We start from the raw sequence: 288,358 nt of genomic DNA on the forward strand, positions 1-288,358 counted from the left end.
CTTAATTGCTGGAAATAATCAGCTGGGGTTTTTGGACATCTTTTACAAGCAACTAAAAGTGTTCTTCCTCAAGAGAGATTTTAGGCTATAGGAACATATTTGATGGCTAAATTGGAAATTCGATCTTAACATCCAAAGATGTAATTATTGTATCACTTGTAACAATGGTTAAAAAAACCCAACAAATTAAGTCTCTGCAAAAGGCAGCTTTTTGTCATATAAACATTATGAGAAAACAAAATATGGAGGGTATTTGATATCAGTTATGACTGGCCAACCAGCTAGATTCCTACCACATCAAATTTCTTGTCAGTTTTGCTTCTATGGAAATAACTGAGAAAAAATATACTGAGGGCCTGGGGAATAGCTCTGTACTCTCCAAGCAGCTCCACTGATACATTTTAATCTTGATCTCCAGAGTAAAAGAACACCTGAAAATAAAAAGGTTAACCAGTCATTCACTGTATTAACACTTTTTCTCTACTTCTTTGTTAACTAGCTCTGGGAAAGCCAACGCAAAGGCAGAGGAAGCAGCCCTTCTCTCTTTGCCTACCCAGCAGCATCTCCTTCGGGATCTGTGCCAAAAGGTGTTCCCAACTGCAGTGTGGCTGCTTCTGGATACTCCTGACACCCTCTGTCCTCCAACAGCTTGTTTGCTCTTATATACCTATTGAAGTGATTCATATGACTGGTAAACCTCTCTTTACCATTAGGAGAAGCTGTGAAATGTAAACCAGCCTGAAATTTGCCTGACAAAAGCAAATCAATGGATAATTGTGTTTACACTGGAAAGGAAGCAATTAATCAATTCCAGCATACACATTTATTTGCAAGAGTAGATTATGAAGGCAAAGCAATCTGTTAGGCTCTGCTTTCTGATTTTCTGTTGGGATTTGCCTTCAGATTTACCTGTGTGCGTTTCAAAACACTGCCAACTGTGATAATGAAAATAGTAACTAAACAATGACAGAAATTGGTGCCACGAGAACATTCTTTATGAAGGAGGCACATAAATGAAGTTCTAGTTTACCTAGCACCTGGCACATGAGCCTCTTGTGCAGGAGTTCTTCCTCTCACATTCCTTTCAGGCTCCCTCGATCTCAGCACCTCTTGAGCAGCAGGTCCTGAGACAAAGCAGAGTCTCCCTGCAGAGAACCCGGGGTTCCCAGCTGCCCACCAACTGGGATGTGTGAGACAGTCAGCATGAAGGGGTTTGAAAGCCCAGGGGAGATGTATTTTCCACAGTAAGGCATAACTTTGTCAAGAAAGTATTTGTTGGTTTTGCATAAACGCAGGCTAGCAACAACATTCCAATGAAATGAATGGTTATGAAATTTATATCATTTTTCTGAGCAGCTTTTGTGACCCATTACTGTCAAGTAAGCAAAAAATATTCAGAGTCTATCCAACTGACTTTCAATAGCTATTGAAAATTGTTTATCACTATTAAGTTTCTCTGTGAACTTCTTCCTTCTGACAAAAGTAAATCATAGCAGAGTTCAGACTTCCCAGAATTCAACCTCACCACAGAAGCTCCTTGCCAAATCCACATCTGAGACAATGAAAGAGGATCTGTTCCAAAGCATCCAGCTATGGCTGTGGGGGAATTCAAGATACAATACAATATGAAGATATTTTTGATTTAAAGATAAAAATGTGTACTATACATAATTCTAACCAATCTTTACATTGGTTTTATGCCCTTGTAACTGCTCTCTTCCAAAGGGTGAATGTCTTTAAAATACAAAACACTTACTTGTAAAAGCAATGATTTTTGGAAGGGTAACACGACATTAACCTAATCTTTCTTGTTTAATCAGTAGACAGAGCAAATGGGATATAACATGACGGTCCACATCCTCTGTGGCTTGAACTCAGAGAAAGCTGATAGGGAACATGTTGGTGGAGGAGAAAAAAGGGAAACAAGACTTTTTATGCACAAAGCACAGCTCTGTTATCAGGATGATTAAAGCCATTTACTGTAAAATAAGAGCCTTCCAGATCCTCCCAACATCCTGAACTCATTCTGCTATTCTACTGTAATTAGATGAGTTTCAAATGTTGTAAAATATAAACCTGTTTATGGAAAAATGTTCTGCTAATCAAGATGTCTCGGTGCATTTGGTATAAGTTTTCATTTCTATTCCTTCTAACATCTGTCATATAGGGGCGCCAATGGAGTTTTGCAAAAACATATCTAATACCTCTGCAACTCCAGCTTGCTACACTGAAGAACAGAAAATTCTCTAAAAAACAAGTAAAGGTAGGGTGGCCATCAGGCATACTCTCTCTGTGCGCATGCATGTCTGGGTTCACGTCCTCCGGAACAGGTTGAGGAGTGAACACAAATCTCCTGTAGCCCCAAGAAGAGTTCTGTCTTTCTTTTAAAAAGTTTAAAAAAGAGGAAATAGCAGAGCTACCAGCAGCACTGCTTTTAGATCTCTCCATTCCTTTTGCTTTCTTACAAGTCATAGCTTACAAAGGAAATTTTCTGGTGGCTGAAAGGTTACGTATTTTTTATTTCAGTTTCTCTTCTCAGTTTTCTTATTCCAAGTTTTCCTAATTCTTTTGAGGCAGCGAACTGTTGGTCAATGGCTATTGATTACAGTTCCATTTTTGTCTATTCCATCACTCATTTCACTGTCCCAAGTGCTTTCTGCAGCGCAGTGAGGAGATGAGACCTGTCTTCCACAGCCCCTGTTCACCAGCTCTTACTGGTGAGCTTTGCTCTCTCACACAGTGTGAGAGCTCTTTGCTGCAGGGCCATGTCATCACCCTAGTCGTGTTTCAGTCACTTTCCAAGGTCATTGACTCCTGTTCAGGAGTTTTGGTCAGCAGCTCAAAATTGCAGTACATCTTGAGGCTCTGCAACATCAGATATCCTCCTTGGGTTTTGACAACGATTTTTCATAACGAACATTTTAAGACCATTTTAAAACAAATACACATATACCAAATGCTAATACTCAAACTAATGGTTTGGGCATGGGCGTCAGGACCCTGAGTGCACTAACAGACCTCACTGTCCTTTCCCAGCCTCCTCTGGATCTCCCCCTACTCTGTCTTTTCCCAGGAGCCCCATTTCAGCTTAACTGGGGCTATCAGTCCCTGTTCTGGTGACACTGCAGCTGTGCCAGTCTCCAGCCCTACCTCTGGCCCTGCCTCAACCTTATGCTGTGAATAGCCTGCCTTCCAGATGAAGTCTTTGGATGTACCCTGTGGCTGTGTCCCCATCCCTGTCTCCTTTTGCTGCTGTCGGAGATCCCTGTGTGGATATCAGACCCAGTTCATCCTCTCACGGTGCCAGGGGCTGCTGATGGACCCTGCTAGAGCTCTCTACCTGTGGTGACTGCATGTTGTGGAACTACACTCCATGGATGAGGGTCACCTTGGCTCCTAGTCCCTCAAGATACCCTGGCAACACACAAGCTGCAAGGGGGAAAAAAGACCTGTTGGTGTAAACAGATGCATCATGGAAACAGTTTATAAATGGAGAAGATTTAGGAACTAGAATATATCTTCTGAAGAAGCAAGACTTGATTAGCAGGGTTTAAAGGCAGAAACTTTGCCAGAGGGATTGTAATGGCACAATACAGATGTACATATGTTTATGTACACGTGGTGGAGGTTCTGCTTTCTCCAGAGCCGAACAAAGTTTCAAGGAAGTGTGGATTTCTTCAAATGCAGTTAAGAGGACAAATCTTTTCTCTGGTAATTATGTACCTTTTTCTGCAGCCAGTAGCATGATATAACCTGCCAGGATTAAGCAACAGCCATCTGCTCCCTAGCCAAGCCTGGGTGTAGTTGACTGCCAGGCAAAGTGAATTACCTGCATCACTAGAGCCTGCAGCGAACTACACAGCATAGGCAGCTCAAGCCAGATCACCTCATCAGATCCTCTCTCCACACACAACCACTGATTAATAAGAACAGCAACCCATCACAGACAGCTCAAGGAAGGCTACGGTCACACATCCAAGTGCCACTGGAAGCCTTGAGTCCAGTAAGACAGGATATTTTATGAGTGAAAAAATCCATGGCATGGACATGCCAGTGTAAATATCCTCATTGCATCCTAGGGCTTAAAAAGTAGAATCGTTCACTGTGGCCATTTGTCTCAAGACTGAACAGATAACAGCTGCACTGTAGTAATTCCTGACTCTTCAGAATACTTCTAATCAATGAAACAATGCAAGGGAACAAATAGATGCAGAAGCAGCAAGAGACCAATCAAACAACATTTTTAATACCCTTAATCAGGCATGCCTATAGAAGATGTTCTACATTTAGTAAATTTGGATCACAGTCTCAGGTCTTCTGATTTACAAAGAATTTGGTTTAAAGGTAGCTTCAGTTCATATTAATAATAATTGACATTACCTTGTAGGGGCTGCAGTGCTTTTTTCTACCATCTATAAAGGCAAATCTTGATTGCATCTGAACATTAAAGTTGTTTGGAAAAGAAATGCCAACTCTTTGCTGTTTTCTTTTGGTAATGCTGGAAATACTGTTTCTCATAAACAAATTGATCCAAATTCTGCAAACTACCAGTTTTGCTTCATCTAATAGTCATATGTCCAAGATGGAATGAAACAGGCCAGAAAAGAACACCATAGAGGATGTAACAAATATATTTTCCAAAAGAAAAAAAAAAGGGGTGGAGGGGCAGATGAACTGAGCTACAGTAACATATTGTGGTGTCAACAATACCAGTATTGGCAAAAATATCCCTTTATGTTCCATTACGCGGGGAAATGTCGTAGGTAGAACTAATGTAGGAATGTTTGATTTAGACAGAGAGGTTTTAGACTGTTTGCAAAAGCAAGAAAAATTAACATTTGTATTTGGCCATTAACAGAAGTTCAGCTGATGCAGTTTGGGGTGCAGTTTCAGCAAGTACATGCAGGTGGATGGTATATTCAGGGAGAGGGAATTCAAGCACAAGAAACAGTAGGAGGGCTAGTGAGACACTGAGACATCTAGCAGCAATGCTTTTTTTAGTTTTTGATGCCAAGACACACTCTCTCCAATTTACTATTGCTCATATAGATAATTTCCTCTTTGAAATCAAAATCAGTTCAAAGCAAAGAGTGGCAGCCAAATTCAGGTAACAGACAATAGATCTGCATCAGGAACATCAATAGATCAATGCTGGTTTTCAGTGACTGCTGGGAGACAAATGACTCTGGCACATGATTATACAAGAAGAGTCTGTCAGCTAAACAAAACTATTTGTATTTAAATGAAGTTACTTCTTCCTTATCTATGAAGTTTACAAGAGATGAGCAGTAATCAGAGCACTTTCTGTCTGCATGGGAATCGTGAAATTTCTTCAATGTTTTGTAGATGTTCTGGTGACACCCAATGGTTAATGGAAAAGACATTATGTTACTTTGACCTTTTGTCAGACTGATTTGGAATATCCATAGGTCTTTTTATTTGATTAAAAAGTTACCCTTTTTCTCTTTTTCTCTTTTATCTGGTACCTTGTAGTCTGGAACGAGGAGTCTAACAGACTTGTATTTGTTGTATTGCATATTTCAGCTCTCTGTTGTTACATGACTTTAATTTACCTATCAGTACAAAATGTTTGATTAAAATAGACATGGGTGGGTGTGTGGCAAAATTGCCACTTGAAACAGCAATCTAAAATGGGGTTAAGAAAAATTATGTCCTTATGATTAATTGGAGGATTTTTTTATTTGACGTGAAGTACATGCTAATGACTGCTTTTAACCTATTCCTGTTGCTTTTTCTTTATTTATCTGTCCACAAACTCATTTGATTGAGTAACTGCTGTGAGTGGGGCTTTATATAAATACACTTTACAAAAACAGAGGAATAGGATTACTGTAAATTTCTTAAAGTAACAGATTCTGGTAGCAGCAGTCCAGCAAAAGCAAGAAATTCAGTACATGAGCCTTAATTTTTCTGCCCTTTCATTCGGCTGACATTGGCATAGAAGCTCCATTCTGCAATGGAGTTTAAATTATGGAAGGAGTGGGTTCAGTCCATACTGTACATGAAAATGTTCAAACAAGCCATTAACTAGATCTTCCAACACCTCTTTCCATCCCCTGACACTTTAAACTACTCTCTCCTCTGACTGATGCACAAACTGTGTTCAGAGAGAAAGATTTTTCAGTGAGAGAACTGCAAAGGGACTGTAGAATGCTTGCTGTCACAGGATGGCACAAGATTTGGTCACTCCCATCAATGCAAGGGCTGTCTTAAGCTACCAGGAACACCAGGAGTGTCTGTCTTTGAAAGCAGAGAATATCTATCTTCCATTGTTCCCATATGCAGAAAGAATTCAAAACATAATAAATACTATATGTATATTTCACCCATAAGAATAACAAGAGTCACATGGATAATACGTAGACAAAAGAAGTTGACCCAAGTGGTTATTTTTTGGCCTGTGGTAGAGAGTCTGATGGGGATCTCTGAAATGCATCTAAAGAGGCTATGAAAGTTAACCAAGTTCCTTGTCCATAAGACTACAACACTGGCATGGAGTCCAAAGATCCACTTGAAAACTTTAGGAAAAATGTTTGAAATGCACTATTTTTGATAACATCACCAGTCAGGGTTTCTTTTCTTCGCCCCACCCCTGGAGGTGTTCAAGGTCAGGTTGGATGGGGCTCTGAGCAACCTGGTCTAGCCCACAGCAAGGGCGTTGAAACTAGATGGTCTTCAAGGTCCCCTGACAGTCCAAACCATTCTATGATGCTATGATAAAGAGAAAGAGACCTATTAGACAACTAAGATCTGAGAAGCAAGTGCCTATTGAAATAATAGGATTTCATGTCCTATTATTATCGGGGGAAGAAGGGGGGAGGCAGTTTCCATGTGAATAATTTCTTTTCTTATAAGGTCTGCCGTTAGCATTTTTGCTGTTACTGTTCTTTTCCTTATCTCATTGCTATTTCCAGTAAACTGTTCTTATCTCAACCTGTGATCTTTGCCTTTTGTGCCTCCAATTCTCCTCTCCATACCATAGCAGGGAAATGGTGGGGAAAATGAGGGTGTGGGAGAGCAGCCTGTGGTTTGGAGAGTCTCGGTGGGGGCACTGACTTGAGGAGTACCTTTCCTAAACACCACACCCTGTAAGAAGGCCAGAAGGTGAGGAAGACACATATTTGGGTCATTACACCTGTGCAAGTAGGATTTGATGGGCAAGTGAGAAGTAGATGAGATGTTGTTTGTGGAACTGTCACCTCTAAATTTCCCCCTCTGTATATAAATTGAGTAGTTTTTTCATACAATTTGATTTTGCATTCATTTTGGTCTCAGGATACTATCCAGAAAACCATTACTTAAGTTAAAAAAAAGCTTCCAAGGGAACAGCATAATACCCTCTGTGAGATATCCTGCAAATACTTCCCTGTGCTCCTGGTAGCAGTGCTTTAAGCTGTACCTGTCTCACTGGTGTGCTCCAGGGAAATAGGCAAATCAGTAGAAAATTCAGAAGAGCCTCATGAACTCAGAATATTCTCAGGCCTTCTCTTTTCTTTAGCTTCTGAAGACTTGATAACATGTAATGAGTCACACCAGATAGTTTCTGGATGGGTGAGAAAGACTTGGTTTCACTAAAAGCAGGGATGAGAGTTAGAAGCTATTCCAAAGATAAAACCTGTGACTCCTGGAAGGTGAATGGCTGCATTAAGAAATCTTGAATAAGGACTTCAGACTGATCATCAACACGTGAGTGGATTTTTCTGAATCAGAGAATGGAAACAAGTTGTTTGAGGAGGGGGAAGATGTGAGACAGAATTCCTTGTCAGAGCCTATGTAGATGAGCAGAGAATTAAATAAAGGGAAGGACCAAGGAGAACTATTGCAGAGATAGAAAATGTTGTCCAGCATTTGTGTAGAAAAAATTACAATGGACAAGACTATAAATTGTAAAAGAAAGAAAATGGGGGCAAAGTACAGGAGATATGATAAAGACCACAGAGAACAACCTTTTCCCTCCTTTCCTCTGCCCAGATATTTGTGTTCTGCAGTAGGAACAGGGGAATCTCATCTCATCTCAATCAACTCCCACCTAAATCCTGTTCATTTGGCTTATACACCCCACTACTGTGTTTTTATTTTCGCTCTAAGTTCCGCTGAATCTCTGGTGGTGGAGAGGCATTTCTCACTGCAGTGTCTGATACAACTAAATCAAAAGAGCGGCCATCTTACTTCTTTTTAGAGGTTAGTATGAGTTAGGAGTAAGTCTGAAGCCTATTTGAGCTCAGTTCAGTTCAATATTATATGGCTAAATTATACAGTTTCTGTCTTCTGAGCAACTTTGTTGCCTTTCAGAGCCTCCTTTGTTCAGCATCTCCTGCTACACAGAAATGGTATACTTCATAGGACTTCTTGTAAGCACCTCACAGAGCAAAGTACAAGGACCTGAATCCACAATTTTAAAATAAATATAAGTGCTTGACCATAATCAAATATATCATGATGTGTACCTTCTCTTGTTTGCTGATTGTTTATATTTTGAGCCAGAAATACATTTGCCACTCCTCAGTTTGCAAGAAAATTGTTTTAGAAACAATTTGCCAATACATCCGCAGTTCTTGTGACCTCCATGTTGCAGTCATTTGCTAAATTCTGCCCTTTGCCAGCATTTAAAGCCACAACCTTCTGTTCATTATTAAATCATTCTAAAAAATATCACCAGCTAAAATTAATCTTTGGGAGACAGGAGAAATAGCTGCGAGACTCCATATGTTACCAGTCTTAATTTTATTCCCCCCCAGTCTCATAATCCTCCTTCCATTTGTTCCAGTAGTTCACTTATGGGCTCCCTGAGGGTACCTCAGAGTAGTCACTTCTTATCTCTTTACCACAAATGTGACATTACTTAAAGTACAGGCTTGAACAATGATATCAGTCACTATGTTTTCCTCCCCCTTTCTCTGTCAATGCACAGGACTAATCCAGCTCACTCTCTTGCACTTGCTATTCACTGAAATAGTTAACAAATATAAGCTGTTTTCTGTGGGTTTTTATTTCTAAAAAAACATAATTATCTCTCGATAAATCACAGTGTATTTGACTATGTAAGATAAGTTAATTTAAATATTTGTTTAGCATTTTTCATTATGAAAATGGCATTTTACCAGTAAGCTTGAGAGCAAAGGATGACAGCTGGGCTGATGGCAGAGTAACCTCTTGTCCTGTGGGATTATTGCCAGGGCTGCTGACGAAAGTTAAGTTAGAAAACACTCCCACACTGAATATCTGCCCTGGGATTCTAAATCAGAACACTTATTCCTGAACATAAAACTTTCTGCCAAAATCAGACAAGAGGAATTCAACTTGCAGGGTCAAGTTTGTAAGGCGTCATCAGTAAAGGACTATAGCACCATGGCTTCAAGGACCAGATGGCAAACTAGGGAAAAATATAAAATACCAGGATTGTTCACCATCCAAATTATGCAATAAGCATTTTTATGATACATACCTTTTGATGAAACATTTATTCTGCAGTTGGCAAGGAAAGAGAAAGGGTTGTTCACTAAGAACAGCTGTGAAGGAAGAGCAAGTTGGACCAAATCCACACATCAGAGAAGACATGAGAGAAGATAAGGTTGTCTAAGAGAAGAGTAGATCAATAAACGCCAGTGTATGATGGCTACCTAGGCAGCCTCATCTCCTCAGATGGTAAGACTGACGGAGAGATAGACAACAGGTTAGCAAAGGCATATAGTGCCTTTGGAAAGTTTCATAAAAGAGTTTGGCGAAATAAACACTTGAAGAAAAGTACCAAGATCAGTGTTTACAGAGCCATAGTGCTGTCTACTCTCTTATATAGATCTACTCTCTTATATAGATGCTGCCTCTGTACAATCCTAAACATCCACTGGTCAGATTATGTGACCAATACATCTGTTCTAGAACAAGCAGCAGTCACAAGTATTGAGGCCATGTTGCTGAGAACACAGCTGTGTTGGGTAGGACACGTCTCCAGGATGAAGGACCACCGCCTCCCTAAGATCTTGCTTTATGGTGAACTTGCCACCGGCTGCCACAAGAGAGGAGCCCCGAAGAGAAGATACAAGGACTCCCTGAAACAACATCTCAGCCTTGGTCATATTGATCAACGTAACTGGTCTACTCTGGCCTCCAATCAGGAGGTCTGGAGACACACCATCTATAACGCTGCCGATTCCTTTGAGAAAGCACGCAGGATCACCCTTGAGGAGAAAAGACAACGCAGAAAGAATTGTGCCCTGCAGAATATACCACCTAAGGAGTCTTTCAGCTGTGCCTTTTGCAACCAGACATGCCTATCTCGTATTGGCCTTTTCAGCCACCAGCGCACTTGTAGCAAACGTGGGTAGTGCCCTTCCCAAATCTTCGTTTGTGAAGCCTGGCCATGATGATGATGGCTGACAGAAAAACTGATGAGGAACAGGAAGTTAGGAAACCTAAGGTCCTTATGGAGACAGGACAAGAGGAACAGAAAAGTAGCAGCATGGTCAAGCTGCAGGGCAGGATGTTGTTACCAGTTCAATACTCAGCTTCTTTATCTGCAGTTCCCTAGAAAATTTGATTTGTTCAGTCAAAGTAATTTGAGGCATATGCTTAGAAGGCAAGTATAACAGTTATTTCTTGATAAATTAAATCTTCTCTACCTATGACTTAACCAATGTTTGCAGAGCATCTCTAGAAAAATAACTACATTCCTTCAGGGCTCCTGGTGAAACAAGTCATGTCTCAGGGAGATAGGTCTTAGTTTAAGTGCACCTCTCCAAGAGCAAAGACCAGAAAATACGTGGAAATAAAGACCTAGCAATTTGGTTTGCACAAGAGCATATTACAATGTTCAGTGAGAATAACAAATTTTATGTTGACTCTTTTGATCCTTAGCTTTGTGCATCAGGGACAGTACCTCCTCTCTGTGGGTGTAGGAATCAACAAGCAAGGTTGTTGCCATCAAACCTGTTTTTCAGAGCACTAACACAAGAATGCATTTCCTGTTATTGGGAAGTCTGGAAATTACAGCCACAAAATAATAAAATGCAATTACTGGGAGAGCTAGGGAGAAGTTACCTGTCTACAGTCACTTATATTACACTTCAGAAATGATGGAATTTTTAATCCATTCTTGAATACTACTTGGAAACAACAGCTGTCAGCTCAGACAAAGTCTTCAGTGTGCCCTGATAGTCCTTGTCCAAGGCTGGTGAGCCCATGGGTATCTGCTGCACCCTGCTCTTACAAGTCACACAGGAGAGAGGAGAAGGCAGAAGTGAGCCCAATGTGAAAGTGAAGGCCAATGGCAAACCTGGAGAGGTTCTGAACTCTAGAATTCCATGAGCTGCTTAAATTGGTCTAGGAACTCTTCCAGCCTTGAATCAGACTAGAAATTAGGATATAAAACACATGGCCTATGTTTTCTAGCATATGCCTGCAGGAGGCTAAGCGAAGCATTTGACCCTGGATTTAATATCTGAACGTCCTTTTTCACATTTAGCTGAATACAACCAGAGATTTGTGTTCCCTGTCAGTGCCATGCTCCGCCTTACAGCATGCATTATTTCTGACAGCTTGTTTTATGATCTGTGATGATTTCATTCCCGCTGTGGAAAGCAGGAGCAGGTCTTCTCTGTCTCAGTGTATCCTGCATGCCTCTCTCTCAAACCATGATTAGCTGCTTTAGCTCCTATAAGACACCTTCTGACAAATTTATACTTTAGATAACCTAATCATTCTTAGTGCATGCTATGAAATTTCTCCTGCCAAATGAATTCTGTATTTCACTCTGACATTTACAGAATATTATGTAGGCTATTTAAAAAAAAAAAAAATTAGGTCTGTTTTGTGAACTTATAGGGTCATAATTTTTATTTTATTTTAATACCAATATTAATAATTTTAAAATGCAAATTTAATGAAGAGTGCAATTTTAAAGGTATGAAAAATATTAGATTTAAATATTTCAAATTATTATTTTTGAACTCTAAGAGAGTTTAGAATTATTCAAATAATTACTGGCAGCTTACTGATAAAGTACAAGTAACTCTTTAAGTTTGCCTTTTAAATTTAGTCAATAGGATTATAAGTGGCTGGACTAAGCCCTAGCTACAATTCTCACATGATCAAGTGAGGGGTATGCGTCACTGCAGTTTAGTGAGCTGCCTACACTTAAATCTGATTGAAGCTTAAGTAGATCAGAAAGATGGTCAGCCTGCGACATATTCTCAAATGCCAAATCCCCAAAGGAGGAAGAGAAGCCCTCAGATTTTAATAATTTATCTTTAAATGGCTTGGTTAGTCAGTCCAAACCAAACAAAGAATATGTTCTAATTAAACAATTAAAAATGCTTTCAGATCTATTACCAGGAAACTCATACAAAATTACATCCTTATGTTTCTTTAGCATGGTTTTATTCCTTTAATCCTTGATTATATAACAGTGCTTTAATCCAAGATAAATTGCAAGAGAACAACAAGGACCTAGAGAGTTTTGATTTTCAGATTAAGTTTGGTCTAAAGGCACACTATGCTCTTAGAATACCTCAGCAGAAACCTTTAGATCCCTGTAGAAGCCATGGCTGATTTGGTATTGCTCCAGGTTTGGTCTAGAAAAGATACTCGGTTTTAACTTTTATGCTCTGCACAGTTATAAAGTTTAATCAGTCTTTGGGTGTGCATACCCAGAGTGCCTTGAGCACTTAAACAGAGTTCAAAGTCATTTTGCTCATCAGTGGGACAATTTTTAATCCTCATGTGTGTCTCTGATGTCTGTCAATTGTCTCTTCAGACCTGAACACTCCTTTTACTCTGTTTACACAGGCTGTCCTCAGTAAAGCAGCTTTCCTCAGTAAATTGTTATTTTTTCCACACTGCAAACACCAAATATCCCACTTGTAGTTACTTTAACTCCTACAGCTGACACAAATAATACTGAACAAATACTTAAAAAAACCAAAATCAATATCTCTAAATAAAGACAGAAAATATATCTGGGGAATATTCTAAGTACTAAGCACTTTTTTTTAAAAGTCAGTTAGATAAGGATAATTGCTGTCATGTTACAGATATAAAGACAATGATACACATAAGACATTTTATTTCCTTGATATTTTTTAGAGGAGAGGTGAGTCAAATACACAAAATATCAAAATTTGCTGAGGTTAGATTTCTAGGAGTGAGTTTTAAGCTAAAGAAAATCAGAAGTTTAAAAGCCAAAGATCACAGGTACATAGTGGACACCAGAAATGCAAGGTTTGGTTAGGAGGTGTCCCAGATTTGATGCACTTCCCTCAAATTGGGCCTCATGACAACCTCAGAAATAAAGAAAATGATTCCTTCAAATTCAGTTGGCCAGAGCTGAGATTGCAGAAAAAAATGATGCTGAAGTGTCACATACAGCAGTGGGTTTTTGTAGCCATTCCTTTTCAGAATAAAATTGGAATCACAATCACACCACTGTTTTGTAATGAGACCTCTAATCAATCATTATTATGATAACAAATGTAACACTGTTCACCTGAGCCAAACGTAAATTAGAGACTACACTATAATAAATCCTGGCTAAAATATTAAACTCAATGAAATTACATTCATTAATTCAAAAAATAAATTATCCCCTGACATGTGAAAAGCTCTGTGCTGTCATGTGAGACCAACTGAAGTCTTTGGAAATTTTTTATGGAGAACAATAGTTTTTTTCATGGAAAGAAGTTTGGAAGGTCTGTCAAGTGTTTCAGAGAACATTCTTCTCTAGATACACTTGAAAATATGAATAAATACTTTTATATTCAAAATTTACTGGATGGTCTTAAATAAAAATAGATTTTTTGAAGTTCTATCTCTGCATAAAGAAGGGAGAGGAATTTATTGAAAGAACATTTTGACTTCCAGGGGATATTAATGCTGTTCCCAATAAAGACTGCAAATCATTGCAAGCACATCTTTAGCCTGGGTTCTTCCACACAATCTCCTCCGCTTTGGGTCCTCCTGCTTCCTGTCAGATTTTGACCTTGCAAGCACTCAAGAAATGTTCACGCTGGATGTCAAACTGGTAAGGTATTACTCTCTCCACTTTACTTACCTTCCAGTTTCTCACTTGTAGCCCCAAGATTTGTGCCAGCTGGGTGTACCAGCAGATTATTTCAGCAGTAAGCTTGTGGAGGCTGGGTCCCTGTTTGCAGAAAAGCATCCACCCCCTTGCCAGCTAGTGAGGTTACCCATGGAGGGGTGTGAGGCTTTGATTTCCACTCCTGAAGCTTATCTGTGTTTTACATAAAGAGGTACAGATGCAGTATATGTGGCTGGGAATCCATGTTTTTCTGCTCCTGAGCAAAAGCCACTGAACTGCTGAGCCAGGTTTACACTTACTGTTACAATCTTGTGTTAGAAAAGGAGACACAGAGGACATGTCTCCCACCCACCTTACTCTGACCAGTAGGATTTTATTAAAATTGAAGAAAGAATGGAAAAAAAATATTCACCCTTACTGTTACAGTCTTGAGGCCTTCACCAATTACTGCTATGCTGGGAAAGGAGACACAGAGAATGTGTCTTCCACCTACCATAACTTGACCAGTAGGACTTTCTAAAACTGAAGATAAGAATAGGTCTGTGGATTCACTCCAGCTTTAATGCTTGGTTTGTGAGAACACCACTCACGTGGCTATTACTTGCCAAACTTCTTTGGACATATTTTTCCTCCTGAACTGATGATCTGAGCTGATCGCAGACAGCAAAGAATTGTGATAAAACAAAAGAAAACATATGAGCAACATGAGCAGCTGATAAAAGTCAAGGCAAGAAAGCAACAATGACAGTTGCCACATTTAGAAGACTGTTATGAAAAGGGGAGTAAATGCTTTGTTCTCTGTAAAAAAAAAATTCTCAGAGAGGTAGTAAATTGAATATTAGGGAATAATTTTAATAATACAGGTGGATAAACAGACACACAGGTTACCAAAATGGTGTTTCTAAATTCCTAGTCAGGGGGGATTTTAATATCAGGGCATAACTCAGACAAAGACAGGACTAAAGAAAGTTTATGAACCGGAAATGCAGGTGGCCTCTGAACAGTGATGGTCTGTAAACACCAGAATGCTTTCCCTGGGACACTCTTCTCCCTTGCATGGCTGGGTCTCACCTGGGTATGTAAACATATTTGGCCATTTGTACTGGGACATGAGGCACAGCACAGCTGAGCACAGTGCAGAAAAAGCAAGAGTGGCTGTAAGGATCACATGCTACCATATCTTGTTTTTTCATAAACAGGTATCATGAAGCAGCTGAATGCAGTATATGTATTAAAAGTCCAGGTCACTGCTCCCCCCTTAAAGCTCCACCACAAAACCTTCCCTTCCCTGTGATCCTGCACATCTCCAGAGCCCAGGAAGGTCTGTCCACCAACAGCACAGCTCCCAAGTACCTCACCACAGCAATCTGTTGTGTACATCTCACAGAACAGAAACTGAGATCCATGGGTTTCTGTGGACTTTCATTTCCTATTTCATAATACCTCTAGTTATCCATACTGGAATGCATGATGAATACATCTATACAAACTTAGTGGAAAAAACACACTGGGCATTATCCATTTTATATTTTTCAAAGGCTCAGAATGTTGGCCAAATCAAAACCAATTTCCACTGAAACTCTCCAAAGTCCTTCCCAATGAAAGCTATAATCCTTGCCAAATGTCAGTTCTCAACTGAGCTATTCAAATATTAATTTTTAAATGTTTTCCTGAAGGCAAAAATATTTTTTTTTATTATTTTTACATTTACAAACAGAACACAGACATCTCATCAAAATTTATTGGACAATGAAAAAGGGCTGCCTTTCCCAAGCAACATTTTAGCCTCAAAAGGGAGACATTTTGCCTGAATTAAGAGGAAATTTTTGGCTACCTATATCATGCAATCAGTCTCTGCTTTTGCAAGATCACTGCAGTAAGTTCATGATCAGTTATACTAATATTGATTCCTTGCCAGAATTAGGACACACTGCCACATCATACCCTGAGCAGAGCATCTCCCTGGGTGGCGGAAGGAGCAGCACTGACAGCCCAAGTGCTCATCCCACACCTGCCATCACACATACTCAGCTCAGCAGGTCTTAAAGCAATAAACTTTAATTTATAAATAAAAAGCCGAATCACATAAAAAAATTTAGCACTAAATCATTCATGACAGAAAGAAAAACAACAAGTACATCATGACTCATGCTTATTTATGTGTTTGTTTTTGCAGACTCCCAAAAGCCGACCAACAGTTAGCTGCATATAGGAGTATACTAAACTACCCACAAAAGGTATATTCAAGACACAATATAAATCATATTTTTCACTGACAGTACCTTTATTAAGTCAGCAAAATGAATTTTTCACTTCATAATTTCATTTAAAAAAATTTACAAGTCCTTTATATATTTATGCTGACTTTGTCGCAGTGAGGTACAAATTCCATGTTATCGGTTTTCAGTAAAATTAAAAGAAAAAATACAGCTGACTCAACCTTACTTAGTAAAACTTTATGACAATCTCAGAACATATTTTCTTTAATATTCTGGTTCAACTCTAGCTTTCACCTGTTGTTTGAAGAATCTTATATCATTATAGCCCGTGGGAGGAACAAGATTAACAGTTGATATTCTGAGGGAGGAAAGGGAAAATGATCATAATTAATTTTGTACCTTCTTTTAAAATGTCTTGTTATTATTTGCTATTTTTATAGGCTTCATTAGAACATATGAGAGAATTTCCATCTACTTTTGCTTGATGGTTTAGTGGTTTTATGTACAAGAGCAAATTCAACAGAGGAAGAAAGACAGGTGTCCTGGCAGAGAACTTGGAGTCACCTTCCTTGGTGACAAAGCTCCCAACATACCTGCTTGCATTGCTGGGAGCAGTTGCTTCTCTGGGATGCTGGCAACTCTAGGAGCCAAAGGCACATCACAAACCTAGCCTTGCCAGCCCACTCCTAAGACTGAAATACCATGATCTGGAGGCTGGATCTTCAGCCATAGAAAGCAATGTGGAGAGGATGAAAACACCATGCAAGAAAGTATAGCCAATTCTAATCACAGCCCCTTCGTCTTTTCCTAATTTTTTCACACTATGAGTAGACCATATGTTACTGGTCACACTCTATTATCATCTTGTGACTGAGTCTGAAATGTCCCTGACAAAACCCCTTCTATTTGTATTTTACTTGGTTTCCATGACATGACATGACATTTGCAACTCTGTCAATCGCAAGAGCGAGCGAAGACTTATGTTCTCTCTCAGTTAAGACTATGGTTAGGAAAGTCCAAAACAGCTAGCTATTTTGTTATGGGATCATGATAAATCTTAGAAACATATTTGTGTAGCCTGGGCTGGAAAATGATTTGAGCTGGCATCAAATATACTTCACAGGAGAGGCTCTCTAAACATGCCACTGCACTGTCATCAGAGTCAGTCTGTGGTCTCTAGAAGAGCTGACAAACTTGCTGGGAGGGGGAAGCTCTATCTGTTGAAAGGCACCTTGTAGAACATGTATTTTATTTAATTCCTTCACTGCATGCACCAAAGGAAAGCAAAGGATAGGGAAGCTAGGAAATGATGTCTTCACCAAACTAAACTTTCTACCAGGAGAAAGAGTCCCTTAGTGAAAAATGTGTCCTCCTGAAATGCCTTTCCTCACTCCATTCAGCAATCTGACATCCTGGATAGGAAATCCTTTGAGCATGGACAGACAATTCTCCTTACCTGACCCTTCAACACCCTGTAATAGATTTTTCCAGTGGTTTAGAAATACTTCTAGTCTAGGAATTGCTGGACTAACTAGTGCTCAGTGCAGAATTTTAAAGTAGTCCATACTGTCAAACAAGAGTTGGTCTGCATTGTTGCTCTTCCAAAACTTCAGTAGATTCAGCTGACTGTCATCCTCTCTATTACAAGGTAGTGCTCTCTTCTACCATTTTCCCAGCAGACCAAAATACAAAGGTTCATACTGGTCACAGAAAGCAGAGACCAGTTCTAGGACTGTATTGCCATCTCGTAATAAAGATTCCTCTTTTGAAAAAAAAGTCTCTGCTGTTTACTGAGGCATCTGACTAAATTCAGTCCTGCATCAAGATTATTTTTGGCTTCTGCAGAAAGTGTCTAAATAAATCCAGCATCCATTTTAATGCTAATTTATTTAAATTAATTGGATAGACATGCATATTAATTGTATTTTCATTTTCCTTTCAGATATTTTTTGTGAACAGTTAAAACAAGAGGGAAAACATCTGTTCCAGGTAAATGACATACACAAAAGCCATCAACTGGAATATGATGCAAAGGATGTCTGAGCCATTAACATTTCTCTACGAGCAGTGTTTTATGCATCTCAATAGCCTAAGCCTAAATACCATAAGAAAGCCTTTGTTTCTGAAGAGTTGTGCTAATCAGGGTTAAATATACATAATCAGATACAGAAGATAGACTGAGCTAACAGAAAACCAAACAGATTAAAGATCAGAAATTCTAATACTGCACTTAAAAAAACAAAGGCCAAGTTCAACTTCCAGCTCTGCTGGTGCACTGGTTTCAGTGGTATTATTCCAGATTTACAGCAGCATAGCAAAGACCTGAACCTCAGTATAGGCCAAGAATTACATAATATTCCAGCAAAGAATGTGTGTTGTACTTATATCTTAGTTTTATGAATCCTATCATGTTTTTCCCCATCAGATCTAGAATTACTACAGTCCTGCCAAACAGTTAATGAAAATAGTGAGAGAACTAAATACAGAATCAAGGAATATTTTTCAGAAGCATATACCATAGAAAGCAGAAGGAAAAAGGGCATAAGTATATTACTTGAAAAGCAGCTACTTTTGAAAAACATGCTAGTTAGTCAGGATGACAAGATTGTTAAATGACTTATTAAATGAAAAAGTTTTGCTACCTAAGTAAAGATTTGTTCAACCTACTCACAAGTGGTACATGTTCACCATCATGCTTAAAAAAATAGAAGATGCCCAACCACCCCTTGCACACTGCAAGTAGACATGATTATTTTGAAGTCTGCTTTATACTTGCAGTGCTTTCCTAGGAGTGAAATCCTGTTAAAAGGAAAGAGTGAGCACTGTAAACACTTAAAGACTTATCAGCAAGCAAAGTACTTTCTTTGATTTTTTTCTATAAAGCTTTATTTCCTATTCCAGCCTCCACTGCTTCTATCAGGCAAGATCTAAAGCCCCATGATAGATAGAGGAATATATGTGGAGTTAATTACAGGGCCTGGAGAGCAGCCAAGAAGATACACTGCTATGAAACATTTACTCACATTCCGTAGGTCATATGAACAACATTAATGGAATTCCCAGTCTCAAGACTGCATGGAAATAAAAGTGGGGAACCTCTCATAGGAATAGAAAAATGTAAGCTAAAAATGGAAATTCAGACAATAGGGAAGGGAGGTTTAGGATTTATTAATGCAAGGAAATGTGCTGTGATGAAGTGAACATGCAGTTTTTTACTTATATGAAAAGAGTAGGTTTTTAAAATCCAGCATGTGAGTATACAGCATTAAAATATAGGGACTAAGATGCTACCAGCAGGTGAGCCTTCTCTCCCTAGCTTCTAGGCTTTGAGAGAAATGCTTGTGCAGGAAATAGGAAACATCAGGCAGATTTGTTTTGATCTCCCTTTCTAACTTCTATTGTGTTGATTTAATACTTAAAACCCAGAAGGTCCTGGTTTGGATTCCATTGGTGAAATCCCTCATTTCTATACAATCAAGCTGCAGAGAGCAGAGGTGCTTGGTGGCCATGCTTCCCAAAGCCTCCAGCAGGACAGATGGATGCACAGACATGAGGAGGTACAGTTCTCCCAAAAGAGGGAAAGATGAGTGACCTGAAGTAGCCCTGCATTCATCTGAGATGTCTTTGGGATACAAACCAAAATGCAGTGAGTGGAATCAACCAGATCTGCTTCAGAATTATGCTCCTGACCCAGAGTGCAAAATTAATTCCTTATGTGTTAAAATCAACAGGATGATGCTCTCCAAAAATGCACATAATGTGCTAATGGGTAGCAAGTCCACAGGATCAGATTACAGCTATTCGAGTATAAATTCCCCCTAGGCATGTCCTGCAGACTTGAGACTCCCCAGCACTAACTGTTTTACCTTTACCTTGCCTCCTTCTGCAGTGCATTTTTTTGCTAACATCATCATATTAGAAGAATGATTAGCTCATCCAAACCAAACTGAAATGGAATCAAGTGAGAACTGAAAATATTTATTCCACCCTGTGTTGTCTATTCATAGACACCTATTCCTAACTCACCTTATTTTGACTGGTTTTCCACACACAACATCCCACCCACAAATATACCTCTCTCAAATAAACCTCCTTTGCACCTCTCAATATTTGTCATTGTCACAGCAAGTCCCATGATTGTTACTAGAAGAGTCTGTCTGTCTCCGTAGATGTACAGACTTAATCTCAGGAAATCCTTTCTAACACATGTCCTTGTGCTGTCAAAGGCAAGGGTTTGCTGCAGAATTCACTACCAAGGCTTCTAAGGGTGAAATCACCTATCCACAGATTCACACATCTTTTTATGCTCAGAAACTGTTTTGCCAAAGAGCAGTCTCCATACATCCAATACAGATAACTCAAAGGCTTGTCAGCAGTCTTTGAAAACACTCAGGTTTGTCAAGATGACCAAAACTCAAGTTTCCCACAGCAACTAAGAGACAAATGGTATATAAAAAAGAGAAGCCACATCCACAGCACAGACCAATGTCTGGTTTCTTAATTCTGCATGGAAGTGTTAGAAAAATATTTAAGTACCACAAAATATTAAGTTTCTATCAAAGTTCCCATTTGAAGAGTACACTTGGGTCCACATCACGTAACTCAAGCAGACTCGTGTTGAAGAACATTCTCTAATCCTTCAGAGAGAAAGGGGTTATCATGAAGTGATGTACTACTTACACACCAGATAGAATATATCCTCCTCTGCTCAGCAAAATTCTGATGCCCAGGATGACAGTTTACACATTCCCTTTCCCAGGTGCTTTTTCCTTATTAGCGTTTTCCAGGACATTTCTATTTCTCCTAAAAGGAAAATTGACACTGTTGATTTTGCTCATGATTAACTTCTAGATAATAATTAAAAAAAAAAGAGATCCTTTATTTGTTACCTCTTCTTGGAGTCTTACATATAGGCTCTGGATATTGGTGTTCTCTTTGTTGGTGTTTTCCCTCAAGCCTCTTTAGGAGTCAGCAGCTTTTGGAAGATCCTCTCTTTCATCTCCTAGTTATATTTTCACTTGTTTTTTAAAATAAGTTTCTAGTCCGGGCAGGCATAAAGGAGAGCTTTATTGTGTAATCCAAGAGCATAATTTCATTTTGTGAGCCAGAAAAATAAAATTTAAAAAAAAGACAAAATATTTAATATTAAAATAAATTCCTCTTATTGTTGTTTAACTGGGAAAGGGAGGCAGTGAGAGAAGAGACTAATGCTTAAGACTTAACCACACTGAATACTTGCGGTTGACAGTTCTTTCATCCAGCCCCATTACAATGTTTGCAAACATTTGATGCATATGAGACCTGTACTTTGTACATGCAAACCACAGAACTCTCTCTAATTGCAGCTCTGAAGCTGACCAGGTATCTCTTCAACGACCCCCAAAACCTGACTGCAGGTATATGGAAACCTTGTCCCTTTTTCAACACTGCAGACTGCAGAGCAACAACGCATTTCTCATCAACTGCTGCATGAATTCTGGATAAGCTGAATTTTCCTGTGTGAAAACTAACAGCAGCTGGCAAATGTAGTGCCTTCTTAGGAGAGGTCCACTGCTCCATGTACAAAATATCAAAGTGGTATAAAAGCACAGATGCACTTTAGTTCAAATAATTAATTACGAAGAATCTTTTCACGTGCATTAGAACACCGTAACACCACTGTCTTCAGCAAAGTTGCTGCTGCTTTCATATGTGAAATATCTGAATCTGGCCTCTAACCTTAAAAGGTCTGCATATTTCTTATGTCATGCAGCCAACAGTACTTTAAATCTATCTTGCTGACATCCTGTAGTCCCAAAGCACATTCGTGCCATATTGTGCTTTTCAATCATATGTGTGGGATGCAACTGTATCCCTAATACAGGCCTCCAAGAGAAGTGCAGACTATTAAAAGCATTCCTTCCAATTTTTAACAGGATTCTGCCAAAATACTTAAATATAGCTGGTCAGTAGACTGCACAGTGGTTTCTGAGATGAAGTGAGACACCAGCTTAAGCTCTGTCTGCACCACAAATTTAACCAAGCTGGTAGATGGTTAGCAGTACAGTCTGTTAATCTGGGTTCATCTCTCGGTATAATACAAGCTCAGTCATGTTTGCTTCCATTGAGAGAGTATCCAAACGTGTCTGTGGCTGGGTGGGTGTGTGTTATTCAGCTTCAGGAACACAAAAGAAGACATTATCTACGGTTGTTTATCCTCTGATTTAAGGCCAGGCTTTTAAAGGTAAAAAAATGAAAGGCTGCTCCCAGCACCACTTTGCAAACAGAGACCAGGTGAGTTTTTCTTCAAAGAATTGGATGGTTTACTTTCATGTCCCTGGATACTGCCCTCTCCTTTTCCTTGTAATGCTGACGCAAAAAAATCACTAAAACAGCACATAAGCCAAACTACAATTTAAACTTTCCATTGCATTGCACTGACATTATCAAGCTGTGGGTGGATTCACTGACACAGTAGTGGAAGTACGAAATCAGCATTGGTTCCATTCTTTAGAGACGCAGTGCTGCTGGCACCCATACAGAAACGCCTACAAGTCTTGAGAGAATATGATAGTTGACCTAAAATATTTGTATACGCTAGGTTATTCAAACAGTTTTCAAAATATTTCTCAGAGTGAGCCTTATTTCAGTTTGATCTCTGGCTCTGTGCTCAAGAAACATCTTGCACTTAATTGAGAATTTGCTGGGAATCTAGATTATATCCCAGCACTAAATGCTTGGCCAAGGAGATCTAGGGTCTCTGCCAGCAGAAATATACACTGGAAGACAGGCTGCCTAGTGTGTTTTACCAGTGCTCCACCACATATTGGACTGATTTGAAACCACCCATTGCAGTTGTATTGCTCCACAAAAAAAACAGCTACAGAGGGCACATCTTGCCATGAACCACCTCAGAAGGATTTGCATTTATATGGAACTTTTTTTAATGTAATCTTTACAAGGAGGGAAGCAATAGGTCCCAGAAAGACAAGAGAAAAAACCCTAGCCTTTACACAAGTGTGTACAGCCTCTTACTCTCATTGGGCTTTATCTTTCTTTGCACACATGCCTCCAGATAGAAATGCAGAAGTTTTGAGCTCTCTTATCCCTTAGAAAGAAGAAATCTATAAAATATGTCAATTTTTGCCATTACAACAAGTAAAGATATGCTATGGAAAAAAACCCTAAGTTAATTATTTGCGAATATTTGAAGGGGAGCAAGTAATAAAGGCATTCCAAAATATCAGAGCTGCCTTACAGCACAAAAAAAAAGGGCTGGGCTAAAATTCAGGGGAAAACAAAACAGTTCAGTGAACTGACTGTTGGAAGAAAACTGTTATACAGATGATATGCCCAGATAGCCAAGGAAAATGGCACCAGTCACTTGGGGGAATTAGAACTGGTCTACACAGAGCATAAGAAAAAGTATTTTGGGAGGGAGCCTTTAATGTTAGGGACAGAACCCAAACCACAAAGGTCATAGACTAGTATTAAAGAGTCAGCCTTCACCACCAAGAAACGTACAGACACACACTCACACTTTATATGAAACACATTTTCTCTATTTTGACAAGGTCTGGCACTTAAGCGGCATTTGAAACCCAGTTCTCCCTCCCAAGTAAATGCCTGAAGCATGGAGCTGGGCCAGACTCTCTCCCTTTGCAGTCCATCCTCCTGCCTCCTGAACTCATGCAAGAGGTGGAAGCCCTGCAGCTCCTCCAGTCAGGTGATGCAGGTGTCCTGGAGCTCTCTCTTGGCAAACAGTGAACCCAGACATGCACCTCCACAAGCCAAGGAAGAAAGTCAGCCTCGGGTCCCCAAGATACCTGATGATGATATCTAATACTTAAACTAGTAAATAAAAAACCAGTGCCCTTCTCCTCCCCTGCCAGCCCCATTTTCAAAGACAACAGCGAGTTCTGGTCAGCTTTCTCAGAAAATGCCTTCAGCTGCCTCCCTGCTGGGATGTCCACAGTTTCTGTCTCCCAAGGGGAAAGATGATGAGCACAAGAAATTTCCCCATGTCTCAGCTTAACCAACAACTCTCTCCTCTGGTCAGCAGCAGAGATACTTAACTCTCATCATCTACCAGCTGCAGTCTCAGGTCCCCAACTCTGTGAGTTAGAGGATGAATTAGGCTATAGCAGATGAGCCTTTGACTGTATCCAGCCTTTATGTTCACAGTCACATAGGAAGCCTGTATCATCAGACTTCAATCACCAAAGCAATACTCCCAGGGATGGGTTTGTGTCCCGAGCAATAGGTTTCCCTTCCTCTGAAGCCACCCAGAAATAGCACTGACATAAGATCAATGGCTGACAGTCATTTTACAAATCACATATTTTTCTTAACAGCATTCATGACCTGAGTTTTTGTTTCTTCACGATGAGCAGCACACACACAAATTCACCCCATTCATGAACAAAAAGAGTTTGAACATATGCTGAGAGCACATGCAACATTTTGTTACTCTGCCCAGGGCTGGTCACTGATACTGGCTGATGGTCTATAACACACAACTCAGCTGCATGAGGAGGGATGGCGTAGGAGCTGCAGGGAACAGTAACACTTTCCAGTGCTTTGATCATCACCAAGGAGGCAGGAAGATCCATTTCTAGATACTGGTTGTCCTAGGGCACAGTCTCACTGCCTTTAGGCTTTTTTTAAAAAAATGTATTAACATGGATCAGGAGAAATCTTTTAAAACAAAACCCCAATCTCTCTCTTGAGATTCACATCCCCAAGCAGTCTCACAGGTTGCAAAACAGGTTTCCTTCTTGTGAAACCTGCTTAGAAGATAAGGTGGTCTGGAGCTCAACACTCTCCATTTGGTATGGGCACTCAGTGGGCCCAGTCAAGAGCCATCCCAAAGCATACGTATGCACCTAAATGTGTAAAGCATGGGTGCTAGGAATTCAGCACCAAATGTCTAGATTGTGGATTTGCTCTTGCTGGGTCACATTACTTTTCAAAAGAGATACAACTTCTGCTAACTGAAATTATGGCACCTGATTTGGTACCTAAAATGTTTGGTTGCAGAGGATTTTCACTCTAACATATTCCAAGAAAATGTGTTATTGCCCCTGTTTAGCTCTGTGAGACACAATTTCAGAGCTCACTCTCAGGTGATGTGGTGCAAAAGGCTCTCCTCTCCTACTTGTCATGCTGCTGATGTCACTGGAGTGGAACTTGAGCAGCCTTCCTTGAACATCACTTTCTGGAGTTTGGATGAATTGCAATACAACTCCAAGATTTCTGGGTTATTCTTTATTGCTAGAAACTGAGTTCCAGCACTCCAGTCCTATATCCATCAATTCCACTTCTTATTCTATTGATTCGCTCTGCAAACGTGCCCACACGAATACCCACCACCAGGAATCTATCCTCCCCTTGGACTGATAGTTGGTTCTGTGCCCATCCAGGCAGTATTTGACCCAGAAACCCACCTCTCTATAAATTCCTCACACACCCCATAAATTCACTCCATTAAAATATATTAAAAAACTTACCAACGCAAACTCCTAAAAATTACAGTGGAGCTTTCCCTCTCCTGGTCTCCATAATACAAAATGTACTAAGAGCAAATGGGGCAGAACACCCACTCTTCAGTAAGCGTCCCACAATCCCCACCCTATTCTCTACTGACCTTGAATAATTTTAGATTGTTCCACTTCCCAAGAGGGTACCACATTATTAACCCCACAAAATACCTATTGGTTTCTCAACAGCAAGTCCAATGACTGGCACTATTAGAATAAGTACATGGATCTCGTTTCCTCCCTGCCCTCTCATCCAAGGACATTAGAGAGGCTCAGACAGCTTTACAATCTAGTTAAAATTCCCCTCATATCACAACATGGGTGACTATCCTGGCAAACTGTTGATGAATCTAATCTCTTTTTGTTGTTCCCATTGCTAAAATGTTTACCAAACTTCAAAAGTAAGGCAAACTAATTTAGATTATAGCAGAGTGCCACCTAGTGCTAAGCAGGTTTGAATTCAAAAGGCGTGCTCTTATCTACAAGAAAACATTGACCACAAATTCATTCTTCAGTTGTATTGGCAGTATAAGACAACTTCCCTCAGAAGGTGCAAAGAAGGCAGATGAAATAACGGTGGGGGAAATTATAAAAGAGTCTGTAATAATTACGCTCTTTGTAAAGTTGACAAGGCTCTGATGCTAATGATGCTCTGCAATTCTAGATGAGTACATTTACACTGTTACATGTGCTCTAGATGCATTTACTTTTTGTTCCACCAAGAGAAAATCCCCTGGCTGAAGTGTGCACATCACACAGTGCCAGGAACACCTTCTGTATTACAGATGCAAGGCATCTACTGATCCTAGCAAACATCAGCCAAAATCTTTTCATGTCCCACAACTCCCTGAAGAGACACGAGGTAAAAACTCTGCTTGTGGGCTCTGAAAATGGTCAAGGACATGAACAGAGATGAGAGTGTCAAAAGTTTTCACTCCTTAAATGCTCTTACTGATGTTCCAAGGGAAATATTAGGCTGTCAGAGTGTGGGGGCAGGAAGAACTTCACTGATAGCTCCAACAAAGATTAAGTATTTCCGACTGTCAAGCTAGAGAAAGCATTTCCCTGGCTAGGATGATATTCCCAGGCTGCCATTCTTCCATGCATTCCATTCTTCTCTGAGACCAATAAAGGAAAAATTGAGAAGTGTCAATTTTTTTTTTTTAATTTCTTAAACCTTCAGCACACCCAAAACCAGGTGTTTTGTAAAATAAGATTTCCCAGAAAATGATACTCAGATTACAGGAACCTCAGTCCCTTCTCTTGGTGAGCTCTACATGTGGTAATGAACAACTGGCTCAGACAGACTGATGGGGTGGAGCACAGATATTCCCAGGAAAACACAGTCTGAGGTAAAGTCTGTTTGCTGCTCTGTTCTGTCTTCTTCCTTGAGTGTGTTTGAGAAAAAGCTGAATTATCTGACATTTATTACCAAAAACACAGCCTATATTGAGGTTAATAGGAATGAGCAGAATTGAGCAAGAAATAAATCAATTAATTTTTCTAAATTACTATTCCAGTTCTTGTGTCATCTTCTTCAGTGTTTTTTGACTGCAGCAAAGCCACAAAACATCACCATCGCTGTTGGTGTTTGTGGTCTATTATAATTTAAAAATATGGACTGTGGCATAAAAGTTACCAAATCCTTTTTTTTTACAGGACAAAAAGACTTCAAAGTTGCTTAGTAAATGTTTCTAAACATGAAAAGTACACCTTTGCAGAACATGATTCTGTGAGTTGCTTTTTTCTTTTCTTTTTTGGTTAAAACCAGTTGAGTTTGAGAGGGATGAAACATGACAGTATAGCAATTTGAACCCTTTGTCTGCTATGCAGCTACTGTATGAACAGAATCAACCTGAGCTACTTTCCTCGTGTAGCAACCAAAAGCCATCTTTTGGGTCACATCTACTGTGCCCCAAAAGTCTTGAAAGTCAAGAGAGGTGCCACTCTGCTGAGATGGTGCCCATTTGTTGCCATTTTTACGCTGGTGGAAGAACTTGGTGCAAGCCCAGCAACACATTAGCAGGCAGGGTGTGGGGGTGTCTCTAGGCTAGTGGGCTTGGGAAGACTTGCTGATGAACACCCTTTTGAAGCATCAAGCTGGTCCCACTACACACTTTCCCACCACACAAAGCTTGGGATGGGTGGCTCCAGCTAACGAAAGTGGTGTGTACCTGCACACAGTTTCATACTGCACTCTGTGTGACAAAGTTCATACCCTCTGGGCAAACGAAAGTGTCCCTTTTTTTAAGTCTTAAAAAGCAGAACTCCCTTCACTCAAAATCTTCAACAGTAATTAAGACAAAATTGAACAGTGTCTGATTCCAATTATTAAAAAAAAAAAAAAAGGTAAGGATGCACTCCCCCCCTTTTCAGAACTATCCCAGCATCCCTCAGAGAGTCTGTATCTTTCATTCAACCTCAGCAGCCCACAATCTCCAGCATGCTGCAAGAAATGAAACCTCCAAAGCTGGCTCAGCTCTCTGGTCCTGCAAACCTTCTTGCTTGAGGCAGAGAGAGAATTAATTCCATCCTGGTTAGAGTAATTTGCAAAAAGCTCCTTTTCCTCTTACAGGATGCCCAGATAGAGGCAAAGTGAAGTGATGCTGTTGCCTACATTTCCTGTTTTACTGAGAATGAACTTACATCAGCCCCAGTACAGCAGGTGCAATGTGCTCTTTCACCATCTAAGATTCTGTCCCACATGCTGATGTGCCATGGAGAAACTTGTGCATCTTTGCAAGTAAGGATGTGTCATCATCACCACAACACCTATTTTTATATGCTTTTAAACATAGTAAATAGTATTTATCTTTTTATATATATATATCTACAGATATCTATATCTATCTATCTATATGGCAAGGCAGCACACCTCAGTTTTACAGAAGTGAGATGCCCTCATGTTACACACAGGGAAACTGAGACACGTGGGTAAAGCCCTTTGGCAAAGGCTTCCCCGTCGAGTTGGGAGCAGCACTCAGATGTCTCCCAACTTGATGGGGAAGCTTTTGCCAAAAAAACTCCATTCAAGGTGCCTCCCTCCAGCTACAGCGCTCCTGAGGTGCCATTTGCACAAGGTCAGCTGCCCTGTTTAAGCTGTGACTCCAGTTTAACACAAGGTCAGCTGCCCACCCAGGGCTCTGGTTTAAGAGACCACTCTCCATTGAGAAGCCGATGTCCCAACCACGGACCTTTGAACTCAATCCAGCAACCAACAAGGAGTCCCCTGTTACAAAACTGCGCAGACAAAACAAAGAGACTGAGCCCAAATTCCCTGCTTGATACCCGCTGGTGGAATCCTCTTTGGGATACTGCATTTGAACTGCTCCAAGTGAAATGCAATGCTCAGCTGTAAAATATTTTCTTTTTGGCAGCTCACAATCTTGTTCCAGAGGCACATGTGAAATACATTCCTGGGTAATCTTGGAGTGAAGTGGGCCAGATGGTAGCACTCAGATGTGACCCAATTCTTCTTAAGCTCTCATATTTTCATAAATGTGTGCTTAAAAGTCTCATGCTTCTCTCCCACAACATATATATATATATCTCAGCCCCTTTTTTTGAGGCAGTTGCAGGCACATACAAAGCTGTCACCTTCTGGCACCCTCTGTCTTGGGGATAAAGGAGCTGTGCACATCTGTAATGGAACAAACCATCCCACTGCAGTTTTTATCCCATTTCCCATGGATCAAGGGGATATCAGGCAGCCTTCTGGTTTAAGGAGGGCGAGGGAGCGGAAATACTTTCTTCAGACTTTACTGAAGGGAAACAGATAAAAGAGGGGAGAAAAGGGAAACTGGTTAGATTTGTTATATCAGCTGGAGGGGAGGGAACGGCTTTCAAAATGGCTGAGGGGATGGCTGTAGAGCATTCTAGCTTAGGGTTTAGACTTGTTTTTCTCAGAAAGACTTTAAAATGCCTGATTCTTGTTCAATTAAGCATGCATGCTGGCCCTCCCCTGCTTCTGGAGGGTTTACTTTTTGTTCTTATTTTCTTTCCACTGTCTAGCACAGGGCATCTGAGTCATATCCCTGGTGTCTAAATGTTTCAACATTCACTGCAGTATCGCAGAGCTCAAGGTAAGTCCATGTGGTTATCACTGTAAAACCCAGCACCACAGGAGGACCACCTCCAAGAGCAAGGGAAGGAAAAGCCCTGCCAGCCCAGATGGCAGCTGGAGCTGACCAGTGTCAAAGCAAGGGTAGGATGGTCCTGGCCCTACTTTGTGCAGGACTCCTCAGCCAGCTCACAGCGGTTTTAGGATGCTGGGTCTGATTTCACGTGTACACTCAGACAAATCTCTCCATAAAACTACATTTTTCAGTGTTTTTTCTCTGACAAAAAGCTTATTAGTACTCAGTCATCACTACCTTGAACAATCATGATCCCTACAGAAAAATAAGCCAAATAATTCACCAGCTAATCAGTCTTTCCCAGCTGAGAAGCAGCAGAATGAGAGTTGCCTGTTAAAATGGTTTTTCTCTCCAACAAAAGAGTTCAGCAAAGGATTAATACATGCCTCCCTTCAATGGCCTTGGCTAGAAATTTTAAAGGTGCATCATATTAAGAAGAAAACAAAACTGATGTTCAGCTGATGTCTACAGTCTGCCATGGCAAGCATGCCTTTGGATGGTCTGTGCCTGGATTTTGCATTTGATAGAAAGTGGGATGTCAGCAACCAGAGCTCATACATACCTTTTCCTGTGCCCTGTAGCCTTGCACCAGCATGGCCCTCTCTCCTGGGGTTCCCCTGCACAGCCAGCAGCACAACCATCACACTCCAGCCTGGTTGGAGCTTGTGCATGGACTCACGGACATCTCACTTAATTTAGAAGGTCTACTCTTCCTCCTCCAGCGGAAAAGCTGAATGGAAGCAACTTGTTCATTAGAAGCATATTACATAAAGAAAATTTCAAACCAATACACACATTTGGTTCCATACTGTGGATGATCAGTTTGAATTTAACTTCCAAGGCAGAGTTCAGCCTCCCTGATGGTGGCTGGGTGCAGCTGCTCACTGTGGAAGGGCTCACACACGCACTGTACACGCAGAAGCCAACTTTGGCAGCGACAAGTGCAACCCAAGGATCCAACACCTGCATCTCATCAGTGTCACGGGTTTCCACTGTCTGCAAGGAAGATACAACTGGAGTTGTTTAGCCTGGAGAAGAGAAAGCTCAATGGGGACCTGATCATTCTCTACAATCGCTCTCTAAGTTGGGAGGTGCAAATATCTTTCCACCCAGGCAGATTTTCACCTTCTGGTAAAACAGATAGCAACACAGCCAGTGTAAAGGTAATAACCTGTATAGCCTGTATCACAGCTGGGATATTCAGGGGAAAAGTGGAAGAATAAGTTCAAAAACTTAAGCTTGACTACGTGATTCCTCAATAGCAATGTGCTTCCTTTAAGGGCAGTAGTCAAATCAACACTATTAGTTTCTGTATGTTGAGGAAAATGCTAATGTAGAGCCACACAATACCCGAGGGAGGAAAAATATTCAAAACCTGCTTGAATAAAGAAGGGAAATAATGAAATACAAGTGTCCCATAGGGTGCAGGGAAGGGCAAGGGTATGATTTCCGAGGAATAGGGGACTTGTATTTACATACTGACCCCACAAGCTCTTAATAGAATAATATCCCCGGATGAATGTGAAGAAAATCCTTTAGTAAAGTCTGCTTTGTAACAGGTTTTGACAAAACATTGTACAACATACTTCCTATTGTCTTTACTAGAATATAAAAGACCTTTTTAAAAGATCAAATTCTTGTAGTTTAGAGAATGAGAATCTCAAACACATCATCTGGCCTGTAATGCACTGTACTGGTGAGGAACTCTTTTGCTAAGAAAATAAGATGATCCATCCATGCAAATCCCATTTTACAGCTTTCTCCCTTCTTTCAAATTACTCAGGAAACATGATTATTTCCTAGAACACATCCACTGCTGAACTAACCCAACTCCCCCTGCCAGGGTTTGTAAACTTCCTGTCTGTTATAATTAAGAAAATCCAGTGGTGCAATTCCCTCTTTTTTTATGTCAGTCATATGAGAGCATGTATTGCTCTCCCATAATCAACTCTCAGAGTCACCTTTCCACTTCAAACTTAAGTTTGTAACCGTGACCATTTGTTAGCGCCAGATTAAAATTTGCTGAAATTTTCATATTCATGATAAGAAGGTGAGGATCTTTTTCCAACAAATGTCAACAAAAAGCCACAAGTTCACTTGCACTTACAGGTCAGGAGGCAAGAATAGTCATTATAATAATTTATATATATGTATATATATATGGGCAGTGTTTGGTGCATGCAAGTGAAGGAGAAACAAGTATGAACATAACTCAGCCAAAGCAACTAAAGGCAAACAAGTCTTAATCATCATGCTTACATATCAGCAGTAGAAATGGTGTGCCTGTACTGCACTTGGGTTTTAGTTGGCACTACTGTTTTGATTGGCTTTTTCTCACAACCATATTCAGTAACTATGGAGCCTCCCTGCTGTTACATTTCATCAAACTATCAGCTGTAGCTGGATTGATTTTGGATCACTGGACACTGATTTTGGATCACCCAATGGTGGGTTTTACTGCTGTTTAAATGCAGCTCTGTCCTGAAAATTACTCTGAACTGAAACCCCTTGAGAACTACCTGGAACAAACCTCGTGAAGGGCCTTTGAAAATTTGAAAGACCAAGGGAAAACAAACAAATCAAGTTAAGGTTACAAAAGAGTTGCATGCTGGGCTGATTAAAAACTTGCTTATTCCTTTGCACACATGATACTCATTGCCTCTGTTTCAGATACGTTCCATTAAATACATATTTTACAGTGATGTGGCACATCAGATGTGCAGCAAGACCATGTGCACAGAGTACAGCACCCCCAGGACAAGCTCTCTGCACACACAACTTCATGCAGAGGCATCCAGCCTGAAACTCGTGAACCAATTCCCATGATTTTCAGCGAGACAAGTTTTCAATTCAGCAAAAAGTTGGACTGTCAAGTAAGCCATTTATGGCAGCTTTCCCCATCTGCAGCCCCTTCCCCCATGCAAAAAAATCCCTTTCTGCTATTTGCTGTAGATTTATGATTTGTTCCCAAAGGGTGATTCTGGGGAGATAGTGCTTGCAGTGGGAGTTATTATAGTTGGCAAGAATTCAGAACCCAAAACCGGGATACAGGCCATAGTTCCCTTCAGCCTTTTCTTGCAGCACAGCTAAACCAGAATTTCTATCATGCTATCTGTGACAGTAAAATCTGTGACATTGGTCACGCTCCAAAGAGATGGAAGGAACTTAGGAATAAAATTGCCACTCAAACCTGCGTCAGCCTTTGTGCCAGTGTGTCCCTTTGCTCATTTCCAGTCAAACAAATTTAAATCTGTGGAAGAACGAAGGAAAAAAAGTAAAATCAAAATAGTAAACGAGAACACTGCATACAAAATCCTCTTCCCCTCTTTCAGAGAAATTGATGGATTGCAATTGCCTGCGTGCTGCTGCTAAGCTGCAAATACTCCAGGAGAAAGTAATCCAAGGAAGTGAAACTGCTGCAGGAACACCACATGGGTTGCCAATGATTATGTGCCATTCAGCAAGGCTCACCAAAGAAGGGTGACCTTGACAGTGTTCCACAAGCTGCAGTGGGTGGAAGAGTCCGTGCAGCCAACTCCTGCCACTTCCTAAAGGGCACACACCAGCACATGGACACAGCCAGTCCCGTGGAGCCTCCAACTGCTGTACCAGCACAGAGTAACATCATCTGGACAGCTGAAGCCTTAGCCAAAAGTTTCAGAAAACACAGGTCACAGGTAAGCTGTAGCCATTCCCCTCTTTGATGTTGGGGAGAACAAATCTGATTTAATTGCTGGAAATAACCTGGAATGTCATCCTATTCTTAAGAGGAAAAAAACATTTTGAAACATTATGTATAATTTAATGAAACGTATCAGAGCAAGAAGTCTACTCAGGAAAAGGTTTTTCAGAGGCACAACCCTAGGAAGGCCTCAAACAGCAACTTGGAAAATAATTATTCAAGGAGTTTGGGTTGTTTTTGTTGTTTTGTGGTTTTGGTTGGTTGGTTGGTTATTTTTTCCCTCCCTAGAGAATTATTGAGACCAATACAAAATACTCCAATATAAGCAGAAATTTTATGAACACACACACAAAATACAATGTAAGCAGATCCATATGGTCCTGGCAAAGGGTGGAACGGACATCTGTCCTGAAAAATCTCTCCTAGGTATGCTTTTTTGAAAGCTTAAAATGCTTCACATCTGTTTCCCTCACAGCTGGCAGAAAATCCACAGAACTGCAGATCTCCTGATTTGTGAATCAATCTAAAAAATGCATTACAACTTTTGACATAAGAAACCCAGCTTCACATGCTCAGTTGACATTTAATTTTCTGTTTGCCAAACTTGGGGCAAATGGGATCCTTTCAAGAGCCCTGTCTATACAATAGCCATTTCACATTAAACAGTCATGGAAAATCTCTGTTTAGTATTAGCAATGGAGGACATGTGTGTCCAGACAAGATGTTGACTGCTCCCTCTCCTCTTAATTCTCTGTTGTCCAGTTCTTCAAGTTAAAATTCTAATCAACACAATGCTGCAAACAAGCTTTTCCACAGAAAGTCTGCCTAGGGTAGAATCTGTAGCATCACTCGGAAGGAAGAGTGCCCACCCATAGCAGGGGTGCTCCTCACACCCACCTCTGGACCAGAAGAACTGTAGTAACAGCAAGTTTGGCACACAATGAGCTCCTCTGTGCATGCTGTTTGCTGTTTGCTCCCTCTTCTTTTGCTATCAGATGGAAAACTTTTTGCCTGCTTTGCTAAAGCCAAAAGCTTTACTGTATTTTTGTTTGCTTGTGCGTTTCCTTTGTTTTTCCTGAGCTATGAGGTGAGCCTCCAGGCCTCCCTGAGGTAGCAGTTAGCACCAAGTTTGTTCCAAATTCCTTTTAACCAGAATATACATAGCTTTATAAGTTCCCAGTTCTGTTGTCAGTGTCTCCCCAACACCAGAGACACTCACTGATACAGTACAAAATGCTAGGGATTTTAATACTTACATACTAGATAGCACTGGAAGTTGTATCCCTTGTCTAATGCAGACAGCTTATGACTTTCCTTTTCTATGATTTTTCTTGTATGCAGTTACAGGTCTATAGAAAATGTGAATGGATTTAAGAGAGACTAAAAGGAATAAATTACTGACAGTGGAAGGACTCATCTCTGATAGAGCTGTGGGAGGGGGAGAAAAGGGGGGACACGCACACATGGACAATAACTGGAATGACAAGACAGCATACTTAAAGGAAGCCAAGATTAATTCTAAAGCAGCACTAAAAGAAAAAGTCACCTCCCACTCGTAGCCTGGGAGGGCAGAGACTTATGCAGGATGAAGAGCCTTGTGCTGTGCGACAAAGAGGATTCAGAGCAAGGTCAACTGGCAAAACAAGCAATGCACAACAGAAACATCACATTGCTGAAACATCCTGCAGTGGGGAACAGAGTATGTCAAGAGCTCTCTGGAGCACTTGTTTGGCTCACCATATAAAAGCATGTTCTAGAAACAGAAACTTAAAGGTATTTATCAAAAAAGAAAGCTGGGACAATGTAACTGATAATAATTCAGACAGCCTTTAAGAACTTAGAGAAAGTGAGTTTTTTTACAAAGAACCGACAAAGCGCAGTGGTTATCTGAGAGCAAAAATAATGTGACACACACAGAGGTGCACAGCAGAGGACCTTGACAGAGATCACTTGGCTGCTGAGAGCTGGGAAGCATCCAGAGGTCCACTTCTGAAAAGTATACTGGGCTATAAAACCCACCATTTAAATCACGAGGACATACATATCCCTTAAAGATTTAGGCTGTTTATAGATTCAAGTGTCTTAGCAGAACCTTTTGGAAGAATGCTGTTTTCTATAATTGTTTGTTAATAATAAAAACCAGCCAAAATCTCCATAAACTTGCTTTCTCAAAACTACATTTTAACCACCCAGTACATCCAACAGAAGTAAAAGCTTTTACAGGCTTTAACTTACAGTCAAAACCTAGTAAAGGGAAATCTGTGGTGTGTGTTGAGGAACCAACGCAGGAAACACCGCCCTGGTAAAAACACTATTCCACCATTGCACCTCCTCTCCCAGTCCTCTTGCCTTGCCATCCTGCTGGGAACACGTTTTATTCTGTGCTCCTAAACCTGATTAATTCACTGTGAGGTCATCCACTTCTCTCTTTCAAACAAACAAGCCTAGAGCAGCCATACCCATTTGATGCTTGCATATATGTATATGCACACAAAGCGACACCATGCACGCTAAACATATTAAAATGTGTACATTGGCTGGTCTTCTAAATGGTATAATCCTACTGTAAGCAGTTTTTCATTCTCAGTTGATTAAAGTATTAGTACATAAAACATCTGTCAGAAATAAAGATTAGGCAATGAACTTGTTCAGGAGGAGGCAAACATACAGCACAAATATTGCTCAAGTAAAATCCACCTCACGTAATATTAACCCTTTTACTGCCAGGAGCCAACATTATATTGGCATGAGGCTGCAGAAAGGAGAATTTTATGTTTGTTTGTCTTGGCCACGCTTAAATTTCACAAGGACATTCTACTTACTTTATTCCGATTCACCTGAAATACTGCACTTAACTGAAGGAAATGTAAGGGGGTGTAACACATCTTACGGGCTGAAGCACAAAGTAATAAATACAGCATATTGTTCTGTGTAGACTGCAATCAATATAACAATCAAAATTTAATTTTTGCTTTATTTTCAGAGACAGTCTGAATCTATGTTTTTTTAGGGATGATTAAAAAAACTGAGAGGCTGGAACTTGACATGCATCATATGCAAAACCTAGTTTTTGTTATTTAAAATGAGAATTACAGCAAGATCAAACCTAAGAAACGCTTGATTCATCACTACCCATCCACATCCCCAGCCTGTTCCTCACCTATCCTGCAACTTCGATGGGAAAAAATCCCCAGGGTACGTGGTCATATCCTTAAAAGTGCCCTTTATATGTAAAACCCAGTATCACTTTGCACGATATGCACCCTATATGGACACATACTCCAAGAATCCACAAGCATAGCATTTCATAACTTTCCAGTATTTTACTGCACAACTATACGAACACTTTAATACAGACTTTGAATTTAAGTTTTCGATTGTGTAAAACGGGAGGCTGTTATAATTTTACGCCTTCAGTGGAGCTTCCACTCTGAACTTCAGCTCCACGTAAGAAATACCATCACTGCAGTTTCATGAGCTGACAGCAGATGCTGCTGTCCCCAGATAAGAAAGTGGGCACTTAGAAGCCCTACCCCACCTACACCACAAATGAGGACTCAGAAGACCAGCTTACCCACTCCTCAAAAAGGCCTTACTGAGAATCCCTGAAGAGGTAGCAAAAGCCTTGATCTGGATTTGGAGAGAAAGAGCCTAGAAAAGGACAGCACTGCACAGCTGCAGGTGTGCTGGGAACAGCACAGTATGACCTTAGGACATCTACTTTCTGCTCATGTTGGAACAGCAGCATTCTCCTGATTATTTGGTGCAAAGAAGAGTCACTGAGGTTTCCAATGATGGTTTTTGTTTGTTTTTCCTTTAAGTGAGAATAAACATGAGGTATTTGTCTATCTTGCAGGTTTCTTTTCTCTCTACCCCACCCTGCCCTTTTGTGAAGGACAGAAACCAGATGTAAGAAATGCAAATGACCCAAAGCCTTTAAAAAGACAGAATCTCTCACAAGGAATATATTCAGCATATTGTGACCTTCTGCATCTGCAACTGGACAGAGACTATCAGTAATGTGGAAACATTGTGGTATTTAATACATTATAGGTAAAATAAGCTTGTACTTTTCTCATGACTTCCAGAAGAAAGCTTCTGGGCACAACCCTGGAAGGCAGACTGCACTTTGCATCAGGACAAAAACCTATTCATAACACTCTGCCACTTTAGCTACAAAAGGATAATGCTAGTAGGAGATTAATGAAAAACGGAAAAGGGAAATGTCATAAAACTTTTGAGAAGTAAATAAGATTCATGATGCTGAACTAACTTATTTTTAGGTGGTCTGGGAGGTTATCAAAAAAGCACATATTAAATAAGGTTCTTCCAAAATCACAGACCCAGACATTGCAATTGTGACGGCAGCATCCACTTTATAACAGAAACAACCAGAACAGATACAGAGAAAGACACTGCAATATTTCATTTCGATTATTTTATTTTTTTTAATCTTCAAAGTTTTCTGCCTTGAGACAGGAATGCATGATAGATAGAAATGGCTCAAACATCTTCACATGAAACACTCTTAATCATAATTCATTCACAATTATTTTTCTAAAACATCTACAGTTACATAATCCCACCCATTTCCATCCATTATCACAGATTTAATTGTTAAACAGTAGTTGCCAGCAATTGAAAGCTGTAAGGCTTTTTGCATATTAGTAGAGTCTTCTGAACTACAAACACAAGAATATCACAACTATAACTCTCACTTTACATGGCAACCCCAGGTGACAGATGTTCCAAATAGAAATGTGTTGCTTATGTGGAGTTCATAAAAGTGACAGAGAGCTCTCTGTGCCTCATTAGCTCTACAATCCTTTCACCTTTACTAAGATTATTTTCTAAACCTACAGCATATTCCTCATTTGTAACCAAGAATTTTGATGAGCTGACCTTTATCTTCCACTGCTATTTGGCAAATTTGCAAGTCAGGCATACTAGAGCTCTCCAGTAAAACTCTATGTACAGAGCACAGTTTAAACAGATGGGTTGCTTGGAATCCATATCTCCCTCCATCTGAAGGGAACTACTTTGAGGTTCTCTGGAACTGTTGTAAACAAGAGGATATTTTTTTTATATATATATATGTGTGTATATATATATTTATATATTTTATATATAAATGTTCTAAATGTCCTTTGGGAGTCCATTTGTTTTTATCTTTCCAAATGATGACTAAATACCTGATCTGTAGCATTTCTCCTGAGAAGATACTAGTAAGGGAATGACAGTTTTGATGCACTTTGGAATGGCACAATCACGTAAACGCTTGCACAATTAAGACTTATGAACTCATCCAAAGTTTCTAAACATGATATTCTAACTAAGAACTAAAATACCAGCACAATGCAGCAAGTTAGAAAAGAAAATTCTATGTAATCAAAATATAAACAAGTACATAGGAAATGGATATCTGCCAGTAAATCTATACCTTTTTTTAAAGTAGGAAATGTATGCACTTAAGAAAAAAAAAATGTAGCTATCTGACAAACTTTGTAAAAAAAAAGTACTTTCCAAATGCATAACAAATGCCAAGATATCCCGTAACTGGCCAGGTATAGCCACATGAGAGCTGCATGGCTTAGAGCAACCTGGGGAGGGGTGGAAATAAAAATCACAAAAATAATAGATCAGCAAGTCTAGGGAAAAAAAAAAATCACATCATCATCATCTAAATTACTGTATGCTTATATCACAACTGCTAAGGGAGCCAGGGGAAAAAAATAAAAGGACAGACTGCAGTTCAATGATTCTTAGAGTTACCTCTAAAAACTCAGAAGAAAAAATTATCAGCTTAATATACTAATCCTAAGCACCAATTTAATAATTTAAGTTAACTGTATTTATATTTCTCCTACTAGGGATGGAGCAAGTTTTGCTTGAAGGCTTGAAGTTTAACTCTGGAGCCCATCTGACTTTTGTGTTCTTGTCATGCTTCCTCTATTGCTCACATCAAAGTCACTGTAAAGATTCTCTCAAGTTTCCAACTCTCTAGGCAAGCAATTCTTTGAAGAGACAATTACATCCTATAGTTTAAATCAACTTTCAGGTCACGAAAAGTGAAACATGCCAGTATTTGGTTAGTCTGCTATTAAATAGTCTGTGAAAATGGAACAGCTGACACCGTTCCTTGACAGGATTTGCCTTAGAACTAGCAGCACCCAGGGCAGACCAACTACAAACACATTCAGACTCCACAAGGAATTAGTAGTGTTAGAAAATTGCATATGTGTTAGATCAAGAAGGCATCGCCATACACGTGGCATTGTTACATTATTTTTCCTCTATTTTTTTCATTAAGAAAAAACAAAGGAAAGCAGCCCCACAAAGAGCTTTTTGGTTGTTTGTTTCATTCTGTTTGTCTTTGCACCTGGAAAAAGCAGCACAGGACTCCCCAGCTGGAACAGCTCAGCACTTCCCATCAGCTTAGTTCTTTTAGAAAGCACTTTCACATAGTTAAGGTGGTCTACTCCAGCTAATTCTCAGAGCTAACCTTTTTTCCAGTATGTATTTCATGCTACTTCCTGACAGCGATTTCAGAACTGAAATGGATCTATGGTAATGTCCACTACTAACTGTGACCAGATCTTGACACAGACCATCAAGCCAGGCCCTTGGGATGGTTCCACACATTGAACTGAAGCTCAGACTAAAAATCTCACTGAAACTCAAAATCTGGAGTGGTCATGAATCTCAGCTAGTCTTCTCTATTTGAACCCTCACCCTGTAATGAAAGCACGCACACCAAGGGAAAATAACCGCCTGAGCTGGGAGCATTAAGACACCGGTGAGTTATCTTGCTGCTCTTCAGTGACTGTGGACTCGCTGTGCTCCTCGCTCAGCTCATTGGAGGGCTCTTCATAGCTCGGCTCGGCGGGATCCAGGCTGCTCCCCTCGCTTTGCTCCTCGCTCTGCTCTTCACTGGCCTCCGCAGACTGCTCCAAGTTGCTCTCCAAAGAAACCGGAGAGCTGCCAGTTACACTTTCATTTTGGTTCATTTCATTAAAAGGCTGTGGGAGATGTGCAGGAGACTGCACAGGATTTTCACTGGCAGGGACGGGCACTTTGGTTGCACCGATATCTATGACAATGTCATTTTGCGGCAGAGTTACCTTCTCCACAAGTTTCCACTGAATAATACTCATGTCTTTCCCTCCAGTTGAAATCAAGTGACCATCGCTATGAGTGAAGCTGACGTTTGTCACATGACTACTGTGAGCACTGTATTTGTGACTTGGAGCCTATTGAAAACAAGCAGAAAGACAAATCACATGTTGACTAGAAAAGCACATGATATGGAAATTTAAAACTACTAGTATTTTTGCTTAGCCCTTTCAAGAGAGATCTTAATTCACAAAAGAGTAAAGAATTATATTTATATATGTTTTTGCTGCAATACATCCACTCTTAAGGTCTATAACTTGGGACAGATGTAGATCTTTATGCAAAAAGTAATGAACCTAACACTAAGGCCAGCAAATACAAAGCATCAAGCTCTGCTCCAGAATTTAGGGATAACTATTGCCATTTCACTTTTAGGTATATTGTTTTGCATTTATATTATTTTATACTTCCTATTTTCTATATAAATTTAATGGGGGTTCTTGGATATAAATGAGGTATTTGGCTGCCAGGTTGCAAAGCAACTACGTTGGAAGCAGGTGTCTGGCAAGGAAAGCTTCACACAATGTAAACAAGCACATGGACTAGACTGGTCTAGACTTACCTTTGGCTTCGAACAGGGATACTGAAAGAGATGGACCTTACAGAAATCATCAGCAACTGCTATCACTTTTCGGTTATGGGATCTGACAAGGGCATTTATGTCTGTTCCATCTGATCCTTCAGGCCAAACTCCTAGGAAAGAGTACAGCAGATATTCAGCCATGGTAGTTTTAGAAACAAATTAACAGACAATTCATAAACAAAAATAAAATCTATAAAGCTGTGAGAAAAGACGAGTTTAACAAAAGGTGAGATAGAAATTCAACTGGAAAATGGAATGTGCATGGCATTAAATATCATAAATATTTTGCTAGTCTAATGCTGCCCCCCCACCTCCTGTTCTCCCAAATCCTCAGTCTCAGCCAGGATAACACCTCAGGCTTAACATTCATGTCCTCTCAAAACCTCAGTCTTGTTTAAAGCTTAAGTTTGCTGCTAAAACTGGTAACTTTTAACACTTTCATTCATGCACAGACATTTTAAAAGCAACAGTGGTGCTGACACATGGGACAAATACATGCACTGTACATTATGGTTTTGTTGGTTTCTTCTATGTTTCAATTGGTTTGGTTTCTTTTATTTTAAATCTTAGTATTTGTGTGATTCAAAGGAGACAACTGATTGATGATACTCTGCACAGAAATCCAGCCTGCATGGGTTTCATAGATATAAGTTCTGTCAAGTGCTTAAGTACAATTCAATATGCTTTTAAGTAAAAAGAATGACACAGATATGTCTAGACAAAAGAATAACAACATTTCCTGGATGAAAAGCACTGAGCAAACTATAAAGACCTTAGAGATTCCCATAACAAAACAGACGATTCACATCTGCAAGGAAAGCTGAACAAAAGGTAAGCAAGGGGTTATAAGATACCAAAGTACCATATTTTTAAGCTCAGACTTGGGTTTCTAATTAGGTTCAGGAGTTAGGAGGAATTTTCCCCTCCTCAAATTTCACACCCACTCCAAAAAAATGTGTCTGATTGACTGAGAGGAATACTGATTATCAGACATGATAATATCTTCTCCCTCCATTACAGTCACTGACTTCAGTAAAATAAAAAACATGTGCTGTCTACTGTTTTATACAGCACAAAAAGCCAAATCAGAATTGCCTTATCTTTTTCAGACTCCCACACTATATATTCTTGTTTTTATCCAAAAAGACAAGCAGTTAAAAAAAGTTGGTTTTTTCCATTCTTCAGCAGGTGCAGTAAGAACTTAATTTTCTCTGAAGAATACAAAGGCAGTTTGTTAAACTTGTTACAATGCCAATAAGATACACTGTAGGTAATTTACTAAAGACATGAAGTGCTAAGGAAAGTATTCAGAAACATTTTAGTGTTCTCATATCAGTGAAATCAAACTGGAAAATATAGACTATTTAAGAATTTTCAAGTAGCTCCACATGAATGAATTTTAGCTTTCCTCTGGCTTTCTGTATATAAAATACTGTCAACAGGTGGGAACAATAAATGAACTTCAACTTTCTGAAGCTTCAGCTACCACCTTAGGCAGACTGAGACAAACAGCTATTCTACTGACTCTTCTTTTTAATTTCTTCTTCTTTTTAATTTAAGATTAAAATTACAAATACTCAAGATTGCATCTCTTATTAAACATCTTTTGTGTTTGCAAAGTCCTTTAGCGGCTCTAAATATAAGGCCACCTTTTTTCTTAAGACAGCAGAATTTGCTTTCAATGCATCATGTAAACATGGGAAAACCAAGACATTAATATGACTGAGGTTTTAGTTCTCAATATAACTGTAAAAATAACAAAACTCCCAAAATATTATTATGAGGCATGACAACAACACTTCAATTTCAATAAATTCTGCTGAACAGCATTAAGCCTCTCAAAAGAATCTGCTCAGAAAAAAGTGTGGGAAATGTGCAGTAACCCAGAGAGTAACTTCAATTGCTTGGGGTGTAGAGTGATGATACTGCTGAGCCAATAGTAATATCAACTGCCAAAAAGGAGCAATGCTGTTTTCATCCAAACCATGCATTTCCATCCTTTTTCTTCTGCTGACAACAGCGCAATGCATGAGCCTATGGCACACTATCCACAGAGCTAAACTGTAAAACACATACCCCATAAACCCAAATCCCATAAACTTAACCCTCTTTCCTGAGTGTCAGTGAACAGTCCCTAGCTTGCTTGGATCCCTGAGCCAGCTGACCCTCGGGTCAAAGCCAGACTAGCAAATATATACTAGGTTGGCTTAGCTGTACTGTCTGATTTAATGGGAAAATACTTGCCTTTGTCTGAGATGGAGTCGTAATTTTAAGATTCGGTAAAGGGTGTCAGACTAGCAGACAGTATAAAATTAGGGCATGATGAATCTTGGCTAGGAAGTTTAAATATATTCTGTTCTACCCCAGAATATCATCACATTATCACACATCATTCCCAGGTCCTCTGGCACACTGAACATTTTGAGAGCAGTTGAGACTACTTAAACTTAATCCAGAGTGGTTAAAGTTTGTATTAATCCAAAAGGGCATGCAGACAAGATCAAAAGACTTTTCCACTTTTTAAAAACTAAAAGTAAAATGGTTTCTCAAAACAGGGATTATGGGAGCTGCTTATGTCCACAGTCTGGCCCCAGTCGCTAGTAGCTTCTATCTAGCAGCTGTTAAAGAGACAAAGCGAATGGTCCAGATGTGAAACCAAACTCTTTCTGTGCTCCCACATCTCACCTCCTTAGGTCAGGAGTAAAGGACACTTCTGGGAAAGCCCTGGGATTCAGAGAGCTGCTCCCCTTATTCTGTCTGCTCTACCACCAAATGTAGTGGTAGAAGTTCAGCAGCAACAGAGCCTGCTACCTCCATGTTTCTGGTAGATTTAAGTACTCTGCATAAAATGTAAAATGCTTCAGCTCCAAGTCTATTCCAGAAGGAATATGCAGTCTTTACAAAGTGTTTTCCTTGCTCCTGGAGAAAGACATCATATTAGCATGAGAGTTTTGGTTTTCACTTTCTGTATCATCTCCCGAATCTTCTAATACTCCATTTTAAAAAAGGCTTTTGTGTTGCACTATTATTTCAGTCACATTAGCAAAGACAGTGAGGAAATGACTACTGTGCTCCAATTCCTTGTTAGCCTAAGCCCACATGCACAGAGCATCAGGAGGATACAGCCATCCACTTCCAATTTCACCCAGACAGACTGAATAAAAACAAACATGTACACAACAACCTGGTTCACAGCTCTCAGGATTATGGAAACCAATATTTTCATCAAACTAGCAATAAGCAACAGTATTCAGCTCCAGAAAGAGCATGCTTCTGTTTATTTCTGTTACCTACTTCAAGCTCCAAAGAACTCAGAAATATTTATGCAATCTAGCAACTCATCATCTTCCTTCTCTGATCCCTCTATTTTCCCTATTCTGTCACAGATCTTTGTTACCAAAAAAGGAAATCATGTGTGGTTATTAAGCACCAAATGCCCTCCACCCAACCAATATGCTACACAAGAGTGTCAGTGTTAGCCCACACACCAACTTCAATCCTTTAAGGCTACTTGCTCATTAAGGACATGGCAGCCCTTAAATATGCATGACAGGTGTCAGAAGGTACAGAAAGCATTCAAACTCACTTGATTTTCTTCTATCCTGCATATAAACTGGTATTTAAAGTTGAACACCTAGTAGCTGTGAAAAGATTTGCAGACCTAATCCTCACCTCTAAAGAATTTGCTGATTTACCTGCTTTTGATATTTCCACCAACACAAAGGACAGAGGCAAGTATTTGATCTCAATGGTGGAAGAAAGACATTCAACGCCCTGCTCATACAACTTCACTGAGAGGCTGAACCATACTTTTAAACCCATCACAGAGAGGCTCCTTATTTATGGCCAAAAGAGCTGTCATAAGCAAAAGCAGTTTGAATTGTACTATTAAAAGCAGATCTGTCAGCTTTGTAAAGTGATTTTGGGCATTTTAAAAATAAACTACTAGGCAAAGAATCTGTTTAATCTGTAAGGTATTTTTCTTCTTTACAAACAGTGTATATTACTCACCTTTGACTACAGGTATCAAAGTACTGTCATGATTTTAATTTATGGACTATAACCTACACTCATACCTTCTTGTTCCTATCCAAAACCAAGGTAAGCAAAGGAGAATGCACATGTGCTATATGAGCACTTTAAAATATAAGCTTTCTGCGTCTAAAAATGGTAGCCTAAAATGACAGCAGAAAAGTCAAATCTCAAACTTCAAGAACTAAACAGAAACCAATTGCACGTTGTCTGTAGAACATCCGGTGCTCTTTATTTCAGACAAATATTGTGGTCAGTCTCTTTGGTCTGTGATCTCAGCACCATCCCTAATAATCATTAACAGTGTACCTCTAATGACAAACTGAAGCAAACAAAAACACAAGCACAGCATGGATAGCTTAAAAGCAAGTTAAACAGTGCTTACCAAACACCTGGAAGCCTAGCACACAAGTATATGTTGTCCAATCTATATCCTTACAGTCAGAACGATTCCTGATTAGCTTACAGCCACTTGGAATGTCCCCTGTAAAAACAAAGTGAATGATGAATTAGGCAATGCAAAATTATATTTACATACATGCTCTTTGAAGATGCTAATACAGTAAATAAATGCATCTTAAAAACAATCTGCAATTACATTGTAGAGGCAAAGACAGACCAGTACGTTTATGGAATTCCAGATACTTGAAGCTTTACTTGGTTTTTATGAGTCATATTTACTTCTCATTTCCCTCTTCTGATAGCATAACCTCCCTGCAGCTTGAGTACCCTGTTACCAACTCAATAAAATGCTTTAATAAAAGTCTGCAATATAATAATTTCTTCCTCATACCAGCTCCACCGATGTGCTAAAATTCAATCAGTCATTCAGGAAGTTCTGCTTTTAAAACAGTGAGCAACTACTGCCAGAGAAACCTTAGACTGCCTTTCAACTTTTAACTAGGAAAGATTGTCCATCTTGTAATACACTAGGCCACTACTAATGGGTCACAGCTCTTTTCTTCCCTATACGTGAAATTAAAGCGCCAACATGTCCTTTTGATAGATTGCATTATCTAGATTTGAAACTTAAGTGTGACAGGCAGAAAAAACATGTTAAGGGGACAGATATTTAAATTGCTGGTTATTCTTGTCTGTACAGGGAAAAGACTGCAGTCCTCTTGGATCTAGTTAAAAGTTGTAAGAAGACAAGAATACAAAAACCAATTTAAAACCAGACTGATATGCACTACTCAAGTTGCATTTCTGACATAGCCATTATATATTAAATTCATACTTTCACATATTAAAAAAAAGAAAAACCCAAAACCATTATTTCCACTAACTTATTAAAGTAGCAATATTGCTTTGCTTAGTTTTCAACACCACCAGCCAAGATAAGTTTCAAACAAGAAACCCCAGAACTGTGGCACAGACCCACTAATTTTATTCCCCCAAAATAACTGGTATTGTTGACATCAATTAGACAACTGTATATATTATTTTCAATCTACAGAACTTTGGGCCAACATCAAAATGTTTATGACCTTGTAAAGAAGTAAGCTATATTTGGCATTGCCATTAGGTAATACACAGCTCTGAATAACATCAAGATATCAGGTTACACAAGTTCAAACTGGTCCCTTTGTCAGTAAGCATTTTGTACAGCCCTGATCAAACATATTTTTCTAAATATTCTGACAGTTTATACATATTTCTGTTTCCAGTCTATTTAATTTCATACTTACAGTATAGTATTTCATAGTCTCCTGAGTTTGACATTATATACTTGTTGTCCGGGGACCAGTCAAGGTGTGTAATATAGCTGGAATGTCCCTGGAGAAGAATGCAGTAACAGCAGTGTGAAACACCTACTTTAGTGGAAAGCGAAGCAGAAGTTGCACCCACAGATGGGACAGTTAACAGCAAAAAAAAAAAAATCACCTCCCCACCCACCCCAGGTCTGCTGCAATTCACTTGTGTTCTTTTAGAGGCTCCTTCCTTACTCACAGTACCACATTCACTAACAGCTAAACAAATGCAGGCCTCTCCCACTCTTCCCTTGTAAATCGTGTCCCTCTTGGACTCCAGAATGATTTACTGCTAGAAGGTATTATGCTAAAATATGGATGAACTCAAAATTTATATGTGAATTAGGAACATACACATTGCTACTAATTGAGAAAAGCAAGTAACTTGCACGGGATCATTTTTAGAGCCCAACAAAAAAAGTGACAGAACTCTTATTTCTCTATTCGTTTAAAATAACTTCCACTAAATGCACACACATGCAAATAACCTTTGCTCACCCTAAAAACCAAGGATATCTTGGTTAACAACCACAATGTAAAAAGTACAAGATCATGACCTGGTGTTACAAGAATACTCTTCTAAGCTTTTAGAAAGTTTCTGCTGTGCTTCTTACACTGCACACATGTTAGTGCCAGCTTTGAAAGCTGTCCTCCCTATAGGCACGGGGTCATCTATATTAAGAATCAAAACCCTCTGGTCTAGTTGCTTCGTTATTACCATCAAGAGCACACTGAGGGCTAAACACCCGTCTGGGGTTTTGAGGGAGAAGATAAATCCAGTTGGTCGGAATATTTTTTCCTGTGCACAGACTTTTTTGATGGTAGTAATAATAAAAATAACAACAACAACAAAAATAATAATAATAAAGCTATAAAAGGCTCCAGAAAAGCCAAAAATTTGTATAAGGTAGGAATAATTTATTTCCTGTAGAGGAAAGGGTAGGAAATTAATAAAAGTGACATTCATGTCACTCTTTTCTTCCTCCACCCTTCCGTTTCTTCTCACTGCTCCTCTTCCTCTTGTAAGTCCATCTATTTTCTCCCCTTCCTAGTCATTCTGCCAGGCAACAAAATGGCATTTTCTTGACTGATTCAAGTCAATTTATCTCCCTCTCTCAGGGGGCATTATGAAGATGGTGTCCCTCATTCTGAATGGCCCAGGGTCTCATGGCCCAGTCTCCACTGGCCATGCCAGGGCCATGCAGAAGCACTGCACTGGTTGCCAGGTCACCACCACACCAATTGCTTCCACACAGAACTCTAAGAGATGTCGATTGCTTCCAGAATTACATGTAGAAATACATCCATGTCCTGTCTCCCTGTTCCCAGGCCTCTGTGAGAGACTGCAAAAACATTGAGGAGAAAAGCTAGCCTTTATGATTTATTTACTTATGAACTAGTCTCTCCCTCAAGCAAAGAACAGTGTATTGACATAACTGCTTTGCAGTCATGAGTGAGATATATGATATTGACTTGCAAACTTGGTATTAAACAAATAAAAAGTGCACAATTGGCTAGGATTTTTTCTCCCCCCTCCCCTTATTTTTCAAGTCTTTGAATATGCAATTGAATTCCAACATGGAAAAGAATTGGTCAGTCATTTACTAAATCCTGCCAGACATTTGGCAGCTGTTAAAATTCCTGGGGGCTGCAGGGCAAGCAACAAAGCAATTGGCCAGGGGGCTCTAGGCTGCAAAATCCCTTCAGGCAAGCGATCACCAAATGATGAACTGGAACATAACATTGTTATCATATTTTCAATAGGAGGATCCTGTTTTCTATTAAAATCTTTCTTTAGTAGCTGCCCACTGATAAGGCAACATTTTACTCTCTTCTTTCCTGTACCTTTATATACAGTGAATGCAATGATTCATATTATCACTGGATAATAAAACTATCTGACTAAACAGAAATCCTCTCCTTCATTGGCAATGTTTATCTGTTTCAGACTTGAGTGGTGCAAGTTTCAAAATGCCCATAGCCTATAGGAGAGCCACACAAATCATTTCAGGTCAAGTCCAGTGCATTAAATACTTTGGTGTGGCTGCCTGCGTGGCTTTCACCCCACAGCCCTCTCCATAAATGCACAGCATTTGCTCCTCTTTTGCTAAGTTCTCTCTGATGTAAGGCAAACAGAGACAGCACTAGCCACCCAGGAACTGCTGACATGCTGGAAGTTCATACCCCAGCCCATACCTTCAAACTGCTGACTGCATAGCTGGAGCCCTCAAAAAACAGCTGCACTAGTCAAAACGGTTGTTTAGGCTCATCTGAAATTCTGATCCCAGCCAGCACTATCCCTCACTGTGGAAACAGGCTCACAGGTCGCAGACTTGCCTCTCTGGCAGCAGCAGAATGCCTGGTTATGACTGAGAGGGGATTTAAATGTAACAGTGGGCATACAGCCCTCATGCACAAGCTAATGCTGCTTCAGGAGATAAAATCCTTCCGAAAGTATTCGAGTAATGCATTCAAGTTGGAAGAAACAACTAGAAGTTGACTACCAGGAGGACTGAGTCATACTACTTGGAGGTCACCCGCAAGGCTACTGAATGACAGAATGCCAGAAGGATGCAGTGCCAGGAGAGCGCTCCCGGTCCCGAGCATGCCTGGGTGTCTCCCTGCTTAGCATCAAACTGGTACGGACCCGCCAGCATGCTGGCAGGAAGCAGAGGGGAGGCACATGGTGCATGAAATCGCATCAGCAGCCTCACAGCTACATGTCACTGCCTTCTGCACAGGCTGGAGGGGTCGGGGGAGTTCAGCCCCGACAGAAACCAGGTTGCCAATGTCTTCTACATGCAGTCACTCAGACTAAAAAAAAATGGGATAAAAGAAATCTCCTTTGAAGCCTTAACACTTCTGCCTGAGTGTAACAATGCTCAATTCTCCCACTCTAATTTTTATAAACCCCTTTCCTGCCAAGGCAGAGGGACAGAGGGACATACAGATGATGGTTTAAGTTACAATATGCTCCCTCTTAACACATAATACATACGATATAAGAAATAAATGCTCATGCATCTTCAAAGAGCTCACAGAGACCTTGAAGTACATAGTAAGCTAAATATTATGTATGTTAGGATTAGCCATCTCTGAGATATTTTATATTCTATGGTTAAATAAATAAGCGATGAGGTGAAACGTTGTACTAAGGTGCAGTCAGCCATTGCCATCCCCACTAGCCCCACTGGGGCCCTGGTCTAAGCTCCCTGCAGGCTCAGCCCTTTCCCCATTGCCTGAGCTCCTGCGGAAGGCTGCAGATCCAACTTCTCATCTCACAACCATTGTGGTATGGGGTAACCTCATCATCACCCTGCTCAGGGGCTGCAGCATACCCTGGCTCACCCCACACCACCGTGAGGAGTCCCCAGAACACCCACCAGCCTTCCTGCCCAGCTGCATCCCATGGCAGCGCTGAGCCCACCCTGCCAGCCTGCACACTGCAGGGATGGGGTAAACCCACTGCTGCTGATTGCCCTGGCAGCCCTGTGCCCCCCACGGCAGCTGCACACAGGCTGCTCTGGACCCACATGCTCTAGTAGCATGTGTCACATTTCAAACGTGAACCTGTTCTTATGATGTAATTTGCAAATCCCATTAAGTTTCACGTGTTCTTTTTGTAAATATTTCCACTAACCTAAAGAGATAGCTGAACTTAAGACCAGAATGTTAGATAACCAAACACTTAAGGAAAAAATAGTGTATCTCTTTAGCATTGGGACAACCTCATCTAAGTGTAATGACTAATATAAATGCCACTACTTGTGCTACATTTAGATCTATTTATCCTGGGCCATATCCTTCAATTTCAAGTTTAGTAGTAACAATTACAGCTGAAAACATGTACATTCGCAGTCTCTAAAAGTACATGTTCTAAGGGAATTCCACCACCATATGTTGGTTCAAGGAGTACTTTACCAATAGGGGGAAAATACCCCCAAACAAATGTAATATTTTCCTTGAAAGAGTTTCAGCATACAGGTGCAAGGCATTTCTCCATCTTACTGCTAATTTCCTTTTTCAGAGAAACAGGCAATAGTCTGATAAATTAGTCATATTTGATGTAAAAGTGATCGCTGAACACCAAGAGTTATGGTACCCATTAGACTGAAGTTCCAAATCAATCAAATGCTGAAAAAATCCCTGTCAAACATTTAACCAAAAGGGAAAAGCATCAGTCTGGAAAGGGTTTCATTACTTAACCATCATAGTGTATGTATAACATCAAAATGCAAGAACTGATAATTATATGTGCTCCAAAACTTACATTGCATTTTCCATATCTGCTATACTTTCTTCCATTTTCTGTTACTACATAGAGGTAAATGAAGTTGTCATGGGATCCAACTGCAAGTAAGGTGCCATCTAGAACACAGAATATTTGATATAAATTAATAGAATGTTTGTTTTCTGAATTTTAATTATTTCAGACATCGCTAAGACAACAGTCTCAGTTAACCTACTGCTTATGAATTGTATTGAAGGATTCATAACTGTTTATATTATGCTGTTTTTCAGTCAGTATCTGTTTACTTTTTGGGTATGGTTTTTGGGCAAGTTCATTCATTTCTGCTTTTTTTAGAGTCAGTGTCCAATGGCCAGGATATAAATCCTCAGATTGCACTGGATTTCTGAAAGCTGTTGACAGGAGGCAGATTTGAGTTTTCTGCATCATAAAAATGCAGAACAGTATTTATTCTATGGACACTTCAACTTTGGAGGTGTGGACTGCATATAAATCATCACTAAATAATGTCTAAAGATGTGGGACATTCAAACATTATAAGCAGTTTTCTAATCTACATTGTCTCCATTTAAAAAAAGTACGTGGACAAAAGCTGACATGAATCATGATTGAACACCTCCAGTGTCAATGAATGTCAGTGATTTAAAATAAACTGCTGTGCTTGGCATATGCAGCAGCAGCAGCAGAGGAACATTTTGCTCATTGACATTCCATGTTAGCCAAAAGCAAACAAGAAAAAGATTTACAAGGGTGTTCTTCCATCCTGTTTTAACAGAGAGAGGAGTCAGCCTCTGATGATTTTTCATGTCACGCCTGAAGAGGAGACTCAATACTGGCTTGGACTCCACATAATCCCTTAGCAAATACTTGACAAATAGCTCTGACTGTCAGACAGACATGAGCTTAGTTTTATCGTTTTGCATTAACAAACCCGAAAACCAACTAAGAAGTATATTAAAATATCACTGAAATATTAAGCTTTTTACAGACTTTTCTGTTAACCTGTCAACTATGTAGTTAAGAACTTTTATTTTTTCTTGGAGCAAAGCTAACATTTATTATGACAGCACAGTGTAACATGAAGGAAAGGCTGAGAAAGGCAATGGCAACTTTTGTAGTTACAAAACTCCAAGATGTAGTACATGCAAACAAACTCGTAAGCAAAATACACAGTTATGTATTAAGTATCTGAAACAATTTTTTCAAAGTTGTGTCTTTTCTAGTGACTGGGGATTAGTTTACCATCATTTAACAGAACATATATGTGATTTATTAGAATTATTCTCCATGTACAAGTCTGCCTACCTACTGAGTAGCGCATCACTGAAAGCTGTTCATTGCCATCAGTGTGTATTGAAACCAGATCCCTCGTTTCAGCATCCAAAACAAACCACCTAGAGAGAGGAGAATTCCAATGAGTATCACTTTCACTAAACAAAAAAACAAGGAGAAGAGCAATAATCACTGCCTGCCTTCATGTTCTCAAGCTATCCCCTCAAGGGTAGCACAGCGAACATCTGTTTTTAATGGAACACTTTCCTGGTTCACAAAGCGATACAAGTTTCAGTGAAGAATAGATAAAAGATTCTAAATACAGTTCAGTTTTTCCCCCTCCCCTGACCACTGTAACAATCACCAAAATTTCTACTGGATGATAAACATGCCAAATAGATAACGTGACTGCATCTTATCATCATGAAGGCTCAAGGCTACAGCTGAATTTTATTCTAGTTCTTCCCTATTTTGAAGAGCAACTTTGATACAAAAACCGATCTTTCAATTTTTATGAAGCAAAGTTAAAAAATAAAAATAGAAGTAGTAAGTGAAAGTGGAAAACATTTTCAAACTCATTTTAAACACAAATTATATTCTAATTTGGTATTTTCCTCTCAGTCCTTTCCACTTCTATGAATAATTTTATCAATATAAGAAGGAATTCACTAAAATTTGATGGTTCGTAACCTACCATTTTATTTTTTAATATCTTAATTGGTTGGATGATTTATAACTACGGTAATTAATTGCATTTTTTTATTATTTAGCAGTAACTTTTAACCTATTATTTATTATGCAGTATTATTTACCAGGCACATGCAAAAAGCCCAGAGATGCTTACAAAAACTTGCTGGCACACACACTGAAATGGCCACAGCAAGATGTGCAAGATCAGCAGAACCTGAGCATTTTGCAATGGTTCTCATCCCCACTTAACAGTTAAATAGAGTGAACATTAGCAACAGAGAGACAATGACAATTTAATAAAAATATATATTCATACATGTAGATCATGAAAACAGAAGGTGTCAATATGGCTAAATACCCTGGAGCTGTACTGAGAATTTAATGTCTTTGCTCCCAACTTTTGATTTCACAGCCAGGTTTCTATCCCTAATGGTAAACAGTGAGTTTATACACTGTGGAAACGAGTAAGGCAATTCCACCCTTTGTATCATAGGGAACTCAGTGGAACATTGCTAAATCTAGGATCGTGACAAAGCTGTAAAATAAATTCCAGGAACAATAACACACATTGCTGCTTTCTATGGATGGAGATGAGATTCCAGCTTGTGCTCATCCAGTGTCTGACAGCTAGGCATCTGGAAAGCAGCCTGGTCCCAATGGCTTAGAATCAGCTTGTGTTTAGAGAACCACACGAAAGGAATTAAACAACATACACATAAAGAAACCCCAACCCCATATGCCATGGACTGCTGAATAATCTGTGTGCAAGAGAGATGGAACTAGTGGAAAACAGTTAACATGTTTGCTCTGGAAAGCAGTAGAAAACATGCTGAGTCTCTCTGATGTAATTCTCTAGGATTTTGATATCCAATCTACACTGAAATCTACTGAAGCTTTGCAGGTTCTCTGAACACATTAGGAGTTACAAGTTGTTATTCTGCTATTTAGTTCAAACTATGTCACCCTTTGGCCCTGACAAATGCTTCACTAAAATGTTACCTGGCTGATAACCCTGAGAGGGGTGTGGATATTAAAGAACAAACTAAAATAAATTTAAAAAACAAAACAAAAAAATCCCCAAAACAGCAAAAATCTATTTATCTATCAAGATGACATAGCGTGATACCTGTTTGCTTATCCTGAGCAGCATAGCTGGAGTGCCTGTATTTAAAAACTGATGATCAGCACAGTAACCGCCAAAAGCAGCCTTCTTTCACAAAGCAGATGGGTACCCCCTTCCCACACCCTCCCACAGGTGATTGTGTTGCACAGCAGTTTTGCCAGACAGCCGAGGGAAGGGCTCAGCCACCTTTGTCCCAAAATACATAACCAGGGCAGAGCAGGGAGGCTGCTGCAGCAGGGACATGCCCTGAGACTGGCTGTTAAGTTTTTTCTTTGAGGCCGTCACCTGAATCAGATAATCCTCCCATTAGCATTATGTAAAATGAAAAATACCCAAAGCCTAAAATGCAGCCAGAAAAAATATGCAAACCATCCCTATTTTACTTAAAGCCCAATTGTGTTGTATCAAACACAATGCAAAACATCTGCTACTCTTAAGAGTGCACACTAAACTGCATTTGGCATCTGGAGAAAGCGTTTTGTGACATCAGTCCCTCTCTAAAAATCCTTCTGAACAGGAGATACTGGCAGCAATCCTAGCTGTCCAAGGAAACAGTCAGTGCACTGTGACGATTTTGATAATAATTTAAGAAAGGAAACACTGGTCACATGTAGTACAGCCATTTCTTGATGCTTCCACAGCTGTAATCTATAATCAGAAATGCTCTCTTTAATCTTCCAAGCCCTTCCAATGCCGTGGCAAACACTGCAACCACCAGCATGAAAGTCCATCTCCATGAAATGTGTCTCCAGTCCAGCAGCTACAGCAGTTCATTGGCATGCCACACATACGCCCTTCTTGCAAACAGCCGGGGTCCACCTTGAGACTGTGTTTCAGAAGATCTTCCTTCCCACGAGAAGGTATGCAACATGCAAATGGCAGCTGACCCAGAAAAACTCTTAAGGGCTGGGAAATGCAAAGCTTGGCTTCCAAGTGAAGTTCTGATCCATAGATTGGATGAAATAAATCGATGAATGGTATTCCAGTGCCCTTAGATTGTGTCTCTTTCACTTTTTCTGACTTTAATTGATTCTTCTCCCAATTGTTACTGTTTGTGAGTTCACATGAAAAAGAAAAACTTGAGCAATTTTCATTTGTTTCTTGTTTTCCCATTCCTTTGCTTTAAAAAAATACTAATAACCTATCTAAAAAAAAAAGTCTAAGCTTTTAGGAACAGAAATGCCTTAAACCACTCTCTTTTGGAAAACAAATTCTACCCATGACAGATGTGCATTACTGATAATTCACATCTGTAAATGTAGAATTTTTCTGATTAAATCACCAGGGAAAGAGTATTCCTAAGTAGCAACATATTTTTGCACTTACACCTGCAATTCCCATGTTTAGTTAATACTGAATGCTGAACTTGCCAGACATTAATCAGAGTGCACAAACCAACCCACCTTACAAGGTTCCCTCGGATATTTAGGCTTCTTCACCTTAATACAACAATAGATGCTGAACTATATAAATCTCGGTAGCTCTACTGCCTGATTCACTTCCCTGTGGCTCTGGCTTACAACACCCTTCCAGCCTTCACTTTTCTTAATAATGTTAGCAGTTTTGTAAGACTCTTGTTAAGTCTTTTTTTCTGCAGTGCCTTTGAATACTCATGCTTAGCACTCAAGATATGCTACATGATTAGTCACATAGCAGCATGGCAAAAGGATCTGCATAGTGCCTTGAAGAACCCACTAACCCACTTCTGTGGTAGGATTTCTACCAGGATAGCTGTCCCTTTTTAGTTTTCCAGCTGTGCCTTTTCAGCAAACAGCAGGATCCACAAAAAGTATTAGTTCTCTCCAAACCAGGCTTACTTCCAAACTACCGATGATCAGGCACACAGCAGGTATTTAAAGAAGTGGTAACAAAACCTGCAGTAGACCATTTGCAGACAGCCCAAAAAGGGAAGTGATACCAAAACACTCATTATGGGAAGTGATACATGAAATACACACCAAAAGCATGACGCTTGGCCTAATAAAAAACACAGCACTGAAACAACAGACAAGAACGGGAAGAGACACAGCAAATCCAGTTTTCTTTAGATGTTACAATTTCAGCCACCAAATCCAACTTTCTTAGCGCTCCATTCCCTGCCCCTGTCTTACTGACCTCTGTACTGGAAGCTGAGCAGCACTAGAAGGTAGTAGACACATCCAAGGTTTGGTTTTATTGAGTTCTAAACACATTACACTAATTTAATATTTGCTTTAAGATTTTTGGGCTGTGAATCAAATTATTAAATTATTTGTTATGGGTTTGAGGTTATTTTCTCCTATGTTAATCGAGATATATCAGGCTGCTCTCATTCCTTGGGAAATAACTCCCTTGGACCAGATTATCTGGCACATAAAGCACTACACAATCCTGCTGGTTAGGCAGTAATTTTAAAACTGTTTTGTTTATCTTGACTCACAACTCCACTTATTTCTCATCCACTTATACACTTACCAGGTCTCATTTCAATGCAGTTTCATTTGTGTATCTCAAACCTATCATTGAATCATGCAATTTCAGAACACACTAAAATAATAATGGTGAAAATATAACTGCTTAGTTCCAAGAAGAACAGGGTAAAAAAATGCCAAAAAAACCCCAAGGCCATCATCATAAACTTCTTGAACCCAGTATAAACTGGATGCCTCAAGTAAATTAAAAATAAGAATTTCAACTGAAACGTGCTGAACCTATAAAGTAACATTAAATGCTCTGGGAGAGGGAAAAAAAAGTCAACCAAAAGTAAACAACACACTGAATGCTTTGGCCATGCAATGCCTCAGTTGTGCTTGATCTAAGTTCAAAAATGTCTAATAACTCTGAAGAAACATAAACTGAACTTCTTTCACCTCTTCCCTGTTTCAAGTACTATTAGGCCTGAATGTCCTGCTCTGTTTAATGAAGACAGAAACATTTATTCAATTTAATTTTTATGATTATAAGAGATGAATAATTGGAAACGTACTACGTGGTAATCAAATACACAAGAGCTCAGCAAGGTTTTTCTTAGGAAGGTAAGCTTGGTTTTCTAGCCTGATGCTATAACCTAATGAATTTAGTGCAGACTGCATCTTCACCTTGGAGAAGAAAACTTCCTAAAAATATTTAACATTTCATTTTTCCTGGAAAGTTTAAGGGTGTTGCACATGCTCAGCAGTTTCGAAAAAACCAATCTTCAAATGGTTTCTAGGCATGAGGCTAGGTATAAAAAAACTTTCTAGTGAGTGAATTAAACAAACAAACAAAAAAATTAACAAAAAAAAAATCCCTATTTTCTTACATGCACAAGGTATTATTTTATCATCAAGTTATCAACCATGAGGTATAACTGAAAAACAGAATAAAATGCTAGTAGATTTAAAATCTGCTCCTCTCACCTTTCTAATGCTATGAATATCCTGTTTTTTTCTTTTAAGTGGTACATTGGTACTCCTTTCTTGGGAGATAATACCAAGCCAGAGTTTGACTATGAAATAAAATACACATTTTTCACCACTGCAAGAAGCCTGAGTTAAAAAGATTCAGCTTGTGCTTTTACAGATTTCAAATATACAACAATTTGTGTATTTCAGGAAGAACTTCACTGCAGCAATGTGCCATTTTGAACTCTGTCTTACACAAAAGTCAAAATACTAGCCTGTTTACTTGCCTCTCCACCTCAATTTAAAATGTTGCAAGTGTGTTTGATCTGGGAAAGAGAAAGATCTCTACTGTACCTGTCTTACAAACTAATGTAACATGCACGTATTATTAAAATATTTGATACTTGGTAAAGACAATAAGGAGTGTTCATGGAAACCCCTGCAAAAAAGAAAATAGTTAAAGAAATAAAAAAAAATCAAGACATGGGCTTTTGTGAAGGAGTTGTTAAAAAAAAACAACAACCTAACAACAATCAAATAATTCTTCTGCCTGCATCTAACATATATATAAGATGGTCTGCCCCCTTCCACCAAGCTTTTTAGGCTCCATAACCTCAAGCAATAAAAAATAAAAAGGAAATTACCTCCAACTATAATATGCATCATATTAAACCATGTCCTTCAAACTTTCAATCATCACAACTCAGTTGAAAGGTGTTTACCTGCCCGAGTGTGTTCCTATCGCGACCACTGCTCCACTGGGATGGAAATCAGCACAGTGCCCCGGTTCCTGAACAGAGAGGGACAGACACCATATTCACCCATCCGCCTCCTGAGGGTCAAACACCTCTCCTTATACCAAAGCTATCCTAAAAATCTGAGGTGAACTGACACAGGAAAAACTAATCAGTCAGCAGCATGCTAATCCTCAGACAGTTTTTCTTTTAATGTATCAGTGACATGCACTACAAGACAACCTTGAAAGTAAAAAAAACTAAATTTCTGTGTAAAAAAATATTTCTGCTTGGATATTAGGACAGAACTGGTCAAAATATGAAATGAACACTGCTTTTTCCTATTTTCCAGCTTTATATTTAACATTAAAGGGTTAACATACATCTAGCAGCCTGGTCCATTCCAGTGTGTGGTCCACAGAGCTCCACATACAAACTTGCCTATCTTGGGCACATGTTAAAAATAAGTCTTTGAAAGGATGAGATGCCAGTCCCCAGAGTTCATCTGTATGTCCCTAGAAAGAAATCACATATGATTTAACTGTTAATAAAATGAAGATTCTTAAAACAACACACCATCAGGGAAAACCTTTACATTTTTGGGTTATAGTTTAAAAACACAGTTGTGCTCACCTGCACCTCTACTACGAAACCATCGTTAAATGTTCCCCGCAAAACAAAGTTTCGTGAAGTGCCCACTAAAAATTGATCTGCTTTTCCTTCTGCTACTGCTCTGATTGTTCCATACTGATCAGGAACCTAGGAAAAGAAACATCTGTAAAACCACATCACGCATCTTGACAAGCACTCATTTTTGAAGGCCACAAATAGTGCACAATGACAGCACCATAAGTGGAGTTCTCCCAGTAAAAAGGAACAATCTAATCATGTAAAATCTAGATCAGGACCTGACCTGAAACCTACCTCATCTATCTGTTCAGTACAGGCATACAAGATGATCAGGCTCCATGACAATCACAGTTATGCCATTTTAATAAGTCTCAGTAGAAAAAATTACAAACTAAATTACACAGCTTTAAAGTGTCAAATACACTAAACAAATGCACTCCACAACCTCACAACTCATCTTATAAGGAAAGGAATAATACACAGTTACTATTTACTTTCCAAAACACATTTTGAAAAACAAGAAAAATCTTGTAGCACACAGTAAATGCTTCCTGGTTTTCTTAATGCTTCCTGATTAGCCTTAAGTAAATGTTCATGTGCCTTATGTCAGCAATGACTCTGAATTTTAATGACTTTGTTTATTGCAGGCTTGAATTCTAATACATTTTTTTATTTTACAGTGTGCAATTGTTTGGTTTTTTAAATGATTTATCTTAGAAAATACACTAATATTAGCCACACAAGATAGAAAAATCAATCTGTCAGGATTCTGGTAAAATAAAAAGTAGCTTTAACGTAACATTATTAACAAAAAGAAAACAAAGAGATTGATGTGAATAGAGTATGTTACTTAAGCCTAAGAATTGTATATGATAGTCAATGCTTTCTTTCATCCATGTTTTCTAAACATTAGATTCAATATTAGATTAGTCAATATTAGATTCAAGGCAGTAACAAACTCTAGATCAAACTTACATAAGTGTTAAGAAAAAAAAATGCTGCTATAAATGGACATTAGGTAAGAGGAGTAAACCATTGGCTGAAGAACTGTTTAAGAAGAATGCATTATTTCAAAATCAGGGAAAAACAAAAAGTATTTCAAAATCCAAAATATGCAATTTTTTCCAGTTCAACCCCTTTGACCTAGTGCTGCCATATAGGTAAATCACAAAGAAAATATGTATTCACTAAACACCTATTTTAGGTTAAATTCAAAGTAAGTTCCTCATCATAGCTTATTAATCATTAATTATTACAGAATACCAATATGCATCCTACCATCTATTTACCTTACATCAAACGTTCTATTAAGACCCTCAAATGCTGGTAAACATTGTCTTTCTCCAGACAGGTAACTTAACAAAAACACAGGCGATACTAAGGAATATCCTCAAACATCCCCTCAAATAGGATGAATAAAAAAACCTAAGGAAGGTTTTGGAGGAAAGAAAACCCTTAAAGTTTCTGTTCAACTTAGGCACGGAAGAACTGAAGCCCCTATAAATTTAAGCCCCTCTATAATAAAACATTGTCATCCACTTAAAAAACAGCAACCAGAAGGTATTCTGTCACCCTCCAGGGTGTGGGGAAGGCTGTCTTGCTAGCCAAGGCAAATTCCTTGTCACTCTCGCCTTCTTACCTCAATTTCCCTTTCAGGATTCAAATCATGATCCCACAGGATGATCTTTCGGTCTTTCCCACCTCCAGTTAGCAGCATCCCATTCCTCATTTGACAAAGTGTGAACACACTGCCATCGTGCGCTTTGATTTGTCTGCTTATCTGATATACTCCTACATGCACAAAAAGAAAATAATAACTTTGTCACCTGGGGCTTACAAGAAGCTTTGCCTTTTGGCAGAAGAATCAAATAAGTGTGCAATAAATAATTACATTTGGATTGTCAGGCTCTTAGTATTGCATTAGTATTGCAAACACAAGGTGGTAGTGTTTTCTTACAGGATAAAAAGATAAAACAAAGGGCCTGCATTTCTGAAGAGAAACTTTTTTGACATTGATTGTCCTACAAACTGTGAAGGTAAGAACAGCAATTTGCAAAATGCTTTCATTTCTCTGCTATCCAAGGGAACATAGTTTTTTCAGATGCACGAGAAACTGTGTTTTAGAATCAAAAAATCTCTAGCAAGTCATTATTATAAAAGAAGTAAAATTATTTTAATAAAGAAACTCAAAGACTTGTTGTCTACAGTCTTTTGGGAATAAAAAGCAAATTACTTATAGCAAAGTTTCTGGGATACACGAACCTAGTATCTACTGCTGGATGTTGCCACACTTAAGAACAGCACAAGCAGTATTTGGCAACTATCAAGACAGCAGTTTATGCTAAGGAAAACACATGGAAGAATGAGAGATGAGAAAATTAAACAACAAGGGTAGCAAAACAAGCCCTTTGCATCCTAATTTGAAAGTGTATTTAAAAAACCAAACCAAACAAGACTCTGGTGCTGCATATTTTTAAATAGCAATCACAGAAGAGTCTAAAACATTACCCAACTAAACATGAGCTTAACTTTGCTGATTCTGCCTGTGGCTCAAATCAGTGTGCTCTCACACTGTGAAAAAGAGTATGAGATCAAGTCCTTGTGACCAATCTAATGTGATAAAGCAACAAAAAAATCCAATAGTTAGTTAGCCTTTGTAAATAAATGTTCTATTTGACAACTTTTAAGATTATACTGGAAAAAAATTATTTTTGCCCAAGAAATTAAAAATTAAACATCAGATAACTTGTTAAATTACTTTTCCACTGCAGTTAGCTTAAAAGACAAAAACCTACAAAAAAAAGAAAAAAACCTACAAAAACAGACTTACCGTTAAAAATTTACTTTTTACTTGAACGTTTTCCTGGCACACCAATTTAAACCAGAGTGTTTGAAATAGGTGCCAAGTAAAATAAATTATCACTGAATTTATGAGTTACCTTAGGGCTCAACTGTGCCAGGTCTGCATATGTTTGGTAACAAATCATTTCCCTTTCTTTTTCACAAAAGCTTTGCCCTAAAATTTCAAATAAAATGTGTTGTTGGTTTTTTTTTAAAGCATATTTTACTAGTAAGACTTGAGTGTCTGCTAAACCAGAAACTGTTATTCATGTAACTGGTACAACTAAGCAGTGTAATTTTTCTTCACATCCAAGTCCTATTAATGTCAGCTTCACCACTTAACGGTATTCCTCTGAGACTAAGCATGGTACAACATAAACCTTTAGGGGCAAAGGTAGCCTCCAGAATCCTCAAACTGATCCCACAGCCTTTTTCAAATCACAGGATGAAAGGAAAGCTGATTAACCACATTTTTTAATGCAAAATGTTTAGATAAAATAGTTTTCATTTATTTGAAGCACAGTCTCATTAATTATTGAGAAACTCTAGACTGCTCTTAAATCAGCAAATTCATAAGACTTGCAGGAGTTAATACCACCTGTCATTTACAGGAAGTGAATGCTCTTAGTCAGGCCTGTTTCCCTATTCCTTTTTTTCTACAGACTACCTAAAATCTGTGATTAACACATGTATCCTACCTTTAGGTCCTTTTCCTGGAGTAGCTTCTACAGTAGTTTTGCTCCATATAAGTATTATGCCACCTGAGTCTCCAGTGAGCACATCACCATTTCCCAAGAAAGCCAAACACTGAACAAATTTGGGTTTTTCATATTTCTGAAACAAAATAAGCAAGACAGAGGGATAATTTCTTGTAGTTGTTACATAATTTGTATATTGTACCCACACACTTACACCCTGCATACATGTTAGCAGAATTAAGTCTTCTTTGTTTGTTTACCTCTCTGCTCAAACAGTACATGGTAACAACAAAGCAAACATATAGAAAACATGATTTCCACTGATTCAAAACTGTTGTGGTATCAAGACATTATTACCCCAAATATTCCTTGCTTCCTTGATAATGAATTGCCACTCCAGGTCCAGAAAAATATATGAGACTTTCCACATGTTATTATGGTATTTGCATCAGTTGGATGGAATTCTATAGCAAGAACAACTTCATTTGTAGTCTGAAATAATAACAGAAAAATATTTATTCAGATTGGACATTAACTACTAGAAACACATGTAAACACCTTTATTAAACTTCAGTATACAAGGCAGGTTTTTACATTCCCTTTCAAATCACAGAAGCTTCTGCTCTCTGGAATAGCTAAGACTTCCTGCCAAGGAAAATGAATAATATATAAAAGGCAAGATTTTTGGATTGAAAACCCTACTTAATTTTTACACAGACTGGTTTGCTATTCTGGATAACAAAGCTGCAACAGAGCAAGTAAGACAACGATAACATAGTAGGAATATATCCATCATTCTCTTTTTGAAATGCTATAAAAACTCATTAGGGTTCTTTCTTTTTCTCCTTTCTTCCTCATGAAAAAGAAGAGAAACCTGCATAATTCAAAACTCTGAAACATAGGGTCCCACCTTTGTATTTTTACTGGTTGCATATACTGTTACTGAATTACTAACATCATAGAGTATTTCATCCTTTACCAACAGATTTTACAAACATAACAAACTGACTGGTCATTTACTTAACTTCTAATGGATATTCAACTTAACTGTCTTTGAAGACAAATCTCCTGGAGGCGATGATTACAAACCACTAAACTAAATGCATCAATGCATTTGTTTCTACCAGATTTTGAAACAGGTTGCCCAGAGAGGTTGTTGAGTCTCCTTCTCTGGAGATACTGAAAACCCATCTGGACAGAATCCTGTGCAACCTGCTCTAGGTGAATCCGTTTTAATTAATTTTGAAACACCAAGGCGCTCCCTTGGAGAGTAAAATTAGTCAAAACAGAACACCAGTAAATGGGAAATACAAGGCACATGTGAAATAGTTTCACCCAAAATATCAGCAAAGACATGAAAACATTGGCATAGAATTAAAACTTACAGAATGGAATACAATTAATATTGGTCAACATAATCTAAAGAAAATGTGTCAAACCAACCTGATTTTGTTATCTGAAATGGCAAGCTTGTAACGATATAGACATATATGCCTGTAGAGCATGTGTAAAAAAAATTTAAAAATACTCTGGTTCACATTCGTGTAGTATTTCCTTGCTTGATACTGCATAACACCAAGGATTGAGTGTTCCCAGTGAAATCAACTTTACATGAACACTGAGCACAACACCTCGGAACCCACCTGATTGGTCTGAAATTTAGAAAGGTTAAAAAAGAAACTGGAAAGCAGACAAGATGGCAATCTACTTAGGACTTCAAATGAGAAGACACATATGTGCTGAGAATCAAGGAACAGAATTTGATTCAGAAAAAATGAAATAAGGAATGTCTAAAAGTATCTTATTTTTTTTAACAACTACAGGCTGAATCATTACTTCACTTTCCTAAAATTCCCAGGATCTACTTTTTTTAAACTGAGAAAATATCAGATAATTGTTTTATTTGAATTAGCTCTTAAGGATGAACAAAATGAAATCAAAAACCTTTCAATATGCAAACCCCTTCCATTACACAAGTTAAAAATCCATTTCTCTGGTACCCTTACACAAGCCAGCATTATTATACAGTTGCAGTTTCTGACTAACATCAGAAGAGTCTCACAAACTGTTGTATTTATGGGAATAAAACCACCTGTATTTCAGAATATTAATTTGTTAAAAAATTACCTTTATTTCTGCTATTTTTGATTTCCTCTGCCAATCCCACACAGTAAGCATATGCTCATTAGAGTCATCAATTACACACAAATGAGTACCAGAATCCTAAAGGAAAAAGAAAAAAAAAAAAAGAAGTTGATAAAGTAATATCATACTCCATTTAGCAACAGGGCAGGGCAGAAGCATTTTAAAAAATCACAAATGTAAATTAGCCAAGTCCTTTTAAAATAATTACAAGCTCAAATAATATTCTAGGAAAGCTTTTAAAGTATCTTATCAAGTCTTCCTTTTTTTTTTTCTTTTATGTCACTGTTTGGTTGATTTTTTTGTGTTCTTGTTTGCAATTTCATGCTAGCAGCAAAAAGGTTTCTTCCTTTATCTAATCTGTAAATATTTTGTTTTTTCTCAGGTCTTAAAGGACAGACACACAACCTCCACTTGTGTTTTTTTCTTAAATGCCACCAGCATATGCACACAACTTTACATTATCAAATTTTGTAAGCACATCTTGTTTTCTTCTCATGGTGTGTAAAGCACAAGCAGTTTCATCATGTAGCTGGTAAAACTGCAGCAAAGGTAACACTTTCTGAATAAAACAATGCTTACAGAGCAGGAAAAGCAGCACCTACAGTATTAAATATTACAACAAAATGGTAAATATGGCTACATATAATTAAAAGAACAGACAGAGAACCTAAGAACAAAATATACTTATTCCCAGCAACACATACTTGCACAAACCAGTTGTTTTCAAAGACATTTGTAGAAAGATTTGGAGACTTTGATTATTTTAAAGTTGATTCTTGCAGTTCAACTGTGTTCTCTAACAAATCATGAAAATAGAGGTGGCTGAAATTATTATTCCCAAACACTATTATGAGTATTAGCACGCAAATATATTATGTGAATTATCAACTGGAAAGAACCCTGAAGACAGCAATGGAGATACACACAGTTTTTGTGGGGGTTAATGAATTATGTGGTAAAAACACAGTTCTAGATACTGCACGTGAACTGTGTCAATACAGTGAGGAACCACAGGAGACTGTAACAAGGTATCAAAATTAGTTTCAGCTGCAAAAGAGAACTAATAAAAAACTAGAATCTAATCCTCAACAATTCCTTGAGGTTTTTTTGTTTGTTTTGTTTTTGAAGTGATGGAATACATTCTCATTCACCTTGAGAAAACCCCTTATCAAAGTTTATAAATTTTATTGGTTTGTTAGAGTGACAGGAATGACAGTACTCCTTTCATATTCTATTTTATTTATGCTACCCTCTGTCTAAAAAAATAAAAGTCTTATTCACGGAAACACAAAACCTACTATAACTAACCTAGCAACACTTCAATGTGAAGTGAAACTGCAGCAAGAGAGCATGAGAATTTCTTTTCAACAGGTCACCCAGAGGCACTGTTGAGTGTCCATTCTTGGAGATACCCAGAACTCAGCTGGACCACAGCCCTGAGCAGTCTGCTCTGACTGAACCTGCTGTGAGCAGGACAGTGGATGAGGTGATCTGCAGACAACCCTTCCCACCTCAGCTGTCCTGTCAGTCTCTTACTCTATTAGCAAAATACTGTAAGACACTTCTGCATTTTTTATTTTTTACATACATTAATTCTTCTTGCTGGAATGAAAGAATCCAGCCCAGGTTTTCAGGTCTGATACGTCTCAGTGTTTTGGTGAAAATACAATGGCAGCTTAAAGATTAAAATATGCACATATTTTACAAAAAAACCCAACTCATTGGCAATTTTGAAATGAGAACTTTCTCAATGCCAAGTAGTGCATCTCCATGTGCTACTGATTTTTCTGATAAATTCTGTGGGCCCAGTAAGAAAGACCTCTATTTTTTTTTCTATGTAAAAGTAGAGGCAAAAAGTGAACAAGCTATTCCTTGGAGAAAAAACAGTACAAGATAACATAAGGGTTCTTTTCTAAATTTCCTGTTGGTGGACAAAAACCTACTCCAGCTGTGTAAGCAGAAGAGTTAACCCTCCTATCACAATTGACTAAAATTTGTCTTCACAAACCTCACTACCAAAGTTGTTTTTAACATCAAAACAAAAAAGAACCAAGTCCCTCAGAAACAGAACCAAACCACTAAACCCAGTACAGAATTCAATTTCTGGTTCAGGTGTTTCTTGCCTGCTATTTATTTACTATGCTAGTTTGTTACCACAATTTTACATATGCCATTTCCTGTTTTTCCAGCTCGTTTGCTGTCAGCTAGTTTTATCAAGTATACATAAACTTTACTGACACACTTTCAAATACCAAAAGAGTTCAGCTAGACAACCACACGCAAAATCTCCAGAGATTTCCTTCCCATTTACAAGGACTGCATAAATTATTTAACACAGCGAGTCACTGCACCCATCTTACCGCTTTTGAAAAATCCAAACAGCCCACTCCACGCTCGAAAGTCCCAAGGCCGATAACCTGCAGTGTCACCAGGCTCACCGAGTCCCATACTCTAACATGGGGCTGCAGAGGCTGCGTGAAAAAGCAAGGGGACAAACAGCGTCATCAACAGTGAAAGCATCAGATGCCAGGGTCAGGTTTTGTTAATCAAATGCCACCTGAATTACAAACTGCAGACCAAAATGCAGGATGACCTGAGCTAATGATGCTGCTGGATGCTATCTTTGAAGTCAAAAGGGGAGAGTCAAGACAATGTTGCTCCCTGTGTCTGGGCTATAAACAAGGCAGCGCTGCCGTAACTATCGTGGCATTTGGTAGTTGTGAACATACTTCAACCAATTTAAGTTAATTGAACAAATAACAGAAGAGTCATCTTGCATTTCAGACCCCAGACCTAGCAATATTATGCAACAACTGAAAATAATGATCAAACCTTTGCTTTTATATAGAAAATAGGAAAAAAAGAAAATAAATGAAACAAACCCTAGTGCACCAAGTTCCCTAACCATCACCAACCACTCAATGAAAATGTCCATGGTTATATTTCATAGAACTACTATCCCAAACCAGCTTAGCCTCAGAAATGTGAAACAATCACAAATGAAGTGGGAATAAAGTTGGCTTAAGGACAGTATTCACCATAGAAAGTGACAATAAATCATTGTGCTGATGGAAAAGCAATCAGCTCTAACAAGAGTCAAAAAATGCTCAGTGGAAATCATAACATCACATATACAAAAAGTCTCACATGAATTTCTTACAAAATCTAAGAAATTAAGTTGAACATCTGAAAAAAAGTTATATTTAATATGCTTCTATACGTTGTAGCATCTGTCTGTTTTTTCCTCTAACTTCATGAAAATAATCCAATTAAATTCTGACAGAGTATGCCAAGAGTCAGAGATAAGAGCACTTAAATGCACCTTATCTCAAATGAGCGAGTTTATAGGATAGCTTGGCACACCTTCCACGAATTCTCAAAGTTGGTTTCCTCTTTCATGAATGCTTAGGAGTATACTGACCCACAGAACTCGGGACTTGTTCTCCTCTGGGAGAAGACTTATTGAAAGTAATGTGACAGAAATGATGTGGTCTTATGAATCAATTATAAGCTTCACATTTTCTTGCAGAATTAAAATTGCATTTCCTATGTCATAGATAATGGACTTTATGAGCTTCTGCTCTTTTTGCTATATGGTTGAGTGCTTCATTGTTACTGTCTTTTGCTAGAGGTACAGGTTGTTACCTGAGAAATGTCAAAGTATCTCAGTAAACACAGTATACAAAATAAACTGCAAACAGAAGGTAATGATTAAAAAAAAACTCAAACCACTTTTTCCTGATTTTCAAAACAAGATACTACTGCTCAACAGCTCTATTACTTACCCTTCCATCTTTATCCACTCCAGCTAACTGTCCTGTTGCAATTCTAATTTTGTCTGGATGAACTGCAAGACTAAGACAGACAGAAATATGACTTGCTTTTGCTGTCATAGGTCTTCAAAACTGAGAGGTTTTTTGTAAATTTTTGTTTCTTTGTTTCTCAACAGAAGCCCATGAAGACACTTATGATCCTAAATCCCACTTTTAACAAGACAGCTTGAATGTTTTTTGTCAGACTATGTCATTACACGCTGTATTGATGGGTTGATCAGGCTCTTGCAATGTTTGCTGGCACACAACTAGGAGTGCCAGAAGAGCCACCTCCACGTGTGCTCTGATCCATCTAAGGTTTGCACTACATCAGGAGCCCACTGTAACAAAATCTATATTGTCTCTTAATGGACCTCCTGCACATTGTTATGTGTCATATTTATAAACACTATAGTGTATTTTATGCCTCAACTTACAGGTATCATGAATCTGGGGGGAAAAAAGGCAGAAAAGTTGGCTGAGGGTTTGCCTGTGTACCCAGGAGTCAGGGATTACTGCCATATGAAATGAGTTATTGATTTAAGTTTACTAAAGAAGTATGGTGCACTACCAGTGTAAGCAAAAATCTGCTCTTGCTTATCACATTTTGCTTTGGAATTGATGTGAAAAAACAGATTTTAGAATATACACTCTCTCAGTCCTAGGGATTTTTTGACCTACCTTCTTATTTGCTTTCTCTGTAAAATCACAAAGATGAAGAAAGCCTTTGAAACAAGAAAGAGGAAGCAGGGGCGAGCCTGAAGAGGTCAGAATGATGGACACAAAAAAAATTTACAATTCAGTCCTGTTTTCTGAATGAAAGTGAAGAACACAAGACTGGCAGCATTTCTCCCACAGGAAGCAATTACATTTATCAAAACACAGCCAGAAGAAAAGAGCTTCAGATATCAAATTTTCTCCAGTCAGGTACAGTACAGTAGGGAGCTTATGTTCACCATTACATTTTGTGCACTATTCTTCAGACTAACAGCAACTTTAGTACCTGCCTTTGCACCCACAGTGACACTGGCTTCAATTTCCCTGCCTCTCTAATTCTTTTTGCAAACATCTTTCTGATTTCCCAGACTCTCTTAATACTTGGATGGGGCATCTTTTACAAAAATGAGAAAACGATTGCTCATTTTTCTACTTGGTTTTCTAGTTCTCTTTTAAGGTTACACCTTTGCCATACTTTCTGTAAACAACTGATTTAGAGTTAGGTTAACGACAATTTGTAATTTCTGAGATAACTATCTGGAATAATTTATGTAAAGATCCTTTCTTCAACCCGGCACTCTTCAATTGTCTGCATATCCCCTTGTTTTACATTTAAGCCAGCATGGACTGCTCTAGCACCATTCATTTGTGCAGTGTTTACTAAAGTGAAATCAAACAGGAAACAGCTACAATTATGATGACATTAATTAGCTTACACATATAGCAGGAGAGTACAAAAAATAATATATTTCTGCAGTAATACACACATACTTACATGCAAAGGTTATATACTAACCATTTAACGCAGTCTGTATGACCCAAGTAATGCCGCTGAGTTCTCTCCTCATAGTTAAATAGTACCACCACCGATGCTATGAAATATACAATTTCTCCGGTAGGAAGGAGGTAAACATTGGCTCGACAGTCTCGTCCACGATACCCATATCTATACATATTTTAAGTCAAGGTTTTCATAATCACTGAATACCAAAAAAAAAAAAAAAAAACCACCTCGACAAAATTTTTTTTTTTTCTTCTTAAAGGATTCCCGAGGAGCAAATGCCCTTTAAGTTTCTCCCTCTGGAACAAAAGCACGGTTTCACTAGTAAATTTTAAAAATAAAACAAAACAAACCCCATGCAACCGGACTTCAGGAAACCAAACCCGTCAAGGAATGATGTTCATTGATGTTAAAAATAAGACGTGCTAGAAGTAAAGCAAATACAGCGTTGCAGTTTTGTAAGAATTTCCATGCGAAATTTCATTAGGTAACAGCAGGACTTGCTGTTATAATTTACAGCAACAGAGCTGTGCATCTGCACACTGGGCATCAGAGTATTACTTTCATTTGGCCTTTTAAAACAATTCCTAAGGCCCTACAAAAAAAGGCAAGCCTTCTGCACAGCAGCTGCCAAGTTCAGCAAATATTTCTTTAGACCGTTTTAGAGTATTTTTAAAACAAACCAAACTCAAAAGGGACTTACACAGGGAAAAATATTCTATCCCAATCTACCCAAAATATATAAAAGGCATGTTTTCTGTAGGAATATGTATGGCTCCTAATGACATTCAGAAGTCTTAAACACAGTGAACCAGCCTTGGTTAGCACTGATCAAACGTTATTATTTCTTTGGAACAGGTGCCATTTTCTTCATCCAGACTATTAATGTGGCTGTCTGCCTATATTTCAGTTCCCTGGGTCACTAGGTACAATTAACATCATAAATCAGACTTTAACAGTAGCTCTACAGCCCCAAAAATATAATTTTCCTGTTATGTCCTGCACTTTAGAGAGCCTTCCGCTTCACTGCCAACTAATACACCTGCAACAGCAATGAAAATATGGGAAATACATTAAGCAATTTCAGCTAAAGGATTCCAGCTTTAGGTTCTGGTTAATCAGGTACATAAAAGAAGTTCAAAGGCTTGCATGGAGAAAGCTGGATGGAAGAAGCTGGCCCTTTCTCACAAATAAAGGCAGGTGCAGTAGTTCAAGTTTGGGAGTATCTAAACGGGTATCTCCTATCTGATAGCCTGGCCTCTGTTCTTCATGGGAAAGGGCTACCTTTCTATCAAAAACAGCACTGCACCCCTTCCAATGCCACCCTCCCATCCCCAAAAATCCCCCAGTACACTACCGTTCCTCTTCTGCAGTCCCTCCAGACCACAGGATCAGAGAAACAGTTGCAAAACTAAACACACGCTGTAACTAAACAATGGTTCAAAGAGGGACATTGCATTCAGTTGTCAACTAAATCTCTTTGGAATATGGAAAACAAAACAGATTTATATCTTGCTGTCTTCCATTTATTACAGTAGAACACAATGGCTCCTCTGAAGCAGAGATTATTCACTGGCTTGCTAAGCAAATGATATCGAGAGAAATGCTGATACAACACAATGTTGAGAGCAGAATAAAAGGATGCCTCTGTTTCTCCTCCATTACTATTAATTTTACCACTAATTTTTTCTCTTTATTCTTCTTTTAAACACTGAAGGACCAAAAAGAAACTCCAGAAAGGCCTTTTATAAAAAAAAACAAACAACAAACCAAACCACTGAACTTTCAAAACCAATGGGCTACAAGCCAATGAAAATATTTTTTCTATCCTGAAGCATGAAGAATGCTATTCTAAGTACCTTTTCAGAGGAGAAAGGCAGATTTTGTTAATCTGCTGTATACAATACGGAGTGTATTGATAAGGATTTAGTAAGACTGACATCTTTGAACATCCATCCTAGAAAAGTATTAATGATTTACACAAACACGTCTTTCGACAGCAGAAGCCTACGATGCTTAGCCAAGCTAAAGCTAAATATTTTGGCACCCACCAGTGAGCTCTGGCATTTATGAGGCTGCAAAAAAAATGGTTACGTTTTCCTAATCCATTTCTTTCCTTTACCCCTCCTACATAATAAAATACCAAAGAGTGGCTGCATTTTCTAGAAGCATGTTTTTTACAAGCATGTAAAGGTACAACCTGTTTTGTGGGACAGGGAAATTGAGAGACAGCTGCCTTCATATCAAGAATGTTTCTCACAAATGACAAGTACTTTTTTGTCACAGCATTCAATATGCTTAACAACTTTAAATTTTGGAGGTTGGTTGTTTGTTTGTTTTTATGGCTAAAAATAGTCACAGTCCTCAGGAAAAATGATCCACTGTACATCAGAATTCAACAGTATATTTACCACTGTCTTCAATTATTCTTAGAAAGAAGAGCAGCAGTGCTAAAAATAATCTCATAAAACGGAGTCTGAAATACCCTCCAGAAACTGAGCTACCATACACTGGGAAAAAGAATCTATAAAGTCACTGCCTGACAAAAGCAGCCCTGACTGTGACCTCTGTAGCTACTAAATAAGCCAATTTCTCTATTACTAGAAATGTCAGATATGCTTTAACCAGTTCTGAAGAGCAGTAGGAAAGATTGCACTACAAAGCAGGGATACTCAAACTAAATTATTAAATTTAAATGAAATCACTCAGGAACCAGACACAGTCAAGAGCTCAGACTTCCCCATGAACTGTTTTATCTTGCCAAGCAGCTTAGGTACTTCATCAAATGACAGTAATCTGCATGGCAGACAAAAGCTACGTTACTCTACTTTAATCTACAGGACAGGGTATCAGTAGTTGAATATACCTACAGGACACAGTTCTGTAGGCATATATAAAAAGGAGACCCCCACCACCACCCAGACCAATCAACCAACTAAAAATCCACCCCAAAAATCTGTCTGTTCTTTTCTTGAAGTTGTTCACAGTTGAGCAGCGTCTTCCAAAACAGTAATAACAAAGGAAAACTCGAATATAAACAATCATTCAGAAGCAGGAGAATTAAAGGCATTCAAAACAAAACTTATATATCGAACAATTCAACACTCAGTTGATCTTTCAGTTGCAAACCAATGACATTACTAAAATACTCCGTGAATCGTTGTCCTCATGCCTTCTTAATAAGGTGTACAAGGGTTCAATTTGCCATGATATTTGCAAGTTACAGTTGGCTTGCAAATTTGCTCCCCTTGCTAAACCTGCACATAAAGTAGAAGATCTGCTGCTGCTGTACCTTCCTGTCTCCAAAACTGAAGAACAATTTTGTGCAAATTCGTAGAGACCAATATTACGCCATCATAAATTTCACTGCCTTCTCCTCATTTTCCTCACCATCGCATCCAAAAGATTCCCTACACTCATAATTTTACTGGTCTGATTTAAGATGACATTTCCTCAAACAGACTCCAAAACATATGGACGGTTTGTTTAGAGTAGATTTATTTCACTTTAATTAGCCCTCAGTAAGAAACTGGTTTAACCTGAACTTAAGGTCCTTGGACACTAAATAAGTGTGTCCACACTGGGATTTGCACCTACTTAACTGAGGGTGTGATTTCATGATCAGTTTTCATCAGAGCAAACTGGTCACTGACACTGGAAAAGTAAAGCTGATATTCCTTCAGCGTGCCAGTTCCAGCCCTTGCATGCTTGTGGGGCAAATCAAAGCAATGTACTGGTCCTGCTTGAAAGTTAACTTTGCCAAGAAAATTACATTTCAGCCAGACCAGTGACTGACCTAATTCACTCCACAGCAACGACTGCCAGCATCAGCAACAAGGAGCTGTTGGAAAGTTGGGTACCACAGCTTTACAAAGCGTGAGTAAGACCTCTGTTTTCCTTCCAGTCAGACTTTTAATCCAAAACTTTCCTCCTGACTTACGACAGTGTATCATCAACATTCCTAAAAATCTTCCTGATTTCAGCAACACTGGAAGGATCTAACTTCAGATTATTACACCCACTCAAATGCTGCCTAGACATGTTATTTTACTGAAGTACTAAGAAACTTACACAATCATGGCTTACTGGAAGAACCTGCAGAGGTGAGTGAGTGACAGGAAAACCCAACCATGTGCAAAAGCACAATTCTTAAAATGAACTTAATGTCTGATCTAGTAAACTTGGAGAATTGTTTTCAGCCACACACCTACTCAGTTCTTCAAATGATACATTTATATTAAGTGCATTTAATGCAAACTAATTTCCAAGAAATTAACCACTTCACTTTGGAGCTGAAATACAGAAGCAGTGCAAAGGATGGCTGCTTCTGCAATTCTCACTGTATATATAAGGACAACAAACCCAAGATCTTCCGTAGTTCTAAAACCTCCTAAAAATGATCAGAGATTGAAAACTAATAATGTTTCTGAATTGAAAGCCTACATTATTATAGAGGGAGGCAGAGTGGGACATTTTTGAAACTCTGTAACTCTCCAAAGACACTTTCTTTCACACTGAAAATAAACTGAATTAGTTTCAACAGGAAAACAAACAAAGGAACAGTGTTTCTGTGCCTACACAGTCTGCCACTAAAATCATACTATACAGGAGCTACAAACCCTTTCTATTGTTATACTAATTTGAACTTTTTTCCCTCACTTTTAAGTAATTTTTACCCTTAACAGAGAAGACAAAACACTGGATTCTAAGGGGGAAAAAGGCAAGACAAGACAAACAGGGAACAGTGAGTAGTTACTGATATTAAGGATACACCCACTCCAGTTTTAATTTTTCAGGAGGCAGCTCTGTCCTAATATCATCATAGTTTTCTACATCAGAAGGAATGTACATTGTGATTGGTCGACCTCGCATGAACATCTTGATATATTCTCCCTCTGTTGAAACAAAAGAGCATATTAATCATGTGGCAAGTTTACACAAGTAACAAGCACAAAAGATATGAGGAATTAGCAGAGTGATGCAAATAACACCTGTGATATAACAATTATTTTTGAAATGTGAGCTTGGTATGGTAAAGGCCTAGATTTTTTTTTTTAAATGGAACACTAACACACACATACACACAGAGTAAGTGTTAATTGAATTTGTGATAGAACAGACTAAGCATGTAACATTTCAGACATGCAAGTTAAATTATAAAGGCAAATTTCAAATTCAATTTCAAATCTGAAATGGAATAAATATGTAGTCACAGTATCACAATATAAAGTATGTCAGGTTGAAAAGGATCTGAAGAAGTCTTTAAATCCAACTTCTGTCTGGCCATGAGGCCAGACTAGGTTGCTCAGGCTTTTGCGTAATCCAGACTTGAAAACCCCCAAGGATGTAGATGGTACAGCCACTTTTTGCACCTGGCACTTACCAGCACCCTCAGGGCTGCCTCCTGCAGCCTCTCTGCCCCCAGACTGTATCCCTGCCAGGGACATCTCCTTCCCACAGGTGCTGGATCTGGCATTTGTCCCTGTTTAATATTATGAGGTTCCTGCAGGTCCACACATCCAGCACATCAACTGGGCCCCCTGGTCTGCTGTCACCTGTGAACCTGAGCATTTTAAAGATGCTAAACAGGAGAGGTCCCAGCCAGAATCCTGCAGACTCCACTTGTCACCTACTGGCCACCAGGCAGAGTATGACCCAGTAACCACCACTCTCTGAGGCCACTATCCAGTTGAATCTTTCACCCACCCAGCTGTCCACCTATCCAAATCCTAACAGCCGAGCTAAGACACAAAGATACTGCAGGGAAAAGTGTCAAAAGGTTTGCTGGAGAATATAATCTAGAATTATATATCATCACAAACTAATACGCTAACCTGAGTTATTAAGTTACGGGAAACATTATCAGTACCTAGTATTGTATGTGGTATTGTATCCTGACAAATGGACAGAAGCCACAGCTCCTAATGACTCCAGCTATAATACTGCCCATAGCCGGGACAAAATACACGCATTTCACTAATTTTGCATCAATGAAATATTAACTTTTTGTCACTCTTCAACTTCTTTAGTAATTAATATCCATTGTTAATGCAACTGGTTACCAAAGTAATGAAATATTTTGCTGTGAGTTTGGAGTTCTGACATTTTTTTTTGTAAGTGGGGATTTGAAAATCATAGCAGACATAGGGAACTCAGAGCTCAAATCAAAATTTGAATAGTTGAGTAGAACTGGAGTAGAATAGTTGTAAATTAGCAATACAATATTAAGAAATCTCTAATCACATTTGATGCACCAACATCAGGCTCTAAAATTAAGATTTTTAAACAATTACTTTTGCATTTCTTTCAGAAGACAAACTTGAGACAGACTTCCTCATAAATGCCCAGGGAATGCTCAGAAATACTTCCCTAATTAAGCATAGGATTATTACTCAGACTACATGATTGCGCAATCTGTGCTTTGCATTCCCTAAAGCACTTAAAATTGAAATTATGAGAAATTAGGGCTCATTCCCACAGAATCATAGCTTAACAACTCAAATCAAACTTGAAGATCTAAAAGGACACCAGAAACCAGAAAATTTTGGTGACAGCAGAAGCTACATAGTGTCAAAAATAATCTCTTGCTTACAAAACATTTTTAGAAGATGCAAAGATCAAGAAATAATCAAAGTTGTGAACAAGAATAACCCTAAACCATGGTCTCTACCCTGAGAGAAGCAAAACCTGTAACTATTTTCATCCACTAAAGTTATAAAGCTATCTTGTACAAAGTTTGGAAATTAATTCTTGATGCTCACGATAGACAAGATAGAAGAACAGCAATCATCAGACTACTGAAAAAATGTGGTGAATATTCTAGGTTATTTAAAAGAAATATTTCTGATCATAAGGGATTTTATTATTTTATTTATTTTATAGCATTGAAATAGTGTGAAATTCTATTGAATACCTCCTCAACTCTGAAAACACCAGAAAGCACTAGCTTTGAATACAGCAGTGATCTTAGCACACAGCAGTGATTTGGACAGCACTGACACATACAGAAAAAAAATCTGTGGTGATCAAGCCATATAATATATTCAGCAATGCCTAACCCGAGAAAGAACTACCCATGAGCCTGTGTGATTTTAACTTCACTTGTCTCTGTACTGATCAAACTTAACCAGATCAATGAATCCATGTACCTGAACATAAACTAGTTAAAAGTATTCTACTATGTGCATGATACTCACTGTGAAGATTTCACAACACATATGGCTTAATTTGTCAAAAACTTTTGGTTTTCATCTTAACACATGGTAGTTGGAGTTCTTAGTGCTTAAGAGTTTTATCAATTTTCGTTTGATGAAACAGACCACCATTTATCAGATTTACCAAGTTACCAGATCTAAAAATATGATTAGTCTGTTCAAGTCAACCTTCTGAGACCCAAGAATTCATTTTACTTAAATACCATGTCACTTTTATCCTCAGTAAGTTTACCCTGTGCTGGAGGCGAATACAACTAAAATCTAGTGCAAAAGAACCCCACAGGTTCAAGAAATTATTCCTGAGTAGAAATTGCAATAATTGAGCAACGTAAAACTAACACATAAAAAAAGGTTGTTCTTATTAGCATATTAACACAAGGAAAGCTGAGCCGTATAAGTACAGTATGAAAGGAATAAATGCTGAAAAGATGAGAAACAGTTGTCTTGCTTCTTTCTAAGAACAAACACAGATCCTTTGAAAAAGAACCTTGCGAGTCCATCCACTGACAGCAGTAGAAAGCTTGCCTCAGATAAAATAAAAAAGAACAAAGAAAATCACTTCCGGGCAGCTAAATTAGAAACAATAGTTAGTTTACCAAATGTGCATCGCTTAATTGCACTGCTCAGAAAAGCTAAAGATTGGAGCTGTCACTAGTTTGACACAAATGTTTAGATAATTAGTCCAAACTAGTAACATGTCTCATTTTTCCACCAATATATTTTTTATAGTATGTATTTTCAGACATAAAATACCATCGGCTAAAAACAAGACTAATGTGTTAACAATGACCTTTCTATTAAAATCTGGTACCCCCACTCTTATAAATTAAAGCCTGAGGGTATTTACAAAAGATGGCTCATTTGTGCAAGTCAAATTCTTGATTTAACACTGAGCTTGACACGTCTGGTTCCACCAGATCAGTGTAAAATGACACCACAAATTTAGGATCAAATTCCTCATTGTTGCTTAGAACAGTGGAGACAAGCTGCAACTGACATTCTTAAGGATGGAAGCAGTTGCACCTGTCAGACTTTGAAGATGAAAGAGATGAAGAGTCCAAGAGCAATTCAGTCAAGTCTATGGCCAGAAGGAGCTCTCCTGGAGCTCAGGGAAAAGGATATCTGCAGGATATTCAGATACAAATTAGCTCTCTGAACTTTCCATTAAAGAAAGAACACTTTTTACTTTTATTAGCTAGCTGCACTCACTCAAGATTACCTTTGAAGATACATATTTAACACACGTGTTAGAAAGACATAGGTTAAGTATAACTTGATTAAGCCTCTCCCTACAGAAGAGAAAGGATTAGAAAAAAAAGAGACAACCCACTGAAAGATTTTTGTCTAAGACTGTAAATTTCCTTTTGTCAGAATAACCTGCGGGGCAGATATAATATTAATGTAAAAACCTTTTGAAACACTAGAGAGGATGGCAGCATATCAACACCACCATTCCCAAACAGGAACTAATTGCCTTAGGCCAAATTCTTGTATTTGCAAGTTAAGAAAATCAGTGATTTAACTCTTTCATACTACAGTTGTTCAAATTAATGCTCAAGAGCATTAGACTACATTTCTTTCCTGCATTCTCACTACTTTCCAGTACATAGAAGAATGTCTAAACTTCTTTTTCCTTCTTTTGGAAGAAAGGAGCCTTGGTCATGTTATGACAGATAATGTATGAAAGGGAGTACAGGGAAGAAAAAGTTTTAAAGAGAGTGGGTAAAAACCCCACCAAACTCCAACCAACAAAAAATCCTTGAAAATTCTGGTATCTACCAGCCTGAAAATAATAGGTATGAAAGTAAAAACCTCTAGTCCATACAAAGGCAGGTTCAGGCCCCACTATGCTCTCTGCAGAAGCATTTGGGGAAGGCAAGGTGGAAAGGGATAGGAGGGCATACCTTTAAGAACCCTTGGCACTTGCTAAATTAATTAATCTGCAACTGCAGACATCCTATAAATCCTTTCAAATATGGATCAAACCGGTCAAAAAGTAAGAGTTGAAGCCCTGCAGATAGCACACCCAGGTGCCACGGATTATCCACGCCACACAAAAAGTAACAGCTCAGGCTCAGAGTTGTTACAAAAGGTAGCATCAAGTGGCTGGAGCTTCTTGGCTTCAGGGGCCAGCTCTTCACCAGGAACAGCTGTAGCTACTTTTGTGCAGCTTTGAGCTCAAATTCACAGCCCTTGCCAAACTCTGCTTGGCTCCACAATAATTCACCTCTGGAGCCTTGACAAGCTCTTTGCACAAGCGCCAGGGAATACAGGATCAACACTCCCAATTTTTGCTCCCAGGATCGGCTCAGGCTTATTAGCCTCATGTAGCAGTCCTCTGGGTGTGCTGGACCTAAGCAAACTCCTTGCAGGTCTTGGCTCTCCGTGGCTTCCCCAGAGGTTTGGGGAAATTATTAACTCAGCCCCACAGATGCAGAAACACTTCATCTGACTAAAATGTGACCACAGTCACATGAAGGGACCCAAAACACTACTCAGAAGGAGAGACACAAAGAGAGAAGCCAGGACACGGTGAGGGCCCATGTAAAGGTGGGTTAGAGCACTGATCAGGCTTGTGGCTTTGTGAGGAATGTCCTGGCTGAGCTCAGCCTAGTCCAGCCTGATGGACCCAGAGCATGTCCCTCAGAGCCCTCCCTCTGCTTGCATCACTCTGTTTTTCACTCTGCAGGGTACTGCAGCACTCACTTTCTAGAGCAGAGTCTTGGCTGCCACTGGGTGACACAAACACACTCTACTGATTTCAGAATAGCATCCAAAAACCTCCTTCTCTCCTAGTAGTTGGGAACCTCTCGACTTCCAGGTGACAATATCACATGTCCAGGTTGTTTTCTTTTTGTGTGTATTGACAGCACGACTGCTCACTTCAGCACAGGTTTGCCCTGCCTGAAAGTGCATCAGGTGAGCATGAAAACAGCAATCCTCCCAGCCTTAATTTTGAAAAAAATAAAAACATCAGCTATTTAACTTTCTTTTGAACAATAAGGTTTCAGTCTGTCTCCACACCATCACAAAATTTATCTTTCATGATTGTTGGTGCATGCAGTATTACAGAAGAGAACCTACCAGGGTTTTGATGCATTAACAGTTTCCAAAAGGCTATGATCTCCTTTAGAATTACTTCTGATACATCCTAGGATTCCATTTGTGTTTTCATAAGTTAGTGATTCAATTTTCATATGATTAAGTAGCATGTTATAGCCCTTTTCCCCATCATTGAATTTTGGCAGGCAACCGGTTTAGAACTTTGCTAGCAACTCCTACATGTGTGATTTTTCACTTTGAATAATTTAATTTTGTCTTATGCTACTCCAAGCCTCAGGAACATCTAGGTCTTACTGTATTCAAATCTCAGCTTTCAACTCTATCAATTTGGACTCTCAGCTTCATGCCATTAGTGAAATTTCAGTGCTACTACTTTCCTATGTTAAGTTCATTAGTGTAAACACTAAGCCAAATAGGTCCCAACAGGCTGGAAGCAGATGTTAGCAACCAGAGAATCTACTGCAGGTTCTTTGAAAGTTTATAGGCTGATAAAAAAGAGAAATAAATATGTCAGTGAAACAAGGTGCTGCTAGTGAGAGGAAACTCCAGAAGCCTGGCTCATCTGCAAGGAAACAAGTGTATCTTCACTCACAGTCACCGTAAGCCACTATACTGACCTTGCATGCAAAGTAACTGTTGGTAAAGCATGTAACACCAAGAATCCAGGACTAAAGCTAGGGGCAAATAGAAAATTGTAGACATATAGCAGACTGGCTGAAAATTTTCTGCAAAGCCTCCTTGTATCAAAAGCAAATTACTGTTAACATAAATAAGCTATTAATCTTATATTAAAAAAGGAGATTAAGAAAGAAGAAAAAAGCAGCACAGAGGTAGCAGTAAAATTCAACTCCCAACAATGTCTATTAATTCACCTTTGGAAGAAAGTTTAAAATCCAGCAATTCAGGGGAAGCAAGCTGGAAGGTAAGGCCAATGAAAAACACTGCAAGTGGTAACAGATAGCAAAGATATGGCAAGACAGACCATCTGAAAGGCTGAAATTAAGTGCTATCGAAGCACTTCATGGACAGTGCTTCCATGAAGTCAGCACACAAAGACTTATGCAATGGCACATAAGAATTTATTACTTTCTGTGAATCATATTCTTAGGGAAATATGGAAGGTTTGCAAAGGAAAATAATAAAAATAATAGGAACTGAAAGGAGGAGAAAAAAACATCAAAGAAGTCTCTGTAGATTAACTCAGAAATATCTACAGCGAAAAGCAATTCAGGAGACATGAAAGCTACTTTTTAGGTACATCAGAAATCTGAAGACAGTGACATAACAAAACCAAAATCCTGTTTTCCAAAAAGCATTCCTCAAAAAGAAATTGTCAAGGAATATACAGTGGTTTTGTAGAAGGATGTGAGAAGCCTTCATCCTCAATTATTGATTTCTTCAACAAAACCGGACAAAATATTAGAAAAATGTATTTTATATCCCACTGTTCCTCGTTATTTAGACAAGACACTGAGGTAGCCCTGCAAGTCTGTGCTGTAATTAACTGCTCTTAAGCTAGCAAGTGTATGCATAAAGGGAAGTCTAATGAGCATACAGCAGATTATATATATACACACACACAGAGTAGGTAATAGTGAACAAACAGCAAAATTAACTGCTTTTCTACATGGTTTTAAGTTTAATTCTAAAAGAATCACTACAGGAATTTTGCAAATTATTAGTGACCTTTTCAGCAGGTCCCACCCCATCTAGTTTGAAAGATCAACATGGGTCGATGCATTAAAACCCTCGGCTCAGTTCTATTTGTGTGTAGCATCTAAATCTTATCCTTAAAGTGAATTACAAGCAAATGAAAAACCCCGAAGAATCCAACTAGCTTGGCCAAGCAGAACGCTCTACAATAAACTACCACATCCAGAGTACATTTATTAATCTGTCTTCACCTTCTAGTTGCTTGACCAGTGAAGTTATGTTTTTTAATACTACAAATAGCTTCTTCCCACAAGCTTTCTGCTTTCAGGCCTGTGTCCAAGAACTCTGCAGGACCACTAACCTGAGGGACAAAGGCTTAGAAGCCTGTTTCTAATTTAAATCAGCGCTAATAGCACAGAGACGAATAACCAAATTCAGCCACCATGCCCAGACCACTACACTTTAAGTTACAGAGGAATTAAAATGTAGCTGCAGGTCTGCCATCTCTCACCACACGCTTGCTGAACCTGACAAGAGGACAGCCACTGTTGCTATTGGTGCAATGCCAACCAAATAGCTGGAAAAAGCAGATTAGACAATAGACTTGCCTTGATTTGGAATGATTTTACAACTTCGCCTGGAAGCTTCTTACCATGTCTTTGGTTATTAAATTTTATATAATTTGATAAGTAAACCACAGTTACAACCTTGCTTTTTAACATATCAGGTGACATTAAGAATCTAAGTATTAACGACAGTTACCATTTGCAATGAACTAACTGAAATTTTAATACTAAACTCTAGTTTTTTATGAAAAAAAGAAAAGGACTCAAAAAGGAATACTGGACACAAACGAGCTCAATCAAACTGTATCTAAATGCTTCCTGCTTAAATAATAAAATTCTAACTTCAACAAGAACCAATGGTAAAAACTTCCAAATACAAATTTGTTTTTTTGACAGTACTGATGGTTTTTAATAATATTCACTGTGCCTGAATGAGATCAAGCAGCCCAATAATGAGATAGACTGGGTCTCCATTTGCCCTCAGGGCAAGAGTGCCTTCAATAATAATCTGACAGAAAATCTGTGCCTGATGAAAAAACTGTTCCAAGGTAGTTACTGAATTTTGTACTCTCAGAGGACAGGACACATTGTCAGCAGGGTAAATTTTTTCCGTTCTGTGCTTCATGACTGCTCTGTGCTGTGAAGCTAGAGCTATAGCACAGTTAAACTAACAGAATAAATAGTACTGGAAACTAATAAAGCACAAGAGAAAAACCAACAACAAAAAAACAAACGTAGGAATGCAGTGAATGTTTCCCATTAAGTCTTTCACATATGGTTTTTATTGCCATCCAAAAAGTTTAAGTGTCCCATTACTTTATAATAAGTAAACAAGTGATTCATATATGGAGCCGCTATCACTGAAAATCAAACTCAAACACAGAATCTCAGTGAAATAAATTACCTTTTATCTTAAAATAAGCCAGGCCTTTAACTTCTGGGTATAAAAATACAAATGCTTTATGATTAATACTTTAAAAATGTTTCTGCTGAAGTGAAAAGCAAGATGGATTTTACAGGCAATTATAAACACCTGCTGGTAAAGAATTTAAAAGAATAACTTTAGTTAGGGTTCTTTTAGGGCTGCAGTAAGCACCTGTTCATTTCACTCATATTGTCATCAGATTTTCACAGAATTTTAATACCTTCTTAGTACTGGATTTTATTGTAAAAAGATTGGCCTGATTTACAAAGACAAACAAACAAACTGACGGTATGACCTCTGCTTCAGCACATATCCAGATGCATAAAGCTCAGGACTAACCTTAACATGAAGTAGATGCAATTCAACCCAAGTGGGAGAGATAAAGGCACCGAGGGAATGTGATGAACATTGTAACACACGTGGCCTAGGCATGGAGCTAAACAGAGGAAAATCAACTGGTTGCCCCCAAGGCAGCTGCAGGCTGTGGCTTCCCGTGCTGCTGCTGCTCCTGGCAGGAGAAGAGAATTGCCTAGGTCTTGTCGATATCTGTCGATATGCAACACTCTCTGGGGACTCCATATCAAACCAGTCAATCCAGACACCAAAGCTAAAGCCTTTCACTACTGAAGCTCATCTCAGATTCTCACTTATTCCTGAAGTCTTTCATTATAATAGCTAATACATACTATCAACAGAAATCAGAATGAATCTGCACAGACTGTTGCAACACAGATATTACTGCAGTAACTTCTGCTGCTAGAAAAATTGGGTTACAAGAACTAAACATGCAAAAAATATATTTATCTATATTTTGTGGTACTATACTGACATTTTCAAAACAGTTTCTTTAATAGCTGAATCAGAAAAAGGAAACAAAGTGATTCCAGGATGTTCAAAGCTACACAAAAATGTCATCTTCCATCCCATTATCCCATGCAAACACCTTCTGTTATGATAATTTGCAATTTCACAGTGATTCCAAACTTATTTTATGTGTGTATAAAGACACCGAAGGATTTTTAATGTAGATTTGCTTTGAAGCTTGACAGTTTGCACACCAGCAGCCTTCCCAAGAGCCTCTTTCACAGAATTTCTAGGTCTAGGAAGCACATTGATACAATTGTTACTGCAGGTGGCATGAGCCGGGGGCACATACAGTGTTTTACATAAAGCCTAGTGAAATGAGCAGCTCTGGGGAGCTGTTCTAACTTAATTAACATCATGCTACAGAATGCTCACCTCTAGGGGCAAAGGCTGGCAAGCCACAAAGGAGTGTTAAAGCAACTATAATTTCTCATGCCTTTGGGTTGCAGAACAGGAAGGTCCTGTACAAACACCATGAGCAAAGTCAACCCTCCATCCCACCCTGTCAAAGACAACACTGTCCTAGCTCCACAAGATTTACCTCCAGAAATCTTATGTTAACTGCCTGTGCAACTTTTCAACTTCCTGACCAGCTGGGTCAAGGTGTCAACTGGAAATTGATTTATTTATGTGGCAACTATTAACTACAAAACAAGCTAAAGTCATCTGCCCAGAACAGGATGTTGCACTATAGAGAATTGACTAGGTATTGCTAAGCTCATACTGGAAAAGATGGGTGAACCCTCTGCAAAAGTAACTTACACATGGTTACTTCTGTGGCAGTAAACACAACACAACACAATCTCACATACACAGACTCTAAAAGCTGTCAAAAATACACTCACTGGTCCATATTTTAGAATAAATAAACCTCTGAATCCTGCTAATTGCAAGTCCATCCATGTTAGAGGTAGAATTATGTTTTGCCACTATATGTGTTTAAAATGCAGTAAATGTATTTTCTGTGATAAGACTCTCTCCAGCTTCCATATATGTGGGGCCCTGTTATCTGAATCATGTTTCTCTTTCATTCCAGTTAGGTTGAGAACAGACTATGGTATATCAGACTTGGAAGATGCTTGTTCATCATATCCTCTGCATAGTAACACAACAGATAGCAGGGTACACGTTGAGGCCACTTAAGTTATAGCTACTGGGATGAGAGAACTTATGGATGGCCCATTCTTGGCAGAACATGTAGAATTCTAGAAGCACATTGTAAGGAAAGAAGTACTACTGAAGGTATTTTAGATTTTAGCTACATGCAATTTGGTTTTCTGAAAAGCTGTTTTTAGTAAAAAGGGTATTTTTAATATAATAGTTTTATTCAATCCTTGCAAAGCTAAATTGCAGCTGGTCTGGCCACTAGTCATTACTTTTCCTTTTACAGTAACCACTGCTGCACATATATACTGGTCCACGGCTGGTGTTAAGCAACCTGGCATAAAGAAACATTTCTTCTTTGTTCTTGATGTTTATGCATTCTCTTTCACACATCTTGTCTTTGAAGGATGCTCTTGGTAAGCATCAATTTAGAATATTTTTATACCTGTAGTTTCTCTCTGAATTAGGAAAAGATAAAGCAATTGGATTCAAATTCATTTTGCTTTCATTCCAACAATTTGTATAGTAACTTTCAAAAAATCTAAGGGTTTTTTTTCCTTTTTGAAGGAGACCAAAAGCAATCAAACTGTGAATAATGTAAACTTGCTGACAGCACAGAATCTGAAGACTACAGATTTGTTAATTAGCAGCAAAAAAGCATGAGACAGAATCTCTGTACATAGATATGTACAGCATGCACTTGGGTTACATGCTTTAATTTTGAAACCGCATGCTTCAGCACAGTTTGCAGGACATCAAAGCAGAGTAGTTTTGCGACACCAGAAGTGGATTTCTTTTGTTTTCACATCCCACCATGTTCAGACAGACAGCTCCTTTTCCTGACTAAACAAGCCAGCAGCAGAGGGTAGCCACAGAATGCAAGATTCACTGGTGCAAAGATATACACTTTAGAAGAGACTCATTTTTCATTTTAGGAGACTATGAAACCTTCCGTCTCTGTTCTTGTCTAATCAGTGTGTATATGTTGTAATACTGGCAAGACAGAAAGCTGAGATAAAACAAATCTTTTAGTTGGCAGTTCTTAATACTCTGATATCTTAGGCAACAATGCAAGACTTCTATTCAAACACATATTCCATCTCTGAGGAAATTATGTGTGTCATAATTTATTTTAGACTATCCCCAAATAATCCCAAAATAGATTGCAATATGCATATGCATATAAATTTGCAAAAGAAGAAAGCTGAAATATTTATGTAAATGCTCAAAAAGTTTTTAAGAGATCATGCACTGATGCTCTCTGATGGTGAAAAGCCAAATAGAAGATTTGTGAGAGTGCTAAATTAGAAGAAAGCAACCAAAGGGCATAGCTTTATTCTTACCTTGGCTGTTTTTTTCACGAGTTGACATTTTTGCTGGTTATGGGACAGAAATAAAATATCTTAAAACTATTTCTAAAGTCTCGCTCACACCTGCTTGCAGAAGACTGGCACATAAGTCAAAACTTTAGATTTTTGTTTTCATAACCTCTCTCTATGCACATACACACAGAGAAAATACTAAAAAAAAAAGTTCTGTTTTACAGAAGTAAATAAATCCCACAACCCGCCCATCAAAACTTTCTGTATGTCCTAAAGATCCAATCTGATGAGGCATTTCCCCATAATTTCAAAGACTCATGAACATGTCTGGAGTAATGCTTGACCAAATAAAATCTTGGAGATTATTAATGTTTTTTTACCTCTAATTCCCTGTTTCATAAGCATATGTCCCAATGTATTCATCTATAGGAAATACTATTCAGTCAAAAGCAAGTATTTTCAACTTCATCCAGTATTTAAAAATAAATGTTTTTATTTACCTTGGCTGACAATGACATCTTTGTGCCTGGGGAAAAATTCAAAATAATATTGTTAGTAATATGCACAATACTTATCAAGGCAACACCATCTAGTTTTTACACATTATTGCATTTAGCAATGTCATCAGATTCTGTGTACAGTGTAACTGTAGTACAGGATGCTAAATAACTGATCATTTTAGTTATTTAGCATTTTTACTCATATATTATTTTATGCAGTTCACTGTATCTTTCAAGTAACTTCAAGTGTCTTTGGTTCTATAGCAAGGGTTTCTAAGAATTAGTCTGATAATAACAAAATGCAAAAAGCTTCTAAAATAAATTACGGACGGCATGTTTCTTGTGCACAGAAAATTCCACTTTGAGAGTGTGAACTTGTAATAACCAAATGTTTTAAGCTGCCAAACATCCTCAGGCCTGCATGCAAAGCATTTAACACCTGCCAAAATAAGCCATCAGCATAAAACACCACAAATTTTTGTAGGAATTAACTCTATTGGACACATGGATTAAATGTAAGCAAGTTGCAGTTTCATTTAAAACAGATCTGTGCAGCATTACTGGATGTGTTCAATGTCTTCAACAGAGTACAGTTGAGACTCTCCTTACCAGAGCCAGAAATTAATTACTCACAGAAAACCTCAATAATTTTTTTCCAAAGAGGGAAGAAATACTAATTTCCAGCACCAGAGCTACTTCTTAACAGAGTAACACTCCTTGGTGGGAGAATGTATTGCATAAAACACCCTCTTGAATTCATTTGAAATTCAGCAGAAAGGTATGAGTGACATCCAGTATTTTTAGCTGGATGGCAGTCAAATTTTTGTAACAGTGACAAAGGGTCAAGCATATGCATGAGGAAAGTCATCTCTGGCTATTGGTAGAATCAGCCTTCACCACACTGCCAAATGAAAAATTTAAAGTAGATTCCCAGTCTTGCCTGAAAAACACTGCTGTGGGAACCCTCTTACTTCTTGTGGCTTTATCAAACTGATTTACAGCTCAGTGCTGGCTTAAAGACTGAGCTTAGTAAACAAAGTTCATATCCTGGTCTGATAGTGCAAAGCATATGTAAAACATTTCTGTCCTGAGGCCCACAGCAGGGGCTGAATTCTATTCCCTTGCACAAGAGTCACGTAACTTCAAGCAGATGAGGCCAACGTTTCTTAACAGAGAAAAATAAATGGAAGATAACCATATGCCTTTGCACAAAATCAACCAGTTCTTATCGAAATATGGCAACAGAACGTAAGAAATGAGTATTAATACGTGTTCTTGTGTGCAAACAGTGCCTTTATTATAAATGTGAGCAAAAGAACAAGGTACACAAACAGTACAACCCCCAGTCTTCAATAAGATGATGGTCTACAACTGATAATGTTTGAAGTTTTGTTTTCTGCCAAATATACTTAAGATAAGACAGCTTCAAATGTTGACAATAATTAACAGACAATAATTAAAACTAATCTTTCCTTGTGCACTCCTCTGTTAGACACCTGATTTTTTTCTACGTTACAGATTGTAGAAGGGCAACATTTAAAGTCTCTTAGAAAATAAGCAGAATCACAGAAAAATGAAATACAATACCTCTATTTTGACCATGCCTGAACCAATATGCAAAATGTCAATAAAAGTAAAATTTATTTCTTATTTTCAGCAAATTTGAAGTACATACCCCATTGTGAAAGATATTTCAGCAGCATAGCAAAAACCCAGCAAAAAAATCAAGACAAAGGGTTTTTTCATTCCAAAATATTATCTAACACTACCCTGCTATAATCTAAATTGCCAAAGGGTTTTTAAACTCCAACAGTGAAAACCAATTACAAAAGAAAAAGAAACACTTGCAAAATATGCAATGTATAATCCCCTCACACACAGCACTTGACTGCTCTGCAGAACTCTTCAGGCTAAGTACTAAGCTTTTAGTAAATGTGCCGATATCCACACCCAAGATTAATTTGTTTTTGCTCTTCCCATTCCTAGGAAAGAAGGAATGCACTTGCACCACTCTTGACTCTAAGTATGTATTTGACAGTCTTACATGCAACCTAAGGAGAGCACTACAGAAAGAATCATAAAAAGACTGGTGATTACTCTGAAAGGTCTGAAGAGTTTTATTTGTCATAGTGGGAGGGGTTTTCAGGTAGTTCTGCCTTGAACCAGTTAATGGCTATTTGAATGAAGATTCATGAGCAGATCTATGAATCTGCAGACAACAACAAAGAAGCTGCCAGCATGCTGGGGAGATACTGGCAAACAGGAGAGGGGTCAATCAAAAAATCAACACCAATTCAACAAATTCCCCAAAATTTCAACCAAGTCAAAAAGAGAAACTGTGTGAAGACAAAGCAGGAAGCCCAACTGGCAGAGAGTACTGAGGACAAGTACTGTGGGTTACAATAGGGGTCAACAATGTGAAGTTAAAGCAAAAAGCAAACTCTTGACCTTGTGTTGACAGAAGCAGGAGGAGTAACTACTCTGTGCTATTAATCTCCAGCAAGGCCTTCACTGGAGACCACAAACTGAGAAAACCTGCTGCTGAGGAAGTGGACAAGAGGACTGATAGGCTAGCGCACATCACCTACTGGAAATGACACTGAAAAGAAGGCACCTGCGTATTACCTAGAACCTGTAAAACAGGAATTTGCTAAACATTCAGATGGAGAGATCTACCTGAAAACATAAAAGTATATTCCTACTATTACAGTCTACTTTAGAAACACACATACTATGTGAAATCCAGTAAATTGACTTCAAGGAAATACAGTTGCATTTTCAAATCAGCTTGAATTAGGAAAAAAGGTTGGAAGCTTCACAACAGTGGCATTAAGCCATACATCTTAAATCATAGTACATAATTCTTCTAATCCAAGTGGGCAACATTAAAATATATGTACGCAAAAATCCTGCATTCACATTTTATAATAAATTTAAGATTCCACAGGCACCTGGAGCATCACATCGGCAAGTTATGTAAGTAGTTACTCATGGCAAAAACAAAGATGCAAATGGTCCTAGCATATACAGAAAAAAGTTGACTAGAATTAAACGATTTCATAATATTTTGACTCTAAAGTTCACTTGCTTTTATGTACCAAATCAATACATACTTGTCTGCATTCTTTGCCACTTTTGATATTAATTTAGATGTTGATGGTATTCTCATCAGCTTGTTACGACCATCATCTGGACTCTCCCAAGCACTATGAGGCTTTTCAGCAGCAAAGGATTTCTTTATGCTAGAAGAAACAAAAAATATTTTAAATGACAAGGTGATAATATAACTAACTGGAACTCGTATGCAACAGACAGATCAAGCAGCAGGAGACAAAAGCAGAACTAGGTCTTCCTTCAAGCTGAAGCATGAAACAGGAAAAAAAGATTAGTCAAAAAGTTCTAACTGGATGAATGAAAACAATTGAGCAAGACAGTTGCCACGTTTTTAACTACTCCTTTGCATTTCCAAAAGCTTTTACGTAAAGACTTGAACAAAATACCTCTCTTCATTACTACATTGCTAACAAATTACAAGAGCAGAAAAAATTAGGCTAAGTACATTAGCCTTAAAGAATAAACTATATTTAAAAATCAATTAAGTAGATAACAAAGAAAATTAATCTTTTTTCCCCTGATTAACTGTTCACCAGCTCTAGCACACTGATGTCTGAGGCAGAACAGTTCTATCAAATTACAGTTTCATATGGCTGCTTTGCAGTTAGCACATACTTAACAACATTAATGGCTTTAATCTTTTTGAAACAAATGTCTGCAAACTTCTTGGGTAAGACAAAATAGGTTTGGCCCAATATTACAGACAATTAAATTCATGAATTGTGATGAAATTTTCAGCAATCTTATTGTAATCAATTTACACTAATGGGAACCTGCAAGTTATGCAGTCACTAGTTCATTAATTTCACATATGGAATACATGTTCAAAAAGAGATCTAGCCCAAATCACTCTTCAACCACCTGATTTAGTTTGCACATGTCCTGCTAATAGTATCATACTTCATCCTGTCAGAAATGCTTTTTGCAGGATTAAGTCCTGGAATGCAACCTTAGAAATGGCAAGCTCCTTCCACAGCACCTCAAAGGTCCTGCGACAAACAAGTTAATCCAATCAAGTTAAACCATTATGAGACAAAAAAAAGCATTTATTTTTTCCCCACACTGCAAAAGATTAGTAAGCAAGGCTTCAGACAACTTTACAGTGAGATACCAGGCAAGAGAATAACAGGCCACAAGTTCAGCTTCAGACAACTTACGGGTTTGTGCAAGACATGGAGACAGAGCCTTTATGGAGTGTTACAACATGCATCAGTCAAGTGAAAGTTTAAATATTTATTAGAGCTGTGAATTCAAGCAATGCAAGACAACAATCTTGTGAACTAAAGTAAATTTCAGAAAAATAAATTTCATTTTCATTTTGCCTCAGTCTCCTAAATGCCAAAAAGTAAAAAAAAAATTTCACACCTTCCAAAACAGTAAGGTGACAATGAATGAAGAAAAAAGAAACCACACCAAGTGATCTGCATAGTTTTGAAACTCAGAAGATACCACCCAAATCTTAAAATCCATTTTCTTGACTTTAAAAAACCATCTAAAATCCCCAAAGTATCTTTTTTTTTTTCTCTGTTTAATTCCCACTAAAATGATGGGAATTTAGAGGTAATCCTACATAAACTTCCTCATTTACTCAAGTCAAGCAGTTCTATGATCTGGGTGTAAAACCAGAACTTCACTCCTGTAAAGAATGAGAATAAATGTGAACCATCCTGCAACATAGCAGGAATTTGGGAAGGGCTACAAAAAAACCTCTTGAAAATACAAACTGCAGTCACTTTGTAGAATAATTATAATTTCTGAAGGAAAGGTTGCAATGATACTAGTATTTTAAAAATACTATTATGAGATGTAGTAAATGGCCATGTACAAAATACACTCCCACAATTCAGCTGTGTCAGACAAAATATGTGAAGTGTATTTTGAGAAGGATCAAGTAATAGTCATGATTAGATATTTTAGAATGATGGTTGATTAGAGGTAATCTACCATATTAGGATTTCAACCAGAGAACAAAAAATTTTCATAATCTTAAAAATGTACGTTAAGAAAAAATGCATTTTTATGTATTTGCTCTGCTGCAATGCATATTGAATGCACCTTCTCTAGCAAAAAAAATATCAAACATTAACTTGATCATGAGAAGAACTATTTCACATGACTTGTTGTCAAATATGAACTCAGTATCATTACAATAATTTTCTAGTTCTGTACTGTGGTACTGTGAAAACCTTTTAGTTGGAGCAGAACTCTTGCTTTCTTGAGTTTGCCTGTGTGTTTGGAGAGTCTGTGAGGAGGGCTGGGGAGAAGGTGATGCTTGAGTTTGTGGACTTTGATCATTAGAATGAGAGTCCTCTTTTTTTTCTTTCTGTCCTGGAGGTTTTTCCTTCTTTTTTTCTGTACCGCTGTAAAATAAAGTGTAACATAAGGGGGGAAAAAAAAGGAAAACAAGCAAATAAATTAAAAAGGTGGGAGAAAATGTCCTCTGTGAAAAGATGGGAGAAGCATTTAACAACTTGCTATAAATAATCACAGAAAAAAAACTTTGATTAGTTACTCACTCTCTTCAGGTTAGCATTTTGCTGAAATAAGATTTATTCACAAGCTCCAAAAATAAAATACAGTGCAGGGGGTATGGAAAATTGTTTACTTATTTTTAATGCGCAGTTTTACTACATTTACTCCGATTTTAAAATGAACATAACTTTGATTTGAGCATGTCCTCTGTTCACGGGTGCTCCTACAGCATTCAAAGCTGACACAAGTTGATGCACCACAAGTCTGCCGTGCCTCGGAAAAAACCACCGTGTGGTTCAGCTCACTGATTACCTTACCATGCTGTCAGACAAGGCTCAGTGCAAGTGAAAGGCAGGACTGTGACTTGTGCTATCTCCAATTAGCTTAAGCCCACCATGAAACTGTATCTCTCACTCCGTATTTCTGGACATGAATGGTACTGCTTATCTTTGAGTTGCCACCAAAGTTCTGAAATGCTGTTGCTTGTCCCTGGGCTCTCCCTGGCTGCACCAGAGTTCAAAGGAAATCACCCCTGAAAACTCATGACTGTTTTGATTTGTAGTTGACTTACATCAGACTGTCTTGCCACTTCTTTAGTGCCTTCAGTCAATGACCGCTAAGAACATCTTTATTTTCATAGTGCTGTATTTATTAGGCTAATATTTGAAACAAATTTAAATACATGTCATTAAGAATCTTAAATCTATTAAGAACCAAACCAAAGGTTCTCTAAGTCAACAGAAAGGTTAATTAAAAGGCTCTTCTAAAAGGCAACATGCTTTTTAAGATACTGAATCATTCAAACAAAACCAGGACCTGAAAGAGAAGAGTACTCTGTACTACACAGTCTATTTATTTCCTAAGATAAAAGAATTAAATCTTCCAAGACAGATTTCTCAGTGAACAAAACCAGCAAGATACAAACACCAGCTAACAAGGAAAAAGAAAGATTTTTCTCTTAGGGTCAAAGTAGCCTGCAAAGTAAAAAGTAAACAGTATCTTTCTGAACAGGAGAAGCCCCATTTCTGTTCTTAGACACCAATTTCCCCTGCCTCAAATCCTTGCATGATCTTAATTATTTGTGTTTCCACTTACCTTTGCCCAAAAATCAATAACAGTAAGACAACATTCAAAATAAACTCATAAAAATAGGCCCCCAATCATCCATAAGATTTTCTTTTTGCTTCTTTAGTTATTTCAATTAAAGTGTGTCATCTACCACTGAGACAAAGCCCCCAACACTTACATGAGTTCAACTTTTCCAACTGTTTTCAGAGAAGCAAAGCATTGAAAACCAGGTAAAATCATGAACAATAATATAAACCCCAAATACATTTGTAAGGATCACTCAGGATTTCTACTGTAAACCATAATAACAAGTTTAGGATGTCAATATAATCCATCAGAGTTACATTTTCTTTTCAAAAAAAACCAGACAAAAACAAAACAAAGAGCTTTCACATTTCTTGAGAGCATATATGTGATCATAGAGAACAAAGCTTGAAGAACTGTGGGGTTTTGTTTAATAATTTATAGCCAAAAGTCCTTAATTAACTACTAGTACTTGCACTTCTGGATGCAAAGTACACTACACTTAATACTATTGCAGTCTGTTGCAAGAAATACAGAATAGTGAAATAAATTTTTGGAATCTCTTTTCATTAAAGAAAATGAGTCTTTCTATTCCTATGACAGTCATGGACCTCTGCACTCTCTATCTCATAAGAATGGGATTTCTCACAACAAAGTCAATCTGTTAGGACAGGGTTTTTTTTATGGATTGTTGTCATATTTTTTTAACAAAATTGTATTTCAAGAAGACATGCTTCCAATTTTCCTTTTTCTTCTATTTAAGGATTTCAAAATACAGTCAAATAATGGTGAAAGATGGAAGGGAGGCAGGAAGAGAAAGAACACATCAACACTATGATTTCGTAAGTCCACCCTGCATTGCTACAAAGAATGATCCTACTTGGTCAGAACAACGGCTCACCTGACATCATATCTCTCTAATGGTAGTATAAAATAATTCTTCAGGTCATTAGGTCATGGTGAGATCATTATCTGTAATGCCTTATACCTTGGATTTCAATGAAGTGCTTTTATCTACCACCAGGTTGTAAGTGGGATTCTTTTTTTGACTGCCATTTTAATTTGGAGGGAAATCACGTAGATATGTGGCAGTCTGAGTACTGAATACCTTCTGAATTTATTTTGTTTGCTCACTTCTGGTAAATTTTTCAGCTTAATTGTATTATGACTGGCTATTACAGAGTGGCTCTCACAACTAATACTTCTTCAACTAGGCCTTGCGTAACAACTGAAACCAAATTAAAACCAGCACCTTTTCTTGTGGGTTTCTAAAAACTAGTTGTTCCGGGAAGCAGTCATTTAATGCAGCCAAAAATTATTTCCAAAACCCAACCTGATGAGGCATTTTTTCAGCCTGCATCTGAGTAGTTGAGAGCTATTACTATCTGTCCTAATTTTGGAGCTTCTTTAATTTCACTTAGTACTATGTTTCATCCTTTGGGCCACAACACACTGGCAGCTACTGTAGATGGCAGTCACTGTGAAACATGAAGACTATTCTTACCAGAAGCTGTTTTCAGAAGAATGTTTAGTCCTAAGAAAAAGGATCAAACAGGTCTCTGACAGTCAATGTTTGGTTGGGTTTTGTTTGCTTGTACAAAATACAAACCTGTTTCCATTCCAGACTATAGGACTGAGATTTTCTCAACACATATATGACTTTATCTCTGGCAATGGGACATATCTACCTGGTGTTCAAAGAATATTCCTGGGCTCTGATTTTAGTGACAGCTGGTATTTTAGCATACCAGCATTGTTGACATGAGACATGCCGTTGCTGTGCAGCTACTGAGCCATCCCATCATCTCCAGTGTTCAGGTTGGTAGAACAAGATTAAATAGTCCACGAAATGAAACTGCTCATTCATAGAAGAAATTCTCAGAGACAGCAGCTCTACAGGGGCCAGAGATCCAGAAATGGACAATATTAGGAGTGCACCAAACACAGACACTGAACTTCAGCAACAGTAACAATTTGGACACAAGTAGGCCTTCTGTTATTTTAAGAAGATGTATGACTATGTATAGTTAGAACATGAAAAGCCCTAGGCAGGCTGTGGGGTCTGTTTAGAATCTAAAGTTAATTCTATACCTACAGATGACCATGTCCACTTGTCGCACCACTCTAAGCTTCAGCCTGAAGAAAGACCTGGACAAGTTGAGGTGAAGCATCCCACGACCAGCTGATAGTCTCCTCTGGTCTCCCTCCTTTTCACCACAACAAGTGGTAGAAATAAACACAGTTATCCCTAACTTTGTAAGGAGATGGGACTACTATTAACATTCACTTACATTTCCTTTTACCTTTTTTGACCTGGTAATTTTATAAAAGGGTTTCTTCCAAGTACCAAACAAATTTAAGGAATAAAGACATGAGAGTGAAAGGAACTGCTGGAAAGACAACTAAAGAGCCTTCCTAGGCCTTTCTAAAGCAGGAAAGGCCTTTCTTGAGGAAAGGAGTCACATCTCTTCATCCTCTGGAAGCAGTGGGCTCCCCTGGACACTTATTCAGGGGCCCAGGGAGAGCTGCCCTCTGCATATTACGGTTTTCCTCTTTTGGCCTATCCAGGTCTCCTTTTAAAGACCTTAACTCAGATGAAAGGGATGCCGGCCACTCCACTCTGCTCTTCTTACGTAGTCGAGTGTTGAGCAGCCAATGAATCAAGAAGATGATTCAGCACAAATGCAAGCTGAACACCACGTGAACCGGACTGGCTCTCATCAAAGTGCCAAGAGCCACAGGGGTAAGATTAATGGAAAAGTGCTAACTAAGAAATACCTTCCTGCAGGAATGTCTTTTGTCCCCGTGCCTGTCACAGTAGCAGATAGAGACATACACTGATCACTGTCTGATTTACTGTTGAAAAGTAAACATAAGAATACAATAAAAAGAAAGATATGCAATGCTACACGATGGAGAAGAACAAAGAGTGGGGCATTACCCTTGCTTTGCAAGTCCCAAAGGGCACTAAAGCTTTTTCTAGTTTGTTCTCATACAGTTTATATTTGCATGCAGCATTTTTATCCCCTGAAGTATTTCCTTGTCTTGTTGTACAGCACAGTATTTACATCCACACTAGAAGATAAACCAGCCCCTGCAGTTACCAGAGTACTCTACAGAGGCCAAGAATTTGTTCACGTAACTTACCACATTACACATCAGAGTATTCTCTGCCCCGTGGCTATATCTGGTAGCCTGTTCTTCACAACAAATAGGTACAAAACCTACTGTTCAAGAAGGCATGCAATCACTGTCTAACAGACCCACAGAAAAACACAGTTAAGCAAACACTTTGTTTACCATATGAAGCTGAAAGTATTATATGGAGGAAAACTACTATTGTTTGGTTCTTGGGTCATTTAACTTACAAATTACTCAAGCAATGTTATTTCCACACATCTGAGATCTTATACTGATTTCATAAAGGCTAAGTAGCCATATTTGGGTTAAGATTACAAAAATGTAAACTTTTATCTTAAACAATTCATAGCTATTTTGCTATTGCCAACTATTTACACTCCAGACAATGAAGTCAGTTTTATCCTTTAATTTCCTTGGGAAGGAAAAAAAAACAATCTATAAATACCAGGAGGAAAAAATTCCCATTTGTACATTTGTGTATTTCCTTAGTGAGAATTCATTTTGGACACTATACAGTATAGAAATACTCTCCATTTATGAATTCTGTTCAGAACCCTGCTGTAAGCAGCCCAACAACATGGTACATCTCCAAAGTTCATTTGTGCCTTACTAGACCTCAGGCAGCTCTGCTGAGTGTTGAGCAGAGACAAAAATTAAACTCTTGTTCTTTTTGGTTTTGGGTTTTTTTAATATATAAACACTTCAATTTTAATAAGAATTTGGTACCTTTTTGCAGCAGATGAAAAAGTTTCTTTTTTGGCAACAGAAACAGATGAACTGTGGCCTGTTTTCCTGCTTCCTGTACTTCCATTAGTTATACATGACATCGAGATAGCTTCTCGCAGGCTTGGCTGACCTAGAAAAAAGTAATATTGAAAAACATAAGGGTTTAAATCTCTATCCAAAAGTCCATCTGAAAAAACAAAAAACTCTCATTTGTGGACTTGGTGTCACACAGCAGCAGCCTGAGCATTTGGGACAACCATCCAGTGACATACACTCATGAAAGCTTTAATCTAGGCAGCTGGACCCAGAAGACACCTGAGAGGGGTCTGCTTCTCTACCACCATGCTGCTATGAAATAATTACTAAGTTATTTAAGGGTTGGGATTCTAAGGATTGGAGGGGGAAAAAAAAAAAAATCAAGATTTTCAGTTTCTTTTCAGCTGCCCTTTGCACCTTAAAATACCTTTCAGTATATGCACTGTGGTATAGCTATTAAGTTTCTGATATTGCTCACTCTGTAGACCATCTGCCACATCCAGTGAACATTACAGACTCTCTCCAGGGATGAATCAAGAGTGTATATGTGAAGAAGGCTGTTGTCTGTCAGATGCCCACTTCACTCATTGCAGAAGTTTAAAACTATGCAGTGAATGTGGGAGGGGATTGCAAGGAAGACAAGGGAGAGCAAAGGCTCTTCTATTTTCAGAGCTGAACACTAGCCTGGCAATTAGCTTCCAGACCTGCCTCTGCCACAGAATGCCAGTGAAATACAAGGCATTTTAATCGAACCTGATGCTTCATCCTTTCCCACTAACTGTGTGTCTCTTTCTTTTTGTGTGCCTGTCTTATTTCCAAGATCCTCCTCCTAAGCACTAAACTTGTACTTTTCCCCTCTGAAGCACTACATGCCCAGTAAAAAGATCCCTGGACTAAACTCACATTAAACATCCAAAAATCAGTGGTCACTTTTGAGCCCATCTCTGTGTCACATCCCCATTTCACAAAAAGCAAGTTGTTACTGGATCTCCTGGGGTCGTGATAACCAGTCACTCTGACTTCAGCAACAAGCACGAAGGACACAATCAACAGAAAAATAACAGGTCTGTGTTCATGGCACGCTTGGAATAGTGTGAGATAGATAAGGTCACACATTGAAGATAAAAGTGAGGAGTAAAAAAGCAACGGGAGAATCGACAACTCTGTGCACAGAGGACAAACTGACGCAGATGCCTTATTTGAACAATACCAGCATTTGGTCCATTTGTCACATCATGGCTCTATCAGGTAGATTGAGAGGCAAATTAATTCTTATTTTAAACAAGCACTTTATATATGAGATACTCATCAAGGGAACATTAGATTTCAGAACTATTTGTATGAAGGCGGAAATGGGCTGACTTGCACTAACCATATACTTCTTCAAAGTGCACCACACATCATGTGATCACACCTGAAATTCAGATCAGGAAAGCAAAAAGGAGCATGCAGAATATCCCAGGCAGAAATGAGAAAAAAAGGAAATCTGAAGAAAGTAAAAGTACACTTAAAATCAGAAACACTTCAAAGATTATATTTTCTTCCTAAATTCTGCATAAATCAATTTGCTGTGTGATTCCTTCCAACCAGTACTCTTTAGAGACTGTTTATTTGGACCATAAACATTTGGAACACAGATTTTATTTTAGAAGTTAGTATAGTGTACAAAACCTCTAAAGCTCAAGAGATTTTTACCCTATGTTACTCAGATGCAAAACCAAAAGCACATGAGCTTATAAAGCACTTTTACTATTAGAAGCCTATAAATTAGCTTCTTTTATTTTCAGTGACAAAGTAAGTCATCTTCTTTGTGGAGATGCACAATATCAAGGCCTATGATTCACTCTTGAACTGCATATGACCTTAACATCTCTGTCTGCTCATTGTAATAGATTAATGCCTCTCCAACCAGCACTAGTATGGCTTTCCAGAAACGTGAACTGGGAGACATAACAGCGGTAATTGCCAGTACAGCAGGGAAAGCATTCAGTGGGAAGTGTAAAGAACAACAGTGCTACAAGGCACAGCAGTTTAATAAGATGGAGAACACACTGTCAGCTTTATCAAGCAAGGAGCACATAGCCGTTTTGTTTACTGATGAAATCTAGAATAATTACCCCTACTAGGTATGGAAAGTGTTAGTTCCTGTTTATGTCTAGCCACAAAACTGATTAGAAATAAAAATCTAAATCAGTGTAAAACTCTGTATCAGTGTAGTGTCATGCACTCATTACAAAAATGTGCACTACTCCATGCAGGGATGAATACAATAATAATTAAAAAAAGGGAACCAAACAGCAGTTTTGGGATTATTTGTTTTTCAGTAAAGTGGATATTGATAACAGATCTGCAAAGTGCTTCCTAATGTCAACAAGTGGCATGCAAAATAACGTTTGAGATTAAGATTTTTGAATCAAAGTAAAAACAAATTTTACAAAATGACTAACAATGAAACATAGCCCGGATAAAAAACTGCAGTGACCATTTTGTTTAAAGTGTCAAAAATGTATCAGGCTTTCTTACACTCCAGAAAAAAATCTTGATCAGTTACAGTAATGTGCCACACCTGACATGCAATAAAATGTAAAAAAGCAAGAAAAGCAATGAAAAAACCCCAACAAATAAAACACCCCGAACCCCAGACCCAATAACCCTCAGAAAGAAGACCCCTTCCAAATTCTATATATTGTATTTTAACTAGATGCTCAAAAACAACTTTTAGAATACCTACTTTTAACAGGGAAAAAATTCAATTTATCATCTGCAATTATATGTAAAGAAAAAGCATTTATATTTTAATCCACAAGAAGGAAGTGCAAGTTTAAGCCCTGTGCACATCCCAGGCAACGAAGCAGTAAGGCCTGGCTGCCCACAGAGACAGAGACACGCAATAGGGATCTTCTCAGCTGGGTCATAAATCTGAGGAAGCTGACCCACCAGTCCAAACCACTCAATTCTCTTCATGACTCTTAACCAGGGCATCTCTACAGTCAAAAGATGTAAAAATTAACACCACTATAACCTTCTTCACTGCAGAGACAGTACTTCATAGTCATAGTAGTCAAGTGACTTTGCTTCAGACACCTGGGAAATAATGAAGCAGGACAGGAGAACACAAATTCCAGATCAATACACTAAAACAATTGAGTTCTCCCAGCACTCTGGCTGCACATCTCTGCCAATACCATGTCATACGTCACCTGCTAGAATAAAAAGTCTGAAATTTTTCAGGCTGAACAGCACTCAGCATTATCTGCTAGCTTGGAACAAAAGCCAGACATAAACTGAACATAAAATGAAAGCCAGTGTATGGTGACCAGGATTAAAGCCAAATTGTCAGAGATCAAAGTGGTAAAAAATGTCTTTTATGGATAATGGATTCATCTCTGTTCTGATAATTTTCATAGAATAGTATCTGTTGAGTTCAAAAGAAGCATTTCATTAACATCTGTCAAGTATACAAATGTGTGAATTAAAGATAAGTAGGACTAGAAAAAACAGACCACAACAAACCAAAAATCTTTTTCCAACTCTTTATCAGCCTTGATTAGCTAACTGGGGAAAAAAATGAAGCCAAGCTGTAAGAGGCAGTGTTAAGTTTTGAAAACGTGTGTCCTGTGATAATGCAACATTTTTGTCTCCAAACATACTTAGACAGTGCTAGAGCTGAGGATCGGTTAGTAATTCATTTTTTTCCCAAAACTCAAAAGTTACAATATTTTAGGTTAAAATGTAGTTTATTGTGCTATTAATCATGTTTACTGAAACATCAATTTGCTTAATATCTTCATATTTGCCAATATCCTGACAGATAAACTGCCTTACAAAATAAGAGCAAACCTTTCTTTCTCTTCTTCAGGTAGTTCCAATTTAAAGTAAGTAGCTGCAGCTATATTATAACTTCTCTGGACACTTAATTCAAGTGGATTTAAAAGGAAAAGCTCAATAAATTACATGTTACAAAAATTAAAAAGTGGGGCTCTATAGTTTATTTATTTTTTTCCCTCTTCATTAAGGCATACAATACCCAAGTCCTTCAAAAACCTTAAAATACTTCACTTTCAGCAAAACTTTACAAAGATTTCTATATTTCAAATATATTACATGCCATGGGGTTTCGTGCAAATAAAAATGATGCCTGGAAGGACAGGAAACCAATTTAGTACTCTTACTAAAGAAGCCTACAACGTTAACTCACCAGAGAGCCCACAGAGGTGAGCTGCAGAAAAAACAGACAGAAACAGTTCTAAGTGTACCAGAACATAAGATTTTATCTGCACTTCCTTCCTAATATAACAACATCAAAAACAAACTAGAAATTATGACAAATTCTAAACTTATTTCAAGATTTTATAATGAATTGTATGAAAGCAGTTTATTGTAGCCACTGCTCTGTTTCCAAACTTTTGAAGGACCTCAAGTCCCTCAGTTCACAGAAGATGCTGGCAAAGAAACAGATCAGAAGCACTAAAAATCTTTTCAAAGTGAGTACTGTATTCTGAAGGGTAGAGAAATATTTTCTTCAGCATTTTGATTTATTCAACTACTTCACTTACATAGTGAGAGTCAAATTTTGATTGAGACTTCTTAATTAGAAAAAAACGTTCTCTTCTTCTATCACATGAACAAACATTACAGGTCAGGGTGAGACACCAGGTTTCAAACAATGACGAAAGCACATCACGAAAAATAATTCAGTCCGCTACCTATGGGTTATGCTGCTTCTTGTTTAATAATCAAATTTTAAGACAGAACTAAGTTCTGACAAACTTCATTATTCTTACAATAATTATATCCAGCTAAAAAGATGCATGCTTCTTATATTTTTCTTTTTTAAATTGAGGCCAAATTTCACAATTTTTAACTGACAGTTAGCAATTAAACACATATTATTTGTCATTTCCTATTAAAAAGAAAAGAACTATCTGAATAGAGGTATGTTTATATGCAACAGTTTGAGAATGTATAGCTAATGCATAAATCTTGAGATGCAAGTGAATCTTTCCGAACAGGTAGATAAACTAACTAAAATGTTAAGAATAATTAAATACATATTTTGAGATTTCCTACAAAACTTTTATAGCTAGGGACTTAACCCATACATTTCTAACTTAAATGGTCCTCCTATAGATACAGAACTAGTTTTTCAGGCGTTAGGGGAGCCATGGCTCTGCTATTCGAGCATGCATTTAAAACATGGAAACTGAAGACTTCTTTGTCCAATTGCATGTTAAAACCACACACCCCTTTTCCTTCTCCCTCCTATCTTATTATTTTGCTGTACTTTCCTAGAAGCACCATCTACTCACTCAACCAATTGTCAAACGCGCTAAATCCAAGCAGAGGAAATAAAATTTTAACTATGATAATTTGAAACAATTTGGTATAGTCTGGCAAACAGTGATGAAAAAGCTATTGCAGTGTTATAAACAATAAGCAGTTCTTATTTGAAAAAGTTAATGGTAACACTGAACTCTTCCAACACTGCAATTCTTGGTTTGAGAAGCATCACGGAGAACAGCAGAGTACCACTCAGGAAAATTTGCCTACTGTTCTAATAAAAGCACACAGATGCAAAAAACATACCCAAAACTGTAAGAAGCATATGGCAAAAGAATAAGGATACTTATCCCTACAACTGAAAAATGCTCTACAATGCTCTGAATATCTTCTCCAATGAACAAGATTAAGAAATTATTTTAAAAAAAAACCCAAAAACTCCTGAACTTTTTTCTCCACTTCTCTTCCTAAACTTGGTTTAGCTGGTTACTGACCTTTAGTTCATTAATGTCCTCTAGTCCAAATTCTTTGAATAAAGGAAAATATACGAAGAACATAAAAAATAGTAAGTATAAAAGAAGAAAAAGAAAATACTCAATAAGTCAGAACAGAGGATAGAAAAAATGGAGAAGAAATGCAGAAAATATAATTTTAATGCAGAAAGAACAGATGGCACTAAAACCAATACCTGGAAAATGCATTAAGACCTCAAGAGTATCATTATTTGTTATGTGAGCATACAGTCTGCAGACTTCAACTGGACTTTTCCCATGAGTAAAATGACACATGTACAAGCTTGCCAGGTTAGTTTTAATATTGTGGATAAGAACTTAAGTCTGACCACTACCATAAACATTTTCCTATTTACGTTTCTATTTTCTCTTCCATTAACATTTACTGATTAGACAAGATAAACATGTACTCAGTTATAGAACAACTCTGCTCATTTTAAGACTAAAAAACCAAAAAATGCAAGTCTGTCTTATCCTTTCATTAATGAAGTTTGCTGAACACCTGAAGTCAATTTTTGTTAACATAAAACAAAATGACAATGTTATTGAAAGGAAACTATTGCTGAGATAAGGAAAAAATCACATCTGAAGTGCTTTGCTTACATTAGTGCAATGAGACAGAATTTGATGAGACATACTATTTCATATAAGAGAAGGAATCAGGAAAAGAAGGAAAACTTGATGGGTTCCTATTTTAAAAGCCCACTGCACAAAGGAAAAATGAAAACTAAAAATACCCCACCAACTGCACTTCCAGTACATAGCTGCTTTTGCAGGTCCCCAAGAACATTGCTTTAAGCAAAATAAAATGTCTCTCAGTCTGCCAGCCTGCATTGTCATGAGAAACCCTTTCTGCATATTGCCATCCACTATTCCAATTTCGCTTTGTGAGTTCAATTTGCATACGAGTTATTTCATATCAATTCCTGTCCAAGCAATAGGAAATGTTCCCCTAAAGGTTTAACCTTTGACAAGCCTCCTCATTATTTCTTAGGCTAGAAAAAGGACATGAACTCTGTTTCTCTACAGGCAGACATCAGATGTACTTTCTGGTAGATGGCCACTTTTTCAGGCACAAGTTCATACTCCAGTGAAATGATTAGCCTGAGATATTTTACTGGTGCTATTGTGTGGCACAAACTTGTCCACACACACAGAGCCTGAGGGATGAATTCTCCCATTACACACATTTTGATACCCTGGAAGATTTTAATAGGTTTACCAGGCACCAGCTGTGAGCCAATCTATCTTGCTGGCAGCCACGAGTACCAGACTGCTTTATGCTTTCCTTTTCTTCACTGTCCAGGTAATCTTTGGTTTGGGAACTTTTTGTGAATGTTAACAGCATCAATCATGCATCAACAGCAGAGGCATGTGGCAACAAGAGCACAGAGCTGCCAAAAGCAAAGAATTTCCCACCAAAGAAATTCTTCTTACAAAGCCATCTATTAAAAAAGAAAAGAAAGAGAGAAAGGAAAATCCCACAAACACACTCCCACACTCTGATCCCCACAAAACCCATAGCTGCTGGGGATCTGATCTCTAACCAAGCCCTTACACATTTCTAATCCTCAACACTGCCTTCAGACCTGGTAATTTCTCCTTTGTGTAGTTATTCTTAGCTGTGTGCAGAGCTGGAGAAGTACTATCATAGCCTTTTTTTTTTTTTTTTAAGAGATTCTCTCTATTTAGAATAACTTTGCATTGAGAAGTCACACGCGAACACTCCCAGCCTGCTTTTCTCTATGAAATACAGACAAGTGTTAATCCTGTTGCAATTCCTACTAGAAGTATTTTCCTTATTCAGTATCTCCACTTCATGCTTTACTAGGAGGCACTGCAGTGGATAAAAAATTTTGCCCTTTATCTTATCTTCTACAGTTCACAAATCCCTGTATGAAGAGTAGCTTGCTTCTGAGAGAGGACTAGATGTATAAAATCATAGGTAGCAACCTCCTGACTGATAGCCCATGAGTTAGAAATAAAAATCTACCCATGCCCAGACAAATTTTTTCACTGAAGACTGGACTAAGTTCAAAATAAGCATGAGGCACAAATGTAGGAAAAAAAGGAAAAACTAAGATCTAAAGGATAATCCAAAAACTTTATCTTCAGCTACTGTTTCAATCTATCAACCTAAAATAAAGAAGCAAGAAAATTAAGAACAGAATTAGATCACCAGATGTGCAATGCAGACTAACTAGACAAAGCATGACGGGATCGCTTTTTGTGCTAAGTTGAGCCACCAACTTCAGAATAAGAAAAAACAGTGAAAAAGCTACAAGGATTTGTCCCTTTTAGCTTGATTCACAGACTGTTCACAACACTTATTTTTAGCCTATGAAAAATCTCTCTTCAAAGACACTGGTGAGGTGGCAACAAAAAAAAATTGAAAGGTTTTAGAAAACTCATTTCAGCAAAAAGGAGGAAAGACTCCTTCAAACTAAGTTAGTTATTGCCTCACACTCAGACTAAAACTAAATGGAAAGATTCAAGATGGCTTTTTATGGTACTATGATAAGTTCAGTTTGTTTTGAAAGTATTTATCTCACTGTGTTGCCATACTTGAAATTAAACACATATCTCTCAATGAAATAATAAATCTATATACATATCTATGCTCTTTAGTAACTATTTATGTCAGTATGTATTTAAGAGCTGTTATAGAGAAAAATACTTTTGTGATTGAAAGCCTCAGCATTTTTTTTAAAGAAAACCAAGAAAACCTACCTATAATATTTACCACAAAAACCACAATTATTGTATTGCAGAAATCCAGACTTTTGATAGGATCATAAACACCAAAACGAATTTTGGAGGAATACAGTTACCTTTGCAGCAATCATGACTTGACTAGTAAGAGCCTGTTATATACATGTGTAATACTTCAAAGGAAACTTAACAATTACTTCCTTAAGTATTATTTTTGTATGGCAATTCAGAACTTCTACTAATCCTACTCATCCAAGAAAATAATACACTGATCTCTGTTAAAACATTTCAAGAGTTTTTTAGCTATTGAACGAACTTAAAACACAAAAATCAAATGTAGAACCTAGGGTATTGCAAAAAGCTATGTATGAACTTGTTTTAATCTCAAGCTTACTTTTCAAGACTAATTTTAGACTCTTAAAAAATTCCAGTGATTTTATGTGAGCAATTTTTTTCGTACTGTCTTAATACCATCTATATACAGCTGATTTCATGATTAACAGTGAAGCTAATGTGTTTTCTGGTGGTATTAGGTAACTGAACACAATGGGGACACATCCACCACAAATTAAATACAGTGCCAATTAGTCATAACTCATAAGTTCAATGTATTAGATCATACGTGTACATATCTGTCCCGGTCCCCATCTCTTTCTTCACAGTTACAAGCTGTTGGTGTTCATTTGTAGAGATTTATACGACCAACCTGAAGATATTTAGATATTCCACCCTCTGTCTGCACTGCCTCCTTCAAATAATTAGTTTATTTTTCACTGCACGAATTGACCTAGACAACTCGGTATGGTCCCAAGATCCCCAGAAAGGAGATGGCTCCAAGGTATTTTGCAGAACACAGCATGTTTGTCCTGCCTGTACGCAAAGTTTGCTGGGTATTAGACAGCTCTAAGTCAAAGGTTTTTAGCCATGTTTGTGCACATCCCAGCTCCTCTGCATTTAAATGGGAAGAATAAGGTACAATGGTGCATTTTGACCACAGTTTTTCACTTGAATATTTTCTTTTCGTCATAATGGACAGTGGACAGCAGAGTGATTTAGCCAAAATACTTGCCAGAGCTCTATTTACAACGAATTAAAAAAGGAAGCCTCAATCTTGATGGGACCAGACATGTAAATCGGAGAGATAAAAGCTGCATTTATAAGCAGGGATGACAACAATCTACTATTTAGCAAGCAAGAGAGAATGGCAGAATTCAGAGCTCAAGCCAATTAAGCATCATGACTTCCTTCCATCTGGCAGAGAGACTGTAAAACCACTTAATTAAGGAATTTGATATCTCTGCCACGTCTAAAATAATTCAAACTTTCAGCATTTTCAGCTTTTGCATTTTCAGCCTGTATAATGCAGTCACCCAAACACAGGCTGTGTTGTATCAGTTCAGTGTTATTGCACTGGTGTAACAGGTGTACTTCAAGGCTGAAACACAGGGATGGATCCCAGAGATGTCTGTGTTGCATGGTTTGATGGCACTAGATGAAATTATGTATTTAATTTGTGGTGGATGTGTTCCCATTGTGTTCACTTACCTAGTACCACCAGAAAACACATTTTCACTGTTAATCATGAAATCAGCTTTAAATAGATGGGATAAAGACACCACTGAATAAACCACTTCTAGGTGTGAATTATTTGAAATATGACCTAACCTTTTCTTTAATTAGAGACTTGATATATGTCACAAATATACATAGCTGTAATTTTCTTTGAATACACAACTTTAAGTTAGACTAAGTCCAAAACTTGATTCAAATAGTTCTCCAGAAAAGAAAATTAAATGTCCATAGGAAGAAAAAAAAAAAGTAAAAATTAGTGCAAACAGCACCCAGTTTCTCTACTCTTTAACAATCCTACATATTTCAAAGTTGCAACGTAAAGTTACTAGTGACTAACCAAAAGAAAGATTACTGAGTGGCTACGTGGCCATTTCTTACATGAAACCTACTGGTGGCGAAATAGCTATATTCAGAAAGCCTTCTTATTTGGTGGCAATGTGTTTTGATTTTTGTTTTCTTTTTAATTTAGGGGCAGGGGGAAAGGCAGCCTCTAATATGCCCTTTCAGTTGAGTAACTTCTAGGTGAAGTCAAAGCTGAGACTAAAAACTGTCCAGAAGCCCCAGAACCCACAATGGCAGGCTGAAGACTGCAGCTGTAAAGCATTGCACCATTTACACTGAAACAGGAACTTTTTAGCAAGAAATTAGGAAAATTTTCAGAGGCATCAAGAACATAAAAATCTTAGCAAAGAGCAAAATTAGCAAGCATATTTCAGATATCTATTAGCCATATACATTTAAGCCACTAAAAAAATCTAACCCCTCCAGCTCAAATATATCTGCTTTTCCAAATGAGACAGAAATGGGAAAAAAGAAGCGACCAGTGGAGAACATTCTAACATGATTAACACTCTGACTTCAGAAAGAGTTTACCAAATACGGGCTTACCTTTACTTGGTGCTGATTTTCTCACAGAAGCTACATGGTCTTCAGAGATAGCAAGACGCCTCAGCACATCAGCCAGCGCTGCTTTTAGCACAGTGATTTCATCTTCTTGTTGCTGCACTCTCAGCTCCAGGGCTGAAAGACGGTCCTGGACATCGGACGTGCTCGCAGCCGAGATGCTGTCATCTGCAGAGCAGAAAGAGGCATTTAACTGGTTTGTTCTGAATTAAAAGCCACAGAAAGGAGCCTCCACAGCACGAGTACGTCTGTCCCATCATTTTGAAATACTGAAGACATTCAAACAAACGTGTTCAGGCAAATAAGGAATGGATATTATGTCAAACATCAAATTAATGCTTCAAGACAGAAATGTTACTAATCTTTATCTAAGACAGAAGGCTTAAGGAGTGTGGCCCTATTACAATCACAAGAGGCAAAGTGCTTTCTGTTAAAATAGCGCAGAAAGGAAAACACGCTTACCAGCAGAAGGAAGACTGAAATCAAGTTTTTTTTAAACAGCCAACTAAATAAACTAAAAAAGCATAAAACTGTGGTAAATGTTTTGCAATATATTCTTTTGGAACTGTTTACGAATTTTAACTATGATTCTTAATATTAAAGCCAGTTGTAAAGTTAAAAAAAAACAAACAGCTCCACAGTTGAACATACAAGTATTGCTAGCCATGACCTAACTGCATCAAGTGGCAACCCCAATTTTAATGGTCTGGATCAGAGTTCCTAATATCAATTCCTTCTTTAACTTTTTTCACATCACCATCCTGTATGTGTCAAAAAACACACAACCTTATAACATTTGGCTTGAAGCAAACAGAAAATAAATATACTACAAAAAGGTTCCAAAAAACTCTTTGGCCACACAGAGATAGATTAGCATTGAAGGTCTAATCCAGCAAAATCTATTCTTCAGTGGTAAAAAGGAAATTACAGTTTCTGATTACTCTTTGCCTTTGACAGTTCTTTGCATTATTTCTGCCAAGCCAAAATAACACGTAACAGATTTTTGTATTTGGCTGTTCCAATAAATCACAGGCCAACCACAAAAAAAAAAAATCTGCAAAAGAATATGTTGCTCAATCACAAGGTACTGAATTCTTTATCCATGCTGTTTCAGGTTTACTAAATACTCACTAAGGAAATTCTAATACAGTTTTACCAAATTTACCTGTATTATACAAATAGACAGTTTAAGTTCATATTCTACGAAATAAATACAAACAGCAAATTTACATGTAAGGGTAAAAAGTGAAAAGGTATTATTACTGTGATTATATAGAATCTAAACTGTAGTTCACTTATCTTATGAAGACATATGAAGGAAAAAAAAGTTAATATAAACCACAATCCTAAAACTCTGTTTTTCCCTAAAAAACGCCTTAATCTTAGAAATACTTGCAAAAGGGTACTTTTAAAATACCTGAACGCAAAAGAAACACTGAGCCAAATTCCTCCAATGGATTAAATATGAAAGAGATTATGGAGTTCAATGCCAATTTCCATTCAGTTAAAACATGATACTCACTACTGACAGACCAAGAATCGAAACAACCAAAATAAAGAACCACAATAATACTTTCACAACACAAATTTTTAAAAGGAGTTAGTAAAAAAACCCTAATGTTAGTAGTGAAATGTATTCACAATTATTATTAAACTGAAAGGAACGGTCGAGGTTACAGTTGTTAAACATCTCCTACAAGATGAACAGTTTTGCATATTGATTTAATTCACTATTTGGTTACACCAAATGCAGAAGTGTATCGCTTCATGGTTAATACTATATTCATTCAGGTTGATAAAAAGAACTGCAGGGGAATTAATAAGGCACATAATCAGACTGAGATCCAGAGACAACAGATCAGAACAGTTCTGAACAAAATGCCTTTAATACCACCATCCTACCTGTACCTCCTATATTCAGAAAATTTATTTTAATGGCTCTCTGTCCCAGCATATCCAATGCTCTCTCAGCAGTACTTTACAAATCCAGACCTGTGGCAGCTGCCCCAGGTTAGGAAGGACTGCGTAAAATCTTTTATTAAAACCCTCATTTTCAAAACATAAAACCCCATCTGCTTTAAGAAGCTAGCAGAAGTTCCTACAAGCACACATACCTATGCAGCACATAAAAAGGAACCAAGATAAATGTACGTTAATCCATGAAGAAAAGCCTTTACTTTAGCAAAGTAAATGGACTTCAAAAAGTACCATATAATTCATATTTCTACTGTCCTTAAAGTGTTCATCTTTAAATACATGCAGTGGACCAGTCAGAACGAACACTGCAGAAAACAACTATTTTCAAAATATTATAAACCTTATAATTCATCTTAGATTGGGTACCAGTCCAAACAGAAGAGAGAAGTTTGATATTTCCTTAAAAAAAGGGGAGGAAAAAAACCCCACACTTTTTGGTTTTTTTCTTTTTTGTCTGCCAAAGCCTTCAATTAATAAACTATTAAAAAGTCTTATAATGGAAAAATTATGGATAAATTCCCAGGCTGCATAAACATGCAGCAGATCACTATAAAACATTTGTAAAATGAATAAGTAGCTATGTCAAATCATCATTTTAGAAGCCAAATATTACTGTGTTCCCTGTGTGGAGTCCAAATAATAGTAATTACCAAACCAGGAAAGGTTCCACTGCTGAGTGGTCTTTCTGATGTGCACAGATGCAAGTGCTCTGCACATCTCTGTATATCTTTTTTTCCCCACCAAGTACTAACATTGACTAGACTGTTTCTGTTGAACCCCAATACCCCAAAAATGGGATACATTACCTGGCTGCTGCAGCTCCCAATGCCAGTTATATCACCAATTAGAAACTTCAAAGAACAGGGGTGCAAATCTTTCTGCCCTGTAAGGGTGAGCTGCAAATGCTCTGACCTCCTCAACATATCAAATGAGATGGTAGCAGAGTTGACTGATGCTCCCCTCTGTGAACTGTGCTGTGGAGGTTTAAGCCTTGACACAACACAGAGAGGCAGAAGGACTCTCAAACTCAACTACAAACCAACAGCTTCTCAGAGGTCATAGCTATGTAAATGGGGCATGAGTAGAAAACAAAGTAGGTTAAGCCATTTAGCTGATTCAAAGCCAGGCAAGGTAATGGGCCATGTGTGTACTACAGGAGAAAAGGGGTTTCAAACCACCAGCAGCTGCTTTGCATTGCAGAGAGGGCACATGAGGAACAGCAACTGAAAGAAGCTGGAGAGCAAGAATATCACTGGGAAATCAAGAATATTTTGGTTGATCAAAGAATACAGTAGCACACTGGGAAGACATTTTATTGTTCTTTATCATTCTACAGAAGCAGCATCTGTTTCAAGTGATGACAATCATGTATTACCCTGGCAACTATTAGAGAATTAAAATGAATGATTCCCAACCCAAAAACCTCACTCATTACAGCAAATATTTTACTGAACTCCAACATGCCCTTCTTGGCAGTGTCTTGAAAAGTAATTCAACAGGGATTAGCTTAAAAGAAGATGCCTTGAAAGTAAGCACAACTGCAAGCTGTGAGATCATTCTGCCAGTTCTGCACAATGCAAAATTATACCTTTTCTTCTCATAAGTTTTCAAAATCTCTTACAGATTTCTTCTTTCATTAAAAATACATTTTATAATCTAAAGAACTACTTCAAAAGAAGTTTAAACAAAAAAACTTCCTTCAAGGGCATGCCCTTCCCCTTTCAGAGAGGAAACAGCTCTTATGCAAGAACAAAGTCAGTCACTTTTGAAGCAAAAGTCCATTTCCTCCCTTTCTCTTCTCCCACTCCTAAATATCTGCCCTTTTCCTCGTGCTGAAAAAGACATCTATCCAGGCCTTCCATAGGCCACTCTTTTTTTACTAAATCAGAGGGAGATTTATTTATTTAAAGAGGTAAACCTGTTAAGCAAATATAGCACAAAAATTTTAAGTGCAGTTCACTACTGATTCATTCTAAAAAGACCAAAGAGCATCATTTTTGATGTGTTGGTCATGTTTCCCAAGCTATTGATGACCTATGCCTTCAAGAGAGCCACAGGGAACAAGATCCATTGCAAAGATCCATCTACAGTGTTCACTGGCAGTAGTGAGGAGACATCCATGCAGGTGTGAATCTAAGGTATTTGTCTTAAAAAGTGGTTTAAGGTAAGAGTAGTGGTAGCCAAATGACAGCAAAAACATGCTAGGTCTCACCATAGAGTACTGTAAATTTCAAAATAAGATGTTTCACTATTTTTCATAGTTCATCAGTTTGATTTTTAATTTTATCCAGGAAAACATCAATTCTTCCCCTGCTTTTGGAATATGAAGGGATAAATATGCTGTCTCCAGTACTCGTGAGACATGAGGATGAACCTAAAAATTAGGGTTCATTTTTCAGTCAATGGAACAGCATTAAACAGACACGTTACTCTGTGTGGGACTCCCCACAGTCACAGGCACCAAACCAATCCCAGCAGATTGAACAAGGCAGCAGCTCAAACAGCCTCTTAGACTTTGGCCAGGAACTTCAAGAGGGGTATCCAGTACATAGTGATGGTACTTTACCAACCTCCCAAGCCATGTATCACTCCTCCTCCCACATGTCACCAGCAGGCACTAGAGGATAACAGCATCTGAAAAGCATCACCCTTCATCATTCGCTGCCTAGGAGAAATTTGAAATGGCTACATTTGGAAAAAAAATTATCTTACTACTGAACCATCTATTCTGGGCCTCCTCAACAATTCCAGAGCATCCACTATCACTTCTCTGAGTCAATTCCTCCCAGCCTCCACCAAACATAAGTAAGGGCTTCATTTTAAACAGAAGCAGCATTTCAGAAAAACAAATTCTACAAACTCCAGCACATGGAAATTTAAACCACAGGGTGGAAAATTCTACGTTTCATCCAATAAAGCCACAGAAACCACAGGTAATTTTAAACCCCCGTCTGTTAAGGAACCCACGAAGTTTTCTGAGAGTGGTAAGAGTCTTTTATTAGAGAATAGCAACAGAAATTACTTGGACTGGCATAAAGATCTGGCTGACAATTTCAGGGAATAACTGGCCCAAAAGAATGCTTTCTCACCAGTACTATGATCAGCTCACATCTGCAGGAAACACTGTATTTGTACAACTTGCAATTTCTGTTCTGAAGAGTAGTGAATAATTTTACTGCAGATGAGTCTTATATTTCCAGAGAAATAACTGACAAACTTGTTTTTTCTACCATGCTACCAGAAAAAAAAAACTCCGCAGTTTTTTGCAATTCACTTATCTTAAGACTAGATTATAAAGGGTGTAAAGATCAAGAATTGTGTTCCATATCTGTAATTCATAATTCTCAAAAAATCCCCAAATCAATAGAATTAGACTCCATGCTTCTGCCCACAGTATCTTCTTCACCTCCTCCAAGTGCCAGCACACAAATTATCTCAGTTTTGTAAAGGATGTGAGTCATGAAAAGAACACAAAAATGGGAATTAGAACACACAACACAAACATGGAAAATTAAAAGAGCTCCCTCTGACCCAAACAACACTGTATTAAGTTCTAATTTGCCCCTAAAACAAGACTACGTGGGATGGCAATGGAGTGGGAAGTTCTCCCCAAGTTCTCACTTCCCGCAAATGCGGGAGTTAACTGGTCGTTAACTCTCTCAGTTATCCCATATATTTTTTGCTTCCTTTGCTAGTTTTTCATTCTTTTTCCTTAATCTCCCAATTCTTCTTTACTGAATTGAAACTAATTTGCTGTTCAGCTCAGGGTTGATGCTGAATGAGACAGTTTGGTTGAAATGATGGTCCTTTCTTGTACAGCTCATGAGATTTTTTTTAACAATTCATAGATCCATCTTATTTTAGTCCCCTACAAACAGTTAATATAAAAACAATATATTACTCTACACTAGCCTTTCACGAACCATTTTGATAACAAGTCAAGCAGCAAGCAGTAAGTTTATTTGCAAAGATCCTACTGCAGAATCAAATCATAAAACGGGAGTGCAATGTCTAGTGGATAGTGCCTTAAACATCAAAAGTCATCACCTCAATTGCTCATCTGCATTTTTAAACAGAAACTGTCTAAAAGACTGCTTATTATTTACTTTAAAATATAGTTGGGCAATCCACCATGTTGTGATGGATACAGAACTTGGCCATGAACAAACCCAAACAACACCTCCTACCCAAAAAATAGAACCTAACCAAAGAAAACCCCACCAACCTTCACTCAAGTCTGAAACTTAGACTACATCTAAAAATCTCAGTCAAAGCTCTGAAAGGAATGTAATTTATGCTGTTAAGAATTTATCCATTACTTGAATAAATGTAAACTGGCCCATCTGTAAAAGATCTATACACATCTGTATATATCTGTAGAGATAATCATACACTCGAAACCTCAATTAAAAAAAAAGGGGCCATAAACTATAAATTTAAATCATTATAGTAATGCATTAGATTTCAAAAGAACAACAAAAGATATAACTACATTGGACAAAGCTTCTTAGGACTTCTCAATTCAGCATGATATATATTCATTTTACAGCTGTAGTGATTTGTCTGTAGGTGATCCACGGGATGATTTTGCTGAAACCCATGAATGTTCTGCAATGCAATAGCTGCTACTGACCTTTGATATTTGTGACTGTTTTATGGTTAATTCAAAGCAAGTTCATGTCTGTGAACCTACTACTGCACCAATACATTATAAAGAACATGACCCATGTTTCAAACAATCTCATTTGAAAGGGTTGTTTGGACATGTAAGATGATCTACAACTTCATGCCTAATAATTAATACTCTGTTTGTGTATGCTAAACAGATTTGTGCACTTAGGCCTTCATACCTTTTTTTGTCCTGACATGAAAAAGCAAAGGAAGGAAAAAGATTAAGAGATGATACAAAAATATCCTGGAAAAAAATAACTTTGTAAAAACCACAAGTTACAGCAGATAAAAGAATATTTTTCTAACAAGCTTTTGCATCTGCTGCTGTAAACACTCAGTTTTAATACGGATAATCCAGAAATGTATAAGCGTGAGATTCACAGGGTACAACTCCACCCATGCTCTATTTGACCAACATGAGTGTTCTGCTTCCCTAAGTTTCCAGTAACTGTATTACCTATTGAGCACAAAAGTTTTGTACTTTTATACTTGCTGATACTAGTTTTGATAGGCAGACTGTGAAAACAAAACACTTACAGACACTTCTCATATTTGACATTGGTATCCATATAATTACTTGAAGAGGCAGGTAATTATGCAGGCTCTCTCATGTATCCTTCCCCAACTGCATACTTCATATCAGCTCCACCTCCATTGAGATGCATCTCAAGAGTAAGACCATTCACAGGTTTTCCTCCACCCACTACTTAAGACTTGTGGTTTTCAAGTACTTTTCTTCCCCTTACATTGCTTAGCTCTCAATGTTCCTGATATTGTTCTGAAGCTCATGACTCTTCAATGCTTGGCCTTCAACCAGCAGGACAAGTCCTTTTCCTTCCAAAATAGCGTTTCTGCTACAGGTGAGTGACCTCTACACTCCATTGAGAGAATTTGTGGTGGCTATGGGTACCTGCTTGAGATCCCCCATATAACTCATTCAGCAGCACTCCAAGTCACCTCAAGCTCTTTTCAGTATCTTATGCCATCCTATTTTCACATCACAGTAAGAGAGAGGGGCAGGGAGCACCTTTTCAAACACAAAAACTTTGAAATTCACGTAGCAACCAAAGAGCTGCAATGACCTGTTCTACTATAAGTTACACACACATTAACAAAAACACTTCAGCCCACATATGTCAGTATTTCTTTGCCGAAAATATTTCATGTTGTGCTAGAAGTGTTAGAACATTTCCACGATAAAATGCTGATTTAAAAGTTTAAAGAAGCATGAAACAATGCAAGTTAAAAATTTCAGTGCCTGCAGTTTTTTCCCCCCACCCTCCCTAATGCCCAAACTGATCAAAATTTTTTAAGAAAACAACTTTTCCTATGCTGAAGTGGGACCAGATCTCTGAGGTCTTCCTCTTCCCCAAGGGCTCAGCCACTACTTGCCTCCCAAGCCCCTCCATTAAGAAATTCAGCAGGTTCCAGCTTTGCAGGACAGAGGCAAAGCCAGTCACTGTCTGGGGCTCCAGGGTAACCACTGCGGGACAGCAAGAGTAGGAAAACATCTCCCACCTGAGGAAGAACCTGCATGTTGTGCCCAAACACCAGACATCAGTGGGGAAAAGTGTTAAGCTCTCACAGGTACTCCCACCAGAAGCAATCGGGCTTTTGACATGTCCTACCTACACACTTTGACAATCAAGCCTTCCTAGTTTCAAATCAGGCAATTACTTAATTAGAAAATTAGGTAATTAGCAGATGCTTTTGACCTTAATCTCTTTTTAACTTCACTCTTCATCTGTTAAATGCAAACATTGTCCCACACCACAAAAAGGTTAATTAACACTTGTGGGCTACCAACACACTACCCCTGAGTGCTGCAGCAAAATCAATGCTTAAATTTGTGCATTTCTTTGAAAAGCACGAGTAAAAGTCTTGCCATAAAAATAACAGAAAGACATGCAAAGAAAATGAAGGCAACTCAAAACACCAAGAAACTGCTTTTTAGGCAGAATCAGCTTTTCAGAGTTCTGAACTGTGGGAAGACTATGAGCAAGTAATTAAAGGCTGCATCTTAATATCTATATGATCCAGAAGATTAAATACAGTCTTGAAGAAAAACTCCAATTCTGACTTCTATGCTCACTATGACTTCCCACTCAGAACACTCTTCTTAATCATATGGCAATAGTGCATAAATCTACAAAAAGACAGCAGCATTAATTGTCGCTGATCTGCTCAACACAACAATGAATGACAGTAACTTTTATCAGGCTCAGATAAAAGTACTGCTATGCAAAACATCACAAAGTCCAGAAAAAGCAGAGAGTTCACCGAGAAGCATGGGATCATCTGAAACACTGATTTTCCTGGAGTATTCAGCAAACTTATTTACACAGACAGGTACCACCACATGGCAGGCAAGGAAGGTGTGAAGGTTTGTAAATGGAAAGAGTGCTTGGGGAGCAGGGGGTAGAGGGAAGGAGGGGAGGAAAAGAAAAAAAAAAAAAAAAGAAAAAAGAAAAAAGAGCACTCAGAGTTATCTCAGATTCTTCATCTCTCTCTGCACCTCTCCCTCCCCCTGGGGCCACTTATTTTTTAACCGCTCTTGTAATAGTGATGCTGCTAACTCCTGTTCAGAGAAGTGTCCGTATATTTGGAGAATTTTTTTTTTTCAGAATTTAAGCCTAAATTCATACAGGTTACTTCCAATTTTTCAAATTCTATTTCCAAAGCATATTTCCAAAAGATACTTTTTCCCAGTAACATGCAAATAAAATCCAAATTTGCAAAACATTCAACCTTTAGACTGCAACAACACAGGAAAAGTCCAACATTCCTCATCATTGCAGTGCATCTCCTCTGCTGCAAAATATTTGAGTCAGTAGTACCAACATACTTTTAATCTGAAACTTATGGAAAACTTCCAACATCTTAAATATTTATTGCTTATTTGGGCATCAAACTTATCTGAGTTTTTGTCTGTGGTATGCTTTTAACAAGTACATTTTTGCCCCGGAGGAAAGATGTTTCTACTCTTTAAGATTGCTATATTCTCATCAGTTCTAGAGTATAACATCACAACAAATTAGAAAAGCACTGAAATCATTAAGTGAGATAACATCAGGAAAAACAACATACCCTCTTCTTTTATAGATACATTTTATTTTGTACCATGCAATGTTTAATTGCAAAATTTTACTGATCTCATATCCTGACACACAAACAAGTAATCTCTAGTTTCTGTTATCTAGCAATAAAGTTAGACATTATCTCTGAAAATAAAAGTGTTGGAATATTTCTGAAATTTTTTGTACTGGCTGCTTCATTGTGCTGCTCATTTCCTTCCCCCAGGACTCATAAATATCTAATTTGTAACATCAAAAATACCAATTTACAAACTAAGTTTATTTGATCTTATTCTGTGCTATTCTAAGCCAATCTATGATAAATGCCACCCTGCAAAACTCCACCAAGTCAAGAAAAACAGAATCCTGGCCCATAGTACTCATTTCCTTTCCCAAAGAAATAAGCAACTCTCTCTCACAAAACACTCATCTACCCTGCACAGGGGAAGCCTTCCCTTTCAGCTCTGCTGCAAAAAGCAGGATCTGGTGGGTTTCTGTGCTCAGCAGAAACATGCTTAAATCAGAGCAAGAGGGAGGCACCAGGGCAGGTGTACACAGCGGGGTAATTGGATGGCTCTTATCCGCCAAGTCACAGGACACAGTGAGTTCAGATCAAAGTAAAATCTGTTTCGAAATAGACTTAACTCATTGCCTTATCTTAGTTTTCTGGTATTTTGGGTATAGGAATTCCTTCCACTTATTCAGGGTCTTATGCGGCCACAGCTTTATTTCCTTTCAATACCAGAGCCCATTTAGTAAAATGCCAACTTTCAGCTTCCTCTCTGACAAGCCAAAGAGACCTTGAAAAGTTATTGTCCTTCATTGCATTTTCTTATCCAAAAGCTAAAGATTATAATACACTCTTGTAAAAAATAACCTCTATTAAGAGACAAGCCTTCTGGTGGAAGTATTCATTCCAGTGATAAGTTTTCTGTTGTGACCATCCACCACAGCTGTGGTGCTGCTGCAGTGGGGCCAGGATGGCTGGTTGTGCTTGCATGCCTGGCATGCTCTGTCTGTTCCAGTGGGCAGCCATCTCCTGCAGAAGACACCCCTTATCCCAGGTCTGTGACAAAAATATTATCCTTGCTGTTGCAGGGGATACCGTCTTGCAGTTGTTCAACCTCTCCTGTGTCTTGTAGGCAAGAACAGACGTAAGGTTTGGTTTTGATATTTTAAAAAAAAGTCCATTGTTTCTTGGGAGTGTGAGACTAAAGCTCTCTAATCTGTGAGACTAAAGCTCTCTAGTCACAAGCTTGATCCAACTCAACACTTCCAACAGTAGCAATCACAATCTCGCTTTTGTTTACCTCCACCAAAATGTCTCCCCAAATTCTGTAACTGCTTGCAGTTTTGGTACTAGAGGAACATTTCTACAACAGTTAATGCTTACTCCAGGTGGAACCAAATCCACAGCAGTTTTGTTGGGGGCTTTTTTTGCATAGAAAAGAACTAAACTATCTCCGTAAAGACTAGTCATACTACAGATGCAGTTAAGCTCTCCACTTAGTTTCAAGGATAAAGAACAAGCTGCATGACTCCCACACAGCCAACCTGTAAGGTGGTATCTGCAGCTACTCATCTCACATTAGTCACAATCTCCATTTCAATTACTACAGAGGAGCAACTATTGAGAAATAAAGGGAGTATTTGCGCATTGTGTGTCATAGAAAACACAGGCCAGAGAGCGAGCAGAAGTATCTACGCTGGTACAAGTCAACAGCCACCCTCAAAAAGCGGAACTGAGCATAAATACAATTAAACAACTGACTGGTTCTTTAGTTAAGCTCCCTTTTTTTTTATTATGTTAGCAATTAAACAGCCTTGGTGAAGTAACAGCTGTAAACAAGGTGTGGGTGGAAAGCATTGCTCACACCTTTCCTGCTGCTGTGACAGCTGCTGCCTGACAGGAGACCATCCAGACATTCATCCTGCTGTCCTGTAACACGCTGCTTCTGAATAGCTGTCGAAATGTTTAATATTATTATTCATTATTTTATAAACACAGGTAGCCTTTTAAACATTCAGAGTATAGATCTATCATCAAGTGTTGCCGCACTTTCCTTAGCAAGGGAACTACCAACAATAATTTTCGACAAATACTCTATGTTGATAAATCATACGAAACCATCATGAATATATGTATGGAATTTGCTTACATGCGAAACATACCTGTCTGCAGGGATATTTTTTTCCTTTTTTCACAAAGGATTCTGTAGGAAAACACACTTCTGTGTGGAAAGTTTGCCAAATTTTGTAAACTCAAAAGGGAGTCTATCAAAGTTATGTCTATCAAAGTTGCTTAAATACATCACATTTGGTACCATAAACAGATTACTTCTCTGATCTTTCTACAGATGGGAGTCTCTGAAGTGTCAAAAATCCTCAGGTTTCTCTTCCCACTATTTGCTACAAAGCAACAGTTTTTAGGTAAAGAAGATACCCCTACAAATAATAAGAGACATGACTGATCGTGGATATGTCCAGTATTAGAAATACTACAAGTACTACAAATACTTGATAGGGAAACAAGAACTGAATCTGATTGGGACTAAGTAACAGCAGTGCTGCAAACTATGAGTAAGTTGCATTTTTTTCCCACTTATTTCCTTCTTCCCCAAAACTAAGGCATTAATTAATCAAGAACTGATAACAATCCAAGCCTCCTCAGAAATAGAAATCTTTATGTGCTAAAGTACATAAGTTCAAAAAAAGCAGAAATGTTTTGCTGCAGAAGTACACGAGCACCAATGCAACCAGACAGGCTCTATACCGTCACTCAGCCCGCCACTGCCACATCAGCGGTCACTCCCTTGAAGACCTATCTCAGAGCTCTTCTCTGGCTATATCACTGGGTACCACTTTCAGCTTTTTATAAGAGATCAGGAACAGCAATGCTAGGTAAAGCCTGCCTGCAACCCACAGAAAAAAAGTTTATAGTTTTTTACTAATACACTTCAAACTCAAAGTGAAAAATATACTGGAAAAAGCTATATATTGTAGGTCTGCAGTGTTTGCAATTCAGTTCTATTCTCTTTTTTATGTCCAGGAGATTTCTATTTGTTTGATAACTGGGGGGGGGAACAATCTAAAGCCAAAAAAATAATAGTTACTCTGAAAGCAGCTATTATCTTAAATCACTGAATTATCGAGTTTATTCCTCTAATGCTTATGTTTTAGAATTGATTAATTCCACATACACTTACTAAGCATTAGCTATGCTAATTCAGCTCTTTATACATATAAAAGAACCATCCGGGAGCATACTATTTCTGTATAATACTGCCAGTCAAAATAACAGAATCTTTCATGCATGAAAAAGAATCCTCCCACCACAGCAGAATACATCAGTAAGAACATTATTTTATACATTTTCAGCATTTTCTACCCTTCCTCACAACCTTATTTTACTACTTCTATTTTATTTTTAGCAATAGGAAAAAGAATTAAAACTGAGCCAGCATGACCATGTTCTTTGGGCTGCAGCTGGGGGTAGGGCCACACAAACTAGCAGGGAGTGAGCCCGAGAGAGAGTGAACAACATCACAGCTTCCATGTAGTAACTATTCAAGCACACACTCCTACTCAAGACTAAATGCCAGGTTGTTTAACCTACTAATCCACATTTAGTAACCTACTGTGTCAACATGCTTTTGGTTTCCACCTCCACTTAGCCCTCTGCAGCTCATGTGCAAGCCCACACTCTAACTAGGTGTGGCCATTCTTCGCAACTTGCGAAGTTGCATACGAGGAAGTCCTCGCACGAGAGCGCTACACAACATGTAGCCTGTACATCTCCGAGATGTACCTCAAAAAACACCTCATTGCTCAAGACACCGTGCCATTTATTTACTAAATAGGTAAAATCATGCAAGAACCTGAAGGACCAACTCCATCAGCTGGAAGGGAATGTTTCCTTTGATGCATTTCACAGGTATCAGACATCTGACTATGGGTATTCTCATGGTTTTAAATGCTCCTGAAGAGCTTCATGGGCAAACCTCGACAAATTAATGCATTTTTAGAACATACAAAGAACAAAAAAGGTGCTGGGAGAGAAGAGCAAAAGCAGACATCACCTAAATTCTACCTGGTTTTACGACACATAAGGGCATCTTCTCACCACACAATAAAAAACTGTGATTAATGACTGTAACATCTGGTTATTCCTTTTCCGCCCCTGCTCACAGAGCAGGATCTGCACATCCAGTAGTTTTTCTGTATTTCTTTTTGCAAGTTCTGCTCTCCATGCTGCTCTGGCTCAATGCAGAAGGAGCAGGTTGAAGAAGCCTTTCAGTTGAGTATGCTGCAAGGAGGAAGTTTCCAATAACACCACTTTCTTGATGAATTTACTTATCTGTGTGAAGCAGGGGTGTGATACAGGGTTCATAAAGATACTTTCTTAATCAGGACATTACTCAAAATTTGAGAGCAAAGACTCGGTGCTGAGAAAGTGTGTGCAGTCTGAACCTTTCTATCTGACCTTTAATGACATGTTTGCTGCGTCAGCTCCACCTTTGACATTTCACCAATTTCGATACTTCAGCAACTTAAAGCGTGGTTTGCAATTACATTCTGCAATTGCAAAGAAAACACTACCCATTAACCTGCACAAGTCACTATTATTTCCTCAACCCCCTTTTGATGACTAACACATATTCCTAGAACCGTTAGGAGTGAGACAGAGACCTGAAAAGGCAAAGCAGAAGAAACATTACCAAAAAATGGAATTATAGTTTCAAAAGGTAACTATCAAGTTAAAGAAATGAGACTTCCATTGAGTCAAGACAAGAATTAACCTACTAAACAGTGTGAGATGAAAACTCCTATGGATCTTTACACTATATGCAATTTTATGTTGTATACACATAGCACTGCTGTTACAGTGCAGTACTGCAGATATTCAGTTAGACGCTACCGAGCAATAACACTGTTAGTTACCAAAGTATGTACCAAATATACTGAAAGACTTGTAATGAGACGTGTACATTTACAAACATTTACAGCAAGTTTACAGTCAGCAACGTGCAGAGTCAAACACTGTTCGACCTCGGAGAGAGCTCCCCATGCCACTGCACCAGCCTGTACTGTGCACAGCTGGGTGACAACAGCCATGTCCCTTCTCTGCCTTCCTGGAAAGGGGGTGGTATCTGATGAGGAAACAGCACTTTGACAATAAGTTTAATGCAATGAAGCCTTTTTACACAGCCCACCTAGTTTACAGCTCACTTCATTAAGCATAGGCTCAGCTAACTTACAAAGCAAGAAAATTCTGCTTAGTCCAACTGTGCTCATAACCCTTCAACAAAAGATTCTTTTAACTCAGTCAAATTACTAGAAGGTGGTAAGTAAAACTATACTAACCTGATAAGGAAGTAGAACCTAAAACCAGTATACACTATCCTGAAAATTCCAGCAGATAAGAGGCAACAATGGTACTTTCAAGAACTACAATGAGATGGGATTTCAACTCTAGACTATCAGAAAAAACAGTGCTTAGGGAGATGTAATCCCCTGAAATAGGCTGATACTTGGTTTATTTAACTGGTCCCCATCCAGTACCTATCCATTTTAGGTAAAATATCAAGCTGAAAGTAGGACTTCTATGTCACATTTGTCTATTTTTGCCTACATAACAGGCACTGGAAAGAAAAAAGCCCTTGTAATATCCAAATACTCACAGCTAAGTTCCTTATGTCAGATACTAATCCAAATTAAGTACCTGTGCGTGAGCATCCAGACAGGGAAGCACAGCACCAAGAACAGCAGCATATGCAGGCCACTGTCACTCCCTGCCAATGAGGCAGCTGGCAAAGCCACAGCCAGCTGAGGTGCCCTCCAGAGAACAGTGACAGACCCTGGGTGAGAGTGGGTGGCAAAGCCGCTGCTGGTTGAGGTGCCCTCCACAGCACAGTGACAGCCCCTGGGTGAGAGGCACCAAGCCCAAGAAGGACTCAGTGTCACCCCTGGAGAAACCCTGCAGAGCCACCACCATAACCTCACCTTTATCATCCCTGTCTCCAGCAACTGGTGAATCCACACTGCAAAAAACCCTAAGCAAACTCTACTAGTATTATCATTAAAGATAAATGAATCGAAACCAAAAGCCTGAAAGTAATCAAGTTTACAAACATGGGGATACTAGAGTTTGTTTCACTTTTTTTTTTTTTTCTGTTTATAAATACTATTTTCCATGCTAAGTGTCACTGGAGGCAAATATTTAATCAAGAAGCATGACAACTGAAGGTTTCTTTGTAGGTAAATATTTCCATTTGTCAAACTCAAAATTTCTAACCTGATCTGTATCATCTAAGATAAATTCTAGCCCATATCTAATTTGATAGCTATGCTCTTCCTGAAGGAACATTGTCTTGTCTTAGCTTTAGTTATAAAAGGATAATTAGAAAAATTAGAAAAAAAAGAATTCACCCCTACTGACATCAGAGAAACTTTTTTTTTAAAAAAAGTTTGATTAAGCTGCTTATCAGCATTGGTATTCCATATGTTAAAAGGGAGTGCTAGTTCTTTACTCCTGAATTAGGAATTAATTTTTTTTTTCCCCAAAATCTTCGTTCGCGAAGCCTAGCCATGATGATGATGAGGAATTAATTTTTAGCTATGGCAAAAAATGAGCAACTGAAGGTATGTATAATGACACCTGTGACAAAACAAATCACAATTAAAGGTAAGGTAGACAAGTTCCTATAGAAAAGCACATCGTTATAGGATATATACTTTAAAAAAAAAAGTTATCCCAAAAAACCTCACCTGAAATACCCTACTGTTAGTACAAAGCCTTAAGCCCCTTTAAATAAAGCAAGAACGAGCATGTATGGCCCAACAGAAAAAAAAAATTCCTTCTACAGCTTAATCTCAGGCTTTTTCATACTTGTTACCACTGCAAAGTTGCTAAAAGCCCTCAAGGCAAAGAACTCTCAAGGATGAAGTTAGAAATTTCATACGAACAAAGCACTTTGTAATTCTCCACCACACCAGTTCCTTAGTTTATGTGCAAACCAACACACAGTCCTCGAAAAACTCTATATAAAGATACATTAGGTCTAACTGTATAAGTAGGAATCAAGTTTTAAACCAACAAAGCACACTGCCCTGCTAATAATACCCAAAGCCACGGTTTCTGTTAATCACAAATGCTGTCTTTAGCTCTTACTCAGCACAATCTTCAGTCTTTCACCAAGATTTCAGGCAAAATAATTTTTTAAGACGCAGAAAAAAATTGACGTAGAACATATGCATTGAAAAAAAAAATGTGTTTCTTGCACCTTATTTTGCTGGATTTCTATACAAATCTCAAAAGGTAAGTCCATCATGTCACACTCGCTTCAGAATTTCAAGATACGTCTCAAGCTGAAGTTTGAGACACCGCTACGTTTTTTACAGACGATCACAGAAATTCTTGCTAAAAGCCATTAAAGTCAATGGAAATGTTGGTAACATAAACCTCTACATATCAGTAACAAAGCTTCAAGTTGTAGCCATAAAAATTGCTGTTCTTTTGAATTTTGCTCTGAAGACAAACAGCTAAACAGTAAACTTTCTTTTCTACTGTAAAAATCCTTGCAAGATTGCAAAAACAAATCATACGAAGCACTTGTAATGTTAAAATTTCCAATTTACCCTCCTCTCTTTCTTAAGAGTTGCAACATCTTGAATTCTAAACCGAATAGTTTGAATTCTAAAGCAGATAAAGTACAGTGCATTGCTCACTTCAAGAAAGTACACCATAGCAAGGTCATTCCTTTCTTCCCCAACATACTCATCGAAATCTATGCATTAAATATTTGCCCTTATTTTTTAAAACACACTTTCCCGTTGACCATCATATTTCAGGCCAGAAGTGTAAGGTTTTACACGTGAGATGCTGCATTCGCACCAAAATCGCACGGCACAAATCAGCAAACAAAGAAGAGCTGCTCGGTGATGTCCACTCTATTCGGAAAAACACACTTCTCCACAATATACAAGAGAAACACGTCTTATCTCTGATGCGATTTGTTGGCAAGGATCATTTGGTTCTTTTTAAGACCATATATTTTTGGTTGCTACAGCCAGAACGCTGCAATTAAATGACCCAATTCGCACTGAAGAGGCTGGTTTGACAGTAGCTGTTTATAAAGAAATGAAACAGGCATTGAAATATTTCATTTTTACTATGATACTAGTAAAAACGAAGGCGGGGGGGAGAAACCCTTATTTCTGAAGGGCAAATACATGCCTCGGAGACAGAAAGCCCCGCACAGGAGGCGCACGGCTGGAGCCGCAGCAGACGCGGGTCTGATCTACCTACGCTGAGCGAGCCTTTACTGCCGCCTGCCTGAGGCCCGCGCAGCCCACGCGTCCCAGCGGGGCTTCCCATGACTTTTCCTTTGGAGAGCGTCAAACAGAGAGGTCCAAACGAAGGGCTGGACGCGCAAGAGCCGCCCTTTCCCGAGGGCTGCGAAGGGTCCCTCGCACGAAACGCGCTCCCCCGACAGCCCCGGGCCGCCGGGCCGGCCCCACGCTGCTCCGCGCCAGCAGCCTTCTGTCCAGAGAGCACTAACTTCGTCATTATCCTCCTCTCGTTTCCTCCGTTATCCACACACATCATAATTTTGTTTGGCTACCTTTGTTTTTGTTTGTTTTTTAATTTTCTCGAGGTTGGGATGCCGCAGGGCAGCGAGCCGCTCAGCAGGCACACCTTGCCGGCTGCTGCCGGGGACGCGGAGCTGCCCTCGCACCAGACAGGGCAGTATCTACCCGGGTACGGACAGGTTTCCCTTCCTCCCCTCCCGGGATGGGGAAGCGCTGGAGATCACTCCGAAAGAGCCCTCGCAGGCGCTGCGGGGTGGCCCCCCCGGCGCGGGGCAGGCGCGGTACTTTACCCGTGCAGAAGGCGGCGAGCGCCGAGGGGTCGCAGCCTGCGCCCAGGCAGAGCAAGGCTTCCTCCATCCCTCTCGCCGACGCCGAGCCGGCCCCGCCGCCCTCCCGCCGAGGCTCAGCCCGAGCACCCGCGCCCCGGCTCGGCCGGCGGACGCCGGGCGGACGGTGCCGGCCCCCGATCCCTGCTGGCGGCGGCCGGTCCCCGCCGCCTCTCCCCGCTGCCCGGCAGCGAGCGCGGGAGGCCGGCGGGGGCGGGCCGGGGCCGAGGCCCCGGGGAGGGGCCGGCCCGCAGGCGGCGACCACGCGCTCGCTGCGGCACCGGGCGGGAGCCGCGGGCCCCGGTGCCTTCTCCGGAGCGAAGCGGAGCTCGCCGAGCTGCTCCCGAGCAGGAAACTGGCAGCTGCTCGCACACAGGCAGGGTTCTGCACCCTTCCCGTAGGAAACCACAGCAATCGGCAACAGACACCCCCCTGCCCGGTCCCACCGCGCCGCACGGTGCTCACGGCCGGTGACAAAACCGGGACATTAACTATAAAAAGCCAACAGCGATCAGTCTGCCCTCGGTCTGGGCATAAGGAACTACCACAAATGACTAATGAATACGATTTTTATACTCGGTCTATTCAAATAAACCATTATCGTTCCAAAGCATGTCTGTCTATTTGTCAGAAACACCCCAGATCTATCGTCAGTCACAGAGCAGCGTGACACGAGAGGTTCTCACGGGGAGGGGGGGAGAGAGGAAGGGGGTGGTTGTTTGCTCTCGATTATACTGGAATATTTTTCACATGACATCTTTCGAGACGAAAGAGCAATGACATCACTGGCAATATACTCAAATCCATTATATGAAAACTAAGCAAAATATCATGGCTTAAAAGCAGCAGCTTTGCAAAGTTATCGTTCTGTTCAGCAGAAGGGAACTCGTATTACAAACGCATTACAATCTATTTAATGTGATCATGATTTTGTCTGTCTTGCAAGACGAAGCACAGCCAGATGAGAACTAATGAATGCAACATGTGTTCATTCTTTTGGTAGCCGTGCCTGAAGCCAATTGGCAGAACGACTACAGCAAAGATAAATGTCAAAACAAAACTATTTATGAATATGTACTGCATGTATTTTGCCTCTTCTATCATACTTGAAATAGTTTATTATTTTCAAGCTTTGCAAGCATATTAAGTAAGTCTGGATTAAAGTTTTAATTTCCAGACAACAGTGGGATAGTAAAAAAACCCAAAAAACCACAGGGGAAGTCCATGTCTCCATTCAAAAAATGAGGGCAGCGGTTTTTTTCCACCATTACAAACAGTTGCTGAGAATGTTCATAGGTTCACAACAACATATAATTTAGACAGCACACAGTGGGTTTTGTGTGTTTTCCCCAAAATTATCAATCTACATAACTACAGTAGTATACTTCTTTTCAGGCAGCTCCTGACAGACTGGAGGAATCGACCTCTGCAGTGATCTAAAAAAAGAGAAGGCAGTCAGCTGAACACAGCTCTGCAGCATAAAGCCAGCCAGACAACTACTGTGATTAATATCAGGAAAGGACTGGGAAACTGAATAGTGGAAGATGATAAACGGTAAAAGGCAAGGGCACACAATTAAGGAAAGGGCCCTAATGAAGACATGGGCCTCAACACACAGCTGTGGCACACTGGGATTGACCAAGAACCCATCTTTCCAACTTGTCCCAACCACTATGTTGCATCATGTCATTAAACAATTTTAATTGCAGGATGAAACACTGAGCCTTATCTTGGGTGGGTTGGGCAGACAGAATAATTTAACACACACTTTGGTATCCTTTCAAACTCAACATCCTTCCCAATACAACTATGAAGCCTTGGAAAAAATCGTAGGCCAAAATGCTCCATGAGGCCAAACAGACATTTTATGTGCTGGTAAGACCAGCACTGAGCAGAAAGAGGCTTGATTTGCAAACTTAAGTGGCCATTACTGCTCTGAACAATGACACAGATTATGTACAACTGGCAAGAAACATCCAATGTAGTTCACACATTGTAAGTAAAACACTCTGTATTTAAAAAGTTAGGATCTCCTATTGTAAAATAGGTATGAAATAGTGTTATTTCTGGGTATCTATGACCCTAATTTTTAGTTCTAAAACTAAAGGATTTCCTCAGCAAAGAAAAGAAGTTTCATTACAGTGGTATTTTAAACAGAGATTAATTCCTACTGAATCAAGAGCATACAGAGTGAGGCAGAAGAAACCAAAGCAAATGTTAGAGCACTATCATAATGATCCTCTGAACTCTTAACTTTTGAAATAAGATTTCAGAAGGCACAGCTCTCCCTGAAAATAGCAGAAGCTGTGTCAACCCACCCATCGCCTGTTCCCTGCTGGGCTGAGGACTTTGATCAAAATTCCTTGACTTGCCTTTAAATTTCTCATTAAAATCATAACTCCTCATTAGGATTTTACACTCCTCTATCTCTGCACCATACCTGTCCTTCTAAGCAATCTGACAGCCTTCAACATCCGTCTGCCTTTAAACTTTGCAAGCTTAAACACCATCTCAGGCCCCTGTTCCCTGCTGTTACTTAACATGGGTGGTGGGGGATGAGGAGGTGCTCTTCTTAAGAATTTTAGATAGGCAAAAATGATGAAAAAAATACTTAAAATATGGCACAGACCAAAATAAAACACATACATAATAGGAAAAAAACTTCTCAGATTATTAGCAGTGCAAAGTATGTTGTTACACCATGCAAAAACCTAACATTTTAATTTAACACAGCAAAGTATGTTAAAGATCAGGAACAGAACTCCACACGCTGCATATAAATACAGATTCATTCATTGTTTGATTACCCCCAATATATGGATATTTAGGAACACTACACATCTGGTAAATACAGTGGATGTCTCAAAGACTGCAGCAGCACCAGTCAGATTCTGAATCTACAAAAAGAATAATTTTGGAAACACTTCAGTTTTTCATGAGCCAAAACACACTCCAATGCACCTTTTCTTCAGAGGTGGGAGCAAATGGCTCCTCCAGCTTTTGAAGAGGGCCACAGGAAGGCATGAAGTTTTTGAAGTCATCACTTCCATGTGAAGAGGAGGAAGAAGCAGGTCCCTCTGCCCCATACCCCCAAAACTGCTTTCCAGTCAACCCAGAGCTAGATAAGGAAACTACGGGGACCCCCACCAAAGCCATCATGTCTCCAGCTGTACAGACTGCAGAACAGACACCTTGTTCCCAGGACGTCTTTAGTACTTAAAAAACAAAGAAGATTATTTATTGAGTTTCCTTGGCAAGTAATACTGCTCCTAAGAAAATACCTGCCATTACATGAAATTTGGGAATTGGTTTTCACAGAACTAGGGTTTCTCAATTTCCTTCAGATTTAAGAGACTTCAGATTCAAGAACTGCTACACAAGGCAATCACAGTTATCTTCCATCCAAAAGATTACTGGAGACTCTCTCTACACACCTTTTCTTCAGAACACCTGTAGCTGTACCTAAATATTACAAAGTGTAACTATACTGAGACTAGTTTAATGACCATCTTCTTGTTGAACTGCAAGAGGGCAGCACCAGTTAATTTTGTTCCTCGTATGTATAAAATCAATCATGTTTCCACTGGCAAACAATCCTGCAATTATTTTGCTTTCTTCTTTCTGAAAAGAAACTGTAGCAATGTTTCTTTTTGAATTGGCAATTAACCTCACCACCAAACAGTATCACCTTTCAGCAGCTGTATCCATTAGCTTTACCCCGTGGAAAAGAGAGAATAACAACAATTTCTTTAATTTAAACTACCCAATTCTTTAAGACCTGAAGCCTTTTATGACATTTTCTGTAGGGTGGGGGGAAATTCTTTCAGTTCGGTTTTAAAATGATGTTTTATGTGTTATCACCAAGCTAGCACAACAGACCAAAACCATTTAATCAGGTGAGACAAAGTAATTAAATAGTTTTAAAAGACATGCTTCTGTTAAGGATGCTCATTGCTTTGAGCCTGTTTCCAGCAGGACTTGCAAGGTGTACAGAGGTTAGTGAGCTATGAAGGACAAGGACAGTCTCCCAGGATTCAGTGCTCCCATTAACACCTGTGGGATGTGGCAGTCGCTGCTCACTCCACTCCAGGTGCTGGCACTGTAATAAACCCTAGGAAAGTCCCGTTCTCTCAAGCATTAATACCGAGAGTGACAGAAGGCAGGACCTTTGCCTACGATTAAGGTCACTTACAACTGGCATATGGCAGCACTACTGCTAAAATAAGCATCCCTGCCCTTCTCCTGCATCCTTCCCATTCTCATCCTGCTCCTGCCAACACAGCTCGTGGGGCTGCACAAGGAAGCACACTGGGAGACTGAACAACCTGAAACCTAACTCTTCAACATCAAAACAGGAAAACTTACCAGCCCAGTCATATGGCGTATGGCACAATGAACCCTGAAGCAGCAGGGAGGAGACACTCTTTCCAGTACCCTCTGGAAAGAGTGCTGGGAATCGTGCCTGTCAACAGCAGCTCTGTCCATGGATGACTTAATGTGATTTTGAAACAGCTACACTTGTAAATCACATTTCATTGCCAGAAAACTGAGCAAAATAAGAACTGATACAGAAGAAAGTGAAATCCCCAAGTGAGCAGTGCCAGGGTAGGATGCAGCAGAGAGCACACAATGGTGCCAGAGGCCCTTCTCTTAACATCCTGCTCCTAGGCTAAACTGAGCTCCTTCATCCTATGGCATTTTTCTCAAAAGGAGATAGCATGCAGAAAACATGATAAACAACAGGTGAATATTGGACCTTAAAAATTGTCCCGAGGCTGTCCTCCACAACTAAACCATACTAAAACCTAGCTCAACCAGCCTAGGAAAGGGATCTAATGGGGAAATTTGTTTTATTTGTTTTCCAAACACACACTGCGTAACTTGAAAAAAAAACAAACCTACAAACAATACAAAGCCCTCCAAATGTACATGCATATTTTTAAGAATAACCACATGAATGCCTATTTTTGTCAGGTGGGTTTTCTGCTGAAGCAGCTGCACCAACACAACGGAGGTGGCAGCAGGCTGATGTGGAGAGTAGGAAGGGTGGCAATGTGTAAGGCTGGTATTTCACTGAGCATAACATCAAACCACAGCTGTAGCATGCTTTCCGCTGCCTGCCTGGAGCAATTGCACAGCAGACTGCTTGCAGCTGCCTTCCTGCCTATCCAGCAAACAAGATGAAAATGCATTAAATCTAAAACACAGCCACAAAAGGGTTTCTCCTGCAAATTTTATGTTGAGCATGTGTTCCAGACCACAGTCCAGACCACATAACCCAGGTGGTGGCCCATGAAAACATGCAACCCTGTCCATGAGAAAGGGAAGAGTCTGAACAGTGGCATCCTTGTCAGACACAGTCTGTATTTTTATGGAGATAATCAGTTTTGTCTCTGGTCAAGAACCTACACAGCTTCAAATGCACAAGTTTTGTGTAAGTGATATTTTTAAAACTACAGGTATATCGTACAAGGTTGTGAAATATGAAGCATTTCCATCTTCTGAAAGTGCTCAGCAAGAGATTGATTATTAATAATGACAATTAACTGGTAATCTTAGTCATACCAAAACTTGGTTACGGACTAGCTATGGTGAAGTGACTGCTGTCTAATCATTTAGTTCATGCCAACAGAAAGTAAAATATTGCTTTTGCCATGCAGAAGGGAAACATAGGCAGAGAAGCCAACTACAAAACTGTTTTCTAACAAAGTACTTTCAAAATAAAGTATCTACTTCTATAAATATGACACTGCTTAAGAGTTGCATATTCTTTAAAAAAATGATTAAATGTCATTCTTGCATGTCAACAAATCTCTACATTTTGACTGTTTCCATTAATGTATTGCTGTAATGGTGACTATTTTTACTACTTTTAAAAGTAAAAAAAAAAAAAAAAAAAAGAGTAAAAAACCCAATAGAATTTGAAAGAGTGCACTATTTATGACAGAGACCAACAAGAGTCTCATTTACTATCCACTTTGAGATACTGAGGAATTAGAAAAGCCTTTATGAAAACACTACCACCAAAAAGTGCAATTGTTCACACAAAACTAATTCTTATTGAGGATGTCCAGCACAAGACTTCTGGATGCACAGAGAGCTTGCACAGTGGGTGACTAGTTCAGCAATGCACTGGGACGATGTGGGATCACACTGTGATCACCCCACCTCACCATCACTACGTCGATGGCTCAGACGTAGAGCAAAACATGTAAATGAGGAATAAAACCCACAGATGCTAGTCTGGCTTAGTCTAAATGCCTAGGAACACCTTTTGACTTCTGCATACGCCAGCACAACAAATCCTCCATCTGAGGGGTGGGGTGATCATCTCCATTTGTGACCACCCAGCATAAACTCACTATCTCTGATTTAAATATTACCTAACACATGCAAATGTGATGTAGGTGTCAGACCTTAGACTATTACACCACTTCAGAGTTTGACCTTATCAAAAGATCATTTACAGCCACACAGTTTTGACATATTATATACAACAGCTGTACAGTCCATAAATTAATTACCCTTCTGATGGCACAGACTACTAAACAAAGTGGTTTAAAGAATCTGTAGAGACAGTTTTATATCTATGTCATTCCTTTAAATTTAGTTGACAACAGATTTTTGTACTCTCAGGAAAATGGGTCACAATAATTATTTACAAATATAGGATTGAACTATTGTGAAATCCTAATGCAGGGTTTAGGACCTGTGCTGTTGGAAAAACATACAAGATACACATTTGTTTTTTTAAAAAAAGACAAATATGGAAATGCTGTTTACTTCCCTTGTTTTTCAGTAATATTCTCAGTAATATAAAAATTGGTGAATATAAAATGGGAAAAACAAGCCACATTATTTGCATGAATTGTTTGATAAAAAATTGTCATTAGAAAGATTCAGCTTGGTTCACACAGAGATGTCAAAAGATACCTTTCAACTAAGTCAACAAATTAAATCTGCCAGACTAGAAGTCATGCTTACTTGAAAGTCTGAGTAACATTATTGACATAAAATTAGGTATTGATTTCCCATTTATTCTACCTGTAGGAATAGTAATATTACAAAAAAACACCTTTGACAGCCTCTCTGGAGAATAACCAAAGGACAGTAAGACACAAGCAACATACCATTTTAATTGGTATCCCTATCACAAGAGTCGAGACCAAGGTCAACTTTTTACTACAGAAATGTCTGTTGATATTGCCAGAAAAAAAACATTCTATAGGTGAGGAAAAATAATTTCTTCCCCTGGATCATAAATCCTGCTATGACAGCTAAAGGTCAAAGCAAAGAATAAAAAGGCTAAATTGAAAGAGGGAGAAAGAGAGAGAGGAAACTGTGGTGTGCAGCAGTAGAGACTAATTGAACTGACAGACTAAACAGCTGTGGTGAAGACAAAGACACCTCATGCTACAGGGGGAAAACACCACTAAAGAAAAATGGAGAAGGTCCTTGGTGGCTTTAAGAAATGCAGTTGTATTTTCCAAGAATTCAGCTCAACAAAGATTCAGAGACCGACTAAAGGTCAAAAGCAGGAGGAATTTGATGGTATCATATCACCTAAGACACTCCTCCACACACTGTGGAACCACCAGCCCTGAGAGGTAGAGGTGGTTATGGCAGCATGTGATCAAGCTCATTATGTCCTCACTTCACCACAAGAAGCTTCTGTACTCCAGATCTACCTAGTTACCTTCAAGTAATAACAGCTGGAAAACAAGAGAATAATCCAAAACATACTGAAGTCACAACTTTTAAAGGAATTTAATCAAGACTCAAATGAAGAGTTTACCCATCTATTCTTTGAGAAGGATGAAGTCCATGAGCTAAGTGAGTAAAATAACAGGAGTGATGGGACTATAACTAAAAGTAATTTCTTCACTAGCAAACAGGACAACGGTATGGACTGCTTTAAGCTCCCAATGGCTTAGGATAAGGAATAATCCCTATATATTTGCATACAAAGTAAACTAAAATAATAAAAACTATTTTTGTGTGGCTCCTCCCCTTTTTTTTTGTTTGAAATACAGACTATGGCAGCATTTATACTTTTCTTAATACGTGTGGGTGAGAAGTTAGCAGACTTCACGTAACTAGCTGCTTACATGCCAAGTTTACACAACAAATCACAGAATAGCCTGGACTGGAAAAAAACCATTAAGTTCATCTAGTTTTAACCCCCCTGCCAGGAACAGAGAACCTTCCACTAGACCAGGTTGCTCAGAGCTCCATCTAACCATGCCTTGAACACTTCCAGGGATGGGGCATCCATAAATTCTCTGGGTAACATGTTCCAGTGACTCACCATCCTCACAGAATTTTTTCCTAATATCTAATCTGAAACTACTCTCAGATTGAATCCATTCCTCCTTGTCCTGTCACTACACACTCTTGTAAGAAGTCCCTCTCCACCTTTCTTGTAGGCTCCCTTCAGGTACTGGAAGGCCGCAATAAGGTCACCCCGAAGCCTTCTCTTCTCCAGGCTGAACAAACTCAAATCACTTAGCCTTTCCTCATAGGAGTAATGAGCACAATTCCACCACAGGATTTCTGGGTAGATACTTGGCAAACAGCTTTACACATAGCAAGTTTTGAGGATTTTTGTGTGTGTGTGTGTGTGTGTTTCTTTTTTAACACTAACCTGCAGACAACCTGAACATATAACTCCCATTTGAAATATATGTAACCTATGAAACAGACTGTAAACACTTTTTCTCATATCACCTTGTACCATTTTTAAAGCACTCCACAAAGCCAAATGGAGAATTACAGAACTGTTAAAAGCACATGGCTACATGGATTTTAAAGTATGGACATAATAAAGTATTGTTACGTTTACAGTCTGTGATGTTCCTAAGTATTCCAAATTTTTAAAGTAAGCGACACTTGATTGATCTCAGGACAGTCTTAAGACACAGAAGATGTCCAAATCTCAATAAGGTGATCAAAATTATTTAAGAGATTTTTTTTTTGAATATCGCATACCATAGGTTACATCTAACCACTGAAATATTCAGTCCAGTATACAAGTTCCCTAAAAAAATCCACATTCCTTCTTTTTCTATTCTCAAGCCAAAAGAAATTATGGCATGTTTAAGAAGTTTTAGTCAAAACAAAGCTTCAGAAGACAAACAGTAAAAGTGATTTATTTATTTGTAAGTCTGTAATCACCACAGGAGCTCACAGGACAGTGAGCAACAGGCAATGCTACAATTTCAGTGTAAGTTTTATTTAGGAGAAGTGTTTCGTCTGCTATCTCTATAAACAGGAAGACTCAGCTATTTCCTTCAACCAAGTGCTAGTGACTTACTACCTTAACAGAGCCCACAGCAAAATCTACTTGAAAGTTACAAACTTGCAATGCTGGATATTTTATTTTATTTCTCCACGGGCTGTATTTACAGCATGAATACATGGTTTGCTTGTTTGTTTTTATTTTCAATATATATGAAGGCTTCTACAGGAAAGCATGCACTACCAAATTATACTGCGGGACATCAGAACAAAAGGAATGGTATTAAGTAGCAAGGAGAAGACCAGCTTAAATACCAAGAAAATTCTAGTCCCTGTTTCTGAAGTTTTCGCTAAATGTTGCATGTTTCTTTAGGCATCATTTGAGGATGCATCCCACTTGCAATGTAAGAGATTTGAAGCAACCTTAAGAGTCTTCATCCCCATCAAGTATACAATTTTCCACTATTCTGTCAAAATGCTCAATATTCTGCCACTCCATATGAAAATAAAGTGGAAAATTATATTACTGCAGTCAGGAATTGATGAATTGTTGCAAGGTACTTGTGCAGCTTTCCTGCACTAAAATAGCCAGGATTTTAACATAGACACATTTGTATTGCAAAAGTAACCCTCAAAACCACCTTACTGAAGCATCTATCACCCTACAAGGTGGCTCACAAGGAGGCAGTTTCCCCCAGCTCCTTTAAAACGAAGTCAAGAGAGAGCAGTTGTGGACTGCAGATGATTATACTTCATATCTTTCAAGCATTTTGTAACAGAGGATTTATACCTTACTATTTTTCTTTGCTAGTCTCTTGACAGAATTCAAATCACTCATTTTGTTTCACCACAGGAGAATTATCTAATTTAATGAGCAACTCATTTGATGTGTAATCAGGCAACTGATTTTATCTGCTTCATTGCAGTGAAGAGGTCAGCACTACCTTCCATTAAGGCAAATTACAGGTTTTCAAGCATACCCACAATCAGAGGAAATCAGTTTGTTCTTGCAGCATCCTCAAAACACATGGAGCATATGGGCATTGGAGGGACGTGGGGAGAAGTGGAAAGAAGAGGATTAAATTAAACAACAATTTGGAGGAAGCATCTTGCTGTTTTCCCTGATGAAATCAGGTCTGTGGCATTAAAACGGACATGAGAGAACACAGCTTATTTGCATTGTCTCCTTCCTTTTCTCATTTATAAATCAGTTGCTATTCTTAGGCAGGATATACATTAGAAGGAACACAGTAAACTGAATTTGTAATCCAAACTTAATCACCCATCCCAAGAGCCATACAAAATGGTCTGGAGGCAGGCTGCATCTGACCATCCAGCAAGGGCATCACGTGTAAACACCAACACAGGATAAGCATTTGGGCTACATAAAAAAAAGCTTTTGTTTTTTTAATAAAAATTGCATTAATTTATAGTGGCAATAATTTTTAAATATTTAATAGCTATTTATTTCAGTGAAGTCCTCCAGTCTGCAAAAACACATTACCCAAAGCAATACCTTGGGCTATCTGTACCACGCACACACATATGTGGTGCAGAGCATCTTGATGCAGGTGGGGAGAGCACAGTGACTTTTCAGCATAGGTCCACTTTCCTACAGACAGGACAGAGTCAGGCAGCAGCTGTGCAAATGAAGCTGACCATTCCTGAAAACATGCCAGAAAACGCTTGCAGATAACTGCTTTCAAGGTACCACTCTTTAGTAAAAGGATTAGAGTGGAAACGGCGCATACTTGGCACAAACCTCTCGAGTCAGGAGTTTGGTTTAGATCATTAGCAAATTTGCAGTTTAAACTAGATTCACTGTTGGAAGATTTGATTTAGTAAGGAAGCTTTAGATCCTGCGGCACAATTTAGCAGGGAAGAGCCTGCCTGGAAGCTGCAGCACCAGGCAGAAAGGGGACACAGCTCTGAACACAGACCACCTCCTAAGTGATGGACAGGCTAAAAAACAGGGAGAAACTTCACTGACTGAAAAGGGAACCAGGATTAACCTCCAGACTATTACACCTTATACTCTGATACAATTTAACATAACATGGCAATTCTAACAAGTTATTAACACAAGGTAACTGCGTGGATACAAAAGTCTTTTTTAATAAAACTATTAAACATTTTAATAAAACTATACCCTAATAGCATTTGGACAACTTGGGCTATGTTAAATATTATATGATACTGTCATTGTTTCTTATATAGTATTATGTTCCCAATGACTATCAGAGCTACGTTTGTAAAAATAATGGCTACTAATATTGCTATGCTATCAGTTAAAAAATTGCTTTTGCAAATTATTCAAGTACTTTGATTTCCCATACTTGTTTTGCTAGGAAAAAAACAGTTTAATAAATTCATAAAGATGAGAAAAACAATAATATGCTGACTTAATAGAATTACAAAGAAAAAAAACTGCTTTAGAGGTACAGTACCAGAGACTGTAAAATTGAAAACTAGTCCATTATTAAAATCTGAAACACTAGTTACTACCAGACATTTTCCTTAGAGAGAAAATTACACTGATTTGTTATTTATGTATAAGTTCTACCTTAAACAGAAAAAGTAAGATTGGATAATTGTAGTCTGAAAAAAAAAAATCTTTGTAGGTAATAACAGAAAGTCATCTTTTCCCCCTATGGGTTGCTGCCCTAGTGCTGTTGTAGATACTATCCCTCATGTTATGGAACAATATAAACTAACTTCCTAAGCAAGGCATTCCACTTTTGATTTTTTTTTTTAAATGTTCCATTGCCTTTGCTTTCTTTATGAAAGAAAGTACAGGCAAGCTGGTGCAGCATCCTACAAAGAGCATGAACTGATTCAAAGCCTTCTGCTGGCTTCAGAAAATATGGAAGTGATACAGGAGAATCAGTGTTTCAAGGTCACCTGAATTGAACACAGCCAACATAAAACACTGATGCATCTGATACTCTGGATTAGCTTTCAAAATTATCTGATGTTAACAAGAGAATGGGTAGAGGAGGAGTATCAACCCTCTATTGAGAGATGGTGGTGGAAGTTATTCTATAACTGCAAAAATATTTTTCAGTGTATGGGGGTAACCAGAGGAGAGTGAAGCCTCCCATAGGTGAGTGAGGTTGTCTGCTGAGCACAGCCACTAGAAAGCAGGATCTGTTCAGGGAGATACAGTTTGAACAGGACAGCTAGACACAGTGTCAGTTGAAATTAACTATCTTTGTTTAAACGATGTTATATGAAAAGTATCTGCCACATCCAAGTTTTTGTCACTTGTGAAGCAGATCTTAAATAGGAGGCTAATCTCAGAACCTGACTTGTAGGGAGGAGGGCAATGTGTTTTTGTTCTTGTATCAGTTAATTCAGGATTATTTTTACCCCTCTAAACACTGCACCTCAGCTATGTCTGATTTTCACGCTTTTTCCTTTTGCAACTTTGAGGCTGTTAAATTTCCAATTTTATTAAATAAACTCAGAAATTCTCTTTCTTATACTTCACATCTTCCTCAAAAGTGGCTTTAAAGAAAACCAAACTCTTGAAATATTCCCAATGAAGTCATACCCATTAGCAATAGAGCTGATAATGTAAAAAACCTCACATCTGGAGCTGTACAGGACCTCCTCTACCAGGAAGATTGCAGAGTTCAGTCCCTGGATATGCAGCTCTTGGTAATGCTCACTTCACTTTGGCTTACTTGAGCACTCACAACAAAAACGAACAAAGCCTCTTATTTTTACGGGCCATACCAATTGTTCCAATGCATGCTGATCGTATCTTCTACAAACAAAGCCAGGATTTAATTGCATTGGAGCATTAAGCAGAATGCCTTTAAAACTCTTTTCTATTTAACCTGTCTGAATTGCAACTGTCTGTATCAGAAAGGACTGAAGCATGTACCATTCTGAAAAATAACCTGCAATTGTATATATGGGCAGGTGTGTTTCCAAGTCATTTCAAAACACAGAACTGATAAGGAAGAACCATGAGTTTGCCTTTCTAACCTTCTCAGAGATAAACACAATTTTAGGTTCATAAAAAAAGTAACCACATACCCTGCTTGAGGCATTGCTGACATTGCTGGATTATTCCCAGCAAGTTAGGAGGGACTGCACAGTAATAGCAAATCCACACATCTGAATTGTCAATGCAAAATTCCTAAAGTTCCAGTTTAAGCCAGACAAGACTCTGTATTTTTTGCTGCTATTCATTCTTCTAGATATAAGCCAAAATTTTGTGCCGTTACAGTTTTATAATTCCTTTGTAGATCACAAAAACAAGCCAGTAAGGCATATCAATGAAAACAAACTCACAGTTTTTCCATATTAAGAGTCAAATTTCCAATCCACTGGAAAATTTAGCAAAGTAGTGATTTATTAGCCATGTCTAACAATTCAAAGGGACACAACAGTATTCCAGACACGCAAAGTCAAAACCAAAACACAAGACACATGAACACATTTCACCCTGCAAACCCTCCTAGTGATAGGATGGATTTCTTTACCTCAGCCAGTATTTTGTTCCCCAAATCTTGCACTGAACCAGGCCCTTCTTAAGGGTTGCAATGCTTTTGCAGCCAAAACAAGAGAAGGGCTGCTTCCAGCTCTGTGACACATACCACAGAGCTGGTGTATGTCCAGCTCTGTGACATGACACATACCAGCCTAACAGTCTCTCCAAATCAACAATGATCTCCTGGGAGGACCACGAATGGAGAAGCCACACTCCCAGCAGCACTTGCACAAAGGGTCTGTTTCCAAATTCCTCCAGGGACTGCCTCTAAATAATGACACTAAAACTGTTTGCTTCTCTTTGTCAACATGCACTAAACTGCTAACCCCACAAGTGTGGGAACAGAGAAGGTGTAAAATTGGCATATTTGACACTAAGGACCAAGCAGGAAATAAAGTTTAGAGGATACTGGCAAAGAGGGGAGAAGAGATGGCCAACAAAATACCTTTATTTACTTTAAATATTTCCTTTTATCCTGTTTTTGCTTTTCTTGCTTATTTAAAGCATGGATTGTTGATGACAGGAACTGTTTTGAGGCTCTCATTATGCTAAAAGAGATGCTTAGATGTATTATGAAAGGATATTTTTTGTTTTTCAACCTAGTAAGTTTTTCTTAGTATTTTTGCCTAGAAACAAATAACCTCAGTCCAGGATTCTTCACAACGTACACAATTCCAGTTCCATCTGCACATCAAAATGACAGAAAAAAAAGCAGATTTAAAATTTACACTTTACTCCACTCTCCAAAAGGACCTTGATAAGAACCTACCCCCGAATAGCAAAGATTTAAAAACCATATTTCAAATCCTTATTTCTTGTTTTTCTCTCTTCTCCTTAGTCTAAAAACAGAGAGTTGACGGATCTGACAATCAGCCCTTCTTTTGTCAAGTAGCAAATAATACACTCAACAAGATCTGCACTTCCCCAAATAAAGACCAAAGGCTCCCTTTCTTGACAAAATGTGACCTGCTTGCAATACTCCCCAGATCCCAATATTGAAGTCAACTCAAAAATAACCCGCTTACAGGGGTAAGCAGATTCCTTAGTGATAGGAGCAAACAAGATCCCACCCGTATAGAGGACAAAAAAGTGGCCTTCGAAATTTATATGTACATAAGCAAGTATGCATCTATGACCTACAAAGCCAGGTACCAACCTGGCCTCTCAGAGCAGCTCATTTAGGGTGCATAAAGGACAAATCTAGCACCAAGGTAGAGAGTGCTTACAATAGAATGCAACTGAGCTGCAATAGATGCTGTTCAGTCTCCTGTTCCATGACCATAAAGAAAAGGAAAGGAAGTACTGCTTTAAGTGAGAAGACAAAATGACATTTATTAATGAGTTGGTTTGGGGTTCAAAAGTTTTGAGACCCTTTTTCTGGCCTGAGTCACCAGACAAAGAGAGATGACACTAACATCTCTGTAGATCTCTAGACAGAGTAACAGAGTCTCACCATGCCGCTTCTGAAATCACTCAGTGTCCTTACCCATATCCAATGTCATTAACATTAAAAACATGCTCTCCTGTTGAGAGCAGCAGCAACAATATGTCTGGCACTACTTGAACACGACTGTCTACAGGCAATATTAGAAAGAAGTCTCAACAGTTGACAATTTTCCTCAAAGAAAATAATCTGAACAGTGTTATTGCATATACTGCAAAGATAAATTGTAGAGCATTAAAAGAAGTTGTTAGGTAGGATGTGTCCCACTTCCTTCTCACTGAAAACTAAACAACATAAATCATAATTAGTTATTTCAAATGTAATCAAATCCTGTCAGGCATCACTACTTGCTAATTCTTTCCCTCTGTCCACCTCTCCTCAATATTAACTCAGAAGAAATAGAAAAAAGCACCTCACCCTTTGTACACCCTAGCCTACAGACTCACAACCAGCAGACCAGATGATCTCTTCCCCTTCTGGAGCTTAAGTAAAGCTAAACAAAAAAAGCAAACAAACAAAACAAAAAATTAGGGAAAAAAACAACCATGAAAGAAAAAAAAAAAATAAGAGGTGGGGAAAAAAAAAAAATCACAAAACCCCAGCAAGCACAGAAGAGGGTCTGGGCAATTAAATGAAGGGAGCACTCTGAACAGTACAATAAATACAGCAGACCTAGACATACAAATAAATTTTAATCTTTCAAAACTTACACAGTTTCTTATCACAATTAACATCTATCATTCCACTTTGGAAGAGAGTCACCACTAACTCTTGCATATACAATATGCAACCTTTAAGCAGATGCCATTACTGTGCACATGGAATTAGAAAACAACCTGAGTCAATTACGGGTGTGATCAGACCTTTTCTACAAGTCTTTCTGTTCCTAAACCTTCTCAAACACTAAAATTGCAATTAAAGGTAAAGGGATCACATCTGGAAAAAGAATTGTACAACTTCTTGCTTTTAGACAGCCACATTTCTCATATGGCAGTTAAAAACCTGCCAGAATTTCCCCTATAAACATGTTTCCAGCAATTTCAGCTCTCCAACAGTGTTTGGTCCTAAAGTAACAGTCTCCTGCAGAAAAGGTTGTTTTTCTACAAACATGCACACACAAATAAATTGGCCACACATTTCTCTTGCATGATACATTGTTTTCCGCATGCTAGCACTGGAGTGTCCTACCACAGTTGACAATTAAGAGATTCAAAAGAAAAAGCATGAGTCTTGCAAAAGATGAGTCTTTGCTACATCATGAAATACAAGAAGTAGATTACAAGAAACAGTCTTTGAGATGTGGCCAATACTTACATCAAGGCCAAAATTTCCAGGTAGGATAGTAAACATGGGAGGAGGGAAAAAAAAAAAAAGGAAGAGAAATCCTAAACATACAGTCTTCATCACTGGATTCATCCATCCATCAAACCAGACCAGTGCAGAAAGACTGAGCAATTGACCGTATCCCTGTTTTACTGCCAGGGAGGATCAGGTTGACTTGCACAACACAGAGCCGGCTGCTCTGCAGCACACTGGCCATGTCTATGCTCTGCACACCAACTTCCACACAGGCACCAAAGGCTGCAAGACATTCAAGCTGGACAACAAAAAATAACAATAAAGGAACGAGGAAACACACCAATTAAGCGGTTAAGAAATGCAACAGCTGAAACATAACAGACTTCTGCCAATTATCACTTTGGAGAGTAACTGGGATCCTACCGAGATTTACACCTGAACACAGACTGCAGTTCACAGATGATCTCTCAGAAAATGTCAATAGAAAGTGTGAACTCCTGAGAAACTAACATTTTACTTAAAAACAAACAAACAGACAAACATGAATGTTAGCAATGGCATATACATAACAGCTGAGGGATTCCTTTGGTTAATGGTCATAATCAGTCACAGGTCAACAAAAATGCTGTCTAAGAGACTGTTCATGCTGTTGGATAGGAGAGATGACCAGTAGCTCAAGCATCACAAGCCGATCCTGACCATTTCTGATCATTTTCCAGGGACACAGTCAAGTAGTCTGGAATCTGGGAAGGTCAAAGGGTATTTGGTTTCTTTTCCAAGCTAAAGAACAAATTTGTTCAGGAATCTAGACTACCTGGATGAATAAAAACCTGACCTATAATGCTAAAAATAAGCACCTTTTTTCCACAAGTGGAAAGAAAAGCATGTTTCAGAGGCTACAGGGCACCAATAGAAGAGTAAAACCAACTGGGAACCTGCTTGAGCTGAACTATGCAAAAAAAATACTAGGGCATCACTGTTACTATGTACTGCAGCTTCAAAAGAGGGAGAGGAAGATAACTACCCACACACCGAGGTTTAAGAGGATGTTTAGGAAAAAATAAGCAAGAACAAACATCAAGACAATTTTTTTGCCTTCTGCTTAAATAAAGATAACAAAATGACACACTGAAAATGAGAATAGGATAATGGTTATTGCCACATACAGTGTGAAAATAAAATTTGGCCATTTACAATAAAGAAACAGGGGGATCTGGATAATCTCTATTTCACAAAAGTGGAATAATTGACACAACAATGACATGTCAAAAATCAGTGCAAGAAGGAGGGGGAAAGGAAGTAGTTTGGGAGAGAAGGAAAAGTAGCCTTGGCACTAAAAGTGCAAAAGCATGATCTTGATTAAGACAAAAGAAATCAAAGAAATGTAACTGAACAGTGAAATGAAGACAAAGCAGAAGTGATTTTACCGGTGTAATTTACTCCTATAAAAAGGATAATACAGTGAACTTAATCCTGAATTAAAGCAAGAACTGATGTGATATGTCATGGAATAATATTTAAGCTATAGACATATAACATTTTAAAGATGAACAAAGCACTGGCTTAAAGACAAGCAACAGAAAGATAAGATATCCAGACTAAGAGAAGGTCCTGGGTTCCTTAGGTTTTGTGACATTGGGGTTATACGTAAGTTACATAGTGACCATAGAAAAAAAGCAGGTAGAACAATAAAAACTTTCAGGAGACCAAAGTTTGGAGAATTTGCTGTTCCTGAAAGTATATCTCAGAAGCTGGACAGTCTTTTGGGCTAGCTGGAGCAACACAAATGCAATGAAATTTAAACATATAAAGTGAAAGGCAATTATGAATAACCATTTCTGCTATGACCCAGGACCTGATGACAGGAGATGAAGGGGAGAAGGGAGCTGACAGAGCATCAAAAGACCACAGGATCCTACCAGTCCCTTTAATTGCTGTTTGATACTGATCCTTTGCAGTAGTTCCACACACACACACATAATAAAAAGATATTTTTAGTAGACAACCAGATCGATCAATTATATAAAGTGTTTGCAAGCCACTATGTGTAGTTTCATATACATAGCTGTGTACCAAAGTCAAAAGCAAAACAAAACCATATGCCTTTCCCAAAACCAATTTAACTGAAACAGGTGCAGAGAAGATAACTCAGAAGATAAAGGACAGAAAAAAAATCTGTTTTATAAGGGAAGCTAAAGCACTTGGGACCCTCTAGCCTAGCAATTAAGCAACAGAGCTCTGTAGGTATATGTTGTGCAAGGCAGGGTAAATCTCACAAGAAAAGGAAGGCTTGTTTTGTGGGGGGGAAAGCAGAGGTTGGTGGAAGAGCTCCCACTGCCCCGAAGCCCAAGATATTACTCCCTCTGGAAACATGATGGGCAACCTGTACTTCAACAAGAAAACAAACTTCAGCAGGGCCTGCACAGCACCTTCTTTATATTTTTAATACTGTTTGAGTAAATCTTTCCTGGGTGAGAATTCTGTAGCTTAGGTATGGTCTGTTCCCCCACTCAGACATTTACATGTAGTACATTCCCTTCTACAACAGAGATGTAGAAAAAAATGTCTCTGATCTTTCCTGCTGTCTCCCCAGGGCACACTTTGGTTTATTCACTCTTTCAGTCACTTTATTAAGGCTTTAAATTTGTTAGAACACAGGAGAAAGGGAGCAACAGGCCCATCTAAACTCTTCTTTTTTACTCAACTGTTTGGGGAAATTGTCCCCTTCAGCCTTCCATTCCCAAGTCAGCTGCACTTTAATAGTCCATTACAAGAAGAGAAACAAATCTCAATATTTACTTTTTGTTGAACTATCAGATAAACGCTGGGTCTATTTCTGTTCTATTCACATTCTCCCACAATTTCCATTACAAGGTATGCACTAAGCACTTTGACAAGAAGTTCCCCGCTGCTAAAAATCTCAGTGCTAAAAGAAAACGGAAACGTTTATTTAGGTTTTGGTTTCAAACTAAAATACGTTTTCAAAATTGAACTGAAATTCCCTCCAGCTTAACCCACCTGCAAAATGGGCTCACACAATCTAGGAGCTCACAGACACAAATTCTAACGTCGGAAAGTCAATTTGAATCCTGTTTTATGGGCAACACCTTAGATTTAACTGTCCTACACTACCAACAAAACGTACACTTCTTTCTGATTCATTTGAGTAGAAATGCTTCATGATAACTTTTGTTCTCTTCCCAAGCTTGCACGGCATCCAGCAAACAGGATTACCTGCACTGGGTGTAATATGCAAACTACAGTAGCATTTAAAACTCCTTTTTAATCACTAAATTTTTAAGGATATGCCCACATGCTGTTACTTGTTTTAACATTCTGGGTAAGGCAGGCATTAAAACCTAAAAAGAATATCAGTATGACACTTCAACAGAAATCATATGCATGCCCCAAAATAATTTGTTTTCAGCAAATTTCCATATTGCTTTGCATGTATTATACCTCTTGTCTTACCCTCTACTTGAAAGCATGACAGTATTCTGGCAAACTAGCCATCTTTCCTCCACCCCCTTTTCTGCTGCCTTTTCTTTGCCTTTTTTTTTTTTTTTAAATACAAGTTCAGCTTACCATACCCTATAACGTTTTGGAGTAGTTACCTTTGAAAAAAGTTGCCTTCTCTAACTTGCAAACATGTCCTATTTAAAAAGCAGCAGCCTACTCTCAAATCTAAAGCAGTAAGATGAATTATGAAGGAAGAAAGTGCACATGATTTCAACAACTGATTATGATTTTTATCCCTGCTTAACAGTGAGTCAATTTTAAAAAAGGTAACTAAAAGGGCAAAAACTATATTAAGTCTACTTCAGCTTTTTTTTTTTTGTTTTCTTATTCTTTCCTATGTATGAATGATGAGGTCTAAACCTCACTGAAAAGCTCAGGCAAGACTGGTACGTAAGAGAAGATAGCATGAGCATATAAGAACCTGAAACTACAGTCCTAGAGCTAACATCCTCTTATATTTCAGTTTACGTTCGAGTGTTGCTGTTTGCAGGTCATCTACCTGTATGTCACGTTTCTACGGTTCCAAACCTAGTAAAGTAAACAAGGACGCAAAAAGAAAAAGTAGTTGCGTAGAACAGCTTTTAAAAAAAAAGTCAAGACTTCCTGACTGCAGAGGAATTAGTTTTTCTTTTTTCCTTGCTTTTTAGTAGAAGCCCTAGAAATGTTTCACAAAATTTTACTTTACTGATTTTTACTAAAGAAAAGCATAAAGACAGTATACAACCTATTCAAAACTCTTCAGAGTATTTTTTTTCTCTAACCAGCTTCCTCTGACTTACAAGAATGCAGTTGGTCCTGCTTATAAGAACTTTATCTTTTACTTTTCTTCCCTCCTTCAAAGGAACATGTTGTTATTTTGGACAGCATGTTAACACATTCTGTCTGCTATAAATCGGTTTTAAAAATACACTACAATAAGTTAGTTTTGTTTGAGGATTATATGCAGGCAAAAGCAAATGTGACAACCACACAACCTCCTCTCCCTCCCCCTCAAAATACAGAAAACTTATCCTGAACAAAGCTGTTAGTTTCACACAGCAGTGCAGAGAGAAGAAAAATTACCTTGATACCCTGAAATTTTTCATAGAAAAACAATATATAAATTGTTTTGTTTAAATGCAAGGGGCTAAACAAAGGGTTTATCACCACCACTGCTTAAGTATCAGTGCCATCGGAAACTCACTCTAAGCCAGCATTCCCACCATTTCTTCCACCAACATAATAGAAGGATCCTTCAACTGATGGCCTTGACACCCCTATGAATGGCAGACATCTCGTGCAAGAAACCATTTATAACCTTAGCCTTTCAATAGTACAGGAAACCATTGTTCCCAGAGGTGGCAAGTTTGAATTTCATTGTCATGCTTAACACGGGGCTCGGTTTGCCTTTTGGAAAGTGGCTGAAGGACAACCTATAGGAGTTGCAGGAAGAAGTGAGAGGCAGTGCTGGCACCATGCATCCATAACAGCCTCATGCACCATTATCCTCACGGGAACTGCCCCTCAGCTATCAGATCTTCCTGGGGCTGGGAGAACTGATGGATGCACAGTTCAGAGGAGGTTTCAAACTATCAGATCTTCCTGGGGCTGGGAGAACTGATGGATGCACAGTTCAGAGGAGGTTTCAAACTGGCACTGGTTGGCACTTGTGCTGCTCATGTCGAATTCCCGCACAACATGCTTTTAAAATGCATATGAAACACTTAGCTAATCACCAGCAGTTCTTCTACATAATGTTGTGGTTAACAGCAATATTGGCTCCAGGACCCTCTGTCACCCTGCTGTGTTGCTAGCCCAAACGTTTCTCGTGCACAAATTCATATCAGCTGGTGGCCTCACCTACCTCCAAACTAGAGACCTGCTAGGGAGCCTGACATGAAGGGGAAGGAACAAAATCTGCAACTGTAGTTCAAGTTAGCAACTTGTTGAAATTAGCCTGCTTGTGGAAGTGTACTGGAGTTACCAGGAAAAATGAACTCATTAGGAAAACTATGATACTGTTGAGAAAATAAAAAATTAAAAACCTTTAGGCAACAAGAATTTTATCATTCTGGAAACTTCAGATGCCCCACAGTTCAGCGCTTTCTTGCCCTGATCCACTCCTAAACTGTATTCATTGCTGGGCAGCAAAAGGGAGATGCCACAGGTAGGCTACCAAGGATGGTGGAAAGACCATTAACATAGGGGGTTGAGAGCCAAGACCCCTGTACTGAATCTGGGCACTGTCTGCTGGTGCTCCTAGCTCTGGGGAAGTCAGCAGGACCAGTGCTAGCACACTCATTCCTCTAGAAAACATTGTCTCTGCTAGAGCTCAGATAGAGTTAAGGAAATTGAACTTCAAAAAGCACCACCTCAAATCCAGAAGTCTCACTGAGAATCCTCTGCCTTCCAGCCTGGACCTTGGGGGATGCACAGGTCCTTGGCTCCTGGCAATCACAGTCACATCATACAGAAAAAAAGGTCAGACAGATCTCTTACGTGCCACCTAGGAAAGTCAAGTAACACCAGGAAGCCCACAGTTACTGGATTTGGGAGACAGTATCATCCTGTCATTGAAGTTGCTGAGCATCTACCCTCTCAGTTTCACCTGATTAGCGTTGTCGTTTTAACTAAATTACTCTTTACAAGAAAGTTTCCTGGAGCCAGGCCCATAAACCAATGGCCCAACAGCTCATTAGGGTTACTTCCTTTTCACAAATTATGTATGCAACAGAGATTCTATCAGTTAGGACTGGAAAAAACTCAAGACTTTTTCTTTCCTTTTATTCCCTTTTTAAATACATAATCCCTCAATAATTGAGAGCAGTTGTCTTGCTTTTATGTATTTGGCACATACTAGTCTTTGACTATGCTAAATGGAGTGCTTCCTCATGCACAAAGCATCTGTTCTCTCCTTGTGCTCCTGTGAGCTCTAACCAAACAACCTGAAGATACAGGATGTTTAAATTCAAAAATCACTCCCTGAAAGGCATTAAAAAAAAAGACCTTTTTAAAGAGTATTATCTGCTTCTGAAAAGCAATACAAAGCACTGTGCTAGCTTTACCAGCCTTTCATGGCTCAGTGTAGCATTTCAGGACAGCACCCATCCGAGCAACTTTAGTTTAGGGCTGTGGTAATAACCCATCAATCTCTCAGAAAAAAATCCAGAAAGTATTTCTGACACTCAATTACTCTGGGAGTTCCCCAATTCTCCTCCCACAAAATCAAGGGTAAAATGCCAAAAAGAGCAGGACCTCTCAGTTTTTAGCCTCAACTCTAATACTATTATTAGTAAATTTAAGCAGACTTGACCACTGGCACTACAACAACCTGGTGCACCAAAGGGCACCACGTGTTTGTGTTTGATGGTGGTTCTTCTTTCTTCCCTATGCACCGCTCAAATGGAGCACCTGTGCTCCCTGTGATGGCTTCTTCAAATGTAGAGGCAACCCTAATGCTCCTTCTCTTCAAGTTTTACAAAAATAGTTTAATACCAGTAACCAGCCACCTTAATAACAGTTACTGAAATAGGCTGGCAAAATAATCACATATATACATTATATATATGTATATATATATTCATATATACACATATATAAATATATAAAAATATACATACATATACACACATATTTACCTAAAAATATATAATATATACATATTTTATATGTGTATTACATATCAAAAAGGTTTCATTTTAAAATATTCTCTTCCTATTCTTGTCCCAGCTTGTGGGTTTTCAGAAGTTCAAGATTTTCTTTCAGTGGAAGGTGTTTACACGGGATGTACAAGTCAAGAGGCTAAAAGCATTTGTAAAAGGGAAGCATATTATTCTCATGAAAGCATAGAACTTATGGTTAAGTAATAAATAATATGTTCCTGAATTTTTTTTTTATTTACTGTGCTAGTAAAGGACAAATGACATTTTCCAGAAGCCGTACAGTAAAGAGCTACGGATCTAGTACATCAATCCATAAAAACTGGGCCTTAGTCTATTTGAGCTTTCAAAAGCCTGAGACCACAGATATATTCAATAAAAAAAAAATAGAATTAAAAAGGGGTACAAAATGGCACTTGCTAACCATTGACTCATGACCTACACAAGCCAAGGCTTATCACGGCCAAGGCTTTCCTCCTGTTCTCCCATCCTCACCTTCCAGCTAAAAATATGATAAAAAGATGTTGTTCCTCTAAATACTAAATTCAACCCACAGTCAGGTTTTTAATTTTAGTAACCAACACTTTGCATCTTGACACACATAATGCCAGCAGACAAAGGCCCCTCAACAAGTATCTTGATCAGAACAGATCTTTCTGTTGGGCACTACAGGACATGATAAACTATAGCCACTCCAGAACTGTCCACTAAGTCTTTAATAAAAGTCCAATTTTGTACTGACACCCCTACTGATACAGCTACACAGAGAGCTTCTTGTACAGCCATAAACTGTGTGAAGATCTCTAAAGTATTTTTAAAGCCTCATAGACACCGACTTATATGCTATCCACAAAAATGTCAATAATTCCCAGTATAGAGTATATATAAAGTATTTCTTTAGTACTGTCTTTTGTGCCTGAGCACCAAGCCTCAAAGTACCCTGCCACAGAGTATATTTTTCTTGTTGTATGCATATTGTGCATCTCTTCTGACCACAATGAAAAGGTGATTACTTAAATTATTAGATGCTTAGCATTTCCCTAGTAGACCAAACACACACCACAGTCCTTTTAATTTAAACACATATAACAATACTACTTTATGGAAATGTTCACTTTCTACAAGCAGCAGACGTATGGTCATGCAACAGACTCCTCCAAATTTATACACACACAGGAGCTCCCAAGCAATTTGTACTCCCCACCAGAACAGGCTGACAAGGCGCTCCTAAAAATGTTGTATCTTTCCCACCTTACACATTGAAATGTACAAGCTGAAGTAAATGTTTCTTTCATTGGAAAAACAGGAAACAGTTCTTATTAACTCAGTACCTTAGAAATCTGTTCACCAGCAGCAAAACAGAATAAAATAAGCTCTTCACCCATGATCAGGCAGTGAGAAAAAGCTTTATTTAAAGGCAAGGTATATTGTTCCAGCTAAGTGCAAGGCACAAGACTTCAAGTGACATTTACTTTGGCAACCTCACACAAATCAAGATCATCCATTCTGCCTTCAAAAAGGGATTTTGGATTGACCATGGGACATTGTTCATTTCCAAGTATGCCAATTCACACAAAACTGGTTTTCAATAGAAAAAGTCACAGACAAACTATTTCAACTCCCCTTGGAAGAAAAGAAGGTTTTTGTGAAAGCTGGCAGCGTCCTTTGCCTTTTCTTCAATTAAGAGAACAAAGTCGATGCAGGAGAGGTGGAACTCACTATACAAGAAACACCGTGAGAGCACAGAATAAACTGTGTTTTGCAAGGATCTGTAATAACATGGACAAAACAACCCTTTTAACCAAAGCACAATGAAGTGGGCAAAGCCACAAATAAAAAGCAAGGGTATTTGAGTTTTGCACAGAGAAGATACGACAAAACAGAACTAAAAAGCTCTCAGTTGTCCCACTCCAGAAAGAAAAAGGGGGAAGGTTGTATACAGAGTGTGCAGAAAAGTGCTGTTAAAGAGGCAAACCAACCAAGAGCTGTATTGCCCTCCTATGCAGAAGCGAAGAGCAAGTCGGGCTGAGTGAGGTAGTCTCTTGCCTTGCCATTACCCCCAACATGCCCTGGCGCCCTGCAGCAGAGCCCAGCCAGCTCCAGCTCACATCACACTGGCTCTCTGAAATCCTCCCTGCTTTCCAAGCCCAAAATGCTTTATGCCGCACTTCTCCATTTCTGAGGGGCTATTCCACAACGATCACAACTCTAAATCTCAGGATTAGAAACATTTCAAAGGCAGTTGTGTTAAATCTTCCTATCCTCTCCTATTTAAAAATCAGCCCTAATCACTACTTACACAGAGTAAGCTTTGGTAATTTCCATGCAAATGTATTTGGATGTTAATTCTCAAGGCAGGTAACGGAGATGGATGTTCTTTCTGTAACTAGAGAATTTTCCTCGAGCTAATTGAAAACAGGCATATTATGAGTAACGTATTCTCTGCCAATAGTCTTGCAGGGAGGCAACGCAAGAATGATTTATGAGCTGTGAATATCATGTAAATCTGTCTTCAAGTAAAAGGATCACCTCTGCATAGAATAACTTTAAGTATTCAATTATCACCACTCTTAATTTTACATATTTCCTAATAAAGCAAAAAAATCCCATTACATACTCCAGCCCTTCCTCAGCAGTTGTCACACACCAAGTGAATGGGTACCATTTATATCTAAATACAGCCAGAAAACCATGGCTCAATTAAAGCATTCTTAAATTAGATTATTTCATGTTTTTTCCAAGTCTTTTACCATCCTATTTTCACATTACTTTAGCATTCACCACTTACTTTGTGGCACAAGGGGAAGGCAATAGTTAATCAACCTTCTGTAAGCTAAAATACCTTTTTCATCTCTAACAGATGTTGTATATCTCCTCTTTTTCACTTCCTTTTCCAGCAAGTTTTTTTTAATTTATTTTAATTTGAGGCCTGCAATTTCTGATTATTACAAAGACAAGAAAAAAAACCCTTTCATTTGTTCTAGGAAACTTTCAATAAATGTCCAAAACTTGAGCGACTATCCTAATTCTTGGTGGAATTACATTCCTCAAAGGTCTTCTCAGGCACACACACTTTTCTTTTGTTTACCATTTAGGAGACACCACTCTTGAGCATCTGGATCTCTTGGGTATCTTGCATCTCTATCATGTAACCACTTTACTTCAAGTAAAGCTGAAGCTATTCTCTCCGCAGATACTCACTGATTCCCAGCCAGATGCAAGCTCTGAGCACACTGAACACAGCAGATGCCTATTTGCATTGCAGCAGGCAAGTCAGCATATATCAATGACTGAGGATGTACTCAATGAGGAAATGGAATTTTTAATTTCTTCTTCTAATGATAAACCACACTAAATACTTTGGTAACCATATTAAAATTTTTAATTAAAAAAAAAAGATTCTGAATCTGGTGATCATTAAGTTGGTTGGACAGTGCTGTCCATTAAAAAAAAATTGGTTTGCAAGTTCACTTTCCTAGTCTGTGCCTAGCAGAAATTACAGTTTAGTCCCTCATGGTACAGAATACGCCTAAATCCTTCACCAGCCTCTCCAAGGGACTTATGAAAGGAGTGGCGCTGATTAGGCCTGGAAGAAGTCAGAAATCAGGAACATAAGAGCAAGAAACACAGGGTTATTAACAACTTAGAGGGGGAAAAAAATGTCTGCTTTTGTAAATGACGAATTTTGCATGTCTGTTTTAACTCAACATGGTAGAAGATTACAAACTGCTTTCATTGAAGGTCTTTGGCAATTATCCCATAATTTGGCAATAAATTGGGCAGTACAAAGATGAGGCACAGTTGAATGCAGCAACAAATGAACTACAGAGGCTCCACAGGTTACTACTATCACTTCTTCACAAGTAATTTGTAAAAAGACTGCTTTATTTACTTCTAGTGTAAACAAAGGTTTGACCCCTGGCATCGCATCTGGCTGGAAAGGAATATTAACAAAGCACTGAATGCTCTCCAAGACCATGGCTCTTGATTTCAGCCCTCTATATTCAGAAAACATTCAAAAAGGATGGTTGAAGCACTTTGGAGCTTGACAAAAATTAGCATTTGCATCCGAGGGGCAAATTTCAGAAGTCTCAGTACAAAACTTTGGTATTTGATCATTAAAAGCCACATGTGTATGCACATGCATAAATATGGATGGCTCCAGGCAGAAATGGATGGATCTACTTTTGAAATGCTGATCCATCAGGGCTCGATTTCCAAACTCTGGGGTTTTTTTTCCCAAAGCAGTTAAAACAGCTAATTTGTAATTACGTGCTCACTGTCAATTTGATAATGGTGAGAAGTTACACTCACCAGGGACTCAGTCCTGAAAAGAGGTCGATATACACAGGAGGTACAGCACAGGGACTAACTCAGCAACGCAGCACATTAATAGTGATATGCACTGCAGAATTGTAATTGCAGTCCAAAACCTATTAATTTTGAGGAGATTTTTTAAAATCCGTAATTACAGAAAGGTAAATCCTCATCATAAAGCAGTGAAAACTATATCCGCACAGTCCTAGAAGGAGCACTTTCAGCAGCATGGCTCATTAGAAAGGTATTCTTGCATTAAACACCAATTATCAAAGACAAATGTTAATGCAATACCTCGGAGCCGAACTGAAAACTGTGTTACAGCAGCGAAGATGTACCTACTTAATTTGGTCCAGTATCCCTGCACAATGGAAGACAACTGGAGCCCAGTGATGGCATTCTTTATTGTTTTACAGATATCAAGTATAGCTCATTATGAAATCCTATTCTATAAAACCCACACCATCTATACCATCCAACACTTAATATTAAGCGTCAACCTTACCACAATGATTGGGAAGCGAATCCATTTATTCTTCGACCATCCACTTGCCCTAATACAAAACAACTGGAAACCTCAACAGTACTTGCTGCTGCTTTTTCTTCTAAAACTTGGCATTTCTTTAGCACAGCTTCACTGCTAAAGGAAGAAAGAAAACCACCTCAAATGTTTTGCCGGAAAAGGAATATGGCTATGAACAAAGGTTAAACCTGAAAACTTGAAACTGCTTAGCAGAGGTGTGGCTGCTGAAACCTGACATAGTTGCGTCACCAAGATTTTACTTTGGCAAACACGGCTTCCTGAATTCAAACAAATCATAGACAGAACTATCTTTTGTTCCAGCAATAAGCAATTATTGCACAGACATGTTTTCAAGGTCAGTAGCGGGAAGAGTAAACTAGACCAGGATGTGTCAGTCATAAGTAATGCTTTAAAAAAGTTAACACCAAGCCATATATATTTAAAGCCTTCCACGCTTAGCAGGATACAAAGTGCTTACTTCCTTCCAACTGACCACAAATAAACATGAACAAAGAGACCCATAAAAAAAGCAATTAATATTTCAGAGATTCATATTCTCTTCTATTACATCTAATTTTTAACATTTTCTGGAATCAACATTATTTTTTATTACTTTGGCAAAGTAAAACAGAATTAAGTGCCTTGTTTTATTGACTTTAGTAGAAGAAAATGTTGCCTTCAAAACCATTTTATGAAGAGAAAAATATTAAATGCGGTCTTAGTTCATTTACTTCAGAACTCTAAAGCAAACGTATATTTGGAAAAGAAGTATTTCTGTATTTGTCAATGTAAGGCTAGATAAGCTAAATCAATATTCTCCTTAAAAACAGAACAGTACTGTAATTACAAGTATTGTTGTATTCATGTTAATAAAAACACTTACTTTTGCAAAATGTAAAGTCAGAATTATCAACTATTCCTAAAACCGCCACTTATTCTTTTCAGGAGGGCAATAAGTGCATTCAGATTACCAAAACAGGCATAAAAATAAATAAATAAAAATAAAAATAAAAAAAAAACAAACACAAAGAAAAGTCAGTTTAAGAAACAGACATGGTAGGCAAGAGTACAAATAAATAAGCACAGGTGCTTTAGAAGAGATACAAAGCACCATTCTTAAAGATGGTAAAACAACTTCTGTTAAGAATGAGGAGGGAGATCATCCCACATTTATCTGGTAGGGAGGTTTTACACCCCTCTTGAAATAGGCTGATGATGCCTGAAGTTAAATACAAGACATTGGACTAGACAAACAACAGAATGTTCTCTCATTCTGAAGGTCACTAGGTCTGTGAAAGCTACTACTAAGGCCTTTCCAACGCAGTTGTTTAAAAAAGCAGTTTCTTTTAATTCACCTGCGTTTTCATCCTTCAGTTATGATAAACTGAATATTGTCAACTGAATATTAAGTGGTAATGAAGAAAATTATGTGATTGTTGGGGGGGTTTTTTGCCTTTGACAAAAGTGTGAGTTGTCATGTCTAATGCTTTGATAGATCTAACTATATTTCAGGATGTACAACTACACATCAGTTTTACTGTGCTTCAGACTATACACCACTACCCAAACATTACAAGAGCACTTCTTGTAAGACACTGTTCACCAGTGGTTACTGTATTCAAAAATGCTTTGAAAGCTCCAAACACAGGAAAATCATTATCGAATATCTCAGTGAGTGCACAGAACAGAAGAAAAACATCTTGGCTGTTAGATTTACTGCCTTCAGTGAACACATTCTCTCTCATTGCACACACACACATGAACAATGATTAACTCCCGCAATTCAGTGCAAACAGTAATAAAAGATGGGTTTCTTCGGCCAAGCAGAAAAGTCCAAGTTAAATTACCTTCCTTTCGCAAGCCTCAGAAATATGTATTGAGATAACGCTTTGACATGAGACATCCTCTTGCCCAAGAAAATACTTTAATCCTTAACTTGCAGACTTTAAAGTGAGGGGTTTCTACTGGAACACATTTGCACAATCAAGGATTTACACACACACCCCTAGGTAAAAAAAAATGTACCTAATCCAGCATAAATGCAACCAGCGTGTAAACTGCTCTGCAGATGTGTTTTGTACCACACAGTGAATGAGAGAAGAATACTTGTTAAGTGCATTATAAAGTTTAAAGCCACTCTGAAAAGTATTTCATTGCATTTGATGGTTACTAATAGCAATTGGTAGGATTTATCCTGACCATCAAAAAAAAAAATGTTTATTTCATAATCACCAACTACATAGCTCCCTTTGTCACTGGAGGGAGACACGACCACCAGCCACCATCTGCACTAAATTAGATGGAAATCTCAAGGAGTGATGGAGATCCAACATGCCCAACCTGATTTCAACTAACTTATATTTCTCTTCGATAAGACAAGAAATAAGTCAACGGTTGCATTTGACAACTTCGTAACTGACTCTATTACACCAGATTTTTATTTGCATATTTGAGATAGAAATTCATGTGCTACAGAGCACCTCTCAACTCCTCACAAGTCTTTTCCCTGGTGAGAGCAGTGGTTGCCAAGTATGCGGAATTGGGTTGATGAAGGCAACATGGCTCCAACAGTCACTAGGTGCTTGGAAGGACTTGAACTGCTAAGGCAGTTCAGTTTCCAGCCAGAGCAATTCCTCTTTAATTCTGTTTATATTCACAGAGATAAGAGCCCACAACATCTCCACTGATGCTGTAGCCTCATACGAGCTTCTTAAATACTGGAGAGCAGATACTTGTATGTTCATAAGAAAAATTGTTCTTAATGATTTTCCCAAGCAAAAGTCAAACAATATACGAATAAAAGCATTTGATTTTGGGGTTCTGTTTGAATGTTTGGGGTGGGAGGGGAGGGAAGTTGGTTGCTTCTTTAAAAGAATGTTCCTCCCATCACCCCTGATGCACACCGAGGTCACAAGTTGCCCATATGGTAGGGCTGTGCTTCAGAAAAACATTCAATCTGGTGAGACTACTGCTGAATCTAACCTGCACCAAGTATTAGAAAAAGGGAATGCATTTGCTTCCCATTTATGTTAATAATACATTCAGACATACTTTTTTGGGGGAGGGGGAGGAGGAAAAGAAGGGGAGGGACCACGAAAATTAAAAAAACCACACCTCTGAAACTGGCCAATGGCCAAAACAATGATAATTCTACACCTGTCTGAAAATAGATAATGTTTACTGTAACATCTCCTACTTGCTACTCATACAAATGTCTAAATCATCTCAACTCTCAGAGCAGCTCTCAGCTTCAGTGGCCTCTGAAAGAGATGTGTTTTTTAATGTAAACACTAATTCTGTGAGAACAAGGATAAGGAAAAAAGAGTGGGTGGGAGTATTTCCTTTTCCTTGGATTTAGTTTCGCTGAGTGTTCATTGTTCACGGGAGATGTTCTACCTTTCCATTGTCTCATATGTTTCCCCCACCCATTTTTTTTTTGATCCCTTGGAGACAAGCATTTAGATAAAGCATTCTATTTTCTTCCATGTACTTGAAATTTCATTGCCTAATTCTGGCTTTAGAATCTACATCAAGGTCCTCTTTTATCTGTAAACTCATGTTTGTCCTGCCCCCCTTTCTTCACAAGTTAAGACAGTAATTAAGCCTCTGTAAATCCTCTTAGTCCAATGTGCTGTCCTTGTCTCCTTGTTGCTCACTCATGGTGTTCATCAGATTACTCTTTATTTTCTCATAAACTTGTCTAGTCTTAGCCAAATAACCAACTTTTCTTATTCTTTTTGTCATTTCACCATGTTGCTCACACTGACAGCAAAATGCAAATTTGGAACTGAGCAACATCATCATCCCTAAATTCTACTAGAATTCCATATCTGGAATATCCAACTAGTCACAACACTTTGCTGTTTTTCAATGCACCAGCTTGATCATCATTTTATTCAACATCCTAAAGTCTGTCAGTAATTCCTTCTTATTAACAAGACCAAAAAAACCCAAAACAAAACAAAACACAAACCAACCAACCAAAAAAACCCCCAAAAAACAACAACCCCACAGATTTAGAGTACTTATCACCACAGTCCCACTTAATTTTTTCCTTTAACTATCTACTGGAGAAGGAACCATTTCACTTTCTATTTTTGTAAAGGGACACATTACAAAGTAAACCACCTGCTTCACAGACTTATCACCCTTCTGATTTCCTTCCCATAGATTTGCCTGATGTGTTTTTATGGCTTTCTGCATTGGTTTCGCTAGGATAAAATCATCTTTTCTGAAGGGCCTCTGTTGACTCAGCCTTGGTGTACTGTTCTGTCTTCCTGCTTCCCTTTTGTGTTCCCCCCCCCGCTCCAGATATATGTATCCTTTCTGAGACCGGATGTTACTTAAACTGTTATGATCTAAATTTAATTATTCAAGATTCTTTGCTTCTCGAGTCAAATTATTGATGGCACACTTCTGTCTAAAGGGGTTGGAAGACAGGAATTAAGTCCCTTCCTCCACAAATTCACTGGTCTCCTTTGGGCATGGCATTAGTTATCAGTTCAGGGTTATCACTTCAGCTGTACTCTTTTATCTTATATTTAGGAAAATATCTAGAAAAACCTTTCATATGAAAAACAGACAAATATCACGGCTAAGGTTCCTCTATGACAAAGATTTTAAAAAAATTTTTGACTCAGAGCTAATCTTCTTTTAATTTAAGTAAAGGGATGGAAGAAAGAAGAGGAAGACCTTTACAAAAATGGGTTTGCTTTGTTTTGGGATTTTTTATTTTTTTAAATCACAGCTGGCACGTGTAAGTTTAAATAATTACAACTGATGTAGCATAACTTGGTCAACCCCAATCAGCTGCCTCTGTACTTTATGCATAAGAAAGACAGGTATTCAAAACTGCAGGAACCTGTTTAGCTCATCTTTCCAGATCAGTATGTATTGCTGAAATTCGGTAAATACTTTTAAATACAGAATTGGGTAAGACAGTTCTTAAACAGACAAAAAAATACTCCTCCTTCATACTCAGCATGCTAAAAAAACACAGAGTAGCAGAACACAAAAATACCAAATTAAGAGTTTTAAAATCCTATGGCTATCCAGAATTAAGTATGAGAAAATGTTCTATTTACCATAAGCAAAAAAATATAAACCCCCCCACAAACTTAAAGGTACACAACTCTAATTATACCGCTGATACTATCTGTATCAGTAATTAGTTAAGGCTGGGAACATTCATTGCATAAATAGAGGTTATTTATTTTTGAAAGACCCTCCACCATACATTAAAAAAAGAGGTAAAGAGCAGTGGACTTGTGATTAAGCCTCTTGTAATGTAACTTGATGTAAAACTCAAACTACAAAAAATTTAAATAAATATGAATCAACATTTGATTACCTGTAGACTAGTAAAGTTCATCAGAATATCAACAGCCAATTAGGTATGGTATCATTTCTACTCTTCACGGCCCCCACACCCATTCAAAAAAATGTTTCACATTACACATCCATTCTCCAAGTCTTTCCTGGAAAACAAAGAAACCCAAGAAAGTACATGGACACCTATACAACCTTTCAAAAAGCACTAATTTAATTAGACCAGCGCTCATGCCAAATCAATCATATTCAAAGTACTTTATTTAAGTTAAAACTAATGTTACCTCTTCTCTTCCACATAAAAAACCGAACTTCCTCCTGAATTTAGACCACTGCATAAAAATGGATGAGTTATTTTATAACTGGAATGGTGAACACAGCTTTCCCCATACGAGCTACTTCTGTGCCCATACATGGCTCTGTGTGTGTGTGTGTGTGTGTGTGTTGTTGAAAGAAGTTAAACTTGTCAATATACTTCAGAGAATCAGTTGAAGGAGACAAGTTCTTGCACAATACATTATTTTAAGCTTGCTGAAAGCTGATGCAACACCAAAAATGCCCATCTTCCTTTCTTATTTTAAGCATGGGGATCCAACTGCTGTCCTACACTACACCAAGGGAATAATAAAACAATCTTCCAGTAAGGAAGAATTCTGCACGCTTACTAGGCAGGATAATTACCACTGCCCTTACAGGCTACAGATGTATTTAACAAATACATTCAGAGGCTCTCCACCCGACTTTCAAGCCACATACAGTGAAATTCATGTTTTATAAATTTTTAACTGGAAGTAAAAATGGTAAGGCTTATCACAGCTGTCACAGCTTCAGGTAGCCAAATTAACAATAGAAACCCTTAAGACAATACAGATAAGGGAAGCTTGTGATTACTCACAAAAGCCGAACTGGAACACACTGCAACACAATTTCCCAGCTCCTGGAGCAAGCACCCTCAGGATCTCGCCAAATTCCACCAACAAAGAGGAAAAAACTGCTAATCCCTGACAAGAACTTGTTTTAAGCACCTGCCTGCACCTAGGGAAACAAAAAAAATGCAGCAGCCAAGCCAGAGGAGCAGAGGGATGGAGTAGAGCAAGAGATGGTGGTGGATAAAAGGCCAGCACATGACCAAGGGAGATTTCCAGTTCTTCAGGCCTGATGCTACTAAGTATTACTTGCAGTTTGAACCTTATTCATATGTAATCACACATATGTACTCACAGAGAACAGCTAAAACTTCAGATAGAACTTTAAATCTGCAAGAGGAAAAAAACATTGAGGAAAGTAGTGGGAAATTCTGCATTTCTCCTTTGCTTTGTGGTAAAAGTTATTGAACTGTCAATTGGATGAATCTTGGGGATTGATCATACAGAAATCAGTGGGCAGATTTCTTAAACTGTCTTTTAATTTCAGCTCCAACCTTGGTTTTAATTCTATTTATTCTTTCATTTTAACTCTAGCTATACTCCCATTTCTTCTCACAGTTTCTGGATATCCCTTGATGTAAACCACAGAAACAAAGAATACAATATTTGTCCACTGCAGACTTTCTGCCCCTTGCAGAAATGAAGTTTCTTCTTCATGTTCTACTACAGTGTGCACTGAATGCAAAATGTGATGCTGTTATGGACTGAACACCAGCTCCAGACCTGCTCAACTGATACAACAGAAAACCCTAAGAGCTCCTGCATGACAGAACTGGCTTTAGGCAATCTCGGGCAAGACCTCTGCATAACAGAAACATAGCAAATCTCAGTATCAAAACAATACACTGACTTTCTATTTCAACAACTCATAACAAATTCAAAATTCGTATTAAATTTATCACCAACTTTCTTCCTGATACGCTATTAAAATCTCATGTTTTCAGAGCTCAGAATCCACTGCCTCATTACAGATGAAACTACATAATCCACTGAAATAATGCAAAATTTTGAACTAAAAAATCTTATCTACAAGAACAATACCAGCTACCAAAAAACAAAAAAAAAACAGAAAGAGAAAGTTACATCACAGCCTCAAAAGAAAAGAAAGTCATATGTAATCAGAACCATGCATTTAACACTGAGCATTCTGTGAGATACTAGGGTGTTTCTGGAGGATCACAATAAAAGTTTCTGTTAATTACATTTCTCAGAATTGCTAATAAGATTTAAACATATGGAAATGGACAAAAAAAAGAGTACAATATTTATACCATGTTGTTTATCGCATCAGGGGAAAAAATATCAAAAAGATTAGTGAAAGGGCACAACTTTTAACATCTTTACCTGACAATGTGCTCTACAGAGTATCACATCCACAAGCTACAGGTATATTTTCACATATAAATTGAGTTGTCATTAAAGACTGATTCTGTCAATAAAATAAAAACCAGAATACATGATTTCTCCCTGTGGCACTATAAGTGAAATTTCCAACTGCACATGAGCTTTTCCTTCTCAAAACCCTGCCCCAATCTTCCCCAACACCAAGGTCCTCTGCCACTGAAACAACAGTTTAAGGTGAACTTGCAGCTCCTTCTGGCAGACACACATTGCTGCCCAATTCCATATTCCATATTCAACCACAGCAAGACAAGCTTCAGACAACATGTAGAGAGGAAAAAAAAGCACCAAAAAAAAAAAAAACCCAAACAGAAAAACCAAACACAAAAAAACCTGCCACCCACTTACTAGGCTGCAAGTTGACGGCTGTCACTTTTTCCCTTTATTTGACAGCAAATTATTTTCAGAAGAGTGACTACTCCTCAGGGTACAGTGAACAGGCTTCTACTGAAAACTGAAGGTGTTCTCTTTATTGCTGCTGGCATCAATCTATACGTCCAGCACCTTAAGCAATAGATCATTATTTTATTCTCTGCTTCCAGCAAACTCTAGAGTTAATAAAAAGTCAATGCATCTCCATTTATATTTATATTCCTTTATATTTGACAAGTCAATATCTCTAGTACCATGCACAGCTGTATAAATTCACACCTGGAATTTTTTCCAAATATAATCCAAGAGTTCATAGGTTTTTATTTTGGTTTAAAAAAAAAAAAATCTATTTGGAGAGAAAGCGTTGCACAGTCGTACATAACCTTCAAAAAAATTGTATCAACAATTAGGACAAAAAACAATCATATGCAGATTTTCAAGAACAATTTTTTGCTCATTTCCAGAACACTAGTTCTGATCTCTGCCAACAGTTTTTCTTTTGCGGGTGATATTCAGACCATTAAATTTGCTAATACAAGTCAGTTATGGTATACTAAAAGTATACGTTCATTCATTAAGGTCCATCGGAAATGAGATTTTTCTGTCCATAGATCCATTTAATTCATCTACCAAACACTTGTCCACTTGTGAATCCAACATACTTGTGTATCTTTTGACAGTCAAGGCTGGTTGGCAAATACACCTTTGGTTGGGCAAACACACCTTTGGTTGGGCAAACTTTTTCAACTCCAAATCAAACAATAAAAGAAAAGAACACATAAGTAATAATGGTTAGCAAAATTAATGTACTAAGGCATGATGCAAGATTCACCGGCATAATGCACAGCCACATGTATGTATTTGAAGTACAATACACCCGTTTGCACACACATGCCTGCCAATGCAGCAGATCATGGTGGGCACTGGTGAGTTTGCTGAGAAGGAAGGAGAAGGGGATGGAGAGGGATGTGTGAGGTAGGAAGAGCAGGAAAAGAGGTATAAAATCCCTGCAATCAATGCAAAACAGGACTATCATACTAATCCTCCCTTAAGACAAGACTGCTGGACTGAAGTATTCCAGCATTAAGGTGCTGTGCAACACTGGAAACCCTGCCTCCTCCCAAACAATGTTTTCCTCTATTTGCAACTCCATTCTTCACATTTACATGGTGGGAAAATGCTTCACAACACACAGACATTAGTTGTTCCTGGGCTGGAAACATGCTCTCCCATCCCCGTTTTCTCCTTAGCCAGTTCCATAGTGTCCAGCTGTGACTTCCCAACTCTCTCTCAAATTGTCTCACTATCCAGTAAAACAGGACCCCTGCACCCTGCCTCAGTCAAACCCTCTCCAGAGCCACATCTCACACCTGAGATGAGCCCAAGTGTTTCAGGACAATTATGCTTATAGACCTTGGGGTTATCCAAACCAAACACGAATTCATTTTCAGACCAAGAATACTTTACAAAACGAATTCTGACTAACAAACAATAATTTGCCATCACATCCAGAAAAGAGTCTCACGAATCTTAAAGAAAAAAAAAAGAAAAAAAGAAAAAAGTCATATATTTAACAGCTTTAAAACTTCAGTGACTTTAAAGCAAAAATTATCTAAAAATAGTTCCAATATGCCGAACCCTCATGATACTTTGTGGTTTTACTGTCATGCATTTCCTCTAAAACCCCTCTTCCTCAACTGCTTTTCCTATAAAGGGCTTCTACACACAACCAGTGCAATTAAGCTTAAACAATGTAAATTAGTACCAAAAAAAATTAACCCAAGCCAATTGCAATTCTCCCTTTAATTTCTTTTCAGTTCAAATCACTTTGAATGTGCCACTTTCACAAATATAGACTGGTTAAAAACAAACAAACAAAAAAATTCCTCTGCTGGATTCTGGTTTTTTTCATAAACAATTCCCAATTCCTCCTTAAACGTGACAATGCATTTTTAGAAGTCTACAATATGAATAATTTCTGTTCCACTGTTAAGCTTTCCACTAATCTGTTTATTAAATCTGCATTGCTGAAATGTAAGGACTGGGTGAGAGAAGAAGATACATGATTAGTTTTAGAAATGGGATGAAAAACTAGTTGGGTCACCAGGCTTTAAATGCAGTGGTTGTGGTCTAATGGTCCTACTGGCATTTAATTTCAAGTGGTGACCCTCATGGGTCGTTACCCAGGTCAATAGTACTTTATCTGGTCAGTGGGATGGACACACCCTCATACCATTTAATAGTAATCAATACCCCACTCCTAATGTAGTTTAAGGGGAAAATTCAGGTCACATTAAATAAATAACTTCTGTGTTGCGTCACCACCCCTGGAGGTATTTAAAAGCCATGGAGATGCGGCTTAGGGATGTAGTTTAGTGATGGACCTGGCAGTGCTGTGTTAATGGGTGGACTTGATCATCTTAAAGGTCTTTTCCAACCTAAACAATTCTATTAATCTATGACATCAAGCTTGGAGAGGACTGAAATGGTGGGGTATAGAACAGCTATTCCCCAGCATCAGGACAAACTGGAAGACTGATTTGACAGTAGTCTCACAATATTCAGCAAAGACAAACACAGAGCCTTGCAGCAGTGCAGGAAAATCCCTCGCAGCAGTGCAGGCTGGGGTGATCAGCACAAAGAAGCTGAAGATCCAGGTGGATGAACTGAAAGGGGTCAGGTAGGGTATTCTTGCAGCAACCAAAGCTGACCATGCACTGAGCTGTCTGAACAGAATCACAGCCAACACTCTGGCAGAAATTATTATTCCCCTCTGGGTGGTACCCAGACACACATCCAGGTTGGTAACTCCCAGTACAGAGGAGACTGACTTAACTGGAGAGAGTCAATGGTAAGGAGGCTGCAGCACACCATGTAAGACCAGAGGCTGTGAGAACTACATTCATTCAGCCTAGACAAGAGTAAAAGCAGGATCCAATTCAACTCTTCCCTATATTGGGGGGCAGGGACCACAGAAAAAAAGTGCATCAAACTCTCTTCAGAGGTGCACAAAGAAGAGTCAACAAGGGAAACTCCAGCTCGGCAATCTGTTTTAGCTCTTAAACACCCTCAATCTGCTTTTTTTCCCTTTGTACCCAGAGTTGTAGCCTTTCCCTTCTTGTAGATATTCAAAACTCAACTGGAGCAAGACCTGAGTAACACTATCCGTCTTTGAGGCCATCATGCTGGAGCTGGAGGGTGTTGGACTAGATGACCTCCAGCAGTTCCAACCTACATTTTTCAGTGATTCTATGATCTATTCTAGGAGAGTATGCATGGTATAGGATTACAAATGTAATGTACCAGCAAGCCAAAAGGCACTGCCAGCCAAAATGCAAGAATAGAAGATACTACTCTACAGGCTTTTGACATACCCTTGTCAGCAGATGCTCCAAAATGCTGGGTCAGAACTCATGGGAAACGGGAAGAAAAAAAAAAAATCCAGAAATGCAAACACACAGTTGTTCTGACATATCTGTACATAAGGACTTCTACCTTAAATCATACTTTTCTGTGGCTCACCTTTGAGCAAAAACACAGGCAGCAGAGATGCTGGTAGCATAGATTTGGGTTGAAGGGGATCAAGCATCTGGGACAAAAGGTTAAGTTTCTTGAAATGGAAATTTTTACAATTCCGCTTGCTGGTTTACTCCCACTAGAACCTCCTTTGAAAACACAATTCAGTGACTGATTTATTGATGTGTTTGAACAAATCCTGATGTCACTTATTAAATACATATGTGTCACTGATTTTGTCTCAGTCAGAGATACTTCACTGCAGGATGTCTTCAGGAAAACTTGGGGAAGAAAACTTGTTTGTTTAAATAGAAGCATCTGATAGGCAGCCAAAGTCACAATGAAAAGTCTGTAACAAACAGCCTAGGGAAAACAGATTTTCTGTAACACAGCTGATACAACAAACTTTCCTCCAATATAAATGTTGCATTGGTGTCTCACAGAGCCAGTATGGCTATGTTTGGGAACTGAGAGCACTGGATATGCTGGGCCAGAAATTCAGCTTATGTTAATCAACATAACCCCATCAAGGAGAGTGGGTCTGTGCTTTTGTTGCATGTGTTGAAAAACTTCAGGAAAGTCTGTTGTGATAACTTCAATTTATGTTGGTGGATAGTCCTCACGACAGAAAGTCTGTTAAAGAGAAGAGAGTAAGGGATTGGTGGTTTGATATCTGATAGTTTAAGCCCAGAGTGGACAGAAGTATTCCACCTCTTTGGAGAATGTGAAACCAGTCTACTCTACATATGGAATACAGAAGTAATTATTATTTTTTGCTAATAAATATAACTAAGATATTGTGTGTCTAAAGTCCAAGTTAGCTTCAGAAGTCTTAACTGAAATTTACTACAAAGACTGGAATCCAGCCATAATTTATATTTCCTGGCAAGGTGAAACAAGAGGAACATACACTGATGAAAAACATAGGTGCCAGCAGAACCCAAAGATGAGAAAAGCTGTCTCTTAGACACACACTGACCTTCCCCCTTCCTGTAATTACAAGGACATATCTCATCTACTGTACTGAAAATTCTATTTTCATTTGCAAACTCCTATTTTGAAGGATTTTGTTTACACTGATGGCCTGTGGGGAAGAATGAAGGGAGACAAAAGAGAACAGGCTCATCCAGCACTACACTAACAAAAAAAAAAAAAAATTTCTCACTCCATGTTGCTTAAAGTTGTGAGCATTTACAAACAAGCCCACAAGAAAACCAGGGAGACCAAGGTGACCAGACTTGGGTGAAAGTAACTGCAGAAGTTAAAATACTGGGGAATTTATGCACTAATATGTAATTAAAAATAAAGGTTGAGACATGTTGCAAACATTCACCTCTTACTAAGAACATAATTCTGACATTTACAAAACATAGCCTCTATTGTAAGAGTTTCTGCATGAGCTGTACAAATAGTTATTGAACTGAGTGCAATTTATACAAGCATACATGTGAAAAAAAAAGGAAAAGAAAAAAAATTATCATAAAGAGAATGGAAAACAGGGAAGAAATTATTTCAGTAGAAGATTCACTGTTTTGCTGGCCAAAACATTAAGTCTTCTGAGACTTCTGATGAAAGGAGTACATCCAAACATGTTGAATAGGTACTGCAGGAATGTTGTCAAAAACACAGGAAAGATGTTAAATGCTAAATCCTACCATTCTTGCCAAGATGCAAATTAACACTTTGAGCACGCATTACATTCTTGCAAAGCAAAACCACCTACACCAGTACTGTAAGCTACATACAAATACACATGAAATAAATTTTAACAGTTTTTGTTAGCTCCCTGATTGCAGAGAAACAAAACACAAAAATAGCCCAACTAAAGCATCTGCAAATTAACTAACAAGCCCTACATGAACAGATGCAAGGGGAGGGAAAAAAAAACCCCCAAACATACCTCAGAACATCTTTGAGAGAGAGCATGTGTGGCAGAATGTGATCAGTGACTAAAGATGCCAACTCTTACCAGTTTCTGAATTCCTGTCTGCTGGCTTGTCAAGTGTCATTTACAAAAATGCAGTCTGAGCAAATGAGACTTCATGACTCAAGATAGTGTAGCATCAGAAATACATGATTTAAATAGATACATCTGGTAAATCCATTTATAAAATAGAGAAAAGCTGAATAACCACTCAGACATTTGACGAAAGTATGTAGTGCAGCTAATATTGGTACCACGGAAGGTTATACAACTTGGAGGTTTAGATGTGTCTACTGAAAATATTAAGAAAACTTAATTGTATAACTGCACTTTTTTGACTTCCATGTCACTTCAGATTTGCTTATTTGGATAATTAAAGTAATCATACTAGACCACCAAAAAGAGCTGGAGAAATCACTGTCTATGCAGTTAGGGATACACAAACCTGAAACATTTATATTTAAGCATTTTAACCAGAGAACACCTGCTACAAGTAGTTTTTGAACAGCTACAATTCCTCTTTAGCAGTTTTACTCAGGAGGTGCATCAATGTTTTGCAGAATCAAGAACATGCCTACTGTTTTCTTCTTCAGATATCTCACATAAAAACCTCAAATATACCCACATAGAAAGAGCAAAGTAATCAAAAGGTGCCTTTCAAACCAAATATCATCCATTTATAAACATATCCATGCCAAAAGCCATAGCATGGGGGATTTTTGACTAACACAGATGAATTTCTCTATTTAGAAATTAATTGTATCGCTAAGTTATGACACTCAACAATACTCTAGATTTTTATGCAATGCATCACCTTATCTTTCAATACATTTTGGTTATTGCAATCACCTGTGCTCCTAAGGCACCCTCTCCTCCCCACATATTCAGATTTCTGTAGTCTAATGTATTACATTAATTAAACATTCAAGTGTTTACTTCAAGACTTAATATTGTCTCTTGTCTCCTGGTAGCCCACATTTCACCTCAGGAAATACCATTAGCTTGTGTGGAAGGATATGCTGGGGGAGACAACCATACCTCCCATTATAGCATCCCTTTCCTTTTTTCAAATCTTAATTTTTCATATTTGCAGCAAATTACTTCCATATGGGCCCATGCTCTTCATGCCTGATTTCTACCCAAAGGTAATTCCAGCAGAAAGATTGAACGTAACCTATTCAGCCATTTGTTAAGCTGATTATGCATCCACCCCACACCATTTTCCTTGTGCTCTGCACAGAAAATTGGTGTTGGCATAACTGAGTGACCTACACACTTCTGCTCCAAAACACAGTTTCTGTCATAAGAAACTCCAAGATCTTAGATGCATGTACACCCTCCACCAGCCTCCCATCCCTTGCAAGGGCACATGTGGGCAGGTTTTGCCAGTTTGCAATGGTTTTTCTCGTGGGCTTCTGACTCTAGAGCAAAATCCAGTTACCTGGAACAAGTCACACAAAATGCTTCTGAACAGCTGAATCCCACAGGCACTGTAGGAAATACCAGGAAAAGGAGTCCCCAGAGAAGAGGGAGCTGCTCGTGGGTGTGGTGACAGTGTCTTCCTGAAACCCTGATGCAGAGGAATGATCACAAACCTTAAAAAAATGCCAGATGGTGCCTCACTGCTGCTACATCAGCTATTAAAAATAAAAAAAGGCAGGCAAAAAACACCTCAACCATGCATGCTAACCAGCCTTACTTGTCAAGGCAAGTTTTCCAGGTTAACTGCTCACCAGATAAATTATTTTTAATTCTAAAATGAACTGAACAGTAGACAGGATTTCATTTGCAAAGCAGCATTTCTGAGGGGGTTCTTATAAAGCAATGGAGGAAATAAGTGTAATATTGCAAAAGCTTATTCATTCCTTGGTTTCTCAGAACAACTGCAAGGAAATACTCTCCTCCTTATATACAAGGGCCTGTGAATATATTTAAACTTACACACTGTATAAGAGACAAGCCAGTCAACAGGAATATCTAGCTGCAAAGGACTGTTTTTATTTAACATGTTGAAGGGCCAGGGCAAAGGTTTCATAGAAAAGTGAGTAAACTTTTTAAAATACAGAATTTGAACAAAAAAAAGTATAAACCAGAGATAAAAATGACCACAGAAGTACTTGAGCACAAAGAGAAATATCACGGTATCCCTCTTTAAAAGACTCCTGCATAAAAGTGATACAGTCACAAGCATGAGAAAAAGCTTACCACTAGCAATCCCAGTCCCCCTACTGCTAAATTTTGCTCCCCTTCTAATCCTGGCCTCTTTCCTAGCAGTATTTCAGAAATAGCACTGTACAGTAGGTTCTGTACTCCAGAAACTATTTTACTCAAGTTGCACTTTTCCACAAAGATGCTGCTTCTTGAAAAATCAAGATGATTTCTCTTAAAGTTGAAACTGATGGGATTTTAAAAAAATGTACTCACGTTTACACTTACTGTAAAGAGGGCATATCACAGAACTCTGTTTTCTTACATTACATAAAGAAGAACTGTATTTTGCAGACACAAAGAGTTAATACCTCACCAAAGCACATGAAGAACCTCTTTACTTAAATGACCCGTTGAAAGTCAGTGTGGCAAGCTTCTAAAGGCTTAAAAGCAAAAAGGCTCTAAAGTATTTTATATTTCACATAGTTCCCAAATAAGCAATAATTTAATCAATATTTAATCCCAAGAAGTAGTAAAAGAAGGATAAAGTTCTCAGATATGGAAATGAGTTTTCTAGATATTCTGACTTAGTAATTGTCATGGCCAAAACCAAATCTTTCTTCTGCCATGAAGTAAATAGTTACATTTTATTTAATTATACATAGCCTTTCTTAAACCCCTGAAATTTGACTGTGGCAGCACAAATAAAAAAAGGGAGGATGGAGATGAAAAACTAGCTTGGAAGAGGCACTTTTGATCTGTGTTATTAATAAGTTGCACACAGACCCCACGTGATGTTTTGAATTAAATTAAAGAATCTAATGACACAGGTACAGTTGTTATTTCCTACACACTGACTTACAAAATACTGTTAAATTGTGTGAGAAATTAGTATATAGGAAGACTCAAGGAAAACACAAATGGACACACATAGTAAAAATTGCAATGATCATCCTGAACTACTTTGGGATATTCTACTGCCCTATCATAAAAAATAAAGAAAGTAGGACTAATAAGGGCCAGAAACGCATTCCATGGGGGGATCAAGAATGATCAAGCTGCCCAGGGCAGTAGGGTAACCCACTCCTGAAGCAAGGGAGTCCCAAGTGACCTCAGATACAGGAACAATTAAGACTTCTTTAACTAAAACATAAAATTACATTTTTCTCACCTTACCATAAGAATGCGGCTGCAATTACTGAGATGAAATATTTAACCACTGCCTTGGACAACATGGACCCAGCTTATGCCTATTTCTAAGGTTCTTTTTGTAACACAAAAGTCCATAAAATTACCTGATAGAATAGAGTACTTTGTGTTTTTCTTTTTTTTTTTAGAAGGGATCCAGAGTAAACTGACAAGCTCTCAAGAGTATGTTTCTTTCAAAAGCGGTTGCACGGTGCACTACTGTTAGCAGCCAGATCCAAGGCTGCAAAACAATTTTCGTTATAATACTGTTTTCAGAGGTTTATACATTTCTCAAATATTGCCCTTTTTATTTGAAAGGTTTCACATTCACTCTGGGAACCCTCTCGATACATGCTTCTTAAAAATACATATTAAAAAAGAATTGTGCTGTAAACTGTGATCACTTAGGGTCTACATAATGATGATATACATAAAGGTCTATACGACCAGTCTAAACCTGACACATTCTATTAGCTCAGGTATGCAACCAAAATGCTGGGGAGTGGGATTCACACAACTAGCAAACTAAAAAGAATCATAGAATTGTTAGGGTTGGAAAAGACACTTCAGATCATCAAGTCTAAGCGTCAACCCATCACACCATCATGTTCACGACCAAACCATGCCCTCAAGTGCCATATTCACAAGGTTTTTTTAACACTTCCAGGGACGGTGACTCCACCACTTCCCTGGGCAATGCCTTACAACTCTTTCTGTGAAGAAATTTTTCCTAATATCCAACCTGAACCTCTGCTGATATAAACTATCATTTTGCATTCCTTTATTTCTTTCTGCTTGTAATATATCTATGGATTGACCTGTTCACATACCGAAAAAAAAAAAAAAAAAGAGAGAAGTAAAGAACTCCAAAGAAATTAAACAGAAAGCAAATTATAAAGCAGCAGCCTTCCATGTGGAATTATTCAGAGGCACATATGGTCACATTTTTAATGTAGAAAAATTCTGCAATCTGATACTTATTTGCCTTTCCTATGATTAGCTGCTCCACAACATACCAGTTCTAGAATACGAAGCTCAAAACCTGGTCTTGTAAATGAAATATTAAGTTAAAGTTATTAATTCATTAATATCAGGCTATTTCCATAAAATGCATACCTTCTGAGAGACAGAATTAGGTTGGTTTCTTTTTACTTTTACCATACAGCAACAGTAAAACCAATTGAAACACATTTTCTCATCTGGAATGAATGCGTAACTGCCTTAACAAGGCCATCTAGACAAATAATGATAGTAAAAAGGGATAATTATATCATTAGCAAATTTCAAGGCTGGGGTTGGTTTGGTTCAAAAAAAGGTATTATGTTTGTTTAAATATGATTTCTGAGATTACACAATGACATAGCCTAATGCTACGCATCCACCTTTTTCAGATGGCTTTGGAAAGGAAAATACATTTTGTCTACTCACACACCCTTTTTGAGGATGGCAGAAGGAAAGGAAGAAGTAGAGGAAAAGGAACAGAGGGAAAAGATAGCTGGTGAGTTTTGGAAAGAAGGGGGAAGTTCAACAATGGCTCCCCAAGTGCTCCACTACCATATCAAGTCATTTTCCCCCCTCACAGCATCAGCTCTGCAGCCATGCCTCAAGGAGATATCTTCATCTGTGGGGTGGGAAGTGCACAGACTCCACCGTGCTGGCAGACAGGAGCTCCACAACAGAGACAGACGGGTCTTTGCAAAGGGAAACCGGACTACAGGCTGGCCATACCAGGCAGCACACAACAGCTAGGCACCTTCTTTAATTTCTTTCCCCTCAATTCAAGAGCTCTTCAAAAGAGCAGAGGTACAGTGTTACTGCTACTGTTTCCAAGTTTTCAGACCACTGTCTGCCCGCTCACTTCCAAGACCCACATCTTCTGTCCCCCAGAGATACAATGACAAATTGATCCTCCCAGTAACCTCCTACACAGACACCAACAGTGATCCACCAAAGTCAAAGGCAGATGTAACACTATGCGGCCTCCTGCACCTGGGCTTTTTGGGGAGCGCAAAGCTGAGCCTACAACGTTCAGTGTCTTAAAACTCCTTAGAAAAACTGAAAGGCTTCTCCAACAAGAGACAATAGAAGAGTTACTGCTTGTCACATGCAAGAAAGTAGTTACTACAAGATAAACCACCTAGCCTGGCAACTCAAACCAGGAACTAGTTAGTTTTCTGCAGAAACATACCCATTATCATGCTGATGGGCACACTGCTAATCCTAAACATTTTGTACAGAATCTCATACGGGCTTCAAGTGCTCACCTTTCATTATTCTTACCCTTCTGCCATTAAATACAGTCAGTACTCAGTATTCACCTAAAGAGAGGTCATAAAAGTGGATTAGGAAAAAAAAATTTCTTCCCCCAGGCAGAAGAGCCATGCTCAGGAGCTCTCTCCTTGAATCCCCCAGGGTAGCTCGCTGTCCTCTAGTTCCAGAGCTGTCTCTCACCAGCCCTCTGTGGTCCTCCAACACAGCTTCATGCACCACATGGTTTGAGTCATGAGTTTCAGAGAACACCTCCAGACTGGGTTCAGCTCCTCCTGAGTCCAGTGCAGCACAGTACCACGCAGCTGAGCTTACATACACAGAGCAAAGCACGGACCCAAAGGCAGCAGTGTCTTGTCCGTCATCCAAGGAGGGAATGTAGTGAAAACACAACCAGAACATGAATCCATCTAGTTTGCTCTTGCTGACACTTTTAGAGATGTTTTCATACAAACAGGAACACTGACCTACCAAAGGACTATAAATTACTGCCTCAAAACTAAAACTGAGTGTTCTTTGGTAGGTAGAAAGTAGCTGAACTGCTCAATATGCAGTTTACTCAAAAGGAAGGAGAAAGAAAATGCAAAATGATAGCAGAACACCACATACGGCAATAAAAAGACCACGATATGTAACAGAAGAGCTGCACTACCTCTTGGTAATTATAACTATTTTATATGACTGTTATAAGGCATTTGCTAGATCAATAAAAGAAGTAGCACTGGCAAGCACTTAAATACAACTGTGTGTTCAATTAAAAACTAAAGGATAGGTTTCCTACTAATTACATTGACGTATGTGGGTTCAGAAAAATATTCTCAATAATGAAGCAGATACAATAGACACCACATATGTGGAACACAATGCGCCCAGCAAGAAATCATTAACACCACAAAACATAAAAATTGCTGTAAAAGCAGCAGAGAATCTCCAGTGATCTGATGTTGCACTTCCTTCTAAGTTTTGTGTTGTGTGTGTAATTGCGGCAATAAAAGTCCTTTGGAAAACGAGTTACGTCAAATAAAATAATCAAACCATAATGATTAACAAAGAAGTGCAATGTATCTCAGAGTATTAAAAAACTCTAATAAAAAGGCCTTTAAAATAAGATTATTTGTTATACATTAAAAAAGTGTAGCTCAATTTTGCAAAAAAAAGTTGTTTCCTATTTTCATAGTTCAATGCATTAACCATTCTGAAAGCAAAAGAAAAACAATAAAAAAATCCAAACATCAAAACAACCCCACAAATGTAAGAGTCTTCATGAATTTTAGGAGTCTCTTTTACTAATGTCAACAAAACATTTTCTTAATTCATAAAACTGTAAGTAAACTGTCCCTAAAAAAAAAAGTAGAAACTTACCTACTTTGAGTGTTTTACTAGTATGGAAGATGGTCCCCCTGATGCTTTTAGTACATAAGTACACAGGAAAAATTAAAAGAGGGTAATGAAGAAAGCCATATGGCACCCATTATCTTAATTAAGAAGGATGGTTCTTGTTGGAAGAGAACTGAAGAGAAGAACCTTGCTGGACTGAACAGCCGGTATAGTGCAGTAGCAGCAGCCTCATGCTCTAAGATCCTGGAAGTGGTCCAGCAACACATCAAGTTCTCAGAGCATCAATGTGATTCAGTTTTCCATTTGGAGAATACTAATGGTTAACATAGCACAAAAGGTCAGTGGCTAAAACCTATTCTAACAGCTGCTTCCAGGAGGCAGAAAATTGTTTCTATAATGCTGAAACCACTAAAAGTCAGCGTCTGAGGATGGCACAGATTAGAAGAAGGGTGATATGACAAGCAAGGGCACACTAGGAGTACATGGGGTTTAGGTTGTGCACCACCAAAGCTGTGCTAGCCCTGCTGCCTGCATACCACTCAGGCCCCCAGATTTGAGGGATGACTTCAATCTGTCACCACCACAAGGTTGGGGACACACTGTTGGGGATACAAGGCCAGGGCATCAATAGAAGTGTAGTCACCAGTTGAGGCTAAGGAATCCATAAAGTATCAGTTAAAGACAGCATGGATGGCCTCCCCATTTCACAATTTATGTACTTTTAATGTATAAAAAGAAATGCTAAGTTCATGTCACCTCCACCATTATCCCTAATGCAACAATCCTGAAAAGGAAGACAGACTGCAGTATCATCTTTCTCTGCTGTCAAGTATGCAGGCAGGATGATCAGCACCTTTCCCTGCCTTCCTCTTCAAGGATTAGGTGCAGCTTAGCAGCTAACAGCAAACACACTCAGGTCCTATCTCAAGAGTAAAAACTTGAAGTTAAATGGTACTCAGTGAAAAACAGAAAGTAATATTTCACATGGAATAAAAGTTAAAAAAAAATAATGACAACAAAATATCCATAGAGATACTGGATTTTCTAAAAAATTACACAGCACTGGACAATCTAGGTATTTATAGTGAGGAGCACATGTTATGGCAGTCTAAAACAGCAGGAAGAAACATGAGTTGCCCTGCAGAGCACCTCTCCAGCAGCTGCAGCTTGTCAGCATCCCTGTGAAACCTCCCAGAGAGTAGACAAGGGTGAGTCCTACAGCCTCTGATTACAGGCCTTTTCTCTAAGGTCAGACATCTTCCTTTCCCTTCCCTGCTACAAAATTGCTTGTAAGTCAGTCAAAACTATATTTCATATCTGGTTATTAACATTACCCCTACCCACTTTTCTTGTAAAAATACATATCCAAAGACCATATGATAGCACAGAAGAGCTGTTGGCAAAAATGTAGTTTCTTATTCATCTTAGGTAAGTCACTTCTTTCTAGTAAAGATTTCTATCTTCTTTTACCTGTTAATTAGTTTAACTTTGAAGGTATCTTGAGTTTTAATTTGTATACTGTATGCAAAAGACTATGTAAATAGCAATATGAAAAAAGCTACTTCAAAGTGAGCTTAAAGTTTTGCAAAACAAAATATTCACTGCAATGCATAAGACAATGAAGACCCAGTAATATTGACAGGAAATTAAAATGTGCTTTAATCACACATACAAAAAAGTATGTCCAAATAGGGCTATATTACACAACAGATATGTTATATATAAGGTGGGAATCAGTTTCTTCTCCCAGGAAACAAGTGGCAGGACAAAAGGAAACAGCCTCGAGTTGCACCAGGACAGGCTCGGATTAGATATTAAGAAAAGTTTCTTCACTGAAAGGGTGGTCAGGCATAGGAATCAACTGCCCAGGAAAGTGGTAGAGTCAACATCCGTGGAAGTGTTCAAAACACATCTACATAAGGCACCTGGGGACATGGTTTAGTGGTACACATGGCAGTGCTGATTAACAGTTGGACTTAATGATCTCAGATTTCTTTTCCAACCTTAACAATTCTATAACTCTATAATAGTGGTGTTTCAACTGGATAATGCATATGTACTTTAATGAGATTATAGGAGCATTATGTAATGGTTTTATGCAGTTTTTGATGAAGTCAAAAAGATCTGTTGAAGATGCTGCTGAAAATGTAATATACCAGTTCCAGAACAAGCTGTAACGGCATTCTTTGACATGTTCATCTATGGATTAAACAAGGCCAGACTGATCTCTTTAAATCAAACTGAGGGAGGGGGTAGAAGTGGTGTCAGTGGGTGTGTTAGTGTATATATTTGGTTAGAGCCTGGTGGTGATAACACCAAGATTGTGGGTCCGATCCCTCTATGGGCCATTCATTTAACAGTTGGACTTGATGATCCTTGTGGGTTCCTTCCAACTCAGAATATTCTGTGATTCTGTGATGCATGCACAAAACAGTCTGGAAACTTCCCACTAAGTTCTGGAAACAAAAATAAGGGCTATTCAAATTTTATCTGTTTAAATTAACTTCAGTTAAAGACTGAGAGTCAGATGTAAGTGATCCTATCAAACACAAATCCACATACACCAACAAATACAATGTATGCTATATGCTGCAAATACTCTATGCATGCTTTCTTGTCAATTCACTTTCCTGCAATTCCCTGTCAATTTATCTATAGCTTTGAAAAAACAACCCTTTGTGGTCTGTAAAAAACAAACAGCAAATGTTGCCATTCTTTCACGAAAAACAGCAGCCACGTTAGAGACCTTTTGCTGGTAAAGCTGCTGTAGATACAGGAACAGGAAATTGAAATTTCTCCTGCAAATAATAATTAAGTAAATGCAGATAATTAAAAGCATCTTAGCAAGAACTTCTGCATACATACCTGTATTATTTAGCTCGGCAATAACTGAACTGATAGCAGAGAGAGAAACAAAAGGTAAACTCTCTGCTCTGTCAACACTAACAGGACTATTTTCTTTTATCACTGACTTCAGTATATCCAGAATAAAGGCATAGTCTACAACCCATAAACATCTGAGTTAGAGGACAGACATTTAACTCTTTGGTGGCCCACACTTTCAGTACCACTTAAAGTAGGAAGACCTGACAAATAAATGGGAGTAAAGAGACTGAATACAGAGGCATCAGAGATCCAAGCCCTCTGTAAAAGCAACAGCAAAAAATGCTGTGTGTGTGATCCCTGTGGGAGTGGAAGCTGCACATTCTCACTTCATTTAGAGATGCTCTTACTCAACACACCAAGCAACTTCCTCCCTCTCACAAAACAACTCCTTGCTGGTCCCAGGCAAGCACCCCAGGTTCAGAACACACAGGTACAGCAGTGCTCACCCAGCAGCTCAGAATGCCCACTCTCCCTCCCACAGGTCCAGCCATCTTCAGAGAGAGGTCTCACATTAAGCTTTAAGGCTTTCTGCAGGCACAGGCAAAGTGACTGACACTGCTTGTACAGCTTGCAATCTTTATATCCATGTGTTTTGAAATACCTTAACACAGTAGTAAACAGCTTACACTCTTCATTTTTGAGATGGATGACCACTTTGGCATTTGATTAATAAAATTCAAATTAAATATTCTCATGATTCCATATTCCTCTACAAGCAGAACACTACACACATACAAACACTCTTGTAGCAGAACCACAAGCTCAGCACATACATATGAAATGAATGATCAAAAATCTGTTCAAAATTCAGATGACTTGATATAAAGAAAACTGTCTCCCATCTCAGTTCAGTAAACAGGATGTGAGATTAGAGTCCCACACAATACTACACCAACTCACTGACAAATTATCCCAGTGAAAAAGCAATGTAAAGTTCCTCCAAACTAATCACGTTTCCTGCATTTGCTAATACACACCACAATATTTAACTCATAAGAAACCATTCTGCAGTACACTAAGATCAGAGATTGGTAACAACCACCAACCTGGATGCCCACAGTTTGATTCCCTCCAAAGTCACCTTATCACTGCATTTACACAGAACACATCCTGCATGTACATGTAATTTCTCCTAGCAGCATTCTAAGCATTTCTTAAAGGTTCACAAGTGCTTTCTGTGGGTTCCGCTGCAGAAGGATCACAGCATCCTCTAAAAATCTGAACCAGGCTCTGTCCTGCCTCTCTTTGGGCTGGAATTCAGGTTCCCACTGAAGCACAAAGCAACACAGCCACCTGGACCATAGCCCTGAGCTCTCACTTGACAAAGGGTCAGCAGTCTTAGTCTGAAAGGGCTCACAAAATTGGGTAAGCAGAAACTGGCATCTTGATATCATAAAAAACATTGCTGGTACAGAAAAAGAAACAAAAAAGCCAGGTAGTTGGAAATATTTTTTTTTTAAAATAGAACTTCTAGTAGGATATTTACTGACAAACCAAAGCACATTTGTCTACTTAAACAGCCAAATGGAAAATAGAATGATATGCCAAGCTATCATCAAAAAAATTCTCTAAAACACACTCCAAAATAAATGCAAGACCCACAGTGATAAAGTTGTTAGGCCTACAAGCCCCGAACGGATTCTTGCAAATTTTAAATTTAAATGTATGAAATTGTCACACTCAAAAGATTGGGACAGGAGGGTTCTTCTCCCTTACAGTTCTAAGTAAGTAATTGATGCATATGACCTGGAATATTTAAGAAATATTTAAATAACTAACAACTATTAACAGGTTTGGAATCTAAAAATGAAACATGGAAGTCTATTTTAGAATTAAATTTTTCATCAGATGAGGCTTTGAGCAACCTGGTCTAGTGGAAGATGTCCCTGCCCACAACAGGGAGGTAGAAACTAGGTCTTTAAGGTCCCTTCCAAACCAAACCATTCTGTGATTAAACAATAACTTCTAGTCTGTATTTGTCCACATCATGAATAAAGTGGGATTGTTTTTCAATCCTTGGCTGCACTGGTTCTAAACTTCAGAGTTTACAAATTCGCAGATTGATAGCTTCTACCTATTTTCTTTGCAGCTAAACCAGCTAGCCTGGAAAAACTTGAGGCATGATGTTAATCTCACACAGAAATTATTTGTATTCTCTGCACTTCGACAATTTTCCAATCAAATCATAAAAATGTATATCAGTTTGTAATGCCATTACATACTTATATGCTGGGTAGACTTTGGAGATGTACCACCCAAGGCTCTATGGCACTCAGGGGCCAGCACTCATTTCTTCCCAAACCCAATCACAGGATGAGGACAGAGCTCCTGACACTGCAGCTCCCAACTCTCTCACACTCAACCAGGACATCTGAGATGATTCATTTCTGTATTTGTATTACTCCGTGGTACTGAAGTCCCCTGGAAAAGGCATATCACTGACATCCCTTAGCTTATGATCCATAGAACATCCCAGTCACACAGCTGTACAAGTCCCACTTACTGAGTATGTTCATGTCCAGAACTGAAAAGGCACATAAGGAGCAATGGATTTGTATTCACATCTACTTAGGCTTGTACCTAACCATTCAGGTTAGCTATTCAAGCAAACAGCATGGGAATAGTGCCATACTGAAGCATCACTTCTAATGAAACACTAGTAAGTCAGATTGAGTGTTCAGGAAAAAAACCTGTGTTTTCCAAGACTCTGAATTGCTTACTGTTTCCTACAACTATGTCTAATACCCACTTTCCTCTATGTTTAAGAGGAAGACAAGCAATTTCCATTTTTAAACCTACTTTGAAAATATCTCCAATCACTCACCTCTTTTGTTTATAACCAACCCTTCACCCCTTCAAGCATCCTTCAGAAAATACTGCAGTCAAAAATTACAAAAAATACAGAAAAAAAAAACAAATCTGGAGAACAGCACTGCCAACATGTCATCTTTCTTAAATATGTTATATAATTTTCATGGAAAAATGCCATCTCCTATGTTAAATGCTTAGGAAATAGGCATGCGGACATCTTCCCCATCACCAACCTCGATGCAAGTGAGTCTAAAACGATCTCAAAGCAGTGCTTATTACAGCTACCACAAACCTCTCCATAGGGACCCGGTGTTGTTTCATGCTTATCCTCTGAAAGAGAAAAAAAAAAAAAAAAAAAGGCAAAAAGAGTTTGGACTGCCTGTTGTTGTCCCCCTTGCCTCATCGCTTTAATGGACATGTTTAGAGTTCAGAAAACAAGCAACACAGCCACACAAACCAGTGATTTCCTGCTAGGTCTCTCTGATGGCATTTGCACAGTACATGCTGGGAGAGGAGGAGATAGCAGTTCAATGCAGAATGTCATAGCTAAACAAAGTTGTAATTATCTCCTTGTTAGAGTTCTTGTTTAAAAAAGCTAAGTGATACTATGCAGGCAGACATGAGTATTTCCATGTCTCTGAATCTTGCAGCTGAAAGAGTTGAATTTGTCGTTCCTACTGCTGAAGGTTCCTCCTTTCCACACCTCTCTCTGGAAATACCGAAAAGCACATTTCTTCTGAAATTCCTTTCAATCAAGCTGCTTCCGAAAATCCCGAAATCTGAACAGTTGCAGTGCATGTTAACATATCTGAAGTGGACTTTGCTCCCAGAGGAGCCCAGATGTACACATGCAGCAATCATGTCAGAACTGCTCCGATGGAAAGCACAACTTCACCACAGCTACATCAAACCAGAGATGTGCGAGAAAATCTTTAACAACAACCCTTTGCCTCCCATTCCACGTGGTCAGGTTTCCAATATCTTCTGCTCCTGGAAAAGAATTCAGTCAGTCATGCCCTACCTAAAGGATTACGTCTACAATTCAAAGCCACTCCAAAGTTTGCCTGTTAGTTATAGAAGCCAAAGGTACTGTAAGATGCATAATAAAGACTAAAAAAAAAGTTAGTTTGAGGAGGTGATGTCTTTCCTCAAAAACTAAACCTGTAAGACTGGTCTCTACTCTGCCATTTTTAAATAGAGCTTGCCAATGAAATCCAGAGTTCTAATTAAGAAAAGATCCATATAATGCACACAACAGGAAATGTCTTAAGAAAATGGCATGGTCTGCTTGTGATCACGAATAAGGGGGAAGGAAACTGGAGCCCACCCTACTGCTGTTGTTTCATACAGTGATGGGCACAAAACTCATCAGAACTCTGATGCAAAGGCAACATTTTTCTTTTGTTCTCAAAAGAGTAAAAAGTAACATATAGTAAACTATAAGGAAACTAATAGTTCTACCATCTTATGTATATTTGGGATTCCTAAATTAGTTATGTATGGGCAGGCTTGCTTACCTCAGCCGCTGACTAAATTTAAGCATTTTAAAACAATTTCTAGTACCCTTATGTCATAATTTCATTAAAGACCATAAAGAGTGGTGAAATCATTACCTCTGTGTTTGGACAGCAAATATAAATTTCTCTTGTCAAAAGCCATTTACTTGCTTTTGTGTCCTCCACTCAGAATAAAGAAATCCAGCTCTTTTGTCTTTAAAATTATTAAGTTCTCATGGAAACGCATTCTCATTTACTTTAACTAAACCCACATTTCTAGATGTAACTAATTTACAGCATCCCTTTAGGGAGCCAAATCTGGGGCTTAGAACCAATTTTTTTACTTTAATTTATCCACTGGGTTTCAAACTCCCAATTTTCCCAGAGGATTATGAAAGTCTGCCAATTTAGCTCGACGCATTAAAACTGCTTACACAAATCCAAAATATATTCAAACACAAAACAGGTTGGTTTCAGCCTCCCCTCCAACTCCCCCCACCCCCTGCTTATTTTTCAAGCCCAGAGAAACCGACAGAAGAAATGGGAACCAACTCCAGGCTGGAGCACTGCATTCACAGCTATGAGTGGAGTTCCAGTGAAACAAGAGAATCAGGCAAGAGGCAACAGAAAGTATTTTTGTTTAATTTAATACAACATCTGAAATTCGATGAAACTGTACCTCTCCAAAATATATCCATTTATAGTGCATACCTATGTTGTTCCCTCTCTTGCCCCTTACACTGCACGTCTATTATGCATAAGAGTCATTCACAAGTGCAAGCAGCTCCAGAAGGTTAAGAAAACATATTTAAATATAAAAAGTAAGCCTACTTCTACTGCTGTCTGTTAATACTCGCAAATTGAGTCTTAGAGGTTTCTTTTAAGAGCTGATTTTAGGCTTCACTACAATAAGACATTTTTGCACTCAAAAATATCTTGCTTCAAAGCTGAAAGAGCGTGCAACCCACATCACTAGATGGGGCAGAAAGGCAGTGTACACAACCAACCAAAGAAAGAAACCGGATTCTCCAAACCCTTGCTGAAACAGTTGTCCTTCACAATGAACAGCACTGTCACGCAAAGTGCAGCAGTGCAGCCATTAAAGAGTCAGGAAACAGGTCTGAGAAACCAGCAGTTAAAGAACAAGACACAGCTATATTTAGTAAACAAGTTAGGCTGAAACTATTGAGGATGAGCAAAAGAGGCAACCCACTGAGAGGTAAAACAATCAAAAAGCTAATTAAAAAAAAGCCTCCAGTTAATCCAACCCTGTAAGAAGTCTTAGGTCAGAAAGCCCAGGTACCCATCCTTGAGCATCCCGTGAAAGAAAAGCCCAGAAAACTAGAATTCTGCATCAATTTAAACAAGCAGATGATGAGAACAAGGCAAGCAATTTCTCTTTAAACTGCTGGTTCTTGTGCTCACTTGTTTACAGAAAGGAAAAGCAAGGCGAGCAGTGGTTCCACCTGAGACCGTAAGTAACTTTAGACAGACTTCTTGAAAAGGAAGTTAGTGAGGCTTGTGAAAGTGTTTAGTCAGGTGATTTTCATGTCCTAAACAGAAGACTGTCCGTACTAGAAATGCTCAGTACCAGCAAGAGCAGAGATCATCATATATGCCATGTGCTATAAAATTAATTATCCTCTAACACCCTTCCTATTACATTATGTGTGGGTAAAACAGGAACAACGTTCTTGGCCTTAAGATCGCATTCATTAAGGATTAGATTTAGCAAGGACCTAAAGAAAGAAAGAAAAATAAACCTGAGTAATTGATACAAACCACACAAAGAAGAGAAGCAGTTCCTTTGAAGAGCAAGCAGTAACATACAAATCACCCTGTACTTACTAGTAACACCGTTAGCAACATAATGCTGCTTAAAAAACAAAATGATGCTTCAGAGAATTTCTAATAGCACTGTTCTTGACTAACTTTTTCCTTCTTATATACTTTATGATATAAAGCACAGAAGGAAAAAAATCCTTTCACAGTAGGTTTTTCAGGCAAGAGACAATCTTGTTAGATAACTCTACTCCCAAATCAAAAGTATTCAGTTAGAGTATGAAAAACACACTGTAAGGTCAAAAATTATTCTCAGCATCCCAGGTATTAAAAGCCTTTCTAAAGGAGAGAAAGAGTCTTTCTCATAGAGACTCCTATGTTTGGGATACGGCTTCTCTTTTTTTTGTTTGTTTGTAAAAGTGAGAGTATTACTCACAACTAGGGCAAATATTGCCAATTGCTCTGTGCAAAAATAGGATTGTTTTTTAAATACATAATCCTTTGCTTCTCTGCTGGCTAGAGAGCAAAGGGTTCCTTCTCACTGCCCATAAACTAAAGACCTCTTTAGCAAAAAGTGAGCCACCCCCGAGTTTCTGAACCCAACAGCCTGACCTCCTCGCTGCTGTAGTTCAATCACCCTTGGCACCAACCGAGGCCATCCTTCTCAGGCAGAGTAGACTGACGTCCTGCCAAAGCTTTTATTTTTAAGAAGACTAGCACACTGACAATAGCACACAGCAGCCCCACGAACAGTTAGGCTGAACTCGCCGTTGCTATGAGCAATTGCATTGCAGCACCACGGCCACTTCTGCAGTCTAGACGGGCAACGATAAAACCTAATATTCTAGCCCAAATAAATGACAAATACCCCACACACTCATTTTTCTCGGTACTAAGCCCAGCCAGAGATGAATCACGATCCACACACACTTCCCAGGCTCACAGCACTAGTGACCACAAGATCCTCTCTGCTTGAGCTCCCCTGAGCCCTCTGGCAGACCTGCCCACACATTCTGGGGGCTTTGGAGAAGGCTTATTGGGTTTTCGCAAAGCCATGGGTTCAAAAGACACTGTTGGCTCTTCCAGTGCAGAGGAGCAGCACATACTCACAACACCGCCTCAGTACCTACCCCAACACTGATATGAAATACCTATGAAACAGGAATCTTTTTCAAAAACTTCTATACAATACCCAGTAAAAGAAATGGGGGGGGAGGGGGAAATATGAACTTACCTACATGTCACCCCTCCAGTAAGTAGTTAGCATATAAACTGCAGTATGTTGCAGTATGTATACAGTGACAGAACAACATGTAGATATTACATAAAATGATAAAAAAAAATAGTCTTTCTTATGTCTCCAGTTCTCCCTCCACTAATACCAACAGCAGAGCAAACACTGGTCTCCACTTAAGTCATTTCAGCTCTCCTTTACTTTCTATTTCTCTGAAAAAAGCGCATAAACTCAAATAATCTTTAAAAAAAATTCCTACATTTTTCTGCCTGCATGAGACTTCAAGAGTGATTTTAATTTCTCTGTGAAAATGTTTTCAACCATAGAGAATCCTTCAGTAAAGACTGCTTCTAAGCTTCAAGGCATTCTGCACAGCTGCACAAAAAACATGGTCAGTATTCAGAAGTTGAGACTTTTTCACCTTTTTTTTTAATGAGTTACTATTCTGCCACAGACCTCATCACTGGAGAGAGTCCTGTTGAAATTCTTTCTTCCTCATTGTTATTATACACTGGTGACAAACTTGGAAAAGGCTGTAGTCATTTTTTTAACATAATCTGATGAATGCTTCCATATCTTTGTTTACAATGAGTTATTGTTACAGAGTTCAATTAACAGAAGCTTTCTCAGACGAGAAAACAATGCAATAGCTAAAAGCAATGGAAAACTGTCCACCAAAGAGCACTCCTCACCAGCCCCAGGCAGCCTGTCACGGCTGACTCTTCATAACTCCAAATCTAGTAGATCTCATACCTTTGACAATTAACCTTACAGAAAGTAAGATAAATGAACAGCTTAAGAGTGCCACGGGGAAGTGACAGAGTGACAAATGCTTCATATTAAGACAGAACTCTGAGATAGCTTTCAGCTGAAAGTGGACTTTAGCTGCATCAGAAAGTTACATTTTAAGCCTAAGAAAGGCATTGCCCTCCTCACTGCAGCAGGTTCACAACACAGCAGTGCCACCCTAAGAGCTGACAACTAGGTGGCACAGTGCCACCAGGTTCCACCTACCCTCAGCTGAAGGCTCCTATTGCTTCCCTCCCACCATCTGTCATGCTTCTCCTACTCCCATAACAAGCCAATTTAGGCAGAAACCCACCAAAACACAGAGGCAGGCAGGAAGGCTGTAAACTAATGTAATCCGTGATGGTACCTAAAAATCAAAATTACTACTGGCAAAACTGTCAGCCTTCTACAGTCCTGCAGACCTCTGATGGGCATATCTGAACCAGTTCACCATGGGTTCACAGGCACCAGTAATGAGTGTGGAAGAGATACAGGGCAGTAGTACAGACCAAACAGGAAAGAGGGATGAAGCACAACAACACTTGCAAAAAGCCTTGGCTATACTATTTCCCTCATGGGCTTTTTGTTTATTTGCCTTTTTTTCACTTTTGATAGAACTCTCTGCTTGATTCTTTCCGTGGAATTAACAGAGCTTTCTTTCCCCTGAAGATGTATGCTTTCAGGCTGCTTTGATGAGGACCCTAAGACGCGAGGGAACTTGGCAGACTGAGAGCCAGACACCCATGCTGTGCTCCTGTCTCAGCGAGCGCACAAGGCAGAGCCCAGGCACTCGGTCCAAGTCCCCAGGCTTCTTGCTCCCATTCAGCAGCATATTCTTTTACTTTGAGGGATGCATCTGAAAAAGCAGATGACCAAAATCCATTGAGCTTTCTGACAACAGTCATGTTGGAAATGCTCAAATGTAAGGTATGACTGTCCTACTTGAGACAATAAATGGGATTCAATAACCACTTTGCTAATAGCAATATTCAAAAGGTATCAAAGTCCCAGAAAACGTGAAATAACTCAGTACTTTATAAAGAGTCAATCAATGCGTATTTCAACTGTGCAAATTAACTCATAACACATAGGCTTTTTTTACTGTATACAGTAATGGTACACTCTTATGTTCAGTGCTACATAAGCATTTACTAAACTAATAATCAAAACAATTTTCTAAATTACATATAAAATGGTTTCTTTCATCTGTTTATTCTCATAAAAATTTCAATGTGAAGCCAAAAGAAAACAGCTGAATAAAGTATTTTCAACTACAAGAGACATGTAAGAAGGTATTTCTGCCTGTGCTGGAGGGCACAATCTGTAATAACATTTTGCCTTCCAGATAATGACAAGAGGCATTAGAAGGACAACTTGCTCTCTAATAAGCTCGCTTGACTGGTTGAGCATGCACATACAGAGATAGCACAGTTTTGCCAACAATAATTTTAATTAATTTTTACATTTCATTCTAAAGCACATTAATTTATGGCCTTCCTAAAAGACATTCAGCAGACATCTAATTAAATCCAAGCCATTAGATTTTAATTAGAGATGCTTAAAAAAAAAAAAAAAAACAAACCAAAAAAAAAGGTCTCAGAACAATTCACACATCTTTATGAACATTATGTGCTCGTTAGCAGCTAGAACAGCCAACAAGTGATTATAAACGCAGAAGAGGACTAAGCAGCATGATTCAAACCTGAAAACAAGAAAGTCACACAAACTTTCATACTTCAAAGCTAAAGATTCTGGGAATGCCCTCTCCACAGCCCAAGCCCAGAAAACCACTGTGCATCACTGCTTGCCACAAAAGCAAAATCAAAAGGCCAACTAGCAGTGAATATCATAATACACAGTTTAAAAGGTTGAGCTGAGCTTAATCCTCATTAAATTCTAACAAAATCACAGTACCTTCCTGACCAAACAGTGAAACAAATTAAAGGTCCAGATGGAGTCGCCCTTAATAAGGCATGTGGGATACTCCAAAGAGCCCATCACCACTCCAACACACGGTGCTGGGCAATCTGACAATCCCGTGCCACCGCTTGACGAGAAACCTCTGTGCAATAAAATGACGCTTTATTATTTCATAATAATTGGTTTTTTCCACTTTCAGCAGAAAACAATTATTTCTAAATATCAACCTCACGGGGCCAATACTCTATGAGTTAAAAGCAATATCAGTGTGCTTTGATATGGTGATCAGCTCCTCTGCTGGGTAAAGAGGTTCATAAATATTAAACATGGCACATTTGCATATGTCACCCACAAGCACAATCTTCCCTCAGAAAACCCAGAATAGAACCCGTACAATTCCTCTGCGTGTCACTTTTTGATCGCCAGATATAAAATGGCCATGGCAGTTACTTGAGCAAGGACAGTATATCAGGCAAAGAGCCAAACTACCAAAGCATACTGTTAATTATGGTGCACCAGTTTGGTTTGGACAGGTGCCCAAAATGTTGGAGTTGACATTTCAAAAACCTGAAAGGTTAGGATCACACTCAGAAGTATTTAAACGAGTCAAATTTTCCAGAGAATTGAGAACTATTCACTATTGCTACAGATTTCACTGGAGTGACATAAAAAAAAAATTAATCTGATTTTTAAGAGGCACAGATTCATTCTTCTACAAAAGCTGGAGTGAGTTTGATCACGAAGTGCCTACAACAGATGCAGGACTGCTGAAAGCAAATAGAAGGCATACGATGAGAGCGGCAGGTAAGCAGTACTGCAAAGACAATGGTCTTGCAATTTGCAGAAATAAGAACTCACACAGTTTACAACTCTTACATTTGGATACGTTTTCAGCTCGCACTTGTAGTCAGGACAACTTGGTACCCCATGCAATCTGTCTATCAAAGCAGTCAGAAAGTAGGCTGGTGGAGTTGTTTTTTTTTCTCCAAGAAACTGCTGACCATTTGCCGCAGCCTTAATAAAACTGAAGGGAACGCAGCCTGTCAGTTTTCTGTAATATTTAGATGAGCAAGCAGCAAATATTTTCGATCACGGCTCCAGGCAGAGGAACCTGACACCCAGGGAGCCAGGAGGGCTCCTCGGGCGCACGGACGGATGCTCGGACAGCGGGAAGGCGCCCATTTCCCCACTAACATCTCCGCGGACGCCGTCAGCGCCCCCAGCTTTTCCAGGGGTGCGAGGGAGCCCCGTGGAGCCGGGCCAGGGCAGAGCTGTCCAAGCTCCTGGGGCTCCTCCTGCGACACCCGGGGGCGCGGCGCCCGCCCGGCCGGGGTCTCTCTCGCCCCGGAGCAACAGGGAGATACGAAAAACAAAGTAACGTAAAAAAAAAAAAAAACACAACCAAACAAAAAAAAAAAACAATTAAATAAGCCAACAGCCCAAAGCCAAGCAACTAACTCTGAAAGCGCAGGAGGGAAGAACAAAGGAGGCAAGTGCAGCCGGAGCTCTCGCAACAGATGGTTTGAAGCTGACCAGATTTCGCGCTGGCATCCCCTCCCCACCCTCCGCGGCGGGCAGTGTTCGCACGCACCGGCCCGGCTGGCACCGCATCGCCCCCGCACCACGGTCCTCGTCGCCCGCCCGGCCCCGCGCAGCCCCAGCCCGCGGGTCCCGCATCGCCGCCGCCCGCAGGTGCGCGCCCCCGGCCCCGCCGCAGGGCTGCCGGGTGGCTGCCGGCACGCTCGTCCCGTCCCGTCCCGTCCCGTCCCATCCCGTCCCGTCCCGCCGCCGCTCACCCAAACTCCCGGCGAAACCGTCCATTTTGTGCGGGGACACAGTGGTGCCGCAGCCCGAGGCGAAGCCGCCGTCGTCGTCGGCCGGGGCAGGTTCATTCACCCGCGGAGCGGCGGCAGGCAGCGGCGGCGCCGCAGCCCAGGGCTCATAAGCCGCCCGGGGCAGCAGCTCCGGCGGCTCCCCGCGCTCGGCGGCGGGAGGCGGCTCCGGCTCCTCCTCCTCCTTCTCCTTCTGCTGCTGCTCTGCTGCTGCTGCGGGGCCGGAGCTGCCCGGCTCCCTCCCTGCACCGCGACCCCAGTACGGCAGCGAGTGCCGAGCTCCTCCCGCCGCCGCCAGCACCGCCCCAGCGCCCCGTGCTGTCGTGCTTCCGACTCCGCCCGCCCTGGCAGCCGCCGCTTCCCCTGCGGGCGGGCCGGCCCCGCCGCAGCCCCCGCCGGCGGGCAGGCGGATCGGGGCCGCCTCCGGCTGCGGCTCCCGCGAGAGCTCCCGCGGCTCGGGGACTCCCGGGAACGGGGGAGAGGACGGGCTGCGGGTCGCAGCTCTCGGCCGGGGGCAGCGGCGGTGCTGGGATCAGCACGCCTTCTCCGGGATGGGCCGGCGAGGAGCAACAGCTGAGTTTGCCTTCATAAGCTTGTAGTCATAAGCGGTTTGTGTGAGAGTTAATTGAGCGACTTAATGTAATGCTCCTAGCAATCAAACCAGAGATTTTTTCATACGTGAGTCTCGAAACGTTTGTTCACGCTACTTCGGGGAAGTTTTTCCTCGATATTAAGCCAGAGGAACTTCTCTACCCTTATATTTCTTATAACTGTGCATAAGGAATCACTCTTTCCACTTCAGCTGGCAGAGTTCCTGATCGTCTCCTGTAACTTCCAGCCATGTGCTTGATGTCGAGAGAAAATAGAAAATAGGACCAGAAATTCAAGTCAGCCATGCTGCGTACCATCTAATCGCCCAGCCGAGAGCGTTTCGTATGTTAAGCAACATCATCAAATTACGTGACGCATTTTCTCCTTGGTCAGGAAAAGCTACGTACCCATTGCAATATCCTGTTTTGCTATAAGTATTTTCCTGTAATGTATTCAAGCGCTAGCGCCGCAGTCATACAGAGACGGGGATCATTGCCTCATGAGCACGTCCGTGGCATTTGCAGCCGTGCCCTCTAATGACAGGCTATGGATGTTGTTGAACAGGACTGGGGAGAACGCAGCGCTGGAGAACAGCACAGACCTGCTGGTAACAGCCCACACTTCCCCAGTACATTCCATCCGCTTAGGCAAAAGCATCGTTATCTCGCTTATCTGCAATATAAAATAAATCCAAGAGGTTTATGCTTGCTCACATTAGAGAAAAGCGCCTTGAAATTTTTCATCAAAACCTAATCTCCACTGGATTTTCCAGCAAATTTTACTGAGCAGCTGCCACAGCAATGAATTTGAGTGCAGCTGCTTGCAAACTACATTAATAATCCACGATTGTACATCCTGTAGTCCTGTCAAAAAAGATGGCTTGCAACCGATCTGCTATAAATGAGCCATCATTAGCCACTAACGTCTGGTCTTAATTATTAACAGGTATTATACTTCCTACTTATGCATGCTGTAGAACAGCTGTATATAGACTGCTTCCATGATCTTTTAGCTATGATGAATGGGTGCTGCAGTCAGTCCGGTCCAGCCAAAATTCCCTTTAAAATGCTTCATTTTACAAACAAAAGCAAGAAGAACAAGGCACTACAGCTCCAGTCCTAACTCCCCAGCCCCCAGTTATATCTTGCTTAAGGGCAAGTTTGCAAGATACTCAAAGCATTAGGAGTACAGAGAGAGAAACCTCCTCAAGCTAAGAAAGGAAAAGTGCTCTGGGAATTCAGAGCCTGTGCACAGTTACCTTCAGAAAAGGACCCCTTCCTCTGAAGCAGAACCTTATGTAAATTCTTCAGGTGGGACTTGTGTGCATCAGATGTGCTGTTTTGTTAAGCAAAAAAACCCAACCAAACAAAAAGCAAACCCAGCTACTTTCTTCAGCTTTCAGTAGAGCCATCCTTCAGATGCGCCCGTGAGTGAGATATTGCAAACATCCTTAGGTTTATAAGTGAAGAAGTTTTGCCTCTATTTATAGACTGAAAACTGAGGCTCAGAGGTGAAGATGGCCTCATGGATCCTTATCTTTCTTACTGAATTTGATTAGAAGCATGAACAAATACCTTTGATTATCTGTGTCATGCAGACCTTGCGTGGAAGTATATAAAAAGGTTAAAGAGCTGCAGAGAAAACTATTTATTTATAGTGTTATATTAGACATGAGTACAGGATTACTGTTGAAATCCGAAACTTCGGTTCCAGTATTTGTAAAGCTGTATCACTGCAGAGTTAAGGAACTGAACAGAACTAAAGAATTTTAAAACAAGGATGTTTACCTTTGTGTGACTTGTTAATTAGAAATTTCTGAAGAGCAAACACTGTACAGAACTTTACAAAATATGGCAAACTCCAGCTTTTAAATTCTTATGTTTATTTCTTCAGTCTAAGACAACTTCTGCATGCTACATAAATTTTGTGGGGCTTTGACTGGAGCATTAATTTAGTTATTGGCTGTGTTTATGGTGTACACAACAGATGTAATTGTGCTACAGACAGGAGCTTTAGCAAAAAAGACCTGCAGTGAATACATATATGGCCAGGTGTAATCTTTAACAATATTACTTGGCTGATGAGGAGAAGAACTTAAGATTAAAGAAAAGTCTTCTTTGTGTAGGTTTCAGACAGGTACTGGCAAATTACTTAACATAGCCTGTAAACTGATAAACAATTTGTTCCAGGTGCAAGCCCTACAGAAAGGGTGATTTCTTACCTCCAGTATAGTACCTAGTGCTTAACTTGGAGGAGGGAGGAGTTGTATAGTGCTTTAAGGGATTTAACTTCTGTTTCTTTGTTGACAGTGATTCAAAAACACGAAGCAGAGAGTTGTTACAAAGTTTTAACAAGCTAAGCAATTGTCTCCTTTCAGTTTATATTTTGATGCTAAGGAAAGATTACGCTATTCAAGATTGGAGTGATCCCACCTCAGCTTTCAAATCAGCTAAACATCCAGTGCTTTGCACATGTAGATAGTAAATCATGGGTAGGCTTCGCGAACGAAGATTTGGGAAGGACTCTAACCCACATTTGCTACAAGCGCGCTGGTGGCTGAAGAGGCCAATGCTAGATAGACAAGTCTGGTTGCAAAAGGCACAGCAGAAAGACTCCTTGGATGGTATCAACAAGACACAATTCTTTCTGCGTTGTCTTTTCTCCTCGAGAGTGATCCTGCGTGCATTCTCAAAAGAAGCAGCAGCATTATAGATAAGTGTGTCTCCAGACCTCCCGATTGGAGGCCAGAGAAAGACAAATGTGATACCACAGGGCAGGAATTTTACATTGGTTTGACAGATTCACAGTTTAGAAAATCTAAATTCTTGTCTGCGTCCTTCCCTCTCTCTGCGTTGCACCCCGACCCTTTGTGACTCCTGCTGATTCAGGAGGCATCTGGACTGATGCTGAGGCAGGCAAAGCCTGAGCTCTGCTTCTCAGAATAGCTGGTGAGCAATAAGCTGGTGCCTCAGCTGCAGTAAATCAGTTTGGTGTTACTGACTTCACCGGACAGGGCTGACATACTCTAGTTGAGGACCTGGACATACACACAGTGTCCCTCTTACTAGAAGGAAGTTATGGAAAATACAAACCCCAGAAAGAGGTCACCCTGAAATGCACAGTGGAGGCTACACACATTCCAGAAATATTTACCCAGCCCTTGAAGGAAATAGTCTGTTTTTCCCCCATTGTTTCATTTCTTTGGCACATTTTCCTTGAACTGCAGGTTTTTGAACAGTACTTCTTGCAAGAATACCTGTGTTTGTCTTGGTGGTTTTTTCAATTGACATAGTTTGGCAACCTTCAGCCTGAGAATTGTTTGTAACTTTTTTCTGGCTTGAATATAAATTACATTTAAACATTTTCCACTGAGGAAACATAAAAAATATTAACAACTGACAGTGAAATTGCTGAGATTCTTGTACATGAAGTTGGGAGCCTGAACCTGAGCCACTTTGTCTTAGCAGTTAGAAAGAGAAATGTGCTTCCCACTCCTGTAGTTTTTCTGGTGCACCTCCTTATGGCCAGCAGCAAGAGTCCAAGTGCATGGCAAGGAGCAGCCAGAAAGCCCCAGCCCCACGTGTCTGATCCCACCTCTCTCCTGCTCTCACCTGCAGACCTGGGAAGGGGGAAAGAGGTGATGCTATTTGTAACCAGCTGTGCCCCACAGCTGGTGGTGTAATCAGTGTAGGATCTCTCCCCATGCTCGTTTGAGATGTTGTTCCTTTACAGATATGTGGTGGTCTTTCTGGTGCGTTATTTTGAAGAGGAACAACTTTGTTGCACGGGATATTGTTAAATCTCCTAAGTGAGTCTCAGGTTTATAAGAAGTTCCCAGGCGTCACTCATGTAAGGGGAAAAATTTGATGCCTGACCTAGAGGAAAATTAAATTACTCCTCCCTGATTTATAGAGGGGTACTTCTCTTGCCTCCAACACAGAGTCTCTGGATTTTTTTTCTGGGCTGGGATTTTGCCTCCCCCAAGAAGCAGCCTAAGGTTCAGTTCCTCTAAATTACCCAGGGGAATGAATCAGCACCTGTAATGCTGAATGGGCTGGAAGGCATTAAGAGTCTTGCCAGGGACTTGAGGAGATCTAAGAGAGCTTCTGTTAAGGGTTTTAATTATGTGTTTAACTGAAATATGACATAGGGTTTTTAAAATGGGGACAAATTAACTGCTATCTTCATTAATTTTGATAAAGACACCTAGCTGCTACTGTATAATAGATGTTAGAAGCCAGACTTCTGGATATTGCTGTGTACCTGCTTCACTCAGTTTTTATAACCTATTCCTAGAGGTTTGAGGTTATGGCGTGCCTAAGTATGTCCTGGACTTCCCCCATTGCCTTATAAAGTAGAAAGAGAAGTTTTCTTTCAAAAAGTTTGCCAAAAGATTTCAAGGGGCTAAATTCTGTTTAGGTGGACTTTTTTGTAGTAGTAGGATGGATCATAGTCTTATTTCTGTAGTGCTACTACTTCATTGTGTATTAACATAAAAACTCGTGAGGAGGTTGAATTTGTGCCTATATATAGCTGATCTTTGTTTCCTTCTGCACATTTCAGTTTTTCAGCTTATTGCAAACAGGTTTTGATCACCCTTTGCAAAGTTGTTCCCAAATGTTCAGAAACGTCTTCATTTAATAGTATAAATACAATTTATGGGCAGGCAAAAAACTGAAAAATTTTTAAAAGTTACTAACGATTTGTGAGGGTCTTTGTAATTGAGACTCAATAGAGATGGCTTTTGAGGATGTGCTGAGCATCCACTTCCTGAAAAATCCAGTTTATAGGTTGCAGCTTTGTATTGATTATCCCAAAATTACAATTCCAAGCCATTAGTTAAACTTTGTCAAGAACTGCATCATTTCCTGGAGTCCTCATTAAAAGCACATTTTGGTTCAGATGTAGAACCAAATCTCTGTTAGCTTAAGCTAAATATTGCATTGTTACATTAATGTGTTTAAAAAATGGCAGTCTCCTACAAATGTGACTACTGAGTAAGAGAAAAATAGCAGAGCTTTAGTGGTAATTCATTCACCAGCCCTGGTGGGAAATAAGCAGATTCAGTGTGATTCCTAAGCATTTAAAAATTGGCAGAATTTGAGCAGAGATAGTTGAAACCCTGCATGGACAATGTTTCTTTTTCTCATGAGGGAAAAGGCTTAGCATTTTAATTAGAGAGCAGGTTAAAAATTTCATACTGCAACTTTTATTGATCTTATTAAGTGAGAAGATCTGAAAAACATTTCAGAAAACTGGAAAACAAATCTTATCTTCCTTCATCTCTCCCTAATTGGATAAGTGGTCTGGTTTGTCATACTGAAAAGCACACTCAGTTGTTTTCTCAAATTAGTGAGCTCCTCATGAATTTATACCTTGGTCCAAGCACTGTAAAAGTCTAATGTCTTACATAAGTGCTAAGTTAAGGATTTAGCTGAGGCATAAATTGGTGTATTGGCTTTGTATCAGCCATTTACATTAGGGCGCATTTTGTTCTCTGCCTCAGGAAAAAATGTGCTTCAGCTTGTACTCGGGAGCACTATGGTGAGCTCTGGAACAAACCCTTTTCTGTTCTCCTTACTTAGAAAAATTAGGAAAAGGTAAAGTTAGCAGGTCTGCAGAGTTAACAAAGAGTGCTAACTAGTAAGTGTTAAAACTGCTGGAAGACAAGCTGATTTTTAGACTGAGAAGTCAATGGAGATCCCCCTTAGGGACAGAACAAATTAGCATTACATGTGCGATTTATATTTTTTCCCCCGACTGTTAAAACATCTCCTGTAGCTTTGCATTTTACACAGATCATTATCCACAATAAGAAGCTGGTCTACACAATAAGCCGTGTGCAAGTGTATGTATCTGTAAATAAATACACTCGTATAGATCCTTCTTCATCAGTGCCGGTCACCCCTCTGTGCAGTTCTGTTTAAGCTATTACTCCTCTGGAACCATTTGTCAATGGAAGGAAGTTCCTGTAGAGAAGTGATACATTACTCTATAGTTTCTTGCTGTGAAGTGTTGATTTTAAAACGGGCTGACAGTTTGCAGCTGACCCCCTAGTAAAAAATGAACAGACGTGGTTTAGGAGGTTTTGGTTTTCTTTTGTCTTGTTGTTATGCCCGGTTTATGGAATCTTTTATTGTCTTTCAACGATACCATACTCAGCAATGGATTCATCTCTTATGTTTGGCCATTTCCCCTCTGAGAGCTCAGGATTCTTTCCCATTTCCATTTCTACATTTTTAAGCTGTGACAGCCATCCTATTGCCTAGTTATTAGCTAGCAGAGCAGGTGTGCAGTGTTTTAGAAAGGGTAATGCTAGCACCCTAATTCAGTGAGCAGCACAGTGATCATCCTCTGTTCCACAGACTGCAAACATCAACAAAGATGTTAGTGTAAGATAAGAGGCTGGAGAATGAAGACCAAAAACAGGTCAGCAACTGAAATGAAGTGGAAAGAAACTCTATTGCCATTAAAAAATATTAATCTTGCAATAATATCTATGTATAGATAACTTGGATTAGGAGTAAGGCTGCTCTCTGAATACCAGCAGTGCACAACTGAGCTTTTAGGCATTGGTATCTTCCATATCTGCCATATCAGACATTTACTTTACTGCTCCATGAGAAAATGCAGATCTAGGAAGGAGCTTCTGCCATGGTCTAGTAACCACAGCGGTGTTGGATCAAGGGTTGGACTTGATGATCTTGGAGGTCTTTTCCAACGCGGTTGATTCTGTGATTCTGCCAGGCTCTTGGACACACACGGGTACTGCATTTGCAGGATGGGTCATACAGAAACAGTGTATCACATGTAAAGTCTAAGAAGGTAACTGATTGTGTGTTTGTGAATTAATGTCAGAACCATCAAAATCAAGAAAATAAAAATTCTAATCTTGGTTTCTTAATAGTCATCAAAGCATATGTCTCACCTTAGTATCTCCTGCTTTGAGAAGACCGTCAAGGTCAATTAGGCACTGGTAGTGGAACTGGGGCAGTGATAATTGACCTTTCTTTGGACCAAAATTCTAAACACTCAAAGATGAGTCTTGCACCATGATTCCTAGACATGGGTCCCTAACAAATGTAGCCAGGGGAGTTAGATTTTCTGTAGTCAAAGGCTGTAGATTATTACTTACTCATAATAAGGCTGTCTTGGGCATGCAGTGTGTAGTTGGGGTGAATGAACTCATTTTCAAATAGATTACCTGTGCCTGAAGAATAGTTAATGAAGCACATTTTTTTAATTTCCTTTACCTACCCTACATTTAGTAATTATAGTTCCTAATTAATGACATCAAGAGTTGAACTTTGGCTTTTAAAGCACCAAACCCATGCTGTGCTGTAGACACATTTACATTCCATTTATGCAAGTCACCCAATTAAAATGTACTCATAGAAAGTATATAATACACCCAAATGAATACATTATTTCCCCTATTCATCTGCTTTCTTTGCTTTTCAGCAGAAGTGAACAACCTTTCCCTTTACCCCAAATGGGAATTCATGGAAAAAAAAAAAAAAGGCAAAAAAACCAAACCCAACCCTGAAATAGGCAGCAAAAGTAAATTAAAGGAAAACTTCTCAGGTCAAATTAGTGAATTAGCATTCTTAAAAAAAAGAATTGGGAAAAGGAAAGCTTTCTTTTAATTTTGCTTATATGACTGCATTTAAAAATTGAAAAAATGTCGTAGAAGGAGAAAGTAATTTGAAATTTTCCATGCTGCCACATGAAAACAGCAGATGGCAGCAATAGAGACAGTGTGCATCAAAACCCAGGGTTTGTCTTCCTCACTTCAGTGGGTAGGCTTTGAATCATTTTTTGGCTAACATTTCTTTTAGTTGGTCCTGAAAATGTACAAAAGTAAAAAATTTTCTTTTAGGCATATGATCTCAATGTCTGTGATCTTCATCCTGGAAAGGTATTTCTTGGTTTAAGTCTCTCTGGACTGGCACTCAAGTATCCTTGTCGTTTATCTTTTGTGCTTTATAATGCTTGAGAAATTGTGCTTAAGGCGAATGCCCAGAGCAACTTGGTCTTTTTATTTTGTTTTAAATGTAATATTGGTAAATAAGGACGTTTCTTCCTCAAAAACATGCTTCTCAGACAAAATCCCTTGTGTGACAGGGCCACAACTCCCAGAGTTTTCTGCTGGATACAAAGAATGCATTAGTCTGGAGACAAGATATGAGAACATTGCTGCATGGGCATCATGTGATGAATAAATGGAGTCACAGGCAAAGGCAGTCCTTCTCAAAAGACAAAGAAAAATACCATTCAAAAACTAATATTGCCAAAGTTGTGAGACAGGCATTGAAAATAAAAGTTTCATTTAATATCCAGGTGCTCATAAATTCATCCTTTAAGTAGCAACCAGTGTAGGGTAGATTTCCACAGGTGGTTCGGGGCACTGACATTAGGTTCTGTAGCTCCCTGTTTTCAGAGGTATGATGTGTTTCAAGGAAGTAAAACTTGAACTGTGAAGTGCAAGTTTCCTTTAGGACTTCATAGTCAAGGAAAGCAAGTGCGTTGTGACAGTAGAGAGTCAAATTTAGCAAAAATATCTCAAGTTAATAACTCCTGTAACATTATGGAATGGTATGTCATGCTCTGTACATTCCTTTACCACATTTCAGATCAGGCAACCCAGTCCTCTTCAGAGGACATTTCTAAATGTTTCTAAATGTTGGGGGGTTTTTCTCTGTACTTTGCTAATTCTTTCACTATGGTCTTTTCTACTATGAGATTTAAGAAGTTGTTTAGCTCAGACAGCCCTGCCAGGTTGACTTCCTATTCCAGTCACAACTGGTGGTGATTTTCTGAAGGTTCTTTGTTTCAAATTTAAAAAAGAAAATATCTAATGTCCTCATAGTGACATTGAAGTTCCAGTCCTGTATAAGTTCCTGTGTAAGTTTTCCTCTCTTGTTCTGCATCTCTGCATGCTTTGGTTGAGGTATGCATGACAATGAATGACATTTTCTTTCTGAATAAAAGATGCATCAGACAGATTACATTGACTATAAATACTATCTTCGTCTGCCAAATCAAAGGATTTAGAGATGTCTCTGGCATTTTTTCATGTGGAAAACCTTACGAGCTGTTCCAACCGTTACAATTTATGAAGATCAAAATCTACTTTAAGTGTACTTTCTACAAAGTCTGTCAAGCCAGAATCTGGCTGGGAGAGGATGGATGACAGCATAGGAAAGGGAGAATTCTCTATTTTTCTTGTTTCAATATGATTGCAACTATATTTTGTACTTCAGGTACTGTTCTGAAGCCCAGGAGGTCTGAACTGAATGCTCTTTTAGTCATGTCCCTCCCTACCTATGTCAGCCTTCCAGCATCCTTCAGAGTGGGGACTACCAGTTACCTGTACTGACCGTAAAACTGGTACAGTGCATAAACTCCACTCATTCTGCCACAGCACACCACACCAGTGGAGTGGATGAAAGCATGGAGTCTGCCCAAGTCTTTTACCAACATGGAAGAAGCGGATGAGCATCCAGTCCTCTGGTTTAAGAGGAGATTGTAAAGATAACAGAAAAGTGGAAAAGGCAAAAAGCATCAGGCACTAGTAGACCTTAGTTAGTAGTTCAATGAAAATATCACTACATAGGCTATATGTAAATGAAGGTAGATAAATGAAGCAGTGGAAGCTTGGTTGTGATGACAGGTGTTTGGAAGGAATTTTAAACTGTTCTAGCCGGTTCTACATCAGTAAAAAAGGGATTGATTTTGAGGACTGCAAAAAATGTGTAAAAATTAATAAACCAGCAAGAAAAATACAGGACTGCAGCAACTGGGAGAAAGAAAACATGGAGGAAAACGTATTAATTATGCCTGACAATTGGAGTACAGCAACCTTTCTTTAACAGACATGGAGTCAAGTCAGTCGTATTTTTCTTGTTTTCTGTGCCTTATGGGTTTATGTTCACAGGAGGAATACTGCTGAAAACATGCTGTGTAATTCTGAGGACAAGCGAAAAGCTGCATTTGAATCATCTGTATGTAGCCAAAAAAATTACTTGCAAGCATTTCAAGTGCTACTATCTTTCCTCAAGGTCCAGAGAGGAGTTGATGGGCAGATACCACTTTCTCACTCTTCTCATTTGTCCACTGCATGGACAGCTGCTTCTAGCAAAATCAAAAAACACTGTCCTACTCCAGCAACAGTGCTTTATTCTCATTCCTACTCAACTATATAAATGTAGGATAGAGAAAATCCTGACTCAATAGTATGTATCTCACAACTGGAGGAAAACTACATGATGCACAAAGGGACTTTCACCAACAAATTGGCATTTCTCATGCAAACTCATTCCCATTTAATAAAACAACCATGGGTTTTTTTAAATAGAAACTGTTATCTGTAAAGGTTATTGGAACCACATTATAGCTGGAATGTGAGATTATGGAAAAAGCACACTTTGAATGTAATGTGAGCATATGGATGAATAAAATGCTTTTAGTGTACTTGGAGTTGCCTGTGTTTTATTTTTTCTCAGCATTCTTCCTGTGTTCAGTTCCTGTATTGTCTATACTGCTTATTTAAATAAATTTGATGTGGTTTTCATCTGAAAAAACCAATGAGGACCATATATGCCTTTTAAGATAGAATTACCTTTTTAGTATTCCTGCTGCTTGCTATATGATTGCAAGTACAGTTTATCCTCTAAGTTCATTGCAGCAGAAGAATTTGAATCACCACTGGAATGCATAAGCAGAGAAACTCTACCAGCAGTGAAACCCCTCATCAAAAAGAGCTCCTAGTAGTTTTAAGACTGCATTATGGCTTGGAATGATTTTGTGGTGATTTTTGTTTGATTTCTTGCCATTATTCCAGCAAATACAAAGATCAAAGAAAGAAAGATGTATTGATTGGCTCAGATCCGGTCAAAAACTAGATTTGTGTCTTCTAATGTAACTAACATTTTACAGATGGCTTGGTTCATGTTAAAGCTAGGGATGCATGTAGATTGAATTATCAGAGGATTAGAACCAGCTGCATTTGGTTTGAAAATATTTTTGTGTGTATTCTGTCCAGCCAAACACACAGAGCGGGCTCTTGCTGAAGAATTCTAGCAAATGCCTAAGAAAAAACCCATGAAGGTCTGCCCCTGTTTACCACTGGTTACCTTTCCTTCAAAGAAAACATATACGTGGCTGAACTCATGTTCAGGTCCATAAATCTCATCTTTGACTGTGAATTAACCATAAAAAGGATCAGATTTGAAGCATTTACTTGAATAAAACTAGAATCCAGCCCAGTATCTGTAGGAAATCCACAGGACACTGGGAGTGGCTTTCCAGTTTCCTGCCTTATATTTTGTGCACCTTCATAAAGGGATTTGGAACAATCTGATTCTAATTTTGTAATGTTTTGCACTGACTCTGCACATCTCTAAAAGACTACATGTAAATCAATGAAGAATAAGCACCAGTGAACAGTGAAATCATCTGCTAGCAAAATTACGTTTAATTATTTACTTCTTCATATTCTTAATATCAAAATAATTTCATCATGTCTTAGTACACACAGATGTACCAAACACAATGCTAAAAGAGTCTGTCAATTTTCATTGTTAAACTAGATTTACCCCATTCAATTTATTTAAAGCTCTTTGAAGATACTATTAAAAGAATAGTTAAATTATAAAAGTATTCCAAAGATATGTATCATTAAAATACTAACATCCACATTTGCAGCCAAATTACCACCATTAACCAGATAGAACAAAGCTAGTTTTTCTAGCATTAGTACTATATAGTTTATTCTATTCCAGCTTCTAAAGTTCATTACTTTTGAAATTATGAAAAACAAGGATAAATTCTGGCTTAGTACCTTTGAAGTCTGCTGTTGTTGATATCCACTTACTACTGATATCCACTTATCCAATTATTCTGGATGCTTGTCTGCACAGAAAATAATTTGCTGCAAGATTCAGAAATCTTCTGCTAAGTTAAATTCTCTTTGCATATATGTCTTAGATTTTAAAATATATTATTAGTAATGCTTAGTAAGACCAGATAATTTTTAAGGGGTGATTCTTTTCAAATTTCTTATATGGAATAATCCCAACAAAAAAAGTTCAGGCTTAATAGAAATAAATGCTTTATATTTTTATTCAGTTCAGGGGATATTTCTTTGCAGAACTTTTTTCCTGAAGTAGATCACTTACAGTAAAATTAGCATGCTTCTACGATGCATGTTTTTCCCATAAACTTCAATTCCCTTTACAGCTTATGCTGATGCTTCTGAGAAATAAGGCTTTGTCTTGAATACAGAGCCAAATCAATCACTAACTTCTCATCCATAAGGTTTATGATGCGGGCCAGGCTTCTAAAGTCGACTGTAATTTTGCGTCAGGTATTATAGCTTTCTGATTTTACTAAAAGTGTAGCATTAATCTTGTGTGCATGTATTTGTATATCAAAGGAAAACACAAAGCAAAGTTTTACCTCTGTCTGTGTCTTTTCTTGGCAGTCTTTGTGCATTGCATTGGAGCTGTACTGGTGCAATCCGGTTCACCCGGTTAAGCATCTCTCCCTGGTTTTTTGCTAATTACCTTTTTAATTCCCAGTGGTAGTGAGTACAGTCTGACTTGCAGCAGCAAACTCCAGTGAAAAGCATTGTTCAACTCCCAGGAGATTCTTTTCTGGAAGTCCTATTGTATTTTTATTTTTGAGTATTAGTTTAAGTGGAAAATGTGGCTCTTTAAATTTCTCAGCCATACCAGAGAAAGCTAAAGGCATTCAGGCCCAGAGTTCAGTAACAGCCTCCATACTTGTGTAAAGAATTATTTCAGGTTTTGTTTACTAGCAGTTTTTATTATTTTTAATCAGATGTCCCATCTACTTTTACCAGGCTTCTGTTCACAGAATGAAATCAGCTTACAGAAAGCTTTAATAAATACATGTATTTTTCTTCTCCTTTTGTCTGTTCAGTTTGAATTCAGCTTAGGTTTTTGAGCTTTTATATAAAATGCATTGAGCCTTGCATTTTAGTATTTAATATTCTGTTACATACATTGTATTTTAATAAAATATATTGCAATAAAATTTATAATTAGGGTTTATAGTCTTTTCTAAAATGCTGATGTCTGTCTCAAAAAAAAGGGTGAGTAAATAATTAGACACCCACAGAACTGCAGCAACTTTCAGAAGCTGAAATTGCCTCTAAGTGTTTTTATGCTGGAATTGTAGCAATTTCTGTTTTTGAAAAATGCATCTATCAAGACAATAGATCTGATCTAAGATTTGATTGCACAGCATTTAGAAAGAGGGAGCATGGATAAGTTGACTAGACACTAAGCTGGACCACAAAGAGCTCAACTCTCCTTTCCTTGTGGTACCCTCAGCAAGCAGCCCTACTTCTCTGCATTCAGATCTGATGGAGGGATTCCATCTCTTCTTATTCAAATAGCCACTATGGGACTGCATGAAAAGTAGCCAGCAGCAAGAAAATACATCTTGACTCACCAGTGTGTTATTAAAGAGCAGATATTTCAAACTTTGTGTTCCAGCCTTTAGAAAGCTGATTGTTTTTTTTTTTCCATCTCCAAACCATTGACTGTTACTGACAGGTCACATAATTAGGTCTAACTAACAGCTAATGTAAAATAAAATATTGCAGAGAGGAAAACTACCCATGAAATTTTAGCTTAGTCTGCTAACACAAGTATAAAGTAGGAATGAAGAAATTCAAATAACTAAAAAACATATTAAAGAAAAAAGTCTAGGCCAGCTCTTCTTCTGTGTACTTGCCAAGACTGAAAGACTGATTTTTTTTTGTTTGTTTGTTTTGTGAGCACTAGCCTCTTGGGACACCATCACCTGATCATATCTGTTCACCTGGCTGACAAGCATCTCCATCCCAAGTTACTCACACCAGAACATAATTGTGCAGAGAGGTGTCAGTGAACATGGGTGCATTTTTTAAATGCAAACCGTGTTTCTACCGCCTCAGTTTCAAAACTAGCAAACTTCAACGTAAGTACCAGACAGTAATAAAAAGAGATAAGTCTGATGTTGATTAACTAGAGGTTTTGTTTTAAAATAAGTATGAGATTTAATGATTCTGAGTAGCCGCGTACAGAAATTTCTTCACTGATTGTTTCACTAAGAGGGAAAATGGGGTACAGGGAAAGCCAGGTTGCACGATATAGTGACTTACATAATTAAATATATATAGCATATTATGTGATGCAGTTATATTATAGAGCATATTATGTGATACAGTTCTGGATTTATAAAATGGATCCTGAAACTCACTGGAAACTGGTAATGTTGATAACTTGTACATCTGGTTATTCACGGAGATGTTCAATTATGCCTGTGGGAATTTGCCTCTAGGTATTCCTTTGCTGTTGCTGGTTTTTGGTTTGGTTTTTTTATTTGTTAAGTCTTCATGCCTGTTGTGAAGTTTTCTGGAGCATTCGTAGATTATAGGTATTTTGCTGATAAGGTTATATTTCTGAGGGCTATTATTGGATGCACTGATGAACTATGCCTGTAGGATACCCTGTGGCCTTATTTGGGTACAAAGGCAATACAGATAAAATTATCAGGCATAAACTGGTAAGATCATAGTCAAAGAGAATGGGTAGGAAGCAAGAAGCATCAGGAAGCAATGGGGAACAAAGTGGTGGTCTGGAGAAGAAAATGTGTTCGCTTCTGTGGCAGCAACACTTCATCTGCTTTATGGTCAATGTTGTGCTGCAGCTGAGGCAGCTCTGGAGAGAGCATGAAAGGTGACCTGGGAAGGTCTGGAGTCTGAATTGAGGTGGGAGCTGTCAGCAGAGCAACATCCATCTCAGCTGAGTGGGGCCGCAGCCCCGAACGCTCCACTGACTTTGTGGTCCTGCAACAATATCTGTTGGAATAATTTAACAGGAGCACAGGGTTTATTTTAAAAACTGCCTAGAAATAAGAACAGCACAGAATTCCTAAGTCCCTTGAAGAAAGAACAAATGTAAGGTCAAAAACAAGAACCTGTAATATAAATATGGCAGTGAAACTGCTCCATATGGCTTGATCCCAGTTCCCTGAGATCACTGACAACTTCTTTTGTGTTAACTGAAATGGGCTTTGGGTAGGACCTGGTAATAATTAGAGTACAAAATGTCTGGCACTCTTAGGAAAACAGGTGGATGAATCCATAACTAAGCAAAAAATGAACTTATGCATATTTATTGTGGACAGCTGCAGGCAAAATCCCAATGTTTTAACCCTATACAGCCTTTGTTATGTGCCTACATTCCTTTGCGCTGACCACCTGTTATTTATCAGTTGCACCACACCAACATTGCCTTATGAGGAAGAATTGGCTGTGATTGATATGGACACTATCCCCAGCTCATGGCCTTGCCTGAGGGACTCCCAGGGAAGTCAGGGACATCTGGTGTAAGAAAGGACTACAGGCTGGCTACAGAGTGTAGCCCTTGAGTTTGGATCTTATTTGAAATAAATACATGTAGCTCTTCATCACCTCTTTGAAAAGGATGATAAAATTTGCATAGTAAGAGGAAGGAAACCAAAGACACCAAATCTGGTACCACACCGTCCACCCATGAATGTGCTTTTCAAACTTTTCTTGAACCAATCAAAATAATCAGGTGAGAATTTAATGAAATGTAGCTTAATATTTTTTTACAAGCATTGTTTCAGAGATAAGCAGACTCTGCAATAAACTACATAAAAAAGAAGTAAGGACACGAGAATAATTTTCATGAAAAAACTTGATGTAGTACTACTGTGCCACCAGTTATTTAATGAAGTTCTCTGCTTTGCTGATCTGAAAAAGACAAGGACTACTTCTAATAAAAGTGGGAGGCAAAACTTTACTTACTCCCTGAAGCAGAAGGCTCAAACTTTAGACCACTCCTTTCATTTAACCCCAACTTACTGACATATGTCTGAATAACCAATATAAGGTGCAGAATTTGAAACAGGCATTCTAGAAGATGTGGGAAATATTCTTACATGATTTCAGCAGCTCCTTTCTACATTGTTAAATTACCAGCTACCTCCCACTAAATCCACTGATTAGCTTCAGAAGCTTCAGAAGGCTCTGCATTAGGCCCTGTAATTGCACTTGAAAAATATAATTAAGGATGAAATCCTGATTTCTTTGAAGTCAATGACAAAGCTTCAATTTTATTTAAGTGTTAATGCCAGTGATTGCAAAGAAAACCTTCCACCAGGAATTGAATTTAATTCAATTTATATAATTATATCTTTGTGTACATAATGTTTCTCCATTATTGTTTAAAAGAGATTCTTTTTTTTTCTTCAGTCTGCCAACACAATGCTGAGATGGCCATCAGTTGGCAAGATGGTCTGAGTCTGAGTCTGGTAAACACAGCTGAAGTTTCACATATTGAGCACTGAGTGTTGTGAACATGAAAAAAAATACCAGGGAAAGATTTTAATATCTACTTCCTAATCTGTGTTTTCTTAATTTATTTCTCTAGGTGTTTACCTACTAGAAAACCACTGTGACTCAGCCTATGTCCTTTCACTGTTTGAATAAATGACTCAGTAGAAGATACTCCTTCTCTGTCTACAAACTTCCAAACTCTTTTATCTAATTACAGTTCTACCTGTAGTTGATGGGATGTGTAATATGGGATTAAAATGATACTATGGAACCTCGAAGTTTCTTGTTCTTCCTTTCTTTTAAGCAGTCATGATTGAATTCACAAATAAATATCAGGTATAAATTTCCAGTGCCTGTTTGTTTATATTAATATTCACAGTAATCCCTGCAGTCTTTTTAGTGATATTATTCTGGGACGAAGAATGCTCCTCTTTCTGTGTTGGCTGTCAAATCAGTATTTCCTATATTCTTTCAAAAGAGGAATTTATTCTTCACCAAAAATCTTAGATATATTTTTAAATCACATAGAGTTTGTTCTAGTGGGACAATTTTTTATTTGTAATAGTGTTGGATTAGAACAGGAGTTGCATAAAAAAGACACATATATGACTGCTGAAAGATGCTGCTGGGCTAATTCTGCATTAAATTAAGGAGTTTTAAGTTTTACTACTCTCTGGAAACATTGGCCCTTTCATATCATAGAGTTTTGCGTTTTTACTAGTTCACATTACCAGGCCCTTTCTCTTCACTGCACCAAGGATGGTTTCTACACAGGGCAACTTGTGCTAAAGGGATTGTTATAATACAGTAAAATACCAGTGAAGAAAAGACACTAACTGCTTTTACTGTCTTTTTTTTTTTTTTTTTTTTAAGACAGAAGCAGGCCAGCACAATATCTACTGATGGCTAACCTTACCTCTTTAACCTCTCCAGTATATCTTCAGTGCTTTTTGCTCACAAAGGTTATGCAAGGAAAATGAAGCACACGGTAAACGTATGTTGCGTTTCTAACACAAGAATGAAGCATTGGCTTCTTTTTATTGCATATCAGCTGTCTCATTTTGATGATAAAACAAAGATAAAGCACTGTGCATCTGCTGCTGGACAACATAAGAGAGGTCAAGTTACATGGCATTGTACTGAACCCTCCTCAGGACTTGATGTGACCTAGGACACGGTGTGAGATAACAGTTTAGAAACAGGCATTTCTCTGCAAACTTCATCTTCCCTCCCCCCCATCATTCTGTCATGGAAGACAAAGTCTAGGATTTATGTACTCATGGGAAAGCTACTGCTTTATCTTTAAAAAGTGGAATAAGGTACCTCATATCTATTATGCGTTAGGGATGTCTGGGCAGAAAGCTCATACTGGATAATTGGTGCTCTGTAAATTCACACACTCCATTACTGCACCATATCTTCCCTTTGTAGTGAAGTAATAAGTATGAAATCTCCATAAACATTTTTTATTACAAAGTCTTCTCTCTAGATATAATAACAGCTATTTGCTTGGCTATATCATACAAAAATGTTACCTGGCAGAAAAAGCTAGGGAGATAATTATTAGATAAAAATCTTTCTTCCTCTTTAGCTATTGTAATGCCTTAATCATGTCAATGGATTCCCTGCAACAACCACCCTGACAGCAACCTGAGCTTTATTCCTAACCCACTGCAGGAAGTGTGGCTGAACAATAGATCCCTTGTGCTTGCTCCAAATGGGCAAATGATGGGAACACCACCGTCAGATCTACCTCACCAGTTAGCTTTAAGTAGCATTAAAAATTACGGGAATCTAGATCCACCTCTGGTGCACACAAACCTAAGTGTATTTCAACTGCACATAGTGCCAAACCAAAGCTATGTGTTTATCTGTACTTCCAATATAATTCTCATTTTCCTCATAGACTGTGAATGTATGGATTGTTCTATTTATTTATAAAGAACTTATTTTGCAAGAACTATTTCTATGCTAGCAAAGTAACCACAGTTATTATTTAAACAATGCTATCTGGAGTTTTGATCTGGATGCACCAGTCACACCATTAATTTCTGTTTCATGATTCATTGGATAAAATTCTTGGAATTATTTTTTATTTCTGTGGTCTTTTAATTTATCCCTTTACTGTTTTTTAAATTCTGATGTTTAGATTTGAGGAGCTTCCTAAAAAATAAACTTCAGTCCTGCTCACTTCCTTGCTGGCATCCTTTGGAGTTTTCACTGTTCTCTCCTGCGAACCCTTGGAAAGAGACATAATGTGTTTAGCACAACAGAGTGTTTTCTTTTTCCTGGGCTGTGCTTGTCAACTGTACATTACCTTGGACTTTCCATGTCTCCAAACTGTTCCTCAAGCAGATTCCTCAACTAATTTAGTGCTCTCCCTTCTTTACAGTTTTCCATTCATTACGTGGAGGAGGTAGCAAATCTTCCTTCACCACGAAATTCTTCTCTTGTCAGTCATGGTCTTTAATGGTGTTACTTTAAGGGTGTCTAAAAGGGCTGCTGGTCTCCCTGAGAGGCAACAGAGTTTACGTTTGGCTCAACCACTCTTCCTTTTCCACACAGTCATCCCCCTCAGTTCGCTGCAGGTGCAGGAGGTGGACTTCTGCATAGGCAGACCCCCAGTCAAAGAGGGACATCTGAGCACCAGCTCCTGGTGGTATCTTTTTAGCAGTGCCAGCCTGGCATCTGGCTCCAAGGACATCATTTTTTCTCAGCCTATCCCTTAGTCTCTGTGAATCTTTGATTACAACCCCCCATATAATCCCTTTATGACTTTCTACATTTTCTCTTTCAAGATGAGCAGTCTCAAAAAGAAACTTTTTAGAGGGATTTTTTCAGCAAGACGATCCAAAAAGGAAGTGATTATAAATTAAGCAAATTTTATTCCTGTTTGGAAAGTACATTTTGGTACAGTTCATAGCTCTTCTTATCCAGCAGTGCTGTGTGCACAGACAGAGGGAAATCGTATGTTTTTGCAGAGGGAGAAAAGGATTTGTCTGTCTCCGGTGCCTTCAGCTGACTCTTAGGTATATTAGCTGAGAATATGCTATATTCTTATCCAATTTCTAAAAAATATTATAAAAGACTTCTGTCACCCCTAATTGCCACCTGCTTGCCATTTCATGGGTGAGTTGTGCTGCAGGTAGAAGGTCCACATTCCCATTGCTGCCCCTGGAGATGATGCTGGCAGCAGGGGGTCCCCAGACACCTGGGGAGATGGGAGGTTGGTGGGGAGCCCCTCTGCTGGAGGACCCTGCACTGCTTAGCTGTGGTTAGGCCACCCCAGGTCTCTGCCAGCCCTGTCTCCATCAGGCCCATTGCCTCTGGAGCCCTTGGCTCTGGGGCCAAAACATGCCCCTGAGGATCCTGACATCAACATAAAGCTGAGATGAGAGGGACTTGTCCAACCCAGAGCTTTTAGCATCTGATTTTAGTCATCTGAAAGCTGAGGGGTTTTTTCACTGTTTTTTCCTCCCCCCTGGCCCTGATGTCCATCAAAGCTGAAGCACGAGCAGAGCCCCTGAACAGTTGCTGGGCTCACAGGGCTGGATCTCAGGACATGGAAGCTGCAGCCTCTTGACCCCACCATCTTGCAGAGACATCATCTCCTTCAAAAGAGACACACAAAGAGAGGAAATGTTCCTTATTCCTCCTTTTTGCAGTGCGCACATGCTCCAGAGCAGCCAGACTATGGCCTTCTGTTTTTCATTATGACTAAATGTTGGAAATGTGGTGTGCATTTTCCAGAAGAGACACAGTGTGTATTTAATTTATGAAAGTAAAGAAGAGAGGAAGAGTGTTAGTAGATTCCTTTTGGTTCGGCATTTTTTATAAATGCAAGAAATGGGGTAATATTGTGCCATGTCCTCCAATACTTATTAGCCAAATGTCTGTGTATATGCTGTTAAAATATATATATATATATTATAAAAAAGACAACTGTTTTGTTTCTAATGTGGTTGTGCACAGAGTCTTATTAACATTTCTTGATAAGAGGGACATATCCCTAAAGGGAAAAAAAGCTGAAGCGTGTGGATGCTATTTCAGTTCTGAAGCCTTGGTATTTTTAGTGCCTTCATTTTTGGAATAACTTCTACCGTAGCTGTACGAAACGAAGATACATAATACGTGCAGAGAATGCAGGAAAATACTTATTTTGCTTCAACTATGCATCTGTACTGGGCTGCATAGTACAGCCTGTGTATTGGGAACTGGCTTAGAGCTGAGACTTGGCAGTACGTGGATGTCCACAGGACAGATAAACCAGCAGTTTGCGTTGACAGACCCTGATCTCTGCTACAGAGCTGTAACAAGACCTCACTTGTCAAAAAAAAACTCTGAAGAAACATAGGATGTCATACACCTAATTTGTTCCTACTTTGTAAAGATTTAAATAGGGAGTAAGGGTTTTTTTGATCCAGTGAAGTTAAGATCTAAACTGAAGAAATGGGCTATCTTTGACTGATAATTGAAAAGTCATATCTGCTCTGTGCAAACTTTTTGAAGAACAAGGCAGGGAGGTAATGCTTAAGTCAGCATGAAAAGCACAGACAGAAAATTGATAAACAAAAATCCACCTATAATTACTGATGGAAAAGAGAACATCTCTCTTCTTTCAGCTCAAGCTGATGTTGCCCAGCATTTGTTCCTTTCTTTACACAGGCAGCACCCTGAACTACTCAGCAGAGTTACCTCTGGAGAAAAAGTTTTTTCCCTAGGAAGTGCCAGAACTTCAGCATGTGAAGAGCATGTCCCCTCAGCACAACAGGTACTGAAGCTATGCATTCAAAAGTCCAAAGGCAGATCACAAAATTCATTAGACTGGTCTAAAAATCATGAGATTGAAAAATACCAGCTGTGCAATTCTTTCTGTTTGCTTTGGATTGTAAGAAGTTTTCAATTTCATTTCAACTTTTCTCTGCAATCCTGAGGGCAAATTAATTTTCAAATGAAGCCTACAGTACTCTAGAAACCAGAATTTAAAAAAAAAATCGAAACGAGACCAACAAAGTAAAACAAACAAACATAAAAAAGCTAAAACCAAAACACCAAACTGTCAAATGGCAAGAGTTGGAAATATTGCACTCAAAATATTACAAGAGCAGCTGAGAAGGATTGCTTTATTACAATTAGAATGAAGAAAGAGGACATCAAATTAATTCCAGAACTTGATACCGCTGACATGATGAGGGAAGGTAAAGGACAATATAACTTACTAATATGACACATATGTTTGCAGTGATTATATTGTAGTGATGGGAGGTTGCCAAAGGCTTTAAAAAGCATATGCAAACACACAAAAGCCCTTCTATGAGAGCAGAGCTAAGCATCTCTCTGCAAATTCTGGAACTAATCATGGGGACTGTATATCTTTCTTCCTTAATCTCATGGTGAAGCAGATTGGGTGTCAGCTTGGGAAGGAAAGCCTTACTGCCACTATGAAATAGTCTTGGGCTTCCCTTAGTACTTCACCTCACTCTTCCTCTGTCACTGAAGCAGCCGGAGATACAGACAATATTTTTTTCTTTCTCATTCTTTCTTCAATGACTTTGTTCTTCAGATTTTACATGCACATTCAGGGATGGTGAAGGTATGTTTTGTAACTAGGGGTGAAGGCTGTTGTTGAATGTTGAGGACAGAGGCCAAGCAACATCAGGGGAGATGCTGGTGGGAATCTTATCTAATTGCCCTTTTAATAACAGAAGCAAAGAAATACATTAAAGTGAGGGCTCTGATGTACTTTGAAACAAAGGGACCATACACATACAGAGCTGGGGGGTTCCCCTGTGCCAGCAGACACTTCAGCACAGCACACATAACTGCACCAGTGATGCCAGAGCCACGACACAGCGAGTTGATCTACCAAGCATTGCTCACCAGGCATCATAAAAGTAAGTAGGAGCAGGAAATGCTGGCTCTGAGGAGTGGGTAGCCATATATTCACTCCTCCAAGAATAACCAGTGATTCTTCTCAGCTAGTAGGGCTTTGCTGGAGGTAACTTGGGGGAATACTGCCTCAGGCAGCCAGCAAAACCTGCAACAGGCCACTGCAGTTACTGTTTTCCTGTTTACAAGCAGCCTGGGGATGGATCCCAGAAGTCCTTCTCAAGCAAGAGGAGCTTTAGAGAGAGCAGCAAAGAAACATACTTTCACAGCAGGGAGGGAAAGAGAGAGATCAGGAGTGTGGCACTAAACAAGGAAGAAAATCTGATGGGGGAAATAGAAAATTTGGCAGTGGGAAAAGCCAAATCCAAGTACTAGCCTGTGGGTTGCAAAAATTATCCGGGCAATTAGGATAATAGCTTCCAGGGTAGTTACTGTGGAAGAAATACCATAAGACTCCAAGAGACTCAACAGAGACTCAACTACAGAAAAGAAAAACAAAATGATACACAGATGAGAGATCCCATTCTGTATTGTTCAACAGACTGTGCTCTAGAATATGTGATGACTTTTTATGTCTTCAGTATTTTTCTTTCCCCTTCTAATCAAGACTTTTCTCTCCACATTTTTTTTCCCCCTTTTTAGTCCCGTGTGCATAAATCATCAAGGCTGGCACTGTCTTATTGACCTCATCTGCACTGAGAAATCTCGTGCAAAGTAGTTCATGATATAGTGGCAACATCTGAACCATATTTCATGTGAATGCTCATATATCATTGTTTGTAACACTGCAAGCTCATGATTGCTGAAGACAAGTACAAATTACCCTGCTGGAAGGATAGCTGGTGAGATTTATGTTGTATTGTTGCCTGTTCTTCCAACTGGAAGTCTTCTTTACTGGTGCAAGTATGTCCCCTTCCCTGAACAACATACTACATGGCCAGACATATACAGTCCAGCCTTTCTGTCTTTGTGGTGCAATACCAAAATATGCTACAACACCTGACCTAACTCCAACTGAACCAGCTCCAGAACTGGGAACAGTTTAGCTGCATCAGCACAGTGGTATGCCCAGGCTAATTAAAATAGGGCAGAGGCTGCACTGATACAGCTATATTGTTCCTGAAACCAAGATATTATCTTGTCAAAGACCTGCACTGTGCAATACAGATACACTCTTTTAAGACTGGTGAGAGATACATGGACATGTTCTTCAAGATATAGAGACAAGCACCCATGTAATAGCTTTCACCTTTCCTACCTGTGTTAAATATTGGCACAATCCTAAATGATTTTCATCTTTCCTCCCAGGTTTTCCCCTACATTCCAACGGCTGCTGAAGAAAAACAAAAACCCACAACCAAAGTGACTTAAGGAGGGAGTTCAGAAAAGTTCTCAGCCTTTTCTTGTAAAATTTTTGAAACAGAAATTGTCCAAAGTTTCCCAGTAATATTGTACATTCTCCCTTGTTTATTACTGTTGAAAATGTGGACATTTTCTCAAAGTTGACCATTTGTTCCAACATATGCACTCCCTTAGTCCTTTTACTCCTAGTCTATTAAAGATCTCTTCTCAATGTTCTTAACTGTGCTGGTCTTAATTTTTTGTGTTAGCCTTTTCAGATTTTTACAATGCTTCATAAGATGCATTTCTGATGCATGTTTTTATAATAAACTTCTTTTTTTTCCTTACCTTTGCTATTTTTAAAATTTCAAGGCTTCTTTCTACATACTCTGTGAATACTGACACTACTAGAGTGTTCCAGCTATGCTGAATTTTACACAGTACACAGTTCTTTTCCCTTTAATTATCATGGCTTGCTGACCATTTTCTGCCTTCCACCCTATGAGGAGTAGGCTTATCCTCTTCCAGGTACTAGCTGTAAATGATTGAGCCTCCCAGCCAATTTCTTGTTGGCCAGTTCTTTTCACATCGAGCTGAAACAAGTGATGCTTTCTGAATATGTTTGCTCAAGACTCCCTCAGTTTCTCTCTTGGCCTCAGGTAGTATTGGAGCTTTTCAACAGATCCAGGCCCAGTAAACTCAGCTGAACCAACAGAACTGGCTTCAGGGAAGAAAATACAATAGGCCAAAAGCACTGTTACTGACCCCTGTGTGACTGCCTGTAGAAACCACTTGGGAAATGTAAAGCAAATTAAAATACCTGCAGAAACTCTTCAATTGGTGAATGGCTTGGTTCAAACATTAAACGAGACACCAGAGTGCCTATCCAAAAAGCTGGTATTTCTAACAAATGTAATTAGGATCAACAGCTGTAAGTCTCAGGGGAGAGTTGTCATTAAGGATTGTCAGGAGGGTGTACACAGGAAAAATCAAAAGTAAACCCCACCCTTTCCCATCCATTCCAAATTTGTTTACCTGTACCAAAAATCCTTTCACTTTATTTGGGTTGAGACCAGAAAAAAACCAAGAAATTCTGTTTTCAGATTTCCTTTTTGCAACACACTAGCAGTGAAGATTTACCAGTATTAAGATATGCACTTTTCAAAGGACTAGCTTGTTTCTAGAACCTGACTTTATCATGCTCATCTTCTTTGGAAGCTTAACCATCTCCTAGAACCAGTAAAACAGAAATGATGCCTTCTGCACTGCCTCACACAACTTTATCTGGGCAGCTCCAGAGGCAATGCATCAGGTATGAAATAAAAGGTATACTGAACAAATGTATTAATAAAATACAGTTGGAAAAACTGGCATCTGGAAATTGATAGTATATAGGCAAAACAAGTAGAAAAGGCATTTAATAAGTTAAGGTTTAATTTATTCATCTTCACCTGGCATACCTTTATAGACAAAAATTGTGCAAGTGGGGTCTATCACAACAGCATGGAGAGAAGGAGGGCAAATACATTTCTGACTCAGATGGAGAATGTGTCTTATAATCACTAGCTTATTTAAGGAGACCAGTCATGTAATTGCCTAATCAAGGAACCCCCTCAAATATCATCTGTACCCTGGCAGCAGACCAGGTCTCCTGGACCATGCCTTGCTTCCATGTGTATTTGCATGCTTTCAAATTTAAAAGTAGCACAGGAAATTGCAGGAATTGCCTGTACTTTTACTTTCTTCATAAAGGTTAGACAGTCACACTGTGCATGAGAAGTTAGGGGCAGAAAGGAATCCTTTTCCACCTCAGTCACACTATCAGATTCTCCTAGCACATCCTGAATGTCACCTGATCCAGTGGAGCAGGAAGAGCCAGCCCGGTGCTGGAGACCTGTTTGCACAGCTTGTCAGCTGAGATGCCATGCAGTCTCTCTCCTCAGATGATCCCACCAAAACAAGCCTCCTGCGTTAAGCCCTCAGGAAATAGTAACACAAATCAGTATTCTCAGGGAAAAACATGCATATGGGTAGCTTCATGAGAAGGAATTTTCTGTTGCTTGACTTGCCTTGTCTCTACCAGCAGTGCAGGCAGAGAGCCATCTCTCTACCTGGATTATAGCTGATCTGCCCTTATTTCTTCCTGAGTGATCCTTTACACTGGCTTTGTTGAATTACTCATGTCCTCATCATTTACTTCATTGCACATGAAATAAAATCAGGCATTTTCATCTCTTCTCATAAGGAAGGCCCATAGGTCTGTAAAAAATTTCATTGCCCTAGTCTGAACATTACCCTTTTGTGTCCTTTGATGAGATTAAATATACTTCATTAACAACAATAACACACCAGGACGTAAGAGTGATGTCTACTGTCATGCATAATAACTCTTGTGATCATTTCCAAGGAGCAGTTTTTTCTTTCCTTTCTTTCCTTTTTTTTTTTTTTTTTTTGTTTGTTTGTTTGTTTGTTTTCTGCCTTGCCTTTGATATATTTTCAAAACTTAATTGGATTTTTTGGGAGGAGACATTTTTTGGGGACATTTTTCCAATACAGATCTTCATTAAGAGAAAGGGGGAAAAAAGGCTGCCTAAGAACAGCTTTGCAGCCTATCTTTGACCTGCTTTGTACAATAGCCACTGCCAAAAGTAACTTCTGCTGTGCGGCTCAGTAATCACACAAGTGCTGCAGTGCTTTTAAACTGCTCTGCAGATGATGGGTAAAAATAAGTGAGCTAGACATAAACGCAGAGAGTGAGTGAAAGAACAGGCAAGAGAGAGATGTCCTCAAATAGATTATACGGGTCAAGTCACGCAAGTGCTTTTATTACTGCTGATTAATTCTGTCAGCTGTTATGTTAATGTGCTGCATGGCATGAGCGGGCATCGAGCAAAAGTACAAGGAAACTGAGACTATTTTCTAAATAAGGATGTGGTCCAGACTGCTTGAAATTGTGTGTGTGTGTCTCTGTGCCTGGCAGAGTGATGATGGATGATAACAGGATGAGAATGAAATCTCTATTGCTGTGCTTTGGCAATGCAGATACATCTCTCTCCAGACTCAAGGAATTAGAAGCAGGTTGTTTTTTTTTATTGCCAACCCCAAGCCTTCAGAAATCTTGAGACCATGTGACATCATGTATTTTTTAAAAATAATAACTATGGATTCTGACTTTGCTTGCCCTTTATTTTCTGAACTGACAGTATTTCTTTTTCAATCCTCCCACTTCCATAAGAGCTAGAATTGTACTTAATAAAACAGAAAGCCAAAACCTTGCTGAGTGCCAAGAGCTGGGATCTTGGGAAAATTACAAACTTACAAGCTTCTGATAACATTATGCATTATGTAACCTATCTGTAAAGTTAGAGCTCAGGATGGGAAGCACATTGAGAAGGATGCATGCAAGCTGGGACAAGCTTCGTTTGAGGAGATTCAGCACGCAGGAAAAGAGCACCTGAAAGGCTTTGGGAGGTGGTTGCAACACAAGCCTGGCATTTCAGTCAAGGAGATATTTAAGAGAAGGTGATGATTGTCAAAGACATAGGCAGAGCAGTGCATGGGCTGCTGGAGGGAGCTGCCAGCTCCCCAACGAGAAAACCTCCTGCCAACGGTGGTGTGAGAGCTCACCAGAGCGGCCTCTTCCCCACCATGCTGGGCAAGCAGCAGCTTTGTTCACTGTGAGCTGCATCCCTCCCTGGGAGCCAGGCTGGGAGTGAGGCTGGGTCCTTCTGCCACTGTAGCACCTGCCCCAGGCTGCCACCCAAGGCCATCCTCACACACACATCCTCTACTCCTCTCCTCAAAAACAAGCTGTGTGCATTGCTGCAGTGACGGGAGCTCTTCCACTGCTATAAGCAGTTGGGATTTTATTCTTGAGGAAACACTTTCCCCACCATGGCTCTAGCAGCAGTAAGACAGCACAGCTCACCTGGATTTCCTGAGATGCATTGTCCCCCTGCAGCTGTACAGAAAAATTCCCCTCTTCAGATGTGTGATGGAGACTTGATGTGCTACCTGCAGGGCCCTGAAGGAGTTGCACCTTGGGATAGTTATGGCATGGCCAGGACAGAACAGCCCCGTAGGGCTAGGGCAGGGTGACAGGTGGGTTTCCCTGGGAGCAAGAGGAGGATGATGCTCTCTTTGTCTCCGGTTTGAGAGGCTGCAAGTGGGAGGCACACAGGAAAGTCCCCAGTTTTTACCTGTGCTGGACCATTGTCCCCCCAGACACCTAGAGGAAAACCTGTAGATAACAGCAAGGGAAAGCCACAGGAGTTCCTGTGAGTTCCTGAGCCGGGGGACTCCCTTATCACACCAGCATCGCCCATATCCTGTCCCCATGGGTGCTCCCCTCCTGCTGCAGTCTCTTGAGTGCCTCACTGCTATGGCAAGGCCACAGTCCCAGCAGCCCATAGCTGGGGATATCTGTGTGGCAATAGCTCAGTTGGGATCCTGCCCTGAGCAACATGCTGTGCTGCAGGCCTCCCCCACAGCCACTGACCTTTTCACCTACAGCGTGCATCCTAATGCGAACAGCTAACACAATAATAATCTTTAAAACACCTCTAAAGCCAGCAAGTTGATGTCTTTTTGTATCAGAACTTTCACCAGTGGTTTCCTCAGGACTTATGCCCTTTTACACAGATCCTGTGGTTCCTGAACCAGCAGAGATCATGGCTACATGACACAAATAACGTTTATGGTGTAAACTCAATCTGCCAGAACATAATCCAGTGAGAAGGTGACTTTTTAATGATCTTCTCAGCTTCCTTAAACAACAAAAAATCCTCTTTGAGGATTGAGGAGTAACTGGGGAAAGAACAGGCTGCAAGGGTTTTCAGATAGTGCCTTGAAGAAGAGTTTGTGTTGCTCAAAGCTTGTTCATGTCTTCCAAGTATGCCAACTAGTCTAATAAAATAATTTGTCTACCCCTAGAAGCCTTGCCTTGTGTATAGCCATGGCGATAAACATCTGCTATTGAGAGATACCATTGCAATGAATAATGTGGCACTGCTGTAATGAGCAACAGACAATGCAAACGTCAACTACTGGGAATTTGTTTTCACCAACACTGGTGCTGTTTAATAGGCAATTTTTTAATTTTTTTTTTAATTTTCCTGTGACTATTAGGAAATTTTCGTCTTTTTTTTTTCTGCTAAAGTATGGATATAGTTATAGATGAAAGAAGAATGGCATTATTTTATATATATAAATTTATATATATATTATATATTTTTATAAATTATTTCAATACAAATATATAAAATAATTTTTATATACAAATTTCCCTGCAGGACAAAAAAAAAGAAAGAATGAATATATAGCTGGAAACGCAGGTGTTTCGAAACGCTCTCTTCTTTCTGAATTTCTCTGAGACAGTATACATGGTTGCTCAGTGTAAAAATAAAAATATGTCTTAGATGTGGTAGTTTTGGTGCCAGACATTTGGTAGATAAGTTTATTTTTTGTAAATTTGTGAATGCATATTATGACAGTTTTATTATTTCTTTTTCCTTCTTGGGAAGGGGGCTGGGGAGACTGGATTTGAGTGGCAGGAAATGAAAAGCAGGCTGCAGGGGAGAAGGATAGAGACTGAGCAGCCGAGAATGCTGACAAAAAGGGGAAGTAACCCCATGTACAGGCAGATGTTGTAGGAATTAATTTAGCAGCTTTCAGTGCAGCTAGAAGTGGTGTTTTTTTAAGGGAAGCTGGAGTTGTTCAACAGGCTGTGGGGGGAGGTGACTCCAAATTGCTGGAGCAGGAGCACATAGCACATTAGCACAAAAGAGCAGGAATGAAGAATTACAGGGTGAGAGATTGCATTGCATAAGGGAGATGCTGGGTGTTATCAGGAGACTGAGACAATTACTCAGAGGGTGGTCTTCTCCTCCACCTCATCTCCTCTGTGTGTCTGTGCTGTTTCTCTAAAATCAGCTTCGCAATCTTTCAACCTTTTCATGCCCAATGAAGGGACAGGCTGAGGAAGGAGCACATTTGCCCAGAAACTGGGGAAAGATAAGCTGCACCGGTTCCTCTGTCTGTCCTGTCCCTTGGTCTTCTCAACTCTTCTAGAAGTTGGATAGCCATGAACCCTGCAGCCAATACCAAGGATCTTGGTACTGCTAAACCCTACAAAAATAGCAAGCTGTCTTTCTGACCATTTGACTTTTAATGGTTTTGGCAGAAGACAGTCAGAGACACCTGAAAGTGAAAGGAAGTTGAAAGACATTTTGCTCGCGACAACAAAAAAAATCTCACTGCCGATCATTTTTGTAACTAAAAATAGTCTGAATATGTGATAACATGAAAACTCTTTTAAATAGATACCATGCTCTTTCTGGGTACTTGACCCCTTTCTTCTGGCAAACTACTTCAGTTTCTCTTATGGCCCCTTTGTAGTCCCCTTTTTAAGGGAAGGAGGCTTAGCTAACCTCAGATGTCACATGTGTAGGAGAAAAGCTTTGAAATGTGATCTACTGAAAGAAAACATACCCTAACTCTGAAAATTCATTTCAGAGTATGGACTTTGGGGCCTGCCAGTGAAAGAATAACAGAAGCAGAAGGGAAAATCAATGTTTTAAACTGACAGCTTGTATATTTTATTCCTAATGCAAAAAGACAAATTACTACATGAGTGAGCATGCACCAGAATGTGATTAAATCTCAATCTAGTGCACTCACCTTCTCCACAGCAGGGGCTTGCACAGAGATGTATTCTGACTATTTCTGTCTTTTATAGAAAAAATAGTTGGTATCTTGTCAGAAAGCCAGACCAGGCAACATATGCACAGCCTTTTACCCACCTATCTATTTGTTGAAATCCTCTGCAATATAGAATTTGAGTTTGTAATAAAACACACACAAAAGCATCCTGGAAATATCTGGGACCACACTCAGCAAAAAAACCCCCTTTTTCACACACCTGCAGAAAGAGCAAGAGTCGGACCACTGTGCAGCTTGATTAGCTTGTAAATGTGTACAAGGGCTCTGACATTTTGTATTCTCAAGGAAAGACTCTTTCAAGTTGATCTAAATGAAATTTGTTATCTCGTGAAAAGGGAAATAAGACTTTGGAATCACTAATGAAAATTATGAGAGAGAATATTCCCGCCGATAAATGCAATGAATTTTGCAAGGGTTGATTTTAAGTGCATGGTCATGTAAGAAAGCACAATTTGTCTCACGAGCTGTCAAAAAAAGGCTTCCAATTTCTGTTGTAAGCACCACAAGTAGTAATACAGATAAACAAAATAAATAGAGTTGATAAAAATTAATGCTAATGCAAACAAGAGCAGAATCATACACCAAAAAAAGTAATAGAGTAGTTTCCCCCATAGACAAAGAGGTAAGAGAACGGCATCATAAAAAAATAAAGGTTTCTAGAACTCTTTCACTATTCATCACTAATGACTATTTAGTGAGGTAAAACTTCTACATTATATATGGAAGGAAGCTAACTCTAGGCAACTACAAATCTTGGGAAGAAGTCCACTGAAGCTAATGCATGCATATCACAGAGGCTGTATTTGTGGGAATGGCCATTAGCAGAATGACCCCATAAACCTGAAATGAATATTATTTCACTGGAAAATCGCAGTTTGTTTTGCACAGTACTGCAGAGCAGTGCCAGACTACTTGAAGGCAAAATTTTCTCTGACAACTGCAGTAGCTTGCTTAGCTGAGTAAAATCTGAAGTCTAAAGCAAAGAGAGAAAGTCCAGTAAGCATCCCGTTGCTCATTCTGTGTGGTGATACTTTTCTTTCTTGATCCCTTACCAGTAAATTGGTAAGGCTCTGTGTGAATTTCTGAATAGAAGTTTTCAGGGAAAATCCCGGGCATGTTTCTCCCTGAGTCAGCCCTCAATCATACCTCTAGAAAGTCTGGAGGCATTTCAGACAGCTCTGTCTTTCACTCAGTGCTGACTCAAAACCTGGCCTTCTCTTAGCAGAGCGACCAGGATCTGGGTCACCAACAATGCTGGTGGGACACCCTTTTCTGTGTCTGGGTCTCTGGTGCCAGTAAGGGTGCAAGGCTCTGGCTCACAGCCAGGTTAAGACATTTCCCTGTATGAACAGTGGTGCTAATGCTGGTATTCTGGCAAAAGCTCTGATTCACTCGCTGTGGTTTTGTTTGTGGAAAGTTTCAGGTCAAGTTGAAAATTACAGTTCAGTGATCATTGTATTTATCTTTACCTACCACACGTTATGGTTGAACTGGCTTTTAAATAAACAATTGCCAGGCAAGAATTTCCATCTATTATTTTGTTGCATCCTTCAGGTTTCCTTGGTATTAGCAGGAGGAGAGATTTTGGACAAAGCTGAAAGAAGTGATGTGAGATTCAGTTACCACTGAGTTTTGGTACTTTTAAATAATTCCTTTCCTTTTACGTCTGTGCTGCCCTATGTTTCAGAAATTCAAAAATACTGATTGATCCAAACCAAGAATCTAAATATTTCACATTTGTGATTGCAATTATGATTTTCTACAGTTATAATGCTCTGGAGAATAGATCTTTACCAAGATTTAAACAGTAGCAGAAGATGTGTTTGGATAAAATAGAACTAGCAAAAAAGGATGTGCTTTCTCCATGTCTGGCCCAAATAGGTGGGCTGGTGAGCAGCTTCTAGGCTACTTAGTCTTGATAAAAATTAAAGCAATAAGTCAGAAATATGAACTGGGCCATATTTCAAATGTCAAGAGCTAAGGTGGAGTAAACAGACCATGCTTTAATGCAGTTTTTTATTTAACATCCTAACATTTGAAAAATTATAAATATATGTATATACACATATATATACATAATTTTTGATGGAACCAACTTTGTCTTCTCATTTTTATCTATGTTTGCTTAACCTACCTAAGATGTAAGAAAGGCATGGTTTGTAGAGAAGGAAAAAATAAACAAGAGATATTTAGAAGATGTTCAGTGCACACAAGGCCAGAGTTTATGTTTCTTCCTGTAACAGCAGCAAGACTAATAAAATTTGTTGCTTCTGCTTACAGACCTTACTTCAACTGCCAAATTATTGCTGCTCTCTAAATATGTTCTGTGCTCTGTTAGTGTCATGGCCATTAGAGTCTGTAATCATTAAAAATGGAGCTAAGCTGTTCTCAGAAGTAGGAGAAATACCTGTAGTCTTCAGATCACACACAGTTTTTCTCAGGTCTTGGCATATGTATGTGTTTTGAAGTATTTAATGTCAGACAGAATCTGGATAACTCTGAATTTTGTCAAGATGCCATGGAAGAATTGGTAAGGCTGAAAACCAATACCACCCAGGAAGAGACAGTTTCCATCTCACAGATACCTACCAAGGCACGTTGAGTTCTCCACCCTGCATATCTCTGCATTGCCACACAAGTCACCTCCTGTTGAGGACAATCAACCCAAGTAAAAATCCTGGAAGAGAAAAAGGAATTTCTGGTTAGTCTACAAGTGCTACAGAATTGTCTAAGATTGTGGGTTTTGGTGCTCTGATGCTTGTAACTAAATTGGGCTCTGATCTACTGATTTATGTTCCATTATTAGCCTGGATCTGGTGTAGTTGAACTTTGGCTGCAGGAGCCATTCCACCTTGTTCAGTCTCCTGGATGAGCCTAGTTCTCATCTGGCAGTTCGGCTCCCCCCTTACTGCAGTGGAGCTGTCAGCTTGGTCAGCACTCACCCAAGGTTTCTCTCTGCCTGCCTGAGGGGGAAAGCACTGGCCTGGGACAGAAACCAAGGCTTGGACACAGATTTAGTGTCAGTGTGTTTTTCCTCCCTGATCTTGCCTGCAGCAAATGCAGGTTTGTAGGCTGGATGCAGAGCGCTGCAGTGGGACGAGGCTCATGTATACTGGGCTTCACTGGGAAGGGAGATCTCCAGGGAAAAGGGTTGTGATGGGAACTCTGAATGTCCTGCCACATGGGGGGAGGTTTCTGGAGAGGTCAGCAGCTGGGCAAATAGCTCTCTAGTGCCTTGGATAGGATCGCAGAGGGATAGTGGTGTCAGAAAGGCAGCAAGGAACACACCCTCTACTTTTTAATAAAAGGAAAAGCTAAGGAAAGTGTAAGATGGCGGATATAAAGGCCTGCAGAAAAGATGAAGTGGTGTATTTAAGAGCTGGGGCAGAATGGGGTAAGACATACAGCCTTCTGATCAATGTACTCCTTTGAAGTAGAAACTGGAGGAGAAGGAGGTGGTGTTGGCTCATAAGCTGTTTACCTGGAAGTGGAAAAGAGCTGACCATACAGGGCCATAAGAAAATTGTGGTGTGATCAGGGAGAGACCCTGATCAACGAGGTAAAACTCTGGCAAGAGTCAGCACTTCATTGTCCTCCAGGCTGGAAGGCCCTTGGTTGAGTCCCTGAAGACCAGTAGGGCAACCTACAGAAAATTTGTGTGTAAGGCAAGATGTTTGACCTAAACTGTGTTCTCAGACTTCCTTTCTTTGAAAGCCAGACCCAATACAGGAGAATTCAGGGCAAATCAACCCCATGGAATATATTTTCGGAGAGGGAAAGCTGAGGCGGCACCCAGACATTTAGCAAAGGTCAATTGAACCCATGCCACTGTGGGTGTATACACCAAAACTCATCAGCCTCTATACAGATAATTTACAAAATACCCACAGAGCTGATTAATGCACTCCATCCATATGGGACAGCAACCGATCTGTACTTAACACTTCCAGTACACATATACATCTATATCCTATCATTACTAAGCAAATTGATGAACCGTCTGTCTGACTGAATTAAATGCTTGGATGTTGAATGAGACACAGTTGCAGTGCTGCTAGGTTGGTAAACCAGTCTGAAAAGTGGTTTAATGTTGTGGGGATTTTTGTGAACTGAAGCTTGGATAACTGTGGAAGATGATGACTGCTGATGCCCATCTTCCCTCTTCCTGAGGACTTGAAAGAAAAGTCTTTGAACAAGACCTTTGGAGAACAGTGTCTGCTGCTATCCTTCTCCCTTGGCAGAGAGGAAATCTACTTGATCTCGGTCATAACTGTAGCTACAAATCTGCTTCATAAATGTGTTGTCACTAGGCTGGGCTTTTTTAAAAAGTAACAGTAATCAATTTGCTGAGAGTTTAAGCTTGAGAGATTTTGTGGTCAATGTGTTCTTAGGGGAGCTGATGTTTCCGGGATGTTGTTACTGGAATGCTGCAGCTGTGCTTTTAACTGTTAGTGGACTGGAAGCACTTTATTTTCCTGTTCCTCACCCAGTAGCTTTCACATGGAATTTCATAACCAAGGTGCTGCAGAGCCCTCTGGCCTAAAGATCCAGCAGAACTCTGAAGCTCAGTGCTAAAGTGTATCATTGGATTAAGATAATGTCTAATAACCCCTTGGAGAATCATATCTTAGCTGCCCAAAGTTTCTCAGATTATAAACAGCAATTCAAGAATGTGAAGATTTCCACTCAACATCTGCCTTTTAACAAGACTTTGGAAGGTTGCTATGCCCCAAAGTATTCATACTTCCTGCAAATACCACAGGTTGGGGATTCAGACCATAAGCAACTGTACCATAAATGCACCAGTCATTATTCACTCTGTTTTATCTCTTTATTTTTTCCCTAAAAGCTGTGGGCAACCAGTCAGCCAACAGACATTGGATCAAAACCCTGAGTTTTCAGCTCACTGAACCAAAAACACTGGAGTTTCTCCATGTAAAAATGAATGTAACATTTTCTGTCCATTGTTGATACCTGGGATGGAGCCTTGGGACAAGCAGGCTCCATTTGAAACACATTTCTCTGAGAGAATGTGCTTGGTCTTGCTTTTGATAAGTTTCAAGTCATTACAGATCTACAGAAACTGAATGAGTCCTTATCAAACCATGAGACATTCTTATCACTTAATTGCATCTTGAACTCTTCCTTAGAAACCTGGAGCAACAATAGAAAAATTATATGAAAAGTCGTAGAAAGTCCTGTAATTTAAAAGAAAGCCAAGCACTCTCTTGTAACAGCTCCTCTTGCAGCTCCTTCCCCATAAGCAATACTAGTGTTCAAGAATTATTTCTCCCATTTTCATGTAGGCAAAAAAGACAACCTTGTTAGAAGGATTGTTCGTTTAGGACTTGTCAACAAATCATATATTCAGAAAGTGAGCTTGAATTTAATTAAAGTACTGAATTCCTAAATGAATTAATTAAATTGAATTAAACTGTCTTGTGGATACTATTAAACACACCTCTGTGGCTGCCAGCGCTTAATCCCTTTGGAAAAGGAAAAGCATCTCTGTGGGACTTTAATTTAGTTTAACCAATCCACTTTAAAGAAACATAAGAATTAACTTTCCTGAGTGTCCTCATTTCTACAAGAACATATCCCTCACAGAGGTTAGCCTGAACTCAATCAGTGTTGGGACATTTCTCTTGTAGTGACTGTTGGGTTTATTTGGGCTGACTCTCTGCTTCTCTCTGAGATTTCCCCCCCCCTTCAAATAGAGGGAGGAAGGGGCAGATTCAAATCAGGTTTGATTGGGGTGCATGGTGTAGCAGTCAGTAGGTGATGCTTGTTGGTGCAGCGACTGTACAGGCACCCTCACCAGCTGCCTCTAAGGAGAAGGGCAGAGCAGGCAAGGAAGTAGAGGGGCAGATGGTCCTGTGAAAAGCTCTTCTACATTTTTCTGAAGAGCCTTTCCCCACTACCATTGCTTAGCTGTCATCACCCCTTAAAACCCCTCCTTTTTGAAGGCTTCGTGACCTGTTATACTTACTTTGCTTGTTTCTTCAGATAATCCTCATTCTAACTACTGATAAGGCCAATTGTAAGGGTTCAGGAGTAGAAAAGCAGCAGAGGGAATTTTTTGCAGACATATACTTCAGGGGGGAATTTGACAGGAGCAAGGAAGAAAGGGAGCAGATTTTAACACTTGTATCAAGAAAGGCTCATTGAAACAGATTTATTTTTTTCTTCCTTGTTGTTTACTGTCTTCGCTTGAAGAATACTCTCCTGTTGTGGGACAGCTCTTATGCTGTTTGGATCCAGCCCCTTCCAACAGGGAGAAAGCCTGTTCTGCAGTTACATATAAACAATGTAAATGTGAACATTGCTGGAATTTCTTTTTTTACGTGCAAAGTTTAACACTGAAAGCCATTCTACCTGCTTGTGTTAGAGTTCAGCGTGGGGGGGAGTGGCAAACTCCCTGAGCAGCCTGTGCAAAATGGAGGTTAAGCTCTAAAGGCCACTTCATCCTTCCAAAAATGAGTTTCAATAGTCTGTGAGACATCACGGAAGAATGAAAGGGAGTTTCAAAATACCCTTATTTTAAATAAAACCATACTTTGGCAATGCTACATGAAATGAAAACTGACATGCTTGACCATTGTATTGACATGTTCATCAAACCTCTCAACAGACTGCAAATATCCATGTGGACTCAGTGCCAAAAGCTGGAGCAGACAACCAGATGTGGAGCAGACTGTGGCTGAACCTGCCTGCTCACCCAGCAGGAATGGAGAGAAGCTGTTTATTGTGGCTACAATCCATCAGTTCCTTTCTGGACATTCCCAACAACAGAGACACCAGCATCCATTCTCCTTGTGAGATATTTTGGGGGAGATTGTTCCTTCTGTCAGCTGATGGAAAGCTCACTAGGGAGAGTGTTATAGAGGGAGCACAAGGAATTTCAGGAGGGGAGTGGCAGTACAAAATACCAATTCTCTGCAAGTATTCAGCATTTCATACAAACGTGAAGCTGAGTGTGTGTTTACTGGGTGCCAGTGTTCCGGCCCATTCCTTGATCAGATGTCTATACCTCAGGGAACTGGGCTTCTACTGAGATTTTGCACTATACCAATTTAAAATAGACTTCTAAAAGAGCCACTCCAGACTGTTTTAATTAATGACTATTTATGTCAATAAATTTGCTTGTTCAGATATTTCCAGGAAGCAACATTTAGTCCAGTCCTGAGCAGCCTAAAAAACAGATAGATAGATAGATAGACAGATAGATAGATAGATAGATAGATAGATAGATAGATAGATAGATAGATAGATAGATAGATAGATAGATAATATATACAATGTCTGCTTGCAGGTGCCAAGACATAGCTCAAGGCTTACAAATTTCAGAAGCATAGGAATAATAGACGTGATTACGGTAAATGCACTGCAAACAAACATGCTTAAAAACCTCAGAGCAACATTACAAAGGCCCCATTATTCACAGTGTTTTCTGAGCATAGTGGATGTTGGGAAATAAGCGCCACAATGCAGATCACCAAGTATCCAAGACCCACAGTGAATGTGCTATTAGTCATAGGCTGCACTTGTTCAGCTCTGAGTAATGATGAAATACTACAAGAAATATTTAAATCACTCAGCTTAATTTTTGGGTAGTTAGTGGTGTGTAACAATGTCATTTAGCCCTGCAAACAGTGCATGGGACAAGCCAGAGCTCTGGGAAAGCTGCACCTTCAGCCAAGCAGGCAGATCCCTCTACCTACCCCCTTCCTTAAAACCCACAAATCTGCCAATCCAGTTTGTATGAGAGTTGAACTGTGGAAGGTCACTGACTTACTTTGTAAATCACCTGAGAGAAAATAGGGTGGGTTTGGAAAGTAAAGGGAATGCAAGCAAGCCAAGAAAGAACAAAAGAACTTAGAATGCTGGCTCTGAGGGAAAAGGCAACCATTTGAGTAACAACAATTTTGTGATTGTTAAGAAAAGTATAAATAGTGTTCTGTATATATTAGTAAAATGAAATAAAGTTCCAGTGCTTAAGAACACAATCATATGAACATATTGTGTTTAGAGAATCAAAAATACCTATCTTACCATACATTTAAGGAGGGTGAAGTTTGACCCAAACAGAAAAAACTAAGTTGAAAAACTGCGATTTGTGAACTGAAGACTCACTCCTGAGCCACTGAAGAGTAGCACAGGAGACTGTGACATATGGTTTTATAGAGAGGGAAATGGAGTGACATTCAAGTTTGATTTCAGAAAGCTGTATCACTCCCACCAGCTCCCTGCTGAACGAGGTATGTGCTCTCCTTTGTTTCACTGTCCCACCCTCCTTGTTTGCTTACACTGAAAACTCTTCTGTGTGTATCTTTCCATGTAGTTTATATTAGCCTCTTCCTTAACTTCCTTTAGCTGCTGCTTGGAATAATTTGGTTTTGATTACTCTTAAAATTGCATAATAACAGAAAATATCCCAATGGAAACAAAAGGAGAGAGCTTTTTGGGCCAGAGCTGCTGTTCTACTTCGACCCTTTTCCAAGCACAGAAGTGTTTTGCCTTGTCTCAGACCAAAAACCACCTTGCACACATTAGCTGCACTCTCCCAATATAAAATGGGATTTATTTGTCCCATAGACAGCAAGCTGAGTCAAGAGTCACCACAGGGACAGTGGTGCTAATACATTTAATTGTAAACACAACATCATTCTGCAGCAGGCTTTGATGATGAGAGCCTGGGTTGGAGCCAACCCAGAGCACAGGGAGCTCCCACACATGCTATGTCCCCCTCCCTGCCATGAGTGACCTACCCCTGCTTCTCCAGAACAAAGGGGTGAGCACTGGCTCCTTGGAGGAGATGGGTTTTACAGCTCAGCTGCTCCCAGAGCCACTTCATCACCCCCAGGAAATGCTGTTCTGGGTAAATGAACCCCACTAGACTTTGAAGTCTGATTCTTAGTAATTCATGGAAGAACATGCAGTTGCCCCAGCTCTGCAGACAGCGTGGGACTGAGGTCCAGATGCAAAAATCCAGGGAGGAAGAATCACTCGTTCAGAAAACTATGGGCTTTTTTCTTGTCCATGAAATCACAGGCTCAGCCCATATGAAGGCACCCAACATAATGGATGTATTTTCTTGCACTGAATTGTAAAAGCACAGCCAAGGGTGCAGATTTAATAGTGAAAAGAAGTGACTTCCTGCTGTACTGTGGAATTAGAGAACAGATAACATGCTTTTCCTTTCTGCACCCAAAGTATCTTAACTACATCCTTTGCGTCTCAAAAAAAATCTGACCCTGGGCTCTAGTGTGCTATTTACTTAGATTTACTTTTTAAAATACAAAAATAACACACAAGAGCTATTTCTGTCTTTCACAAAGCAATTCTGGTATTTCTTAGCTTGAATCTTCAGATGTGTTCCCTTCTCTCCTTCCTTGTTCCCTACCTCTGCATGGGATCCACACCATTAACTCTGTGGTTTGCAACTGCATTTTCTTCCTCTCAGATTATTCTTATCCATTGTACAAAAAAATCCCTTAAACTGCTCTCCAGTCTTTCAGGCCCCTCTCAGTGGGTATATTTGCATAAATGTCACTGTGGTGGTGCAGGAATCCTTTCAAGGGAATTGGACTGCAGATGCCAGGTGATTAGTTTCAAAATTTATAAGAGATTTCCCATTTCCTTGCAAATGCGGCAACTATATCATTCACAAAGCAGCATTTTCAATATAGCAAACAGATAAGCCAAAGAAAATCAGTTTTTAGACTTATTTTCCACCCTTTGTGTTGCAGGCATGCTGTATTAAAATCGACTAAAAATTAAAATACAGAGGCATATACCTTTGCATATATGTTTGCATCGGGTGCTCTAAGGTTCTTTTAAGCGAGTATAACACCATCTTTCAAAAAATTTCAACTAAAATGCAAAATTTATCATGAAAAGTTTATTAAAAATTATAACAACCATATCAATAAAAATAAAGACCTAAATAAAACCCAGACCTATAAATTTGTAAGGAATACACCATTTCTACATGGTAAAAAGAAAAATTTAATTGCCTGTTCTTCAGTTTTATATCCTACTGTTCCTCCATAAATTATAAGTGGTAAAAGGTACTGTCTGCAATGCCCATAATTCATTATGTCATCGTATACTGTCCAGTAGGGAATATTCTAACACCTTCTTTGTTCATCTTTTTCTGAGCACAGCACAATAAAGACCCTGAGATGAGCTGTTTTCATTGAAGATTAAAGTCAAGCTTGGAGGTAGAGGAGGTAAGAACGCCCCTTCTTTTTCCTGCTGAAACATCCCTGGGTACAACTCTTTCAAAAAACTCGAGGAATAGGAAAATTAAATTCTTTATAGCACTTTTTAAACAGAAATTCTTGTTATGAAGTGCATTCAAACTTACATCTATTTAAAAAATGCAAAATTGAAATGAAACATCTGTTTTGACTTAATGCCACTGATTTTTTTTTCTAAATTTGAATTTAGAAATTCAAAGATTTCAACTTTTGAATTCCCATGCTTTTTAGTAAAACAGGTCCCTCTTTTTCCTCCCCTCACCCTGAAACCTCAAATCTGGAAAATATTTAGAGCAGTATGTAAATACTCTCTTTTTCCCCTGCTTCCCTCACAACTTCACTTTCCTGCTGTTTTCTAACAATTTCCAGTTGTAGGGAAGATGTGCTGGTTAAACAGAATGGAAAAAAAAAGTCATTATGTACAATAAACCCCAAAGAACATACAGGTGTTTGCACTTGTGTATCTGTGAGAAAGATCTTCTCTAATCTTCATATGTCCTCTAGAGATACAGACTGTGAAATAAAATACTTCAAGCCACGTGTTCATCTCCCTTCTGCATGTTGGTCCAAATGCATCACTGGACTGATTGTCTTTATAGCCTGAGCTGCACTGAGGAAGCATTACTGCTGTCTGAGGGAAACCTGTGGTATAGTAACTTCATCTGTGAAATAGGAACCATCCACTTTAAACAGAAATAGCAATATTTTCCTTCCTTTCTAAAGAACTTTAAGATTCATGGAGGAAACAGAGGTCATAGAATAAGATTGCATGACATGTTTGCTTTGCAATTACTGATGCTCAAGGTACGGAGAATTTTAGCACTCATAATAAGGTGCAAAGAAAGAATGAGTGAAAAAGCATATTTTTATCTAAGTAGATCTTTCTGAATTGCCATCAATGCTCTTCATACGTTCCTTGTTAACCTGTTGCCTTGCATCTGAGAATGAGATGACTCCATTTGAAACTACATGTTGGTTTGGGATGACCTGAAGTCCCCAGGAACTAGCAGTTGTCACCTGGAAAGTTACTGAGGTTTGAAATGTTCTACTTTCTCTCTCCTGGCTTGAGCATGTTCACCTAAGTATTTTTGCTGTCTTTAAAGGGAAACACTCCTGGTCATTGCAATGGACATGGATGTGTGTGCAGGTACAAAGGTGTCAGCAGCCTTTGGATGTTTCTGACACCACTGAATTACCATGCAGAGTGCGTGGAGGTAGTAGGAGCCAGAGCTGCTCTTCATGTCTTGTCTACTTCTGAAATGGTCTGACAGGACTTCTAAAATAACAGTTTGGTCAAAATGCATGACCGAAGTATAGCGAAAGTTAACTTTTTTCCATGATCATCTCATTCCATAAATGACTAAATACAGATTTATGAGTAATTGCTTGTAATTTTTCTTTGTCCTCTGGTTAACTTCTTACTCTATCTAAACCAGGAATCCTCTTGTCAGTTGCCTCTGCTGGTATCAGAACTCAGAAAACATGCTTTGTACTGGATCCGCATGGACACTCACTCCCTGTCATCCCTAGAGAAGTCTGTTTTGAGTAACACTTTACCTGGGAGGAATGGTAGGTCAGTGGGGGCCACTCTGCCATCTGCAATATTTGAAGGAAATTTCTGCCATGTGTCTTTTGGCCAAAGAAATAGACAATGCCCTCTCCCAGGAGAGAACTCACTCTTATTGGCAGCAAAACAATAAACGTAAATGTGTTGTAGTGCAAAGAGATGGAAAAGTTAATTTCTTACTTAGCTTCCTGGTCATCACCGTGGGGTTCTTCATACTGTGTATAAATCATTTTAGAACAGCAGAATCCCTTGGCCATCTTGGAGGAGCATTTTACCAGTAATACTCTCAGGCTCTTTGTTAATCTTGAATTATTTGTGGGTATAATCATCACACATTTTGCTTCAAATACAAAATTATTGTTCTGCATTGCATATTCTGTTCGTACTGAACTTTCCTTGACTAAGCTGGCAGGACCAAGGGAGAATGAGCAGAGATAGTGCAGACTGTAGTTTTCCTTCCTCCAAAGGGATAGTCCTTTTCTTTTGCTACAGCTGAGATAATCCAGACTTCCGTTTCGATCTGTGCTAGCAACCCACAGGCACAGAAGAACAATCCGGTACCTAGAGACTTGGTGGACTGCAGAGAGAAATTAATCATGTTTTGCTTCTTTTTCATGGGTCCACAAGGCTGATAGAGAGGAAAATATGTGACATGGCTTACTGTGATAGCCTAAGCTCCTTCCCAATAGGTTCTCTGTTTGCTTTACCATTATGTAGACTTCATGGTTTGTTTCCACTGGAGTAGCGTTTGGAGGTTAATCGGGTTTTATTCTAAGTAATTTTATTGTGCCCTGACAGCCATTCATAAGCTGTCTAAGATGGATTGGTATGTTAATGGATAACCTGTTCCAGGGAAGTTTGTGCTTTACAGTTCAATTCAATGAGTCAAGCTTCAATCCACTATTACATGAGTTTTCATAACAGTACACACTGCAAATGCACACAAGGAAAACATCTACCTAATCTAATGGCAGCTGAATACATAATATTGTGGAAATGGCCAGTTCTCTCTGCAAGTTAGTGGCAGGTAGTAGTGACTTACACTGACTGTAACTTTCCTTTGAAAGTTAAAACACTGCCTGTCAAAAGTGCCAATCTACCTTGACATTTATTATTCTGAAATATTTTCCCCTTAAAAAGCAAATAAATTCAAATTATCTTCTGACCTCTGTCCACTGAAGTCAATGGAATTCCAGAGAGAGCGACTGAGATTGGGGTTTTGCCCACAGTCATGATCTACCTGGAAATGTCACTTGCTGTTCCTGATGAGTGTCAGTAAAGGCTGTCATTGAACTATCTCTATATTTAACAAGACTTGCTACAACAGAAATGGACAAATTATTCCAGAAAGAGTGGTTAAAACATGCTCCTGGGGGTTTTATGGCATGGTGTAATCTAGCCCTTGGCAAATCTGTTGCCCTACCAGTATTTTTCCAGTTGGCTGTTCTTAACTAGATTTGTTCCAGCTCTGAACAGAGGTGAACTAAGACTGAAAATAGTATATTGCATGTACATCTCTAAATCTGAAAAGATAATTCTGCTGCATTAATAGCCTGATGTAAAAAAGGTATGGTGTTTTTTCTGTAATATTCTAGCTGATGGTAAATGTGGTAGAACTGCTCTGTGAAAACTGAATTTTTTTAAGGCCTATTATAATTGACAGAAATTAAAAAAAAAAATTGTTTCTAATTTTAGATTGCAAAATACAGAGTTACATATTTGGCATCTCCAAAATTGTGCTCCAGACAGATACATCTGTGGAAGTGCCCAGGTTGGTGCATGGCATATAGGCCATGGTATATGTGTTAATTAACTGACAATTGTGTAGGCCAACCTTCACATCATTTGACCATCTGCATTGCAAAAGTCAGGAGCAGGTACTGAGGATGCAGAGAGTTTGTATTTTCTATTCATAAGGCTTTTTTAGCTTGAGTGCTTGGAAATCTTGAAAAGACAAGGCTTGGAATCTCAGGTATGTCTTTTAGTGCCACTGGTGAATGTGAAACTATGAGCTCCCAGGCTGTGCAAGCAGTTGGTTCTTTTTTTAGATTTCCTAATTACAAATTAAACTTTGTGTGTGCATGAAACTTTGTGAACTGACTAATCAGATATTCACTGTATTTTTTAAAAATAAAAATAAAACCCCATGGCGTGATTCTAGATACTTTTAAAGAGTTTGCAAATCTTGTGGTAAGTAGCTGCTGAATCACTATTGCAATGAAGAGACTAAAAATTAAATTGTCATTAAAATAAAGTCAAGGTAACCCACACATGTAAATAAACGATTGAATATGTTTGTTTCAATGTACCAACTTTTCAGACATGAAGTACCAATTTAGCACACATATATAAGTCTGCTTTATTCTTATTATTCTCTATATACCAGTGACCAAATGGAACTTCTCCTTGTGGTAAAGTTAGACAGTCCTACAGGGCCTTGTAGGAGCCTGTAGGATCAGTGTCTTAGGTTTGAGGTGTTTTATTTTGTTTAAGTGACAGCTAAGTGAATAAAGTGTAAAAACTTAGTTAATTTGCTTGGCTTGTAAGAAAGAACCTAGATATTTCACAGTTCTTACTAATAGTTCCTGTAAGTTTTGGGGGAGATAAATGGTCTAAAAACAAGCATGAAGATCTAGTGGTGAGGCATTGGGTTGGAAACAGCAGTAACCACAACTGTGCTAACAAAGTGTTTAGAAACATTCAGGTGTTTATTAATATTTCATAAATTTCTGATACTGGGATGTATCTGTTGCATTAATAATATTGATTCTGAATCTACAGTTTAGTGATCACTGGTTAACTACACGCCATTAATAACTCTACCAACCACTTCTATATTCATTTGGTTTAAACTGTGTGAGCTGACTAGTTGTCCCAGATGATGTGATGCACTTGCTCCTGATCAGCAAATGGCATAGTATGGTTTGCACTTGATTGAAAAGGCAAGGTTTTTGATCCTTTACCCTGTAGTACTTCTCATGTTAAATTAACTATATGCAGTAATTCTTAAATTCGTGATCAAAACCTGATCACTCTCAGAGAGCAGAAAAAAGCATAAGACACCAAAACTAACTTTCTCCACGTATGGCTTCATTTTCCACCACTCGCAGGCATAAAGTGTTGAGTAGTGAACAGTGAAGCAGAAAACCAAAATGAGAAACAAAACTATCGTGATAGATTTTTCTCAAGAATTAAAAAAAAATCCTCACAGACTACTAGTCAGATTGCACAAGTGTACATTGGCTTAAAATACCTGTGCACTTATTCTTTCAACCCCCAGTGAACTCATTATTGGTGCTTTCATGAGTACACAGGGCACCAGAGAAGAAAATCTCTTTTGAGAGCAATTTGTGGAGTTTTGTGAATGTCGGAGATGAATATCTTTGCTGTTCCTGTGTTCATCTAAAAAATTTTACATCAACACTACTTGAATAGAAGCAAAACAGGAAATTAATAAAACCCCGTGAAAATCTTTTCAGGGTATATTACTTAAGGTGTGAATCAGATGAGGAACTTGTCTAAACAGATTAATTTCAACAGTACATAGCTTGTACAAAGTCATTATGGTGTACACATACCTTACCACAGCCAAAGTACTTTTGTTCTTTGAAAGGCTCTATTAGAGGTAAAAATCTGTAGAGACAAGTTGGTGAGCATCCCTTTAGCCCCTGGGATATTGCAAACGACCTTTGGATGCCACACATGGCCATGCTGGCCGGCAAAAGGTGCGACCTCTTCTCAAAAGGAGAAAGTGCTTGCTTTCTTGCTGCATTTTTTTTTTTTTTTTGATGGAGATTTGGATGATTCAAACTCCAGACATTTGAAGAAAATAAAAATGTTTGAATGCCTTATGAATGAGTCACAATGCAATTTTGGATCTGTCTGTTGGCATGACAAAGTAACCATTGTAGAGAAAGGATTTCCTGATCTTGAAAATGCTACTGAATCATTGGCGTATAGGAACAAACTTTTTTGCAAAATCTCTGCTATTAAAAAATATGTTTTTAAGCTTTCCATTCAAGACACAGCTTGTTTTTCTGTCAAGAAATCCCAGGAGTATTTACTCTGCATTTTCACTATTGTAAGTTCCTGTTGTCAAACTGCTTGGAAAGGAGAAAGAAGCAACAACGAACTTTTCAGGGAAGGTGGGCAGAAAGATTTGGAATTTTTTATCTGGAGACCATAATTTTAACTTTCTTGAGTTTCTGACTTAAAACAGCCTGTATTTCTTTTCCAATATGTTTTATTTTTATTATGATCTTGCCTAGCCTTAAAAAAAGGAAAGAAATGTAGAATGCTTACCTATTAACAAAATAAATGAGAATGTAGTCAAAGAAAACAGAAGTAATAAAAGAAATCACCGACAGCCAACTAAGCAGAGCAAAAATTCATGAAATGTTGTTCAAATACTTTAGAATAAATGGAAAAAAGTCAAGAGATGTTGATGTCCCTTCTAAAATTGCTTACAGGCTGCACAGCATGTCGTGCATTAATTTTGCTCTCTATTTTTACACTTAAGAACATTTATGTATGTATGCAGGCATGCATTTTAATTGGAAGAATCAGAAGTTTGGTATGTTCAAAATATTAGCACTGGATAGTTTTTCAAATGTCATTCTTGTTGCCTGTTGTTCATTCTGAAGATAGGATATAGGAAAAACAATAAAGTAATTCTACCATGCTGGGAAACACTTTGTCACTTTCTCAGCTTAGTAACCTGAGACACTTCATATAGGTTTTCTGTTTTTATTGATACTTTTATGTTACCTAATTGCATTTAAAAAAAATTCTAACACCTGCCTTTAGACATTTAATATCAAATAATGACTTGACTTACTTGTGACATAGGAAGGCAGTCTTGTGTGGTCAAAAGTTGGACTTTAGGGAAATCTGATTTGCAAGTGCATTCATAGTTGTCAACAGAAATTTGCTACCTCGTTGCAAGAGCTGAGATGGCTGAATATGGCTTCTTGAACAAGAAAATACTGAGCAGTATATGAACCTTAAGAGATTGTTACAGAGTTGTGCTTACTACCTATATATGTGCTATATCTAAGTGTTTCCTAGTTTGGACTAATCTCCAAATTTCAGACTATAGGGAAAATACTTTTGAGAGATCCATGGATCACTGCATATATTTGGTTCAGTGAGTATCTTCTTACAATACCTTTTGAAATATGTATAGGAGACAGCAATCAAATCAAGGTTTCTTTATTTTAGTTATTATAAAATAAATTAGTTTATTTATAAAAAAGCCTATGCCACAAGCACAGAAATTTTAATAAGGCAAATACTGTCATTTCATTGCAAAATTAATTGGTGAGCCAAGAAAGAAGGGGTGAAATGTTTGTTCCTGACACAAATTCAGTATATATTACATTCATCCACGAAAAAAAATATGATGTTATCTTTCTTTTCTACATCAAAGAAAGAATATTCAAGGTAAAGTAATGACATGTAAAATTTAAGTCAATGAAGACATGATATAAAAGCATTTCATATTTTCCTCCCCAAATAATTATAATTCTGAATCTCTTAAGGGTATGGAGGAGCCACAGCAATTTTTCAGAAAGGAAAAGGAATGTGAGTTTTGTCCAGGCTCAGTGATATTCCAAACCTAAAACAACCCTGCGTTTACCTAATTTTGTCCCAACAGTACTGGTAGTCATGGACTGGCTCATGGGTGCTGCTGGACAGACTATTGGCATTGAGCACATCCCAACCTCAAGAAGATTTGCTGGAGGGCCATCTCAACCTGAGTTTTCTTTGGCTACAAAAATATGATCTCACTCATAGGACAAGTTGAGGGCAAATAAACTGATGTCAACAACAAAGACATCCAGTCCTAGGAAGAATAGGTATGTAGTATGCCAGGCATACGTTGTAGACCCTATGCAGAAACTATGAACCATAAGAACCACTTTTTCACCACCCTGCCTCCTTACCAAGTCACTGGTCACCAAACAAAGGATGCTGAGCCAGAAAAGCCCTCAGAAAGGTGATGTGGTCTCTTTTCCCGAGTGACAAGCAACAGGACAGGAGGAAACAGACTCTAATTGCATAAGGAGAGATTTAGATTGGATATAGGGAAAAATTTCTTCAGCAAAATGATCAGGCATTGGAACAGGCTGCCCAGGGAAGAGGTTGAGTAACCATCCCTGGAGGTATTTAAACGATGTGTAGATGGGCACTTAGGGACATGGTTTAGTGGTGCACCTGGCAGTGCTGGATTAATGGTTGGGCTCGATCTTAAAGGTCTTTTCGAACCCGAAGAATTCTGTGATTCTATGTTCGCTGCCAGCAGATGCTTGTAGCTATGCTCCAGTTTTCCATGTAGTCTACCACCTTTGGCAACCCTGTCACTTTTAACTGACTTGAGAAATACGCTGAAATTCCTCACATTTCCCGTTACCATTAAAATCAGTAGGGAAGCTTCATCAAAGACAGTTTGTTTTAGCCATATGTGGATGGATGGATGCTGGGGAAGCAAGGCTAGTGCAGATCTGAGCACAGATTCCGGCTGTTGAGCATGCAACTATGAGATTATTCTTAGCTGTGGAGGGACACAGTTGTAAAATATGATGCAGTATGGGTTTTCTGCATTTCAAGATGAAATGCCAGATTTGAAATACACACTGTTTGAACAGTTTAATGAGCGGCAGTGAGGGAGCCGGTGGGTTTGCAGGCGCTGCCCCGCAAAGCACCACGGAGGAGCTCACAGCTTGAGTGCCTCTCTCTGCTGAGCAGCCCCGCACACACACCGAGACTGACCCAGCAGCATTTAGTTTAATGCTCATTGTTCAGGTATAGTGTTAACCAACAGCATGCACGGTGTTTTGTGCCTGTAGAAGTCAGAACAACAGAATTACCTACAGGGCAAAGGCAATGCACAGGCAATGCTTGCGCTTCCTGGCAGTATTTATGTTGGCAATGCCTTTTGGAAGCCAGCGTGTTTCAACCAGTGTTTACCTTTCTGCGCATAAAAGAAGTAGACATTAGATTTGTTTTCAATGAAGGTGGAATATGATATTTCATGCTCTGTTTTTTTTAACTGAATTTTCCTTGTTTATTTTTTCTTTCCCGTTTGTTTTAGCCATATCCTTTTACTGCATCTTTCCTGAATTTTTCTTTCTCATATGCTTTTCTACTGCAAACTTTCACTAAAGCTTCATTTACTTTCAAGCATTTTAGTTTGTTATTCTTACCTTGGTCATAGTATTTTACTGTTGTCAATCCTTAAATATTTTTTTGAGAAAATTAGCTGTAACTTTTGTTCACACAATGACTATCTGCCTCTAGTTTATTTTTTGTTTAGTTGTATATAATTAGATAACTGTGGGCTTGAATAGAGGAATATTCTAAATGAAAGTGAATGATTATAATGTGAAATTAATATATTTATTGACATGTCTTTTTTTACTATTTCTCAGTTGCATCTATTTGTTATTCTAACCACAAAGCTGTGGTTATAATTTCTTTTTAAGCTGATGGGTAATTACTGAAGGAACAGTAAAAAGATACTGGAGCTGTTATCAGTTGGTATTTCGAATTCATAACTCCAATGAAAACACTTCCCCAATTTTTATTTTTTTTATCCTTTTATTGATGAATAGAAGGCAACTGAGATACACAGGCCTTTTGTCTGTTCAGAGTACCTGAAATACTTGATTTTATGGTGCCATGTTGACAAACCTGAACCTGACATTCACCTTTTTACTTCAAATTGTTTCCTGTCTAGACAGCAATATTATCCCAATATGTTCAGATTGACTCCTGATATATATCAGTGACCATCTTCCATCCTTTCAAAGTACAGTTTCCATCCCGTAGCAATCTCACATCTCTGAGTTGACTACCCAATATTAGAGTATTCCAGAGATGATAAAATAGAAATATTCCCAGTGAACATGCTGCAATGAGTGCTTGTAATTCCATAGTAATTGTTACAAAATATTAGGCTACTGGGCCTTCAAATTGCTCCTGTGATACAAGGTCTATTCCATATCCTTTGGGGTTTCATTAATCAAGATATTCCATGCTGTATATTATATAAGACATTCAAAGACTTTTTTTTTTTATGTCAGAGAGAAAATAGTCCTTCCAGTGTGCCGTTGTTTGGAGAAAAAGCATTTATAGCCAAGTTCTTCAGACTTACTATACTCGTAAGTTGTATATAAGATGCCGTGGAAAACAGACATAAGGGAGACATTGTTGAGCCATGCTATCACTGTCTTTCTGTAAAATGGCTAAACCCCTAAAACAGTATAAGGAAGCTATGAAATTCTGAATTCTGGAAGTGTCCTGGTTCACCATTGAGCCAAGTCATAGGGGTAAGTTTTCAAGGGTGTCAAGTGGGCTTTCACCTTCCAGCCAGGGCTGTTGGGTATGGTACTGTGTCCCCACAAGCCACGTGTGTTGTATCTTGCTCCAGCTTTTGTCTCCGACATCAGTTGGGTTGGTCCCAGTGATGCTCATCGGTTTGGTAATGTTTCTTCAATGTATTTCCTTTCCCTTTACTGTTACTCATCAGTGTTATGACAGAAACCTGGTTTTGCCTGAACATACCCAGTTCCTTGTGTATCAGAAAGTCTGTTAGCACTGGTGCATCAGGGGAATTATTGTTTAATTACTGACACAATACTGCACTTTATTTTGGAAATAAATTGCTGGGAAGAAGGTTGTAAGGAAAATGTTTACTGATGCTGCATATGGCTCCTACAAAACCTGACCTTGTAGTTCCTGCAAAACCCTCTGTTTTATAGCAACCTTGTAAAGTCAGCTTGCATTATCTGGTGTCAAATTTCAAACTCCAAAAATCATACATTAAAGGCAAATAAATTTGGGGGTTTGCCCTAATGTCTGTCAAGGGTCTGCACAATATTTTCTGTGAAGCAGACACTTTATAGAAGACTGAAGTGCGTGTTTCACTCCAACAGCTCTGTCAAACTATCGCTAACCATGGCATGAAGACAACTGGGCAGCCCTAGGGTTTGTACTATCCATTCTGATAGGGAAACAAAACATTGTAGAGAGAGGGGGAAAGAGTAGATGAAGACACATGGAAGTTTTTAAAGTAAATTATTGAGCAATGTGGGGTGAGCTAAAGTACTGCCTAATGCCTCAGAGTGAACCACTTCTAAGCATTGCATCTTTCTCTTGACCTTGAGGGAGAGCAGAATGCTCTTAAGCATGATTTCCAAGCCTTTATTAATCAAGGGAAAAGAAACTGTGTTCCTTGGACTGTATCCTTTGCTGTGATGTACTTAGGCTAAATGATGCATCAAGTTTACAACAAGTATTTTGACAGTCCAAACAGATATATTAGTCATTCTGCATAAACTCAGTTTCTAGGGGAGTGGGAAAATGTGCTATCTGTTCTTATTGTGTTGGAAAATATGCCTACAAAGAGTCCACATGATACAAGAAGAATCATGGAATTCCTTTTCCAAGGCACTCTTTCAAAACACTGAATGGATTTGGTTTGGAAAAAATCACTGCACGGTTTGCAGAGTGGTCCAAGTGGGTCACCTGAAACTTCTCATTATTAAATCCACAAAGTGATGTCTATTACAGCTCTGAATGTTTGTCTCCAGATTATATGGTGATCCTTAGTTTAACAAATCCCTTTATTAAACTTGAGAAAAGGGACTTGCAAAACTAGTTCCCACAGTCATCTCTCAGAATCAGATGCCATGGCACAAAACATGAAGTTCTGTGCTGCCCTGATGTGTTAGCTCAGTCCCTGGGCTGCTATAGAGGATCCATGACCATCTCATCTCCATTTTACAGAGTGCAGAATGGAGAGGTTTTGCAACCATTTGAGCCTGGGGAATCTATCACCATAGTCAAGGGATATGACTGAAGTGGGATTTAACAATACCCAGTAGAGATGGATTTTTGCCTTGGTCTTGTTCATGTTTGACCTTGTAGCAGTTCACAGGAAAGACACTGGGGCAGTTTAAAATCTGTCTATCTAAAGGTAGACTCTAAATAGCTGCAGAGTTGCCCATTAATTAAAGATGTTTGTGCTTATGATCCCAGGCAGCCAACATTGCTGCAATGCTGCTAACCTCAGCTTTGCTGCAGAGTTGTAATGTAGATGACATCATCTACATTACACATCACATCAGGTGTATCCTCACTGAAGTGATAAAAGTATTGCACTATAGAATGTTACTTTATGAATGCATATGTTGAAATTTGTTGTCTCTGCATGACAGTGTGCAGATGAGGGAGTCACTGACATGCTGCTTGACAGAGATTTGTGCAAAACCACAGCTATCTGAAATAGACTGAGTCGTAGGATTGAGTTAATACCAAAACAGCTCATATTTAGAAAAAACAAAGCTGTTTTATTTTTTTGTCTCTGCCTGAAATGAAACCTAGAAACCTGCTACATGCTTCAGCTCATGGTACTCTAGTTAAACTGTCACTGTGAAACATATTTTCCAGATCTGAGAACATAAAGGGAACTGTAAAACATACTAGAGGATGATTTTATATAACCTCAGTCTGTTTCCTCACAGAATATGGCTGTTCATCTTTATTGGCTGTGCTACCAAAGACCTCATTAACATTGGTCTAATTTGAAAAAGAAAAGCCCCTAACTCAAGAACTCGTCATGCTGACCCTTTACAAAACCCAGGTAAGAAAGACTGAGATTTAAATCATCCACAAGCTTATGCAGAGTGGGCTGGACAATTCTAGTTTATGTTTTACTTCTTTAGGAATCATGTTGTAATTTGGAGTTTTGAACCTGGTCAGAATTTTGTATTGTAGTATATTCACAGGTGTACAAAGCCAGCTTTAGTAATGCATTTTCTATCCACCTATTATAGCTAAGTGTTTTAAAATCCTGTTGATATTAGTGAACTCTGTGAAATATTTTGCCATTTTATGGTAATCGGCAGCGAATCTAAGACTGGCTTCATTAGTCATTACACTTACACTGCATTTCCACAATATTTCTCATGGGCAGCAGCCCAGCTCTTCACCTGGTGCCAGGGGACATGATTCCTTTTGTAACATCCACTGAGGCTGGGGCCTGATGGGCAGATGTCTTAAGTTTTTATATAATTACTTAGCAGATGAACAAACAGGAAAACCAATAAATTAATGCCCTTTTCCTAAATTCTAATACACCATCCAACTCAGCACATTCTGTGATTCTATGATTCTGAGACCGTTCTGTGCATTTCTAATAATAATAAACCATAAACAAGAACAGTACTACCTTGTCAGTTATTCTCTATCATGAAGAAAAATGTGTATTTAAGTGTATTATCCAACATAATACAGGATTTTCACAGCTTTCATAGTTTTCTAGTGGTGACTGATCTCTATTTCTGTTCCTATCAGCTAAAGGCTGAAGTCAGCAACACTGTGAATGGGAGAGACAAGACTCATCACATCTTCTCTTCAGTGTGACTTATCAGTGAAGGTACACTGACCCAAGCTGTGAAAATGGGACACAGGAGAAAGATGAGTACAGTTTGCTTTGTCTCCCTTCGCTATCTTCAGAAAATTCATACAAGGTAAAATAAAATCTAAGCACAACTCCTGGAAAGGGCTTTGCTAAATGGTTGTTATCTTTCAATCACTAATTTTTCTACAAAAGAAATACAACATCATTTCCATTCAGCTAAACTTTTGAAAGAGCCAAAGAATTCATATACTTTCATGTTTTTTGCTGGTAAGTACTGTAAAAATAGAAAGTGATATTATATAGACCTGATCAAAACTAGTATCAGTTGAGCAGCCAAACTCAGTATTTTATTTTGTTTCCATTGGGCCCCAAACTGCCATTAAAAAAATTAAACTTTCCAGAATATTTTATGGCATAAAACTGGAAGGAGCTGTTGACTCTCTCAAAGGCAGGGAGGCCCTGTAAAGAGACCATGACAAATCAGAGTTCAGGGCAATCACCAACCGTATGAAGTTCAACAAGGGAAAGTGCCAGATTCTGAACCTGGGACAGAGTAACACTGGTTGTTTGTGCAAACTGGGGAATGAGATGCTGGAAAGCAGTGCCATGGAAAGGGACCTAGGGGTCCTGGTTGATGGAAAGCTGAATATGAGTCAGCAGTGCCCTGGCAACCAGGAGGGACAACCGTGTCCTGAGGGGCATCAGGCAAAGCATCACCAGCCAGTCAAGGGAGGGGATTGTCCCACTCTGCTCTGCACTGGGACGTCCTCACCTTGAATATTGTGGCAGTTTTGGGCACCACAATGTAAGAAAGATATTAAGCTCTTAGAGAACATCCAAAGGAGGGCAACAAAGACAGTGAAGGGCCTTGAGGGGACACCGTATGAGGAGTGGCTGAGGTCACTTGGTCTGTTCAGCCTGGAGGAGATTGACGGGACACCTCATTGCAGTTACTACTTCCTTGTGTGGGGAAGAGGAGGGGCAGACACTGTGGTGACCAGTGACAGGAGCCAAGGGGATGACCTGAAGTTGCATCAGGGGAGGCACTGGATATTAGAAAAAGGTTCTTCACCCAGAGGGTTGGTGAGCTCTAGAATGGGCTCCCCAGGGAAAGGGTCCCAGCACCAAGCCTGACAGAGTTCAAGAAGTGTTTGGATGATACTTTAGAGCACATGGTGTGACTCCTGGAGATGGTCTGTGGACAGCTAAGGGTTGGACTCAATGATCCTTGTGGGTCCCTTCCAACTCGGCATATTCTGTGATTTAGGCTTTATCTGAGTGTTTCCCCTTGGATAAGACTAAAATATTTGGTTTTGACTTGGTAATATAGAGGGCTGAAATTAATATTTTGATAACACATTTCACACAGAAAAAAAAATGTGGAAAAATTAATACATCCCCATGAAATATTTCCTGCAGTCCTCTCAGGATAAATAGATCATTTAACAATTTTGATTGCACCTCACTGTCACAACAGAAACAAAAATGTTAAAACAGAGTCACCCCCAAACTGAGTCCTTTTTTAAAAAAGGAAGCCTACTATATAGGGGACTTGATTTCATTGACCTACAATTTTGTCTGACAAACTAAATGAATCTTAGCCATCTGTTTTCAGTCATCTGGCACAAGTAAGTATTTCTCGTAGCTTAATCTTTAATTAAGATGAGAAGGGAAAAGAATAATTTAATTGAATTGCATTTCTATTTGGAAGATTTATTCCCAGGATTAGAAGCTGTCTACTCTCCCAGGTCACAAGAGCAGATGAACCTCATGTCCTTAAGTCTGCTCCTAGTGATGTTTGCCTGCATTGTGAAGGATGTCCATAATCTGATACCACTGATGGCATTACATCAGAAGAAGGATCAGGGCTGGAAAAGCTCAGAGAGCAAAATGTGCTCAGAGCTGCATGGGATACTCAGAGATAACTTCCTTGCTTGTAGTTTGGTCTGGCTCTAACCAAGCATGATTGGTTCCCTTTCTCAAGCTCACTGCATTTTTTTGCTAAGTTTAAGAAGAAAATTTCCCCTCTTTTGGACTCGTAACTTTTCTAAAGCTGCTGGAAGAGTGCAGAGTTGTCTTGGATAACCAAGTACACACGAGAAATTTTGGGCATGCCAAAATCCATCTACTAAAGGAAATTATTTGAGATTTCTCTAGAGACAACACTGAAAATTTAAATTGTGGTTGGATTTACTCACTATTGCTGCAAGGTAATTAAAAATGGTCTCTAGACCATGGATAAACCTTTAGGCATTACAGCTTTTTCTTCTTCATAGCACACGGTGGAAGAATTTATCTGGAATCACTCCAGATCACTCACAGACATGTCATTTCCTCAGCTTCTAGGGCAAGAACAGCAGAAAGTTGTTTTAATCTTTCCAGGTAACATAGTTATGCAACTTCAGATTTTATGAACCTGCATTCCTTCCAACTAAAAGTACAATTTAATTAAACACAGGAGAAGGCTGATAACTAATGTTATCAAGGGTACATGAAAATTACTCATTTGTTTCTGTTTCTTCAGCACTAACTCATATGAACAGATAAAGAATGCCACCTACAGTTAAGGTCAGGAATCTTGGTCTTTCCCGGGGTACCTGTTTCAGGTTTCTACCTTGTGACCAAAACACAAAACAGTTGCTAAGAGCAAGGTAATTAACTGCTGAAGCTGGATGATATTGCCATAAATAAAATAAAAAATTTTAGAAAGTGGTGTCTCTGTAGGCATGGGCATTCACTCATTTCTTTCTTCAAGAGCATATGCAACTTCTTTGAGCATATATGTTATTTTTAAAAACACAGTAGTCAGTGTGCTGTCATCCAGGCTGCCTACATGAAAATTTACAGCAGGGATGGTGAGAAGTTGAAATAGCAAGAGGTGCTTGACGGCCTTTTCCACCATTATGCTATGATACAGAGAAAGAGAGTTGAGAGGAATGTCATTTAAGCTGAATGCAGTATGCTAAAAATGCAGATTTATTTTTTTTTCCTAGCCAAAGAATTATTAGACTATATGAAATATCTTAATACAAAGCATTCACTACTTTGAGATACTTTGCAATAGTGACAACAGCTGAAGGCCCAGTTTTGAGTGTTGGAGTAAGAATAAGAAATGCTAGAGCCAAAAGAATTCTAAAATTAAGCATTTTATTAATCTCTCTTGCCTGTTATGAAGGGCTCCCAGTAGGACAGCAGTCCCACCGGCTCCTTCAATTCAATTACCACAGCACAGTGCATGTGATTCAGTTGTTCAGATACTGACTTCTTGCCCTTCTGATACTGTCCAGCTCCGAGCCCTCTGTGACTCTGCTTTACTTTCCAGGCAGAATGATGCATATGCTGCTTCAAAAAGATGGGTCACACAAAGAGTATCCAAGACTGTGCTCTGGGCAAATGAACACAGTGTCTGAGGTTTTGGTCTGTAGGATGTTTTCCAACTCTTGACAGGAAAAGACTTCTGAGCAGAGTTTTTGCACAAACAACAGTCCCTTAAATTCTGAAGCTGGCCAAGCTATGAATTCCTTGGGCATTATGAAGGTGATTAAACTTGTGTTATACACCAGCATCAGGTTGATGTAGTTTTTTCGAAAACAGCCGAGAATAATAAAATTGCAATTTTACTCTCTGTTTTGGCCATAACTGTGACTTCAGTTTAACTGTTGGTAATCTAAAACCCCTCTGTATATTGCATAGAGAACTGGACCTTCCCAGCAGCCTCAGGCTGAATCTCAAAATGCTGCCCTGCCACAATGAACCCCTGCCCAACTCCGACCATCCTTGCCTTGGGATGAATGACATGCTGAGGTCCAGGGTCCTAATCATGACTCAAACATCAACTCTTGGCCTCAACTGTAGTGACCTCTCTCTCTAAAATGGAGAGATAAAGCCTGCTTTGAGAACGCCATAAAGTTTCAGGTTTATAAAAGGATATACGTAAGAACTAGGAAGTGCAGTGTAATAATTTAATGGACTTCCCCATAGCCTGTAAAAATCTTTCCAAGTAAATCTGTCCCAAATAATAAAAACAAGATATAATGCAAAAAGAATAATAATTTTAAAAAGCAGTAGTGTTCTTTTTGCATCACCAATACTTTCTTTTTGTGAGAAGGCCTTCACTAACTGGGTGTTGAACAGCACTTTACCAATGGTTCCATTGTCATGAGTCAGGTAGCTGGCACAAAAAGCTGGGTTCCTGTTTTGCTTTGAAAGTTTGGCTTTTTGTAATCTGGGTGTTGCTAAACCAAATCTTTTCTTCTGTGAGTCTTTACGTGATAATTCAGTAGACTACGAGGTTATTGCATGATATGCTGCGCTGCCAGGGCTCTTGAGAGTATTGTGAAAGTTGTGACCTTTTTGTTTTTAGTTTAAGGCTCCATTTTCTGGAGTCCTGGCATTAAATCTCTTTAAATCTGAAAATAAGACCAACAGTTTCAAGATTAAGGGCAAATAGAGCCCAGAATGTATTTTATATTTTGACAAAACGCTCCTGGACAAGACGCAAATCTGTAATGCTGATTTGACCATTGATTTCACAGAGAAACTGGGAAAAGTCTTGCATTTGCATTTGCTTCCTTGCGAGTACAAGGGAAGGGAGTGGGTTGAGCTGTGAGGTTGCCAGTATATAAACATCGAAAGAAATAATTTTAAGTTGGAAACTGTGGGCACCTCTTGCTGGCTGGTATCAGGTACTTGCTGCCTGCCAAGGTGTGTGTACTTGCTGCCTGCCAAGCTGGAGTTGGATGGACAGCTCTGTCTGTCAGCTCTATCTGTCCTTCCATTAATTCTTTTTCCTCACAATATTATATATGGGTTACATGCAGGGTCAAGCTTTTTGTGTTTATAATTTCATTTAGGTTGTTGGAACTATGTCAGAAGCTTGAACTCTCAAGAATTACTTCATTGCTGGTCAAGATATTCCTCTAAATTTGTCTGACTTCTGCTTCCTCTAGTGCAAGAATGAAGAAGATAAAAGGTATCAGTCAGCTGAGGACTCAGTAGTTCCTCAGCAAAGCTGCAGCTGCTGGTTTGTCTGTGACCGTGCCCCCTCCCAGGGAAGGTCATTTCCTTCCTCAAGAGGCCAACCACACCAACGCCTCCAGGCCCCAGACAGGCTTCTGGAAGGAGCTGTGTGCTGCAGCAGGCAGCTCTGTGACGTGACTGGGTTAGGCTCTGCTCAGAAGCTCAAGGTGCTGAGTGTTTCCAGCCACGCGGTCACCATGGCCATACCTGCATTATCTTGATAAGAACTGAGTCATTTCTCAATGGGCAATGACATCAGGATTTCTCCTTTTCCTACTTCTTTTAACAGGTTTTCTATAGCTCAAAATTTATGTTTGAGCAAGGCATAAATTTTTGGGAGAGGTAACAGCACCTCAGGAACATTTTTGTCTAATTGCAAGCCACCAGCAAAACACCCACACTCTGAAAGTCAGTCTGACAGCAGGCACTAAAGGGTGCTCCTCCGTCATTCTCAAGAATGGGAGAGAGACAAAGGCTGTTAAAACCAGGGAAAACCAACACTACCTTCTGGCAAAAAGTGAGGTTGTCATCACGGGTGTTTGTTTCTGATTGAAGTTTTTTGGAGCTGATGAAAACAGAGTATAAATTTATCTATATCAACATAGGAAATGTAGGTTGACATTTCTTATACTGATTTTTACCCTGTGTTGATTTTTATTTAGTCAGGGTTGTGCTCTAACACATATTAGAAGGTGTCTTCAAGGAACACCTCTGAAAGTGAAATTAGTTTTTTGCTTGTCTGGCGTGGTTTTGTTTGTGTCTCTGGGGTTTTTTGGAATCAATGCTTATTATTCTAAAAACTTCAATCTGGTGAAAAAATGCATTCAGCTTGGATGGTCATAACCTTGCTGTGAAAAACAGGGAGCTTATAACAGAGAAAAATGAGAGCTAAATGTGGAAGTGATTAGTATAAGACCATGAGGAGCATTCATGTCTTCAGGAAACCATGTGGCCATTTGCATTTACATCCCCTCTAACACATTCATTGTTGAAGCCTAGAATCTGTCAACAGCATAAATCAATCCCCTGCACATATCACTAAGTTCACGTTTATTATACCATCAAGGTGGAGCTCAGTTATCCCTGCTGTCATGCTGCTTTAAATAAGCAAATAGATGAAGCTAATTTAAATATCATCTGGTTTCAGAGAGGACTGTGCTCTGTGCTTATATTGCAAAGAATTTGTGTTGGATTGGATTGGAAATAACAGATCTGAGTGGGGAATTTTTTAAGTGAGGCAGAACTGAAGGGGAGTGAAAAGTCATACCGAGTTTTTATATAATGCATCGAAGCTTTGGTATGATTATTGGCTTTATGAGAGTGTAACTCTATCCCCTAATGTGAATTAGTTTCACGTGCGTGACAGAGCAGAGCTGGGCGTTATCTTTTGGGCCCTGGTGCAGTGAGCCCAAACTGGTATGACAGACATATCCTAACTGTCAGATTTGCTTCTTCTTTCCCTACAGGAGAGAACGGGCCAGGTATTTATCTTGTGGTGAGACTATATGAAAATAATTACACAATTCAAGCAGGGATAGAACTAATGACATTTTATGAAGTCGATTTTAGCACAGTTCATACTTCCCTCTATGACTGCTAGAAACTTCTGTAATGCTTCCCCACATTTTATAAGAATTCTCTTGAAATGTCAGGTGGATGTGAATGTTTCACCTACAAGTTGCTGAACTTCTGAACTCAGGAATAGTTTTAATTCTTTTCCATTTTCTGCAGAACAGTTTCTCAACATTCCTGCTAGGCATATGGAAAACTTTCCATTCCTTTTTAAAGACACCACGAAAAAATAAAACTAAGAAAAAGATAAATTTTTATTTTACCGATTCAATATTAATTTACACGGCAGACCTGCTTTTAAATGATCCAAATAAAACTCTGTGATTATAGTTAAGTGTAGTTCTCCATTTTTTAGTATTAAATATTAGAAATACCTTTAATCACCTTAATTCCATTGTTCTTGGGCTATGATGAAAAATTATGTCCCTCTCAGCTGCTTGTGTGTCTCGGATGCTCATGGTAGTGTCTGATGGTAGATCCTCAGGAGAGTTAACTATTTACCTTGAAGGGTAATGAGTCCATAGCCCCATGTCCAGGACATTCAGCTGGGAGACCTCAATCCCTGCCCATCTTCTGATTTGTATCTCAAAAATGTCTACAAACAGAAATATTCAGCAGAGTCTAACACTGGTTAACCACAGAGATGGAAGTTGAATGTCCTGTTCTTAAAGAGCTGGGGGGAGAGAGATTTTAGCTGAGATCTCCCACAATTTACCTAATTGCTGTAGTCAGTCAAGATCTTATGGTTGGAGAGGGAGGAATGGGGAAAACACCCTGTCCTTCTCTCCCCCTAGTCACTGACTACTCTCAGAACATGCATAACAAGGAAAAGGCATCATCGTCCTGGTGTGCATCTGCAACAGGGCTTAAACTAGTTAAGGACTGAGGTCTTGTGTACCTTATGTTGGACACTACAGCCAGAAACTGATGCTGAGAGAATACGGATATTTGTAGAATTCTGGAAGCAGGAGAATCAGCAAGGTGGGACTTTGGCACCTGAACTCAGAGGTGCCTGTCTGAGTGCTTTTAACAGATAGGGCCCATGGTGACAAGTGCAGCTATTCTGTGGCAATTTCACACTCATCATCAACAAAACCATGTGTGCTGTGCTCAGTGTCCAGTGCCCAACCACTTCTCAAACTTTGCAATAGAAAAAGCTCGTCACAAGCGCTAATTAAAAAAATAATGACAGCCCGGGGCGTAGCTGAGTGGGTGGATGCACAACGGTGTAAGCTTCATTTCTGCTTTCATTGCACATCTTTAGCCCTGGCCTCTCTCAGCAGCATCAGAAAGTTATTGCTTTGGGCCTGTGTGGATTTGCTGCTGCAGATTTCTGTGTTCACCAGAGCTCCCCATCAGAAGCAGCATTAATTAGGACTTTGGCAGTTCCAAAGAGGACACCAGTGCTGCATGAGAAGTTGAGGGCTATCTCATGTGGCTTATGTGAGACTATCCCATGGCTTTTGTGGAGCAAAATTTTCCTGGGAGGCAGGCTTGTAAGTGAGCACACACTAAACTATCTAACTGCCAGCACTGAGCTGCTAGTGTTCCATGTGGGATGTGGGATGGGCTCCAGCTGCACCTACACATGGACACAGAGGAGCAATGGTCTATCGACTGCCTGCCTGTGTTATTAATCACTTGCTAATGTGGTGTTTTTTCTTAAATTAGTAACCAAAAAAAAAGATGAGACAATGACTGATTGAAAAAGAATTTTCTTTGTCCCTAATGAGCCACATGGAAGAAAATCTCCTGAATAATTTATCAGTTGGCTAATGACTGAATGTAGCTTTTATAATGCTGACGAAATGGTGCTAAATTCATCCCTGATATACTCTATAGAATTGCACCAGGGAGCAATTTGGCCCAGTCAAGCTATTTCAGACATTTTTAATTGTTTCAGTATCAAAGGGGCAGTGAGTAGGTAGAAGCAATAGATGGAGTCTGAAGCGCCCTTCAGACTGTTTCAAATGAGTGGGTTTTTGTTTTGCTCCTTCCTAATGTTAGATCTACAAATGAACTAGAAAAACCAAAGACTCTCATTTAGAGAAGATTGTATGTAACCTTTTATTCAACAAAAACTGTAGTCAGAGGAAATAATAACAAAAAAAAATCTAAGAAAAAATTACACATGATGTTGAAATATAGCTCTTTCCTGTTGAATTGATTTATCTTCTAAAAATAATTATTTGTTGTCATTTCCCTTTCAAGCAACAGGGAATTCACTAAAAGGAATTATTTTGTTGACTATAATCCTGACAGAAAAGATACTAACAAGTCTCTCTAAGTATCTACTAACAAGTATTTCTAATACAGGAAAATGGAGTAAGAAGCAAAACCTCTTCTTGATCCTTATCCCCTCAAGGTCTGGGTCCAAATTTTGTGGGCGTGGGGGGTGTGGGTGTTTAATTTTGTTTTGTTTGGGGGGGAGGTAGCTTTTTTGCTTGTTTGTTTGTGGGGGTGAAGAAAAATACCTATTTGAAGAAAATAAGGCACCCAAAAATATAAGAATTGAGTCAGTTCTGCTGCTTTTTACCATTGTAGGAAGTAGAGCCAGGCAGGATTCGAGAGGAAGGTGTGGATATGACTGCACAAGAAAAGCGGCAATGGGAAAGAGAGCTCGCTTTCCCTGACTTGGAACAGTGAGAAGTCCTAATGATTAGGTTTTGCTGCAATAGGTATTGAGTGCATAGTAATTTTAAATTTAAAATTAATTTCTGGTAGTTTGTTCTTAGCAAATACAAAAGTCATAGCATGGGGAAAAGAAAGATAGGCCAAACTTCATCTTCTGAGCAACTAAGATGTTTCCATCCCTACTGTGTCATGTCACTGTGCCATATATCAAGTACAAATTCTGGAAATCAACTGAATGCTTTGGAAGATGATGGATGTTTCTGCTGCAAACTTTCATTGCCACAGTATGTCTGCCCTAATTATCAGCGTGCGCTAAACATAAAGGCCAAATTTAACGTTACACTAAAAAAGCGCATTTGCTGAGTTCAGAGCAAGCGGAGCAACTGTCGTGTTGCAGAGTTTTGCAAGCACTTTGAAACTGGCGTTTACGGGATCAGAAATGACGCTTAGCACATAAATTCGGCGTGACACAGACAGCAGGTTTGGCTCACCGCACAGTTTGCTGTACGAAAGCTCCAAATCCTCCCAGTTTACAAGGACAGTAAATTCCTAGAACGCACCAGTTACTAAGCCGAGGAATTAGACATTTACAGCTTCTGTTTCCCCGCGGATGCTCCCCGCGAACATAAACGCGGGGCGGCTGCTCCGCCGGCGGGAGCCTTTCCTCCGTCCTGAGAACACGGAGCGACAGCGAACGCTCCGCGGGCTCAGCGCGCTCGCACCCGGTGTCGGCTCAAAGTGCCACGGGCGGGGTTTGATCGGGGACAGCTCGCTGACTCCTGCCCCCTCACGGCTCCCGGTCTCAGGGAGCAATCCCGCATTCCGGCCCCTCGGTCCGACCCCAGGCCCCGCTTTCCCGCCCGGCCCGGCGCGCGCGGCGCGGCGCTGCCCCCTGGCGGCTCCCGCTCCTCCCGCCGCGCTCCGCGCCCGTCCCCCCGGCGGGTGGGATTTTGGGGTGTAAAGAGTCGCTTTTCACAAACCGGGAAAGAGAACCGCCGAGCCACTGAGCTCAGAACCACCTCTCCGCATTTTTCACCCCGTGTCCCCCTGGCCTTGCATTGCTTTCAGGTCAGTTTGGAGGATTTACCTTTGTGTTTATCACAGCCTGCATCCTGTGAGCCTCCTTGGTGACGTGGGCTAGCGGCTGCAGAGCCTCACAGCCCCCAGATATGGGCTTAGCAGCAGGGCACACAACACCCTGTGCTGTGTGCCCTCTCCGACTGGTTGGTGTGGGAAGGGGGGCTGCAGGCAGAGCTGAAGCGGCTGACACCTGCCCTGGATGCAGGATGTGAACGACGGGTCGGTGGTGCTGCCACCGCTGTGCAAGACTGAGACTGCTGGCATCAGGAGCTGGAGTTTCTCTCCTGTCCGTGCACAGAGCGACTGGAGCTGAGCAAAGGGATTCATAGATCCGCAGACAGATTCTGTGGCCAAAAAGGATTGGTAGACCATCTAGTCTCATCTTTTGTATGGCACAGGCTGCAGAGTTTTGCTCAGATCTGCACTGAGCTTCTAATTTCCTTACTAAAATCATCTTCCCAAGAAAAGCATCTACTCTTGATATGACAAATAGCAAGAGGTGGGGAATTCACCATGCTATTTGAAGTTTTACCACAGTAGTTAATCACTGTCACAATTAAAATGTGCTACTGCAATATAATTTGATTTTTTGTCTGGCTCTTATGGCTGTATACAGGTCTCATTCTGTCTTTTAAAGTGAAGAGCTCTTGAATCCCTGTTTTTGTCTTTTCTGATGGTTTTTGTGTGATAATCAACTCGTCTTTCACCTTTTTTATAACCTTCATAGACTGAACTTTCTGTCTCTCACTGTATTGTGCTTTCTTCAGTACTCAAATCACATTTGTAGTCTCTCCATTTTATCAACATGCTTTTGAAATTGCCTCTGCTAAAAAGTGAATATATAGACAGGAGTATGTGGTGCCACTACTGTTATGAAATACCCTTAAGAGGCTGGAATTTGTTTACCAGATGCTACATTTTATAGTAGCATCAGCTACACTAGGCTGGTAGTATTTGTTTTGGCATTGAATTATAAAGCTTGCATGTTTAAAAGCCATTATGTAGGATAAAAGCTTCCTACCCAGGCTTGGACTGCCTGTGTCAGAGAGCCCTGCAGGTGTCTGATCAAGAGGCTTGCAGACAAAGAGTTGTTCCTAAGGAACCACAGACTTTGGACTACACTTCAGACCTACTACTTGTGCCTAAAATAGCTGAAAGGAGCTGTTTTATATGCTCAGTAAGAGCTTTTTTGGACTGAACAGAACCAGCCAACCATGGTCTTAGAGTCAGGAGGAGATCTCCAGTGCTGTCTGATCTAGGGGAGCTGCTCTGTTTGGCTTTGTGGGATGGTGTTTAAAATTTGCTTCAAGTGCTAGCAGCATTGAGGGACAAGATTTGTCTTACAGTTCATAGGAGTACAAGACCACAATTTACTGTATAAGTGTTAAAAACTTTATTTGCTTGCTTTACCCCACTCCTGCTGACCAACATTTTCCTACAGATTTTTCCTACTCTTTCTGGGGTTAGGTTTTGTCTTGTCAGAGGTGTTCTGGGAGCGTATCTGCCACCTCTTGTCCCGATTTAATTTCCTGCTGTATTTTGTGCTTTCTGTTTTTTGCTCTCTTTACTCACGCATGTGTTTTCCTCAAGTTTCACAAGTTGTTCAGATTATGTTGTTCTTTCTCTTTCCTTACCAGCCTATTTCCTATTCAGCTGTGGCGCTTATTGGGCTGAGCCTGAGGTGTCTGTCCAAGCCAATCCATCCGTCTTTCAGGGTCATGTACTCAGCTTGCTCTTGCTTGAAAGTTCACTCATACCTTTGAGGTAGAAGATCCAGATAATACCTAGCTGCAAGACATTAACCAGACAGGGAGCCATTTGAGTACCTGGATGCCAATAGCAGAATTGATACCCACAAGCCATCAGGAACAGAAAAGCATGTATGCAAAAGTTTTGGCAGTTGACTTATTGCAGGACTTTGATGGAAATCTGAAGAGGCTGAATAGCAATTTCAACAGATATTTTTCAAGAACTCTACTGTTGAAGATTCTCACTTGAACTCCTCTCTATGATCAGATCAATGAAAGCAGCACTCAGGCCAACCAGATTAAGTGATTTGTCTCCAAGCTGTTTCTACTGGTTTGAGTCTGTATGTTAAGAGTGAAACATCTGAGAATCTGCTAATTTCTGGGTCTTATTCAGTCATATCCAAAGATTTGTAAAGAAAAGCAATCAACCACACACCCCCCTTATGCAGTATAAAAGTCAGATGATAATGTGATTCCAGTTAAAATACCTGCCTAGATAACTGCCTGATAACACCTGACTGGCTGGTGGTTTCAGCCAGAGCTGACTTGTTGGTTTCAGCAGTGCTTTCTGACATGATTATATTTGTGTCTAATTACATGTTGGCTCGTGGCTTGAGTCCAAGCTCTCCCACCATCCTTGCTTCCTGTTATTGGCTCATGTTTCTGCTTGGCTGCAGGCAAATCAACTGTGTTTTCTCAGGCAGGAAAAATCAAGCCCCGCATGGGGACTGACTTGACCTTGAACCATGCCCTGCCAAGCACTAGGATCTCAAGGCAGTTTGGGCTGGTGATCTGAGACCACACTTGGCCATGGCTAATGAAGACAGTCTGGGATATAGCTTGTGCAATTTCAGTGTATAGCCACTCCTAGCTAACTAATTTCCCGAGCTGTTTCTTGTTCATTTACCAGTGTCACCTCTTTCCACCAGACCTTCCAAAGTCTGGTGCTCCCTTCTACACTGGAAAAATGCAGTGGAGCAAGAGAGAAAAGTTGTACTTTCATAGTCCTCTTATGCTTTCATAATCTCCTAGTTTTTGTACCATTTCAGAGAATTTTCTCATTCTGACATTTCAGTGAAACATATAAGATCAAATTGAATAACATCACATTCTGGGGATTTGGGATGATAAACAAGCTGAGCCTCCTTGGTGACATGGGCTAGTGGCTGTAGAGCCTCACAGCCCCCAGATATGGGCTTAGCAGCAGGGCCCTGTGCTGTGTGCCCTCTCCTACTCGTTGGTGATTTATAAGGTCAGTAGCCACCCGATATTTGTAACATGCGTGTGATTAACATCAATACTTCGAATATCCAGATAGCCTATACCCTAATAAGTGTGATCCATAGGTTGCTCTTATGCCAGCTGACTTAAAGAACTCTACACCTACCAGCCTTTAATATCTCCTCAATCTCTGCTTAGAAGTAAAGATAATGGGTAGAATTTCAGGTCCAGCTTCTGATTATGTGAAAAGCTTTAGAAAAAATGTAAAGATCTTATGTATGTGGGCTCTCCAGTGGGGCAGAGGCAGAGGAGATTTTAGAGGGCTGCTGTGTACCAGTCACACAGAGATGGGTAGGAGAAGGTCTTGTGTTTGCTGGTTACACAATGACTGCATCCTGATGCTGGGGATCAGATATTGATCAGGACAGAACCCTGTTGCTTGGTCTTCCTCCTTTTGCCCTGCTTTGTCACCAAGGAGATGGGTATTGTGATGGAATTATGCCAGCATTACCAATGAGGTGTGCCACATCTAGAAGCACAAATCCAGTTAAAAAATAATAGCAAATTTATTCTACTAGGGCTCTCCACGGTTTTAGGGTAGCATCAAGTCCCATGGGGTTACAGGGTGACGGGAGTACTGGGCAGTGGTAGGAGTCTGGAGATGGAGAAGGAGGCTGAGAAGAAAGAGGTTGAAGGGAAAATCAGAATTGTGGATCCAGCCTTCTGCTTACCAGCCATGCCTACACCTCTGTACCTTTAAGAGGAACAGTAAGATGAAGGTTTACTTAGTTGATCAAAAAACAGATGTCAAATGGGAGGAGTGTTCAAAAGCCTTGTGCTTTTAACTGCTTATAGATTGTACCCAGAGTAGATCATTAGCTTTTATTTCCCCACCCTCTCAATTCACTCCCACCTGCATGCAATGACTATAAAGTTTTTGGGATGAGCACCTGTTTATATGGAATACTGTGAATTCTGGTCTGTGCTTCAGACCTCTGTCTCCTTGGCATTAGAAAGTTGCTGATATTTTTGATAACTTGCTTTTGATTAAATCAAGAATAAATGAGCCAGATAAATATATGCAAAACATTACTTGAATTTTCAGGACACAAGAAAATTTTTCAAGAAAGTCAAGCAATCAAAAGCCATATTCCCAGCTAAATGTAGAATCAGCGATGCTTTGAACCAAAAAAATACTTTTAAAAGAAGACTGATAGTAGTGCCAGATTCTCAAAACCCAAGAACAACATGAAAAAGGAATATTACAAAACTCAAAAAAGAGCTGATTGAAGGAGCTGGGGCCCAAGGCAAGCTGAAATTGTTTTGCCTTTTCTGGAGATAGAAATACCTTTGTCTCAGAGGAAATAGAGCAGACATTCTTTGTAACTTATTTCCTTCTGACTTCCTCTGTGCTAGAGGTGCATGTTTTCCTAGAGTTTTTTGAGAAACTAAATCTTTCTTCTGTGATTTCACACTTCAGCAGCTTAAGTCCAGCTCGTTTTCAGTGATATCAAATTTTGCTTATGTTAACAAAAACCCCCAACTCTACCTAAACTTCACTTTACTTCCCTACCAGACCATTTCACTCACTTCAGAATATTCATGAGCTCCAGCTCGTGCTTTCCCTTATGATCAAGCTGAATACTTACTTAAGTTTCTGGTGGCAAAGTTTGTGTTTGCATTGTTTTCTCCACTGTTTAGTCTGGCATCTGTTTCAATATCACTGCTTTGTGTTAGAATTAGCAAGGAGAAAAAGAAGCGTATTTATGCAGTACAATAGGTTTTCATAATAATTTCCAGATGGCAGATCCCATCCTTCCTTTTCTTACTATTCACTGAAACTCAAAACACTCTGTAGAGTATTCCAGAGGTAAGGAAATAGGAATGAAAATCACCTCAGGGAAAGGTTGGTATGCCTTACTTTTCATGAAAAATCTGTCGAAGGAAAAGAAACTTAAAAAATAGGATATGAATTGATAATAACTGAGGGAAGAATTTGTTAATCACATTTAGTGCAGAAAATGGACTAGTAAACAGTCTGATAATAAGGCCATGATCACAGTATCTCATGAAAATGGACCCATTACACAGTGTTTTCTTCAGTCCTTGCCTAGATGAACCATTCAAAAAACAAATGCATTAGCATGCTTGTCCAATGTAATTTTCTCTCTCTGTTAAGAAAAATACAGAATTTCTTGAGCTCACAGCAGAAGATTGACCAAGACTGAGTTAGGCAGCTCAGGCAGCAGCAGCTTCTGCTGTAAGGGAGATAGGCTCTGTTCCCATGCATGAGGACTTATCCACAGAGTGCTGTTGCTGTTTGAATGACATCTTTTCACTATGCTCAGAGCTGCCTCACTGAGGAGTCAGTAAAAATCCCTCCCAGGCAGGAGAGACACTGACATTCCCAGCTACCTATACCCTGTCTTTTCCCCCATAGACTGCATGCCAATGTTTGGATTTAACCCTGCCTGTTCTCTGGCTCTTTTAAGGGATATATGGCTGCCTCTTGCCTTTTTGAAAGTGGGAAGCTATGAATCCTTTGTGAATAGGAAGAAGGTGATTAGAAAGATATGTCATAGTAGAGTCATTCAGCAGAGCTAGGTATCTGGGTGGGAAGAGGGACACAAGTCTATTTTCACAGTTCTGTTTGATAAAAACCATTTAAGAAAATGTGTGGTTCCTTGCTTCCAGATGTTAAAGAAATACCATCTCTTGGCTGTTCTTGTACCTCTTGGCCTCTGACTTTGAAGCACTGTTACCATAAGTTGATTTGCATTGGCTGGTATAGTGCCAAGAAATCAAGCTGAAAGAGACTTTGTGACAAAGTTGATTTATTTTTCCAATGAAAGTCATCTCCATCAGCTTGAGATGATAAAATGACACAGTTTGGCAAGGGCTCTCTTCCTGATGTTATGAAGAGGGAAAATGTATTTATTTCTACATGTGAGATTTATTTATTCCCTTTCACTTCTATCTTCCTTTCATTTATCAGTCCAGGGAAGGAGCATGTCAGTTTAAAACAAACAAAATACTTGATATGTGGGTGGCTCCAGATTCACTGCAGATCCCTACAGAAGCATTCATTGTGAAATACGCCTGTTTGGATGTGGTGAAAGCTGAGGGTTTTGTGGATTCCTGTTCCCCTCCATTTGGGTGACAGTGCTGTACTCTCTAATTGACCAGTATGATTCAGTATGTTTTGGTTTCTGTCTTGTTTCTTTTCGTGCCTCCCATATCCTCAGTAGTGCTATTCTCTTCAAATCTGAAAGTACCTCCCATTTAGCCTGCAGATGTATTTTACTCTACCGTTAGTAGGACATCGAGAGAAATTAAAGGCCTTGGTGTTTAGCCCTTTCATAATCTCACTTCTGCACAAGGCACACCATAAAGAGCTTCACTTGCATAGTATAGTCTGCTTAATGGATGGTATCAAAGAAAAATAAACTCAGCAAAGCCTGATTTGGTGACTCTGTGGCTGCTTGTGAACTGGCCATTTGCAGGTCACAAACAGAACTACAAGTCTGGAAGGAAAGGAAAAATGAAAGGAAGCACAGACACAGTTGTCACCCAAGAAAGACTCAAGAAAGACTCACTGTTTCTAACTTCTTGAAAGATACTTATTTGATGAATTTGCTGACTGTGTGTGGGCTCTTTTCTTCTTTTCCTGGCACAGATCCTGTTAAATACACAGAGGGTCAAATACTTCTCTTGGTCTTCCTTCACGGAGGCCAGCTGGAGAGCTTTAGTGTAACAAAGCACACTTTTCCCTTCTGCCATTCACCTCTGCATGAACTGACAGTGGGCACTTGAGACCCAATCTGTTCTCTCTGACTGCAGACTATTTCTCTCCTTCAACACACTGCCAAATGAAGGCTTTTCTGAGCGAGTGAAGAAGATATATTATTGAACATGGCTCTCTTTGCCGTAGTAGAGTTATTTTTGTGTCCCTGACACAAGGCACTGTTGTGTTTGGATGTTATTTCAAGTAAGGTTACTTTATTTCAAATTAGGTTACTTTGGGGTATTTCAAGTAGATGAGCTAGTAGAGTAATTTAGTGAGAGGAAACATTTCCTGAGTGTAGATGGGGAAAAGACATCCAGTAGTTAGCAATTCTTGGATGTTTCGGAATATATGTGTGGATATTAGAAAGTAAAGGGAAAAACTAGGGGAGATGAGGGAGCACTTTTGTGAGAGACCGAGTCAACTGGGAAGATGCTACTGAATGCTGTGCAGGGATCTACTGTTACTGGAAACCACCCAAGTGTAATTTGAGGATATAGCTGGTATTTATTGGTATTCAATGTATTATAATTGCTGCAAGGAGTATATTTTTTCTGTGCATGCACTCTGCTACCAATTGTGAATTTGCCATTGGAATGAGGACAAGGAGAAATTTAAGTGAAATGGTAAAAAGAAAATTATTCACACAGACATTGAGACTTTTGTTGTATGTTCTCATCTTGAGTGAGCATGTACCTTTCTATTTCAGATGACTAGGTTGTGGATTTCTTTTTTAAAGAATGGCTGGCCATTAACAGTTGACAGTTATCCAGTTTCTCAGTATCTATCTTTCAAATTTAAAATGGCATCAGAATTAAAGAAGTATCTCCAGAATGTATTTGTTGCAGCTAACACTGGTTTTAAGAGCTTTCACAAGGAAATGGGATCATCTCTTATTGTCTATAGACACATCTAAAATGCAGTTGTACAGGCACTTTTGCTCCTCAGGGCATGTTGGGGGTGAAATGTGTTGCCACAGGAGTATCTGAGATCTTTTGCTGCAGTATGTGGTTGTTTTTTTTTAGCTGAGCCACAGATTTAAAACTTTAGTGATGGAAGGCAGAAGAAATATAAATATTCTCTATTAAATAAAGATTTCCCCGAAGCCTGCTGTGAATAACAATTGTGTAGGAAGACACTATCAAAGCATAAGAGGTATAAGTGCTTCTGAGGAAACCAGAAGGCTTTACGGTCTGAGACTGCTTCAACAATAAATATGCAATCAGTTCAAATTATATGTTCAAACTCTTAAATAGCATCAGTGTATTTTGGCATGGTGGTTGAGTTTAAATGCATTAAGCATTTCAGTGAGTAGTAATAATATGGCATTAGAGCATTAAGAACAGGATGAGCTTTGCCAAATCTTTGCTTTAACTCTTCGCCTAAAGGCATGTTTAAAAGGTAATTTCAATGTGGTTTTAACTGGCTGCAGTACTAACCCAGGAAGGGTGAGGGAAAATCTGGCAAGGGCTGTTGAAGTTTTGAGGTCTTAGGTTTTTGGATTACTGTCATAGTGGGATGCAGCTGGATTATTATGTGAGCAGAGCTCTGTTGCAGCTTGCATGGATGTAAAGTGAGAGGAGTTTCATAAACAAAGGAAAAGCAACAAAATAATATATAAAGTACTGGTGTTTATATGCATGGGTCAGAATCTTTTGAGCAGAGAAAGATAGCCCTTGTGCTCCAGTACCTGCTTCTGCTCCAGACTGTGACTCTGCTACATGGGGTACTCTTCATTTTTAGAAAATACCCTTTTAGTCATTAGTTGCAGGCAGGATCCCAATTACCTCTGGATCTGATAGTGGGATAAAAGCTATGATTCATCAAGTGGTTAAACATATATATTCTCTAGTGAAAAGATCCAGAAAGAGAAAGAAAAGGGGGTTGTGGGGGGAAGGAGGTCTGGCCTTCACAGCACTTTGTCTAGGAGGTGTTAAAGAGAAGCAGTTTCCAAGACATTTCGTAGCTGGAGCCTAACAGAGCCTTAGGCTGAGGCTGTGATTCAGGGTGGCTGGCACTAGCCTTGGGAATACTGCTTTGGAAAAGTCTTAAGTTGGAAAACCAACCTTCCAACTGAGAACATGTTTTGACTTTTTTTTTTTCTTTCTTTTTAAGTATTCATCTTTGAGAGTACAGGAAAACAGGCTTTCCATGAGATTCTGTCGGCAAAAGTCATCCAAGAGTGATCACTTCTGCTGTTGTGTAAAATTTCAAATTGATGTTCTGCATTTAAAAATTTAATCAAGTTCAGGTTGTGCTTTGGTTTATTTGCAGTGAACTGTCTCATTACCAAGGCAATTGTTGACAGCTTTTTCGTCATGATACTGATGGATGCAGTACTGCTGTCATTCAAAGTAATTTTCATGATCCAGTCATCACAAAACTATGCTCAAAACAACAACTTCTCCAAGAAACATTTTCATAAGCTCAAAGTACATCTTTTTTTTTTCTGGATTAATAAAAGTGTTGTAAACTTCTTGGTTAATGGTCTCATACAGAATCTCTGCACTCAGCATTGGCTGCTGGCTGTACCACAACTTGAACTATTTGAACTGATTTGCAACTTCTTTGGGTATTGTTTTTCAGTTGACCTGAATAAACTAGTCTACCAGGGCTTGGAAATTTTGAAGAGAGACCTAAGAGCCACCTCTACAGTATCAGATCAGTCTTCCAGACTCTACACTCTGCAAAGGGAGTGCCAGCGTCTCCAGGTTCTATCCATTTAGATCAGTTTAATATAATTTAATTTAAAAGAAGACATTCCATTGTCAGCATTATTTTGTTTATTGTGTTATCAAAATTTCCATATTTTGAGTATTGTGTTCTTCTCAGTTATTCAACAAGACATGGTATTCTTGTGTTATCTTGAGGAGTTTTCCTATGTGTGTCACCACACAATTGGGCAGGCTTCACCTGGGGTTCCTTTAGACATGCAGCCAGACTAAATGCTAGATAACACTGACAGAAGAGTCCTCAGAACAAAGAGTCAAGAACATCTCATAATCTCTAAAATTATTCTTCCAGGACTCTTCCAGGATGTAAAACCTTAAGGAAATATAGGCCACTTAGGAACTACTGAGGCCATGTTGTACATGTAACTTATTTTCGGATACCTTGCACATATTAGAAAATTTTCCACTATCTGAATTCATGTAGAATTCTTGCATTAAACACTTGATGGATTTTTTTATAAAGTCTAAAGTAGTGCCAAATACTTTTTTTAAAGCAAGCTGTTTTACCTGAGAGACCTCAAACCTTAGCCAGTGTCTATGCAATGTACAACATATTCTCTTTGAATTCTAATCCAGAGAATAAAATGTCTGTGACTTCTGCAGAATTCTCTTAGGGTAGCATTTTGAATTACTGCTTCTGTAGTGAGGAGTATGTTGAAACATGTCATACAATCCCAGAGCGTAAGAGAATAAAATAAGATAATAATGAAAAACACAGATTAGTGTTGATCTTCAAGCCTTAACTTTTCATTTCCTGACTTCAAGGTTAGTGTTCTAACGTTGCTTTTTTAGTGATGTCTATAAAGATCATGTTTATCTATCTATCACAATTGGTAAATCAAGTACCCAAACACTTGATCTGAAAAGAGACAGAGAAGATATCACATGACCTATTCAGGACAGCTATAAGGACATTTCATATGAGAATATATTGTTCAAAGCTGTGAAAGGAATAACATATTTCACAAAATGGCACAGTAAGGGCATTACTGCTGAATATAGTATAACTACATAAAGGACAAGGAGGATAACATACCGGAGATGATTTACAGATACCAGAACACTACTGTAAGAGATTTCTTTTTTGCCTGATGAACATCTTACAGAATTTTCTTCTACCAAATCTGGGTTACAATCTTCTTTTTTTTTTTTTTAGCACAAAATCTGGGTAGGAAATTTTGTTATTGACAAGATGGTTTTTGAGAAAAAATGCTTATTTTTGTTGGAAAAACATTTGATGTTTTATGCTACATGGAGACTTCTGTAGCTGTACATCTTTTGTGACTGTGAGCTCACTGGGGCAAGGTCTTTTATCTCTTTCAATGTGCAAGATATACCCTACACAGTGGGGCTTTGTTCATCATTTGTCATCTTTTCTTTTTCTACATTGAGCCTTTTAATGAAATATGGAGTCTGCTTGTTTGGAATGCTGTGTGACAGAGCTGAGATAACCTGTTCCAAAGAAATGTGTGAAATTGACTCCCTTTTGGGGCCTTTGACATTTGTCCTTTCTCATATGCTTCCATTTTATCTAAAATAAGTCATTTGGAGTGAAAGCACATGGTGGTTCTTTGTGCATGAAGAAATCAGTAACTTCCTGAGTTTTAGCTTCAATGCAGATAGATTTTTGCACCCTTTTTTGTCTTGCAAATGAAGCCAAAGCAATTGTCATGTAATTCTAAGACCACATGATAGGGTACCCACACATTACCTTGTAATGACCTAGAAACTATTATATGGGTGACAGAACCCATCTGAAAATTCTGACAGTTTCATCACAGTGATGGCCAAACCAGAAATACATGTTTCATAGGGATGTGGCCTATCTGTGAAAAACATGACAAGTTCCAAGTTTTTAATGATGCTTTTGTCTTTCTGATGAGGTCATTAAACAAAATGCTCTTTGAATCAATTCTTTTCTGGTTTTGTCCTTAGCTGTTCATCAGCAACTAAATTCCACTTTTCCCCAGCTAATCTGAATTCATTGAAGGCAGTTCATTTCTAGCCTCTCTGAATCTGTGGTCTCTCCTCAGAAAGAAAAGCCCCTTTTTACAACTTGCCACTCAAGTTTTGGCAAAAGTTGAAACTGCATCCATGAAAGATTTTTGAAGGTTTTTGTCCCTCAGTTTTGTTAAAGCTACATGCATTCTGCTGTAGGACACTTGCAGAAGTCACCGAACAGCAAATCGTTCATCAGCTAATTCAAACCTGGAGATAAAATAAGCAAGGCAACAGTTTTTGCAAACTGAAGATGTTTAGGGAATGCTCTGTGATGTGTAACAGATATGAAATCAAAACAGACATTTAGGGAGGTTTCATCAACACTTAGATTCAACCAGGTGGAGCAGTGACTGCAGCAAACAGCCAGGTTCAAGGCAAGGGATAAACAATGACCTGGTGGTGATGGGTGGACTTCAGTGAAGTTAGTGAGATGCCTATTTGCAATCATTTGCTATTATAGAGATCAGAATAAGTAAGGAAACAAACTCTAAAAGCAGAGACAATTGTGAGGTGTTGAAACACTCCCATCAAATACCCTGGTTGTCTTTTTGGAGCTGCTCCCACTGTAGCTGATGACAATGATGGCAAAAGGGCAGAAAAGTAAGAAAGCTTTGACTTCTGTACAGCATTGGTCTGCTCTGCTTTATCCTCATACCACTTTCAATACTAGTGAGGCCAATCATCCTTCTGAAAATGTTGGCAGAAGTCTTTTTTCCTCCCATTTCTTCCAAGAAGAATTTTGTCTGAAGACAAAAGGAATAACTTCTGGAGAAGGGGAGAGAAAGAGAAATGAAAACACACATTTGGAAAATGCTTCACGATTTTCATTATGTTTTTTTTAAAGAAAGAACAAAGTGATGAAAGACAAGAGGGTGAGAATCTGGTCTGGACTTTAAGTGAACAGCACTCCAATCCATTCCTGGGAGGAATTTCCAGATGGATGTCGAAGCATTGCACTTGTATAAAGGATACCTGCAAGTGATTTGATATCTAGTATGAAGAATAGAGCTTTAATCCACTCAGTGATGTATGGGTAAGGACACCTGGCCAATGTCTGGAAAAAGTTAAAGCAGGAAGGTCTCCAGTGCATTCTTTCAGATACTTTTTGCCTACTACTAATTCCCCGGAAATTGTTTCCTGTGTGTGCTTTGTTTTCAAATGCATAGAAATAACAATTCACTTTCCAGATCTCCATTTTGGCAGTTCAGAGAGAGGAAAAAGGTGTACAAGAGTAGATTAATAAGAGTTAACTTGGAGTCTGCCCTTCAGAGCTTCTAACATGCCAAGCAAAGCACAATTACATGAACTGATGGGACAGTATGAATGAAGTAAGAATGTTGGCACTCACAAAACCAGGCTAACCGTCTCATTAAGGTTAGATGAAGTTGTCTTAATTGAGGCTATCAGTGTGTCTTACTTATAGAAAAATGACAGAGTTGCAGAGTGTGGAGACTTCCTTCTGTAGGAATATAGCAATATTCCTTAAGAAGAAACATAAAGCAGCCTTGAAAGGCCATTGTGTATGTGGTTGGCGCAGGTTTTTGAAGATGCTAGGTTTTCTGATACAGTTAATGTGATATAACCCTGCAGAGAGTCATAAAGAAATAAATCTCTCCAGATGTTATTCAGGAGAGCTTGCCTCTGATTACATTGCTGCCTCTGATCTAGGAGGTGGTGTGGTAATAGAAGGGCAGGATGGTAAATATCTAATAGAAAAGATACAGTTTGTCCACAGAAAAAGTCTTCTTTAGCACTGAGATTTGAAAGGCGTGAGGCTTGTTCATTTTTCAGTTGACCAACTGGGCACAGGACATGTAGAACACTTTGTCCAAAAAGCCCACCTGAGACACAGAGGTGACTTTTGTGTTAGCTCCGAGTTTGTTGGCAGTACATGGGTTTTATGAGTAACAACGCTGCTGTAAGACAAGAAAATTTTTTAGTAAAAGTGTTTAGACTCTGAAGCAACTGTTTTGTGATTGCCTGGCAAGGACATCTCTGCTCCAGAACTTTCCACTGGAAGCAGAAACAGTCCTTATGTGAGTAATAAATACCCCGCTGTAAAAGATTTGCCTTTTGCTCAATTTTTAGGGATCCTGTGCTTTTAAAATAAGGCAATCTGTCTTCAATAATGTTATGACACACAAAAGTACTGGGAACAAAATTATCTTTATTTTCTGGCCATAGTAATGTGACATGGGCTGAGGTTACAGCCAGTTACACTTTATCCAGTGGCTCTCATGGTTATTGTTATAAAGTTTTATCCTTGTTATCATCACAATGGTCTTGAATTAGGTTTTTCCTATTCTCACAGTGTTGCGGCCAGCATGGCCCACATCATTCTGTCAGACACTGGAATTGTATTGTATGGTTTAAAGCAGAGTCTGTGAGAACCTTTAGCCCACATAGAAAATTTTCTGATTGCTTAGACTTACTCCAGTTTAAACCAATACCAGTGTTAAAAAAAACCCAACAGAGCGTAGGAAACTGCGTGTTTGCAAACCGAGCACAATATGCACATGTTTACAGAGTGTAAAATAAAACCCATCCATTTTACTAAGGCTATATTTACAAGCCACCAGGCACTTTCCTCTCTCCTGAGAGTCTGGAGATAGTCTTCAAACGATCCTTAGCTTTTCAAGGCATGAAAATGATTTGGAGCTAATACAGGCAGATTCCTGGCAGGGTTTTTCTTCACTCTGCCCTATGTATCTATGAGTGCAAACCAGGGCCAATGTTTTTGGCTGTGAAAAAGAAAACTTATAAAAATAGTACGACAATGTTTTGTGCAGAGTGTGTGGCCATAGTCATGTTAAAAGAATAGCACAAGTATTATTACCATAAGCTGTCTATACAAAGAATTTACTTAAGTAAAACTTTCAATTTTTAAGAGTTAACGTTTGCAATAGGACTGGCCCATATGCTCAAAAACATTTATTGCACTAGATGAGAAAATGAATGATCAACCACTATTAAGGATTTCTGAAACGTTACAGTCCAACTCCGATCTCTGTGCATGAACTCATTCTGACAGATGAGAGCAAGGCAAGATCTCTCCTTCTGCAGTTCAAGGTTACATCAGAGCAACTTGCTGGAGACCAAAGCATCATCCAGCCTGCAGATGTTTGAACCTCTGTGAGTCTGAACCTCAGGATCCAGCAAGCACATCCTTGCAACCATATGTCATAATAGCCCTCCTCTTCCTCAAGGGTCTGCTGCAATGAGGTGGCGCAAAGCAATGCCAAATTTACATCCTTTCTGAAAACAGTGAGAAAAGAATTGAGAAAGGAGAGGTCCCACATTGCTCCAGAGAAATAGCAAGAGTTCATTTATCTGTGGGGCCTTCTTCAAATGTTGGCATTTTAAGCGAAGAACTTGTTCTTCCACCATTAATCCAATCCTACAAACAATCAATATCAAAATCTGGTGGATAACTCTTATTTTACAAAAAGAAATTGGGTAAAAGGATTAACTGTAATAGTAATGTTCAGAGAGAATGAATAATTGAAATATGGCACAACACATCCTACATTCATTAGTAGTGAAAAACAGAGTTTATTTTCTAGCACAGTGATATCCTGCAACAGGAAACAGTGTCTCCTGATATGGTGATTAGTTATAAGGGGGTAAAAGTTTCACGTACATTTAAAGAGTTCTCTCACTTAATTATTTTCTAGGGGGGAGTAAAAAAATATCATACTACTTCTCATCCTTCCAAACACTTCTTGTCCTGTTTGAAACTATGTCTTCATTCTTCTTGGAAACATCTAAATTTTATTCAGTACGAATTCCTTGCTATCCACCATAAGGCCTTCAGGCACTAGAAATTTATTTTACAGAATGATTAATAAGGTTGAATGTTCCAGTTCTTCCACATAGCAAAAGGCAATACTCACATTTGCTTCGAGGTGCACAGGATCATATAGTGAGCAATTCCTGCAGAGTTTCCATTGGCTGCTGCTAGGCCAGCAAGAATTCAGGGTAATATCAATTAAACACTTTCCACCTGACTGCCCGAGGACAGACACACCAATGCTTTTCTAGAACCAATAACATTTGGATATCTGACAAATGTAAATGTTTTGAAGGTATGTGGCAAACTGCCCATCAAACAGGCAGCAGCAAAGTTTTACTGATGCCAGGCTTTAAGGCCCCTTGGACTTTTGCAGCAACCCCAAAATGCAGCAGTCGCAGAAACATAGCAAGAAGCCATGCTGAGAGAAAGGATGGGAAGCAACAGTTCTCCTGGCTGCTTGGAGGCAGGGTGGAAATGAGGGAACAGCAGGCAGTCGGAGGTCTGGGCATGCTGACTCGAGCTGTTGTGCAGCCCAGAGTGATCTTCTCTTCACCAGGACTATCCCCAGCTCCCTTCAGCAGTGGCTGCTTACAGAAGGACATTGTACAAAACCCATTCTTGGATCAGGTTAACTTTTCTCATTGCTACCTGTAGCAATAAAGCTGTAGGAAGATCTGGGGAAGAAAAAGTCATGAACTCCCAATCCTGAAGGATTGTACCAAATAGTCATTACTCATGGGACAATCACAGGGATCTCAGTAGGACTAATGATGCTTTTTTTGGCCACACGCTTGATTATGGGAGAAAAACAGATTAAAAATTTGTTACTTTAAAAAAAACCAAGAATTTATATCTCTTTCAAACAAAGCTCTTTGAAAAACATCTTTCAAAAGTCAAAATAGGTTTTTCTATAATTTCCGCTGTTCTCTCATTTGAAGGCAATGTTTCAGTAAGTTTAACTGCAGTTGGTACTTATGTGGATAGGAGCCAGCTGCCAAGAGGCTGTAAAGGTTGACAGCAATTGTAGAGAAAATTGGGAGAGGAAAAAGGGAACTGTGTTTTTTCAATATTTTTAATGATGTGCAGCAAATTTAAAATGGTAAATACATGTAGAGACTTGTTATTCAAAAGCCTGTATTGACTAGCTAGTGGGAAAATCATGATTTATGTAAAGAGACAAGGCTGGGCTCAATTATCGTTCACTATCCACTTGTACGTTGTGCTTTCTGTTCAGTGGAATTAATTTCTATCTGCAGTAAGAATTAGGTATAATCAGAAAATTATCTCATGCAATCATTTAGGTCCTGGTTTATTAGAAAAACTCAAGATGCTTTTGGCATCTGTAGGTGTTTTCATCATGGAAGAATCCTGGCCCAGTTCCTCCCTACTATTGGCCTTCTACCAGATGCTTTTAATCAAAGCAGCAATATCCTTGAGGGAGTTGCACAGTCTGAGGACCAGTCAATGAATGCACCAAGAAAAGCATGTGTGAATTTAGTGCTGTGCCTGCTCTGAAGTAATCACAGTGCCATGAGCAATGTCCTGAGGTGTATATTAACTAAATACTCTCTTGCAAAAAAGATCAGCGTGGCACCCTTTGCACAGTTGTATAGACCAACAGCAGTTGCACTGGCTGCTAAAAACCTGTGTTTTGCTTTACACTCAGCTCTTCTGGACAAAAAAGAAAAGTGGTCCCTCTCTCAGTGGTGTTGGTGTTGCAGATTTTAATCATGGAAAAGCTTTCCTGGAACAGGTTGTCAATCTCATAGAGGCTGCAGAGGTGACAAGGGAGCTGTGTTCTTCGCCTCAGGCATGTTGCTGCTGATGTCTGTTGTGGTGAAGGCATCTCCTCAAGTAATCCCTGTGGCTTGACTGGAGAAGGACTGCACCACATCTGTGGCTTCTCATGCATTCTTGTGTACAAGTGTTATAAAATGCAAAGAGAAAAAATGCAATGTGTTTGAAACAACTTCTAGAATTGTCAAGGTGAGCAACTGTCACTCAGTCAGAAAACAGTTTATTTGTATGCTTGGGGCTTTCTGTGTCCATGTTGGTTTGTACTTCAACAGCTTAAGTCCAGTTCCAAAAGAAACCGAGGGATGCACACATTTATAGCTACGTCAGTGTAATGGGGACAACTGGGAATATTAAAAAAAAAAAAAAAAGAAAGTGGGAGGGAATGTAAACCCAGAAAAATATTATAACAAACTGTTCACTCACATCACTCACTTCTACCTGGACTTTTTGTGCAACCACAGCCTAAAAAAGGCCAACAAACCACATTTACAAATGGAAAACAATGAAGTTATTCTATTGACATTCATACCATATCAAAAGAACTTTTTCTGCCTTTTCATGGGTGTTTGTTTTTTAAAGGAAATAATAATGAAATGTATTACAAACATAAGGCTTGCTTCTGCTTGAACTTTTTCTGTGAGCATGGATCTGTTCCAATGCTGTCAAAGTAAATGGGAGGAGCATCACAGTGATAGGATTGGTCTGGACCCACAGAAAATATAGCAAGTACTGGCAAGCTGAGCGAGGAACTGTGCTTAGTAAGGTCATTTGTAATCTCTTCATGATGTGGGCAGCTGTGTAGTAGCTCTGTTGCAGAATCAGACTTATAAACTAGACATTTTAAATACAGGATATTGTTAGGCCGTAGCTGGGAAAAGATTTTTTTGGACTTTTGGGTTTGACAATTGGTAACATTAAAATGATTGCTCTTTATTTTCCAAAAAGAAATTCTCCAAACTGTAAAATTCTAAATTACAGTATTTTAGAGTTATTATCATGTTTCCTGTGGTTCTTCTTACAGTTTCTTATCACAACCACAATACAAGGGAGTATTTAGAAGATGTGCTTTAGTACCTGCCTTTCTAGAGTACTACTTAGACTTACTTTCAGTGTTCTTTTTTTCTAATTAGAGATGCAAATACAAATTAGGGCATATGGACTGTGTCCAATGCTATTGAGTTCAAGTGTCAGACTGACTTCAGGGGATGTTAAATCAGTCATGTTGGCCAAACACTGAAATTTCAGTGTTTTCTTGTGAAGTGTTGAAATGCTGGAAACAGTCTCAGATCAGATCCAGCTCTCTTGACTGTTTTTCATCCTCAGCTAAGCCTTTGAACACCTTCTGTTGAAAATGCAGGGTTTGTTACTGTCTCCAACATGGACAGAGTTGGTTAATTTCTGGGTAGTTGTAGTAAGTACAGTCTAGAAAATGAAACTCAGAAGTTAATATTCTTTTTGTGTTGACAGTCTGCTTACAAAAACATGGCCTTGTGTGAAGAAGTGGTGCACCATAAAAATAAGCAAATGCACTACGAACCATGGTTGGCAACATTTAATAAATGCTGTAGTTTAGGCAAGGAACATATGTTCTGTGTGAGTGATTTTCCTTTAGCCCTAAACTAAACGATGTTATTTCTTATGAACTTTCAATAAGAAATCCCTGAAGGGTTAAAACTTTTGATTGATTGCTATCTTTTTCCCCCCCTTTTCCTTGAAGAATGAGCTTCAGAGTGTGTAATTCTTACTCCTAGACAAATTAAGAAAGGAAAAAAATGCCCTTTTTATAACAGATATTTTGTAGCCCAACAAGTATGCACACGATAGAAATATTGGCTCAGAGAACTGGGCAATTTGACCAAAATATCTACTAAGAAGTGAGCAATAGTAATCAACTAGCACATTATCTGAAGAAGTAAATTATGTGTCCAGCCAGACTAACTATGCTAAAATGAGTGGCAGGAGAAGATGTCAAGATTTTTTTCTTTATGACTTCCATTGGTATGTGTTGATTTTTTTTGGCACTGCTCCAGGTCCCAAGTGTATCCAGCCGAACAAGGGGAAAAGGCAGCAGATTTTATTGATTCATAGTATGACTTGCTGTAATGTTCTGAGGGAAAACAAAAGGCGTATGTTAGCTATAAGGTACTGTAATATATATTTAACTGGTATAAATTATAAGGTTGTCTCTCCTTATAATATATAGGGTTGTTTCAGAGAGAGTCTGAAGTGAAAAATGATCAAAGCACTGTCCAAAGTAGACAAATTCATCAAACAAACTCAGTTATTAAAAGAACACAACTTATGTATGAATTATTTGCTCCTGCTCAATTTTAACAAAGGCTGCTAACCATTCCCAGTCTGAGATGGGTAATTTTGTACTGAAGACAAACACCATGGCACCATGGCACGTGATGTATTGCAGAATAGATCAGGTAACTTGACTCATGTTTTTTCTGCTCAGTGCTGTTTCCAACCAAACTTCCTAAGACTGGGAAGCATCATTTTCTGTAAAAGTTTGGTTCCTTTTGACTTGGTGTACTGTGGGATTTGTATAGATCCAGATAATTTCCAGAGATCTCTGACTCTCTCTCTCTCTGTGCTGTCCTGAAATGTATCTGTTAATGTCCTTGAGTACCAGCAGAGCTTGATGCAGCGGATGCACTGAACTGTCATGGTGCACGACAAGGTTTGTGTATGGGCAGGTCACTGTGGCAGGTCTATCTTTGATATTGATCAAAATAAAAAATCTTTGTCAGAGGGAAGTTACAGAATCACTTCTGGGTTTAGATGGGTCTTTACAGTGCCTTCAGAAGGAGAGACAACAAAAGCAGAAGACTGGAGTGGAGGCTGCTGTGTAGCATGTAGGGTCTTGGTGTGGCAGGGACCTATTACATGGGGACGATTTGTGGGTTGCTCTGGGACAGGCATAGGGCAACTGACTACATGGGACAGGACAAAAGCCCTTGGTTGTGTAAAATTCATTATGATCCTGGGATGCCAACATCTTAAACTATCTGGAAGCACCCTAAATCACCTGTTACCTCTTCTAAGCACCAAGAAGATAGTACTTCTTAGGAAAAACTGTAATTTGTCACACGGGCTAATTATTTCTAGGCTGGAATTGATATGTGACCAAAGTAAAAGGGGTCCAAACCTAATCAACTGAATATAAATCCTGGTTATACACATAGCATGAAGCACTGTAGAATTTGCCAAACTAGCTATCTAAAATGTAGCTAAAAAGGGTTACTGAATACCTAGGGCAAAATTTTGGCTCACTGAAAAGAGTGGGAATTCTGCCATTGATCTCAACAAGGCTAGAATTTCTCTCTCCTTAGACTGCCTCCCCTTTTCATTTTATTAGCTGTTCTTCTTGCTGATTGCATGCATTTTTATTTTACATGGAGAGGTTGTATTAAGTCAGAATATAATATTTCACAATTGGCAAGACACTCTCCATCCTGCAACTGCAGTTGTAGTTGCCTGTAGGGAAGCAGTGAGTGGCTAAGGGCCAACAAACTGCAGTATTGACGGGGGGTTGCAAGGGAAGCAGAGCAGTGATGGAACAGAGAAGGAAAGGGGCCCCTGCCTTGCATTCTTTAGTGTGGGAGTCAGGAAGAAGCTGCAGCCATCTGTGCTCTTAGATGCTTCCTTTATGTAATCTGTAGTGGTAAAACTGGCTGCTGCAGTGGTCATTCAGGCTTTTTTTCCCCCCAGGAATTATCCAGTGGGAGCTGCTGCAGTTTGAATTTTCCTCCAACCTGCTCATTGCATGTGTTGACTGTGGAGAGCCTACTCCTAAAGCTGAGAGTAAGGTGAACTGTGTTTCTTCTGCTGACATCTTTTACAAGGGGTGTTTCATGCACAGTGTATGTATGATACTTTGCTAGTGACTGGAGAAACACAGCTAATAGCTGCACACAAAACACTACTTCTCTGGACCAGGTCCAGCTTTCTGTCTTATTGGAGCAAGGTCCCACCTCTTCTTTTGGCAAATCTTCAAACCCATTAATCCTTATTCTTATTTCTTTACAGGGAAAATGTTACTTTTAGTAAAAGAAGAAATTTTGCAAAAAATACACTTGGTATGTTCCCTGCTCATGTTTCCCTGATAGCTTTTGTTAACCATTTCAAGGAATCTTTCTCTGAGCACAGAAGGCTTTCAAGAGACAGGTCAATCCCCCAAAGGCACTGTCTAGAACACTTTGTGCACCCCTTTGCTCACAGCTGTGGTCCCAACAAAGCTGCAATCCTCAGTGGCGTTGCACTGTATCGTATTATATTTGCTATCCTTCTGGAATGCTTTTTTTCCATATACTTTATCCACATTTTGGTCATATATTATCTACCTGACAACTCGACACCTATAAAAATTTATGCATTTGTATTAAAACCAATACTTGATTATGTCAGTGTTTATGAGGCTTCCCATGAGCCCTATATTCTTCAGTTGAATCTAGCTATAGCCCCTCATAATAATAATAAAACACGCCATATTTCACCATTTCTCCATTAACATGACTCACTGCTAGCAATTACAGTAGCTAGCAGCTCACACTTTTGTTGATTTTAAGGATTTGCTGCCTTGTAAGGGTCTTTGCTGATCTAAACACACATAGACATTTATTCAGTGGGCCTCCCTAACTGGACTAGAAACAGTTGTGGGTGTATTTTTCAGTTTTCAGAGAACAATGTCTACCTCTAGTCTTTCATGCAGAAGTGTGTAGTGACTCATAGTGAATGTGTAATCGTGGGTTTACGTACTGATACGGAAAAAGTGACACCACTATGTCCTTTGCGTTTGCAAATGCTCTGAACAGGGAGATCAACTGAAAAATATAAAGAAAAAAAAGCAAATACGCTTCTTCCTCCTGCAGTAAGACTCTTCTTATTTCTGTCCCTTGCTTGTCTGGTTCAGACCCAAGTACTTCATTCTGAGGCTTGATAGAGAATTTTTGTGAAGTGCCAGCTGCAGCCCATACACTTAAGCAATATATGAGTCGTCTCCTGGCTTTTGCAAGGGAGGGTGTTTCACCTGACGTCAATATTTTACAGTCTGGTTTTTGTATTGTGCAATTCTTCTATCTTCAATATCCAGTTTTTAAAGTCAAACCAAGGTATACAGTAAGAGCATAAAGGACAAGTAACATCTTAAATTAGATATCAGTGAATCTGGGGGATTTCTAAGATTTAATAGCAGCAATGGCAACATACTGCTGCTGTTAGGGTGTAAGTCTGTACAACATGCTTGCAATATAAAGATTCTTACATCCTAGGAATGATAAAGTTTTTTTGAAAGTGAATTAGGGAAATGACTTTTATGGAGATAATTATATGCATATAATATAAACCACACATTCACATTTTCCTAATTCTGAATAACCTAATCACCACACAGGAAGAACATGGAGGTACACAAATATTACATGTGAAACACAGGAGCAAATTTCTTTTAATTTCCATTTCTTTACTTCTCATAACATAGTCATAATATTTCTGTAATATGAGAACTCCACAGGGATAATTTTTGCTGGTTTGAAGGATGAGCTTGATAGAAGTTGGCTCCAGAAGTTATAACCATACATAAATGTACAACTCTTAGCAATGCATATGTGAGATATACACAACTTTTAGCCAACAGTTATATGGCATTGTAACATATTTTATGGAGACATAGAACAGTAATGATTTTTGAACTTTTTAGTTCCTTCGGTATTAGATTGTGTCTCCAGGAAAAGAACAGATGACATGCCTAAGTTTAAATGAGTTTGAAGTTTTAAATTTAACAGATGTAGATAGCACCAATACTACTCTCCAAAAATTTTTTTCTTGTCTCAAAATACCTTGAATGACTTAATTGTCTTAAGACAGTGGTGTAAAAACCATTCAGGATGATAGGTCACACTTTTTCCAAGTCACATTAAGTTCCATTCCTATTGAAAGCATTTATTGCATTTACAAACCTTGAGACTGCTGGCAACAGTAGTATGTTGCATTTTGGAAAGTCCTGCAGGATTTATCCCTATAACCTATTCAAAAAGCAGGGATTTAGAAAATGGAGCAAAAGGGAAAAGAAATTGGTAGACTATTATACAGGTATAGAAAACCCTGTCATTCCCAGAAACTCTAGTGTTCTAGAGCAATCTTACAAACCTCTTCTAAAATTTGTACTGCCAAAAATCAGGGCAATGAAAGATTAATGTTTTTAAAAATTATTCTATGAATCATTTAAAAGTTGGAATGTAGATGCACAAGAGTAATTAAAATCATGTAGGTAAGGAGAAGGTTACATCTATTCCAGTACAATAATTAGATAACCTTGCTCTTTTATTCAAAGAAGAATATGGAATCTGTAGATTTTGTTTTGTAAGAACATTTCCTAAGTGGGCAGATGGTCAGGATGTTGTAGTCAAATTTCTACTTTAAGTTTTCAGGAAAGGGGCTGAATGCACATCTTTCCTTGTCTGTATAATGTTCTGACTGCCAGTTAGAGATTATTTCTTTCTCTTCCTTATCCTTGCAAATGTCATTGATTGTGAAACTTGCCTTTCACTTCTTTTGAATGTTCCCTGAGCTTGATGCAATTCTTACCCGCAGTTCCTGTGATGTGGATATGGTAAGAGTTGGTGGCATTCAGTCATGCAGATGTCTACATCAGAGCTAAAATGAAACACGCTTCAGCTTGTGCTCTCTCTCTCTCTGCTATTCTCCCTCCTACAGTTAAAGATAGTTTCTGCATGCATATGTGAAGGTTTTAAGGGATATTAGATGACTGTGCAAAGTTAACTTGCAGTCTAGCTATATAATTATCAAATACTCAATTTATTTCATGAACATAAATCATGTTCTTTTATGGAAAGAAATAACCTAGTTAGTGCCACTAAATTTTATAAAATATAACGAACTCATTTCAAGGTCAAGATATAAATGTCCTTCCATTTAATTATTTTGCTATTACAGACTTCCTTGACTTTTATTGCACTATAATTGTTAACTGGAGACAATTTTAATTTAAAATACGACCCTATTTCCCTTGACAAAAACTAGAAAAGTTGGTATTAGCCACTATGGTTCACATTTGCTGGTAAGAGCTTGTAACATCTCCATCTTGTGGCTGTTTCTCTGAGTAATGAGCTTAGATTGCTGCCTTTCAAATCATGGTTATTTTGGCTCTGGGACTCCAGGTTCTTTGAACATACATATCATACATTGAGGAATTTTATTTAAGAGATTCTTGTATAAAAAATATAGATTTATATGATGTAGATTAAAAACAGTTATTGTTTCATGCTTTTTATAAGATAATACTAAAATTTTGTATTTTAGAGAGCATCAATAATTAAATTCAGGGATAAATGACTACAGAAGCAATAAACATATATATAGGATGCCTGAAACTCTTCAGCTTGAGAAGAAGTATTTCTTACATAAAAAAGGCCATCAAATCAAATAATAAGATGATTCAAGTGCTGGATCAAGAAGATGAATTATTCTTTGCTTATCAAAATATTTGGCAGTATCCTCATATTTGATGAAACGAATGCACATTACACACAATAATACTCACTATGTTGAGTAGGAAAATGTTATTGTCCCTGTTGCAGAAGGGGAAAGCTAACTGAAAAGAGAATGTGCCCTTTCACAAGGTCACAGAGACACACAATGGTGGAAAAGAAGTGTGATCCAGACTTCCTGTTTTACCGTCCATGGCGTTTTACTGTTAGATCTGCCATCTCTTATCTGATTTACTATAGTAATAATATCAGGAAATTGTCTACTCAACTCTAGAAATCTCATATCACAGGTATTAACTCAGCACTACTTGCGGAAGTTTAGCTGCCCTTTTTTTTTTTTTTTACTTTCTGTTTTGCAAATGTAAGAAAAAAGGTCCCACGATATTTCTGGTATTTCTCTGGTCACAGTCAGACAGAGAAATTAGGACATAAGCTCTTTTGTGGTATCTTGTCACTTCCTGCACATACCAGAATTTTAAAATGTCAGGATAGGCAAATAAATAAGTGTGACCTAGGCTTTCTAAAATATTTGAAATACTTCGGCTTGATATTCTAAATGAAGGTGTTCCAACCTCTGATTTCCAAGTTCCAGTTCTCGTTGGTTTTGTTGTAGTCATTGTAACTTCCTCTATAGTATAACATTTGTAAAAAGCAACTCAGCAGCCTTCTGTAATGCATCATATGAAGGGAGTATGAGAAGCCATTTGACACAGTGGCACAAATATAAGTAACATCATTCCCTCTTTCTGCATGTTGAGAGGTACCTTACAGCCAGAAAAGCTGTATTAGCTCTGGTCGTGGACCTTCTACTTTTGTTTTGTAGGGCAGAATCAGTTATCCTCCTCACCCCACTAACAGCAGTACTTTTCTTTAGACAAACTAAAGGCTGTGGTAGGATCTGAGGCCCAGGATGCCCTGTCACAGTCTGCTGATGTTTCTTTTCATCTCTGTGACTCATCCTGGGATAGACAGTGATACCCAAAATGTCCTTTCAGTTCCCCATTCCTACCAGGTTATGTCCATTATGAACTGAGGGGAAACATGAATGAAAATGAGTATTAGCAGAAAGAATGAGATTTCTTTTATTTTACTTTTTTTTTTTTTTTTTTTGGTCAGAGCTCTTTTTTCCTGTCCTCAGTGTCCTATTGTATATTTATCCAGAGAACATATAATCTAACCTAGGAGGCCTCAAAGGCTCAAATAAATCTCTTCTAGCCCTGGGCACCACAGGTAGCAACAAAACTGCCTCTAGTCATAAGACTAGAAATTAGAATTTTTTCCTATCTGGGTAGCCTTCCACAGGCACCAAAACTTATATGGTGCAATTCTTGGTGTCTTTTGCCTTGCAAAAGCATCAGTTTGTGTACAACTGTGGTTGAATACTCTGAGAGCTGATAACAAAAAAATAGATAGAAGTGACTTGTTCCAGTGAGTCTGCAAGTAAGATTTTGAATAGCTGAAAACTCTTAGTCATGACAGTACAAACTAGTCCAAAGTGTTATGTGAAAATGACACTCCATGCGGAAAAGACTGACAAAAGATGAAGTCTTGGAAAGCTTAAGTGAAATTCAGAGATCACCCGAGATATAAACCTGGCAGAGACGGAAAGGAAGAGTTTTTGACAACAATATCAGGGGGTATAACATATGTATATATAATCTGTGCTTCCTAAGCAGGAGATGGAGTTTTGAGTTGGGCAAAAAGCTGGAAGGAGGAGCTGTGAGAATGATGAGGAAAAGTGGTGAACGTGGCCAAATGGAACAGACTAATCTATGTAAATGTAGGTGTCTTCACTATAGGTATGTGAGCTAGTCATCCCAGCCTCCTTAATGGGACATTATTAATAGATTACTCAGAAAGAACATATTCCTCACTCATAGCTTCACACAACTGCTTTCTATTTTTTTTTCTATTGTATTCTAAAAGGGGGAAAAAAAGCATTTTCTTTTAGAAATATCCTATTTTTAAAGGAAAATGCTTTTCTTGTCAGAATGTGAACTAACCATGGTCTTTATAGGCAATACAGAAGAAGAGACACCCTGAGGGCATGATCAGTACCCCTGTGAAGTCATGTAAAATAAATCATAGACAAATCACGTTAAAATTGCTCTTTTTCCTATTGACTACAGAGAGAATGCAGATATCTCAGGTACAGTATCTGAAGAGTGGTCCGTGATTCAGGCTAAAGAAACCATGTTCTAATCTCCAGAGGATCCAAATTGTGGTCTCTTTTCAGCAGTGAAAAAGACCTAGAACTTGCTGAAGAACTTCAGCTCCAAAACTGCAGTTCCACTTACCCTGGCTGCCCTCGTCCCCAGGCGCTCGCTGTGTAGCATGGTGTAACCCCAACACTGCTGTTCAGAGCTGTCCAGACCATTTCTCAGTCTTCTTAAAGATTAGGTACTGATGACAGGAGATTGGACACCATGACACAGCTGGATTTCTGAAACATAATACCCCAAATAGAAAATGTGGTTCTGGTGTGTGTTCCTTCAAGCTTGCTCTGGTTTTGATCACAGTGTGGTGACTAATCCATACTGCCCTGCTCCACTGGCATGATTTCAGAATGCTACTGTATTAAATATCCATGGAACTTTGAAGAGTAGAGCTGTTGAAGGACAGGTGGGAAAACTTTAAAAACCTAAAAAAGTTTGTTCAAATAACGCATTCAGATCCTTACTGGGAAATAATTGGTCTGGAAATCAAACCTCAGTGCCTCCTTGTCTCAGATGTTTGCAGTGCTGAAGGAAATAACATGCCTTTTAGATGTCTGCTCTGCTGAAGTTCGTTGAGGCTCCAAAGACCTTTTGAAATCTTAAACTTTTTAGCTTTTTTTCTGAGATGGAAAATTTCACCCTGTTCTGTGTGAAGAAGACTACTTAAAAGCAGCATGTATGTTGCACTTTGCAATGGTGCTGTTGTCACCAAGCCCCCTTGGTGGTCCTTTAGACCACAGGCATTTGCCCACTGTGGGCGCTGGTGAGCGAGGGACAGCGGTTACAGTCTCACGAACAAGGACACTCCAAGAGCCCTGACTCGGGCAACACTGCCATTTAAGCCAGCTGTAGCTGGGCCTCAGTGAGGGCTGCAGGGTTTGGCCCTGCTCACTTCCAACCCAGGAGGATGCTTCAGCCCGGGAAATGCTCTGCACAACAGGCCATGGCCCCCAGATCCACTTGATGTTACTGGTATGCAGATACTGTTTAAACTGCTGCCACAGGGTAGAATAAAGTTGATGTTAGTGCCAAATGTACTTGCTTAGCTAAACCCTGCTCAAGTTTCACTCATCCTGTAGACTGAGAAATGCTTACAATGGTCACAACCTAAAATGTTTATTTTTAATCAAAGCATCTTAATTAGGTTTTAGGGGCTTGTGGGCTGTGTGTACATACACACAAAATTCTATTACTCTAGTATGAGTTAAGCAAATAAGAAAAGTCAACTCTGGGGTGTTCAATGTGATCTGATTGAGAGCATAAAGGACTATATAGCTTGTTCTCTGACTTCATTCAGCCTTCTAGAAAGTAGCAACAACGGCATTTCCCTTCCAAGCTGCTCTAAGGTTTAGACGGTCACCTTCTATAGCACAGCCTGGTCACCAATATTAACTGGGACAGAGCAATATCATGGCAAAAATTTGAAAACAAAATTTTTTTCTTTGGAGTTGAAGGGAAGTTCCACTTAAAACAATTGCTAGCACGACATGCAGCCATACTGATTATGGGGATTTAGATGTATCATCTGTTTTTTACTGAAAGTCATTTCCTGCAACAAAGAACACACAAATGCTGTTTTTTGTGTTTACCTCAAATTCATACAATTTCTGCTAGAATACATATCTGGGAGTATTTAAAGGAACACCTAAAGTTCAGAATTTGAAATTTAATGAAATAAGATTTTTATACTAATGATGCAAGGAGTCTAGAAGAAAATAACGATCCTTTTGTAACTAAGCAGAGCAGCTATTTATACTATTGACTGCATTCCAGTACAAAGTGCACTCATGGCATCAATTTAAAGGGCATATGCTGAAGGCAAACACACAAAAGTGGTTTGGAAAGAGGTATGGAGTAAAAGTTTCTGAAGTGCCTGAGTCTCTTCGAGGAGTGAGACTTCAAGGACACTCATTTGATTTTGAAAGTTTTACCCAGGCTTACCAGAAACAGAATACAACTTAAAATTGGCCATGATCCTCTGTAGCTGCCGAAAATTCCCACAATTTTGGGACAGGTTTTATTGGAGTTACTCCAGATGTACTTGCCCTATTCCTGTGTTAGAAAGAGGTCCAATTTGATTTAAATTACTTACTTTGACTTCAACCGCAGCAGGATTAAGTCTTGAGTCTTTTGTCAGTAGAAGACTCAGTAACTTCTTTACCCCTTTTAATATGAATATTTTTATTTCTTCTTGCAACTTTTAGCTTCCATACTTACTTCTCTTTAGGCATGTGAGATACGTTACTGAAAAAGCCTATCCTGAGGAGACCAAAGCACTTTTTCTCTAACGTTTCCAGTTTCCACCAGCACAAAGAGGAAAAAACCTAAGTGTGTACATTTTACCGCATAGCTGAAACTAAATTCTGCGTGGAAACATTTTATCAAGTACCTTAGTTTTCTACATATTCCTGGAGGACCTGTAAAGGAGGAGCTTGTCAGCTAAATTGAAAACATACTAATAAAGTTAAAAAGTTAATGGGAGACATTTGCAATTTCCCAATAATTTTCCTAGTGACTTAAACTCGAAATAACTGTGTATACTTCTGCTACTGTTTTCCTTACATCTTTGTATCAAATGACATGCAGAAGAATTAGTGCCGGATATCTACCATTTGTCGCACACCTATCAAATTATAGTTTTCCTAGGCAAACTTACAGTTCAGGTGGCCAGATCTCTGTTTGTCTGGAAGGCTATTTTCAATTACTTTTAAGTAATAATGTGTGTTTTATAACTCAAACCACTTGTATAAATAGAGCTTAAAGCCTTGTGACTGAGGCAATAAAACAGAAGCAAAGGTTTAGCTGTTGTCGTCTACCATGCAGTCCATTTAAGGGCAGTGGCTGAAATATAATTGCAGACTCTGGGCCACTTTTGTGCTAACTAGAAAATATAAAAATACTTTTTTAATATATAATTGGGATGACCATTATCTTAGTAAAGCAGGTCAAATTATTACCGCTTCTTTCAGTGAGCCTTGGCTAGTTATTTTGAACTGAGACACTTGCACATGCCCTGCTAAAGGGCATGGACCGACAGTATGTCCTTTGCCTTACATCTCCAGGCTTGCAAAAGGGTGCCATTTAAATATAATATTTTCATTTAAGGGTACACAGAAGGAAAAATCCATGGGACTTGGTTAATTCTGTCTTGTACTCTTCTGTGTCTTCTTTCCACTTCACCATTTACTATGACTATATTATCATATTTGAATATCACGTGGTCAAGAATGTATTTATACCAGCTAATGCTGCTTGTCACTGGCATCTTGACTAAAAGGTCAAGAGAGAAATAGCTTTGGTGGACTGACTAGCTATTTCAAAGGATATCTTTTGGTTTTCGTTCCTTTCTGAATAGAATTTTATATTCAGGCACTTACTTTATAAAATTTGTTTATTTGATGGATCTTTTTGACTTCAGGAAAGAAAAATATACAGTGATGTCTTATTCCTTTCTTTTATCTGCCTTAAGCCTCCAAGAACATTCCTCTGCATTCTTGCCTCTGCTGATTATATCTTTTCTAGATGCTAAAGACCTGACAGCATATTACAAGGGTTGTGCAGTGCTGAACTCTTCTCTTTTAGATTTGGCCTGAATGCCAAAAATGTTGACCTTTTCTGTATTTGATATGGCTTAGAAGAGGCATCTTTCCAAGACTTAATATAATCTACTGCTGAACCTTCTTATCCTCCTCCTTTTCCCTCCCTTCCCCTTCTAGCACTCCTAGTTCAATGTATGGGATATGGACACCCTACACTGCCTGGCATATCCTTTTACATATATCCAGGGAATTCAGGAATTCTTTTGAATTCCTTGAGTGCAGCTATATTTGTCAGATTCTCTTATCAGTTTCTGATATCAGTCTCTGTTTGTCTTTAAGGATTTAATAGTCTGTTAGTGTAAGCAGTTCATTTGTTTCCCACACAACTGGTTTTTTACCTGTTGACTTTTGCCCACCAGTTCTTTTTGGAAGATTTATTTTGTCTGAGGACTTGATCTCCTTATAAACAATACAGAATAGGAAGAGGAACATAAAATGTAATACTTAATTTTTACTTCTCTCTGTTATGGGTACATCTAATAATATCCCAGGGCAATGATCTTAGTTTGGCTATGTCTATATTAATATTTTTCATACAAGACTGATCAAAACAGGCAAAATTTTAATTAATCTTTATGATCTGGACTGTTTCTGAAACAAAGAGATCCATGAAAATGCAAACACTTTGAATAACTGCCTTTGGACTTGCTCATATTTTGCCATTGTACTAGTGATCATTGTCAGTTCCTTCCAACTGGAATATTCTATTCTATTCTATTCTATTCTATTCTATTCTATTCTATTCTATTCTATTCTATTCTATTCTATTCTATTCTATTCTAGGTATGACTAGGTTACCATTTGGGGCAGTATACAAGGTGAATGACATACTATTTGGCTTCTAAGCCTTTTGTGCCAAGATATGAAATTGAATTATAACAAAGTTATAGAACAGTTTTGAAAAGTGACATGGACCATAGCAAATTTTGCAAATAGTCTCTATCATTTAGCACATGACTTAGTTTGTCATCACAGTTGCAGTGTATTCACAATGATGTTTGCTTCTCACTTGAATGCTAAATTGACACCTATTTCCAAAGCAGAATGCGATTTTGAGCTTAAAGAAAAATTCCTATAATATTATTTTCTAAAATTATAGCTGAAAGTTGATAAAATGGTATAGTTTCCAAATGAATAGCTTTTATTCCACAGTCTTCTACCTGACCTGCCATTCATCCTGGGTACTGATGAAAGTGGTTTTGTAAGCCAGCAAAATAGAGCTATCTCCTGGGCCAGCTTGTCTCCTGTGAAAAAAAGTACTTGGATAATGCCTCCAGATATACTTTTCCAAACTTAAACATGCAGTTCTCAAAAGTCAGCCCCATTAAAACTTATTTCTTTGAGCCAAGCACAAACCATGGCATTGCTGGGCATATACCTTTTACCAACCAGCACCAAACCTATTCTTTTTCTCTACAGGGTTGTGGAAAACTTTCCCATAAGGGAAATAACACAGCCCATGGGAGAACTATGCCAAGCAGATGTTCAAATATAATTTTTGATGAAAAGTCCTATGGTCCCAAGAGATCATTTCCTCATTCACTCAGCAGAATCAACTCTACTGGAGGAACAAGCAGATGCAGTACAATGGAAGGAGTCTGCCCTTCTCTTTGTACTCAGTGCAAGATTACCCTATTAAATCCTTAAAAAGAAACTCCTATTCAAGCAGAAGACATTCAAGGAGAAAGATGTCCCTTATTCTAAATTACTGTGTTATGTTTAAGTTAAAACTGCAGAGATTGGGGGATTTCAAACTAGTTGAAAGTGGGAAATGTAAAACAGTGAAGCTTCACTCTTTCAAATTTTCAAATTCTTTCTTTTTACCTTTTATGAAGGTAAACACCTTCACATGTGTTTATCTCTTCCCTGTCCTCCATTTCTTATTCCACCTATTTACCTTCTTCTAATGCAGATAAAAAAATCTCTTTCTAGTTAAGATGGAGTGATATCCCATGCCAGCCTTCTGCCAGTGTTGTACCAGTAAAGTTTACAACAGCATGGGATAAACTTTCCACAGAAAATCCTGTTTTCAATTTGTAAGACTCACAAAATGAATTTAGCAGATGGAGAATCAGCCCTGTGTGTTCCACTGGCAGTGGCCTACTTTAAAGTCAGAAGTTCCTTTCAGAGTAACAGACAAGAAGTGGTGGAGGAGACCACATGTGGTTATTCACAATTCATAGTAGGCATTAGTAACACATTTTAGGTGTATTTCTCTATCAGCTA

The 288,358-nt window shown here is 39.0% G+C and overlaps 1 protein-coding gene across 7 annotated transcripts; it reads right to left on the bottom strand.

Moving 5' to 3' along the window:
- Positions 1 to 38,031: 38,031 nt before the first annotated feature.
- Positions 38,032 to 191,675, bottom strand: EML4 (EMAP like 4). 7 transcript variants are annotated; one of them, XM_051783131.1, is made up of 24 exons: positions 191,214 to 191,675; positions 108,958 to 109,140; positions 97,958 to 98,087; positions 92,713 to 92,886; positions 90,526 to 90,654; positions 87,413 to 87,438; positions 86,934 to 86,966; positions 74,973 to 75,096; positions 70,217 to 70,366; positions 68,677 to 68,746; positions 67,252 to 67,362; positions 64,874 to 64,969; positions 63,104 to 63,238; positions 62,747 to 62,882; positions 60,847 to 60,998; positions 59,211 to 59,336; positions 58,961 to 59,092; positions 58,566 to 58,633; positions 52,702 to 52,790; positions 51,418 to 51,515; positions 47,085 to 47,172; positions 45,782 to 45,880; positions 41,344 to 41,474; positions 38,032 to 40,858 (listed from the first exon to the last, which is right to left on the bottom strand). In XM_051783131.1, the coding sequence occupies exons 1-24, from the start codon at positions 191,236 to 191,238 to the stop codon at positions 40,394 to 40,396; spliced, it is 2,970 nt and encodes a 989-aa protein (XP_051639091.1). In that variant the 5' UTR covers positions 191,239 to 191,675; the 3' UTR covers positions 38,032 to 40,393. The 7 variants fall into 7 exon arrangements, with proteins under 7 accessions (XP_051639091.1, XP_051639087.1, XP_051639085.1 ...); XM_051783127.1 differs by lacking the exon at positions 191,214 to 191,675 and adding an exon at positions 156,073 to 160,015; XM_051783125.1 differs by lacking the exon at positions 191,214 to 191,675 and adding an exon at positions 127,577 to 127,740.
- Between the last annotated feature and the right edge of the window lie 96,683 nt (positions 191,676 to 288,358).

Source organism: Manacus candei, unplaced genomic scaffold (assembly GCF_025592945.1).
Source record: "Manacus candei isolate 608988 ecotype Guabito, Panama unplaced genomic scaffold, ASM2559294v1 h1tg000017l, whole genome shotgun sequence".
NCBI classification, from domain to species: Eukaryota; Metazoa; Chordata; class Aves; order Passeriformes; family Pipridae; genus Manacus; species Manacus candei.

Excerpts from the sequence above, each read along its gene's own strand:
- EML4 (XM_051783125.1), bottom strand. The coding sequence starts at position 127,643 with ATGGAGGAAGCCTTGCTCTGCCTGGGCGCAGGCTGCGACCCCTCGGCG. Across the intron at positions 90,655-92,712 it reads AGTTCTGCTCCAACTAAAAG|CATAAAGAAATCCTTTGCTG; the intron begins GTTTTCACAGTA and ends TGTTTCTTCTAG. Across the intron at positions 75,097-86,933 it reads TCGTGAAAAAAACAGCCAAG|AGGGAGAATATATCAAGATG; the intron begins GTAAGAATAAAG and ends TTGTTTCAACAG.